The 276,771-nt window shown below is 52.6% G+C and overlaps 15 protein-coding genes, 1 long non-coding RNA gene and 1 pseudogene across 19 annotated transcripts; 5 read left to right on the top strand and 12 right to left on the bottom strand.

Moving 5' to 3' along the window:
- Positions 1 to 9,463: 9,463 nt before the first annotated feature.
- Positions 9,464 to 12,553, bottom strand: LOC122906221 (keratin, type I cytoskeletal 16). The gene is made up of 8 exons (XM_044247947.1): positions 11,779 to 12,553; positions 11,251 to 11,333; positions 10,970 to 11,126; positions 10,708 to 10,869; positions 10,485 to 10,610; positions 9,963 to 10,183; positions 9,823 to 9,869; positions 9,464 to 9,718 (listed from the first exon to the last, which is right to left on the bottom strand). The coding sequence occupies exons 1-8, from the start codon at positions 12,322 to 12,324 to the stop codon at positions 9,615 to 9,617; spliced, it is 1,446 nt and encodes a 481-aa protein (XP_044103882.1). The 5' UTR covers positions 12,325 to 12,553; the 3' UTR covers positions 9,464 to 9,614.
- Positions 12,554 to 18,332: 5,779 nt separating this feature from the next.
- On the bottom strand, positions 18,333 to 23,432 carry LOC122906224 (keratin, type I cytoskeletal 17). The gene is made up of 8 exons (XM_044247951.1): positions 22,986 to 23,432; positions 21,840 to 21,922; positions 21,284 to 21,440; positions 20,504 to 20,665; positions 19,754 to 19,879; positions 19,441 to 19,661; positions 19,313 to 19,338; positions 18,333 to 18,545 (listed from the first exon to the last, which is right to left on the bottom strand). Exons 1-8 carry the CDS (start codon positions 23,415 to 23,417, stop codon positions 18,451 to 18,453), a joined length of 1,302 nt encoding a protein of 433 aa, XP_044103886.1. The 5' UTR covers positions 23,418 to 23,432; the 3' UTR covers positions 18,333 to 18,450.
- Positions 23,433 to 25,356: 1,924 nt separating this feature from the next.
- Positions 25,357 to 32,431, bottom strand: LOC122906222 (keratin, type I cytoskeletal 42). Its single transcript, XM_044247948.1, has 8 exons — positions 31,807 to 32,431; positions 29,791 to 29,873; positions 29,504 to 29,660; positions 28,183 to 28,344; positions 27,464 to 27,589; positions 26,974 to 27,194; positions 25,783 to 25,832; positions 25,357 to 25,660 (listed from the first exon to the last, which is right to left on the bottom strand). The coding sequence occupies exons 1-8, from the start codon at positions 32,305 to 32,307 to the stop codon at positions 25,563 to 25,565; spliced, it is 1,398 nt and encodes a 465-aa protein (XP_044103883.1). The 5' UTR covers positions 32,308 to 32,431; the 3' UTR covers positions 25,357 to 25,562.
- Positions 30,199 to 30,320, bottom strand: LOC122908011 (annotated as a pseudogene).
- Positions 32,432 to 74,016: 41,585 nt separating the features above from the next.
- Positions 74,017 to 76,127, top strand: EIF1 (eukaryotic translation initiation factor 1). The gene is made up of 4 exons (XM_044247954.1): positions 74,017 to 74,187; positions 74,894 to 75,057; positions 75,203 to 75,304; positions 75,909 to 76,127. The coding sequence occupies exons 1-4, from the start codon at positions 74,157 to 74,159 to the stop codon at positions 75,951 to 75,953; spliced, it is 342 nt and encodes a 113-aa protein (XP_044103889.1). The 5' UTR covers positions 74,017 to 74,156; the 3' UTR covers positions 75,954 to 76,127.
- A 14,640-nt stretch (positions 76,128 to 90,767) lies between these two features.
- On the top strand, positions 90,768 to 93,085 carry GAST (gastrin). The gene is made up of 3 exons (XM_044247956.1): positions 90,768 to 90,811; positions 92,584 to 92,799; positions 92,926 to 93,085. The coding sequence occupies exons 2-3, from the start codon at positions 92,589 to 92,591 to the stop codon at positions 93,027 to 93,029; spliced, it is 315 nt and encodes a 104-aa protein (XP_044103891.1). The 5' UTR covers positions 90,768 to 90,811; positions 92,584 to 92,588; the 3' UTR covers positions 93,030 to 93,085.
- An 816-nt stretch (positions 93,086 to 93,901) lies between these two features.
- LOC122906230 lies at positions 93,902 to 94,801 on the bottom strand. Its single transcript, XR_006384524.1, has 2 exons — positions 94,335 to 94,801; positions 93,902 to 94,208 (listed from the first exon to the last, which is right to left on the bottom strand). It is a non-coding gene; the product is annotated as an uncharacterized LOC122906230 (long non-coding RNA).
- A 3,549-nt stretch (positions 94,802 to 98,350) lies between these two features.
- HAP1 (huntingtin associated protein 1) lies at positions 98,351 to 106,481 on the bottom strand. Its single transcript, XM_044250220.1, is given in 16 exon segments — positions 98,351 to 98,588; positions 99,710 to 100,094; positions 101,252 to 101,368; positions 101,955 to 102,029; positions 102,412 to 102,537; positions 103,358 to 103,362; positions 103,797 to 103,863; positions 103,929 to 104,034; positions 104,251 to 104,417; positions 104,540 to 104,650; positions 104,688 to 104,726; positions 105,033 to 105,077; positions 105,476 to 105,510; positions 106,041 to 106,125; positions 106,127 to 106,278; positions 106,430 to 106,481. Coding segments are annotated over 16 exon segments (1,614 nt in total). The 3' UTR covers positions 98,351 to 98,541.
- Positions 106,482 to 117,850: 11,369 nt separating this feature from the next.
- Positions 117,851 to 140,900, bottom strand: LOC122906220 (junction plakoglobin). 2 transcript variants are annotated; one of them, XM_044247945.1, is made up of 15 exons: positions 140,763 to 140,900; positions 130,468 to 130,680; positions 128,401 to 128,660; positions 127,941 to 128,179; positions 127,044 to 127,245; positions 126,110 to 126,254; positions 125,863 to 125,966; positions 124,378 to 124,716; positions 123,064 to 123,219; positions 122,747 to 122,866; positions 120,190 to 120,340; positions 119,958 to 120,079; positions 119,434 to 119,473; positions 119,000 to 119,165; positions 117,851 to 118,684 (listed from the first exon to the last, which is right to left on the bottom strand). In XM_044247945.1, the coding sequence occupies exons 2-14, from the start codon at positions 130,670 to 130,672 to the stop codon at positions 119,014 to 119,016; spliced, it is 2,235 nt and encodes a 744-aa protein (XP_044103880.1). In that variant the 5' UTR covers positions 130,673 to 130,680; positions 140,763 to 140,900; the 3' UTR covers positions 117,851 to 118,684; positions 119,000 to 119,013. The 2 variants fall into 2 exon arrangements, with proteins under 2 accessions (XP_044103880.1, XP_044103881.1); XM_044247946.1 differs by having other exon boundaries at positions 130,468 to 130,677.
- A 10,141-nt stretch (positions 140,901 to 151,041) lies between these two features.
- P3H4 (prolyl 3-hydroxylase family member 4 (inactive)) lies at positions 151,042 to 158,020 on the bottom strand. The gene is made up of 8 exons (XM_044247944.1): positions 157,434 to 158,020; positions 156,969 to 157,121; positions 156,703 to 156,874; positions 155,532 to 155,660; positions 154,577 to 154,722; positions 153,420 to 153,503; positions 151,796 to 151,940; positions 151,042 to 151,487 (listed from the first exon to the last, which is right to left on the bottom strand). Exons 1-8 carry the CDS (start codon positions 157,911 to 157,913, stop codon positions 151,465 to 151,467), a joined length of 1,332 nt encoding a protein of 443 aa, XP_044103879.1. The 5' UTR covers positions 157,914 to 158,020; the 3' UTR covers positions 151,042 to 151,464.
- A 1,027-nt stretch (positions 158,021 to 159,047) lies between these two features.
- Positions 159,048 to 167,248, top strand: FKBP10 (FKBP prolyl isomerase 10). Its single transcript, XM_044247942.1, has 10 exons — positions 159,048 to 159,353; positions 162,344 to 162,489; positions 162,924 to 163,113; positions 163,231 to 163,376; positions 163,718 to 163,907; positions 164,084 to 164,229; positions 164,794 to 164,986; positions 165,394 to 165,536; positions 165,739 to 165,902; positions 166,189 to 167,248. The coding sequence occupies exons 1-10, from the start codon at positions 159,109 to 159,111 to the stop codon at positions 166,372 to 166,374; spliced, it is 1,749 nt and encodes a 582-aa protein (XP_044103877.1). The 5' UTR covers positions 159,048 to 159,108; the 3' UTR covers positions 166,375 to 167,248.
- Positions 167,249 to 168,949: 1,701 nt separating this feature from the next.
- NT5C3B (5'-nucleotidase, cytosolic IIIB) lies at positions 168,950 to 177,798 on the bottom strand. Its single transcript, XM_044247941.1, has 9 exons — positions 177,748 to 177,798; positions 177,405 to 177,503; positions 176,733 to 176,802; positions 176,600 to 176,646; positions 174,052 to 174,137; positions 173,396 to 173,485; positions 171,249 to 171,411; positions 170,302 to 170,502; positions 168,950 to 169,457 (listed from the first exon to the last, which is right to left on the bottom strand). The coding sequence occupies exons 1-9, from the start codon at positions 177,757 to 177,759 to the stop codon at positions 169,323 to 169,325; spliced, it is 903 nt and encodes a 300-aa protein (XP_044103876.1). The 5' UTR covers positions 177,760 to 177,798; the 3' UTR covers positions 168,950 to 169,322.
- Positions 177,799 to 178,648: 850 nt separating this feature from the next.
- On the top strand, positions 178,649 to 184,704 carry KLHL10 (kelch like family member 10). Its single transcript, XM_044250410.1, has 5 exons — positions 178,649 to 178,842; positions 181,822 to 182,311; positions 183,030 to 183,647; positions 183,956 to 184,105; positions 184,330 to 184,704. Exons 1-5 carry the CDS (start codon positions 178,649 to 178,651, stop codon positions 184,702 to 184,704), a joined length of 1,827 nt encoding a protein of 608 aa, XP_044106345.1.
- A 210-nt stretch (positions 184,705 to 184,914) lies between these two features.
- KLHL11 (kelch like family member 11) lies at positions 184,915 to 195,797 on the bottom strand. Of its 2 annotated transcripts, XR_006384523.1 has the most exons (3): positions 195,217 to 195,797; positions 188,749 to 190,407; positions 184,915 to 186,803 (listed from the first exon to the last, which is right to left on the bottom strand). XR_006384523.1 is itself a non-coding variant. In XM_044247940.1 (2 exons), the coding sequence occupies exons 1-2, from the start codon at positions 195,759 to 195,761 to the stop codon at positions 188,826 to 188,828; spliced, it is 2,127 nt and encodes a 708-aa protein (XP_044103875.1). In that variant the 5' UTR covers positions 195,762 to 195,797; the 3' UTR covers positions 184,915 to 188,825. The 2 variants fall into 2 exon arrangements, 1 of the variants encoding a protein (XP_044103875.1); XM_044247940.1 differs by having other exon boundaries at positions 184,915 to 190,407.
- Positions 195,798 to 197,031: 1,234 nt separating this feature from the next.
- Positions 197,032 to 241,175, bottom strand: ACLY (ATP citrate lyase). 2 transcript variants are annotated; one of them, XM_044247937.1, is made up of 29 exons: positions 241,081 to 241,175; positions 236,669 to 236,850; positions 235,433 to 235,555; positions 233,627 to 233,689; positions 232,993 to 233,183; positions 232,429 to 232,508; positions 230,278 to 230,408; positions 229,372 to 229,490; positions 228,372 to 228,508; positions 227,549 to 227,610; positions 226,201 to 226,318; positions 224,329 to 224,483; positions 223,437 to 223,527; positions 222,425 to 222,454; positions 219,789 to 219,930; positions 219,367 to 219,535; positions 216,054 to 216,158; positions 215,051 to 215,247; positions 211,348 to 211,429; positions 210,575 to 210,685; positions 206,572 to 206,699; positions 205,873 to 205,966; positions 202,970 to 203,124; positions 201,554 to 201,704; positions 201,210 to 201,353; positions 199,935 to 200,048; positions 199,488 to 199,570; positions 198,894 to 198,970; positions 197,032 to 198,004 (listed from the first exon to the last, which is right to left on the bottom strand). In XM_044247937.1, exons 2-29 carry the CDS (start codon positions 236,825 to 236,827, stop codon positions 197,910 to 197,912), a joined length of 3,306 nt encoding a protein of 1,101 aa, XP_044103872.1. In that variant the 5' UTR covers positions 236,828 to 236,850; positions 241,081 to 241,175; the 3' UTR covers positions 197,032 to 197,909. The 2 variants fall into 2 exon arrangements, with proteins under 2 accessions (XP_044103872.1, XP_044103873.1); XM_044247938.1 differs by lacking the exon at positions 222,425 to 222,454.
- On the bottom strand, positions 231,066 to 232,337 carry LOC122906214 (NADH dehydrogenase [ubiquinone] iron-sulfur protein 5-like). Its single transcript, XM_044247939.1, has one exon. It carries the CDS (start codon positions 231,491 to 231,493, stop codon positions 231,098 to 231,100), a length of 396 nt encoding a protein of 131 aa, XP_044103874.1. The 5' UTR covers positions 231,494 to 232,337; the 3' UTR covers positions 231,066 to 231,097.
- Positions 241,176 to 250,837: 9,662 nt separating the features above from the next.
- On the top strand, positions 250,838 to 276,503 carry ODAD4 (outer dynein arm docking complex subunit 4). The gene is made up of 12 exons (XM_044247936.1): positions 250,838 to 251,028; positions 253,538 to 253,669; positions 253,907 to 254,057; positions 254,757 to 254,818; positions 255,114 to 255,279; positions 256,818 to 257,042; positions 257,207 to 257,414; positions 264,892 to 264,978; positions 267,023 to 267,219; positions 270,848 to 270,948; positions 274,105 to 274,189; positions 275,778 to 276,503. The coding sequence occupies exons 1-12, from the start codon at positions 250,915 to 250,917 to the stop codon at positions 276,338 to 276,340; spliced, it is 2,091 nt and encodes a 696-aa protein (XP_044103871.1). The 5' UTR covers positions 250,838 to 250,914; the 3' UTR covers positions 276,341 to 276,503.
- The last annotated feature ends 268 nt before the right edge of the window (positions 276,504 to 276,771 follow it).

Genomic DNA, 276,771 nt, shown 5'->3' with positions numbered 1-276,771 from the left:
GTACATAAACAATGAATTCCGGTACACTGAAAAGAAATTTTAAAAATCAAGAATTTTTTTTAAAAGATTAGTCTGTATTATTTTTAGCATGTTTCCTTAAATTATTTAAGTCAAGATTTAAGTCTAGACAATCAATAAAACACAATATAGGGACGCCTGGGTGGCGCAGTTGGTTGGACGACTGCCTTCGGCTCGGGGCGTGATCCTGGAGTCCCGGGATCGAGTCCCACATCAGGCTCCCAGCTCCATGGGGAGTCTGCTTCGCTCTCTGACTTTCTCCTCTCTCGTGCTCTCTCTCAAATAAATAAATAAAATCTTTAAAAAAAAAAAAAATAAAAAAAATAAAACACAATATATCTAGCCCTGATTTGTAGCATTTACCATTTCTGTGGTGTAAATATCCTACTGCCTCACTTTGTTTGCGGGGAGGGAAGGGTGGGCAGGAAGAGGAGGGGTTGGGGGGGTTGCTGCAAGGAAGAGTTTGACCACAATAGGCATGCGCACAACTCAGTACAACTCCAGGCCGGGAGCAGCCCCTTGTGGATGCAGGCTGAGTTCACTCTGCTCCTGCAGGAACTTGCCCTCTCTGCAAACTTGCTAAGAACAGCAAGGCCAGGTGTCTGCTCCTCTGGAAAATCACCACGGAGGTAACAAACTCCCTGATAACCTACCTACCAGTCATGCACCCTTAAGGAGGTCGCCCAGCCTCCCTGAGCCTCCGTTTCCTCACCTGTAAAATAGGATGAATATGGTGCAGGGACATAGCTAGGAGTCTTGGCAGAGAGGAGGCAGGAAGGAGCCATTTGCTCCAACTCAGCCTTAGGAGGAAGGACACAACCGTCTGTCCCCAGTCTTGCTACAAGAATCAAATGTCGTAACAGGTCCCCTTCCCCTTCACAAAAGGAACTGAAATTCAGAGATGAAGCGATCAGCCAAGGTCATACTCCAGGCTCAACCCCAGGCTGACCTCTTGCCTCCTTCCACTATTCCACATTACCTTCTGCGAGGGAATACAGTCTAACTTTAGGGGGGTTTTTTTCCCTTTTGATTATCACTTTTGATTTGTGTAGTCATACTGTTATCTAAATACAAAGTTAATTTAAAATCTATTAGATGGTATCCCAGGCTACAACCCAAATGAACCCTAAGGAACATTAGGCTATGTGAAATAAGGCAGTCACGGAAAGGATTAATACTGTGCGATTCCACTCATGAAGTACCTAAAGTAGTCAAGAGCATAGAAACTGAAAGGAGGAGGGGCACCTGGGTGGCTCAGTGGGTTAAAGCCTCTGCCTTCGGTTCAGATCATGATTCCAGGGTCCTGGGATCAAGCCCCATATCGGACCCTCTGCTCAGCAGGGAGCCTGCTTTTCCCTCTCTCTTTGCCTGCCTCTCTGCTTCCTTGTGATCTCTGTCTGTCAAATAAATAAATAAAATCTTTAAATTAAAGAAAAAAAAAGAAACAGAAAGGAGAAAGTTTGTTAGCGGGGGGGAGGGGGGCAAGTGAGAAAAGGGAATTGAGGTTTAGGGAGCGTAGAGCTTTGTGTCTGTTGTACAATATTGCGAATATATTTAACATACTGAGCTTTATACTTAAAAATTATTAAAATGGTAAAAAAAAATCTACTACATGGTAATATAAAATTGGCAGTCCAGGATATTGGTGTGTACAATATGGTTTTTTATTCTTTTTCTTAAAGGTTTTTTTTTTTAAGATTTTAGGTATTTATTTGACAGACAGAGATCACAAGTAGGCAGAGAGGCAGGCAGAGAGAGAGGAGGAAGCAGGCCCCCTGCTGAGCAGAGAGCCCGATGCTGGACTCGATCCCAGGACCCTAAGATCATGACCCGAGGTGAAGGCAGAGGCTTTAACCCACTGAGCTACCCAGGCGCCCTGGGTTTGTTTGTTTTTTTTTTTAAAGATTCCATTTATTTATTTGACAGACAGAGATCACAAATAGGCAGAGAAGCAGGCAGAGAAAGAGAGGAGGAAGCAGGCTCCCTGCTGAGCAGAGAGCCCCATGCAGGGCTCCATCCCAGGACCCTGGGATCATGACCCGAGCCGAAGGCAGAGGCTTTAACCCACTGAGCCACCCAGGCACCCCTTTCTTAAAGGTATTTTAAGTAATCTCTACACCCAACACAGGGCTTGAACTCACAACTCCAAGATCAAGTGTTGCTAGCTCTTCCAAATAAGCCAGCGCCCATGTTTTTAACTAGGAAACCAATGTGGTATTCAACAAATGAACTGATTTTATAGTTCTTAAATTTTTTTATGTACTTTTTTCTTCCTATACACACACACACAATTTTATAGATATGTGTAAAATTGTATACACTCTTTTTTTTCTTTCCTATTTTCATGGATCTCTCTACTATCCATTACACCCACCTGGTCTCCCACCCTAACCCCAAGGTAACCCATGTTAATAACATATGTACCCTTTCATATTTGCAGTGCTCATATGTACACACACACGTGCATTCACATAAATTGACACATAAGTGTGAATACATACATATTCACACAAGTGAGGTCAGCGTACTACCTGTTCTTTTCTGTAGCCTGCGCTTATTTCCCTTTCTCCCAAAACCTTGAAAAATCTCTTCTTGCGGGCGCCTGGGTGGCTCAGTGGGTTAAGCCGCTGCCTTCGGCTCAGGTCATGATCTCAGAGTCCTGGGATCGAGTCCCGCATCGGGCTCTCTGCTCAGCAGGGAGCCTGCTTTCCCCCTCTCTCTCTGCCTGCCTCTCTGCCTACTTGTGATTTCTCTCTGTCAAATAAATAAATAAAATCTTTAAAAAAAAAAAAATCTCTTCTTGCCATCCTACACAGCTCCAACTTATTGACGCTGGTGGCTGCTTAATACTTCGTAGTATGAGCGAACCCCTATGTACTCAACTGTACACTATCTTTGTTTTCCTTTTTTGGTCACTGTAAATAATGTAGTGATAAATATCTTCGCACCCATGCCCTTTTCTTTCTATTTTTTTAATTCATTTAATAATGAAGCCCTTTGATCATTTGAAAGTCATCTTGAATGTGTACTCACACGTAACGAACCCAGAAAGGAGCCCGAGAGAAGAAAAACTCTGGGAACCGAACAATGGATGAATGTGTTTCGTTTTTGTATTTTTTTTAATTATCACACTATTCATAAGGCAGATAAAAGCTACCTGTTTTATGTGTAACTACCCTATAATCATAGGACAGGAAGGGACCCCGCGCCCCAGGGATGTGTTTACAGGGAGTCGAGTCAGAAATGGACTCTCTTTCTAAACAGCTGACATCTTTACTTTGACACCTCTTGACTTGCTCAAAGCCCTGAGGGGGTCCTGGACTGTTGAGGGAAGGGGGACACAGAGCTACATCTGCCCATGGCAGTGACCACACAGCACATCAGAGGAAGCCTTGGAGCCTCAGCTCTGGCAAGACCTGACTCCCATCCTCTCACGGCTCAGAAAGAAACTTGCTTTCTCTTCCATGCAGCTCAACACCTACCAAGGTGGCTGCCTTGTACCAACATGACAAGGGGCATGTGGAATCCAGAGAAGCCTGTCCTCAAGGGTTCTCTGATGGACCCCAGCTGGGTCCATCAGAGAACCTAGGGAACCTTCTGGGGAACCTGGGTGTCTCAGATGGTTAAACGTCTGTCTTCTGCTCAGGTCACAATCTCAGGGTCCTGGGATCAAGCTCTGCATCCTTGGCCCCTCCCTCCTTGTTCATGTGCATGCACTCTTTCAAATAAATAAATGAAATCAAAAGGAAGGAAGGAAGAGAGAGAGAAAGAGAAGAGAAAAAAAGGGAAGGGAAGGGAAAGGAAAGGAGAGAAGAGAAGAGTAGAAAAGAAAAAAAGAGAAGAGAAAAAAAGAGAACACACTTGCTTCTGAGTCCATGGAAACCTGAAAGAGCAGAGGTCTGTAGTCCAAATCTAAGGCCTGACTCCACAAATCCTTACTAAGTGTCCCAGATGTGCTGGGTGCTAAGTGTTGTGGGGACCAGCAAAACAAAAAGCTTCATCTGTGTTTATGTCTCAGGGAACTATCAGAAGGCCTTAAACAACAAGCCTAGGAGGTGGGAAGACAAATCTAAGAAATGGCTTATCTCAGACACTAGGAGGGACCCTGTGCTTTTTATAGCCCTTGGAAACAATGGGCCCAAAGAAGGCAAAACCTGACGTGCTTACCACTCATTTATTTACATCAGCAGATACACTTTATGAGCTATCATTAATTCTCACTCCAGCCATTGTTTTAGCTCTTTATGCAATTATCTAAAACAATATTTCACAAACTTTGACACTAACTCAAGCCTAAAGAATCTGAGGGTGTGTTCAAAATAAAGTTACAAGGAACATTCAGGAGCACACAACCTCCTCATCACAGGTGCCATGATCTTAGGAAATGGGAAAGGCCAGGCAAGAACAAAGTGCTGGTCTGATTTGGGACTTGAATCTGATCTTGGGGAATCCAAGCAGCAAGTCATTTCCAGAGGGCAAAGCTAGTTCCTTTATTGAAGGAGAAGCTCACATTTCTGCCTTGACGCCTTCCTTTAAAAAGAATTCATGTTTTGGGGCACCTGGGTGGCTCAGTGGGTTAAGCCTCTGCCTTCAGCTCAGGTAATGATCCCAGGGTCCTGGGATCGAGCCCTGCATCGGGCTCTCTGCTTGATGGGGGACCTGCTTCCCCCTCTCTCTCTGCCTGCCTCTCTGCCTACTTGTGATCTCAGTCTGTTAAATAAATAAATATAAATAAATAAATAAATACCTAAGGGGCGCCTGGGTGGCTCAGTGAGTTAAAGCCTCTGACTTCAGCTCAGGTCATAATCTCAGTGTGCTGGGATCGAGCCCCGCATCAGGCTCTTTGCTCAGCAGGGAGCCTGCTTCCCCTTCTCTCTCTGCCTGTCTCTCTGCTTACTTGTGATCTCTGTCTGTCAAATAAATAAATAAAATATTTAAAAAAAAAAACATTTTAAAAGGAGTTCATGTTTTGTCTCCACACGATATGACAATGAAAAGGAGAAACATGCTTTCTTCTCCGGTAGTTTTACTAACTAGCTAGGAGACCCTAACAAAGTATTTTTTCCCTTAATTAGTTGAAGCCTCACTTTCCTCATCTGTCAGATGGAGGCCTTTATTTCCAGAGTTCCACCAGTTCACTGGTGGCAATAGGCACCATGAAGACACAGGCACAGAGAGTTTTTTTAGGTAGAGGGCATTCTGCATCCTCTGCTCTGACATCTTATTACTGAACAACTCATAAGCATGTGATCTAGTTCAGGAGTCTTTTAGCAACCCAGACCAGGACTCTATCTTTATGTGAGTGTCCTTTCATAAGGTCACCTTTGAAAGGGACAGATGAATTCATTAACAACAGAGATTTTTTTAAAGATAATACTCCAATTTGGTGAGCAGGTTTTGAAACAGGTACTTTCATTCCCTGCTGGTAAATTATGTAAAGTGGTACCACTTCTCTTGAAATGAACTGGACAGTACAAGTCAAGACCCTTGAAATAGTCGTTATTTTCTCATCTAGTAATTGTACTTCTGGGAATCAGCCTAAGAAAATAATGCAAAATATTTATAAAAGCTTTATGCAGAAAGAGGTTATTGCTGTGATATTTTAATTTGCAACAACAAAAAAAACAGTGGAAACAGCATTGAAATGTGTGACACTTTTAATAATATAGGAAAGTACTTCTCTTAAAATATTAATAAAATTGAATACAGTGTGATTAGTGTGATTGTAGATGGATATATAGATAGATAGATAAACAGACAGATAGGCATGTAATATATATATATGACAGAAACTCACCAAAATGTCATTAGTGGTTGCCTTTGGGTGTTGGGATTTGAGGTTCAATCTGAGTCATAACCTCACCTATGGCCCAGAAGACAGTGTCAATGACCATAAATAAGGGCACATGTTTGCTGAACAACCAACAATGATCATGCATTACGGAGTGATGAATCAGGCTCAGCAGCCTAGAAAGATGAAAAATATTTTGCCAGGTATAACAGGGACTTTGCGTCATTTATCGCCACCCCTCTAAACACCCCTAAAATTAGTGTAAGTGGATAAAACATGTATTGGACAAAGAGAATAAGAGAAGGGATTACAGTAACAATATTTTGGGATCTAGAAAACAAACAAAAAAGTGTATTGGTACTTTTCCAGGAGAAGCCAAGAAGCAAGCAGATTCACACAACAGGACCCTGGGAAGCCTCTGGATAAGAGGCACCAGGCACCTCTGAAAGTGGAGGGCAGGTGGGTTAGAAACAGGAGGATAAAAGGGTCAAAATTCTGTATAAAAATTAGGCCTACCTCCATAGCTCTTTTCTACCCCAACCCCACCTGATGCCAACCACTCCTCCTTTACCCCAGGAGAAACTGGAGGTGTACTCTGGAGTATTTACCCAGAGGGACTAAACCCTGAGGGACCAAGCACAGCTAGGGGTGGGGTAATAAACTGATTTAAGTCAGATTAACTGAGACTGAGACCCTCTCAGTCTCCTTCCTCCACATAGCTTCCTGAAAGCTGGTAGGCCAGGCAGAAAATGAGAGGCATCCTTCCTGAGGAAGACCCTACCCAAAAGAAAAGGCCTACATATACTGACATTTGAGGTTTCCCAATAAAACAACATAATCTCCACCAGATTGTTCTACAGTGAGACTCAGCAAGGGAAAAGCCCTTTACCATGTACACACACACTCACTCACATTCCAATCAGCTTTTTAGTGACTTACTCTTAAATATTAACCAAAAATCAAGAAACACAGACTTTGAGGGAAGCTTCTGGCATAAATGACAGAGATAAGACAAATCAGGAAAAAGGCAGCTGAGAGGAAACTGAAATGATGATGGAAATGAAAGAATTATTAAAGCCTTGATCAGTAGCTCAACAAGGTAAAAGGAAATATTCTGTCTTGAAACAACAACAAGAGACCATTTTTAAAAAGCATCCAGAGTTACTAAAATGTATCCAGCTTTTTAAAAACTAAGTAATAAAATTGGATGGCAAAGTTTAGGGAAAGCTCAGAAAGTTGAAAAAAAGAGAAGTTAGCTGAAAAACAGAATGAAATACATAGCAAAAAGAAGAGTTCCAGAAACAGAAAAATGGAGGGGAGGAAATTGTGAAATAAATAGAAAATTTCCTGTAAATTTTCTGAAGAACATGAATTTCTACACTGAAAGATGCTGTCAAGTGCCCAATCCAACAGATCCAACACAGCCACAGGGAGGCAGAACATGTGATAGCACAGGCAGCTAGAGAGCAAGAGAAGAGCCTAAAAGCTATGGAGGAAGGGTCAGGAATCAGATAGCATCAAATATCTAGAATCAAAACAGCATTAGACTTCTCAGTAGCAACACTGGAAGCCAGGAAATAGTGACACAGTATCTTCAAAGTGCTGAGGGGAAAATTCTTAGCAACCTAGAATTCCATACCCAACCAAACTATCCATCAAGAATGGGAGTTAGACTAATGATGTTTTCAGACGTGAAAAGTTTACACGTCCTCTCTCAGGAAATTGCCAGAGGTTATGTTTCCCGAAAATGAAGAGGGAAGAAAAGAAGAAGGGAGACATGGGATCCAGAAAGAGAGAAGCAACACTGAAAGAAGGGATGTCCAAAAGGACAATGAAGGAAGATTTCAGGATGACAGGAGGCAGAGAGCACCCAGAACTTGCTGGAGCAGGACAGTGGGCTCCAAGAGAAATACCTTCAAGAAGATAAAACTTATAGAATATTCAGTGTTTTAACATTTTAAGAGATCTATACTTCTGGCAGTGAACTAGGGAATACATTTAGGTTAGGTACACAGAAAACCTCAGCAAGTTAAAAGATACTTATTCCAAAGAAATGTAAAATAGTATAAAATATTTTTGACTATAAAGAATAGCTAAATAGTCATGATAATGTAAAATTAAACATTTCTCTAGTGAAAATATGGATATATTATTGAGAGAGTAGGAAGGAGGGAAGGGCAATGTTGTATAAGAGAGCTGAATCCCCCTCCTTCACAGCAGGTGAAAGCTAAAAGTCAAGAAGTTAAAAGCTAAAATTGAGGGGCCCCAGGTGGCTCAGTTGGTTGAGCATCTAACTCTTGGTTTCAGTTCAGGTCACGATCCTAGGATGATGGGATCAGTCCTCACATCAGGCTCCAGGCTCATTGTGGAGTCTGTTTAAGATTCTCTATCTCCCTCCCCCACTGACTCTCCTCCTGCCCAGCCCCCACTCTCTCTCTCAAAATAAATAAAATCTTTTTTAAAAACTAAGACTGAGAAAAAAAAAAAACAAGAAATGGTTATATAAGCCTGGAATTTAGAAATAAGGCCAATGCCTAAAGTAATAGCTAGGAGCTGAAAGTGGAAGGTGGGAACAGAGGCACATGCACAGCCTGAGGATGGTTCTTTTCCATAAAAAGACTTATTATGTGACACATACATAACTTTGATTTTGTTAATTAATTTTTTTAAATATAGAAGGCACCCATAGCAAGTGAGAGGTGTGGGGCAGGATGGTTGACTACTGTGTGCAGATCAGGGAATGATGGGAAAGCACCACAGTGGGTTGAGACAAAGCATCAAGAGGTAAAAGGAACATCATGGGTGGTTAAACAGAGGAGTCCTGATCAACATCCTTGCTCTTGATCTTGATCATATTCTTGCTAGAAGGGCCATCAAGCAGAAATGGGAATGAGACAGATGGACAGTGAGGAGCCTGCTTAGGGGGCCGTACCTAGTTCTTGGGAGAGAGGAAGCGGGTCTGAATGTGCGGGTGGTCATATGAGGATGAAGAGGAGGACATGAGTGACAGATGTTTCCTAGGGGGCTTGCTGGCCTCAGGCCCCTGTCCAAGGGGAATGAGAAAGAAGGGGCTAATGCGAGTGATGAAGAGGAACAGGTTGGGAGAAGAAACTTCCGTTCTAACCATGGACCCCATCCCAAAGAAGAAGGCTCTGTTTCCCACCATCCAACACAGAACTTGTTGGACAAGTGTGAGGGGCCAAAGGGTAGAGTTAAGAGCTCAAGCTTTGGAGTCTTTGGGATAAAATACCTAAAAAGAGTGAGTGGCATTAAAAAAAAAAAAAAAAAGCACAGCCTTCTTAACCAGACAGACCCAGTGTGAACAACAGTCACCTCTTACTATCTGCAGGACTTTATGCAAGTTACTCAACCTCGCTGAATGGCAGGGTTGTCTCCATTCCAAAACGGGCCTGACCACACCCACCACCCAGGGTGGCTGTCTGCGCCCGGGAGCTCCTTCCTGTCCTGTGTCCCCACCTCCCACGCCCTTGCTCACAGAGGGCTTTTCTAGGAAGACCCTACCAGTGCTTCTGAGTGTTGCTGTTTCCTGGACCCCTCTGGCTGTGAGGTCCCAGAAGGTCCCTGGGAGACACCTTCAATCCCCCTCCCATTAGGACCTCCCAATCCCCCTCCCAAGAACAAAGACCACACAGGTTTGCATCAACCAGAAAGTCAGCTTTATTAGCCCACCACCAGCGGAGGGGAAGGGGAGACAGCAGGGCATCGCGCTGGGAGAACAGGGCCCTGGCCCAGGCCGTCAGGAGGCGGGGGCCGGCGGGGGGCAGGAGGCTCTGGAGGAGGCAGCTCAGTGCTTGGAGCCCTGGCCCTGGTTGAAGCTAGATGAGCCCTGCTCCTTGAGGATGGGCCTGGTCTGGTGGCCAGAGGAGGAGGAAGACGAGGAGGAGAAGACTGTGGGAGAGAGAGAAGGGGGTGAGAAGGGCATTGGGAGCTAAGTGGCCCCATACAGGGACAGCTGGGGTCTCTGAAGGGCCCAAGACCCTCAGGAGCCTTACCATTGTGGGAAGAATAGGAATGGCTGGACCCTTGCTGGGAGGAGAGGCTGTGGGGGAGACAAGGCAGAGCAGTTAGATGTGCTGGGAGCCGCTACAGGGCTAAGGGGTCTGGGGGACAGAAGTGGGGGGGGGGCACTCACTGGGCGTCCTCGCCCTCCAGCAGGTGGCGGTAGGTGGCGATCTCCTGCTCCAGCCGCGTCTTCACGTCCAGCAGGACCTGGTACTCTTGGCTCTGCTGCTCCATCTCACAGCGGAGCTGGGCCAGCTGCTCCTCCACGCTGCCGATCAGTCCCTGGATCTGGGACAGCTGCATGCAGTAGCGGCCTTTGGTCTCCTCCAGGCTGCCCTCCAGGGATGCTTTCTGTGAGTGGGAGAAAGAGAGTCAACAGAGGTGGTCACTATTGTCCCCCCAGGCCTCTGGGCATGTCTCCTGAGAGGGACGTGGATTGGGACTCCAGCTGGGCTACTGATGGGCCAGACAATGTGGAGAAAAGTTACTCCATTGTTCTGGGCCTTAATTTCCATGTCTATATAATGGATAGAATGATCCCTCCAGTCCCACTCCTGGGTTGAGAGAGGCAGAACTGTACCGTGGCAGTGTTAAGGGGCTGGTGGCCCTTACTGGGGACTCAGGGATGGGGGCTGGGCGGAGTCCTTCGTACCATGCTGAGCTGGGACTGCAGTTCAATCTCCAGGCCCTGGAGCACCCTCCGGAGCTCAGTCACCTCACTGCGGCCACTCTGCACCAGCTCACTGTTAGAGGCCACTTCTTTGTTCAGTTCCTCGGTCTGCAAGAGCAAAGGAGAGCAGGTGGGAGGCACTCCAGAGGTGCTCCCTGCTCAGGGCTAGGCAGTCCTACAGGAGGACAGAGGACCTGAGCCCCACCTTGCTCAGGAACCAGGCCTCCGCGTCTCTGCGGTTCTTCTCCGCCATCTGCTCGTACTGGTCACGCATCTCGTTCAGGATGCGGCTCAGGTCCACACCGGGGGCGGCGTCCATCTCCACGCTGACATCCCCGCCAGTCTGACCCCGCAGGGCAAGCATCTCCTAGGAAGGGGAGGCGGGAGGCGGGAGGTGGTCAGCTCAGCTGACCCCTTTCCTGGCTCCTGAGCCAGCCCCGGGCGGCCACACCAGCAGCTGCCCTCACCTCCTCGTGGTTCTTCTTCAGGTAGGCCAGCTCCTCCTTCAGGCCCTCGATCTGCATCTCCAGGTCGGTCCTGGCCAAGGTCAGCTCATCCAGCACCCGGCGCAGGCCGTTGATGTCGGCCTCCACGCTCTGGCGCAGGGTCAGCTCGTGCTCGTACCTGGCGGGACAGAGGTCAGGGCATCAGGCTCCATCCAGGAGGCTTCTGAGGCTCAAGGCCAGCGGCCCCAGCGCTTGCCTCCTGCCCTCTGCCCCACACTCAGCCCGCCACGGTGGTTGCTCACTTGGTCCTGAAGTCATCCGCCGCCAGCCTGGCATTGTCGATCTGCAGAATGGGCTGAGCATTCTCGATGGTGGCAGCGATGATCTGCAGACAGAGAGGAGGGACAGACCTGTCAGCCAAGACTGCTGCTCCAGGGGGGAAGAGCAGAGAGCAGAAGAAGGTATCTCCCCACTCTCGAGGGTCGCCTGGCTGGCAGGTGAGGCCCTCCAGCCAACCTGGGTGTCTTTTCCACCCAGCTCAGGCTGTGTGGAGGGATGTCCCCTGGTCCCTTCACTGCCCCCCGCATCCTCCGTCCCAGGATGAGAGAAGCTGAGGGAGCAGAGGTGATAAGAGAGTCAGGGCTCCAGACCCAGCTCAGGCACCTCATGCTGCCACCAATTCTGAGTGGCCTGTGGCCTCTCCCCCGAGGTGGGCTCAGTCTTCCTGTTTGTGAGGTAAAGATGCTAGAAAGTGGCTTCTTAAGGGTCGCTGCAGCCATGACCTCTCTCAACGCTCCTACCTCCCAGTGCCGCCAACCTGCCCTGCGCACCTTGTTCCGCAGGTCCTCAATGGTCTTGAAGTAGGGGCTGTAGTCCTTGGCCTCACTGGGCCGCTGCCTCTGGTACCAGTCCCGGATCTTCACCTCCAGCTCCGTGTTGGCCTCCTCCAGGGCCCGCACCTTGTCCAGGTAGGAGGCCAGGCGGTCGTTGAGGTTCTGCATGGTGATCTTCTCGTTGCCGGAGAGGAGGCCTCCATCGCCACCACCGAAGCCACCACCAAAGCCAGCACCGAAGCCAGCACCGAAGCCACCACCAAAGCCCGCACCCAGGCCACCACCATACCCTCCACCAAAGCCGCTACCCAGGCTCCCACCAAAGCTGCTGCTGCTGCTGAAGCCGCCACCGTAGCCACCCCCCAGGCCGCAGGCTCCCCCGGAAGAATAGCGGGAGGAGGAGACCGACAGGCCCCCGTAGGCGCTGGGGGCCCGGCAGGACCCTCCGGCCAGGACAGAGGACATGCGGCTGGAGCCACCGCCGATGCCACAGGAGCCCTTCATGGAGCTGGAGGAGGTGAACTGGCGGCTGCAGGTGGTCATGGTGCCGAGGAGGGAGGTGAGTGAGGGAGCGAGCTAGTCGGCAGCGAGGAGAGAGAGGTGCTCAGGAAGGCTGGTAGGATGCTGGGGCTGCTCAAACCCCAGGAACTTTTATACACACCGGGGCAGGCGGGGCCTCCCAGCTGCTGACTTGCGGGCTCCCCTCTGGATTTCATCACTCCAGGTCCCGTCCGACTCCCCACTCCGGATCAGGATTATTCAGCCCGGGGTCGACTCACTCCACTGGGTGCCGCTTGAGTTCCCACCCAGCTCTGGGGGTGTGGGGCCGAGAGAAAAACACACAAATGCGAGTCGGTTGTGACTCAGGCTGGGCGGTGGGAACCCGGCTCTCGTTCCTGGAGCCTCAGGGCCCAGCGGGGCCTTGGCACAGACAGCCTTGAGACAGCCGCGTCCCCAGGCTGTGAGTCAGCCCAGAACGGACTCCCTGCCCTACAGGAGGGCAATGCCGGCCCAGGGTGTCTTGGGATGTGTTGTGGGGGTCCTACTAGTCCAGCACTGGACCACAGAGCTGGGGAGCTACTTTCACTCTGCTTTGCTCACTGTGTGACCTGACACCCCTTGCCTCCCCTCTCTGGGTCTCTGTTTCCCCTCAGGGAAGGGACAAAGCCTGGGCCAGGTGATCACAGAGACTTCTCTCATTGTAAAAATTCTGACTCTCTTTCCCTTATTGGATCCAATCCCAGTTTCAGTGGCTGCCTTTAAGCCCCCAGGATCCTCAGAAGTGTTGGGTACCATGGAATAAGCACGTGCCATTGAGTCAGACAGGCAGCCGCTCCCCATGCTGCCCCTTTCAAGCTACCTGGCACAGGCAGTCCGTCTTGTAGCCCCTCTGGGCCTCAGTTTTCTCATCTGCAGAAGGGGAAGACACGCCGCCGAGGAACATGTGCACAGGACTCCACTGGTCACTCCCTGAGGGTGGCCCTGCCCCTCAGCTTCCCCATCCTTCCTTTGCAGCCTGCTGCCCCCTTCCCTGCCTCCTTACACCCACCCCTGCACCCTGGCACCTCCCTTCATCTATACCCCAACACTCCCATCTTTTGAGCAGCCCACCCCCACTGTATGCCCTACTTAGTCATGGATGCCCACCACAAACAGCGGTGGGCTGGAGTCCCCATCCTGCCAGTAATGCCCTATGTAACTCCAAACCCCAATGGGGAGCCCTGAGTCTCCACACTGGATCTGGGGTTCCATTCCCAACAGTTTTGTTTCGAGGATTCACAGATTCCGGGTTGGTCATTGAGTGGAGGAGAGGGGTGTCATATGGAGCCCTATGTGTGTACCACACGGTTCCGGGAAGGGCAATATTCCCACCACAGGTTCATAGACAAGGCAGCTGGAAGGTTAAATGGGCTTCCCAAGACGCCAGTCAAGGGGGAGCTGAGGTTTGGACCCCCGCCTATCTGCTTGACCAGTCAAGCCCTTCCCGCCATCCTGAACCACCCTCTCTCTCTATGCATCGCCAACATGCATGATTGTCTTGAATTAACCCTGTGACGTGGGGAGGACAGAGGAAGAACCAGAGGGAGGGAGTGGTTCGCCCAAAGTCGCTCGGCTTTAAGCTGCGGAGCCAGGACTAGAACCCAAGGCTCAGGGCATCTCCACTTGCCCATGTTGCCTTGCAGGCTGGGACCAGGTGTGTCCATTCTCATTCACCTCCCCACAGCACCTGGAGTAAGCTCTGCCCATGGTGGGCATGACGTTGGCCTGAGGGCTGGAGACAGGATTGGGGGCATCTAAACCCCAAACCAAAAGCCACCTCAGGGCACTCTAGGGGTAACCCACAGAACAGCCACTGTCACTACTCTGACGTGTCTCTGTGGGCTTGCCTTAACCTGGGTGGGGCTGGCAGATACTACAGGAACCATCGGACAGGAAATGCTCCTTGTCAGTCACTCGGCTTGTAGGAACAGGGCCCAGAGATCTGAGAAGAGCAGGTGCCCAACACACACCTCCAGGGCCAGTCTTGGGAGACAGAACCCAATGCTCCCCTCCCCCAACCCCAAAAATGGGCAAAATGGGTCCTAGAAGCTTGGACAAAACCCCTGGTGTCAAGATGGGCCTGGAGTTCAAGTCCAAGCACAGACATATCACCCTCAGAAATAAAAAGGACCTCTGAGGCCACTGAAGACTACAGAGCCCCAAGCAGAGAGAGTGAAAAATTGTTCCAGGTTAAATAGCACAGAAATGGGAGCAGAAAATCAAACCCAGTTCCTGAGGTTCACAAGTACTCTCCGCGGGGTCTCTGGGAGCTCCTCCTTCTCTGCCCCAGAACACTCTCCACCTCCCTCCCTTCTGATTAGAGCCCTGCCCTTTCCACTGTTCCTGGAGTCCAGGTGGCAGTGCCCACAGGCCCGGAGCTGATGGCTGGGGATCCACATGGGCTGAGAAACTACGCGAAGTAGCCGGCCAAGCCATCAAACCACTCAGACAACACCGCAGACCAAGCTCCCACTGTGCGCCCAGCACCCGGGGTGTGGGGGTGGGGAAGATGGAGCAGAGCCCATTTATTCCATGCCAACGAGGCAAACCTACTCGAGGTTGCTGAGATCCAGGATTGCTAGGACTGTGGGCACAGGGACTCCCAGCAAACTGACATCCCTCCTAAGAGTGGGTTCCTTCCCCCTTCCCAGGCCTCTTTTCCTCTCTCCTTTACCCGCCCCATCTCAGGTCTGAGGTCATCTCATACCTGAGTTGGCTGGGAAATATTATTGGCACGCCTCAACTCGCAGTGATTCCCCAACCTGACTGATCATCGGGATCCCCATTCAGATTCCCAACCTGCTCTGACCCACTGTCTCAGCATTGCCCAGGACAAGCCTGATCGTGGGGACGTTTTACAAGCTCCTGGGGAATTCTGCTGACCAGCCAGGCTGGGAAGCAGGATGCAGCCTAGGGGGAGGAAGGTAAGGGGGGATGGGGAGGCCCCCAAGGAGACTGAGAGGAGAGAGGGGGCTGCTGCAGGACCCCAACCCATGGGGCTTCAGAGCGGGGTGAAGAAAGAGATCCCCGATGAGCCAAGACAGAGCAGCAAGCAGGGGCCAGATCTGGGCTGGACACTCAGTTATAAAGAACAAGGCGGAGAAGCCACTTATGGACAACCCCACACAGTACTGGCCATGATGGGGTACATGGGGGCTTCCAGGAGGGAGCAAGAGTGCCCAGTCCAGGCTCTGGCCCCACGACGGGCCCCAGGATCTGGGTGAATCTGTAAGTGTCCAATGGCAGGTGGTCCTTTCAACTCTCCCCACATTGCACGTCGCTCTTCCGAGGGTGGGGGCTATAACAGCCTATCGTGATGGTCTGCACAACCAAAGAGCCCTCAAGGGAACGCTCAGGGGAACCAGCTCGAGCTCTGTTACAGCCTTGGCTCTGGGCCCTGGCTCCAGTCCCTCTGCTCTCCTCCACCTCCCACCCCACCCCCTGCATAAGAACAGCAGGAGGATCACCAGCCCCAGCCTTGTGCCCTGCCCACCACCTCTAAACCGGGGTCCTCCAGGGTCCCTCCAGGCCAGGGCACGTGTCTGCTCCTTCCGCCCAGGCCCAGTGCAGAAGCACAGAGGGATGCTGTGTCCTGGACAGAGTGTTACTGCCACACGGCCTCCTTGCAGAAAGCGGAGCCAGCTCACACGGTCAGGGTGTGGGAGTGGCAGAGGAAGAGTCACAGTGTCTGGCTCCGGCAGGCCCTGGGCCCGGAAATCAGGTCTGTATGTCCATCACATGAGAGTGGGTAAGGCCGCGCCAAGGGCGGTCACAGACCGGTTCACTGATGGGGAGAAAGATTTCATGCAAGACGATGGGTAGATGTGGAGGGACTGTGGAAGCCCACAGCTGGGTCCTCCAATCCAGCCACAGGCACGCATCCCCAGCAGCCCAGGTTAACTTAAGGCCCCTGGACAAAAAATTCCAGCCACCAAAATTCCCCACACCATCCCCAAGGGGACCATGGGTCTTAGCCCCCAGTCACTCCATCCTGTGGCCCTGCCTACCCAGATGTGGGATGAGCACTCCTGGAAAGAGGGGGGGCTTCCCCTCTCTGGGCCCTGGACCCTCCCCCGGGGACCCACATTCTCTTGAACCACACACCCACTCACTTTGTGGGCAGGGGCTTCTGACCCAGTAGAAGGGTGCTGTCCAGGGCTATCTTTGGCCACCCCCCCACTGTGACCCCTCCCCACTCACCTCCTCACTCAGTAGGGTGGGCCCCCAGATTCTGCAGGGAGAAAAGACCCCTGCCTAAGAGCCTGGACCAAGGCAGGGGGTGGGGCTCTCCTCTCCTCTTCCCAGCACAACCTGGACAATGGCTGAGTCATGGCTCCTTGGAGACTCAGTGTCCCTATCCACACAATGGGGCATCTCTTCCCAGATCCTCCCCACTTCCCGGGACTGTTGTTCAGATAAATGAGATCACCCTCCAAATGAGCCATCCTCAGCCCAGAGCTGGTTCTTCTGGTTGTGGCTGGAAGTGCGGCGGGGCCTGGTGGGAAGCACGCCTCCCCCTGCCCTTCATCCTTCACAGGCAGGCAGCTGGGAGACACCAGCCTCTGATGAAGCGGATTCTGAGCTCCCAACCTGCTCTGAGTCTGCCCCTGCAGACCCGGGCTCTGGACTCCAGCCAGTCGTCCCCACCGTGGCGGGGAACTCAACTGTCCTCATTGTCCCCAGATCAGGGCTGGAAGGACCAAGAGCTGGGGCTCATCTCTCTCCCCAGTCACCACAGCCTCTGAGGTACAGGAGCAGGCCGGGACTTGTCCGAAGTCCCACACCCACCTGCTCACCTCATAGACCCTGCTCTTATACCACTGGTCCCCAGCCCGGCACCGCACCCCCTCCCAGGCTTCAGGGGCTCGGGCTGATCCTGCCCCACCCCCACCTTCCATCTCCAGGCACCAGGAGGCCCCTGGTCCGATTCTACAACAGAAGACTGTCAGCAAATTGGGGTGGGGGTGTCCTTCCTCTCATTAACCCTTTCCACTCACCCTCACTTCCCAAAGAAAACCAGGAAGGCTCGCCCTGCCCAGGGGTTTCCAAATTTACTCAAAGAAAGATTTCCAGGTATTGGGGCTCCCCCCCTATGGGCTCACGGCCTGCCCCCAGAGTGAAAGGGGCTGGGGCCCAGAGGGTCCTGGGAGGGACTAGGCAGGACTGCCCTTCCCGCCTTCCTCAGAAGGCAGTTTCCCACCCTCCCCAAACTCCAGGCTACCAGGGAGGGTGGTGCCTCTCACCCACCCGCATCCTGGCACACACCCCTCCCTTGCCCCTATCCTGACCATTTGAGGAAACATCCCTGAGAGAGGCACACCCTTTCTCCCACACCCAGCCGGGGCCCATAGCCTTCTCTAGAAGCAAGGTCTACAGTTCATATTCCTGAGGTGAGGCAATGGGAATACCCTGGGGGGCCCACAGACCTCTTTGGGAGGTTTTCTGAGACTCACAAAAGAACTTGGGCCCTGACCACCCAGCCTGTCCCCCTGCCTTCCCTATGCCCACGCCTCTTCCAGGAGAATCCTGACTGTCCCCCTGCCCCGCTACCGTCCTTGTCCATCCCTGCCCCCCTTGGAGGGGGCGTGTCCCACAGGACTTCGGGAGAAATTGACTGGATGCGTCATCCTTTAGCACTCTGGGTCCCACGACATCTCCTCAGTCATTTATGAAAGAGAAAATGAAGTTCAAGGAGGCAAAGCCACTCCCCAAGGTCATGGACCTTTTTACAGGGCAAGAAGAGGTCACCTGAGACCTTCGCAAGTACGTTGGCCCCACCCTGGGTCTAGCACAGCCTAGACCGCCCTCCCAAGGATCACTGACCCTTTGGAAATACAAACTGGCTCCCCAAGCTCTGCCCAGATCTACCTACTAGGATCCTAGATGACCCATGAGCTCCAAGCCAACAACAGTTGGTGTCCACAGACTCCTCCCCCTACCCTCGTTTGCCCCAGTACACCCATTGTTCACGAGGGCCCACCTCAGTGGCCCCAATCAGAACACATTCCATATCTGAATTAACAAGCTTTATTGGTCAGGCAGAGAGGTATGGAAAGGGACGGAAGCCAGGAACTGAGGCTGCAGGGCCAGTAGGGAACTCTGGGGGGCTGGCCTTGGGGAACAGAGTTCTTAGCGGGTGGTCTGGTGGACCTGCTCACGGGAGGAGATGACCTTGCCATCCTGGACCTCTTCCACAATGGTGCGCACCTGGCGGGTGGTCACGGCTGCAGGAAACAGATCGTCGGAGGTGGGTGGGGGCCCAGAGACCCTGGCTCAGCCCCCACCTCCCTGAGTAGAGCCAGCTCTCTTCCCCACAGCCGCTTGCTCACCTCTCAATATGATATCCAGACACGTGTTCCTCCTGCTCTGGCCCTCTTCCATCCCATCCCTGTGCCCATGTAGGTCCCGCCTCCCAGATGGCTGGTTTGATCCCGACCCACTGTGTCTTTTGCAAGATTCAGAACTTCCCAGTGGACTGTCTCCTGTCTCCTGTCTCCCCTATCCCCAGAGTGGGATCTCCAAGACAAGAACCAGGTCCGCATTTTCCCCGTTGGGCTAGATACCCAGGGCCAGGATCTGATCTTCCCCATCAGACCAAGATCTGGAGGACAAGGACCATGTCCCTTTCTCCCATCAGACTAGAGATCCGAGGGACAGGACTGCTTTTGCTCATCTGTAGGGTCTCAAGAACAAAGACCATGAGACCATGTCCCTAATCGCCCTATCAGAAGAGTGTCCTCAGAGCTAGGACCATGTCCATGTCTCCCTGTCGGACTAGGATCTCTAGGGTAAGGACCATGTCTCTGCCCAGCCCCCTCATCTGATCCACCTGAGCATCAACCCTGAGCCCTAACCGGTTGTTTCCCCCATCCCTGCTGAGGATCAGCCATCATTTCCTGGAGCTCCTGGGGACCGACTCCCCCTCCCCCGGCAATATGCAGATGGGTTGCCTGCCCTGTGTATGCCCACCCTCAGCTACCAAGATCCTTACGTTCTTTGGGCTTGTACTGAGTCAGGCTGGAAAAAAAAAAAAAAAAGACAGACAAGAGATTAGATTTGGGTCTGAGAGCTACACGCCCACCTCAGGCCCCCAGTCCTGGCCCCCAGCCCCCAACTCACTGGGCGTCCTCGCCCTCCAGCAGGCGGCGGTAGGTGGCGATCTCCTGCTCCAGCCTTGTCTTCACATCCAGCAGGATCTTGTATTCCTGGTTCTGCTGCTCCATCTCACAGCGGAGCTGGGCCAGCTGCTCCTCCACGCTGCCGATCAGCCCTTGGATCTGGGACAGCTGCACGCAGTAGCGGTTCTCCGTCTCAGCCAGGCTGCCCTCCAGGGATGCTTTCTGCAAGAAGGCGGGAGGATCAGGGGTCAGCGAGAGTGGTCAGTGCCCCCTCCAGGGTCCCAGGTGCACCCCAGGACTGGCAGCCCCCCTACCATGCTGAGCTGGGACTGCAGCTCGATCTCCAAGGCCTGCACAGTGCGCCGGAGCTCAGAGATCTCGCTCTTGCCGCTCTGCACCAGCTCGCTGTTGGTGGCCACCTCGCGGTTCAGCTCCTCTGTCTGCAGACAGGACACAGGACAGGACAGCGTTAGCTTGGGATCCTTTCTAGTCAGACGACCCCCACGGCCTCCATACGCTCAGCCCAGCACCCGTTCCGTGCCCACACCGGCACCTGGGGCTCTCCTCACTCCCCATGACCCCCCTTGGACATGGTCACCTTCCCGAACTTCCCCCGGCCTCTCTGGCCTCCTCCCAAACGTGACTGTGGGAGCAGTGCCTTTTCACCAGCATCCCACTTCCCAAAGCCCAGAAAACTTTGAAATGATTCAAAGATTTATCTTTAGTTCCTTTGAATAGAAGGCACTAGAACGGGCAACTTGAGGACCAGCCAGGATATCAACCAGTCCCTTGGTGCCAGTCCCTTGGTTCCTCTTAGAGAGGTGGAAGCTCCTAGGGTCTTCACCCTCTGGCTTTATTCCTGGGGGGCTCTGCACTCCCCCCTCCACCGAGATCCCAGCTTTGGCCAAGCTCCCGGCCCGTTGATGCAATGGGTGACCCTTTGAGGTCCACGCGGCTCACTGAGGATAGGGCACCCCAAGATGCCAGGTACTAGGCATCAGTTGGGGACTCAGTCCTTGACCCCCATCCCCTGAGAGAGGCCTCTGGCCTGCAGCAGCCCCCACCTTGCTGAAGAACCAGTCCTCGGCATCTTTGCGGTTCTTCTCCGCCATCTTCTCATACTGGTCCCGCATCTCAGACAGGATGCGGCTCAGGTCCACGCCGGGAGCAGCGTCCATCTCCACGTTGATCTCACCGCCCACCTGGCCTCGGAGGGCGTTCATCTCCTGCAGGGGCAGAGGTTGTGGGCATGGGCATTCGGGCCTGTGCTGATCTCTTACTTCCAACCCTTCCCAAACAAGCTCTCCAGATCCCTCCCCAAGGAGCCCTCCTTCACTCTGCCTATCCTCCATTCTCTACCCCTCCTGTTGACTCTTGTTCATCTGCTCTGTATGGGCTCTGCTTCCACCATCAGGCTGGGGGTTCCCTGTGGATAGGTTCTCTGTCTCCCCCATTAGACTGAGGGAGGGGTCTCTAAAGAAAAAATCTAATTCTTAGGTCTGTACCCCTAAAATATCCCCTCTAATTCCCAAACTTCCACATAGGGTCCAGGTTCAAAGGTTTGAGCTGGAACAAAGAGACCTCCTCAATCACCTCTTGTCCTCAGGAGGAAGGCCAGGATGGGCAGAAGAGGCCTCTGCAGACCCTGGGAGGGTCCCCAGGTGCTGGGCAGAGGGGTGGTACATGGAGGAGGCTACCCTCCATGGGGACCAGGTCACCCTGTAAGGTGACCAACCCTGGAGCACCTACTCTGAGCTCTTCCCATGGTCTCAGCCTCGGCGCACCCCCCAGAGCTCTTCTGTCCCCTCCACAGCCTCTTTGACCTACTGCCCCACCCCCCTCACCTCCTCATGGTTCTTCTTCAGGTAGGCCAGCTCCTCCTTGAGGTTCTCGATCTGCATCTCCAAGTCGGCTCTGGACAGGGTCAGCTCGTCCAGCACCCGGCGCAGGCCATTGGTGTCAGCCTCCACGCTCACGCGCAGGGCCTGCTCCGTCTCAAACCTGCAAAAGGAACCAGAGACTTCGTCTTGATGCTTGGACATGCAGGTCCATGTCCCGGCCAGCACCCGGCCTCTGCCAGGGCTCTAAGAGCTTGGGAGGGTTGATGGGGGAGGAGAGGGGGCTTGTGGAGTGGAAGCATACTGCAGCCCCAGGGCCCTGGGACCACACAGGGCAAAGTCCCACCCTCACGCAGCTTCCAGGGTCTCTCTCCTCTGCCCCCTGCCTCCCCTCTCCTTCCCCGCCTAAGCCCAGTGACCTTCAGAATCTGCTGCATTTGCCACATCCGTGACTAAGAGGTGGACTTCCCCAACCCCCAGCTCCTAGCCCTCGCCACAGCAACTGTAGTCCTGGGGTGGGAGGGGTGCCCCAGTTCCAACCAGCCCGCTGGCTAGGGCTCACTTGGTCCGGAAGTCATCAGCGGCCAGGCGAGCATTGTCAATCTGCAGGAGGATGTTGGCATTGTCCACAGAGGCCGTGAGGATCTGGGGAGATGGGAAAGCAGTAAGGCTATTGGGAGGGAGAAGCTCAACCCAGCCCTAAGTTACAAGAAGGATCTTCCTGCCTCGAGGCCAGGATGTGGCTGCCTTCTCCAGGAAGACTCTCTTCCTGCCCAGCCTCTCACCTTTGCCGGCAGTCATTGTTGGCAGAGGTGGGGCGGCAGGAGTCTGAGGAGCCGAAACTTGCCTCTTCTTCCTGCCCACCCTGACCTGCCTCCCCCAACAGGACCCCTCCACTAGAGCAGGCAGCCAGCTGGGAGTACCCAGCTAGGAAGTGAAGAAAGACCCCTGGGGGCAGAAGTTGTCCCAGAATCCCAGACAGAAAAGGGGAGATGAACAACCCCCTCATTGTACAGCTGGGGAGATGGTACCCAAGAGGCTCCCCAAGAAGGGATCCTACAGGACCCCTCACCAAAGAATAGTTCCACATCAGAAGTCATGACCCCTGCTAGGCCCTAACCCCAGACTCCAGCAGGCAGCTCTGCCCTTGGAGGTTTGCTGAGCCCCATTCTTGAGGGGGCAGTGGGAGGGATGGAGAAGCCACAAAAATCCCCAAATATGGTGCACAGACGCCTTCCTTAGGACCCGCCCTCTCTCTCTCCACTTCCTCCCAGCAGGTGCTGTCAGGAACTCACTAGACCCCTCACACAACCATCACCCAAAATCCCCTTCTTGCTTCAAGAAGAGAGGTACCCACATATCTGGCAGCCCCATGGGCCCAGCCTCTATGTGCATACAGTCATCTTATCCTACAATTACGTGAGCTGATGGCAACAAGCCCCACGATGAGGAAACTGAGGCTCAGAGGAGCTCCATGAGACCTGCTTGTCCCTGGCTTAGCTGCCGCCCCCCAAAAAGGGGAATGTGGGCCACTCCAAGGTGGGCTCCCAGAGGCCAAGCCAGTCAGAGCCACGCTGTCCTAGACCCCCTGAGACCCTGTGGCAGCTCCCCCACCGGCCTAACCCCAGGCCACGGTCAAGGGAAGGAGATGATGGGAGAGAAGTCATGCCCCTCCCACAGGCCCTGTCCCCCCGGCAGCAGGCCCTACCTTGTTCTTCAGGTCCTCGATAGTCTGGTAGTAGTGGCTATAGTCACGGGCGGGCCCCGGGGCCTGCTTCTGGTACCAGTCCCGGATCTTCACCTCCAGCTCCGTGTTGGCCTCCTCCAGGGCCCGCACCTTGTCCAGGTAGGAGGCCAGCCGGTCGTTGAGGTTCTGCATGGTGGCCTTCTCCCCGCCCGCCAGCAGCCCGTCGACGGCCCCGAAGCCGCCACCATAACTGCTCCCAGAGCCGAAGCTGTAGCAGCTGGAGTAGCTGTTGGCCCCCAGGGCGCTGCCCAGGCCCCCCGCAGACCCCAGCCGGCAGGAGCCGGCCCCCAGGCCGCCAGACAGCCTGCAGGAGGTGCGGGACGAGCCGCCCCCCAGGCCGGAGGAGCCCTTGATGGAGCTGGAGGAGGTGAACTGACGGATGGTGGTGGTCATGGTGGCGGCCGGCGGCGGGCTCGGAGCAGGAGGGCTAGACAGGAGCGAGGCCCAAGGTGCGAGTTGCTGCTGGCGCTCGCCCGCCTCCTTTATAGGCCGCCAGGTGGGCGTAGCGATTACAACAGGCTCGCTCCTCTGTTTCCATTCCCCTGAGCTTTCATCACCGCTGGCCACACGCCAGCTCCCAGGTGGCTGTGGGCCCCCCTCCCCTCCCACCATCGGGCCTTTGCCTCACTTCTCCGAACCCTGGTGCTGGGTGTCTGCCTGCGCGTGTGCGTGTCTCTGGTCTCAGGCCTGTCACCTGTGATTCAGGCAGGCCCTCCAGCTATGCTTTCCCATGACCTAATACGGAGAAGTGGAGCGGCAGGACGTCACCGTCACCAGGCCCTCCCAGGCAGCTGCCACCCCAGCCCGGCCCACCTGGCCCCAGTGTCTGGTGGGGAAACCGGTTGGGGAACCAGGCAGCCCCCAGCTCTGAGGCCGCTCTCCTCCACCACAGGCCACACCACACGCAGTCCTGCCCCTGGGCTGGTGGCCGGGGAGACAGCGAGGACAGAGACCCTGCCCTGCCTCGGAAACTAGACCTAAGCCCGCTGGGCTCACGGCACAATACGGTGCCTCTCAGGCTACCGTCCCATTTTACGGATAAGGAAACCGGGGCTCCGAGAGGGATTGGGCCCCACTGCCCCCACCTTACTGCAGAACTGGGCTGGCGGGGCGGCTGCACCTTCATCCCCCACTATGCCACGTCCCCTCACACTCCCCTGGGGCCCTACACCCTGCCCCCGCCTTCTGCAGAGCCCCGACACCAGCAAAACACTCCAGGAACTAGGAGTCCACCCACCCATTTTTCTGACACTGCCCCTAACCCTGGAAACCTCAGTGACCCTCCTCCTGTAACCTTTTGCCACCAGCCTGCTGCGGGGGCGAGTCCTGGGCCAGCGTGGACAAAGAAAAGCATGGCTGTAGATGGGGACCCAGCAGGCTGGGAAGAGAGCATCTTAGTAAAAAGGGACTGGAAAAATGATGAGAGCCATGTCACCTGCCACCCTCCCTACCCTTCCTGTACCTGAAGAGACCCCCGGGTAAGGTGAAGGGTGTATACCTCAAGTCCCAGCCAGCTGGAGATGTCAAGGACACAGTCTAAATGTCTTCCTGAGAACCCCCAGCCAGGATCCTCTTCCAAAGCCTCCCCCAGAGGCCCACCCAGGCCCCTGATGGGGACTCTCAAGACAGGCCCTGTGCCACCCAGCCCCACCCTGCCTTGCCCACCACTCCCAGCCTGGCCCTGGGTCCCAGGGTCCCTGCAGGTCTGCTGGATGGAATGCAGTCCTGTCTCAGACTGCTGATGGCTTCCACTTCCCCGACAGGCCCAGACAGCCCCTGCCAGCAGCTGAGAGAGATTCCCCAACAGCCCAGCAACTGCCAAGCCACCAAAGCAAACAGGACGCCCCCAACGCTCACACACAGAGCGGCCACCCCACCCCACACACACCCCGAGCGGGGCCGAGCTGGTTTCCAGGGCTGGCTCTGCCACTGCCACCCCCTCTCATCCATCAACGCTTTGGACCACACCTTTGGAAAACCCCCTGCCCAGGCCCCCTCCTTCTGATCTTGAACCCAGACCTGCCCCAGGCTTAGGTAGGGAGTTCCCTATAACAGGTGTGGCTCCCCAGAAAGTCTGTGGGGCCCTCCTAGGGACCAGCCCGTGAGGACCCACAGCAACCCACGGATTGATTCTTAGAAACTTTCCCAGCCCGATGGGCTGTCCCATTGCTGTGCTGCTTTCTTCTCTCTGGCCCTCCCGGAAGCCCCAGGCCAGGAAGAAGTGGTCAGAACAGATTGGCAGGTGACAAGTGACATCCAAACACATCCTCCTCCCGAAGTCCCTCAGCACACACTGCCCTATGCCAATGACCAGACCAGATCACACAAGACATTGAACTTCAGGCAAAGCTTTACTAGCAGTCACTGGGGCAATTCCAGGAGGCCCCCTTGGGGAGGGGCTGCAGGAAACAGACACAGGAAGGCAACAGCTTTTGGGTGGTGGCCCAGATGGGCACTCGGGGCGCGACAGTAGCATGCTGGGAGCCCAGGGAGATGGCTGCCTCATGACCCTCTCCCTGTCACAGGTGGAAAGGGGCCTCAGTGAGTGGAGCGGTGGACCTGCTCTCGGGAGGACACCACCTTGCCGTCCTGGACTTCTTCCATGATGGTGCGCACCTGGCGGGTGGTCACTGTGGCTGCGGGCCATGGAGGAGGGGACACAGGGAACTTCAGGCCAGAGCCCCTCCCCCAGTCTTCTGCACAGAAGGGTCCTCGACATCTCCCCACTCCCGCCAAGCCAGACGGGGCAGCCTCTTACCTTCCCGGGTGGGCTGTGAGATCAGGGAAGAGGAGTACTGGGTGGCCAGGCTGCAGAGAGGGAAAAGGGGGCCTGTCAGTGCAGGGGTGCCGGCACGGGACCCGGTCCCCTGGAGGAGGAGCAGCTGGGAAGGCCTGGGGTGAGGGGAGTGAGGTCCCGGCAAACCAGAGAGAAATCACAGCTGAGAATACATGGCAAAGTTTAGCAACCACAGGGTCAAAGGGCACAGGCCAAGTAGGCAGGATGGAGGAAAGGGGACACCCCAAAAGAGGACCCAGAGGCGCTTTGTGGCTAACCAGCATTTTACAAGGAGAAGCTGAGTGAGAGGTTTTCCCATATCCCAAAGGGCCCAACAAATAGACTCTATTAAAGCTTGCGAGACTGTGGTTAGACTACAGGCTGACCTCACCATTGCCAAGGAACAAAAAGCTGGACGGCGTGACTTAGCGTGGAGACTCCAGGACATTCCCAGTCACCATACAGCAGGGCCCTGATCCACCCTCCCAGCTCTAACCAGATCAGCACCCACCCTGCTCTTCCTCCCGTCCCGGGTAATGGCGTCACCAGCCACACAGTCATCAGAACCAGAAACCCAGGGTCATGGCGCCCCCACTCCCGCATGTGCTCACTCACCGTGTGTCGCCTCCCGCCAGCAAGCCACGCTCGCCCCCACATTCAGGCAACTAGCCCTGCTGTTCTTACCTACCACACATCCTCCTCACACACCACCTTCCTGTCCCGGTCCTACACCCCCGTCGTACAGTAGGGCTGCCCTTGGCCTGACACTGCACTCCGGCCTCCCAACAGGTCCCCCTGACCCCACTGGGGCTCCACGGATGCATTTCTCCCTGTGCACCCAGAGTGGATGTTCTAAGACATCTTGGCAACAGCACCACTCCTCTGTGCAAAATCCCTCCGTGGCTCCCCACTTCCCACGTGATCTAGCCCAGATGCTTTCGTTTGGGTCTTCAGCGCTCCCCAACAGTGGGGCCCCAGTCAGTGCTCCCTGTGTCACCTCCTGCAAACCTCTGCGCCTGCTGGCCTCTGCCCGTGCTGTCCCCTCAGCACCAACGTCCCCGCCTGGATGAAGCACCCCCAGCCGAGCCAGGCATGTGCCCCAGTGCCCCACCACCACCCCTGCCCCATCCCCCCCCCCGCCCACCCCCCCCCACCTCCCCCCACCCCGCTCACTGGGCGTCCTCGCCCTCCAGCAGGCGGCGGTAGGTGGCGATCTCCTGCTCCAGCCGCGTCTTCACGTCCAGCAGGACCTGGTACTCCTGGTTCTGGCGCTCCATGTCGCAGCGGAGCTCGCACAGCTGCTGCTCGATGCTGCTGATGAGCCCCTGCAGCTGGGCCAGCTGGGCCCCGTAGCGGGCCTCGGTCTCCGCCAGGCTGCCCTCCAGTGAGGATTTCTGTGGGCCAGTGTAGACGTGGCCGGGTGAGACCAAGCTGGGACCCTCCTCCAGGATGAGGACCCAGAAGGGAGACCCCCTCCTCCAGTGTGAGCTTGTGGGTGCTGCTGATGACACAGGGCAGTAATGGGGGCAGAGAGGGGCCCGTGTCACCGAGTATGAAGTGACAGGCTGGGTGGGGAATTCAGGTTTCTCTGAGCGGAAGTCTGTGAGGTTGGGCCCATCCCGGGGTGACGGGTACAGGCCAGGGAGGGGGCCGCGGGGCCTACCATGCTGAGCTGGGACTGCAGCTCAATCTCCAGGTTCTGCACGGAGCGGCGGAGCTCTGTAATCTCTGTCCTGCTGCTCTGCAGGGCCTCGGTGTTGGTGGCCACCTCCCGGTTCAGCTCCTCCGTCTGAAAGGCAAGCAAGGTGGGTGACAGGGACTGGAGAAGCTTTGCAGAGAGGGGGCAGAGGACAGGGTCCGCCCCTGAGCCCTGACCTCCCAGACTGCCTCCCTCCTCCCGCCTCTCCCTGGCCTCTGTGGGGCTTCAGACACACCAGCACCCAGACACCCTCTGTGCTCACTGGCCCTTAGTCATGGACCTTGCTTTGTATTTGATGGACCTACTGAGCACTGCTCAAAGACAGGAACTGGGTTTTACTCCATGCCCGTGACTGTGCTGGGCCCTGTAGCTGCTCAGTGTGTGTCTACTACAGGCATGAGTTATTCCTCCAAAAGCATACACACCTACAAATGTGCTGGGAGAAGTCCTAGACAGAGATGACGAGATCTGGACCTGTTCCCTGAGCCACAGTGCAGCTTGTGCGAGCTTGAGGCCTCTCTGAGCCTCCCATTCTGCATCTAGACACGAGCACTGGGTCCAACTGGTTTCCAAAGGTCCTTCCAGCTGGGACAGCCTGTGGATCTACAGGTTTTCCAGCCCAGCCCTGACACCCAGCACACGAATGCACACATGTGCACACTTGCTCACACGCGGCCACCCACCTTGCTGAAGAACCAGTCCTCGGCGTCCTTGCGGTTCTTCTCCGCCATCTTCTCGTACTGGTCACGCATCTCGTTTAGGATGCGGCTCAGGTCCACGCCGGGGGCAGCGTCCATCTCCACGCTGACGTCCCCACCCACCTGGCCTCGGAGGGCATTCATTTCCTGGGCGAGAGGAGAGCAGGATTTCACCACGGTCAGTCCAGGGAGAGACCCTGGGGCCTGCCTTCTCTGCCTCAGGGAGATGGGTACAGATGACAGACAGACAGACATAGACAGCCTAATGGTTCCTCTCCTTGAAGATGGAGCAGATGTGATCTTGTTACAAACACGCAGGGCTGTGAATATGGACCATCTCCCCCAATGTGCACTCAGGGATGGACTTTGCCCTGCTCCGATATATGCTGGGCAAAGAGAGATGCTAACTCCCCAACATGTTAGGGGATAAGTCAGGACAGCCTCACAACCCTGACTGCCTGCCTTACCCCCTACCACCAACCACACAGTATGGGCACAGGGAAAGCAGCCCCATGTTGGTAACAGTGCAGAACCAGACCTCATTAGGAAATGTTAATCTATTGCAGGGATGCAATCCCTACGACCAGCCTCAAAGCCAAGTGGAAACACTTTCTGGGCTCCTGTTACTCAAAGATTAGGGTCCCCCAGCACAGGCCAGCCCAGAGGTCAGCTGAGAAGGAAGCCACAGATTCATCAGTCCTCCTACAGGGTCTGGGATCCCCATCCTTGTGTTGAGCCTTAGGGTCCATAGGACCTCTATGAAAAAGGGAGGTAGGAGTGGTGGCAAAATGGTGAGGTCAGACCTGGGTGTGGACATGGGTCAGATAGAGCCGTGCAGCTTTGGGTAAATTCCTTAACCTCTCTGAGCTTGCTTGTTTCTTTACCAGGAAAGGGAGGGAAGAGAGCCCCGCCCCCAGCGCCAATGTCAGTATCAGCTGAGCTAATTGCCATGAATCACTTGTAATGTGCTGAGCAGATTTCGGCTGTTGTTATGACTATCACTATTAAAATTAATTGGAGTAATTAGCATGCATGTTCTTGGGCTGATTTGCTCATTAGAGAGTTAACTGCCACCGCTCGGCAGACTATGCCTTGAGGGACAAGGGAAGTATTTTTGGAGGGAGAGGGACCTCCAGGCTTCACGCAGGGCCCTCCGAGGGTCTCCCAGGGTCGGGGCCAGAAACCCACCAGAGATGGGAGCTGGATTGAGGGCGCGGCCCTGGCCCGGGAGGATTTGAGGGCCAGGGCCACCAATCCCCTTGCTCCTTGTAGGAGTCTGTCCCGCATTCCCCAGGGTCCACCTCACCTCTTCATGGTTCTTCTTCAGGTAGGCCAGCTCCTCCTTGAGGTTCTCAATCTGCATCTCCAGGTCAGCTCTGGCCAGGGTCAGCTCGTCCAACACCCGGCGCAGGCCGTTGGTGTCGGCCTCCACGCTCATGCGCAGGTTCAGCTCCGTCTCGTACCTGGAAAGGGTGGAGGCATGAGCCAAGGGGGGGTGCCCCAGGACACCCCCTTGTACACACAGAGAGTTCTGGTGTGCTGAGCCCAACCCAGCACCAGCCTCCAGGGGCAGCTCCGGAAGCCCAGACTCACTTGGTACGGAAGTCATCGGCTGCCAGGCGGGCATTGTCAATCTGTAGGACCAAGCTGGCATTGTCGATGGTGGCCGCCAGAATCTGGGGGGCATAGTGGGCGAGGTGAGCAAGCACTATGGGAAGGACCGGCAACACCCTCCTTGCTGCTTTTTGAGAGTGAGCCAACTAGAGGAGATGAGGGTTCCCACAACCTCCCCCTTTGAGCACCCTCTTGGAAGGCTCCCAGGATGGTGGGGTCACAGGTAGCCATGAAGCCAGGACAGAGACCCATACATAGTCACCCTCCCCTGCCCATGCTGCAGGGACCTCACTCTCTTTTCTTCAACTAAACTGACCTCTAGTCTCAGTTGCTACCTCCTCCAGGAAGCCCTCCTCGACTCCCCTCCTTCCAGTCACACCTCCTCCCTGCCCAACAGCACTTCTCCCAACTGTGATTTTTCCGTGACTTCTTTGGTTATTTCCTTCAATTAGCAATAATCGCGCCTCGGATAAACCTCATTGGCTACGATACTGCCACTACGCGATTATTGCTAATTGAAAACTTTGGTTATTTCCTTCAACAGGCTCTGTGCTCCAGGTGGAAAAGGCCTCATCTGTGACCATTCTCTTCGGAATCCCTAGCCCTGGGCAAAATACCCATCACGCAGTCACCCCCCAGGAAACATTAGTTTAATTAAGCAACTAATTAATAAATGAGTAAGATTATGACCAGCCCCACCTGAAACCTGGAGCAAAGTTTTCTTTTCCTACAGGGTCGTCAGAGAGGTTTAAAGGAGAGCAGGGAAGGAGCTCTAGAGGGAGCAGAGGGTCAGTTATTATGACTACGGCTGCCACTGCTTTTGTGAGAAATGTCAAGGGGCTGTACTCAAGAGCCATGTGAGGGGAGGAGAGAGGAGGTCTCAGTGGAGGCAGCAGATGAGCTAAGAAGAATCCAGATGTTTCTAAGGCTGCAGGCTGTTGTGCAGAAAGAAGTCAGAGGAGGCAGCCCCAGCAGGCCCAAGTAGCCCCAACAGCCTCTTTATGGGCCTCTGAGTCCCTGGAAGGCCCTGTGATGTGACCTTGGGTCAGGCTTTGTTTCCAGAGCGAGCTGAAACCTGGCCTCAGTGGCCTACAGACCTGCCCCCCCCCACTTCCCTGCTCAGGAAGCTGATAGGGCCTCGAGAGGGGCCCTTGGGAAAACCCCCGAGGGGTGCGGTGATTCCGAGGGGCAGAGGCCTGATGCTCCAGGCGCTGGGGGTTGATGGTGAGCAGCTGGCTGACCCCGGAGCTTGGAACGCTGACTCACCAGGGCTCCCCTGGGCTTCCCACTGCTTAGACCAAGCCCGGTATCTGATCTGGCACTCCCAGGAGCTCTGCTTCCAGGGGGCAATTGCAGGATTTCCCTTCCTGGCTGAGGTCCCGGGCAGGAGCAGGCAAAGCCCCTCACAGGGTGAGCACAAGACCTGGTTCTGCACCACAGAAGAGCAGGCCCCAGCCCGCCCTCCCCCCAGACATCCCCACACTTTTTTGAACTTTCACCTGCCTCTGGGGGCTGCAGCACCAGAGGACCCTCCAGGAGGAAGCTTGTGCGGAAGACCCAGATGCCACGTTCACAGAATCAGAATGCCAAGGCCCTGTTCTTAGAGGTCACGAGCATGTAGGTGTGTTGTGTTCTCCTTCAGACTAACAGAGAAACGCCTTCCCTTGCAAGCTTCCAGTCTGAGTGGGAAGACATAGCTCCCTCCCTCAGGAACCCCCAGAGAGACCAGTATGGACAGAATGAGGAAGACACACAATGAAACCAGCTAGGAGAATATGCTAGACTCTGTGAAATCAGCACAGTGAACAGGGCATAAACTGAACCCCCAAGATCTGGGGGTAAAAGGCAAGTGCCACCCATTCAGGAGGGCTGCCTAGAGGAGGTGAGACAGGCAGAGAGCCTGACCCAGAGGGTTCAAAGTTGGGAGGGATCCCAACTTCAAAGAAGGTCCTAAGGTCAGAAGGCAGAGGGCAGGGAGCTGCCCAGCCCACACACCTTGTTCCGCAGCTCCTCGATGGTCTTGAAGTAGTGGCTGTAGTCACGGGCAGGCGCCGGCCCCTGCTTCTTATACCAGTCATGGATCTTCACCTCCAGCTCCGTGTTGGCCTCCTCCAGGGCCCGCACCTTCTCCAGGTAGGAGGCCAGGCGGTCGTTGAGGTTCTGCATGGTCTCCTTCTCACTGCCCCCAAGCAGGGCGTCCGAGGAACCGAAGCCAGCGCCGAAGCCCGAGCCGAAGCCTGCGCCGAAACTGGATCCAAAGCCCCCACCCAGGCTGCAGGTGTAGCCCCCGCCGTAGCCGCCCCCCAAGCCCGCCGAGAAGCGGGAGGAGGTGACAGACATGTTGCCACAGCTGCCGCCTCCCAGGAGGCTGGGGGCCCGGCAGGCGCCCCCAACACGCACGGAGGACATCCGAGAGAAGCCTCCGCCGGGCACACACAGGCCCTTGACGGAGCCGGAGGTGGAGAACTGGCGGATGCTGGTGGTGGTGGCAGCCATGGTGTCCACAGGTCAGGAGCAGGGTCTGGTCTGGACAGGGACCCCAGGCAGCCCTTTATAGCCAGGCTAAAGCGGGGCTGGGCCCCCCGGCCCTTGAAGTCAGAGCCAAAACCCCAGCCATGTAATTTGCTTCTGTACCAGCCGCCCAGGGCCTGGGGCTCAGGCCGGACATGCTGAGTGCCTTCCCCGGGAGGCCCCCTCTCCTGCCTGTTCCTGGCCTGGGCGGGTGGCCTCTTAGCAGCCCATTGTCTGTTCAGAAACAAAGGTGGTGTTGGAGCCGCAGCCCCGGGGGGAGGGTGAACCTCCATCCTCAGCCACAATTAGGCAGCTGAGCTCATTCTTGGGGGCAGTCCGGAGAACCCAGCCCTGGGAGGCAGCCGGGCCTGGAACAAGGCTCCACAGGCCTGGAACCCAGAGGCTGGTCTGGCCCCCCAACCAGCATTCCTGGGCCCCAGGGAGAAGAGTGGAGAAATTCAGGGTGACACCCTCTCCCAGGCACAACGTGGCCCTGAGAGAGCCCCCCAGGCGGGGGGTGGGGGGAATCACCTCAACCCCAAGCTGATGGGTCCATATCTGTGGGAGGGGACCGGCCTGAGGGATCTGCATCTGAGGGGAACTGACATGGCCGCTGGCCTGAGGGAGCTTTGGATCCAAGCCTTACAGGAAGTCAATTCACAAGTCTCGGTTTCCTCATTTGTAAAACGAGGGTAATTCCTGCCTCCCGTGGTCTTTGAGGGAATCTAGAGAGATGGGGGCATGAGGGAAGCTGGGGTCAGGGCTCTGAGACCAGAGGGGACAGAATGAAGCAGAGAAGGAAAGCCACTCTAGAGGGGCTCCCAGAGGAGGCACAGCAGGGCCCATGCAGCAGGCTGCTACAGCTAGCGCTGTGCCCCAGGGAAGGGCCGCCCCAGCGAGGGAGCAGTGCCATCCCACATCCTGGCAGCTGGCACCCGCCCGCGCCCAACAAGAGATTACAGCCTAATCTCCTCGGCGCTAACGATTTAGGCGCTGCCGGGACACTGACGTCTGCCCCAGGCCCGTCTGAATGGGGAGCTTCCAGGGGAGGCCAGGGCCTGAGGGACAGGCAGGGGAGGGCGAATCAGGCTCCCATGTGGGTGGCCTAGGCTCTCAGCCCACACACGGGGGGACAGGGAGGGAGTTGGGTCTACCGTGCAGGCCAGAGCACCCATGCTGAGGCTAGACTGCGGGAAGGACTTCCCTGCTTAGAAATTGGGGTTCCTCTCAGGGGAGGATGTCTCCTGGCTTGGGAAGTGGAGACAGCGCAAGCTATCTGGGAGAGAGGGGACGAGCCCCAACCTAACCCTGCTCCGGTCCTGCCTGTGAATTCTGGGGGTCCCCAGGGTTGTTAGGGTGGAAGGGTAGAGAAACAGCTCCAAAGCCAAGGTGCGCGGGCAAGGTCAGACCACCAGGGTTCTCTCATGAGGTGAGACATCAGGAAGGACTTCCTGGCCATCCAAGATGGTCTGTAGGGAGGACCCGGGGTCCCCTGAGTGGGCCAGGGACAGGCCCTGTACAAGCAGCTCACCTTGGCACAGAACACCCAATGCAGATTCTTCCATCCCTGCGCAGCCATGCCCGCAGGGAGCCCTCTCCCCCAGGAGCTACCTGACCTGCTCCCTCCAGGCAGGCCTCATTGGGTGTCTGCCTTCCACATGGAACCCCAAGCTGAACCCCCAGCTCAGCCCTCACCCTGCCTCCAAAGCTCCCAGATCTTAGTCTTAAGTCTCAGTTTCAGGGAGCAGAGAATTTATGAACCTTCCTTCCTCCCTCCAAAATCACCAAGGCCTCACCTACCACCACCACCATCTGGTCCCTCAAACCAACCCCCCACCACCACGACCTCAGACTGAGTGCCCCAGTCTGGGCCTGTTTCCCCACACTGGTGACTCCCAGGCCCTTTGTCTCTGCTCTTTGGAGGGAGAGCCACTGTCTGTGGATCCCTGAGGGCACCCCAACCCAGAAAGGCCTCACATGCTAAGTGAAAGAGCAGACTTAGACCCCAGAAGGCCTCCTTGGCCCTCTGGAGAATACGACTGTATCTGGCTTAAGCAGACCTGGGCAGCCAGCTTACACAGCTCTGGGACAGCCCTCGCCACATCTCCCCAGCAGTATGGAGAGGAAACTGAGGCAAAGGGCCCTTGCAGGGCAAGCAGGAAGAAGGGGCCAGGCTGGAGGGGGGGGGCGGGGGCGGCCTTAGCAGCAGAGCTAGGGCCTCAGCTGCTCCCACTCTCCCCGTGAGGGGGGGAAGGTCTGACAGGAGCCCGCCGGAGGGCTGCACAGAGGTCTTCTCGGCCGTGACGCCTCCTGCCTGGGCTTGTCCTCCACCCCCGGCAGGGAGAGGCCCCTGGCAGCCAAGCACCAGACCCACAGGCCCCTGCAGTCGTCAGCAGCTTGGCCCACATGGAGGATGAGAAGAAGAGCTCCAGCCCCGGAAGCTGCTGGGAGGGGGGGGAGCAGCACAGTGGCAGAGGGGACCAGAGGAGGAAGCCAGAGAATGTCTGGGATCACCCCCACAGTCCCTCCAGAGTGCCCTCATGCCAGCTGAGGCTTGACTAACCCCACAGGCCCCGGGGCTCCTCTCCAGAGGTTGCTGAAAAACCAGCATGCTCACCAGGGCAGTGGAGACAGGCCTTGCCTCAGATCTGAGCAGAAACACAGGTGTGGGGAGAGGGTCCCTGGAACCACACCCACCCCTGTGATGTTGATGGAAGCCTCGGAGTGTATCATAATCTGGGGGCCCCCGTATACAGTTGGTGTCCCATAAATGCATGTTAAGGGGCGTCCGGCTGACTCAGCCGGAAGAGCATGCCACTCTCGTTATCCAGGTCATGAGTTCGGGCCTCACATTAGGTGTAGAGATTACCTAAATAAATAAATTAACTTTAAAAAAATAGACACATATTAATACTGACCAAGGTCATACCACATCAGCCCAGCTGACCTTGGCTCCAATAGCTCCCCCCGCAAGCATTAACTGTTACCCTCTAGGACAGTGCCCACCCCCCACCCCACCCAGGACCCAGGGCATGGCCTGGACACAGCAGGTGCTTGTTGTATGGTTTGGAAGTTGGAGGCTGGGCCCTGACTGGGGTGGAGACAGGGACACAAATAGGAACCATGGCCACCTCCCCTCTCCACCAAGGAAAAGGGTCCCTAACAGGTGAGGTCAGAAAACTGAGAGGCCTAGGAGTCCAGGGGTGGTCTCCCTGCTGGGACCTTGGCTTAGCTGATGAGGAGAGGGCCTCAAATCCTTCAGGGGTCCCAAAGACTTTCACTCAACCCACAGACACCTGCTGCTAGGGCACCTGTCCGCTCCTGTCCACATACTATAGACACTGAGAACTTCTCACCTCTCCACTGTGGGAACCTCACTTGGGATGGGAGAGGCAGGACCACCGAGGAGCCCACAGGCCCCTGTCTGGCCAGCATGGCCTCAGCTACACCTGCCCTCTGTGGGGGGAATCCTCCTCTTCCTCTACCTTCTCCTCAGCTTCTGTCCCAAGACCCAAGGCCCCAGGACCACCCCACCCAGATCTACCCAGGGAGGATTTCTGTCTAGCTCCAAGGAGAGCCCCACCCTCCACGCCAGAGGCTGTGGGAGATGGGGAACATTCTCGGGGCTCCTGAGAGTCTCCTCCCTGTTAGGGGACTCAGAGTCAGGGGGGTCCTCCAGTGTCCCCTTACACACAGGGATGTCTGGGTGCTCCCTCCTCAGGGACAAGCAGATGCAGCCGCCTCCCTCTGACTGATTTCCAGGAATCACCCAGCCTAGGGTGGACCCATCACAGCACCCAGAACACCTCCCCTTTTCCAGGCAGGGCCATATTAGCTGCCCAGAGCCCTCCCCAAGAAGGACCCAGAGGCCTGAGTGGCCAAGATGGGACCGAGGCAGGAAGACAGGGCAAGGAAGGAGGGCAGGAACCGGTGGGAATGGGTGGAGAGGAAGTCTGGGGCGGGGAACCCGGGCCTGAGGAAGGCACGTGTGGGAACTCGAGCTGCTTCCCACAAACTAGAAGACTCCAGCCTGACGGGACTGACTTCTTCCCTCAGCCCTTCTCTCCCTCCTTCCCTCTTCCTCCCTCCCTGTCCTTCCTGCTCTCCTCTCTCCCTCTTTCCATTCTCCCTTCCCTGGCCTGAGGGCAACAGCCTAGTTGGGTTCCCCTTCTAGGCCTGGGGCTCACATCCTCTCCCCACTTTACCGTGCCAACTGGCTGAGGGGGCCCCAGCGCCTGAGGGAACAGAAGTCGGATCCTGAAAGGGCTTCAGGCTCCTTCCCGCCTCCCAAGACCCCAGGCTTCCAGGCCTCCCCAGCTGCCCACTCTGTTCTTCATCGGATACACCAGTTGCTCCCTATTAACCCACACCCACTGGTACCTATTCTTTAATGTTCTAGAGTGCTGTCCTCCAGCGGCGAGTGTAGCCCAGTCTCCCTCCCAGAGAGAGGCTTTGTCCCTCCCCTCAGACTGGACATTCCTCTACAGCAGCTGCTGGGTCTCCCCTGTCAGACCGGGAGCTTGCTGGGTCTGAGGGCTGTGTCTCCCCTATGGGCGCCCAGGGGTGCTCTGGGCATGGCCTGCTTCCTTCATCCTTCACTTGGCATGGCCAGCAGGATGGGGGTGGGGGAGGTCTCTTGGCTTTTTGTGTCAGAGCTGATCACCCTGACCACCACACTATGACCCTGACCAACAAGGGAGGAGGAACAGTGCAGGGGGCAGGGCGGGGGGGGGGGGGGCAGGAGGGAGTGGAAAGGGGGGGAGGTTCACAGAGAAAGGAACAGGGGGGGAAGGTAGGAGGAGAATGGGGAGGACCAGGGGGGAGGATTAGGAGAGAGAGGATCAAGGGGGAGGACCAGGAGAGGGAGGATGAGGGAAGAAGGACCACAGAGGAACATCAGGGAGAAGAAACGGGAAGGTGGATGATGAGGCCCAGGGGAGGGAGGAGGAGGAGGAGGACCAGGGAAGGGAAGATGAAGGAAGGAGGAGGACTAAGGGAGAGAAAAGCTTGAGAGGAGGAGCAGGAGAGAGAGAATCATGGAACAGTGGACAAAATGATGAGGGAGCAGGAGGCTGGCTGAGGACGGAGCAGGAGCTGGCGCCTTACACCCCCCTCTCCACCCCCTCCCCTCAGTCCTCTGTGCAGCCCTGACTGCCTCGAACAATAAGCAAATAGTTAACTTGCAGAGCTCACAATCCTGCTAGACAAGAGTCTCCCTTGGCTTGCAAATGTCCTAAATCTCACTAACAAAGACGATTGATAGCAGGATTGTGACATCCCTTGAAAAAGTCTCCCAACTATCTTAATGTTAATGGCTGGTCTAAAGACAGCATTGATCAAGGGCAAGGCCTCGGGTAGACCTCTGAAATCCTGGCGCCTTGTAGGCCCTCTTTAGCATATGAAAACTCCATTGAAACCTTCCTTCCCCTCACCTTCCCCCAACTGCAGGGTACACAACCTGCCATCCCTCACAACCCCGGGCAGCAGCTCTTCCTGCCCATGGGTCCTGTCCCCGTGCTTTAATAAGCCACCATTTTGCACCAAAGATGTCTCAAGAATTCTTTCTTGGTCATCGGCTCCGGACCTCAGCCCACCGAACCTCACCTAGGTTCTAGAACTTTATCAAAAAGGCAGGCAGGAGGAGGCAGAGGGTCCTTCAATCCCAGTGTTCCCAAATGAGGAGGTTCACACTAGGAAGGAAGGTCCTTTGTCCTTTCCAAGGACAAAACAGGAGGACAGAGCAGGAGCACACGTGTGCAGAGACCTGGGCTCCACGGAACACACCACCCACCCACCCCACCAACCTCCCACCAACTCCTCCCCATCAAGGCCCATCCCGAAGCTTCCCCAACCTGCTGGCCAGAAGCCAGCTCCCTCCGCTAAACCTCACAGCCCCCTTGTCCTGCTGCCTTGCCTCGGGACCTGGGGCCCTGGAGGCTTGTTATTTAACCTTTCCCTAGCTTTCCCCAGCAAGGTGCTGTCAAGAAGGCACCCCAGCTCCTAATTGTCAGACCACCACCACCCCCCCACCCCGCCCAGGGTCAGGCACATATTATCTGTGATTAGCAGCCAATTCCAAGGACCTGAGGTCAGTGGAAACTCTGCGTAGCCTTGGGCAACTCATGTCCCTTCTCCCAACCTCAGCTGCCTCCCTCATCTATAAAAGGAGGCCACGAGACTTCCGTGACAAACTCGTGAGGCTGAGCTGAGGTAGTAAGTCACAGCAGCTGGCACAGGGCCTCGCTGGTACCAGGGACTCAGTAAGGATTCAGTGACTCCAGGGCGCCTGGGTGGCTCAGTGGGTTAAGCCGCTGCCTTCGGCTCAGGTCATGGTCTCGGAGTCCTGGGATCGAGTCCCGCATCGGGCTCTCTGCTCAGCAGGGAGCCTGCTTCCCCCCTCTCTCTCTGCCTGCCTCTCTGCCTACTTGTGATTTCTCTCTGTCAAATAAATAAATAAAATCTTTAAAAAAAAAAAAAAGGATTCAGTGACTCCAAAGCTGTGAAGCCTCTCAGCAGTGGGGTGTAATCCTTCCTTTCCTGTGCTAGGCAGAATAACGTACCCCAAATATGCCTACTTCCTCATCCCCAGAACCTGAGAATATGCACAGAATATGGCAAAAGGGACTTGGTAGATGTGGTTAAGAAACTTGCAGTGCAGGGTACCTGGGTGGCTCAGTGGTTTAAAGCCTCTCCCTTTGGCTCAGGTCATGATCTCAGGGTCCTGGGATCGAGCCCCGTTTTGGGCTCTCTGCTCAGCAGGAAGCCTGCTTCCCCCTCTCTCTCTCTGCCTGCCTCTCTGTCTGTCAAATAAATAAATAAAATATTTTTAAAGTAATAACAAAAAAAATTAAAAAGAAAAAAAGAAACTCGCAATGGAGGGGCGCCTGGGTGGTTCAGAGGGTTAAGCATCTGCCTTTGTCTCAGGTCATGATCCCAGAGGCCTGGGATCAAGCCCCGCATCGAGTTCCCTGCACGGTGGAGAACCTGCTTCTCACTCTGCCCTTGCTCCTGCCCTTTCTCTCTCCCATGCACAAACACTCTCTCTAGTAATAAATAAATAAAAATCTTTTAAAAAGAAAAGAGATAGTAGGTACATATAAAGGTTTTTTTTTTTTAAACAACAGGGAGACTGTTCTGGATTATCTGGTTGAGTCTACTATCATCACAAGGGTCATTGTAAGAGGAGGGCAAGAAGGTGGGAGTCAGAGCAGATCTGACAACAGGCACAGAGGTCAGAGGAAAGCGGCCATGAACCAGGGAAGTGGGCAGCCATTAACAGCGGGAAAAAGCAAGGAAACATTCTCCCGCAGAGCCTCCAGAAGGAGCACATCTCCACCGACACCTCGTAGGACCCACTTCGGATCTCTGACTTCCAGAAACGTAAGCTAACAAATGTGTGTTGCTTTAAGCCCCAAAGTCCATGGTAATTGGTTATAGCAACACTAGGCAACTCATACACTCCCCTAGCCCATGCTGGCACTGACAGGTGCTAGCCACTCTCACTGGTGTTAGAATTATTTGGAAGTGGACCTGTTCCCTTTCTAGAATTGTAATCCTTCCTGGCCAAAAGTTGGGCCCTCTATTCCTCTCCGGGCCCAATACAAGGCCTAACTCAGCATTTTATTTTATTATATAATATTTTATTGTGTAGTATATACAGCAGGTGTCCGGTTGCTGCTTGCTGAACGGATGCAGGCAGCAAGAGCCCAGACTTGGACTTCATTCAGCACCATTGACTGTGTTCATTGTGTGGCAGTCACCGGGCCGGGTGCTGAGAATTCCACCCTGAGTCAGCCCAGCCCTGCCCTTAATGAGCGCGGGCCGGTGATGGAGAGACAGACGCACAAACAGCCCATCACAGCCCAGTGTTTTCCGTGTGTTGATAAAGGTTTGTATGCACAAACCTCGGGAGGAGCTGAAGGAAGGCCGCTCAGGACGGTTTCACAGGGAGGGACTACAGAGCTGGGTTTCGAAGCCAGGGCAGGGCTCTGTAGGCAGAGAGGACAAGGTTGGGGGGGAATTATCCAGGTATAGGTGAGAATGCACCGGGTGGGCTAGGGATCCCCGGGAGGCCCAAGCTTCACCCAGGCTTCCAGGAAGGCCCCACAGGAACGAGAAGGAAGTTGGATCTCGTAAGGAAATGCTTTTGTTCAGCTACTCTTAGGTGAGCACCTACTGTGTGCCAGTCATTGGCCCGGGCTCTGGGAACTTGGTGATCAGGACAACAGGCTTTGCTCTCAAGAAACAGACATTCTAGCGAGAGACATGGGCAGTCATCAAACCAGAGAATGATATGTTCTCCAGGAAAGCACAAAGGGAGAGGTCGGGGTCAGGGGGGCCAAGGGAGGCCTCTTCTGGGTGACAGTCAATCAGGAAACTGAATTAAGGAAGGAGCCGGCCATGGACAGGAAAGGCTAGATTATCTGACTGAGTAGTTGAGCCCACTATCAAGGTACACCTCTTCGCAGACTAGAAAGAAGGGCCAGTGTGGCTGGGGTAGGGGTGGGGTATCAAGGGAGAGAACGGAGCTACCTAACACCAGAAAGGGGCAGCGCCAACACCGCAGACCAGTGGACCTCATCCCTGATGCACAGGAGCTGGGCCCAGCTGGTGCTCATGAGAGACGGGTGGGCCGAGGGTCTGCCAGGGCAGGACACAGCCTTGGCAGTTTTCCTTTGTTTGTTTTACTGCAGACTTCCCACAACCCTTAACAAGCTTGTGTGCACTGGGACAGTCCAAGGGGAGATGGGGGAGTTGCGTTAAAGAGCGAAGTGTTTCTCAAACTTACTCACCCAGGGAGCCACTTCCAGGAAGGGCAGGTGGGGCTGGGGTTCCGTGGAACCCACTTTGGGAATCTCTGGGCCAATTCCTAGGGCAACGTCCGTGGGAGAAATGACTCAAACGAGGCTGGAAAGGAAGACCGCCACGAAAGGCACACTAAAAAGTTTGGACTTTGTCCTGCCGCTCTAGAGAGTCTTCCAAGCTTTGCTGTGCTCTATTTTTAGTGTGTCTATTTATAGAGATTTTTTAATCATAGAAACGGGATCTCATCAATGCCTCAGCGTCCCAGTTAGTTATATCTCTTGGAGAGCCACCTCATTCTGTTTAATGCCTCACAAGCATGAGCTGTAATTTATTTACTCCTGTCCTGACCAACCACCTCTCTGGTCACCAGGATTTTTTTGCTTTTACACACAACAGTGACACAAACCTCCCCAACCACGCAGCACGGGGAACTTTGGCAAATGTCTCCATGGGGGCGATTTTAGCCGTGGGATTACCAGGTTAAAGGGTTAAGTCCATCGCTTACTTTGATAGCCCCTGTCAAAGGGAACTGAATGACTGAAATGACAGAGAGGGTATGCTTGAAGGTATTCTAGCCTCCTCCACACAAGATGCCAGCGGGAGAGAGAAGGGACGAGAGTGGCAGCAGGTGGACAATTCTCAAACCGGCTGATGGACATATGGTCGTTGGTTTGGGGGGTTTTGGTTTGTTTTTTAAACATTTTGTTGATTTATTTATTTGACAGAGAGAGCAACAGAGGGAGAGAGAGAAGCAGGCTCTCTGCTGAGCAGAGAGCCGGATGCAGGACTTGATCCCAGGACCCTGAGATCGTGACCTGAGCTGAAGGCAGACGCCCAACAGACTGAGTCACTGGGGGCCCCCACGGACGTTGGTTTTGCTCTTCTCCCTACTTTTGTGTATATTTCAAATTACCCACAGTACAGGGACGCCTGGGTGGCTCAGTTGGTTGGGCAGCTGCCTTCGGCTCAGGTCATGATCTCGGCGTCGTGGGATCGAGTCCCACATTGGGCTCCTTGCTTGGCAGGGAGCCTGCTTCTCCCTCTGCCTCTGCCTGCCTCTCTGTCTGCCTGTGCTCGCTCTCTCTCCCTCTCTCTCTGACAAATAAATAAATAAAATCTTTAAAAAAAAAAAAATTACCCACAGTACAAAAAAAAAAAAAAAAAAAGTCTCCTTGTGAAAGTTCTACAACTTCTCACTCCCGCCAGCCATGTTGAGAGCATGTCCCCACACATCCACCAGCACAGGGGCTCATCAAGGTTCAAAGCTTTGTCTGCCGCTGTTGTTTGTCTTTTGGATGGTTGAAGTCTTCTCTTGTTCCAGTTTCCATGTCTTTTTTTAAAGATTTTTTTTATTTATTGGGAAGAGAGGGAGAGAGAGCACAAAATGGGGGAGAGCCAGAGGGAGACACAGACTCCCCACTGAGCAGGGAACCCGACACGGGAGCTTGATCCTGGACACCAGGACAGTGACCTGAGCGGAAGGCAGATGCTTAACCCACTGAGCCACCCAGGCATCCCTGTCCCTATTCTTTACTTATTTTTCCGGTGGGGTCTTTTCCTTCCAGACTTGGGTGAGCTTTCCGCAAATGTGGGAATGAAGCCTTGGGCAATGAGTTAGAAATGGGCTTTCCCAGTTGGCAAGTGGTCTTCCAACTTCGTCAACAGTATCTTTTTTCAACAGATGATTTCCCTCCGATCACATTCGATCATGGTTTCCACGATGCATCTAGGCATCCAGTAGTATGAAGAAGGGGCTCACTTTGGGGGCTGTGTGAAAGCTGGATGGGGGCAAGGGCCAGCCGTGGGGATGAAGCGATGGCCCCGGGAGAGAAATGGTAAGCGTAAGGACAGGACACCATGGCCAACAGGGAGACAGGCCGAGCGGGGGAGGCAGCAGGATGACTCCGTACTTTCTGGGTTGAGCAGGTGGGAGGATAATGACGCCACTGACTGGGAGAGTCAGGCTGAGGGAAACCAAGGTTCAGAGGAAAAAAACAATTCACTGCTCTCTAAGCATTTACCACCCCATGTGGCCACACCTATTTACCTGTCCCCTCCTCTAGACACAGGGAGGGACCATCCCCCACCTCCTTCTTCAATGTCTCCAGAACAGAAACAGTGGGTGGTGCTTGGTAACTATAGACATTAATGGATAAATGCATAGCCTGAGTGGGAGGTGTGTCTGCATGAATGGAGATGTCAGGAAGCAGAAGGAGGCGTTCACAACTCAAGGGACTTCCTCTCCCAACAAGCACCGCCCCCCTCAAGGAGTTGATGGGGTTGGCCACCTCATCTGAGCCAGCCACACCTGCCTGTGCCCACCAGTCGTGCCAAAAGGCAAGCGGCTACATCTGGTCCTGAGGACTCTAGACAGGCTGAGAGACCTCGCTGGACACCAGGCCAAGAAGTCCTATACCTGGAGGTGAACCAGGGAAGCAGGAAAACAGTGAGGTCACCAGGGAGACTGCAGAGGCAAGAGCCCTGGGGCTAGAACCCTTGGAGAACCTTCTCGAAAGACTGGCTGGCCCCAACAGACCAAAGTGGTGCAGAGAAAGACCTCCAGGGCCAATTAGGCGGGCCAGTCACATTTCTGGGGCTGGTTTCAAGCTCACCACCGGGAGACCCTGATCAGGGAATGGAGACACAGTGGCTAACCAGGCAGCAGGGGGAGGGGAAAAAGGGGACACTATGGGGTTCCCATCTCATGAGGCCATCTCTTCTCACCCCTACGTTTGGTTGCTCCCAAAGGAGAAACTGGAATGCTTCTATCAGGACTCCAGGTCTGGGGCTTTCCAAGAACCATCCCCTATTAAACCCCGACTCCCAGAGGCGCAGGCTGGAGCCTCAAATCTGTACCGGGAGCGCCCTCTGCTGGCCTCCCTGGGTCGTGCGCCTCTGCTCTGCGGTCCTGGGAGGTGCGGCCCCAGCTGGAGGAGGGACCGGAGACAGCCTCCACCTGCGCTTCACACCAGCCCCGACTCACCATCTTCGGCTCCTCCCTTTCCAGTATCCTGACCCCCCATGGCACCAGGGCCTATGGTGGGCCATTGTGTCCATCCCCCTGCCTCTAGGCCAACGGACACGAAATTCCTTTCTAAAGCTGACCTGCCCCTCCTTCCATTCTCTATCCCAAAAAAACTTCCCCACATCAGGTCCAAAGCCCTCCTCCCCACCCCCAGCTTAAGTCCTTCTATTAAACCACTTACCCAAAGTCAACATTCCTACGCAGCCTCCCCCAGCCCCGAGTGTGAGGTTCTCTAGGCCACGCTCCCCTCGGTGGGGACCACCTGCTTCCTGCAGCTAGGTCCCAAGACACAGCCGCTATCCTTGGCTGGCTCTCATGGGAATACCTCACTCAGAGTGCGGCGCCCACGCCGTTCACAGTGCGTCTATATGCAAAACTCTGTGAGTGGCCAGTGTGCACATCAGTGTTCCTATGCGTGCGGCACAGTGAGTGCTCCCCACCGGGTGGGGTCTCTGCAGGGGACCTGGGCAGGGCTTCTCCCGCTAGTTCCAAGCAGGAAGAAGCTGGCGTCCCGCGCCCCCAGAGGGCAGCACTGAGCCGCTCTGGCGTCGCCAGGAACTTGATCCCAGCCGCACCCGCCCTAACCCTAACCCTAACCCTAAGGACTGGGGAACGGAGAGTGGCTTCAGGTCTACAAAGAAAGCAAGGAAAGAGTTCTGGGCGAAGGGACGGCATGGGACGGGACACTAGGCAACGTTTCCAAACCTGAGTGGTGGGTGCACAGGGGTTTGTTGTACCTTAATTCTTAAACCCTACCCGTATTTTGTAGATACTATTTTGAATCTGTTCAGAAGTACTTTTTTAAAAATAAAGAATCATCTCCGGGCTTTCTCTAGGAGGGGGAAAACACCCCTCCTCTGAGTAAATAATCCCCAAAGGCAAAATTGAGACTTCCAGCTCCCTGGGACTCCCCAAATCTCCCACGGTGGCTGTGAGTTTCCCTGGGGTTGACCATGGCCTTGGGGGAGGCAAGAACCAAGCTTCTTCTCCTGCACTGGGTCTCCCACCAACCTCCCTTCAGTATAAACGTTTACACACAGCTCACGCACACATTCACACACTCATCAGACTCACACACACTCACAGCTGACACACACATGGGTCACCTGCTCACAGACCGGCATATCCAGACTCAGACCCTTGCACACTCACACATATTCACACTCACACATTTACACATGGCTCACACACATTCACTTTCCTTCTCACATAAATCGTACCCCCAAGCTCACACTTACACACTCATGCATCCATATATATGCACCCAGACTCCCACATTCATACCCTTACCCACAGCTTTAACATAATCACACTCACATACGCTCATAGACTCACACATTCATCAACACAGGCCTACACGTACTCTCACACATGCATAGATTCATACCCACACACTTACATACTCATTTACAGACTCTCACACTCACACTTCCAGTCAGCTCACACACATTCTCACACTTAAGTCAGCTCTCACACACATCACACAGACACATGCATTCCCACTCACAGACACACATACACATGCACACACACTCATATCCACACTCACACGTTCAGGTAGACTTTCACAGCCTTGCACACTCACACGCGTTCACAGACCCCCACACTCACATTGTCATGCACTCATGGACACCCTTGTGCCCTTTCCAGCTTGGGTACACTCCCACAGCCTCTCACTGCTTTGTTTTACACACTCTTTCACACACTCACAAAAAGAAGCCAGTTGCCACTCACACTCTGGCCCATTCACCTTGAGTTGTCCCAGGCAAAGAGAAGGAGCTTGGACCCTCTTTGCTCTCAAGAGAGATTTCTGGAATCTTCCCAGGAGACCCAATCCCAAGGTAGAGAGATGTTTCTTCTCAGACTGAAAGAAGTAGTTCATGTGACAGCCCTTTGCGAGTCCACACGCCTCAGAGGGAGTCCCCAAACTTCCTGCACCCATTCATTAGTTCAGTCTCTCACAGCCTGACCTACATGAGGGAGGGCCTGTGGACATGACAGGGGACCCACAGTGGGCCCTGATCTTGGGAAGTTCTGTCTCCAGGGATCCTGGACCTCATGAGCGGACTGAGCAAGGGCATTGTGGAGGCTGAGCAGGCAGAACTGTAGAAACACCTGGAGGGACCCCCGTCACAGCTCCAGGGGCAAGACAGCTGGAGAAGGCATCTGAGCAGGACCTGTACACATGGGGGTCACAAGTAGACACTGGCCTCCCAGACAGGGGCCTGGCACCACTGGGAAAAAGTGAGACATCCCGGACAAGGGGAGTCAGCCAGGGAGACGGCGGCGGGGGGTGGGGGCGGCTGGGCCTGGAGAGGCTGGCAGGGGCCCATGTGTGGAAGGCCCTGGGTGCCATGTGGAGGAGTGTGGCCTTTCTCTTCAAGGCCACAAGGAGCCCTGACCTGGTGTGCAGAGCAGGAGAGGACGTAGTGCTCTGCAGAGGCTGACAGTGTGTGTCCAGAATTTCCAGAATGAGCAGATGCCCTCGGCCCCCATCCCAGAAACACATCTGGTCCCCAGACCACGTCCACGGGTCCAGGGAACCCCCACAGATTCTTCCCTAACTTGTGAGTGACAGAGGGTCGGAGACAAACACGCAGAACCAAGAACCTGACACAGTCTTCGGGAAAAGACGCCAGTTTTTCCCAAACAGCCTGCCCCAGCCAAGCCACTGGCTCTACCCCAGCCAGAAATGAGGGGGATGTGGGCACCCCACAGTGGGGAGCAAGGGCTAGGGGGCCTGGGAGAGCGGAGCGGGGGACAGCTCGGGGAAGGCGCCGTGTTGGCTCCCCAGCCAGGACCCATTCCTGGATGAGTGAAGGTGGGGCTGCTCCGTCCACACATTCCAGCAGCTGCCACACCCTTCCAGCCTGTTCTCACCTGTTCCCACGATTTCCCAGGCAGCCCTGCGCCCAGCTCCCAGTGCCAACTCCCAGAATCCTTCAGCGTTCAGGATCCAGCTGCAGGGACTCTGGTGCAAATGTCCAGAAGCCCACTTCCACTGGGACAACTGTCTCCCCACAACATATACATACCCATGCACACACGCACACATGTGCATACACACACATAGAACTATCTTCAGCCCCAGGACACAGATGGGGCTTTCGGGGAGCTGAGGCACCTCTTTCCTCTGCAAACAGCACTACCACCTGGGACAAAGTGCTATCCTCTTGCTACAAGGCCCTGGACAAAGGAGGACAGATGACAACCAAAGTCCCTAGACAGTCCCTGAGAACAAGGTGACCCCACAGGGCCAGCCCAAGGGCTCAGCCAAAGGAAGGTTGGAGCGGGGTGCCTAGGGGTCCCTGCCGCAGTTCCTGCCCACTACTGCTCAGCAATGGGCTAAGTGGAACTATGCCGCACCTACTCTACTCCCCCTCTCCTGACCCAGGTACCCCCGCTGCCTAGAGCCCAGCCCGCTGCCCTTCACAGGTGCAGGTGTGACATCTCAGCTCATCCCCGGGCCTCTCCTCCCACAGCCCCGGTGTCACCCTTCCCGACTTTGCATGCAAGACAGAATTCCCACGCCCCCCTACCCGGGCCCAGGGCCAGGGCCCGTTTGTTCCCACCGAAGCCTGGGAAGTGATTTCTGCAGCCCGAGCTGCCCTAGGCCCGCCCAAGGAGCAGCCAGGCCTTGCCTGCTGCAGGGGCATGACCGAGGAGACCAGCCCAGGTCCCACAGGCCGAGCTCAAAACTGCTGAGGGCTGTAGAACAGGATGACAGGCAGGCAGGGGGCGGGGAGGGGGCAGCCGTTCACTGGAGCGACTGAAATGCTCTCTTCACCAGCAGACGTCAGAGGAAGAGGGAGAACAGTGGGCAGAGCCCCCAAATCCCAGACTTCAAGTTACCACCCTGCACCCCCATCAGGAGCCTGGCCTGACCTGCAGAGGCTAATGGGGAAGCTGCAGAGCTGGGCCGGGCTGAGCTGGGGGTGTGGAGGGCCCTGGTGGGAAAGAGGTGGGATCCCAGCAGAGCCCATCTCAGGGACCCAAAGCACTTCCTCGATCTCAAAGTCACGTTCAGCCCACCAAGCTCCAAGGGCCTTGCTTCCCTTTTACCACCAAGCTCCAAGGGCCTTGCTTCCCTTTTACAGGAGAGAGAAGTCAGGCCCAGAGAGAGGAAGAGGATTGTGGGCAGAATTTCACCACAGAGGAGTGGGGGTACTGACCTTGGTTGACCCCTACATGGCCCCCCTCCCAGCCCCAGGTGCCAATACAGGGTGCCCAATGGGAGTGCAGAGGAAGCAGGGCCCCTGTGGGCATGGGACCCTGCTCAGAGCCTCTGCCCTAGGTCCCCACTGGGCACCCAGAGCGCCAAGCCAGTGAGGACAAAGCCCTCGCTCAGAAACTGGGGACAACAAAGAGAATGTAAGCCTGCTGCTCCCTGGGTTTTGTGGGGCCCTGGCCACCCCCAACTCTCAGATGCCCTTCACTGCTCCATCGACATTTGCTGAGCGACCGGCAAGACCAAGGCCCAAACCACAAACAGTCTTAAGCGTCAGCCTCCCACTCTCCAAGTACAGAGGCGAAAGGAGGGCATGGTACTTGGGGTACCCCAGTAGCCTATTGTGGGTGCTGGGCTTTCCCCATCGGCCCCTTCCAGCCTGTACCCCACCCAGCAAGGACTTGCAAGGCAAGCAGTTCCCACACCCCAGTCCAAGTGGGGGCCAGATGTGTTCCTTACAAGGCTGTGGAGCTGAGCCGGCTCAGGCAGCTTGGGGGTGGGGGGCCCGGGCGGGGCACAGAGCACCTGGCTTGGCCAAGCCCGGACGCACCCCGCTTGTGAGGAATGTGGACGCCGCCCGGGCCGGCCCTGGGAGAGGTGCCACCCCCTGGCTCCCGGCCGGCCCTGACTCAGCCTGGGTGGGCCGGGAAGCTGCAGATTCAGCAGGCATCTCCCACTCCGCCCTCCCCACCTGGCCCCTGGGGGCTGAAGCGGGGGATGGGGCCTGAGAGAGGGGCCAGGAGCCGTGACAGCACCCACCAGGCCTCAGGGTGGAGAGGAAAGTCAGGGACTGTCAGATTTGCCCCTCTTCTGTGCGACCCAGAGGTGTCTACCCATTTCAGATGGCAGGAAAGCTGGGGGGAGGGGTGCCCCCATGTGTCTGACCCCATGTGACTCCAGCGTGAGACCTGCCATTTTTCTGAGCCTCAGTTTCCTCCTCTGTGAAAAGGGCCAGGGCTGAGGTGGTGGGGAAGCTACGGCTGAATCTTGAAGCGTCTGACGAGCCGTGGCAAAATGAACGGTAGCTAAACGGGGCCTGGAAACTTGGGGGAGGGTCCCCCCAGCTCCGGGAGGATGCTTCCACTCAGGGAGGAAAAGCAGAAAGACCCCAGGGTTCCACCTCTCCCCAAGTCCCAGAAGCACCTGCCAAGACCCCAGGGAGCCTGATTGGGTCCGTGCTCCCTGCAGAGCTGAGTGAGTCCACCAGGCCTCTGTCCCTATCATCCAACATGGATATGCCCAACTCCCCGGGTGCCTCCCTCAACTAGGAGATCCCCAGTAGCTGGGGCCACGTTTCCTCCTCAGACAGGGGATGCCTCGGGACAGAGACTCTGTCTGCCTTTCACTCTCTCCTTGCATTCTCTGGCCTGGACTGTGAAGACCAAAGGCGAGCGAAGGCCAGAAAAACTGCTCTTCCCTTCCCAACGCCAGCCTCACTTCCCTAGGGCCTGACGTTCCTCTTCTCAACCACCCAGCCAGCCCCCAGACACAATGGACCTACCTCAGACTGCCCCCCGCTTTGCCTAGACCTGGGGGCCAGCCAACCTCCCATCCTTCCCGTGCCAGGGAGGAGGTGTGTGGCCCCCAGCCGGGACAGAGGGACCCAGGCAGGCAGACCCCCCGCCCCGAACCCTTCCCACCACCTGGCTGGCCCTGGAGGGTTTTCTTCCTCAGACCTACAGTTCTCTCCTGTGTTTCAGAACAGTCCCTGACCTTTCCCCTCCTAAGGCCTGTGAAGTTCAGGAACAGCAGAGAGGCTGGGGTTGGGGGCCACACAGTCAAAGGCCACTGGAGCAAAACCCCGGGGGGGGGGGGGGGGGCTGAACTTGGGAAGGGCCGGGATGGGTCTCCAGCTGCTTCTTGCCTACCTCCCCTCCCCCTCCTCCCCAGCCAGGCTTCCAGCTGGTGTGCAGGCACAGGTTGGGGTGTGGTGTTGGCAGGACACACAGTCTCTATAGTGTTGGGTGTTGTGCCTCGGTTACCAAGGAGGGAGGCTGGCTCCCCGCCGTGTTTGGGCCCCAGGCTGAATGTGTGGGTAGGGAGGGAAGGCAGAGGATTTGGGGTGTGGAGCCCTCACTTTCCGCTCCCGGGGCCTGCGGGCAGGGAGGGCCCGCTGGGACTCGCAGCTTGCTGGGCAGACTCAGACTTGCTCCCGGCCCACCTTTCTGCTGGCTCTGGGACACGGCAGGCCAGGTAGAGCATGCTGGGGGGAAGGCAGGCTCCTCTGCCGCTCCGATTTGGGGCTGGGGGGGCAGGCCCTGCAAGGTCCCGTCCCCTAGGACTGACCACGCCACAGCCCCATTCAGGCAACCCAGGAGAGGGTCCTAGGACCAGGTCAAGTCACTTGAACTTCAGTTTCCCCATCGGGAAAGTGTCAGGGGCTAACCCGGGTAGTCCCTGAGGGGCCCCCGAGTTCTGCTCTCCCTTCACAAGCTGAGAGATTGGGGAGTCAGACTATGGGTCAGGAATTGTGACCAGCTGGGAGCCCCTGGCCCTGAGGGCTTCTCCCACCGCTTTGCAGGCCCAATGCCCAGCCCGGGGCTGGCACCCTTGAGGTTCCAAGGGGTAGCTGAGTGCAGGAACCCAGAGCTGTGGCCAGGAATGGTTTTTAGAGAAAAGGGTCCCCCTTTTCTGCTGTCCCTGAAGGGAGGGGCTACCCTTGCTCCATCTCCCAAGAACGGCCAACCAATAGCCAATAGAATCTGGGCTTGACCCCTGGTGACTTCTCACCAGCTCCCTGTCACGGCCTCGGTCCCCTGCCTCTGTGCCTGGCTCTCTGCTGGAGGCTGGGAGCAGGCAGGACTGAGGTCCCATCCCTGTGTCAGGGACACAGCCTGTGCAGAAGGCCGCAGACAGCCCCAAGGCAGGCCCCAAGAAGACGGAGCAGGGAAGGTTTCCACAGGGGTGGAGAAGCTGAGTCTTCAGGCTGGGGGGTTGCCAGGGGAAGAAAGGGAACAGACTCGAGCATGTGGACAGGTCATGCCACAAAGAACACAATGAGGGTGGGCGTTTGGTGGTGGGGAGCCTGGAGGTAAGGCCAAGACGGGAGAGGAGCTAGCCTTTAAGGGCCTTGTGGCCAGGATGAACCCCCGGAAATAGGGGTCCTCACAGGGGAAAGGGAAAGATGTGGCCCCAGGTGGAAGAAAGCCATCACCACACAAACAGACACTGTCCCTTGGCCCTGACTGAGTCTCTGTACCCACCCCACCCACCGGCCCCCCGGAAATCCCAAGATCTAGATCTCCGCTTTGGATAAACATATGTGCTCATAAGGCCAAGCCAATCCAGACCTGCCCTCCAAAGCCTTAAGTTGGGAAAACAAAAGAGAAAAGAGGCCTGTCCGTGCAAGTGCCAGGGCTAGGCCACTGGGCCTGGGGAGGGTGCTTGCCTAGGACTGCCAGAGCTGGGAGCTGAGGGTCCTGGGCAGGAACAGCATCCCCCCCACCCCATGCCACGTGCCCACGGTGAGAAGAGCTGCACCTCCGGGGGGAATGAGGCGCCTTCCTAAGGCGCTGTCCCAGTTTAGGCCTGCAAATGTGGGAATCCCAAAATGACCAGATCTCATTTGCACTCAGGAAGCTGAAACTCCAGATTTGATTGGGAAGCCTCTCAACCTTTAAGATTTAGAAACTGATTCCAAAAGATCACCCATGTAGGCCAAACAGAACGCGGGAATGGGAGAGCCTCAGATCTCGTGGGGACCTGAGCGCAGTGATCCCCTTGACAAAAGGGTAAGCTGAGGCCCAGAGGGGGAACAGGCCTGTAGGCAGGATCAAGTCAGACCAAGGCCTCCGGAACACTCAGAACAGCACCAACCAACCCTTCCCCTGCCCGCACCATACAGACTGCAGCACAGCTGGAGGGGACGGGCTGCAAGGCCCTCATTGGTCATTCTCCCAACCCACCATTTGCTCCCCACATGTATGGGTCCCAAGTTCTCCTGTACCCTCCAGCCTGTCCGACCTCACGGCAGCCAGAATTCTTCTCCCACTCTACAGAAAAAGGAAACTGAGGCCTGAACGGCCAGACCATTGCTCAAAGTCCTTCTATGACAAGTTCTAGAAGGTGGGGAGGGGACTCTGCCCTGCTTGCAGATCCCTATAATTCAGATGGAAGCAGGGAGAACCCAGCTTGCAAGGCAGGGAGGGCAGGGGTGAGTCAGGCTCAGGGCTTGGCAGGTTCTGAGCAGCCCCAGCACAAGGCCAAGGCCAAGAGAAGCTGGGTTTCAGCCTCTGCCTCCCTGGGTCTGAAGTGGGGGCTCAGCAGGGACCCAGGTAGCCGCAGGGTCAGGAGTGATCACCAGCCATGTGAAAAGGAGTATCAGTGAGAGGCAAGGGTGCTGAGGACCCAGAATTTGAGCAGCTCCAACACCCAGGCCCACCCAGTGACCCCTGAGTCTCACCTCTGTCTCCTCTGGCACTTTCTGCTGTCCCATCCCTTAGCCCACTTCTAGCCCTAGGCCACAGCCAAGTATTTTAATGCCAGCCTTTGGGGGTTGGAGGAGGACACGTAGTAAAGAGAAGCACCCCCTTCTAGTTTGGTTGGGGCCCCAGAGCCACTTGGGCCACAGAGAGCTGTTGACGAGTCACCCATATTTTGAGCTCTGTGCCCATCCCACACCAGGGGACACAGGACAAACAGGACGTGGGCTTTCTGGGAGTTCACAGCCCAGTGGGAGAGGAAGACAAGTCAGGAGAAGCTGGGGCCTTTGGAGCTTCAAAGGGTAGGCAGGAGGGAGGGAAGCAGCCTGGGAGGGGCTCTTAGCAGTGGAATGTGAGGGGAATTCTTCGCAGAATTGAAATCTGGTCTGTTTGTTTCAATGCTTTATTTGTATCCAGAAAAATGCACAGATAATTCACAAATGTACAGCTCAGTGAGTCTTCACAGAGTGAACGCACCCATGTAACCCGTACCTGGATCACAAAACAGTTTGAGCGCCCCCCTCCCACCAAGGTACCCCCTTCCAGGGCTGAGTGTTATCTCTGGCAGCAGAGATTCACGTGGCACACCTTGGGCTTTATGAAGCTGGCTCATGTAACCTGGCTTCTTCTCTGTCTTTTGGCTCAATCTTACAATGGCAAGATCTCATTGCTGTAGAAAATTCTGCTGAATGACTAGCACATTCCAGACAGAGAAACTTGGGGAGCCCAGCCCAGACTCGTTCCCATAGCAAGTATCCAGATTTGCAGATTCTAGCAGCCCTCCTCATCATCCAAAAAGGGTCAGGGCTTAACTTCAGACCTGCTCCCAGGACAGGCATCAGCATCCCAGGAGCTGCCCCCGGCCCTGCAGTCCACGGTCTCCCCCAACACCCCGAGTCCTCTGTCCTGTCTACCCACTTCCCAGATCCAGCCTCCTCCTTCCCTACAAGGTGAGGAGAAAAGGTAACAGAGACCTATGCTAATGTATGTAAATTTATGCAAATAGATCCAGACTCCCTGAGTCAACTTGGACAGTGGCCAGAGTAAGTGGAGAGCCAGATGTCCAAACTCCAGGTGGAGTGATCACCCCCTGCTTGCTGACCTCAGGCCTCCCACTAGTTCCTGAGACGCACAGCCCCACTCCCAAACCCTCATCCTGAGTGGTGGCCTCCTGCTCTTCCTAATTCAACTCAGTGGGAAGTTTTTGGTGGAGGTGGAGAGGTGGGCTCAGCCACTTGACCTCCAGGAGCTCACAGTGGAGCAGGAAGGGAACGCCAATACAGCCACCACTCCCCAGGTGGAGACGGATGGGACCTGGAGGCCCAGAATTCTGGGCACAGCTCGAGCCTCCATTTCTGGCCAAATCCCAGGAAAATATTGATAACTAGGAGACTTCTTTTTTTTTTTTTAAGATTTCATTAGAAATCTTAATTAGAGAGATTACAAGTAGGCAGAGAGGTAGGCTGAGACAGAGGGAGAAGCAGGCTCCCAGCCAAGCAGAAAGCCCGATGCGGGGCTTGATCCCAGGACCTCAGCCCCAGGACCCTGAGGTCATGACCTGAGACGAAGGCAGAGGCTTCACCCACCAAACCACCCAGACGCACCCACCAAACCACCCAGACGCTCCTTGGGAGACTTTTTTTAAAGCCAACATTGATGAGGAAAAGGGTCCAAGGGAAGTGTTGGGGGTGAGGGAAATGTTCTCTATCTTGACTGGAGGTGGTTCCTTGGGGTCAAACTCATTAACTCCACACTTAAAACAGATGAACACCTCAACCCCTCAATAAAGTTCAATTTTTTACAAAGTGACCAATGAAATTGCCCATTGTTAGATGAAAAGGGCTGGGGTTTCCTTAGGAGGACAGAAAGGTCATGGCAGTGGCATGGGTGTGAAAATGCCACCAGTAGATCACCAAGAAGAGTGGGGACAGACATCCTTCACCGAGTGCTTTTGCCAGGAGTGGTGGAGATTCAGGGAGCAAAACTGGAAGGAGAGTGTCCTGCCCCACTCCTAGGGCTGCTGGACACAGGGGTCCATGGACCCCTCTTGAGTGCTCCTGATGGTGGACCCCAGTTAGCACTAATTGAGCACCTACTATACGCCAGACACTGGTATGGGATTTTAGCTAGACCCAGGGTGGCCCGGCCTAAGAGCAAAGGATGGTTTTTACGTCTTTAAGTAAATTAATAAAAGATTAAAAAACACAGTATTTCATGACACGTGAAAACTGCATGAAATTCAGATTTCGATGTCTATAAAGATTGATGGGAACATGACCATGCCCGGTCGTCCATGAGTCTTTTCACACTTCAAGGACAGAGCTGAGGACTTGCAACAGAGACCATATGGCCAGCGAAACCTAAAATACTCGCCATCTGGCCCTTTCCAAATCAAGTTTGCCCATGAAGGCTATAAAGCGGAGATTAAGAACGCACTGTACGAATGAGGAGGAATGAGGGTGCCACACAGCTTTGCTCCCCAGCTGAGGTTTGCACCCACTCCCAGGTGACCCCGCCTCTCTCTCCTGCGGATAAACCTAAGCGACCTCAGCCTTGCACCTGGCCGAGCAGTGCCCCCTGCCGGCGGTCAGAGACAGGCCGGCGTTCGCTGAGACCCGAGTTTTAGCGTCTGCCGCTATCTGGTGGCCTTTTCCGAAAGCGCATCCGGGAGCGCATCCGGGGTGGGGTCTAAAAGAGGGCGGGGCCGGTGTGGCGCGTTTCCCCCGACCAAGGTGCAAACTATTCCGGGCAGGGATTAAAGCCTACAAGCCAGTGTGTGCTGAAAACGTTTCACCTTGCCCCAGTTCATCTGATGGGTGACAATACAGGGGGAAAGTGCCCAGCAGGGTGCCTAGATGCTTACCAAATGTTTGCTGACTGTGGGTCGGAATCTCCAGTTGCTGGGGGGGTGAGCAAAGAACGTGGGCTGCGGCCACAGGGTGATAGGAGAGGAAGGGAAGGTCTGCTGACCCAAGTCTCCCCGCCTATGCATTTGCCTTTGCATGCACTCTTCATTCTTTCTTACCTTCACTCCTTATTCATTCATTCATTCATTCATTCAACAAGCTTTTCTTGAGCACCAAAGGAAGTACTTGGGTGACTGCTGGACGCTGGAGAAACACGGGAGAAGACAGTGTGGTCTCTACCACAGAGCTGCCAGTGTCGTGGAAGAGACCAGTAATTTCAGAATGGCGGGACGAGGTACATTTGGGGGTAGCAGAGACGCCTAAATCAGCAACATCTAAGGCGACCTGACCTTGTGGGACATCAAGAAAGCCTTCCAGTGCCTGCAGAAGGGGTGAGCTCGCCAGACAAAGAGGGGATAGGCATGTGCAAAGGCCCAGATGCCTAGCAAGCTGCTTAAAGAAGCCTGAGAGGCAGGAACAGTGAAGGTAGAGAGAGGGGTGGGGGGTGAGAGGAGGCTGGAGGGAGACAGGGGCTGGGCCAGCAGAAAAGCGGAGTTGAGTGAATGCCAGGTTCAACAGGGGGCCACTGCAACATCTAGGAAGAGGCGAGCCATTTCTGTTCCTTGGGTGTACCTATTCCATGACTGGGCAGCTCTGGTTGCTGGAAAGTTCTCCCTCATTCTGGGATGAAATCACACCTTGGAACATCCCCGGCCCACAAACTCCTGTCCTGCTGGGGGACATACGGAGTAGGCTCCCTGCCCCCAGCCCAGCCCCTCACCTGATCACAGCCTCATTGGCTATGCCCCCTGGCTGAGGCAGCCCCAGGGCAGGTGGAAGGGCTGGAACTGGGCTCTGGGTACAATCCCAGTCCTTCCTTTACTGGCTGTGTGGCCTTGGGCTGGTTCCTTAAGCTGTCTGAACCTCGATTATCTCCTTGGTAAGAGCAGGGGAACACTGCTCAGAGTTTACACCACAGAGATGCTGCCGGTGAGAGGGATGGCGGTGGGAAGTGCTCAGCCCCTCCTTCGTGCTCCCCCAGCGCTAGGCCAACCTCCGTCACCTGGATCATGAAGGAGGATGGTGACCAGGGCGTGCTCCTTATTTGCCACTTTACTCACGGTCCAGTGCCCGAAACTTGGTGGGTGCCCAACAGCATTAGCGGAATGCATGAGCCAAGACTGCAGTGACTACAAGCAAACCCACAAGAGCCACTCGGGACACAGGCCGACAATCACAGATGGTGACACTACCCACAGCTCCCCAACTTGGCCAGCAGTACCCTCACCCCTACTGTATCCCACCGCACCACCCCCCACCCCCGCCTTTCTGTGTGCAGAGGCCCACGGCTCAGGAAGACCAATCCACTGGGATAAGGAGCTGGAGGAAACCCAGGACGCGGCCCTGAGCGCTCGCGGCGCCCTCTGCTGGGCGGGCCTGGCGCAGCCTCTCCCTCCCTTCCCCATGGCCGCCAAACCCCTACCGCCCCGCGAGGGGCCCCACCAGGGAGAGAGGCTTGACCTTGGGGCGCTCCCCTGTCCCCATTCACTCCCTCGCTAAGGGAAGCCGCAAACTATCCCTGGCCCTCCACGGACATCTCTGTCCTTCCTGTCTCCTCTCTCCTGCTCCTCAGCAAACATACTTCAGGCATCCCTAAATCCCCACCATCCTTCCCTGCTGTCTCAGTTGGTCTCAGAATAGTCAAACGCTGGCTCAAGAAATAAATACATATATAGTAACTTATTATTAACTGCAGCTACCACGGACCAGGCACTTGTAATTTGCCAGTCCCTGTTACCCTGCAACCTCCCACCGTCCAGGGAGGGCAAATGGTCCCTCTAGAGGGAGGCAGCTTTATTAAAGGTCACAGCGCAAGAGTTTTCAGAAACCTGGTGTTTTCCATCAGCTTGGATGGAGCTCATCCCTCCTCACTAAAGGGAATAAGTTGGGCCTTGAGATGGTGCAGGGCCCTCTGAGGCCCCATGAGCCTCACCTTGCCCCTCCTCTGGGCCACACTGAATTCCAGAAATGGAGACAACGTGATGAGCCTCCCATCATTAGGACAACGATTTGGGGAAACTGCAGAGAGCCTGGGAGAGAACAGAAAGAGGAAGCTTTATGTGTATTTAGACTCTGTGATTGGCCTGTTCCTGGTACACAGACACTTGCCCAAGTCTGCAATGCAGACCCAGGACCCAAACCTGCTGACTCCCCACCCAGTGCTTCTTCCACCCCACCAAAGTCTCTCCTGGAAAAGGAACCACAGAGTAAATTTGGGGAGGGGCCGGCACAGGAAACATAAGCACACACTCGGAGCAAGCCACCAGGTGGTGCCCCCCACCTCAGACCTACCGCCCCAAACCCTAGAGAGAGGACCCTCCTCCAATACCTCAAGGGAACCGGGCTTTGGTCCCTGGGGAGTTGGAATTTGGGGAATGCCCTTCTGTCCCGATGCCCGGTCTATGCTTCCATCTTGTGGCCACTTCGGGAAGTGCGCCTGTTCCGTCCTAAATGGGCAGCCCTAAATTTTGCCCTCTCGGGTTGAGCAAAACTGAACGTTGTTCTGGGACTTGATGGAATGTAAAATGGAACAAAGCACAGCCAGTGTCGTGAAGCTCACAGTCTAGCAGAGGAGCCTCCAAATGACGTATCCGAAACTGAACTCAGCGCCAGGTACCGACCAGAATAGGTCATGCAAACGGTTCCAAAAGATGGAGGGGTTATGGTCTAGAGGAGGCGCCTGGAGAGGCTGCAGTCAGCAGGTAGGATCTGACAAAGTGGGTGTGAAGGAGGTACTCCAGGTGGAGGCGCTGGCCTGAGCAAAGTCATGGAGACTTTCTGGTTTCTAAGAATCCATTTTGTCCCAAGCCTAAGGCAGATGTGGAGAGGGGAGGGAAAACTCATTTGGGATGAAAAGGAGCAAGTCTTTGGATGGAAATCTACGGAGTTTGTACTAAGGATTTTAGGGACTGGGGAGCCAACAAAGGTCTTAGAACAAGGGTAGAGCTTGAGCAGGGTCTCTTCAGGAAGAAAAAAAAAAAAAATCACTGCAGGAGACAGGAGTGAATAGGGCAAATGGAAGAGGTTTCCGGACAGCAGAGACGGTGCTGGGAAAAGAGCAGGGACGACGTTCAGTGCTGAAGAGGGTACTACCGACAGCTAGACAAGTCAGGGCCAAGCTGGAGAGGAGAGGACTTGGCTTTGAGTTGCTACCCGGAATCCCAGGGAAGGGACACCCAGCTGGCTCTTCTGTGGAGCCCATGACTCTTGGTCTCAAGGTTGTGAGTTCAAGCCCTATGTTGGGTGAGGAGAGTAATTGAAAAATAACATTTTTGAGAAAAGGAAAAAAGAAATTCTGGTGAAAACATCTTTAGGCAACTAGAAATAATACATGAATAAAAGTAGAAGTAGGGGCACCTGGGTGGTTCAGTGGGTTAAGCCTCTGCCTTCGGCTCAGGTCATGGTCTCGGGGTCCTGGCATCGAGCCCCGTGTTGGGCTCTCTGCTCAGCGGGGAGCCTGCTTCGCCCTCTCTCTTTCTGACTGCCTCTCTGCCTACTTGTGATCTCTGTCTGTCAAATAAATAAATAAATAAATCTTTTTTAAAAATAATAAAATTATATTTTTTAAAAAACATGCACCAAAGTAGGGGAAAAAATGATGTAACATCCCCCCATTTGCAAAGTCAAAAATTATCAACTCATCATCTTGATCTCCACTCCCGACGCCCCCCCTTCCTTCTCCCACATCATTTTCTTTCTTTTTAAAGATTTTATTCATTTATTTGAGAGAGAGAGAGAGCACAAGAGGGAGGAGGGTCAGAGGCAAAAGCAGACTCCCCACTGAGCAGAAAACTCAATACCTGGGACCCCAGGATCGTGACCTGAGCCCCTTAACCGACTGAGCCACCCAGGCGCCCTTCCCACATCACTTTCAAACAAGTCCCAGACAGCATAGCATTTCATTCATAATATTTCAATATGTAGCTAGCAGATACGAGCTCTTTTTCCTTAACATAACCGCATGCAATGATCACACCTAAAATTATGAGTCATCATTCCTTAATGAAGGAAAATTATGTCTGTGCTCACAGTCCTTCTGGCACCAAATGAGTGGATTTTCCACGCCAAACAATTTCAATGCTAACTCCCCAGAGTTAGCACAGACCGTACGGGCTCAGGGATCCAGTCCCACAAGTCCCACTGCCTCCCCACTGCAGAAGTTAATCCCAAGCGGTGGGCCTTCGGGTTAATGAAGAGGCCAATTTTAAGCCACACACTGGAGCATGAAAACTGAATAAGGCAAAGGGACCCCAGCCTCATGAAGGGACCCAACCTTGCAATAACCACAAGCCCTAACTGAGCAGTTACAACCAGGCACAGTTCCTCAGATTGCCAAAAAAAAAAAAAAAGGGGAAATTCCACAGGTCCTCATACTCCCTCACTCCGCCCTGTAACTGAGTCCCCTCACCACCACCATGTCCTCCCCTCCCTCCTCCCCTTCCTACTCCTCCCTGACCGTCCTCTGCTGTCCTGCCCTCTGCTCCCAAACTTCTAACTCTTTTGTTCTGCCTTGGGTGAATTCTTTTCATGACCAGCGCTCCCAGCCCTCACCCAGTTGGAACACCCCACGTTTGGTCCCCCCCCCCATCCAACTGGAGTGCTCCAGAGCTACCCACAGTGGTCCCGTCTGGCTACATACAAATCAGGAGTTCTCCTAAGCCCCTCCTAGGGTTCGATAATTTGCTAAAACGGCTCACGGAACTCAGGGAAACACCTAATCATGACCCGTTTCTTACCAAGGACAGAGACGAACAGCTAGATAAAGAGGTACAGGGCACAAATCTGGAAATATCCCCACACTCAGGAGTTTGTGCCCTCGTGGAGCTGGGGTACACCTCCCTCCCAGCACATGGATGTGTTCACCCACCTGCAAGCCCCCCAAACTCCATTGTTTGAAAAGTTTTTATGGAAATTCCTCTATTTGTGGGCGTGATGGATTAGCTCATTTCCTCTCCCATTCCCCCTGCTAGTGTTCCCTCTCTCGCTGTCTCTCTGTCAAATAAATAAATTAAAAATCTTTACCAAAAAAAGGTCATGGGCGCCTGGGTGGCTCAGTGGGTTAAGCCGCTGCTTTCGGCTCAGGTCATGATCTCAGGGTCCTGGGATCGAGTCCCGCATCGGGCTCTCTGCTCAGCAGGGAGCCTGCTTCCTCCTCTCTCTCTCTCTCTGCCTACTTGTAATCTCTCTCTGTCAAATAAATAAATAAAATCTTAAAAAAAAAAAAAAAGGTCATGAGTGAATGCTGGTGTTTCCCGTTTTGTTCCAATATGACAGAATGTCTTCTTCATATCTTTGGGTTTTTTTTTTTTTCATCTGCTTATAGCTTGACAATTTTTAAATTCTTTTTTTTCTCATTTTTTCTTTTTTTTTAAGATTTTATTTATTTATTTGACAGAGATCACGAGTAGGCAGAGAGGCAGGTAGAAAGAGAGGAGGAAGCAGGCTCCCTGCTGAGCAGGGAGCCTGACAATGTGGGGCTTGATCTCAGGACACTGAGATCATGGACCTAAGCCGAAGGCAGAGGCTTAACCCCCTGAGCTACCCAGGGGACCCACACTTTTTCTTTTTTAATTTAAATTTAATTAATTAACTTATACTGTATCATTAATTTCAGAGGTAGAGGTCAGTGATTCATCAGTCTTATATAATACCCAGTGCTCATTATATCACATAACCTTCTTAATGCCCCTCACACCCAGTTACCCCATCCCCCCCACCTACCTACCCTCCAGCGACCCTCCCTTTGTTTCCTATGATTTAGGATCTCTCAAGGGTTGTCTCCCTCTCTGTTTTCATCTTATTTTCTTTTTTCCCTCCCTTTCCCTATGATCCTCTGGTTTGTTTCTTAAATTCCACATATGAATAAGATAATATGATAATTTTCTTTCCCTGATTGCCTTATTTTGCTTAGCATTATACCCTCTAGCTCCATCCACATGGTTGCAAATGGCAAGATTTCATTGGTTTTTTGAGGGCTGAGTAGTATTCCAGTGTGTGTGTGTGTGTGTGTGTGTGTGTGTGTGTGTGTGTGACATTTTCTTTATCCATTCATCTGTCGATGGACATCTGGGCTCTTTCCATAGCTTGGCTATTGTGGACATTGCTGCTATAAACATTTGGGTGCACATGCCCCTTCAGATCACTACGTTTGTATCCTCGGGGTAAATACCCAGTAGTGCCATTGCTGGATTTTAGGGTAGCTCTATTTTCAACTTTTTGAGAAACCTCCATACTGTTTTCCAGAGTGGCTGCACCAGCTTTCACTCCCACCAACAGTGTAGGAGGGTTCCCCTTTCTCCGCATCCTCGCAAACATCTATTATTTCCTGACTTATTAATTTTAACCGTTCTGACTGGTGTGAGGTGGTATCTCACTGTGGTTTTGATTCGTATTTCCTGGATGCCAAGTGATGTGGAACATTTTTTCCTGTGTCTGTTGGCCATTTGGATGTCTTCTTTGGAGAAATGTCTGTTCATGACTTCTGCCCATTTCTTGATTGGATTATTTGTTCTTTGGGTGTTGAGTTTGATAAATTCTTTTTATATTTTGGATACTAGTCCTTTATCTGATAAGACATTTGCAAATACCTTCTCCCATTCTGTCAATTGTCTTTTGGTTTTGTTGACTGTTTCCTCTGCTGTGCAAAAGCTTTTTATTATTATGAAGTCCCCATAGTTCATTCTCGTCTTTGTTTCTCTTGCCTTTGGAGAGACGTGTCTTGCAAGAAGTTGCTACGGCCAAGGTCACAGAGGCTGCTGCCTGTGTTCTCCTCTAGGATTTTGATAGATTCCTGTCTCACATTTACGTCTTTCATCGATTTTGAGTCTGTTTTTGTGCATGATGTAAGAAAATAGTCCACTTTCATTCTTCTGCATGTGGCTCTCACTCTGTCCCCCCTCCACACACACTTTGATGAATCTGACTGCATCCGTGCTCTTGGAAGTCCTACAAGCCAGCACATCTTTCGGCCAAGTGGAGACTGGTCTTCTCTGCGCGCATGTGTGGGGAGGCATGGAGCAGAGCTGAATTGCAGAACCAAGGTAAGAAGAGGTTAAGGTCTGGAACAGGGACAGAATCAAAGGGGAAGATGAGGAAGCTAGCAAAGACAGATCCTGGAGGGAGAAAGGGACACCCTGATGTTATGGGATTTCTTCTCCTTTAATGCCATGGTTCTTGGTCACACCACTTCGAAAAATGAAGAGGTAAACCAGACGGAGAGTGATGGGCAGCAAAGCAAAGTTTATTGATAGTAGAGTGATAATACAAAGCTTCTGAAGAGGGACACCTGGCTGACTCAGTCAGTTAAGCATCTGCCTTAGGCTCAGGTCATGATTCCAGGGTCCTGGGATTGAGCCCCACATCAGGGTCTCTGCTCAGATGGGAGTCTGCTTCTACCTCTCACTCTATCTCTCTATGTTCTTCTTCTTTCTCTTAAATAAATAAACAAAGCTCCTGAAGGGGGAGGAGACCCAAGAGTGTGGCCACCAGAGTTGCTAAGTTCTAGGGGTTTTTATGGGTTTTTTGACCTATTCTAATTAACCCTCTGTGCACCTGTCATCCAATCAGGTTTTGTCAACTATCTATCATGTGGAAAAGGGTCGAGGGCTCCTTGCAGGGTGGTGTAAAATCCTTTAACGGTGGTTTCCTCTGCAGGGGGAAGGGGAGGCTCCTTGTCCCTCCATGCCTTTCTTCCAACTATCCTTCATCAGAGTGAGCAGGAGGGGTCCTTGAAAGCTGAGATTCTTGAGCTGTGTTGGGGGGATGTAAGTGCCCTCCCCTGCCCAGAGGTCACTGAGTAAAGCTCACATTGTTCACTACTGGGTTTGGGGGTTTTTTGTTTGTTTGTTTGTTTGTTTTGTTTTTTGACAGACAGAGATTACAAGTAGGCAGAGAGGCAGGCAGAGAGAGAGAGAGAAAAGGAGGAAGCAGGCTCTCCGCTGAGCAGAGAGCCTGATGCGGGGCTTGATCTCAGGACTCTGGGATCAAGGTGCCCCAGGCGCCCCTTCACTGGTGTTTTAAATAACAGTGGATTCATTGTCCATTAGGGGGAGAACTTGAACAGGCGCCAAGAGTACCAACGGCTAACATGACACAAAGCAGAAGGACACTCAGCAGTGGACAGCTTTATAAATATCCACATCAAGAGGTGGAAACATGCCAAAATGAATCTTGGTCATTCTTAGGTGGTAACTGATTTAACAGGTGATTTTTTTTTTTTTGGTCACTTTTCTACTTTTAAATTTTTTATACATTAAGAACATATCATATTCCTTAAATAATATATTCTCATTGCATAAAAATTTTGAGAAGTAAAAAAAACAAGAATATAGTATTTTACAATGGGGAAATAAAATCATTTTTTTAAGGGTTTTATTTATTTATTTGACAGAGAGAGATCACAAGTAGGCAGAGAGGCAGGCAGAGAAAAGAGAGAGGAGAAGCAGGCTCCCCGCTGAGCAGAGAGCCCGACGTGGGCTCAATCCCAGGACCCTGAGACCATGACCTGAGCCGAAGGCAGAGGCTTAACCCACTGAGCCACCCAGGTACCCCTATAATCATTCTTTTTGAATAAAATAAAACTGAAGGAAGTGAGTTCACTCAAGGTCACACTAGGCCACCCCACCCGGGCAGGGGTGTCTCCTCCCAGCTCTAGGAGGGGGAGTCCAGCAGTGTCTGGCATTTGGGGGGAAGCCAGTATGGACAGCCCTTCAGGGCAGGGGCACCTTCACAGTCAAGGTCACAGGCTGGGGCTGAAGCCAGCCCTGCAACTTACCAGCTGTGATCTTGCAAAAACAATGCCACCATTCTGAACTTCAGCGTTCTCATCTGTAAAAGTGAATGGCTGCTCCTGGTTGCTGGGGTGTCGGGAGGATTCAAGGAGACAATAAATATAAAGTACTTAATGCCAGGCCCTTGGAAGCAGGTAATAAACAGAGGCTTTACAATGAGTCATAACCTAACCAAGGCATCCCAATTTCACACACACACAGCCCAGGCCGGGGCTCACTCTGTCCCCAGGAGAAAATCCCCTCTGTGGAAGCACCAGTGAGCACTGGATAGTTGACTAGAGATTCTGCAGGAGCAATGCAGATGGGGCAGGTAGATCCTTGCGCACCAGGCTTCCCAAATAAGGCCCCCAGCGAACGGTTCTCTCTCCGAGCCCCACCACCCACCCCAGCTTCACTTCATTGCCCCCAGCTGCCCTGGGCTGCCCTTCCAGTCCCCCCAAGTTTCCCTGGGGGTCTCCATCCTTCCCCCAGCACCTTAGCTCCACCCAGCCTCCCCCATCAGACAAGAAAGGCCATCAAGGCACCTGGAGCAGCTCTCCTTAGAAGGTGAGCTGGGGAGTATAGTAAGTCAGTCCTGATACATATAGGAAAGGACACGGGCTCAGAGAGATTATGCAAGTTGCCTGAGGACACAGAACAGTCAAGTAACAAGACAGCATCTCAAAGAGTCCCTTGACCCAAAATCCCAATCATGCCAGCAAGGCCTCCCTGTGGGGACTGAGATCCTTCCCTTGGGCCTGACTATCCCCAGGAAGCTCTCAGTTCCTCCGGAGCATTTGGAAAGGAAGAAAGGACTGTACACATAGATATATGTTCCCACTGGCTCAGATTTGCAAATGGACACACACGCGCGCTCACCCCCATATCTATTCACACCGCCCACACATTCACAAGTGCACTTGCACGCGCACACACACACACACACACACGTCTCTGTTCCCACAACATCCAGTCCTCTCTGAACCACAGTTGGTCTCTGTACATCTCCCTGACACCTCAGGGGCCAGACATGCACCCATTTCAGTGTCGGTCAGAGCAGGAGTTCAGCCATTGTTTAGAGAACAAACTTAAATATCCAGTTTTTTTAAAAATCCGAGTCCATATGCTACCATGGCATAGCTACCTGTCCGCAGCATCACTGGTCACCCAGACTCACTCTTCAAACATGGAGCCACACCCCCCAGCTCTGGCAGAGAACTGGGGTGCAATCCCAGGTGTGGGCCCCTTGAGGGAATGGCAAACCCTCTAACAAGGACAGGAGCAAGTCAGAGGTTCCTCCCGGGACCCCCGCTTTTCCGCGTGGCCGGGCAGCACAGCAGGAAGGCTGTTGCCACTCCAGAGTGTGTCCTTGTCCAAGCCCAGAAAGCTTACCTGCAGAAGACAATGACAAGAACTTTGTCAGGATTCCACAGGACCTGACAGGGAGACACTCGGCACATGATCCAGAATGGAGGGGGTACTCGATTAAAAAATTTTTTGTTTGTTTAAATTGTTTGAGTTACTGTCCAGGATTCCTCTCTGGAAGAGTCCTCTGTATGGTTACAGGGAATAATTGCTGAGTTGGGTGTCGGTACCCCTGCCACCTTGGAACGTTCTCAGATACCCTGGGACACTAGCCAATGGAAGTGTCGGTTTGGGCTAAGCAAGTGAGAAAGAGAAGGACATCACCTTCTTGGTGGTAGAACTCTCCCCCCGCCCAAGAAGAGATCCAGTTTGGATGGGTGAAGGCTCATAGGACCCTCAAGGTAGCAGGGGAGGGGGGGATCCCTGGACAACCCTGGCCGGCCTCAGTAGTCCATGAGCATCACTGAGCGGACTTGCAATTTGCAAGCTCATGGCAGAGGGAACCAGAGAGGCTGGGAGAGGGAGCAGGAGACAGAAATAAGGCTGATGGTGGCGAGAAGAAGGCTGTGGCAAGCCCGGTGTATGAGGTTGGGTTTGCATCTGCCTGGCCAACCCTCTCTTCCCACTGGAATGATCTAGAGCAGCGCCACCCAGTGGAAACAGTACATGCCATCTATACAACTTGAAATGTCCTAGTAGCCCTGTTTATTTTTTTTTAATATTTTATTTATTTATTTGACAGGCAGAGATCACAAGTAGGCAGAGAGGCAGGCAGAGAGAGAGGAGGAAGCAGGTTCCCCGCTGAGCAGAGAGCCCGACGTGGGGCTCGATCCCAGGACCCTGAGATCATGACCTGAGCCGAAGGCAGAGGATTTAACCACTGAGCCACCCAGGCGTCCCACCTGTTTATTTAGTAAAAAGAGACGGACAAAATTAATTTTAATAATACCTGTTTATTTAAAAAGTAAGAAAAGACAGGCAAAATTAATTTTAATAATATATTTTTTATCCAATATATGCAGAATATTATTATTTCAATAGGAGTTGAGATTAAAATTCCTGAGATAGTTTACAATTGTATTATGTTAAGTGAAATAAGTCAGTCAGAGAATGACAAATATCATATGATTTCACTCATATATGGGATTTAAGAAACAAAACGGTGAACATAGGGGAAGAAAAATAAAATAAGATGAGAACAGAGAAGGAGACAAACCAAGAGATACTCAACTCTAGGAAACAAATCCGGGTGGCTGGAGAGGAGGTGGAGGGGGTGGGGTCACTGGGTGATGGGCATTAAGGGGGGCACTTGATGGAATGAGCAGTGCTGTGTTGTGCGACTGATGAATCACTGAATTCTCCCTCTGAAACTAATAATACAGTATATGTTATTAAATCGAATTTAAATTAAAAACTCCGTGTGTGTTACACTTCTAGCACATCGGCCTTCAGGCTAACCCCCTTTCCAGGGCTCATGACCCACATGTGGCCCGTGGCTGCTGTGGCCCTTAGTGAGTTGGATTTAATTGGGGGAAGGTGGGTGGGTGCAGGGGAGAGCAGAGGCCACCCAGAGTGGCCCAGCCACCTCCAGGGACACGCTGAGAAGAACTGGGTGCTGGGGGCAGGCCGCAGAGGTGTGGCTGAACGAGAGCAAGTGGCATGGAGGGGTGGGGACACCTGACCTTGCTCTGTCAGTCCTCTCTCTCTCTTTCCTCCTGGATCCTCAGCACAAACCGCCCACACTCTCCCAGTTGGCAAGAGAGCTCCCCAAGGTCATGGGAAGGACTTGTCCAGATTGGAGGAGTCTTGTTTTAGATTTGCTGTTGGGTGAACACAGAGGCCTTTCTGGAGATGACCCTTACGTGAGTTACATTAGTTTTAAAAATAAAAATAAAAGAGGAGGAGGTTGGAGGACCGGTGGTCTCAGAGGAAGTCCGGTCTAAGCTGATTTCCATTACAGCACGTCCACTGCTCTTCTCCTGGTCTGGTTTGTCCATCCTGCCTCACCCCCCAGCCAACCTAGGGGACTCCTCTCCCAGTGCCTCATCAGAATGCAGGGCCCTCTGTGCCTCTGGACCTGGCTGGCAGCCCCTCCAGCATCCAAAGCTTTGCTGGGCTGTCAGCTCCTTGGGGACAAGGCCAGGTTTGGCTCCTGGCTTCCTCCGGGAACCCAGGCTGCTCTTTATCCTTCCTACCAGAGGCTCCTGAGTCTGCAACTTGGCTATCCAGGTGGCCCTGCCCAGGCGAGGGGAACCAGGGGCTCTGGCTGTATCCCCCTGCCCAAGCAAGGCCACCTCTCCCTCATCCCATCTATAGGGGACACTCTAGAGGAGGAGAGGAGGGGAAGGAGCAAAGGTGAGGTACAGAGGGAAGATCCTCCGCACTGAGTGGGGGTTCCCACCTTGGGTTGGTAGAAGTGAGTCCCTGGCAAGGGCAAGAAGAAAACCGGGCTGAATTGGGGCGGAGGGGCAGGTTGGAGCGGAGTAAAGCAGACCTGACATATATACAAAAGCATGTTAGCTCTAAGGGTCCAGCCCGATGAGTTTTTACCACCCGGATCAGGGTGGAGTTCATTTCCAGCACCCCATAAGGTTCCCTCGTGTCCCTTCCCAGTATCACCCTGGAAGCAAGCGGCAGGGGTTGGGGGGTGGGGGGTGGAACACCAGCCTAGTCCGAGCATGCGTGCAACTTACGGTAATCACGTGCGATCCGGTCAGAGCCGCAAACAAGCCCCGCTCTGCTTCCATTCCAAAGTGATAACAATAGCAGACTTCGTTCACTGGGAAGAGGTGGGGGTTGGGGGCAGCATTCCAGCTGTTTCCATATGTGGGTGGTGACTCGCTAATAGAGAGCAAGAAATGCAAGGAACATGACATGTATTTGACTTTCTTTAAATTGAGCGAAGTCCCGTGTCAGTGAGCAACCCACCAAGCCTCCCTGAATGTGATCTCGGATGTGGCAAGGGCTCTAGCGTGCCCCAGGATTTTCTCTGGTCACGGGGTTTCCTGCAGCACCTATAGTAGATGCCTTGGACGGTATCATCATCTATCGGCCCTAGCTCCCATGAAGACACCTATTTCTCCAGAGGATGCAACTCATTCCCTGAAGTCACATTCTTGGGAGACTCTGCTGTTTCCATGCCAAGTTTGGGGGCCCTGGGGAATTCTTCTCCGGGCCGAGGGTCCCTAGGTGTCCCGCACAGCTGTGCCCTTGCCACATGGCCTAAGGAGATGACCATGAAGAAGTACCCACCTCTGTCCCATCCCCATTCTGAGGTGCTCGCGGCTGTCCCCTGTTGCTCTCAAGGGTTCTCTCTCTCCCTTTTCACTTCTGGGAACCTGGCGTAAACTATTTGGTGATTTAATAATGCTGCATGTTTATCCCATCACACGTATTCTCCTCTTGAAATTCTCTCAAAAGAGGGGCGCCCGGGTGGCTCAGTGGGTTAAAGCGTCTGCCTTTGGCTCGGGTCATGATCCCAGGGTCCGGGGATCGAACCCCACATCAGGCTCTCTCTCTCTCTGCCTCTCTGCCTGCTTGTGATCTCTCTGTCAAGTAAATAAATAAAATCTTAAAAAAAAAAAAAAAGAAAGAAAGAAAGAAAGAAATTCTCTCAAAAGAGAGGGCAAGAGAAAGGCATCATTATCCATTTGTACAGATAAGAGAATGAAGGCTGGGAGAGATGGAGCCCCTATCCCTGCCCCTCCCCCAACCCTCCATCCCCCTCACCCCCTCCCCCACCACACAGGAAGAGGAAGCTGGTGATACTCAGATTCAGATACTCCAGAGCCCATGCACTGTCCCTGCCCCCTGGCTCCCGGGCAAGGACCAGAAGTGGGACCACAGTAACCAATAAGCAGTGTTCACAGTAAGCACAGGTGTCCCTTTCAGACAAATTTGTCCTGGTCCCGTCTTTACTCCCCAAGCTCCCAGGGCTGGGACAACCTCCACACTGGACTGTGGACTCTTGGAGACCCTCCTTGGAAATCCTCCCAGCCTGGAAACACAGAACCCCAGATTTTAGACCTGGCAAAAGCTTTAGAAATCACCCTCTCCTCCTCTTGTGGGGAAAATGGAAGCCCTGAGAGGTGACCAGAATCACCAGGAAACTGGCGGTCGTCAAGACCTGGGTCTTCTGGGGCACCTGGGTGGCTCAGTGGGTTAAAGTCTCTGCCTTCGGCTCAGGTCATGATCCCAGGGTCCTGGGATCGAGCCCCACATCGGGCTCTCTGCTCAGCAGGGAGCCTGCTTTCCCCCCTCTCTCTCTGTCTGCCCCTCTGCCTACTTGTGATCTCTGTCTGTCAAATAAATAAATAAAATCTTAAAAAAAAAAAAAAGAAAGAAAGAAAGACCTGGGTCTTCTGCTTCCCCAGCTGCTTGCTCCAGGCCTGCCCTCTGCACTGCCTCCTGCCTGGGGCAAAGCCTGTGTGTGTTCCTGGTGAAAGCTGTTTACAGAGCACCGAGGTCAGCGCTGCCACTGGGCATCAAGTCCCTACAGGAGAAGCTGGGGGATGTGGCTGACATAGGGCTATCATCCCTGCCCTGAGCCAGGAGGCCAGATCTAGAAGCTTTCTTTGGAGCCCAGAGACAGACCTCTCAAAAGGACTTTTTTCTCAATCCTCCACCCCAGGACTCTCTAATACAGTAGCAGAGGTCACAGCCTGGAGTCAGGGATCAGCCATTCCAACTAAGCACTTACCATGTATGTCCATGTGTTCATTTGACAAGCACTGGGCACCCACCGTGTGCCAGGAGTCTACCACACACAGACTACAGAGGAAGTAGGCATGCACCTGCTCTTTGCACTTACAGCCCAGCAGGAGACAAATAAAGGAAGGGGCAGAGCCTGATTCAAGGACACGCCACCTGCAAAGTCACATGGGGCCCCATCCTTGGAAGAACTGCACATGTGGTTTAATGCTCTGCTGTCACTGTCTTGAAATTCTTAACCATTTTTTGAGCAAAGGGTCTCACATTTTTTATTTTGTCCTGAGCCCAGCCAATTACCTAGCCAGTCCAAGGAACAGGCGAGCCAAATGTAGTTTGATAAATGTCAAAATAGAGGAGGTGGGGGCCCAGAAAAGGCTCTAAGCACAGTCTTCTCCAAAGAACTGAGTCCCAGCTGAGTCCCACAGATGAGTGGGAGACATCACACGAAAAAAAAAACAGAAGAATGTAGCAAGCAAAGGGAGAGCCTTTGCACAAAGCCCCTGAGATGAGAAAATTCAGAGTGCTTTGTAGAACTGCCGTGGTGTGGAATGTGGGGCGTGGTGATAGGCCACAAGGCTGAAAGGGGAACTAGGACCAAGAGCCAAGATCATTCTGAAGAAGAACAAAACGGAGGAGCTCATCCTGTTGGACATCAAGACTTTTGGCAGATCTCCTATCATTAAGGGAATGTGGCTTTGAGATAAACAGACCAGTGCAACAGAACAGAGACTCCAAAAACAAGCCCACACAGAAATGGAAACATGAGTAGAACAAAAAAGGCATGAATCAGTGGGGGAATTATACGTTATTCAATAAATGGTGCTGGAACAGGTGGCTATCCATACAGGAAAAAAATTAGATCCCTATCTCACACCACACACACAAATCAGTTCCCGGTGGCTTAAAGACCTAAAAGGTAAAAGTAGGGGCACTTGGGTGGCTCAGTTAGTTAAGCTTCTGCCTTCAGCTCAGTTCATGATCTGAGGGCCCTGGGTTCAAGCCCCACATTGTCAGGCTCCCTGCTCATCAGGGAGTCTGCATCTTCCTCTCCCTCTGCCCATCCCCACCCTTGTGCTCTCCTGTATGCACTCACGCTCTCTCTCTCACTCTCTCTCTCTCTCTCAAATAAATAATCTTTAAAAAATAAAAATTTAAAAATTAATTAATTAATTAATTAAAAAATAAGTAAAAGCTAAAAGTAAAGTTTTAAAACTTTCAAAGCAGGGGCGTCTGGGTGGCTCAGTCATTAGGTGTCTGTCTTTGGTCATGATCCCAGGGTCCTGGGATGAAGCCCCGCATCCGGCTCCATGCTTAGCAGGGGAGTCTGCTTCTCCTTTTCCCACTCCCCTGGCTTGTGTTTCCTCTCTCACTGTATTTCTCTCTGTCAAATAAATAAAAAATCTTAAAAAGAAAAGAAAACTTTCAAAGCAAATAGAAGTGCCTGGATGACTCAGTTGGTCAAGTGTCTGGCTCTTGATTTCAGCTCGGGTCATGATCTCAGGGTATTGAGATCAAGACCCATGCAGGATGTGGAGCCTGTTTAAGACTCTTTCCTGGGCAACCCTCTCGGGTCCCCTCCCTCTTTGGGAGCTTTGTCCTATCACTCAATACCTTGAAAAATTTGCCTTTTTCCCTTTGCGCCTCCGCCTCCCCCCACTCTCACTTTTTTCTCTCTCTAAATAACAAAAGAGGGGCACCTGGGTGGGTCACTCAGTTAAGCCACCAACTCTTGACTCTTGGTTTCTGCTCAGAGTGGTCTTGGATAGAGCCCTGCATCAGAATAGAGCCCTGTGTTTGAGCTCAGTGCAAAGTCTACTTCAGATTCTTTCTCCCTCCCCTTCTGCCCCTCCCCTCTCATGCTCTCTCTCTCAAATAAATACACTCTTTTTAAAATAATAATAAATAATATAAAAATAAAGCTTCTGAAACAAACAAACAACAACAAAAAGATTATCTTTATTTACTCAAAGGAGAGAAAGGATTTCTTTAAAATGGCACAGAAAGGGTCTTTTCCTAAAAGGGAAGATTGATAAGCAAGACCATGTTGTTAATTTAAAAACATGTATAACAAAATATGTCTGCAAACTGGGAAGGCTAGTTCTAACTCATTCACACTCTCCCTCCTCAAACCCCTTTCAAGCACAGCCATGTCTATGAGGCAGAGGTTCCTAGGTGGAGGGCATGTAGGGATGGACGTCTGAGATGCCCAGGCCTTCTAGCTTTGGTTCCCCCCTTCCTGTTATCAAGGAAGCCAAATTATTAAAAGGTAACTTAGTAAATATGCAATCAAAACAAACTATCAAGTACACCTAAGTTTTCCTTCCCTGGGGTTTCTCACCTCATCTGGTAGGCTTTCACCCTGCCCCACAAATGGGCTCTTTCCCACCCTCTATGCGTCACCTGGGGCTCACATCGCCCATCGCTGCGATAACCCCCAGTTCTCAACCCGGTCCCCTCCACACCCCATCACATCACACTCCTTTATCTTACCTTCCTGGCCCCTGGAAGCCTTTGGTGTCTAAATCCCTCTACTCACCCTTGCAACTGAGAACACTTCAATTTATATATTGAAAGCTCAAGAAAGGTTGATTGTTTCGAAGAAAATATTTTGACTCCTCTCTGGTAAGGTTCTACCCTCACACAATCTGGAGGACACACAGGACACCCTTCGGGTGCCTGAATTCTTTTAGCCCCCAGAACCCGCCTCACTCCCCCTTGAACCCAGGTTAATGAGCTGGGCATTTTTTCTTTAGATTGTATGAATGATGTATTTAAGGTAGATTAATCCATTTTTAGATCAGATTCATCTGAAGAGTAACTTAATCTAAATGATGAAGTTAAGGCTTGAGTTATATCATTGTTGATACCAGTGTTGATATCAGTGTTGATTTAAAAGTGCTGTTCTATATCCGTAAGGAAGATTACATGGGTAACTGGGAGAGTATGAGACAGTGGGAATTCGTCGCGTCTGGGAGGTTCAGCATCTAAGCCTTATTTAAGGAGAGCCGATCTAACCCATGCAAACGCTCTTTCCCAAGCAGATAGGGCTGCAACAGGATCAACCAGGTGGAACGTGCCAGAGAACATAAGAAGCAACGCGCTCCAGAAGCCTCAGCCAGCTTCCTGCGCCACCCTGACACCCTCCTCCTGCACTGCGCAGGCGCCTAGACAGACCAACCTTTCCCTCCCCCTTCCACCTCTCGGGGAATCGAGAGGACGCCCTCCTGCAGCGCAAGAGTTCCTGCGCAAGCGCCGTCCCGCGTCCCCGCCCCCGAACCAATCGGAAGCGGCGGCGCCAGGGCGCGGAGGCCACGACGCCGTGGGTGGGGCCGGGACGTGAGGGCAGCGCGCTGGCGTCACAGGGGCGGCTATATAAGTGAATACAGGCGCCGCCCCTCCGCCCCAGTCACTGAGCCTTCGCCGAGGACTCAGCAGCCTCCCCCTTGAGCCCCCTCGCTTCCCGACGCTCCGTCCCCCCCGCCCGCCTTCTCCCGCCGCCGCCGCCTTCCGCAGGCCGTTTCCACCGAGGAAAAGGAATCGTATCGTATGTCCGCTATCCAGAACCTCCACTCTTTCGGTGAGCTGCGGAAAGGTCCAAGGGGTGAGGCCTGGGTGGGGCGGCGAGGTGTCCGGGCTCGGACACCTGCCGGATGCTCCGGGCTTTCGTAAACGCAGGCTGATGGGAGGTGTGTGGGTTCGCAGGAAGCGGGGCCCCGAAGTGGGCCCTGGGGTCGGCCCTTAAAGCGCGACCGGAAGGAGCGGGCAGGGAGGCAGCCCTTGGGCGGGCCCCGCGTCTCGGGTGGCGCATTTACTAATGGCTCCCGGGCCGCCTTGGGCCACACCCGCCCCCTCCTGCCACCCCTGCGTCACGTCCGTTACGTCACCGCCGTTGTCACGGAGCTGGGAGTGAGAGGCGGCGCCAGCTCTTAAGTGACAAACGCTCACGCCAATGGGGCGGGGAGCTTGGCCCCGCCTTGGAGCTCGGGTTCCGGCCTGTTGCATCAGCCGGGTGGGGCGCTGCCTGCCGGCCCAGGCTCCCCCGGCACGTGATCATACTCCGGGGGCGGTCCTGGGGCAGGAGGCCCAGGCTCTCCCTGGCTCTGGGAAAGCCGGCCGCCCCGGACTGACCCGTTCGCGGACAGCCAGCAAGGACAGATCTGACGTGACCTAAGCCCTGGCGATTTCAGTATTAGTTTGTGCGCGCGGAAAAAAAAATGCTTTGGAAGGGTGGCAGTGGCGTCCGAGCCCCGACAGCTCTAAATGAGCTTGATCTTTCTTCCCAGACCCCTTTGCTGATGCAAGTAAGGGTGATGATCTGCTTCCTGCTGGCACTGAGGATTATATCCATATAAGAATTCAACAGAGAAACGGCAGGAAGACCCTTACTACTGTCCAAGGGATCGCTGATGATTACGATAAAAAGAAACTAGTGAAGGCGTTTAAGAAGGTATGTCTTAAATGAGATGTAGGAAAATCACATTTAACTTGCTCACGTTGAGGGTGCTGACTTGGATTGCTTCTCATTAGGGATTGTTAAGTGCCCTCAGCCTGTTGGCTTGGTCTAATTTGTTTTGCTTCGTTTCTGCTTGCAGAAATTTGCCTGCAATGGTACTGTAATTGAGCATCCAGAATATGGAGAAGTAATTCAGCTACAGGGTGACCAGCGCAAGAACATATGCCAGTTCCTGGTGGAGGTGAGTTCAGTCAGTTCTTCAGAATCCGTTTGTGCCACTGTCAGATCTCTGTCATCTGTTCAAGCTCTCCTGGGGACGCAGAAGTTTGTTTTGTAGGGCTAAGCAAAACAGTGGTTGAGTTGTGAAATATATACACCAGTAGACTTGTCTGACTTCTATCAGTGTTCGTACGGATCGTTTTTTCCCCTACAATTTTTTTTTTTTTTTAAAGTTATCTCAACGGTAAGAGAGTAAGTAAGTAAGACCCAACGGTGGGGTCTGAACTCAGATCCCCAAGGTGAAGAGTTGCATGCCCTACCAACTTAGCCAGACAGTTGCCGTGTATGTGCTTCTACTTTAAAGATGCCATTTTAAATTGCACACAGATAATAAAATTGTCTGTCTGTCTGGTTGTTCCTAAGTGCTAAAATCCTGTTACATCATTGGTTTCTAACTGCATACTCTGAGTTAACAAACCATTGTGCCCCTGGTGCTCAGAGTGTGTGCCTTGGGTCTGGGACTTTTGCCTAGTGTAGAAGCAAGCAAACAAAGTTGTTGCCATCAGAAATGGACACTTTAATTCTTTTCATATCCCCTCTTATAACCTTGTTTCTTTTCTTTGCAGATTGGACTGGCTAAGGACGACCAGCTGAAGGTTCATGGGTTTTAAGTGCTTTTGGCTCACTGAAGCTTAAGTGAGGATTTCCTTGGAATGAGTAGAATTTCCCTTCTGTCCCTTGTCACAAGTTTAAAAACCTCACAGCTTGTATAATGTAACCATTTGGGGTCTGCTTTTAACTTGGACTAGTGTAACTCCTTCATGCAATAAACTGAAAAGAGCCATGCTGTCTAGTCTTGAAGTCCCTCATTTAAACAGAGGTCAAGCAGTAGGCGCCTGGCAGTGTCCGGCCTGAAACCAAGCAGTAACGTGAGGTTTCGGTCCAGCACAGAGCCCCAAGATCACAGACGGCTATGTCTGGCCGGAAGCTCCTCGGCTCTCCCTCTTCAGAGTTCCCTGCCCTAAGAGAATGTCACCACCTGAACAGTCCACGGTGAAGCTGAGAGGACAGGATGGGGTAAGACGGCAACCGCAGCTGTGCTGCTACAGGGAGTCACCGGTAGTCAAAGCTCGATCCCTGGTGTCTCCAACCTGACCAGGTGGGCAGAGCTTAGGGCAGCCACCTTCCCTCTAGTGAAGCGTCCCAGGACATCTGACTTGCCACCAGGTCTTTTTGACCAGACATATCCTAGCTAATGGATGTCCAAACACCAGAATGTGAGGCCAGCCTTCTATCTGAGTTAAACTTTTGACAAGGGAACAAACTTCAAATTGATGTGTCAGTCACGTAGCTAGCTGTAGAGCTTGCAACTTAACTAGCGACAGCTGCCCAATGCCATGTGAAGTAACAGACTGGTTTTTGGTTTATTTCTTCCTTCAGTTTTAATGTTATGTAATGTATTTAAACCCTTATTTAAATAAAACTTGTTTTCAGAAACACCTGACTTGAAGATTGTATTTTATCTATAATCAGCCTCATATGTGAAGGAACCACAGAAATGGGCAGTGAGGGGTAGTCTATGCCCGTAGCTCAACTGGGACCTCAACCTCTTGGCCAAGAAAACCTTCAGTGAGCTTTTTCCTTCCCAAGTTCCCCACAGGTCAGCTATGTTGCAGGCATGGTGGTCAGATGTAACAGGGCTGTCCCCTCCCAGTGGCTATGGAGGAACTTGCTCTGTGGAGCAGTTTGGAGTCTGCTCAGTGATAGGACCTCAGCTTGAAGGCTGTAACAAAGAGACAGTAGTGTAGGACTTCATTGAATCCTCACACCTATATGAGGTACAAAAAAGGCCTTTTCTAGGGAATAGGTTAATCATGTGACAGCTCAATGACTAGAAGTATTCTGAGAAGTTGAAGTATAGTCCGGAGGCCATCCCTTGAAAAGGCAGTGAGTTTGTGGAAGTTTGTTCCTGGTGCCATTAATTCTGCTAAAATTCTCCCAGCGTGTGGATCATGAATTGGTACCAATTTCAGGTCATAAAATAAAGGCTGCAAACTGCAGAGAGGAGTCCTGAAGAATCCACACTTGTTCCCCTCTTGTAGATGGTCAGCCGGCAGCCTTGTGAACAAGACTGTACAGAGGCCAACCTAGAAGGGGAGATGAGATTGGAGGCTGAGATGGTGGCCACTTCCATGAGAGTAGAGGATTGTAATCTGGGAGATAAACTGGTCTCATTTAAGGTCCTGTAAAACCTCTGTTTAGCAAACAGGAACTTAACCAATTGCTACCAGACATGATGGCATTGTTAGAATGTTTGGGTGATTGTTGTAAATCTAAGATTTGACTGTAAAGCAGAAGGGCTCTTAGAAACTTCTAGTAGGAACCTTGGAGGCCAAACCCACAGAAGACCACAATCAGAAAATAAAACGGAATCAAGTAGGTTAATAACAGTAGGTCCTGTGCTAGGCTATTGAGAAAACTTTCACCTTTTTTTTTTTAATGATTTTATTTATTTATTTGACAGATCACAAGTAGGCAGAGAGAGGAAGGGAAGCAGGCCCCCTGCTGAGCAGAGAGCCGGATGTGGGACTTGATCCCAGGACCCTGAGATCATGACCTGAGCCGAAGGCAGTGGCTTAACCCACTGAGCCACCCAGGCGCCCCAAACTTTCACCTTTTTAAAGACTTCAGTTTTCTAGAAAGAAATAAGATGAAGTTAAGCTAGCAGCATCAGTATCAATTCAACCATCTAGAACCAATCAAAACAACTGCCTTTAAGCGTGGCAGTTTTGGGAACACCCTAATTCAGAATCTCCGGCCTAATACAAAGCACAGTTGTGCCCATTTGGGAAGGGCAAAAGCCAGAGATCCTGGGTTCTAGATGAAACTCTACCACTGAGTAGCCCTGCGAATTTCCCCCATCAAATGGGCACAACTGTGCTTTGTTAATGTGTAGCTTATACATTAACAATTTAAATAGCTCATACTACAGGGGCACCTGGGTGGCTCAGTGGGTTAAAGCCTCTGCCTTCAGCAGCTCAGGTCATGATCCCAGTGTCCTGGGATCGAGCCCCACATCTGACTCTGCTCAGCAGGGAGCCTGCTTCTCCCCATCCCTCTCTCTGCCTGCCTCTCTGCCTACTTGTGATCCATGTCTGTCAAATAAATAAGTAAATAAATAAAATCTTTAAAAATAAAAACTAAATAGCTCATATTACAGAGACTGGTGTATGCAGCGTACAGCGTGGGGAGTCATGGGGTCCACTCAAAGTAGTCAGGAGGACACCCTGTGTTCGGGAAGCAGATGGCCCAATAGCGTGGAGGACGAGCACACTCCTTGAACATGAGGCAGAAAGGAGCCAGTACTGCCACTGGCCTGTCCAAAGAGCTGCAGGTGTTTGGGATTGGGAAATCTTCCCCATGCGGTCCATACTCAGGGGGGCCAGGAAAGGCTTCATTAAAATTGGTGTCATCTTGGGGTGTGTGGGTGGCTCAGTGGGTTAAGCCTCTAGCTTCAGCTCAGGTCATGATCTCAGAGTCCTGGGAGCAAGCCCTGCATCAGGCTCTTTTCTCTGCAGGGAGCCTGCTTCCCCCCCCCCCGACCCCCCCCCACCCGCCGCCTGCCCCTCTGCCTGCTTGTGATCTCTCTCTCTCTCTGTCAAATAAATAATTTTTTTTTTTAATTGGTGTCATCTTAAGTCAGGGTGTTCTGGTCAGAATCAAAACCCAGAGGTGAGAGCACCCAGTGTCTCAGGGCCCTAAGGTAGGACCATTTGGCTGGAACAAAGGCCTTGTATAGAGCAGAAATAATGTACTATTGTCTCTCACTATAGGCCAGGGCTGTGCTAAGCACCTATAGCTACACTGGCCTCTTTATTTAACAGTAGGGACTCAGCCCCATGGAAAAACAGATTCAGAGAAGTGATGCAATGAGCCAGCACGTAGGCGATGAGAAGGGAGCAGAGGGGAAGGAGGGCTGGAAGGTTGGTGTGAGGTCGCGGTGGGCTGAGCCAAAGCTGAAAACATTCAGAGGTTAGTCTATGTTAAAAGAGTCACAGCCAAGAGCAGAACACGATGAGGAGTGTGTCCCAGCTCTGGACTGTTGGCTCCTCTCTCCCGCCCCAGTCTCCTCTCTGCCTCCTCGCTCCTCTGGTAGCCTTTCTCTCCTTCCCTCTCCCATTTCCTTCCCTCTCTCCGCTCACTCTCCCTGGGAGAAGCAGACCCAGACTCAAAAACGGCCCTTTAAATTGTGTTAGCAAGACGAGATGAGTACTGGCCAGCTACAACTGCACAGGAATCCACAAAAACTACTTTAAAACCTATTCAAAGTTTATCTATAAATAGGACAAAGAAACACGATATATTTGGGAACTAAATGATAGGTCAACCAGCTCTGGAATTGCCCGGCTTCCTTGTTTACCAGCCTGAGTGCTGCCCCCGGGTGGCAAGAGTGTCAAAACACAGTTGACTGTTCATAAGGCTTTGAAATGGAAGAGCTCCCGGACTATTTAACTTTTCAGGAGGCACACATTTATTTCAGAGTTAGCAAATAGTGTGAGGCTTTGGCCGTTTCTTCACTTGGACTCTCTTAAATCCTCCTAATTCAAATACTCATAATACACAGTTCTTGGGAAGCATGTTAAAAAATTCAGATTCTAGGGGTGCGTGGGTGGCTCAGTGCCTTCAGCTCGGGTCATGGTCCTGGGGTCCTGGGACTGAGCCCCGCATCAAGCTCTCTGCTAAGTGGATAGCCTGCTTCTTCCTCTCCCTCTGCCTGCTGCTCTGCCTACTTGTGATCTCTCTCTAATAAATAAATAAAATCTTTAAAAAATTTTTCAGATTCTAGGCCCCACCCAGGATAGTTAGGCTCCATTGGCTGTGAGCTGAATAATCCCACCTGCTCTTCAAGGGCCTACGGTAACGTCTAGGCACTGGAAGAAACTGATCATCTCCAAAATTCAACCAAAAAACTGTAAGACTCAGAATGAACAAGTGTTTAACACTACAAGAGGTAGCACTGGCTGTCACTGATATATAATTCTTGTATAACTATATGTAAATGTAATAAAAATTTCTAGAGAAAGAACAGTTTTTTTAAGTAGGGCTTGAACTCAAAACCTTGAGGTCAAGGTCTCAGCTGAGATCAAGAGTCAGACACTGGGGCGCCTGGGTGGCTCAGTGGGTTAAGGCCTCTGCCTTCGGCTCGGGTCATGATCCCAAGGTCCTGGGATCAAGCCCCGCATCGGGCTCTCTGCTCCGCCAGGAGCCTGCTTCCTCCTCTCTCTCTGCCTGCCTCTCTGCCTGCTTATGATCTCTGTCTGTCAAATAAATAAATAAAATTTAAAAAAAAGAAAAAAAAAGAGTCAGACACTTAGATGCCCTAAGAACAATATATATATATATATATATTTTAGATTTTATTTAACAGAGAGAGCACAAGCAGGGGGAGTGGCAGAGGGAGAAGCAGGCTCCCAAATGAGCAGGGAGCCTGATGCAGAGCTCAATCCCAGGACCCTGGGATTATGACCTGAGCCGAAGGCAGACGCTTAACAGACCGAGGCACCCAGACGCCTCAAGAACAATATTATTTTTAACAAAACTCAGATTTATGGGACGCCTGGGTGGCTCAGTGGGTTAAGCCTCTGCCTTTGGTTCAGGTCATGATCCCTGCTCAGTAGGAAACCTGCTTCCCCCTGCCCCCCCCACCTGCCTCCCTGTCTACTTGTGATCTCTGTCTGTCATATAAATAAAAAAAGTCTTAAAAAAAAACAAAACTCAGATTTATAAAATTTATACATCTTTCCAAAAATACTACAGAAAATGTCTATTTGGCCTGTGGCTGCATTTTATTCACTTGGTATGAGGTACAACAGAGCCTCTGAGGTCAGAATGCCTGGCCCACAATGTTCCAGGAAATGCCCCCCCTTCTAGAGCCAGAGACCCTGATCCAGAGGTTCTGATGTGGGGCTCAGGAACCTGCCATTTTAACCAGCATCGGCCAGTTCATGTGGGAGGGCCACAAACCACACTTGGGAAACACTGCTTGGCTAATGGGAGCTATTGAGGAAACATGAGCGGGAGAGAGCATTACCAGAGCTAAGCTTCAGGGAAAGCGATCAGAAGTCTTGTATTTAAGGTGGTTTGAGAAGGGGGTGGCCAAGAGTCAGAACTTGGTTACCAGCACCTGAGAAACCAACCCCTGAGGTTTTGTGTGTGAGGTACATGTAGGCATGTTCTGGTAAGACTGTCCACGGCATGGAGCGCCTGGGTGGCTCAGTGGGTTAAGCCTCTGCCTTCAGCTCAGGTCAAGATCTCAGGGTCCTGGGATCAAGCCCCACATCAGGCTCTCTGCTCAGCTCTCTCTCTCTGTCTGCCCCTCTGCCTACTTGTGATCGCTCTCTCTCTGTCAAATAAAAAATATTTAAGAAGAACTGTCCACGGCTTTTATCAGATTCTTAAAAGAGCCCGTTACCCAAACCGGCTAAGACTCACGGGTCTGTGGTTTCCTCCCCAGTCTCACACAGCCCCAGGATTAACAAAGTTTTCTCAAGCACAGCACTCCAAGCAGAAACGTGCCTATTCCAATATCGACTTTGAAAATGAATAACTATTTAAAGATATTTCTAAACAGCTCCCAAACCGAGTGTGTGCTGGCCAGAAGGTACACAGACCGCACTAACCACAGCCGTCAGCCACCACCCCGCCGCAGCAGCCCGGGCCGTCGCCCAGTTTAAATTGTCTTTAATCTTAGTACTTGATGGTCAATTTATACCTAGAATGAACAATCGGCTAAAAACAGGAAGCCCAGGGAGCACAGAGGTTGGAAATGTTAATGCGGGGCATAAACGTTACTGTCATTCCCGGTGTGTCAAGTCATTGATTGTCCATTTCTGTGCAGCAGAAGAAAACAAGAACGAGGTCAATGCAGAGAGTTGTGACCTACCTAGGTTTCGTGGTCCACCTTTGAGACAGAACTACAGACACTTTTTTTTTGTAAGATTTTCTTCATTTCTTTGTTAGAGAGAGAGAGGGAGGGAGGGAGAGACAGGAGGAGCAGGAGGAGCAGCAGGTAGAGGGAGAAGCAGGCTCCCCCCTGAACAGGGAGCTCGAAACAGGACTTGATCCCAGGACCCCAGGATCACTAGAGAGCCAAAGGCAGACTCTACCCCGACTGAGCGACCCAGGCGCCCCAGAACTATAGACTCTTGCTGCTCAGTGTCCCCTGGGAGCTCATTGGAAGGACAGAATTTCAAGCCCGAGCCCAGACTCCCTGAAGCCATCTTCATTTTAACAATCGGCACTTAGCAAAGCTTGAGAAGCACGGGTTTGAACCATAAAATTAGCAGGCCTCATATTGTGGTTTGCAAACTGGTTAAAAAAAGACAGTAATATTATGACTTTTTTTTTTTTTTAATTTATTTATTTGACAGAGAGAGATCACAAGTAGGCAGAGAGGCAGGCAGAGAGAGAGAGGAGGAAGCAGGCTCCCTGTCGAGCAGAGAGCCCGATGTGGGACTCGATCCCAGGACCCTGAGATCATGACCTGAGCCGAAGGCAGCGGCTTAACCCACTGAGCCACCCAGGCGCCCCATGACTTTTATTTTTTAAGATATTATTTTTAAGTAATCTCTACACCAAACGTGGGGCTTGAACTCACAACCCTGAGATCAAGAGTCACATAGTCCATCAACTAAACCAGCCAGGTCCCCCATGACTTTTAATTTTTATAAGATCATTTTCTATTATGGTTTTAGATGTGCATTTATTTTTTTTTTAATTTTTTTTAAAGATTTTATTTATTTATTTGACAGAGAGAGATCACAAGCAGGCAGAGAGGCAGGCAGAGAGAGAGAGAGGAGGAAGCAGGCTCCCTGCTGAGCAGAGAGCCCGATGCGGGACTCGATCCCAGGACTCTGAGATCATGACCCGAGCCGAAAGCAGCGGCTTAACCCGCTGAGCCACCCAGGCGCCCTAGATGTGCATTTAAAACACACAAAAAGAGGTCCCTGGGTGGCTCAGTCATTAAGTGTCTGCCTTGGACTCAGGTCATGCTCCCTGCTCAGTGGGAGGGCTGTTTCTCCCTCTCCCCACTCCCCCTGCTTGTGTTCCCTCCCTCACTCTCTCTCTGTGTCAAATAAATAAATAAAATCTTTTAAAATATAAAACACACAAAAACTGTCACAGTGTGGAAAGCAACAGTTGTGAGCTGAAAATGAATTGGGTTCATTGCACTAGCTAAGAGGTACAGAGACCTGGCTGTCATGGGATCAGCTGGGGAGCCCCTGCAGTGGTACCAAGCCTGGGCTTGGCCCCCAGAGCCTCAGGACAGAACCACTGGGTGGAGGAGGTGGCCCATGAGTGATGATGATCTAGCCATCCACCCCCATTGAAGCCCACCAGACCTCCAAGTCCCATGCATCTGATTAAGAGGTCTCCCAGATGTCAAAAACAATGCCGAAGGAGAAAATACAATGCTGGCTAGAACTAATTTGACTTCTATTTCACTGGAACCGAAAACACCCTACATCTCTGTAGTGCCGTTCGCAATGTACCTGCGTGTGAGACATCTGAAACCCTGTTCTGTCGCCCCCAGGAAAAATAATACAAAAGCTATAATAAATATAAGGGGATCCCAATGAACATTAGATTGTTTTTTAATTACATAACAAAACCTAAAGCTACATGTTTAGATACATTTTTTTCCTCAGAACCAAACATGATGCAGTATCGCTTTTTAATTTGTCTGAAGTCATGCTTTTCCTTCTAATTAAATTTAAACAGTGTTTTGTCACCTTTTTTTACTGGGGAAAGTCAAAAGCTGCCTTTGCACGGTATGATTATGACAGATTATCTTTTAAGTCGAACTTTAAAGGAACCGATCATAATTTACCAACTTCAAGTTATTTTTTTCTTAAAATGCTGGGCATACAGCTGGCATATGATGAGAAAGATCTAAAAAGATCTAAAGATCCCGAGTTGGTCCCGTAGACTGTTGATAGGACAGGGATTTTTTTTTTTTTTTTAAGATTTTATTTATTTATTTGACAGAGCGAGATCGCAAGCAGGCAGAGAGGCAGGCAGAGAGAGAGGAGGAAGCAGGCTCCCTGCTGAGCAGAGAGCCCGATGTGGGCCTCGATCCCAGGCCCCTGAGATCATGACCTGAGCCAAAGGCAGCGGCTTAACCCACTGAGCCACCCAGGCGCCCAGAACAGGGATTTTTAATCCAAGAGAGTCAAGACTCACTGAGACAGAGCTCAGTTGCTGTGTTGGATGCAGGATAGAAAACATTCGTGTGGACCAATTCATGAAGAGTTTGCCCAGGCTTAGGACAAGTACCAGGGGGTTCGTGTAACCCGGGGGCTTCACTTAACTCAGCACTATTAATATTTGGGCCCAGATAATTATGTGTTGGGGAAGAGGGCCGGACCTGTGTATCACAGGATGTTTAACAGTATCTCGGACCTCCCCCACTGTTGGATGATAGCACTCTTTCCCATGCATGTCTGATAACCAAAATTACCTCCAGACATTGTTAAATGCCCCTGGGAGGCAAACCCACATCCCCCTTTTGAGAACCACTGGTTTAATTCACCCTTTCCCTCGGGATCCACCAAGTAGAAATACAAAGGAAGGAGAGCAAATCATGATGTTACAGAATCTTCACCTGCTAATTTTCACTTAGTGAAAATGAGCCATTCATTCATTCAATAAATAGTTATGCAGCATCCCAGCTGTGCCCGCCACCCTTTGAGGCACTGAGAATGTAGCCCCGAACAAAGATCCGAATGGACACTACGTTCTAGGAGGGGAAGACGGACAGGGTCTTGGATGTCCTTGTCTCCTACAATTGTTTCCTGCAACCCAGAGCACCATACACCAGCCCTCTTTCCTTCTCCAATAAAGTTTCCCATTCGGTACCCTGTGACCTTTCCACCTGCTTGGACCTAACATCTCTCCATTCTCCAAATGCAGGAGGAGTTCCAAAGGAATGAAGACAGTCTCGGCCTTCGGTACCTCTCCCGTGGTGGCCACACCCTGGGTCATGACTGATTATGCTTTCAGTGTTCATGATCTTAATGCTCTGTTTCAAGCCTCCATTTCTCTCTCAAGCCCAGAGCCCACAGCCAACTCTGCGCCGTATTCACTCACCCATTCCCATTTCCAGAGGACTTGCTCAGTACAGGTCAGCAATGGAAAAACCAAAGCCCACCTTCTTCCTCCCGGATTCTACACTCTATTGGGGAGTCAGATGCTAAACCAATCAGTGTACAAACACCTGAATTATTTCAGTCATGCTTAGGCAAGGGGTCACACTCAGCCTGTGTCAGGGGCTGCCTGAACAAGTCAGTAATTTATCTTTGTTTGATTTTGCCCATCTTCTCCCATCTCTTAGAATTCTTGTGGCTGTAAGGTTCTAGAACCCAGTGGTTTGGGTTTCCTTTCGGAGTGCTATTTGAGAGAGCTGCTTTAAATTTCGACCAGTAGATGAGGAGGGAATTCCTCGTAAGGTGAGGTGCCAACTCCCCAAACAGTTATTTGAAAACCACTTTTTCATTTCCCAGTCATTCCCTCCAGAGGGATGGGGAGGAATGAGGAGTGACTGCAAATGGGTAAGGGGGTTTTCCTTTGGGGATGATGCAAATATTCTGGAACTAGATAAAGGTCATTGTTGTGCCACTTTGTGGATCTGCCGAAACCCACTGGCTTGTGTGCTTTAAAAAAGTGAATGGAAGGGCCTGGGTGGCTCAGTGGGTTAAAGTCTCTGCCTTCGGCTCGGGTCATGGTCCCAGGGTCCTGGGATCGAGCCCCGCATCGGGCTCTCTGCTCAGCAGGAAGCCTGCTTCCTCTTCTCTCTCTGCCTGCCTCTCTGCCTACTTGTGATCTCTGTCAAATAAAATCTTTTAAAAATTTTCTAAAAAAAAAAAAAAAGGGAATGGAAAAAAAATAGTGAATGGTGTTTTTAAAAAGTGAATTGTGTGATATGTGCACTATATCTCAATAAATAGAGCTTATATATGTATCTTTTAATGATTTTTTTATTTATTTGTGACAGAGAGAGCATGAGTGAGGTGGGAAGGGGCAGAAGGAGAAGCAGCAGCAGATCTGGGATCCAGCCCCGCATCGAAGCCTGCTTCTCCCTCTCCCACTCCCCCTGCTTGCGTTCCCTCCCTCACTGTGTGTGTGTCTCTCTCTCTGACAAATAAATAAAATCTTAAAAAAAAAAAAAAAGGTAAGATTACAGGTGAAATCAGCTACCAAAACCTCCCTCGTTTCCCTGGCCCAAATCTGCCACTCCAACCAACCCCACTCATTGGCTTAACAGATTACAGAGTACAGGGAAGAGAAGGCTCACTGTAGAGAAAGTGGGATAGCAGCAAGGAAAGGCTTTTTTTTTTTTTCTTTTTTAAGATTTTATTTATTTATTTGACAGAGATCAGAAGTAGGCAGAGAGGCAAGCAGAGAAAGAGAGGAAGGGAAGCAGGCTTCCTGCTGAGCAGAGGGGCTCGATCCCAGGATGCAGGGATCATGATCTGAGCACAAGGCAAAGGCTTTAACCCACTGAGCCACCCAGGCACCGCCGGAAAGGATTTTCTTAACACTTACAGAATCCATCTGTCTAGGTTCAAGCAAGCCCCCACTATGCTTCTGATGGGCTCTGTGAGGGAAGGCTCTAGGGACTATTACAGGAAAGAGTAGAGAAGAAAATAATCAAGGAAAGCAGGGTAGAATATTCTGGAAGTCAGCAGGATGCAGCAGCATGGAGGAGGGACAGGTAAGGCTGCGGTGCTGGAAATACCAATGATGACAGCCTTATGGAGAACTTACCGTGTGGCAGAGATCAAGTGAATGTTAAAGGTGTCTCCGTTATCCCTCACCGTGGCCCTCCCAGGTAAATGTCGGGGGGGGGGGTGTCCCAAATCTGTGACTTGCCTCGGATCACAACTAGAGAGTTGCCAAAGCTGGGGTTCAGCCCAGAATGGCAAAGCCTCCTAGTCCTGACCTCCCACGTGCACAAACGCCAATTCCACACCCGGACTCCAGCCACCCCCTGGGTCTCACCCTTGCTTCTGATTTGAAAAGCCTTCTGATGAGCATCCTGGGTGTGGGGGTGGGTTTTCGGCTCCCCCAGGTGATCCTAACATGAGGAGTGGATTGAAAGCCACCGCTCCAAAGGCACAGCTGGGCATCAGATGAGAAGGAGAGAGGGGGACCAGGGAGAGGAGACCGAGGCTGGAACGTGGGGTGCCCTCTGCTCTCCCTCCCAGCCAGCTGAGAGGGTCACCTGGCCCCTGAGCTCATCCCAGGGCACCCTCTCCAGCTCTGCCTGAGAGCAGCCTGTGGGCTGTCCTCTTGGTCCTGTTCTCTTACCAGCCTGGGAAAGCAGGTAAAGCCAGAAGTCGTGAACCTACTTCCTCTTTCGCAGCCCCCCTTCCCGGGGAGGGACCACAGATGCCCCTGCTGCTGCCATGAACACCTCCCAGGTGTCACTGTTTGTCCCAGCACCTTCGCCCCTCCCCAGGTCTCATTGCCTGAGGTACAGAGGCATCCTCAGCCGCTCCCTTGTCCACCATCAATAATCAATGAGGAGCCTCGGGCAGCCTCGCACAGTTTACAGCTCCCCAGTACAACAGGTGGGAGCCCCAGTACCACTGCTTGCCAGGGCCAGTCCTGGCCAGTGGGAATGTGGTCCCGAGAGCAGAGTTGCCCCCGGGGGAGTTCTCCCTCCCCAGGGACCGTCCTCCCCACTCTTGTTATTGTGTCTATTGTTTGTGCCCCTATCCCCTGGAATCTCAGTGCCACCAAGCCATGAAGGGGCCAGTCATAGTCACCTCTTATCCCCAGGGCCTCTCCTACCCCTGACTTACAGCAGGTCCTCACTAACTGGAAGGAAAATGGAATGGGGGAACAGGCCAGTACTTTTTTTTTTTAATATTTATTTATTTGACAGACAGAGGTCACAAGGAGGCAGAGATGCAGGCAGAGAGAGAGGAGGAAGCAGGCTCCCAGCTGAGCAGAGAGCCCGATGTGGGGCTCGATCCTAGGACCCTGGGATCATGACCTGAGCCGAAGGCAAAGGCTTTAACCCACTGAGCCACCCAGGCGCCCCAAGCTCTCTACTTTAAAGTCTATAATTACATCTGCAAAGTCCCTTTCGCCGTGTAACCTCATATATTCACAGGTCCCGGGAACTGGGGTATGGACATCTTTGGGGCACCATGATTCTGCCTACCACACCTCTCCTGGGAGGAGAAAGATCCCAGAACCAGGATTTCTGGTGCAGGTATCCTTGGTCCTATAAACTCAGGATAGAGATTGTTCTCCTGTGTGAGCCTCAGTTTCTTCGTCTGTGGAATAGGGACACATTAGTACTTACATCCATGCAGGGAGGGCTCTGCAAATGTGCAAAATGTGGTGCAAATGTGCAACCATGTTTATTCATGCAAAGAGCCTGTCACACAGCATTGTCACTATTGTAGAAACACGGGCAGGGTCCGCAGAGAGAGGGAGGGCACTGACCCCAGGTCTTCAATTTAGTAGACTCAGAAACTGGATTTTCTGGTCACCCAGCAAGTCAAAATACTGGAGCCAGGAGTCTATCCTGGCCTCACCGGTTCCCACATCCTCAGAAACTGGATTTTCTGGTCACCCAGCAAGTCAAAATATTGGAGCCAGGAGTCTATCCTGGCCTCACCAGTTCCCACATCCTCTGTACACCAGTCGGTGCTGGCCTCTGAGATGTGCAGCCTCCACAGGCTCCATCACTTCCCCCTCTTCAGTGGCAACCCAAGACAAGTGTCCCTCTGAGTCGTGGCCAGCAGGAGGGAAAGACTTAGATTCACAGACCATACTTTTTAGGGAATTACCCTCCTAAGTCTTGGGAAAGGAGAAGCTCTCTGATGTGTGCAAAGTGTGTACGCAGACCTTGTTATATTTCCCCTTCACAGCAGCCCAATGAGGTAGGAATGAATGATTGCCATTTCACAGATGAGGCTAACTGAGGCCCATAAACAAATTAGGTGCTTGAGATGTTCTGGGCACTGTACATGGTGCTTTATGTACATCACCTTCACAAGATGCTCCCCCCCGGGGCGCCTGGGTGGCTCAGTGGGTTGAGCTGCTGCCTTCGGCTCGGGTCATGATCTCAGGGTCCTGGGATCGAGTCCCGCATCGGGCTCTCTGCTCAGCAGGGGGCCTGCTTCCCTTCCTCTCTATCTGCCTGCTTCTCTGCCTACTTGTGATCTCTGTCTGTCGAATGAATGAATAAAATCTTTAAAAAAAAAAACCCAAGTTATTTTCCTTGTTTCTTGAAGGAGAAAATAGCTCAGAGAGGAGGAGAGATCTGCTCAAAGTTCAACATCTGGAAAAGGGCAGGGCCTGGAAACCCCTCTGTTTCCCATTGAACAAGGTTTCCCTGAGAACAGAACATGGAGGTTCGTGATTGGAAGCACCTCGGGATGAGAACTGTCTCTCGACTCTGAGCAGAGCCCTCCCTGCACGCCCGCCAGTGCCTGCGGTCAGCGGGGACCATCCCCTGCTGAGTGGGTACCCGCTTCTGTCTGCTGCTTTCACCAGCCCTGGTGTGACTAGCCTGCGCAAAACACCCGGGGTGGGTTAGGGCTGCCTAACCCCCTCCACAGCGGAAATCTTGGGTTCTGGTACAACTAAGGCTCCACAGAGAGCTTCTTGTTTCCCATCACCATGGTAACACGAACATCTCTATTCCTCTAGCACGTGAACAGAGCTGCTCGTCACACCACCGGCTGCCAAGCCCCCCGCAAAGGCCCTTCCATCTCTAAGACTCTGGATTCAATTCATTATCACCAATCCCTGCACTGAATTTGTCGTTTTCACTGAATTCCATCTGCCGAGTCACCGAGCCAGGTCCCGGATTATTCACCAGAACATTGGGCTGCTGGTTGCCATGGACACCTCACAGCCTGTGGCATCACCTGTTAATTCTCAGCAGGGCCATCAGCCTACGGCCCATTGCCCCCGATAACTAGCTCACGTCCTGTTTGTAGAGCCGGGCAGAGGGGACAGGGGATCGATACAGGACTTGACATCCACACGCTCCCTGCTCTTCAAACACCAGTGTCTGATGAAAGATGCTTCCTCACCAAGGTCACTCGGTGCAACTGCCTCACCAGCCCTGCAAGGGGGATATAGCTGGAGGGCTGATGCACCCCAAGGTCTGGGTGGGGGGGCACTGTTCCTGACCCCAGGAAGCCTGTCTCCTGTCTGCCTTCATGCCCAGCTGAAGCCAGGCCCCCACCAGCACATGCCCCTCACTGCCAGGAAGGTCAACTCCCCTCCCTTCCCCCTTGTAGATGACTGAATGAATGGCAGGACAGGGCAGAGGCAGGGACCTGTGCCCACGCCCTTTTGTCTTGCTGTGGTGGAGGCTGACCTCCTCGGGTTTGGGAGGGGCCTTTGGGACTTTATAAGGCAGGGCAGGAGCACCAGGAGGAGCAGAGAGAGGAAGAGGCACCAGGCTGGCTAGAGCATCGCTCACCTCCCAACTCTGCAGGTGAGAGCACCCAGGAGGGGAGTGGAGAGGCGGGGAAGAGGGTTGATGGGACAGTTCCCTGCATCAAGGTACCAGGCTCACGTCTCTGTGTCTCCAAGGCTGCCACCCTTCTTTTATCTCAGGGCCAGACTAGGTCTCAGCTCTAGAACCCACACTGGCGTTCCCATACCTTTCTTTTGAGCTGACTTGCTACTTCAACCCTCTTACTCCACGCTCATCCCAGTCCTGCAAGGTGAGAAAAACAAAGGCTCTTCTCCCGTCTCTTGGGTGAGAAAACTGAGGCCGAGAAGATGTGACTTGCCCAAAGTCACACAAATTATTGGGAAGGGTTGGAACTGGAGCCCAGGGCTTCTGGATCGCATCTCAAGCTCTTTCCTAGATTAGGGCTGTTTGAAAGAACTTTCCATGATGATGGGGTCTGTACCTGCACCACCCAATATGGTAGCCACCAGCCACAAGTGCACTGGAAAGGTGGCTAGCCTGGGGACGAATTTTTTATTTTAATTAATTTAAATGTAAAGCGCTATATCTGCCTATTAGCTACCACATTGGACAATACACGTGGCCAGCATGGGCCAGTGCAGCTCTAGATCACTGATTTTTTAACCTTGTTTTTTTTTTTTAAGATTTTATTTATTTAGGGGCGCCTGGGTGGCTCAGTGGGTTGAGCCGCTGCCTTCGGCTCAGGTCATGATCTCAGAGTCCTGGGATGGAGTCCCGCATCGGGCTCTCCGCTCAGCGAGGAGCCTGCTTCCTCCTCTCTCTCTGCCTGCCTCTCTGCCTGCTTGTGATCTCTCTCTGTCAAATAAATAAATAAAATCTTTAAAAAAAAAAAAGATTTTATTTATTTATTTGACAGATGGAGAGAGATCACAAGAAGGCAAAGAAGCAGGCAGAGGGGGAGGGGAAACAGGCTCCTTGCTGAGCAGAAAGTCTGACGCAGGGCTCAATCCCAGGACCCTGAGATCATAACCCGAGCTGAAGGCAGTGTCTTAACCCACTGAGCCACCCAGGTGCCTTTAACACCTAGAACACTTTCTCTTCCAAAGGAAATCTAAGAGAGAACCCCACTATGAAAAATAGATAAAAGTCTTATTTTATTACTATTAATGTGTTCCTAGAAGGTAAAGCCAATCAGAATAATGAGACTGAAAGAACACAAATGCTGAGAATAGAATTTTAGATTTGCATTTTAGATTCATTTGAGTATCAGTTTATTTCTGTGTTATGGTGTCCCCAAACTCAGGTCACCCTGATACACAGGAGCAAACGGTAACAGCTTAATTTTTAACTGCTTCATTACAATCACAGGATAGTCCTCAGTTAAGCAAAAATGGTGGGAGAAGCTTCCCTCCACAGGCAGTGCAGAAACGGTGAGACCCGGCCCCACACTGAATACACTGGGGATCTCCACTGAGATACCAGGTCATCTGCAATGTGCCCTTGGTATGACTATTTAAAAGCTCACTTGAAATTACAAGAGGGAAACAGCTACAGAGCCGCTCACATAGCCTCAAATTCTGCAGAAGTTTGGAAACTATTGCTCTAGGTTGTAAATTCTCCGAGAAAAGTCACTACTGTAATGAAGGTAGGTGATGAGGAAAGGGGGCAAGGCTTGGGAGCTGGGGGACTTGGCAGGAACTGGAGAAGTGAGCTGAGGGACAGTCCACAACCCCACACAGTGTGGTACCTGCCCACAGGGAGGGATCTAGAGTCCATCTGGTCCAGGCCTGTGCCTCTATCTTGCAGCTCTGCCCCTCTTTCCTTTGCAGACAAGATGCAGCGACTGTGTGTGTGTGTGCTGATCCTGGCACTGGCTCTGGCCACCTTCTCTGAAGCTGCTTGGAAGCCCGGCTCCCAGCAGCAGGACGCACCCTCAGGTTCAGGGGCAAATAGGGGCCTGGAGCCACACTGGCTGGACCGGCTGGGCGCAGCCCCTCACCAGCGAAGGCAGCTGGGGCTCCAAGGTCCCCCACAGCTGGTGGCAGGTAGGAACTGTGACAGCCATCCCTGCTTGCCTCGCCCAGCCAGGGCTGGCCCTGGCCTTGGTTTCCAGCAGCTAGATGTGCTTCCCATAGCCTCACGTTCCCCCCCGCCCCCTCTCTGACCCTCAGACCTGTCCAAGAAGCAGGGACCGTGGGTGGAGGAAGAAGAAGCAGCATACGGATGGATGGACTTCGGCCGCCGCAGTGCTGAGGAAGGGGACCAGCGTCCCTAGAACGGAGCTTCAAAGCCCAGACATCGCCCAGCCCAGCCCCATGAAAAACCACTCAAAATAAACTAGCTTCCAATGGATCACATTGTGTCAAGTGTGGGGCAGGAGAGGGGAGTTGGTGGGGATAGGGTGGAGGCAGTGGGAAAAACTGAGCACTCCCCTGGGGGCAGGGACCATGACCTGTTCTTCTGGGTATCCCCAGACCTTAACATTGACCCTGAACCTACTCATGCAGGTGGGAAATGGTGGTGGGGTCGCAACCAGAGTCAGCTTTCTAAAAGACAGATGAGGGGCGCCTGGGTGGCTCAGTGGGTTAGGCCACTGCCTTCGGCTCAGGTCATGATCTCAGTGTCCTGGGATCTAGCCCCGCATCGGGCTCTCTGCTCAGCAGGGAGCCTGCTTCCTCCTCTCTCTCTGCATGCCTCTCTGCCTGCTTGTGATCTCTGTCTGTCAAATAAATAAATAAAATCTTAAAAATAAATAAATAAATAAATAAATAAAATAAAAGACAGATGAAATTGTGCCACTCCAGGCTTTAACCCTCCAATGCTCCCTGTCACACTTAGGAGAAGACCTAAACTTGCCAAAGCCCTAAGCCAGCCTGCTGTCCTCACGGCAGGTGCCCTGTTCCTCCTCTCTCCTTTTCTCCTTGCACAAATGCGCCATGCTGGGTCCTGCTCAGAACATCTGTCCTCACCATTCCCTGTGCCCCGAAGGCTTTTCCCAGGCACCCACATGCCTGGCTGCCCTTTTCCTCCCTGGGGTCTTGGCTGAAACATCTCTTCCTGAAAGACCCACCTGTTCTGCTCCTCCTGCCTCATACCCAGCGCCCAATGTCCTCTAATGGCCCCACAGTCACACTTCACACCCTGTCATTGTCTCGTCAGCTAGTTTATTGTCTGCCTCCCCAGGTAGCAGGGCAAGTCTGTAAGAGTGGAGACCACACATCCCTCTTCCCTGCTGTATCCCTGGTTCCAAAAACAGGAGGTATCCCATAAACACTCATCAGATGGGCGCGTGAGTGGCCGGCAGAGGCACTGTCAATGCTACCCCCATATTCCCTCGTAGTTCTCTGCCTGTCAGCAGCATCCTTCCCCAAGCAGGTGCCACTGCTCCCCCGAGGGCTTTCTGAAGGCAAAGCAGGCTGCAAATGCTCTGGAGTGATTGTCTCCCAAGGGAGCCCTGCATTGGTGACAGTTGAGAGCAGGAGGATCAATACCCCGGCTTCCTCACCCCTTGGGCGGGGTAATCTGAAGTGTATCCAGCTCTGTCTCCCAGAATTCCCCCACAGGACTGAGCCCCACTTACCTACAGCAGGAAACTGCTTGAGGGCACCCTTTGTGGACCGCCCTCCCTTCCCTGTCTTGCACGCGCACGCTCCCACCGGTGGTCTTTGGGATCACCACACTCCAAATAAACTATTTGAACTCAAATCCTTATTTCCAAGTCTGCCTCTGGGCCGGGGGACTCCTCTGAAAACAGGTGGTCCTAGAAGGGTTGTAGAAAGCAACACTGTCATCTTGGGATTCTGGAATTTGATCCTTCACTAGCCAGACCCTTTGCTGGCATTAAGCAGGGTGCCGATCACCTCTGGAGTACTGTGGCAACCCCACTGCTAAGATTCTCATTGTTGGTGCATCGGGACGGTGTATAGGGGCCCTGTTTAGCTGATTGCTTCAGCATCCAAGACAGAAGAGTGATGATGATTATGGCTACCGCTAATGATCAGAGATTTCTGAAGGAAGAAAATGTTGGGCTCAGGTCAGCCAACCATTAACTCAAGCCCAAGATCTGAATGTAAGAAGTCAGATAACAAAGAAAGCGGACATTGGAGCCCCAACAAGTCTCCCCATCAAAGTCCTAGAATGAAAGGCATGGGACCATGATAACCTTGCACGGAACATTTGAGAAAATGCCCTGAAGAACTTCAAACTCCCAGGTTTCCAGGAGACTTCTGGGCTGGAGGAATTGTCTCCACCTTGCCAGAGGAAAGCAGCATTTCCATCCCTGGAGACCATGCCCAGACCTCCTTGAAGCAGAGGTCTTGCGAAGTGATGTTTCTCACAATTGGCCCCCGCCTCCCTTCAGGGTAGGGGGACAGTGCAGAAGCACTGTCCCAAACATGGCGGAAACGGGATTACTCACCCAAAATACTGCAGGTCCTGAAAAAGCCGGAAAGCATGTCACAGAAGGAACCAGGAAGCACACACAGGAGGGGATTTTAGAGACTGACAGACCAAGGAGGTGGGCTGGGGACTGGGTAGGGAGAGTTTGTTGATACGGGAGTGGAGGACTGTCTCCCACGACTCGGGCTTTCAGCTCCTGGCAAGGACACGCGGAGCCCATCTCTATGCCTTACTGGGCGTGACTCCCTGAAAGTCTGGAGCAAGTAAGGTGCCCAAGCTGCCCCAGCAGAGGACTGAGGAAGGAGCCAAAAGACGGGCAGGCACCCTGGAATGAATTGCCATGTCACACAAGAGCATCCACCATGTGACTCCGGTCCCTGCAAGGGTCCAAAAACCAGTCCTTTCCTGGAGGACGTAAGGAATGTGTTGGTGAGGACAAGCAAGCATTGTTGAGCAGCCCAGTGGACCTTGTCCTCTGCAGCCGGGGCTGACGTAGGAGATGCTATGGACCCAGGTTACTTAGTGTCAGTGGGGATGACAGGATCGCAGGGCAGAGGGGACCAAGTGCAGCACTTAACCATCAGAGGCAAGGTGGACCTACTCACCAGGCAGCCTTAACCCACAGGATTTGCAGCAACAGCTTAGACTATGGGGCTCCTAAACTGGAGACCTACGGGTGGCCAAGAAGAGCCCTGCTGGTCTTGGGCAAGGAGAACAGGTCAAGAGCAAACGAGCCTAAGCTGATGTCAGCTGCCCAAATGGAAAACCACGATCCGCAGCCTGGTTTACAAGTCTGCATCAGTGCTTAGAAGTTGCCATTTATCGGTATGTGTGCACACTGGGCAGGAGGCACACCCAGATCATTCCAAAGTTGTCACGCACAGGGCCTGAGCCGCCACAGCCGAGAACGCAAATGCCATCACGCTTCCACCCACGTTAAAGAGACAGTGCAAGGGGCTCCTGGGTGACTCAGTGGGTTAAAGCCTCTGCCTTCAGCTCAGGTCATGATCTCAGGGTCCTGGGATCGAGGCCCACATCGGGCTCTCTGCTCAGCAGGGAGCCTGCTTCCTCCTCTCTCTCTGCCTGCCTCTCTGCCTACTTGTGATCTGTCAAATAAATAAATAAAATCTTTAAAAAAAAAAAAAAAAAAAGAGACAGTGCAAGGTGGCACCTCGCCTGGCTGGCTCAGTCCGTAGAGCACACGGCTCTTGATCTCATTGTCACAGGTTCAAGCCCCACATTGGGCTCCATGCTGGGCATGGAGGCAACATACATACATACAAAAAGTGTAATCGTTTAAAAATATCCATTCCTGGGGCGCCTGGGAGGTTCAGTGGGTTAAGCCTCTGCCTTTGGCTCAGGTCATGGTCTTGGGGTCGAGCCCCGCGTCGGGCTCTCTGCTCAGCAGGGAGCCTGCTTCCTCCTCTCTCTCTCTGCCTACTTCTCTGCCTACTTGTGATCTCTGTCAAATAAATAAGTAAAATCTTTAAAAAAAAAAAAAAAACAAGTATCCATTCCTGCATGTGCTGGCCATGGTCCACTAGAAGCATCAATATTCTTGGGGCTCCTGGGAGGCTCGGCCGGTGAAGCATCTGACTCTTGGTTTCAGCTATCATTGGCCTCTGCACTCAGCAAGGAGTCTGCTTCTCTCTCTCTCCCTCTCTCTCAGCCCCTCCCCTTGCTCTCACTCTCTCTCTCTCTCCAAAATAAATAAATGAATCTTTAAAAAAATTTTCTGCCAGCAGCCTTTCCCTTACCCACGCATGGGGCACAGAGCGTGATGTTAAGGCCCAAGGCTGCCAGTAACAAATGTCAGCTGGGAGATGCTTGCCCAGCTTCCTCACCCCTTGGGTGGGATAACCCAGAGGGCCTCCATCTCGGTGGGTCCCGAAATTTTCCATGCACGTGCGTTCCCCAGCGTCCTTGTGACCGTGCAGAGTCTGACTCTATAGGTCTGGGGTGGGACCTGAGAATCTGCCTTTCTGTTAAGCTCCCAGGAGATGCCGATCACACCTGTCCACAGGCCACCCTCGAGATGCAAAGGGTACACTTGTTTCCAGAGTTCCCCAGTAGGGTTAACCCTCAGTGCCTCGCATGTCCTTTAGCTTTCTTCCTTCTCAATACCTGCCCCTGACCCCCGCCCCCCGGCTCCCAGCCAGAAGTGCTTCCTGGATCAGCTTCCAAACAAACTGCTTGTTTTCAAATGCTGCTGCAGGTCTGACTCCAGGTCTGAGGGACCTCCACCTAAGACAGTGGGCGACTCTTGCCCGTGCCTTACCCCTCACAGCCAGGGGACTAGGCCAGAATCCCTGGGGTAGAAAAATAGGGAAGGGAGGCTGCCTGAGCACAGGCTCAGGACGCCTAAGGGCTCGGGTTCACATCCCAGTTCCACCGCTGGCTCTTAGACCCTTGGGAGGGTCACTTAATCTGCCTGGGCCTGTTTCATCCTCTGACACCATTTGTCAGATCACCCGCCACTCCACACGGTTGTTGATGGGACTAGGTCATGTGTTTAACAAAAGTCCATTGTCTCACCACAACTTTGCCCCAGGGAAAGCTGCATGCGCGAGCACGCACCCACGAATGCACACACACACGCACACACACTCCCAGAGAAAGATGCCAGAGTGCAGGCCTGGTAGCACACAGGTCCTTTATCTCCTGCACGAGCAGGTGTATGGGCTGACAAGCAACAGAAGAACAGAAGATCGAGTAGCACAGCAGGGAGCAGGGTCAGACCGAGGGGGGTCCTGAGCCCCAGAGTCCAGCTGTTTAGGAATAAAGAGTAGGAAAGCAGAACATCTGGAATGAAGAAACGAGGAGGGGAGGGCAACAGGGAGGGGATGACTTGGGTGGGGAGCCTAGATATTCAAGGGCCACAGGCAGGGAGGCGGGGAGGAGGCCCCCAGTGGACAGAGGGGTCCCTCACCCTCACATATAGACACTCTGGGTTTCCAACAGTAGTGACGAACTGAGAGGAAAGGGCCAAGAATGGAGGAAGCGGGACAGGTCCCTGAAAGTCAGCAAGGACTTGGAGGCCACCTTTACCTTGGGGGTCAAGGTGCATGTTGGTCAGAACACCTTCCTGCACCAGGCCTGAGCCCCCCCCCCCGCCCCCCCGACACAGCTCAGAGCCGGGTCTGGCAACTGGCCGGCCTCCCCCTGGGCTTCCACCGACCCCTTGACTAGCACGTGATCCCAGGCCCAGCTGCACAGCAAGGGCTCCGGCCCCTTATCTCAAGAAAGCCTGCAGGCTTGGGTCCTCAAGGCCCAGCCCAGGTTAGTCAGGACAGAAGGTGCGCCGCTGACACAGGAGGGACCCATTTGGGAGGGTGGGAAGGAGGTTTCTGAAGCAGGTGGGACTTGGCCAGCTAGCTGAAGGTTGGGCCTCAGGCTGTCTGTGAAGCCTCTGCAGGCTGCTGGGACACAGCAAAGCCTGGAAGAGAAGGGGAGTGGAGGTTAACTGGGGCGCCTGGATGGTGGGCAGGGGCTGAGGCCTTGTCAACTATATCAGAAAGACAGTCACGATGACCACTGTGCAGCTGCCCATTGGCTGGCCATAGAGGTCACTGTTCGATATACAAACTGCACAACTGTCCATGGCGACCCTGATGAAGCTGCCCAGCAGTGACCAAAAGGCCATCAGAGTTGGGGCAGGCCACTTACAATGGTGAGGCTAGCAACAGGCTCTAAATTTCACAGCTGACTGAGCAGGCTAGGGAAGCACTGGGACAGGGTAAGAGGGGAGAGACAGGCTAGGAGAATCATTTCAGCACAGTGCTGATGAGAACAGGCTCAGATCCTCTCCAGCTGTGTGACCGCCAAGTTACTGCTCTGTTCTCACCTAACAAAGGGGGAGGGCACCTCTACCTATGGGCGTGACAATTAAAGGAAACAATGCATCTCTGTGACCTTCGTGAAGGTAGCTGACACTTAGCAGGTGCAGCTCTCCAAAATTTGTGGAGTTTCTAGCTGGGGAGAGGAGACCCTAGCCCATCTTAAGACTCACCCAGGGGACTGGTCCGACCACCCTTGCTGGCAGAGGCCTTTGTCCCAAGGGCCTGGGTAGCCCCCCTCTTTGTCCCTGGGAGAGTGGTTGGCCCTGTCCTCCTCCAGTCTCTGGAAGTCCAGGGTCAGCACCCAGGCTGCTGCTCTGCGATAGCGCCCCCCACCCAGACTGTTTTGGACTGCTGTTGCCACTGCCTTAGGGTTGGGGAGCCTTGGGGACGGGGGCAGCAGAGACAGGAAGCTGAGGTGTCATGGAGGGCAGCAGTCCTGGTACTGACCCCCAGCACAGCCCCCCAGGAGGAAAGCAGGTAGAGCTCTGGAATCTTAGGCAAATTCCACATAAATGAGCCCTGGGACCACAGTCCCCTGTTGCCTATGCAAATGATATGCAAAGTCCATGCAAATAAGCACACTGGGTGGGGCCAGGTTGGAGTCAGTGAGCACTCCATGAGCTTGTCCCGCTAGCTTGTCCCACTGGCGGGGCGGGGGGGGGCGCTTGCCGGGGGCGGGGGGGGAGTGACCCCTTTGGGAGCACACTCACCTTCTCACCTTTCTGGAACTTCCGTCACAGTTGCCACCTGTACCCCGAGTCCCACCAGTCAGCCACCTGCTGGAGGACATGCTTCATGCTTAAGTGAGAGGGGCCCAAGCCACTGGCCTCCAACGTCAAGGTCACCACGCTGTCATCCAGCTCCAGCTCCACCTCCTCCCAGGCTTCAGCCTCCTCCAACACCAGCTCTGCCTCTTCTGTCAACCCGTCCACAGCAGGCACCCCCTCTTCTGTGGCCCCCAGCTCCTCTGAAGGCACAGAATCCTCAGCTGTCATTAACCTCTTCTCAGGCTCAAACCCCCGTTCCTGCTCTCGCGCCTCACTGCCGCACAGCTTGAACCTGGCCGGGGAGACAGGAACATCTTTCCGTGCCCCTGAAAGCCTACCCCAGCCAGAGCCCCCGGTCCCCCATCATCTGCTCCTGCGGGACATCCCTGGCCACCAGGGCTGAGGAGCTGCCTGCTCTCTGTCCCAGTCTACCCCCAAGACCCGACGGCTCCTCCCCACTTCTGTCGCGGGGTGGGGGGGCTGGGAACCAGCACCCAGGCTTCCAGGTAAGAAGGAGGGAGAAGGGTCACCCACCATGCACAAGCCCCACAGGCCCCTGGTACCCCCTACCCTGTGCACACCCCAGAGAAGCAAGGATAATATTCCTCTCCCTGATTTAACCTTCATGGCCCAGCCCACAGCTAACTGCCATAGGAACAAATCCTTTTTTTTTTTTTTTAAGATTTTATTTATTTATTTGACAGACAGAGATTACAAGTAGGCAGAGAGGCAGGCAGAGAGAGAGAGAAGGGGAAGCAGGCTCCCTATCGAGCAGAGAGCCCGATGTAGGGCTCAATCCCAGGACCTGGGATCATGACCTGAGCTGAAGGCAGAGGCCTTAACCCACTGAGCCATCCAGGCGCCCCAACAAATCCATTTTAATAAGGCTCAGGTCAAGCAATTTGCCCAGGGACACACAGTCAATAAAGGAATGAGGTGGGGACTCAAACCTCAGATGTCCCCAGCCCTACACCAGTGTTCATTCTCCCCTCAGTCCCTGGTGAGGTGAAGGGAAGGCTTCAGTCCCCACGTGAAACAGCCTAAGTCAGTTGGCCAACTATGGGCAAATGGAAAGGAAGAGGGAGCATCCCCTTCCCAGAACACCTCAGCCCAGCCAGCCCTGAGAGCCGGGCCTTCTCCAGGATGGCAGGGTCACAGGTGGTTGTCTGGCTGCTAAAAGTGAGGCCGGTGAGGGGGGGCACCTGGCCAGCTTACCCCAGGTGTGACGTCTCCTCTGCAATTATCCCGTGACTCCTTCAACAGAGAAAAGGGCCATCACTGTCCCAAGACAACATGAGCTGAACCTGCAAAGTCCCTGGGGCCCCAGTGTGGAAAAATCCCTGGAGGAATGACGGGCCCACACACAGGGACAGAGAAAAGTCGGGGTGGGGGGTAGAGGGGCTAGGCAGCTAACGTGGGGAGCCAAGCGTGAAAGAAAGCAAAAGCAAACCCTCTCCACACTCTGGGAAGGTGAGTGTGGATCAGGCAGGGACCGGGGGAGGGGGGGCAGCAGAGCACCTTTCCATAAAAAACACAGAGTCTGAGATTATCTTCCTTATAGATATTCTGAGCTCCTTGTCCAGGGTCTCCTGGAAACCAGGAAGGGCCCCCTGCAGGGGAGAGCAGGGGATCCCCACAGAACCCCAGCCCCCACTTCCAGGACCAGAAAGGGATGAGGGATGGAAATCAGCCAGCAGGGGAGAGCACACAGAGGGCAGAAGGCAGAGGGGAGGGTCCTCACCAGGGGTACAGTGTATGTGTAGCAGGTGACAGGACCGGTGGACACGGGGGCTCACCGGCCGAGGGTCCTCACCTCCTCTTGGGCCTCAGTCGGCATGCCCCCACACTCTGCATACCTCCCCTGCAGGTCCTGCGGCTGGAAAGCCACCTGCAGGTTCTGCTGCAGACACATTCAGGCCCAGGCTCCGGACCCACACAATGACATGAAGGATGTCCCTGAGCTGGTCCTTGGACTCTGCTCCACTCAGGCTCCATTCCATGTGACCTCTTGCTTCAGAAAGAGCTGAACAGCCAGGGCCCCACACCAGACACCAAGAGTGTACAAAGGGACAGACCCAGAGCCTGCTTAAGGAGCTTGTCTTCCCAGGACAGCCAGCCAGCTGGTCAAGGGCTTGAGTTCCCGGCTCTGGGCCAGGGGCTCTCAACGGCCCAGGCAGGACCCAGGGGGAGCTTCACCTCATCCTGGAGCCTCATCTGGATTTCCTTCTCCAAGGCCAACTGCCGCTGCAACTTCTCCATCTGGGATCCATACTGGAAGGACCGAGACTGGTCAGCCCCACCCAAAACACACCAGCCCCACCCAAGGCCTCCCTACCTGCTCCGGCAAGTCTTCCCAGGCACAGTGCCGAGTGTTTGGCAGCCCTTTCTGAAGCAAGAGGTCACATGAAATGGGGCCCCATAGAGCTGCAGAGCCAGGCATTCTAGAACACTCCGTGACCTTCCCTGGGCTTGGGTCCCTTCCTGGGGACAACCAGGGGGCAGAACGAGACACTCTCCGGTCTCCTCCCGTTCTGACTCTGCGCACAGAGGGGCCTGGACCTGGCTGCTCTGTGAGCCCAGGGCAGGGAGGAGGGGGCTGGGCTTCTATGGGGCCAGGCAGGGAGGAGGGAGCCCCGCACACAACCAGACCCACCATCTGGCAGCAGCACCGCGGCATCAGGACCTGGGTTCGCAGCTGGGTGACCTCCCTCCGCCGCTGGTCATGGGTCTCCATCCTGAGCGCCAGTACCTCCGCCAGGTCGGCCATCCGCGCGCTGGCCTTGGGACCAGTGTGGCCCTCCGGAGGCCCTTGTCCACCCCACCCCTCAGCTCAGGCAGGGGACTCGGGGCTCGAAGGACTCCGCATTTCTCACTGGGTCTTCATCCCAATAAATGTCTGTTGACTGACATGGAGCAAGGCCCTGGCTGAGGAGCCCAAGAGCCCTGATCCCAGCTCATGCAGAGCTCAGGTCTAGTGGGGACGCTGATGAGCAAGGAAATGCCACCAGGGCCCACTCTGGGCTGGGGAGGAACGTGTGTAAAGGGCACGCTGGGGGTCACAACAGCGGCACCCGGGCTCGCCTTACGCAGTCTGTGCAGCTAAGACCTCTGCAGGGTGAGTGGGACTCGGCCAGGCCAAAAAGGGCAGACAAGGCTCAGAGAGGGTGTGGAGGGGCCCAGAGCCCATCACAAGACCCTGGGAGGGAAGGCTCACCAGATCCCAGGGACTGGGGTAGGAGGCCGAGGTTACTCTTTGGCCAATGGGAAGCTTGGGGTTTTAGGCAGAGCCATCTGGCCATGGTCAGATTTGGTTTTAGAAAACTCATTTGGACTGTGTGCAGAAGGACCTGGAAAGACAGCAGTTCAGGAGGGGAGACCAGTTAAGACTGGGCCTGGGCTAGAGACAGGGGGGTGAGGACGACGAAAAAGACTTGAGCCTTCCTTAGGAGGTGGAAGCAACCGAACTTGGGGACCAGCTCCTATGGGCCTGGCCATTGGGGTAGCTAAGGGACCCAGAAGGAAGGAAGGTCAGGCCTGCGGGAAGGGGGGCCGCGGGAGCTCAGCCCCCGCCATCTTGCACGTGCATCTCACAGCTCGACTTGAGCTTCTCGGGGACAAATGCTGTGCCTGCCTCATCCTCATAAACACAGGTACCCGCACTGGCCCCTGCCCCAGATCCGGTGCCCCGCCTGGTGTCTGGCAGCTCAGGGCTCCTTCTCTTCCTTGCTTCCAGGCCCCTCCTTCTCGTGTCCCGAATGACAAAAGGGATCAGGATTAGAGGGGTCCCGTGGCTTCTGCACAGCTCTTTACAGTGTGCGCAAAGCACATCCTCAGCTTTGCCTCTGGAGAGGTCTGCAGGGCTGAGGTAATTCCTCCTCTTTCTAAAGTTTCAGAGACGTCAGGAACTTGACCAAGCTCCCACAGCTACGAAATGCTGGAGAGCTGGGACTCGAACTCAGGTCTCCAGTCTATGATCCCTGAGTTCTTCCTTTGGCTCCTTGGGACAGTCCTCCACCCCCAAGTTACAACCTCACGTACAAAACTGCTGCACGCAATCCAGGATGAGCACCTGCTCCTCCTCCTCAAAGGCATCGAGTTGAGAGGTCTGGAGGGAAAGAGAGGGGGGTCAACAGCCCCCCCAAAGGGTGCACCCTCTTGCCACAGCCTCACCTCCTCACTCAGGGGCTGGTTCTCCTCCTCCAGCTGCCTCAGATGCTCCTGCAGGGTTTCCAGCTGGGGGCAGTAGCATAGCGACTCAACCTCCCGCACGGAAGTCCTAGCGGCCCGGGAGCAAGGGGAGTCAGGGCCCAAGGCTGGGGGACCCAGGGCCCAGCCCCCCAGGGTCTGCCCCCCACACTCCCAGGCTCAGCAGGGTGGTCTCATTTAGCCCCAGCAACCCTGCTGGCAGGTGCACCATGTGTGTCTCTGTTTGCAGATAGGGAAACTGAGGCAGAGAGCAGCGACTGCCCCAGAGAAAAGGTAGGACACTCACAGCCCATGGGCTCCATAGGGATGATGGTGCTGCTGCTCTGCCTCTTCTTCCTCTGCCTCTGCCTCTTCCTCCTCTTCCTCCTCCTCCTCCTCTTCCTCCTCATCAGAGTCGGAGTAGAGCTAGAGGACGTCATCTCACAAGCACAGCTGGCATCTGAGATGTAAAATCTGCCAGTGGGGGAAAGGATCCATGTTGGAAAGCAGGCAGAGGCAGGCACAGGTCCTGGCAAACGGGGACGCAGGAAGGTCTGAGATGGCACCCCCCGTGCCCCTCCTCCCTGCCCAGCTACCTCCTCCCTGGCTGAGGCCAGCATGGCTTCCAGCTTGCTGTTCTCCTCCATCAGAGCACGGTTCTGTTTCGCCAGGGACTGGCCGATGCGAGCCTCCGTATTTAGGTCCCGCTCTCTCTACAGAGAGACCCACAACCATGGGGAATACTTTCTTGTTTTCTGGGATCCCCCAGACAGGTGGGAGAAGCTAGGGAGTACACAGGGGTCAAAGGGAAGCCAGGCCACTAAGGGAAACCTTTCCACACCCTAGTTTTCCAGGGTACTAGGAAAGAACCTGCCGTCAACCCACTGTGGGGCCTGACTCCATGTCCCCTTATGGAAAAGATGGCTCTAAGAGCAAGGCCAGCCTGGACCTCATATGAGGGACCCCCCAGCTTGGCCCCCAGAAAAACAGTGAAGCAGGGAACAGACAGACCTCCTACCCCTCCGGGCAGATTTAAAGGGGAGGCCTGGCTAAGACTCAGGCTGGCCCCAGCGGGAAGGCAGTACCCACGTCCTCTAGCAGATTCAACATCAACCTGACAGTTTCTTGGGTGATCTTGACTCAGGGGCCGGTCAGGATACAGGGATGCAAAAGCAGGGCGCGAGGCTGTGTCAGGAAAAGGGGGGCATATCCCACCCCACATCCCACCATTTCCTGTCCGATCCCCAAATGCTCCCTCAAAAACAAGACTCAGCAACAAGGGAGGAGAAGACGGAGCTCCCTTCCTGCCCCCAATATCCTCTCCACATCACACCCCCCCTACCCCCCCAGAACTCAGCACTCCCTTCCCAGGACCAGCTGGACTCTTGTTCTGGAGGGGCCTGGGCAAGGTGAAGGATCCCAGTCCTCCAAGCTCAGGTAGAACTGCTTCTCGGCCGCCTGGGTCCCTGGCACCTAGGAGAATGCAGGCAGCCAGTGGAAGTACAGCCACAGACTGGCTCATTCCTCCTTACCCAGAGGGCAGCCTTGGCCGACTCACTGGAGCCTCCTGCGTCAGAAAACAGACGCACCCGCCCTGCACCTGTTGCGTATGAAAAGAAGAAAGAAGCTTTTCCAGCACTGCAGAAGGGGGGCCCTGAGCCTTTAGACCCAATCCAGGGATCTCCAGTCACCCAGGAGAGGCTATGAGGGGAAGAAACCTGAGGCCCCGCCCATCCCTAGGCTTGGGAAAGCACGGTTTTGACCCCCAGCAGCCAGAAGGTTGACAAAACCTCCCACTCCGCCCACCCACCTCCCCAGCGGGCGCGAGGCAGCGTCCTCCCTAGCACCTGCCCTTCAGAGTGCGCAGATCTGCAGAACCCCTAGACCTGACCCCCGTCAACGATCTGCAGACGACAGAAGGGAGGAGGAGATAGAGAAGAGGCGATCGGACAGGCTCCGCAGACTGTGACGTCACAAATGGATAGAGCGATAAGACTGAATGCCAGAAGGGCCGGGGCGCCTGGAACCGACGCGGCCCCACTCTCCACGGAAATGCCTGCGTCCCACTCGCTCTGGGGTTCCGAGGACCGGGTTTACCTTCCTCCAGATCCCGAATAAAGGCGGAGCGCCCGATGAGGCGCTTCCAGATGCCCGGCGCCTTTCCGGTCCCCAGGCCAGTGGCCCCGGGGACCAACGGGTCCCTGGAATATGAAGCGGGTCCGTGGTGCGTCCGAGTTGCTGGGCACGTACTGGGCATTCCCCCGGGCGGCTGAGAATGCCGACGCGCGTGGGGTTTCTGCCCCCGATCCAGCCTTGGAGGTCAGGCGAGCTGGGGCTGGGAGTCCCGAGACGGATAGGGATCCGGATCCTGCTCCCTGTCCGGCCGCGGGTGCCTGCGCGGAGGGCTCTGAAGTGAGATGCGCTAACGGCGGGGGTGCGAGGGTGATTCCCGCCAGATCCCCCTGTCTGAACCGTGTCTTGCGTACCGGGGCCCCGACCCCTTACGACGCAACTTGAGTTCTCAACCGGCTGCAGCATCCGGGCCTGGATAACCAGCGCCCGGAGTGGGCGCCCGCCGAGCGGTACAACGCGCGGGAGTGGGCGGCCGGGAGCAACCTGTGGGTCCGGGACTGGGGGTCGCGCCCAAGGGAAGCTCTTGGTGGCGAGGCAGCGCGCAAAAATCAGAATAAGGAGAAGATTCGAGCGGCCATCCCAGCCGGTTCCATGGGCTCTGGTTAGGAGTGCAGGGCTTCTCCTCTCCCTCTCCACCTCCCGAGAATGGTTCTGCCCCAAGTCGCAGCTTCCCTGGAATTCGGGGATGGCGATTTCGAAGTCCCTAGATGGGGACACCCCCTCCCTCCACTCCCGCTGTGGTTGCCGGCTGCCCACCCCGGATATGACCTGGGAGTTAGGGCAGTATTGTATTTTAGGGCAGTTAGGGCAGTATTGTATTGTATTTTCACCTCCGTAGCCGGGAGGTGAATCCAAACTCCAGTATGGTTTCCAGGCGCTGCCCAGTGTGACGCGTCACACTGTGGTCCCCACGCTCACAGCCCAGTGCTCCAGCTGCTGGACAGCCCTCTTTCTTATACCTTACTTCTTATTACCTTTGCTGGTGCTTTACCTCCAGCCCTCATTCGCTTTGCCCACCTCCTTCCACCCTGGCAGACACCTGTTCTTCCTGGAGGCTGCACTTAGAGGCTCCCCAAGTGAAGACTCCTCGGACCTCGTCCCGCGTGCCCCCAGAGCATCCCTTACCTGGTGGCAGGCAGTGCTCAGAGTGTGTCTGTCTCCCAGACCAGACCTGCGCCCCTACAGCACAGGAAGCGAGTCCCTCAGAGTGCGCCCCAGGAGGGGGTACCTACGAGTCACCCGAAGTCCTGAATGAGTTGGATGGGGAGGCAGAGGAGTCCGGTGGCCATTTCTGTCCCTTTAGATTGGAAGAATCTGCCGGCCAGAAAGAGATGGTTGTGGAACTTATTCTTTTAAAGCCTTAGAATCGGTGCACCTGGGTGGCTCAGTGGGTTAAAGCCTCTGCCTTTGGCTCAGGTCATGATCCTAGTGTCCTGGGATTGAGCCCCATATCGGGCTTTGCTCATCGAGGAGCCTGCTTCCCTCTCTCTCTCTCTCTGCCTGCCTCTCTGCCTACTTATGATCTCTGTCAAATAAATAAATAAATAAAATCTTTTTTTAAAAAAAAGCTTTAGAATCATTCTTGGTGCCCCAATTTTCTTCCCTTCGATAACCAATCACTTGTCCCGCTGCCTAAATATTTCTCAATATTTGTGCAGTCTCCTCTTCAGTCCCTCTACTGTTCAGGCTTCATTTTCCCTTCTAGATTTTTGTGATAACCCCCCAGCCCCCTCCACATGAGTCCGTCTTGAAGGAATTCCAGGAACCCCTTCCCCACAGCCACCAAGCTAAGCCTGAACCCAGGACCAAGGCTGCTGCCCAAGGAGTGCGGCTGGGACAGAGACTTCTAGTGCTGACAATGTGCCTTGGGAGTCGGGCGTCTGTGACACAGCATGGAACAAGAGACACAACCCAGGAATGAGGATCAGAATGCCCTGTCCACCAGCTTTCCCATGCAAAGGCATTGTGATAAGAATGTTCCCTTCCAGGGTGCCTGGGTGACTCAGGGGGTTGGGCCTCTGCCTTTGGCTCAGGTCATGATCTCCGGGTCTTGAGATCAAGCCCCATATCCAGCTCTTTGCTTGGCAGGGAGCCTGATTCCCCCCCACCTCTCTCTGCCTGCCTCTCTGCCTACTTGTGATCTCTGTCAAATAAATAAATAAAATCTTTAATTAAAAAAAAATGTTTCCTTCCATCTGGGTCCATTCATTCACTTGACAAATATTTATTGAGTCCCTATTACATCAGGCATTGTACTATACTCTCAGACTAGACTCTCAGCAAAGAGTAAGAGAAACTAGATCCCTGTTCTCCTGGAGTTCAGGATCTAGAAAGGGAAACAAATAACTGAGAAAACAAGACAATTACAGAACATGGTGAATTTTTTTTTTGAAACAAATAAGGAAATATGAGAAATATGGAAAGTACCCATCTGACAGGGTGGTCTGGGTGAGAGGGGGAGAAATCATTAATGGCTTCCTAGTTTGCATCTCAGGCCACCCTCCCAGCCTTCCCAGACAGCTCATACCTGTCCCCCTGAAATGGCAGCCTCTCTCCTCAGGAGCCAGGGTTTATTATTCCTGATTGCTGAGTGAACCCTGGTGCCTGTTCACCTCCCTCGCACCAGATCCTCTGCACCCCCAACAGCCCCCCAGGGAATTCTCTGCCTGTTTATCAGAGGGGCAGTCTTCATTAGTTATGTTATTTCTAAAATATTGCCTCTGGGGGCGCCTGCGTGGCTCAGTTGTTAGGCATCTGCCTTTGGGTTGGGTCATGATCCCAGAGTCCCAGGATGGAGTCCCACGTTGCGGGTCCCTCCTCAGCAGGAGAAGCCTGCTTCTCCCTTTCTCACTTTGCCTCCTTGTGTTCCCTCTCTTGCTGTATCTCTCTGTCAAATTAATAAAAATCTTTTAAATATATATATATATATTGGGGGGGTGCCTGGGTGGCTCAGTGGATTAAAGCCTCTGCCTTCGGCTCGGGTCATGATCCCAGGGTCCTGGAATCAAGCCCCGCATCGGGCTCTGTGCTCAGCGGGGAGCCTGCTTCCTCCTCTCTCTCCGCCTGCCTCTCTGCCTACTTGTGATCTCTGTCCAATAAATGAATACAATCTTAAAAATATATATATATATGCATTATATATATATATATATATATATATATATATATATATATGGAAGAATCTGCCGGCCAGAAAGAGATGGTTGTGAAACTAATTCTTTTAAAGCCTTAGAATCGGTGCACCTGGGTGGCTCAGTGGGTTAAAGTCTCTGCCTTTGACTCAGGTCATGATCTCTGCTCAGCAGTGAGCCTGCTTCCCCCTCTCTCTCTGCCTGCCTCTCTGCCTATTTGTGATCTCTGTCTGTCAAATAAATAAATAAAATCTTAAAAAAAAAAAAAAAGAAAGAAAGAAAAGAAAAGAAAGGGAGCAGCAGGCCCCATGGACCAGACCTCGCCTGAGGGAGTGGACGGCTTGTCATCAGAGAGATGTCATCTTAAGTTTAATGAGAGAGACACGGCTGTGGCTGAGAGTAGAGACAGTAGGCAGTGTCTTGATTGGCTTGGACGGTTTTAACAAGATACCATAGACTGAGCGGTTTATAAACTGTTTCTCGGAGCTCTGCAGGCTGGAAAACCGAGGTGCCCACAGATGTGGTGCCTGGTGAGACCTCCCACTCCCGGTCCGTGGACTGCTGTCTTGTCTTCTGCCGGTGGTTGTCACATGGCGGAAGGGCCGAGGGAGCTCCTGGGGGCTCTTCTACAAGGGCCATCAGTTCCCACTCATGCGGGTTCCCACCTCAGGATCTAGTCACTTCCCCAAGGCCCCGCCTCCTAACACCATCACACTGGAGGTTAGCATTTCAACATGACTTGCAAGGGCACACAGACATTTAGACCATAACAACCCTATCGCTCTTGTTCTTGAAACAAAACAGGTTTTTTAAAAACTTATTATTTTTTAAGATTTTATTTATTCATTTGACAGAGAGATCACAAGTAGGCAGAGAGGCAGGCACGGTGGGTGGGGAAAGCAGCCCCGATATGGGGCTCGATCCCAGGACCCTGGGAACACGACCCAAGCCAAAGGCAGAGGCTTTAACCCACTGAGCCACCCAGGTGCCCCTAAATTTTATTTTTTTTTCATTTAAATTTTTTATTTTTTATTAACATATAATGTACTACTAGCCCCAGGGGTACAGGTCTGTGAATCGCCAGGAAACAAAACAGCTTTTTTAAAAGACTATTTATTTATTTCAGAGAGAGAAGTGCACAAGGTGGGAGAAGGGCAGAGGGACTGGGGAACCAGACTCCCCACCGAGCAGGGAGCTTAACTCGGGGCTCCATCTCCCAATAGAGATCATGACCTGAGCCCAAACCAAGAGTCAGACACTTAACCTACTTAACCACCCAGGAGCGCTGGGGCGCCTGGCTGGCCCAGCCAGTGGAGCATAGGACTCTTGATCTTGGAGTTGTAAGCTTGAGCCCCACGTTGGGTGTAAAGATTACTTAAAAATAAAATCACAGGGAGCGCCAGGGTGGCTCAATGGGTTAAGGCTCTGCCTTCTGCTCGGGTCATGATATCAGGGTCCTGGGATCAAGCCCCGCATCAGGCTCTCTGCTCAGCGGGGAGCCTGCTTCCCACTCTATATCTGCCTGCCTCTCTGCCTGCTTGTGATCTCTCTCTGTCAAATAAATAAATAAAATCCTTTAAAAAAATAGTAAAAAGTAAAATAAATAAAATAAAATCACAAGGGCTTCTGGGTGGCTCAGTTGGTGGAACATCCTCTTGGTTTCAGTTTGGGTGATGATCTCAGGGTCCTGGAATCCAGCCCCAGGTCAGGCTCTGTACTCAGCAAGGAGTCTGCTTGGGATTCTCTCTCTCCCTCTGCCCTCTTCCCCCTGCTCTGAAATAAATAAATAAATCTTTAAAATAAAATAAAAATTAAAGTGTCCAATCTGTGGTTTTCGGTATATTCACAGAGCTGTGCAACCAACGCCAGTATCTAATTTCTTAACATTTAATATTTTTTATCACCTGCCCCTACAAATCTCCCCAGAACAGGACATACAATAGGGGCCCATTCCACCCCTTCAAGGGAAGGAGAGAAGGCAGAGGAGAAGTACCTGAATTGAGTTATTCCTGCTCATGAGAAAGCAGCGCGGAGGACCCTGAGAAGTTTAGGGTGATGAAGGAGAAAGTGGAGCGGAGAAGACAGGGTTGAAGGGGACCCCTCTAGGTCCCGGCACCGGGCAAAGCAACTCTAGATACAGCCACCAGGGGGCACTGTCAGCCCACATACCCCTACCTTCTTCCAGCCAGCCCTCACCCATGGGATCAGGATCCCACAGAAGAGGCAGAGTACGGATGGCGACTTCATTTGACCAATGGAGAAGCCAACGCTCAGACCCCTGGTCACTCCACAAATGAACATTTTGGCCTGGCTGATAAGCCCACAGCTGCCCAGGACACCCTGAGGAGTCCCTCTCCAGTGGTGTCCTTCCGCCTTGTTCTCCGCCCCAAGCGGCAGAACAGAAACCCTAGACCTCCTCCTTCTCTCCTAGTATGCACCCTCTGATCCCTGCTGAACCAGAAAGAGGACAGGAAGAGGCTTGTGACCCACCACAGCCGTGAACTTGAGGCCAAGCACAGACACTCTGACCCCAGCCTCAGGGCACCCTCGGCTCAGGCCACCTCGTCTGGCCTGATCCTGGAAAATGAACCTAGGACAGGCTACCCCATGGCAAGAGCCCCTGAGGGTCAGGTCAGTGCCAGGGATCGGGGCGGGGCCAGACACTAGGGCCACTTTCTGCATCAGACTAAGTGGGAGTGCCTTGGGCAGGACAGGGGAGCTGCCTCACCAGCTCCCCTCCTGCTCCTCTCTTGTAGGGCTCCCTCCCGGAACCCCTCCTCCCTCTGCAGCACCTCTTCCCCACCACTGCCCAGGCCCCTCCACAGCCTCAGGCCCCCTGTCCTTGATTCCTCCTCCCCAGACCCTGATCAGACTCCTGGGCACTGCACACTCAGAGCTTCTCCCCCCAGACATGGGCTGAGGAAGTGAGGATGCTGGGGGCCTGAGCCCCTGGGTTTGGTGTCTTCTGGGGTGTATAGGCCCCCTGCTGGTCAGGACAAGGGAAGGAGAGAAGGCAGAGGAGAAGTACCTGGGGTGACAGTGGGGGCCCGGGCTCTAGCAGGGATGGCTAGGCTCTTGACCTGGAGGAACATCCAGGAACATCCATTACCCACATGGCCTGCAGGCTCACTTCTGCTCTTCTCTGGCTCTCCTGCTGAGGCTGGCCTCCTCCTCCGGGAAGCCCTCCCTGTTTCCTCCTGGCATCTTCCTGCCTCTCATTGTTCATAGTATTGAGTCTTGTTACTTATAAGATGGTTATTTAACCAGGAAAGCAGGTCTGCTTGCTCACTTCTGTATCCTTAGGGCTTCAATTGGAGTAAGCACTTAGTATCTGTTGAATGAACACACAATGGATTCTCTGGGTGAGTCTGGTTGTGGGTGGGGCGGGTGGGGAGTGGCCCCCAAAAGACTCCAGAGAGGCTTGCCCAGTCAGGGTGAGACCCTAGGGCTCTAGACCCTGGACAGTGCTCCACACTCCCCAACACAGGTGAGCGCCCCCACCCCCAGGAAACCTTCCAGGGCACAAGGACAGCAGCCTCTCGGGGGTGGGGGATGTTGGGGCTGCAGCATAGTGCTCTCCCCGCTTCTCACTTAGAGCTCCTCAGCTCAGCCCTCACTCACTTCCTTCAGGCACCAGAGCTAGAGGCCTAAGTGGGGTAGGAGCAATCAGCAGGTGGCAGGTCACGGCCCAGGGCCTGGGAGGCTCTGTGGGAAGCACCTGGAACCAGGTGAGGGGAACCACAGCACCCTGTGTCAGGGAAGGCAGGGCAATCAGCTGTGTCTAGCCTGCTGAGCTGGCAATGGCAGGCAAGCCTGGGAGGAGCTTCTCTAGCCCTGGGGCCTCTCTCTGCTCCACCAGGTTCAAGGAGAAGGCCAAGGAACACTTCATGCCCTGATTTCTGTCCCCAGAGTCAGCGGCTCCTTCTAAACCTTGGGTCCATGTCCAGACTCTGAGCCCTTCTGGGAACAATTCATGATGGGGTTGGGGGACAGCAAGGCAGGGAGAAACGCAAATTCACCGGGCCTCATATGCTATTCATGTATGTCATTTCATCCTTACTGGAAGGAAGAAAAACATTACTGTTTTATAGATGAGAAACAGGGGTTAGCACACCAAGCGGCGAGTGAGGACTCTGGGCATTCCAGCCATCCCCGGCAGAGGAAGTGTCCTGGGATTCCCTTGTCACAGATACCCCATGGCGCCAGGTTCCAGGGAGACCTTTTACCACTTTTCCCTCATTTTCCAGCCTGTTTCTCACTCTCACCCCTCCAATCCACTGTCATTTCTCCTGACTCTATGCTCAGTCTCTTGTCCTCACGTCTTTGCTGCGCCCACTGCCAGGAAATCCCAGATGCCTTCCATGATTTCCATCGAACACCTCCTTATTTGAAGGGTGACTCAAATGTCCCCCACTTCCTCCACGGGCTCGCTGAACCCACTGAGACTCCCACGCACATGTGCTCTCTGCTGCCGCCATTGCTTACTTGCCTGTTTCCGCACTGGAAGACAAGAATGTGGGGCATCTCTATCCCCAGGGCCATGAGCAAAGCCTGCCAAAAAGCAGACCCTTAGGAAGCTTTGGTGATGGAATGAACAAAGAACGCCCCACGTATCTAGCCCACAAGGAGCGCTCCCGTTCCTTCCAGAGAGCAGGACTGCATTTGGACACGTTTTGTACAGCTTCATGGTACTAGTAATTATTGGGAACGGGTGTGGGGGGGATGTCAATAACAGAATTTCTCAAATCTTTCCCATGTGTCTTGGGTGTTACCCAATTTCTCTGTATATGTTACCCATGTTCTCTATATGTGCAGAGATGTCTTTGGATCTAGTATAGGATTTAGGATTCCATCTAAATTATTTCCTACCTAGTTATTTTATCTTGTTTTTCTTTTTAGCCAACTTACATGCTTTTTAGATGTGGCTGTGTAGACATGTTTTCAAGTTTTTTTAGTGTAAGACTTTATTTTTCATGTTTTTAAATTAATTTTTTTTAAGATTTTATTTATTTATTTGACAGAGAGAGATCACAAGTAGGCAGAGAGGCAGACAGAGGGAGAGGGGGTAAGTAGGTTCCATGTGGAGCAGACAGCCCGATCCCAGGACCCTGAGATCATGTATGACCTGAGCCGAAGGCAGAGGCTTAACCCACTGAGCCACCCAGGCACCCCTAAAAACATTTTTAATAATGTCTTAAAATTGACAGACTATATTTCAAACAGTACTTTTAGGGTCACACATGATAGTTAATTTTGGATTTATTTTGATAACTTGATTATTTTTGTTTGGTTTGGTTTTTTAAGTAATCTCTATGCCCACCATGGAGCTCAAACTCGGAACTCCGAGATCAGCCCTCACGTGCTCTACCAAGTGAGCCGGCCAGGTGCCTCCCGAGAACTTGATGTTGAAATCCCACTGTAGGGGCCAAGGGCAGGCTGTCCCAAGATGGGCCACTGGGGCAAAGAGATGATTTCCAGATAGGAAGCATCAAAACCCAGCAGATGCAGGGAATGCTCTCGACCTCCCGTTCAGCTACCAAAATTTGCATTGGAAAGGAGAGCCTGTGCCCGGAAGAGAGCTATTAACAGACTTCCCTTTACCTGCATAATTGGGCAACCTTGTTTTTCCAAAGCTCTCCTTTCAGCCTCCTGCTGGAGAGCTTCCTCCTCTTTGAATCTGCAGAGCCTTCCCCGATCAGCTTCCCATTGCCTCATGATCTTTGGAAGTTCATGTCCATGTGGATTCCCCATAGGTAGACCTATTAAATTTGATTTTCTGTTCATCTGTCGCATGTCAATTGGATTCTAAGCCCAGCTGGCAAGATGTAGGGCAAAGGAAGGTCTTCTGCCCAACACCACTTGGTTGGATTCTGCCCCTCATTCTAGTTCTTTGCCATTTCTGGGGGGTGCTTGGTGCTGCCTCCCGTGTCTTCAGCCTGAAGCGTGACACCTGCCATTGTGATAGGTGAGGGTCAGTCTCCATTGGTACTGGTGTCACCATGCCCCTGCGGTGTGTGGCAGACATGGAGACTGGCCCAGACCACCAGGGCTGGGCTTCCTGTTCCTTGGGCGTGCCTCTCAGTCAGGTCTGCCCACACCCTCTAAGCAAGCACTCCCGCTTCTGGGCGGCTCCTTCACTGAAACCCAGGCACCCGGCCATTCTGCTGACTTCCTTGAATAGGCCTACCTAAGCGGAAGAGGGTAGCCAGGGACACTAGTTCCACATCACAGCAGACACGACAGGAGATCAACCCTCCGTCTTCCATGCCTCCTTCCTTTCTTATCATCGGCACCCTGGTTTGGGTGCCTGGGTGGCTCAGGTCATGATCCCAGGGTCTTGGGTTGGAGCCCCACATTCGTGTGGGGGGGTCCCTGTTCAGCAGGAAGCCTGCTTCTCCCTCTCCCTCTCCCCCTGCTTGCTGTCTTACTCCCTCTCTTGCTATCTATGTCAAATAAATAAAATTTCCCAACTTTCCTTGCAGCAAGGTAGGGTCATGGGACAGCTTCCTGCCAGTGTCCCTGGGGGTAGATATCCCTTCTGGAAAACAGAAAGGCAAAACGCCTCTGGGAAGCCTTTGCCTTTCCCCTTTCCTCCTGCCTGGATTCACTGTGCTCTCATTCTGTCTTCATGTGCAGTAGGCAAAGCAAGCACTATCCCCACTTTACAGAGGAAGAAACTGAGGTTCAGAGACATCCATTGATTTTTTTTTTTTAAGGTTATGAGGCTCAGTTAGCTCTTACAGGGAAACTGGAAGTGTCGACTCACTTCATTATCTAGCTTAACTTTCCCTTTTTGTCCAGGCTGCCAGGAAGCTCAGCACCTCCTGTGAAGATCAACCATGGCTGGCCCCTCCCATCCCTTGTCCTCATTGCCTCTTACTTGAGGTACCACCCTTTCTTGGGGACCACCCTTTCTTGGAAGACTCCTCCTCTGGAAAGCGTGGGGTAGGTCAGCTTAACCTTCCTTGGCTCCTATACCTCTCTCCACCCTGCTCAGGGAAGCAATGATGTACACAGATGGGGGTTCTCTGGTTTCTGCTTGGGTTTGGCCAACAAAGATCGCTGGTGGGAGGAAAGCACCTCATCCAGGGGTCCATCCCCAAGGAGCACTCCCTGCCTTCTGGCCTGAGGCCTCTGTAATTAGCCCAGGATGCTGCCACCTTCCTTGTTTGTTCCTCCCCCTGCCTAGGTCTCTGTGAACTGTCCCTTCACTGAATTCTCAAATGACCCAAGTTGTGTGGATCTTGCCAGGGCCCCGTCATGCCCTGAATGTCCCCCCAAATTCATATGTTGGAAGTCCTTAGGCCCCAAAGCAATATTTAGAGGTGGATCGCTTGGGATGTAATTAGGTTTAGATGAGGCTAGGAAGCTGGGGCCCTGGGAAGGAAGTGGTGCCCTTCTAAGAAGGAGCTATCCCTCTCATTGAACTTGCATGGAGAACACAGTGAGGAGGTGGTGGTCTAGGAGTGGTCTAGGAGCGGGCTTTCACCAGGTGTGGATTCTGCTGGGACCTTGACCTTGAACTTCTAGCCCCCAGCACTGTGAGAAATAAATGCCTGACGTTCAAGCCCCCAGCCTTTGGCATTCTGATACAGCAGCCAAAGCAGAAGATCCCCTGAACACAGAGTGCAGAGGAAGGGCTTTGCTGAAAATCCTTGTGATTCTGAGAACTCTGTCCTCTCCCCTCTCCTTGGCAGAGTTTGGCTGAGCACCTAGCACCCCTTACCTGCCTCTCCACTGGGCTCCCTGCCCCTGTCCCCACCCACCCGTGTCAGTGCCAGAAATCCTGTGCGGACGCAGCCATGGCCTCCCTGCACGGCCTGACCTCGGGCAGGTGAGTAAATGACACAGTGGTGGGCCACAGGTGCCCCAGGTCCTCAGGCTTGGTGGACGCCTTGCAGCTGACCCTCCCTGGGAAGGGGGATGGGAGATGTGCGTGGGGGAACCGTCACGTAAGCAGGCAGTCATGACAATGGGGTTGGGGAAATGAAAGCGTGCACAGGGCATTATGGAACAGAGAAGGGCCACCAGCTTGGCCTGGCTGGGAGCAGTGGGAGGTCACAGAGGAGTGTTCCCAGAGGGAGGTCTAGCAGGGGAAGGCATCCTGCACCAACATCAGGAGGCAAGAGCCGACAAGGAGGATGCTGGCTGAGGGGACAGAAGGGAGGGGCAGGGGCTGGGGTGGCCCACCCCAGACCACAAAGGGGCCTGGATGCCAAGCCATAGGCCACAGGGAAAGTTCCACCCAAGAGAAATCCAGCACATGTATGCTAAGGCTGGGCGGGGCAGGACGGGAGGCTGAGGCCAGCCAGATCACCCCTTGGACAGACACACGAAACCTGGTGTCCCTGAAGGGGGGACTCATGCCCAGCCATCTCTTCAGCCCTCCCACCCCCTAAGGTTCCAAGGTGCCAAGTTGGAGGCCTCTTGAGTGCGTGGGAATTGAATTCAAGCTACTCCAGATCCTTAACCGCTCTTTCTCCTTGACTCCCCTCTGTGCGTCTCTGCTGCACACAGGTAGCCAGGAGTGCACGTGGGGCCCAGCCAAGGAGGCACCAGGCTGCTCGGGCAGCCCCCAAATCCCTATCCCACCCCTACCAACCCCCTGTGCACCCCACCCCTCCCCGTACAGCCTCCATTAGATCTGTGTGTTAGTTTTATTTTCTTTGCTTTGGTCTATACAAAAAAACCAATAACCAAAAACATAAAGCAAGAATAATAAAACTCTCTGCTGGGACCTCCCCCAGCCCCCCACACCCATGTGCAGGAGGTGGTGGTGGGTTTGAAACAGGAAGGGGAAGAGAAAGCCCCCCCACCGCACACCAGAGGGGTCAGCCAAGAGCACTTCTCAGGAGACAGCTAGGGCAGCTGTGGGTGGGAAGGGGCGTGAGGGAAACACCCCCAGGGCTCCCGGGAAGGGGCCGAAGCCAGCTGAGCGTCCTGGAGAGAGGTACAGCAGTGGCCCGGAGTGGGGGGACTCACTCTCTGCATCTCTGTCCCATCTCCGTGGTCCGTCCCTGAACTTTTCCAAACAAGCTTTGGATTCTGGACTTTGGGCCTTGAACCTGGGTCCTGGACACCCCAGGAGATCAGGAACAGCTGGTAGGTTGGAGTTCGGTGAGACAGTCAGGCCCAAAGAAGGAACCAAAGCGCAGTGCGGCCAGGCCCCTCTGGAGTCAGGCTACCCGGGGTGGGGCTGGGGGTGGGGGGTGACTGCTGGGGGAGGGAAGAGCGTGGGTGATTGAGTCTAAAGCTTTAGTGCCAGGGCCACAGAGGTGGGGAGGGGGTGTTGGGCCCTAGACCCACAGCCCAAGACAGAAAAGCAGGAGCAGATCACCATCCCAAGAAAGACCCTACAAGAGGACCTCTGGAGGCGTGGGGTTCGGCGAGAAGTCGCGGCCCTGCTCCCCGGGGCTCAGGCACTTTTCTGTCCGCCCCTTCGCCTGTACAGAGAGCCTCTCAGATGAGGAATTGCACCTGTGGGGGGGGGAGCAGACACAGAGGGGTCAGGGCAGGCCTGCGGCCCCTAGGATCTTGTTACCCAGCCACTACCCACAGGAGGGACGGGACTCCCTGCCCCCAGCAAGATGAGGGACCAGGGCAGGCCAAGGCACAGCCCTTCCTTGGGGGAGCTCAATAGCAAAACGCCCCACACTCGATCCCTGCCAAAAAGAGCCAGGGTTTCAGAGGAAACATGACAAGCCTCTGTGAGAAGGTTCTAGAGGGCAGGAAAAGTGTGTCTCGACAGCCCATGGGCATGAGGGAGGGCTGCGAAGCAGGAAGGCGCCATACCGGAGTAGGGCCCGCTAGGCCAGCACGTGGTCCCCCGCGGGGTACGGGGGCCTCAGGCCGTCGCTGTAGGTGTCGATGGGATAGTCCGGGTCTATCTCCATGTGCATATCCAGGGGGTCCAGGGGCACGTCGCTTGAGTACATGGGGCGGTAGGTGGCATCCATGTCTGGGGAAGAGAAGGCAAGAGGACCTTCTACGGTCTGTAGACCACTCTGCTGGACAACCCTCAGTCCATCTCCAGGGGGCCTGACCCCTCTCCAACCTCCCGTATCAGGGGGCCTAGAGAGGAGTGTGTGTGGACACTACACAGAGAAGCTGCCTTGGATCGTTCAGCCTTGGAGACACAGTGCCTCTTGTCGCTCACATCCACAGAGAACCCACACCTCAGGCTCCCGGTCTCCCGGTGGTCCCCGAGGAACTCTGCACACACTTACCATCTGCATAGGGTTCATTGATGGGGATCATGCTCTGGGCCTAAGGAAAGAGACAGAGAAACATTGGGGGAGTGGAGAAGGATGGACAACGTAGGCTCTGGGCTGGGGCGTGGGCAGCTAGAAACGGTGCTAGAAAAGGGGCCAGGGAAAAGCAAAGACCCCTCAGAAGAAGAGAAGATGAAACAGGGTTACACAGTGCCCCAAGGGACTCCTCTCCTCGGGCATCCCCTCCTAGGGTGGAAGGGCCCACCATTCATGCTTGGGGAAACCCACAGAACTACAACAGCCCTGGGGCCAGCAGCGCATGGGACAACATGAGAACAGGTACCAGGGGCTCACCCACCCCTCAGAAACAGATAGTTCGCCCTACTACTCCCATCTGCTAGAAACTGTCATCAGAGATCCAATTATAAAATAAAAATCTATGAAGTTGATAGTGTAGTAGGAGCCCCCTTAAAATTGCTGTCCTTGAGCAGTGTGCGACTTGCACAACCATATGTTGCAGTCCAGCCCACGATACTCACAGCCTCCCAGGCAGCTGGGTCATGCTTGAAGAGGGAGTTGGTGAGCTCTACAGACACACGCTTACGGTAATCTGGGTTCTTGTCCTCGGAGATGCGGAACAAGACAGCAGCAGCGTAGGTGGCTGAGCAGAGAGGAAAGGAAAAACCAGTTCAGGCGCTTGCCTCCACCCTGGCTGGAGGACCAAGACCCAGCCCTCCTCTGCCACCCCCTCACCCAGAGCATGCCCCTCACCGGTGCCCTCATTGCGGGAGTGCAGGAGCTCCATGAGTGGAGCCGAGGCCCCCTCAGCATCAATGGCGTCAGCTGCTTCCTTGTCCTGGGCTAGTTCACACAGGACCCCAGCGGCCACACGCTGGATGTTCTCCACTGATGAGTACAGGAGCTGGGGAGAGGGTGCATGGGGTGGGGAAGGGGTGCAGGTGGGTGAGGTGTAAGGTGGGTTGGCAGCCAGTCTCCCAACCCTGTCCATCTCCGCCTTTCTTTTCTGGATTTTTTTTTTTAAGATTTTATTTATTTATTTGACAGAGTAAGACACAGTGAGAGAGGGAACACAAGCAGGGGGAGTGGGAGAGAGAAGCAGGCTTCCCACTGAGCAGGGAGCCCAAGGCGGGGCTTGATCCCAGGACCCTGGGATCATGACCTGAGCCAAAGGCAGACGCTTAACGACTGAGCCACCCAGGTGCACCCCCTCTTTTTCTGGATTTAACACAAGCTCCTACTAGAAGGTGTGGAAAGTCTAAGAAAAGTATAAAGAAACAGGAAAGAAAATCAGCCATCATTCCCCACCCTCTGTTAATACACTGATGTAATACACTGATCAGGTTTTTTTTTAAATCATAATCCTGTTTTATTTATATATATATATATATATTTTTTTTTTTTTTCTTTTAAGATTTTATTTATTTGACAAAGGGGAGAGACAGCTAGAGAGGGAACACAAGCAGGGGGAATAGGAGTAGGAGAAGCAGCCTACCCACTGAGCAGGGAGCCCGATGCAGGGCTCCATCCCAGGACCCTGAGATCACCACCTAAGCCAAAGGCAGATGCGTAACGACTGAACCACCCAGGTGGCCCTATATATATAAATTTTGATTCCTGTTTTGTTTATTTTTTTAAGCATTTTCTTTTTAAAGATTTTATTTTGGGGTGCCTTGGGTGGCTTAGGCACCGACGGCATCCCTTACTCTGAACTCTAGTAATTAAAGAGAAGAAATTCCAAAAGCAAAAAAATTCTTCAACCTCATTGTATATAGCCATGATAAAACGAATCATTCTTTTTTTAACCATTCCCTTATCATTGGCCATTCATTTTGTTTTCAATTATTGTAAGTCGCATACTGTGCTTGCTGGCTGTAGGTTATACATTTCTGCCACATTTTAAATAATGTTAAAATGATTTCACAAGAAGAAAATCCCAGGTGAGGGACTCGATCCCAGAACCCTGAGATCATGACCTGAGCTGAGATCAAGTGTCAGAGGCTTGACACCAACTGAGCCACCCAGGAGCCCCAGACATGAGTATCTCCAAGTTTCTCCATGCAGATGGCAGAACTGCCTTCTGGGGAGGGTTGGCCATCTTCTCTTCTCCCTGGTGGGGTCTGGGGCTGTCTATTTCATCACATCTTCGCCAGCCCAGGGCGAAGCCCAGGGCACTCCCTTTCCTTCCACCCCAATTTGATAGTGGAAAATGGAATCTCACTGGGAGCATGAGCTTCCTGCCTCTCAACTCCTGGGGTTGAGCACTGCTTGTCATGAGGGACCTGGGGATTGCTCTGCCTCTGCCTGTCTAACCACTGGGGTCCTGTCTTAGGGAGCTTTTTTATATAAAGGATATTAAACTCTTGCCTATTGTGACACTTGCAAACATTTTCCAAGTGTGCTACTGACTTTTTCATGCTTTTTAGGCTATTTCTGACATACAGATGATTTTTTTTTTTTTTTAAAGATTTTACTTATTTATTTGACAGACAAAGATCACAAGTAGGCAGAGAGGCAGGCAGGGAGAGAGGGGGAAGCAGGCTCCCCGCCAAGCAGAGAGCCCGATGTGTGGCTCTATCCCAGGACCCTGGGACCATGACCTGAGCCAAAGGCAGAGGCCTTAACCCACTGAGCCACCCAGGCGCCCCTGACATACAGTTGATTTTAATGTTTATGTGGTCAAATCTGGAGGTAATTTTTCTTGTTTGTGATCTATTTCTTGCTTTTTTTTTTAAATTTATTTTAAGACTTTATTTATTTATTTGACAAAGACAGAGAAAGCACACAAGCAGGGGAGTGGGAGAAGGAAAAGCAGGCTCCACGATGCTTGATTCCAGGACCCCAGGATCATGACCTAAGCCAAAGCCAGACATTTAACCAACTGAGCCACCCAGGCGTCCCTCTTCCCTTGGTTTTGAGCCTGGAAAGCCTCCATGCAGGGATATGCTAAGCACTCACTCCTGGTGTGGCCACTTTTTCCACACTCCTCCAAAGACCTCTTTTTTTAAGATTTTATTTATTTATTTGACAGAGAGAGATCACAAATAGAGAGGCAGGCAGAGAGAGAGAGGAGGAAGCAGGCTCCCCGCCGAGCAGAGAGCCCAATGCGGGACTCGATCCCAGGACCCTGAGATCATGACCTGAGCCGAAGGCAGCGGCCCAACCCACTGAGCCACCCAGGCGCCCCTCCAAAGACCTCTTGCTGCCTGACCCAAACCCACCAAACCCATGGCTGCTGAGTTCCCCCTTTCTGTCAAGGGGGTGAGCAGGGGTTGGAGGGTCCTCTCCTGTCCACTTGCCCCAGACTCACCTGTACAAACAGGGGGATGGTGTTGAGTCGGAAGATCTCCATGCGGTTCATGGGATCCCGGGCGAGGATGTGCAGGGCTCCAGTGCAGCCCTCCACAATCTCCTCCATCCTCACACCGTCCTGCACAAGAGGAGTCACTGGGACGTGGCAACCAATGGTCCTTGGACCCGGCCACACGCCCCCACCATGACAATCCAACAAACCTCACAGATCCCTGGAGATCGCCTCAGTGACAACTTGCCTCCCCGCTTACACACACACACGCACACATACATTCACCAACAGGACAACCCGACTCCCACAGAAGGCTGGCTCACCGTGTAGGGCTGCTGTGTGCCTGCAGCCACGTGGCGCTGGGCATCCTGGTGAGCCTTGACCAGCAGCTGGACAAGGCGGGGGATAACCGCGGCCTCCTGCAGCGGTGCATGGTTTGCTGGGCACAGAGCCAGATTCCTGATCAGGCCGATGGTCGCCTGAAAGAACAATGACAATGATAGGGACAGTTCTTGGCCCATCTGGAGAATTCCAACTTTCCAGCATCATCTCCCCCTTCCCTTGTCATCTCTCTGTGCCCCAGACCAAACACAGACATGCTGGAAGATCTCCAGACCATGAGACCACTCCCCAGCCCATGTCCCTTATTCCACTGGATCTGTGGGTTCTCACATCTAATAGCCCCAGCTAAAATGATACCCTATTCCAGAACATTCTACTAGCCCCATACCCTGACCCTCACCCTTGTCCCTTTTCTCAACAGCCTCCCTTCCCCTAGACACCTGCTTTTCTGTTAAGTCCCAAACCATGATTATCAGGGAGTCCTTGCTACGGCTGACCCCAGAGCTTCCTGCTTTAGTGATATGCACACTGCAGTCAATCCCCAGCAAGGCAGCTCTGGAAAGAAGCCTCTTCCCTGGGGCACCCCATCTCCCAGGGACCACTCTGGCCTCCCAGAGTCCCTCATCTCATCTGACCCTTGGAAAAAAAGCAGCCAGGAGGGCAGGGACAGAAGTCGTGAGAGAGGAGGATGTGAGCACAAGACAGATGGCCTGCCATGGTCCCCTGTCAGTGAGCTGTTAGGTCAAACCCTCCCCCTACCTCCGGCTTGCTGTAGGGACCAACCCCAGGGAGGGACGACATGGTTTTTTCTCCCCCCTCACTACGGATTGTTAAAAATTCAATGTATAACTCCTTAGACTCATTCTTATTTGTCCTGTCAGACTGTCTAAAATTTCACCAGTGGGAGCCCTGCCAGCTTGCTCTTCGCTACCCAGGCAGCCCCCTTCACACCCTTAACTACAGCAGATGCTAACTGCCCCCCACCCCGAACCCTGTTAGTATCCCCCCCTGAATTTTAGCGGGACACATGGCCTTCGGACCAACGACACTTGGCTAGCCTCCCTGTATCTAGACGGTGTGATTAAGACCTACAGCGTGAGTGGAAGTGATGTGTTCCACGAACCAACCACACCCCCTGGGAACCTGTTAGAAATGCAGCATCTCGAGCCCACCCCAGCCTACGGACTCGGGGCCTCTCTGTCACAGCAGCCTTGCCTGGACCCATCCAGCACCTAAGCCTGCCCACAGAGAGCTCCTTCCCCTCGCCCAGCCCCCACCGCAGCCCCCCACGGCACCTTCACCAACGGCCACTGGTTGGGCTGGTTGAGCAGCTTGACGATGGCCGGGATGCCGTAGTTGAGGCGCACGGAGTTCTGGGCCATCTCGGCCTCGGGGTGGCGGCTGGTGAGGTGGCGCAGGGCGCAGACGGCAGGCTCCGTGATGTCGTCCTTGTCGCCCGCACGCAGGATGGCATGGATGAGAGCCTCCACGCCGCTGTTCTGGGTCACCAGCGTCTTATTCTTGCTGTTGTTGCACGTCAGGTTGGACAGAGTGCCCGTGGCACAGGTGAGGACGTTGACGTCGTCCACGCTCAGCTGGTTCACGAGAATCTTCAGCACACTTTCCAGGCCCTCCTGTGGGTTGTGGGTGAGACAGCGGAGAGGGAGGGAGATGTTGCACTCCCAGAAGTTCTCCTCACATCTGTCCTACGGGAGCGAGATGGCCTGACAGGGTCTAAAGCCCACTCAGCCGAGAGTCAACGGGCCCTGACCCGTGCCCCGGAGACTTCATCCTGTGCCACTGCCGAGGACACCCCAGGAAAAGGGGGTACTCGCCCCCCAGGCCACCGTTGCTCAGAGCAGCCGAGGGACTCCCCCACACAGCCACAGCCTGCAGGCCAGCTGTGAACCCTGGCCTGTCTCTAAGTGCCCCTGCCCCCTGTGTCCTCAAACCCATGCAGGGCCAGGAGGAAAGTGCAGAGGTGGCCACATGCTTCAGGGGCCCAGCTGGCCTGCTCTTCCCAGCCTCTCATCTTTCTGGGCCTTTGTGCTGCCCCCCTCGGGGGTCCCCAGGCCAAATCCAGTTTCGGGGACCATCACTGACCCAAAAGCCTCACTCCTCCCATGGGGAGCCCCAGGGGCCTTGTGGTAGAAGAGGAAGACTCCAGGCTCTGGGATGACACCGCTGAGTCCCAGCTCTGCCATTTACCAGCTGTGACCAAGGGCCATTACGTAATTCCCTGGGCCCCCATTTCTTCACCTGATCACCTGGGTCCCCTATCCCACCTCTAGCTGTTGAAAGGGGTGAGCAAGCTAAGGTCCACAAGTGCCCAGCTGGTTCCAGCATGTGGCCAGGGCTGAATAAACTGCCTGTTGGTGGGGGTGTGGGGGTCTCTTCAGAATGGCAGTCGGGCTGGAAGGAGGGATTAGCAGTCTTGTTCTAAAACCACGTTTTTCCTTAAACTGTGTGTTTAGCCACCAGAGTGCCCCCCCCCACCCCGTATCCTGATGTATCACTTCTGCTCCTCGCAGGGTCTAGGTCGAAACTGTTTCCCAGGGACCACCTGAACTCAGCTTAGGAACATCAGCCCCTAGAGCCTGAAGCTAAAGGGATGAGGATTTCAGGGTGTTTCCAGCCTCAGCCACAACACACAAGATTTTGGGCCTCAGGCTTCCCATGGCTCCTAAGGGCAGAGTTCCAGACAGGAGCCTGTGCGCAGCAAGAGGGGAGGATGAGCTGGCTGGGGAGGTGGGCCCGGGCCCAAACACTCCCCCCTTCACCTGTTTGGTGGCCACATCCGAGAGGTTGCGCAGGGTCCAGAGGCAGTTCTGCACGAGGCGAGGGCTGTTGCTTGTCAGGTGTTTGCCCAAGGCCTGCATCCCACCTGGGGCAAGGGACAGGGAGCACGTCAGTCACAGGGAGCATGGCTCACCAAGACTGGCTGCTGCACAAGTCGTTCCCCTCCGCCCCCCCGCCACTATCCCGGCCCTCCTGGCCACGCGGGCCACCCTCGCAGGCCACACTCACCAGCCTCCACAATGGCAGGCTTATTGCTGGGACACACGGACAGCACCTTGAGCACACGGCTGGTGGTCCAGAGCAGCTTCTCGTAACTGTAGTTACGCATGATCTGCACGAGGGCCTGGGGTCCTCCGTTGGCCAGGATGATGAGCTTAGGGGGGACAGTGGAAAGTGAGTGGGAGACAAACAGGAAACAGGACAAGAAACAAGGAAAGGAGAGGGTACGACAGAGCTGTCACTACTGAACTTCGGCGAAAACCTGAATCGCTTCTGGGACTACTAAAAACGCCAAAAATTGAAAAAAGCGTAATACACAATGCTGACAAGGATAAAGTCAAACTGTATTAACAAACACCACCACCACCACCACCACCACCGTTGGAAGTAATACAATCCTTCCGAAAGACGTTTGGCAATCTGGGTAAAAGCCCACAAATATTAAAAACCCGCAGCCTCCCTGATGAAAAAATTGTCCACTCTTTGGGAAAAGCCATGTGCCCAAAGCTGTTCATTACAGCACTGTTCATAAAGGCAGAAAGGCCAGAGCAATCTAAATGCCCTCCCTAAGAAGGTGGTCTGGGGGCCCCACTTCATGAAAGGCTATTTGCCACAACAGAGGGTGATTTTAAGGATGGGGGGGATTAAAAATACGCAGAAAACAAATGCAACGTTGTACATTTGCCATGGCTACAACCGCGTACAAATGACCCCACGCGATGGCCTTGCGGGAAGCAGATGGAGATAGCAGTGGTTGCGTGAGGACAGTGACTTTTTTCCTTTTCCTTATCCTCAAAATATTCAGTTCTACGATGAAAGATGTCCAGCTGCGTATACTCATATTTAACCGGAAAAGGGTAAGGACTCGGGGCCAGAAGTTGGTGCTGGGCAGACTGTGCCCTGGCGGACTGTGAGGCGGGGCTAGGGGCGGGGCGCAGCACACCTTGCTCTCCTGGTTGCCATAAGCCAGCAGCTGCAGGCAGTCCGTGGTGATGGCCAGGAACTTGGGGTTGTTCTTGTTGAGCAGGGGCACCATCTTCTGCAGCCCGTCGGCCAGACGCACGGCCATCTTGGCGCCCTCCTGGTACAGCAGCAAATTGTGCAGTGTGGTGATGGCGTAGAACAGGACCGACTCCACGGGGGAGCTGGGATGATGGGCAAGGGGTTAACGTGAGTCGGGTCCCAAGGGGCTTGGCATGAATGTGGGCTACCTCCCCGACGAAGCCTTCCCCATACCAACACCCCTGTGGAATAGCCCTTGACTTAAAAATCTCATCGTCCCTTGAGCCCCGCCCCACTCTTAGCGATCTCCCCTCTGGGACCATGACTCCTCCCCCTGGGCTCATAGCCCAGGGTTGGGCACACAGTAGGTCTACTACCATGTGGGAGGCCATGTGCTACAGAGGTCCTGGGAGGGAGGGGGTCAGAGTATCTCCAATCTCAAGGAACTCACAGCCTGGAATGGACATACGGAGTAAGACCAAGGGACCTTGCAAGGTTGGGAAAAATATGGAAGGCAAGGAACACTCTCTGCTGTTCCCTCTGCCCTGGATACTCTTCCTTTCGTTGACAAGGGCCAGACCGTGCTCATCTGTCAACCCCCTGCTGTAGTGTGCACAGCTGGTCAGAGCTCTTGAGCAATGTTGGGCAGACCGCTCTCGAACCTATAATTAATGTGCTCGTTCCTTACGTGCCAGTCTCCTCTGCTTGGCTGTGAGGAGCTAAGCTCCAGGACTGGGCATGGGGTTGCACGTGGCACACAGTAGGTCCTCAATAAATGTTGTATGGAAGCCCAAGGGAAGGGAGGCCCTGGGATCCCACAGTAGGTAGGGGTGGGTACCTGAGCATGCGGACCAGAGCAGGGATGCCGCCTGACTTGAAGATGGCGAGCAGCCCCTCACGGTGGTGGGAGAGGTTGTGCAGGATGCTGGTGGTGCAGCGGGCCGTGTCCAGGTCACTGGTGTTCTGCATGGTGCGTACCACGGCTGCCACCAATTGGGGCGAGCCCATCAGCGCCCGCCGAGACGCCTCTTTCTTGGATAGCTGGTTCACAATCATGGCTGCCTTGGTCACTACCACCTGAGCCGGAGGGGAGGGATGGGAAAAAGTGAGCAGATGGGCTGGGCCAGCTGTCACAGAGAGATGGAGAGGCCCAGTGGCCCCCTCCACAAAGTTCAGAGTGACCCAGCTCAGACTCTCCCCTCCCTGCTGATGGGGCCTATGGTAAGGCCATTCCCTGCAGACTTCCTGTCCTCTCCGCTCTCTGTCCCGCCCCCGCCCCAGCCAGGTCCCTCACGGACCGGGTCCTCATCGTTGAGTAGTTTGGTGAGTTCAGGCAGGGCCCGGGTGGCCAGCTCTGCGTCGTCCTGGTAGTTGATGAGATGTACAATGGCTGACTTGAGCAGCTGGGACGGCTCGGCCAGCCGCTGCAGGTTGGTGCTCTGGCCGTCCACCTGGGTGGCCAGCAGCAGCGAGCTGTCTTCCCCTGTCACACCAGGACACATGGCCTCCCGCACTCGCTTGGCTCTGGCCGTCGTGGACATCTGGTACTCCAGATCACCTGGAGGGTGAGCCATGGGCAGGGACTGAGCCATACAAGGTGCATTGTGGGGGAACACTGGGGAGCAGGGCAGGCCTTGTAGACAGACAACCTGTGTCCTTGGGACTGACCCCGACCAAGGCCCCAGTTACACCCCTCACACAGATCTGCCACTAACCGGGGTGGTTAAGTCAGCCGTAAAATGGGGCGCCACCTGGTCTGCCCATCATGGAGAATTCTTAGGGGAATTATTTACTAGTTATAAATCCCTCTGAAAAAAAGGGATCATTCCATCACTACGAACCTGTTCGTGAATGTTACTATTCACAGGAATATTTAACATCTTTTGAGTACTCACTATGTGCTTAGCAGTGAAGTAAAAGCTTTTCGTATATTTTCTCATTTATCTTGTAATAACCCTATGAGATAAGTACTATTGGGGCGCCTGGGTGGCTCAGTGGGTTAAGCCGCTGCCTTCGGCTCAGGTCATGATCCCAGCGTCCTGGGATCGAGTCCCGCATCGGGCTCTCTGCTGAGCGGAGAGCCTGCTTTCCTCTCTCTCTCTCTCTCTCTCTCTCTGCCTGCCTCTCTGCCTACTTGTGATCTCTCTCTGTCAAATAAATAAATAGAATCTTAAAAAAAAAAAAAAAAGAGATAAGTACTATTATCAGCTCCATTTTACACACGGGGAAACTGAGGCACAGAGAGATTCTAGGAGCCCAAGCTGGGGTCTGAACTCAGCCTGACTCCAGAGCCGAAACCCCAACCCTATACACCTCCCTTAACAATCAGGTTGGGGTAGCAGGAGACAACCTAGGTCTCCTTTCAACCCTGAAATCTCATGATTCTAATTACTCATCATCTCCAAAAGAGGCAAGTCTCCCATTACAGAGGCAAGCAAAGAGAGGCCCCAAGGGCCACCCAGTATCATACAGATCAGAGGGAAAGGTGGGAGTGTGGGTTTCAGAAAATACGAGGAGGGTTCTCAGCTCAGACTCTGGGTTCCACCCCCTGGGTGAGTCCAGGAGTCCTATAAGTAGGCGCCCAAGATTCCCAGGCAGCCCTGCCCTGGGCAAGTGTCCAGATGCCCCGGGGAGAGAGGCGGACATTCCACCCTCCAATTATTCAGGAAGGAGGAGATACCCACAGAGCTTTCCCACCTGAATGCTGTACTTTGAGCTATTAACACAATGGCTGGCCCCCGCCCACTGTCAGGAAGGAGAGTCCTGGGCACCGAGACTGAGCTCCACAGGGCCTCCACCTGTCCCAGCCCACCCCGCACCTGTCCCAGCACCCACAGCTCAATGTTCGGAGCCCTGGAGGCAACCGTGGACAGCGGTCCTAGGGCCCACGTACTCCCCTCCCCCAGAGAGGCCAGCGCCCCAGCCAGAAGCCCCAGGCCCGGGAGCCAGCAGCTGGGTCGTCTTGCCACCAACTAGCCTCAGCCTACCTGCAGGTCTCCTCCTACCCTCAATGGGAGCCCTACCTCCCCATCAAACTTGAGGCTCCTAGAGCAAAGGCAGCATCTTCCCCAACAGACCAGGGGTCCCCTGAGGGCAATAGGGATGCCTCGAGGGCCAAGACCATGCCTTCAGACTGGCAGGAAAGGTCTTCACTTCCCCCCGCCCTACTAGAGGTTCAGGGAAGAGGAATCTACCCCCTCTCAGATGGGGGAACGCCAAAGTAGCTGTGCCTCCTCCCACAGACAGGAGCCCCCCAACCTAGTCTGCCTCCTTCTGTTGCGCCCTCCCTCCAGGGCCCAGGCTGTTTTTCTGCTGAAGTATTTCCGTGGAATAGTTTCCATGCAAGAGTCCCCGGTGATCCTGACCTTGGCTCTGGGGCACCGGGGTGTAGGTGGTGGTCTTCTTGAGCGTGTACTGGCGCCCGCAGGCATCATCCTCTTCCATGATGCCCTTGCTACTGACCGAGGGCACACAGGTGTTGGCACCTGAGTGGATGCCAGAGTCATAGGTGTATGTTTGCTGCCACTCAGTCACCTTGATGGGTTGTTCGATCAGGTTCATCACTTCCATGGCGGCTGCTGGGGACACAGGAATGGCAGGAAATCAGCTGGCTCCAGGGAGGCATCCCATGACCTGGTGTAGCCTGCAGCTCTAGCCCATCCTCAGGCCCAGGGACGGACTGCCCACAATGGGATACCCAAGGGTGAGTCCTGGGCTTAGATCTCTAACCTCCAGCCCAGGGTGGGGTGAGACCCATGGGCAGTGGGGCAACAAAGAGCCAGAGGTCCCGACCCAGCCCTGAGCTCGCTCACTTCGCTGTCCCCGCCTAACACTCCCAGAGCAAAAGATACACAGGGCCTCCAGCAGCTTCTGGGGTCCCGCAGACCCACCCTGGTGCACTGGGGCTCCCTGGGAAAGTCTCTGATGAGGTACCTACACCCCAAACATTGAGCAGGAAACTGGGTGGGGCAGGGAAGCAGTCAGACGGGTTTCTCCGGAGAGCCCTGGAGGCCAATGGAAGCCATCAAAGTCTCCCTTGAGACTCCAGGATCTCAGGACCTTTCCTGAAGATGGGGTGGGATCACAAGAGACCCCAGAGGCCCAAGTCCTGAGATCCCTGTCTCTCCAGCACCCCAGCTCCTAGAGCCTTTTCCAGAATTCCGAGCCCCAATGACTATTATCAGCCACACACTACTGGGCCAATTCCCCTCTCCGTAGAGCCCAACCCTCATTTGGAAAATGGGGTACCACGTCCCTTGCAGGTTCTCATAGGGCAGATTTGTAAAGGACCCAGCTCAGTGCTGGGCACATCGTAGGTGCTCAGTGTTGGTGACCGTGGCCATGCCCGTGGCCGTGCCCGTGCCATGTAGCAACACCATCTCTTCCTCAGGGGGGTTTTCTCACCTCCTGTCCTCCTAAAACCCAGACTAGAGATAAGGAATAGAGGAGGCCTGGGGTGGGGGTGGGGGTCACTGCTATTCAGGCACACCTCCCTCTCCCTGCAGAAACTTGGGGGCACCTGAGATTCATGAATTGCTGGGACCTATTGTGGACCAGGGTAGTGAATTCTCTCCTGGTCTGCTGGGCATCCCTGTCCCGGGAGCTGACCTCCAGAATCCTGCCCTTGGGAGGTGAGGCTCGGGAAGCTATACTCCGGGGAGAGCCTCTATCCCACCCCCACCCCCAACTAGAGCATTCTCGAATGCCATCATCCTCACGAGCATGTGCTCCCCCTTTATGGACAGGGAGCCTGAGGCTCCACCAGGGGAGGGGGCACAGAAAAGAAATGGCAGAGCTGGGACAGGGCAGAGCTGGGACAGACACTCAGGTCTGTGCCCTTTGCACACACAGTGTGGCGTCAGACAGCAGACCCCAGGCCGGTCCACCCACAAAGGTAGACACGACGCAGCCCCTCATACTACTGTCCCCTCCTGATGGGGGTCCGGGTGAGGCCCAGCACGGTTCAGCTGGCTCAGCCTGGCCCCGCCCCAGGAACGAAGTCAGCAGGGTCTGTCCTCCCAGAGCCACCCTGGTGGGGGGTGGCTTGGGGAGGATGTATGATCCTCAGGCCTCCCTGCCTTTTATGGCAACACGGGCTCCTTCCCTGCCTGCGAGCGCACCTGGAACAAGCAGAGGCAGGAGCCAAACCAGCTCCCAGCCACCTCCTTCCTCTCCTCCCTTCACCCCAAGTGACTCAGAGTTTCGAGCTGATAAACAGAAGCAGGCCCAGAGCGCCCCAGAGAGCAGGCTCCGTGCCACCAGCTGCATCCAGCTGCTTCCCAGGCACCAGCAGGCGCCCCCGGGGAGGAGCCCTGGGCCGTGCCAGCACTGCCGAAGGGAGGTAAAGCTCTAGAAGCTGCACAGATCTAGCCACTATACCAGGCAGAAGGCTGAGCCCACAGCTGGGCCCCAAGCTTGTCCTCAGATCTGCTCAGGACGAACTAGAAATCTCCAGCCAGGATCAGTAAGAACACCCCATCAGAGCCAGAAGAGCCCTCCACAGTGGAGGCCCAGCCAGAGGGGAGCAGGCCTCACCCCAAACTTCAGGGCTCACACCTCCTCCTCTTGCCGGCCCCACAGCCAAGGGACCACTGAGGTCAAGGCTGGCCACAGGAGGGGGATTTTCCCAGCAGGCCCCTCAGCATCCCTGCCAACCCAGGCTTGAAGCCAAGAGAAGCTGAGGGCTGATGGTTGGCAGCTGCCCAGGGAGAGACAGAGGCCACAGAGAGGTCAAAGGGTCCACGGGGCGGGGGCGGGGGCGGGGAGGCCACACAGCTGCTTTTACTGTCAAATGAATCTCCCGCGTGCCTCAAAGCCACCTGGGCGGGCATGTGTGGCGCCCAGTTTCCAGCTGAAAAGACAGAGACACCACCCTGAGAAGAGGGCAGCGATCTGCTCAGATCGGGGTTCTCCTTGCGGCACACCGGCCTCCAGCCCACTCACGGGGGCTGCTCCCCTGGCTCCTGACAGTGGAGGAGAGGGGGCCAGACACCAGTGTATGAGGGGGCGGCCAGGGCAAGGGAAGCGTGGAGCCCCTTGCCAGCGGGCAGAGAGGCTGGGGAGGCCCAGGCCGCTCACAGCTGGACACCCAGCACCGGCTACATCAGGAGTCCCAGGCCCCGGCCCTGGTCCCAGCTCAGCCACAAGCTTACTGGTGTCCTGAGACATTCCTTGCCCTCTGTGTGTCATCTACAGGAAGAACAGCCCAGCTGATCTCAGAGGAACGGGGATCTCTAAGACTCAGGCTTCCCAGGACAGACAAGAGAAGGCTAAGGGTGGACCAGGGGAGACACGGCACACAGTTCAGGGAGGACACCCCCCCCCCCACACACACACCAGAACCCTTCTCCAGGAATGGATCCCAGAGTGAGCTCCTCCTGCAGCAGGAAGGCCAGGAGTCAGACGTCAGGCAGTCCTGTGAGGCCGCCCCACCTTTCTCCTCACGGGCTCACAGGAAAAACAAGGGAATTCTCTCACCAAGAAACAGAAGTGCTATTTGGGCAGTTCCCACGGTGCAGGGGGCCGCACCCAGCTTGGTCTTGCCCCTCTCCACCCTGGACCAGAGCAGGCCCTGCCACAGTGCCCCTGGACAGAGCCGGGGTGGAAGTGGGCGAGACAGGCGTGGGCCCTGCTCCCGAGCTCCAGCCACTCAGAGCCGGGCAGAGCCGGGCAGAGGCAGACACGGGGCGGGCAGCCTTCCTTTCTGAAGGGCATGGGGGGCCCTTTGTTCAGCAGCTTGCTCTCTCCTGCAGGCCTGGGGCTACACAGGGTGGGGTGCCAACAGTACCGGGGACAGGAAGAGAAGCCTGGGCCCTGGAGAAGGAGCGCCAAGGAACCTCCCCACGGAGGTGCAGAGTGGGAGGGTGCAGGTGACCTTTGGATATACCCTGCGCTCCATTCCTGCTTCCTCCCCAGCAAGGCCACCCCAGTGGGCTGTCCCTGGGCACCCTAAGTCCAGTGGGTCCCGGCACAGCGAGGTCCAGTCCTGACATTCGAAGTAACCACCCCCCGCGTGCCAGGCGGGCTCAGTGGGAGGACCAGGAACTCTTGATCCCAGGGTTGTAGTGTCTAGCACCACGTTGGGTGTAGCAATTGCTTAGAAATAAAATCTTTTTAAAAAACTAAATAAAAACAAAAACCCTGCCCCCAGAGCTACCTCAGGCCCCTGCCCCCTCCAGCACCGCTGTCAGTGCTGGGCACGGCTGGGCTGGGCAGCACGATGCCAAGGTTCAATGAAACACCTGGAAACACGGACAAGAATGGGCCGCCCGGGAGGCCTGCGGCAAGGAGGCATGAGGGAGCTTGAAGAGCAGGCAGGGCCCTCCAGAAGTTCCTCGGGCCAGCACCCTGTGGATGCCGATCACAGCTCCGTGTCAGAGGGAAGGGGCTTTGGGCAGAGCAGGAGAGCCTGGAAGTCAGGGGAAGGGATCAGTCTAGCCCTACCCCTCACTGGCTGCATGCCCTCAGGCAAGTCATCTGATTTCCTTAAGCCATCTGCAAAGTAGAGATGATCCAGCCACTCCTTTCTTCAGACCCCATGTGGTGGATCTCACACAGCCATGACCGTGACCAGGGAAGCCCTCTTTCAATAGTCAAGGCCCAGGCCAGCTTTCTTCTACTAGCCCAGCGCAGACATGGCAAAGGAGGAGCCCAGCAGAGCTAGGCCTGGCAAGGTGGCCAAGAGCCAGCCTGCTTTTTGGGACCCAGGACCAGGGAGTGTGTCTGTCTCCCAGCCTTAAGCCCAATACAATACAATATTGAGGGTGGGGTGTGGCTGGGGAGGAAGTTATGTCTGGTCCAGGAGAGGCGACCCAGTGCTGCCCACTGCCCTCTCCTCACTCCCCTCTTCCCGGTCACATGGGCTGCCTCCTGCAGCCAGGGGTGGCCAGGCCAGTCAGGCTGGGACATGCCCCACATAGCAGTCCCCAGAGAGAAGCTGGGCTGAGCAGGGTCACCAGCCCCCACCCTTCCTGACTGTCTCTGACTTCAGTCCAGATCTGGCCAGCGGTCCCAAGAACTGACCGAAACAGACCCTAGTAAAGTAGAGACAGACGTGACTGCTTCCCTCTAGAGCCCTGTCTCCCCCATCAGGCTGAGGCTTCCCAAATAGGCCTCTCCCGTCAAGACTGGGCTCCAGCAGGAAACACCCCCACAGATTAGAGGTTCCTGGACAGATTCTGTAGTTTCTCCTTTCAGAATGGTGATTCTGAGCAGGCAGAGACCGAAACGGGCACCACCTATGGCCAGGACCCTGGGGACACGAGAAGACAGAGGAGCCCATCCTCCTGAATGCTTCCAGAGGAAAACCCTCACTTCCGGTCTGGAGGACAGCCCAAGCTGCTGCCCAGGACTGGATGGGGGTCGGGGAGGCTCAGGTCAGGCCGTCCCAGCTGCTGTTTGTTTTCTTCCTTCTGGGCTCCTTCCCAAAGCAAACAAATCAGGGTGGGAAAATGAAGGGGACTTGGAGGAGAGGGAAATGCAAGGCCAGGTGGCTCGACCCCAAGAACCTCCGGGCTCCCCTGGAAGAGGGCTCCAGCTGGAGCTCCGGTCTCTGCTGGTGACCCTGTGGGCAAAAACCCAAACCAGTGGATCACCCCAAACCAGGGCTCCTGAGACTGGAAAAACACTGAAGCCAGCCTCAGGAAACAGCATAAGGTTGACTTGTGTCAGTGAGGCCCCACACACCAGTGTCCCCAAGGGGGCTGGGCAGCCCTGACCCCAGCTGGTATCCCCTCCTTAGGGCGTGGTCCCCCAGGGTTCATTCTGCAAGGATCTGCCTGACCCTCTCTCAGGAAGTACAGGAAGAACCAACCCTGAGTTCCCTGATTTGCTGGAGAAAACTAGGATTTGGATAAAGGTTTGGTTAAAATGTGTTATTGTATACAGGGCATGAGATCATCAAGGCAGAGGCTAAGAAACAAGAAAAGAGAGGGGAAAAAAATGTTAGTGGCAGGATTATGGAGTAGGATTATGGGGGCTTTTTTCTTCTCTTGTAAACTTTTCTAAACTTTCAATTATTTTTTACAATGATCAGATATTACTTTTCCATCGAGAGAGGAGGAATCAGAGCCCAACCTCCTCCTCATCCCCAAATAAACATACTGATTGCTCAGCCCATGCCAACTCTGCCTGTCCCTGACCCTCAGCCCAGTGTCCCTACAGTGGAGAGAAGGCAAGGCCTGTGAACCCACATTCTGCAGGTCACGGAGAGCTGAGCTTCTTGTCCAGTGGGCCCCCAAAGGCTGAGGTGCCAGGAGGCTGAGCAAAGGGCTTTCTCTTCAGGCCTGGCCAAGGAAGTTGCTAGAAATTGGAGCAGTCCATGCCCCCAGACCTTCATCAGATTCAACCATGTCCCAGGAAAGAGGCCTCAAAACGTCACTTGCAGGGACACAAAGCTGGGTGGCCTGCCCCAGCCACACCTCTCTTTCTCTTTGTAGAGGGTCACTGGGCCAGCCAGCTCAAGGATACCTGTCCCTCTTACTGCCAGGACTCTCTTCTCTCCGAAGATACCAGACTGAGACTTTCCTTTCCCCAGGGACCCCAACAGACCTCAGACTGGCACCAAAGGTACTGAGTCCTGCCTGCACTCTCTCCTGGGCCACAATGGCGCTCCTCCAGCTCCGGCAGACAGAGCCCTGCTCCCTCCTCTTCAGAGAAGAGTCACCTCTGACCTTCCATCTCTCCTTTTTACTCAGCAATGCAAGATCTCATCTCTGACAGACAGGAAGTCCTTCCTCCTGTCTAGCCGCCATTCTTTCCCTAAGAACATCAGTCCCCAGGGGCGCCTGGGTGGCTCAGTGGGTTGAGCCTCTGCCTTCGGCTCAGGTCATGATCTCAGGGTCCTGGGACCGAGCCCGGCATCAGGCTCTCCACTCAGCGGGAAGCCTGCTTACCACCCCCCTCTCTGCCTCTCTGCCTACTTGTGATCTCTGTCAAATTATAAACAAAATCTTAAAAAAAAAAAAAAAAAGAAAAAAGAACATCAGTCCCAGTGGCTCTTGTGTCCCCAGGGGTGATGGCACCCTCTTTATAGCATCAGTCAGGACTGAGATCGTGGTCTTTCCTTCTCTGTCACATCAAGTGCCCTCAGCCTTCTCTTCTCCAGGATCAATAATCTCCATGCCCAGGGTGCCCTCTTGACCTCAAGGGATCCAAAAACCCAATGCTGAGAGACTCAGTGCCTGGTGTGCACCCACACAGAGAGAGGCCCCATATCCCAGGCCCATTCTGGTGTCTGGAGCCCAGTGGGCAGAGGCGCCAAAGCCAGGCGGGTCTGAGAAGACTGTGACACCACCACCCTCGCTCAGGGACCAAGGCTCTGGCTGACCCCACCCCCATCCCCTGAAAGGCCCCCCCAACTCCCCCCAGCTCCCAGAAAGAGGACAGCCAGCTCTTGGCCCCAGAACAAGCAGTACTGACGGCACAATCCTACAGCACACCATGGCCCAGTCCTAAATCTCTCATTTCTCCCTTTTCCCCAGAGACCAGGCTCCCCTTGATCTTGGCCCAGCCCCAGCCCCCAGCAAAGCAGGAAGCCCCACTTCCTATACAGGGACAAGCCCAGAGCAGCCAGGATCTGGCCCAGCACAAACCAGGAGGCGGCAGCAGCTTTGACCCCTGCCCTCCTCTCTCCCCCACCAGCCTCCTCCACACATGGCCACAGGCTCTGGCCTTGGGGAGATGGCCCCCTCCCCCAAACTAAAAACCAAGCCAGGGAGCTTTCAAAGGGCTGGAGGCTAGGACATGAGTCACCCCCTCCTGACCAACCTGCCCCCACCTTCGCTACCCACACAAACCTTCCTGGTTCATTTAGAATTGTCTTCTCCCCAAAGTCCCAAGCAGAGGCTCTCCGAACAGTGGCATGTTCTTCCCAGAGCTGCGGTGGGTTGATACGTGGTAAGATGGGCTCTGGGCTTGGAACCAGAGGACCCAAAGGCTAGTCTTGGCAGCTGCTTGGGTCTCACTCTGTAATCTCTGGCACTTTACTTCACTTCCCTGGGTTTCAGTTTCCTCCTCTGCTGAATGGGGTGATTATACCTGCCTCTAGGGATTGTCCTAAGGAATGAGCGAGAACACTCAAAGAAACCACTTGTATCTGTAAAGCCCTCCTGTAAAGCATTCTTAGTTACCATCTGTCAAATACTATTGGCAGTGGGTATTACTCCCATTTTGCAGAGGTCACTGAGGCTCAGAGAGATGAAGGGACCTCCCCGAAGCCACACAGGTAATGAGTGGCAGAGCTGAGACTCAAACCCAGCTCAGGCCACGCCCATTTCACTGTGCTTAGAAATGGCCCCCACAGTCCTTCCACTGACAGTCAATCACCCCACCTCATTCTCAGGCAGCCCCTCTCCGCTACCCCTCAGGGGAGCCTGCCCCTCCAGCCTCCAGAAAGGGATTGTTCTACACTTTGTTCCTACACATTCACGCAGCCTTGGCCCTGGCAGCCCCAACAAAGGCTCCAGAAGGAATGGGGGTGGGGCAAGGTGGAGAGAGGGTTTCTGTCACCCAAGCTAGTGCTTCATCTAGCAAGGAATGACTCATTGGATCCTACTTTTTCCCCTCCTACCTCCAGCCAGGAGAACCCTACCAGTTGCCACCAAGAACCTCCTTGCAATACTTCCTCACTATTATCTTTTGATCACAGCCACAAACCAGATTAGCTAAACTAATCATTTAACCAATGTAATTACAACGCCTTCCCCTCCTCCACTCTGGCACACGGAAGAGGGAAAACAGGTTATTTTGGCCCAAATTCCATGACCTTTTGGCTCCCCAGAGGTACACTACCCATTAAAGAAGGATGGGGTTCTCTCCTCCTCCTTTCCCACCCCCAGGGCACTTCAGGGGGATGGGTCTGAACCCTCCCCTCTCCCCCAACTACAACCTAGAAAGGGGTGGTAGGGTCTTCCCAACTGAGTTAGGCCAAGCAGCCCTGATTCCTTCCAACACTCCCTTCACCCCAGGACTGAGGGAGAGCCTGGCTCTTCCATTCCCCCAAGGAAGCTGGCATCCAAAATCCTGCAGAAAGATCACACTTCAGATTTTTTAAAAACCAGTGCTCAAAGCCTGGGGATCTCCAGCTCTGCCCAGGGAAGGCGCCCTCAGTAAACTGGGGGCCCTCGTGCCTGTCTCCTGAAACCTTGTCCCCATGCCTGTCCCACTCGCCCCACCCAACTCTCTCAGGAAGGGGAGGCTGGGAGACTGACTGCAAAAGCCTCCAGAAGGAATTGTACCTTCAAAATCCAGAAATCAAAAGGCAACCAAACCCCAAGCTCCACACTTTTCAGCCTCAAAGACCATCCAGCTATATAACGTGGGGGATGGGGGAGAGTGAAAAAAAGGCCAGAACAATCGCTCCCCCCACCCTCGTTGGTTTGACCGGGCCCTGCCCCACCCCCATTCCTGGGGAGGGGGCAAAGCTTGAGAGCGAGCCACTGGCGCTAGCCTCAAGCGAGGGGGTGTGGTGGTCCCGGGAGGCAGGAAGAGAAGGAAGAAGCGGCTTCCCCTTTGGCCCACGCCCCCCACCCCTGCCCCCACCTCGGGTCCCAGGGGCCCAGCAAACAGGATGGAGGTGGGGGCAGGGAGGACTGGGTCAGAGCGCAGGCACTGGCCCTAGCTCAGCCGTGCGGGCTGGGGGAGGAAGCTTTGCTCCAAGACTGACCCCCTAAGCCTAAGCCTGGGGGAAAAACCTTGGGCAAGGAGGCAGGAAAACCCGCAGAGAAATCTGCGGTGAATACTTCCTCCTAGAAAGTTTGTTTGGGGTGATTTTTTTCGATAATAAGAGGTTAGTGAAGAAGAGTAGTCCTGTTCCCTGTCGACGCTCTGGTAGCAGCAGCTACTGGAAACTGGGCCAGGGAATTCTCCAACCAGCCACGACCCCTCCGCTCAGACCCCAGTCCGGGCCACGGACGTCAGACACCAGCTGGCCGCGCAACCCCGGCCCTGCGCCAGTTCCCCTGTCATTCCATCCCACCTCCGATGGCAGAGCCCTAGCCCGGCACCCACCGGGGCGGAGGGTGGCGCGGCAGGTACTGTACGGACGAGGCGGGGAGCTGGAGGGCCGGGCCTCTGGACTCCGAGTGCTCACCTGCTCCGCAGGTGGGGCCCGCGTCGCTGGGAAAACGTGTGCTCGGCCCCCACGGTTGGGCAAGCCGGGCGCAGACAATAGGGCCCCACCCAAGCCTGGGGGAGTAGAGAGGGAGGGAAAGCGAGGATGACGCGTGAGGTGGGGTGAGGGTGGCCCCAAAGACACCAGCGGCAGCAAGTTTCCCGAACTGTACATTCCGGACTACAGAGTGAGCCCTGGGACGCCGAGGAGCAAGGCTAAGTCTCCCTCGCAAGAGTCAGAGCGAGAGTCGGGGACTCCGCGTCGGGCGAGCTCCACCGGCCACAGGTCAGGCGCGACCCCAGAGGCACCTGCCCTCATCCCTCCCTGCCCTTCGCGGATCTCCAGCTCTCGCAGCCCCCAGCGCATTCGGCCGGAACCTCGCGCCCCCTGACTCGCCGCGCCCAAGCGCCCCAGCGCGCCCCCTGCCGCTGGTGCAGGGTGGAGCTCTGCGGCTCACTCCCTCACCTGCCCGGAGACGGCAGGGATCGACCTCTCGGTCGTTCGCCGCCCTTCCCTCGCCCCAGCGATCCCTGCCCCGATCGTCCGCACCTGCTTATGGAGCCTGGCCGGGCTGGGTGTAGGGGTCGGGCCGGGCTGGGAGCCGGCGCGGGCAGCGAACTGAGCTCGGCGCGCTCGGGCGGCGGCTGCTCCGGACTCTGGCCAAGGCAGCAACTCAGTAACCGAACAAAAGGCGAAGGGACCTGACAGCCAAGCCACGCCTCTCGCCCCCTCGAAGCTCCGCCCCTAGGGAAACGCCCACCCGCTGATGAGGGTTCACTGGCTGCCTCTCCTGGCAGTCCCGTCGAGGGGCGGAGCCTCACGCCCAGTCCTCTTCCACCGCCGCCTCTGTTTATCCGCTGGCCATTGGCCCCAGGGACTGCTAGTCGGCTCTGGGGACCGCCTCCAACTTGAGGTTTCATCCTCACGCCGCACCTATTGGCAGATAGAAGGTTACTTCCTCCTGATTGGGCAAGGGATTGTCAGTAAGACTAAGGAAAGAACCAATGGGAAGGATGGGGTGTGTCTTGCCCCACCCTAGCTCTGAGCAGGTGAGACTCATTGCTCTCCCCTTCCCCCTACCTGTCCAACAGGTGAGTCAGGAGGCGCCATGGGAAAGGACAGACGCCTTCACAGGTCAGCCAACTCAGCGTCAGGAATGATGCTTCTTTGGGCTTATTCACCCTTGCCACAGAGGGATAATAACATATTTGTATAGCACTTCATAGGCTTTTTTTTCTGGGTTGGGATTTTTCCCCCAAAGACAGACTGCTCATGAGATTTCGAATTAGAAGGCCTGGGTTTGGGTTCTGCCACTTAGTATCTACATGATCTCAGCCAGTTACCTCATCTTTCATCCTGTTTCTCTTCATCTGTAAAATGGGTATATTAGCTGTTTGTCTCATGGAGGGTGCAGGAATAAAATTAAGGTCTCTGAAGTCACTTGGACAACTGCTAAAAGTTAGAATTTAAAGATAGGGGTTTATTTAATTCTCACGACAATTCTGAAAAAAAAATTTTAAGAACAAAATGAGCATCATTTCGACAATGGGGAAGCTGAAATTCAGAGAAGTCACAAAACAACAAAGTAGCATATCCTACACTGGAACCCCTTTCTTCTCATTTCAAGGCCCACCAAACGCATGTTCTCCTGGTGGAATAATAGCATAGACATAAATGTTAAAGCAGTGGGGAGGGGTGGGGAGAAAAGAAAAAAAAAATTCTGGGAAGAGACAGAAGAGCAATGATTTGGGACAAAGATAGAGAAAATAGTGGTGGGTTTTGGGGAAAATCAGGCATCAGATCTAAAGGAAATCAACACAAGCATAAAAGAAATGGGGCAGCAGCCCTCTCGGTGGTGGAAGATCGTGGGTTAGTTATCAGAAAGAACTTCCCAATAGGCAAGAAGGTCAAGAAGATAAGGGTCTTTCTGTTCTGTTGGTAATGAAATGGATGCCCACTTTCATGGATGTCCGGTTTGCTGAACTTACCACGGATATTCATTCATCAGCACTTAAGTATTGAGCACCAACTGTATGTTCAGCACCAGATGAGACCCTGGTAACACAGAAAATCAAAATGATCCCAATCCCCAAAGGGTTCCCAGAGAGCTAAGTGTAAACAGGTCATCTTAGCCACTCGGAGTATGTGGGAATTGGGGGAGTAGTTATCAAGAAAAGGTCCTCCCTCAAACAAGTTCTATAGTCCCAAAGCTAGCGCCTAGGGTGGGCTTCGTGAGGGCAACCCAGCAGTATCCTTAACCACTTTCCCACTAGAGAAAGGAATGGTGGCCAAAACAGTCTCACTTCTGAGGCTAGTGCCATCCAGGAAGCCTTCCTGGAGGGGATCAGGGAGACATCAACATCCTTAACCAGACATCATTCCACATGCCAGGGCCACTGCCCTTTACTTTGTTTCCTTGACTCCCCCTCCTCTTGCTTTTTTTAGTATCTTCCTCCCTACTGCTCCCCTCAACCCCCAGCCAGGTAGAACAGTAGCCAGCCCTCAGCTTGGGAGGAATAGAGCTGCTCTCCCTATCCCCTGCCCACCTCCCCACCCACACCCTTGCACACAGACACACACACTTCCCAGACCCGAGCCTGACTTCACTCTTTTCTTCCTCTCTTCCTCTCTCTGCATACAGGCTGTTAATACCAGAGGAGTGGAAGAGCCTGGTGGAATAAAGGGGCACAAATAGGGCTTCAGAATTAAGCCTGTGTGTGTGTGTGTGTGTGTGTGTGTCTCCCCAGAATGTTCCCTGCACGTCAACCTGGGACAAGCTGCGACATGCTGGCACCAAAGCTAAGCATTGGGCTGGGACTGGGTGGAGGCACCACCCAATGCAGCAGGAAAGACTTGAATAAGAGCTATGACTCTTCCCAGATCAAGGGATTTCAGCACATTTATTATGCACCTACTGTGTGCCTGCCTGCCAGGCACTGAGGATTCATCCGTAGGATACAGAAAAGAATCAGAAAATGATGTTTACTACCATGAGCTACCTGGGTAGAGGATTTGGTCTCAAGGGGCAAAGAGGTGCCTAGGGACAGGGATGAGAGTCACTGTGACCACAGTCTCCCCGGTAGCTTGAATTTAAGGCCACAGGAACATCCTACCTAGGCCCCTTCCTCCAAGCCTTTAAATAAATAAAGGCAGGGATGTCTCTGTTTGACAAATCTCCCAGAAAGGTGCGTCTCCAGCCTCCCTTATATGAATACCCTTGCCTCCTTTTATTCTAAGTTCCTTCTTGTGTCTAGCTTCACTTCGTATTCCTGAATTTTGAGCTCATTTCTCTTGCCCAGAGCTCAGGGGAAGCAGAGTTCTTGGGCCATGAAGAACACAAATGGTTAATACAACCTTGCAGCTTTCTGGGTTGGCAGAGTAAAGAAAGAAAGGGCACCAAGGGGCTTATCCCCAAGCTGCCCTAGAGATGGAGATTACCAGCAAAGAGGAGTATGAGGAGGGTCTGATGTTGGGATGTTGGGGTGAGGGAACTAGTGGGGACCAGGGAGGTGCTTCCCTGTGGGAAGGTGAACAATGGCCAGGCTGCTCTCCTCGGCTCATCCCTGCAGGCCTCTGGGCCATATAAGGAGGCGGAAGAGATGCTGTTGTCTTCCATCCTAGGCCCCTCTCTGTCAGGGATTTAGATGTGCAAAAACCACACACACATACACACACAACCATCTGCACTCATACCTCTGGGATATACACTGATTGGCCCAGATTCAGACACACAAATGCCAGGCACGTCCATGGCATACACACACACACACACACACACACACAAAACCCCTTTCCTTCCTCTTTGACCCAAGGTGGCCGCAGGGATGGCCACCTCTAGAAAGGAAGATGGGGGGGGGGCGCCTGGGTGGTTCAATCAATTAAGCGTCTGACTTCAGCAGGTCGTGATCCTGAGGTCCTGGGATCCAGCCCCACAGCAGGCTCCCCGCTGAGCAGGGAGTCTCCTTGTCCTTCTCCCCCTGCCCCTCCCCACACTTGTGCTCACGCTCCCTCGCTCTCTCTTTCTCTCTCTCTCTCAAATAAATAATTTTTTTAAAAAAATCTTATAAAGGAAGATGGGGTGAACAGATGGGTGACTAAACTTCGGGCTGATGACGTTGCCTTTCCACAGCAGGAAAGAAACAGACAACTGGAAGTTATTCCTGGGGGGAGCAGACGGAATCAAAGGCAATGCAAAGAGCCGGAGGCATTTTGCAAACGGCCTCCTCTGGGCCCTGGCACAGAGCCATCTACAAGCTTGGGGAAGGGGCCTCTGTCCTGGTCCTCCCACAGGGTGTTGGGGGAGGATCCCTCCATACAGGAATAAGGGGAGTAGTCCACACAGAGTTCATACTCTCCCTTTTGAGACCACACTCTGGATGGGAAACTGGAATTCCGTACCCACAGCTGACCCTGCTTTAGAGCCTGTGGTTCTCTTTTTCTCCTGAGAATGGAAAGCAGCAGCTTGTGTGTTAGGTGCACGCTTGGGCCAAAGGGCGACAGGGGCAGGTATGGGGGAGGGATGGACGCTGCGGACATCCCCCCTGGGGGATCCACACATGCGTGCTGGTGAGTGGGGAGCCAGGGGCACGATGGGAAGGGGAGATGGCCCAGGGGCTGGGGGTCGGGGAACAGTTATCCCCAGGCTGCTATGTTCTGAGAAGGAATCAGAACTCTGAGTTCCATTCTGGCCTTTCTGGTTGCTGTGGGGTATACTTGTCAAGGTAGATCTTACTTAGCAGTTTATTAGCTTGATCTGTGGCCTCTATTTGCACTCTGGCCCCTGCTGCTGGTGTCCAGGTGGGATCCCTTGGGGCTGGGGAGACTCTGGCTCCCAAGCTCTCCCGGCAGGAGGTGGGTCAGGCCCCAACGGCAGCAGGACTGCAGAAAATGGTGCAAGGCCCCTGGGCAGGGGGAGGTGGGGGTAGTGTTCCTGCTTTTTTGTACTGCCCTTTGTCCAGGGGCGGAGCCCGGGGGGCCAGAGACCGCCCACAGCTGGGTCCTGAGGGTGTGTGCCCAGCCAGCCCGGGAGGGGGATAGCTCTTAATTACAGAGGTAGCTCCCAAGACATTTCACTGCAAGGCCTGTGGGCGGGGATGGAATGTCAGAAAGAAAACAGGGAGACAAGAAAACAGAGATAGGAGGGCCAGAAATAGCACAGGCCAGGGGTAGATACCAGGGGCTGGAGGTGGTGGTGGATGGAGAGGCTGGAAGAGGGTCAGGACCTCTCCAGAGAGTGACTACCCCCTACTAGGTACCCCCTTAGCTACTCCCAACCCCCACCAATAAGGTGTGATTCCAGAATTTTAGGAACGCAACAGGATGGGCTCCAAGCACTGGGATTGTATTCTTGAGATGTGCCTCCCTGGCTTTCTGCACAACCCCCTCCCCCTGCCTAGAGTTTGGGTGGGGGGACGCAGCAGGGGGAACCTTGCCACCTGAGTCACCCCTCTCACTGCTCCTGGCCTGGGCGACTCCTGGAACAGGCTGACGCAGCTGAGGCCCCACCCGCCTGCCAGCAAGCTGGAAGAGATTCCTGCCCTGATAGGCACCATTCTCGTGGAGAGGGTACCCCTCCCCTGGCACACGCGTGTGCAAGCGTGTGCCCTCGCGTACACACACACACACTAATGACAGAATTTCTCCCCCACCTGTGGAGAGTCCTTGGGAAATGGAAGAAGAAACAATCAGAGCCTCCTTCCTTGCATATACAGGGAAACTGAGGCTAGAACCAGGAAAGGAACGTCACACAAGCAAATTCCTGGCAGAGCTGGGACCTGAACCTTGTCTCCTGCCCCCCAGCCCACAGGTCCCACCAATCTACCTCTTCTCTACCTCAGCAAAGTTGGGGTGCCGTGTATATATTACAGGGAGATGAGAACCAATTTTGTGGGAAGTCACCTTGTGGTGTGACTTCAGGAAAAAACATCGGGATTCGAGAAAGGGGGTTGGGGGGCCAGGGGGCCTTGCTGGACTGTCCCACCCTCCCCAGGGCTGGAAAATCTCGGCTTAGGAGGGCACCGTCCAAAGCCACAGTCCGTGGATTGCGCAGAGACCTTTCCCCCACCTCCCCGGACTCCAGTCTCTGCGCCCCAGACTCCAGCAGGGCAGGATCTGCGGCCGGGGTTTGGAGCCCCCACCCCACGACCTGCTACGTGAATCCCTTCTTCCCCAGTCCCATCTGCGGCCACCGGGGAATTTGAGAGTTGAGATCCCTGAATATTTCATCGGCACCTCAGCCTTCAGTTGAAGCAGCAGCCAACTTACAGCTCATGGATAATTTATGGCGCCGGCGGGGAACCTGGAAGTGGTGAGGGGGAGGGGCGGGCAGCGTGGGGGCGGGCGAAGGCTGGATTGGGCGGGCGCTGAGGGTGCTGGACAGAGGCCAGGTCCTCTGGAAGTTTGCATGTGTGCGTGTGCGCGTGTGTAGGGAGGGGGGCGCTCCAAGGCCTGGGACATTTCCATTTTTGAGGATACCAATGTATTACCAAAAAAAAAAAAAAAAAAAAAGGCAAAACCCCACAACCACCCCCAACAACCAGGTTCGTCAAAATAATTGTGCTAAAGGTTAAAGTCATGCGACAAGCATTTTCTGACTTCATTCCTAACCCTGTGTCTCTGTAACTGTGAGCATAACCTCATTTGGAGATACCAAAAGCTTTTTTGTTGTTTGTTTTAAGATTTTACTTTTAAGTAATCTCTACAGGCAATGTGAAGCTGGAATTTACAACCCCAAGATCAAGAGTCACCTGCTTCACAGGCTGAGCCAGCCAGGCGCCCCCCAAAAGCTTTTAATGGTATATCCTTCATGGCTGTGAGGTCTCTAAAAGGCCCCTGCTCCCCACACCCACCAGGGCCAGGGAGAGAGGCCAGACTCGCCACTCAGACTGGTGGGACTTCTCTCCTTCCTTGCTTCCTCCAGGAAGACCACCAGGATTTAGCCAAGGGGTCAAGGGAAAAGGAGGGCATCTCCCATGGCAGCTTTTCACTGTGCTCCAAGAACATAAAATCCCACTCTTCTCCTAAAAGGAAGGATGAAAAAGGTGATCCCAAATGGAAAATGTCAAGTTCTCCTTGACTCTTCATTGGGAGTGACTTCCCTTAGTGAGTTCTTCCCCAGATTCAGAGGATTAAATATATGTGTGTTGGGGGGGGTGGTAAGAGAGCAGGCATGTTCTCCCCCTTACCTCATTTTCCCCACCTGAGTCATGGGTGTGAGAGGCACTCCCACCCCAAGGGCTGACTGGGGGACAGAAGAGATGCTATCCAGGTGCCTTGGCGCCTAGTGGGACCCAGGCTGGTGGTGATTACAGGTGATGCGTCCACAGGTTGGCCTGGGGCTGGCTCTGGTGGGTAGCCCTAGGCCCCCACATAGTCCCACCTAATCCCTGAGTCATCATGGGACTAGCCTCTCTGAGCCTCAGTTTCCCCATCCATGAAGGTAGGGCCATCTGCCAGGGCTGTCCTTGGAGAGGAGTGGGAGAACTGGATAAAGACCCCAGAGTGGGGACCTGCAGTCAGATTATGCTGCTGTCGCTGGTGCCAACACAGGGCAAGGGTCCTTCTCTGTCCCCAGGGGAGACCCTACTCTCCTGGAGAAAGGGGAAAACCAGGGTGGGACTTTAAGAACTATTGCTCAAACCTAAGGGGGGGATTTCTTCCCTTAGAATTTTCTGGAATTTTGGAAGAGGCTGTAGGACTTTCCCCCTCCACTGGCCCTCACTTCTCAGGATTCAAGAAGGTGCTGGTCTAAGTGACCCCGGCAAGTCTGTCCCCAGGCTCCCTAACATGGGCTGGAGGTGGCAGGAGGTGGGGGAAGGCAGTCTCTGGAATTGGGGCTGGGGCATAACTTGACTGCCTGCTCTTCCTTGCCCCTGCCTACCCCCTTACTCCCTCCCTTCTAGAACTCCTTGCCTCACTCAGTAAGCTGCAGCAATGTGGGGGCTCTGTCCACACAGCTGGCTCCAAAGCCAACACCTCCCTCTCTTTTCTCTGAGCAGCATCGATCTGGGGGAGAAAAGCCTCAAACCCAGCTCAGCCATCACTCAATCTGAGGAACCTGGGACACGTTGCTTCCCGTTCCTCGGCCTCACCTGTAGCAGAAGGGAACTGAGGCCTATGTCAGGAGTACGTTTAAGACCAAGTGCCCAGCACATGGTGGGTACTCAGGACACTCTAGTAGTGACATTTGCTTCAGGATGGGGTCTTTCTGGGTCCGGCCACCTCTGTGGCCTCTGAGCCTGGCCCTATTGTGTGAGGTCACCATGCCCAGTCCCTTTTAGGCCTTCCCTCACCTTCTACCCATTATACTACAGATGCTATGACTGATGAGGTGCTGGGTGGGGTGTTGGGGGGCGGGGTAAGGAGGGACCAGGTGAGACAGATGTGGAGGAGGCGAGGGTATCTGCAATGGGTGGGGTTGGGAGAATGGGCTAGAGGGCCCACGCTGGGACTCGGTCTCACCGGTTTGGGGACCTGGCCCAGCACTGGGGAGACGCTGGCATCAGGAAGAGGCGGGAGAGGCTGACGGTTGCCTAGAAGAGGAGAGCTGAGTAAGGGACACAGGGCTGCAGGGCATCCCCTCAGCTCTCCCCGTTGTTCCTTCTCCCCTGCTCTATTTTTCTGATTTATCAGACTAACCATACAATCTATTTATTATAGCATTTATTGTTGGGGCGCCTGGGTGCTCAATCAGTTAAATATCTGCCTTCAGCTCAGGTCCAGGGTATCAAGTCCTGAATATGGCTCCCTGTTCTGCGGGGAGTCTGCGTCTCCCTCTCCCTCTGCCCCTCCCCACCGCTCCTGTGCTCTCTCTCTCTGCTATAATAAATAAATAAAATCTTTTTTTTTTTAAGATTTTTTTTATTCATTTATTTGACAGAGAGAGATCACAGTAGGCAGAGAGGCGGGCAGAGAGAGGGGAAGGGAAGCAGGCCCCTGCTGAGCAGAGAGCCCGATGCGGGACTCGATCCCAGGACCCTGAGATCATGACCCGAGCCGAAGGCAGCGGCTTAACCCACTGAGCCACCCAGGCGCCCCATAAAATCTTTTTTTTTTTAAGATTTTATTTATTTATTTGACAGAGGTCACAAGTAGGCAGAGAGGCAGGCAGAGAGAGAGGGAAGCAGGATCCCTGCTGAGCAGAGAGCCTGATGTGGGGCTCGATCCCAGGACCCTGGGATCATGACCTGAGCCGAAGGCAGAGGCTTTAACCCACTGAGCCACCCAGGCACCCCTAATAAATAAAATGTTAAAAAAATAATAATAACATCCATTGTTTATCGCAGGTCTCTCTGCTGGAAGGCGAGCTCCGTGAAGGCGGGGTGCTTGGCCTGCTTTGCCCACTGTTGTATGCCCAGCACCTACATCGTGCTCAGCACATAGTAGGCGCTCGATTAATACGTACTGAGTGAGTGAACCCCTCCAGAAATACATTCATGAAGGCACCCACTCTCCTGGCCCCGCGGGCAGAAACACGCTCGGTCCCTGTGAAACTGCCACAGACGTCCTCAGACGCGTGCACGGAGGCCCAGGCTCACACCCAGAGCCACACATCCACGCAACACGCGAGCACACAGACTTTCTTGCTCCTGGACTCACACCCTCTCAGACTCACACCCAGCTGTCCAGATTCCAAAGCTCCTACTCACAGCAGGCACGCTCCAGCACGTCCCAGCTCCCCACCCTCTGAAGTGCCAGCCCCTCCCAGAAACAGGGGGCGGGGCGTCCGTGGAGGCTGACGACACCGGAGCCCCAAGGGGGTGCGGAGGGGCAGGCCTGCCCAGGCCCCCGCACCCGGGAGCTCTGACTAGAGGCTCCCCCTGCAGACCCCACCTATGGGAGAGAGGGAGTGAGGTCACCAGTGCCTTCAGCCTTGACCCAGCCCTGCTCCAGACCGACTCTGGCCTTCTTGTCCTTGTCCCCACCAGAGACCCAGGGGCGGGGTCTGGGGTGAGGCAGAGAGTCCTCCTGGTCACAGAGCTGGGGAGGGCCCAGGCCAGGTCACCTAGCACACCTGTGGGGAGAACAGGGGTGTGGGCTTCCCAGCATCATCAGCTCCACCCTCAGGTAGGAAGAGAAGCTTCCTACACCACCCTGCCCCCCTGGGAAGCCTGAACCATGGGGAGTCGCACAGAACTGTTATCTGCCTGACCCCAGCCCAGGGTCCCTTTCCAGAGAGGCCCCTTTTGCACCCTCCCCCACGCTGGACAGTGGGAGAGGACATGGGTGCAGCACAGCACTGAACAGCCACCTGGAGACACCCTCGTCTCGGCACCTCCAGACTCTCGGCCCCCTAGAGCTAATGGGAGATTGGGCAAGAGGGTCTGGCAGTTCCACCGCCACCACGAGGTCTCAGGTCATCAACTGTATCCCTAGGGCCCCTCTGGCGCCCGAGATGGAGCCCCAGACTCTGCTCAAGATTGGGAGACTGGACATGCTTGCTCATACCCTCGAGCACTTGGGTCAGGAAATGCCTAGAAAGTAAGAACATGGAAATGTCCTCAGCCCCCTCCCCATGCTCATCACACTCCCCGAGGGAAGCAGTGCTGAACCAGGAAAATATAGGACATCCCATCTTAGAAATCTGAAATTACGCCTTCCAGGGACTGAGGAAGGAACTGCGTGCTCACGCCCTCTGGTGGGCGGATCTGCAATTGCACTCTGCTCTCAACAAAAAAACAAAATCAAACCAACCCTGAGCAGGGTTTGAGGCCAAACTATTTCCCCCTTGCCCGCCCCATATTTACACAGGAGGGGAGATGGACGCAGAGGGAGGGAGGGAAGGACGCGCACCCTCAGCCCAGGGGAGACCGGACTCTAGGTACTGCAGTTCATTCAACAAGGAACATTTATTGAGCCCGTCCTGCCTGAGGGCCAGGAACCACTGGACTCCTGGTCCAGTGCTCTTCGTGACACCAGCCGCCCCCCTGCGGTCTCTGAAATCCAGGCTGAGATCCAGCTTGGAGGAGCAGGAATCTTCTCCTCCAGGAGACTGTCCAAGTGAGGAGAGCACCGGCGAGGAGGACGGCCCGTCAGCAGCTGGAGCACCACCGTCCTGTGGCCCAGAGACCCTGAGAAGGCACAGGACGGACCTGGGGAGCAGCGCTCACAGCTGGGGTGGGATGAAGCCTGGTCAGCTATGTCCATTTTACACTTTTAATAAATAGTTCTTGCTGCTGCCCAGGCGGGTGAGGGCGGTACCATTGGGCCCAAGTGTCCCCAGCTCTCGAGGGGTGCAAGGCTGGCCCTCTTCTCATGCTAGTTCAGGCTCCAGCTCTGGAAAGGAAAGGAGGGAATACCAGGTTAGACCCCACTAGCTCCCAACAAACATGTGCTGTCCTGCAGGGCTGGAGACAGGCAGGAGGGGGGCTCCCTGGGGCAGGTCTCAGCTGGGTCCCCACTCCAGAGAGGATGCCACCCCCCTCACATACAAGTTGGGACAGCGTTGACTAACAGGCTAGAAGTCCCCAGAGGAGGGGTCCCAGCACCTCAACTGCCTCTGCCGCACAGTACGCAGATCCTTCTGGAGCCAACCTCCAGCCCAGGTTACAGCCCCACCCTCCCCGGGGACTCGAGTCACTGACCAGCCTCTGCCTCGTCCCCCTTGGCATCAGGCTCCTGCCACCAGTCAGCATAGATGCTCTCCTCGTAGTCCCCCTCCCCCTCAAACTCGGCATCCGAAGGCAGGTCCTTGGGCTCCACGGGTGGCACTGTCTCTTCCAGCTCCATCTAAAGCAGCCAGAGGGTGGGGAGAGAAAAAAGGTCACGACAGGTGCAAACCCAGACAGGTTCCTCTCCTGGATGAGCCCCACTCCTCCCCACCCCCCGCCACCACCCCATCTCGGTCTCCAAAGCCCCCATCTTCCCCAGTCTCGAGATTCCACCAGGGACCTATCTGAGGGTTTCTCCCACAGGGTTCCACTCCCAGACGGCTGCTCCCGGAGCCAATGCTCCCCCAGCAGAGATTCGATGTCAGCTAAGCGGTCCCTTTCCATGGCCCTCCGCTGAACCAGGAATTCCACAGTGAATCTGCCAGTCCACGAGTACTGTGTGCTCATGCGATTTCCTGGCCAGGAACACGATTACTGCCCCCCTAACACCCCGTGGCTGGATAATGTCTGGATAGCTCCCGATGACCTCACTGATGCCATGCATCAGCTCCGGGATGCAACCCTGGCCCATGAGCCCATTGGATCCGGAGCTCTCCCCTGGTGGCCCACGCCGACCTCTCCCAAGCACTGCTCGTGCCTCCCCAGCTAGACTGTGAGACGCTCAGGGAAAGTGCTGGGCCTTTCATCCCCTTGCCACAGCCCCACAGTGTCTGGCAAAGAGCAGGCCATGAATAAAGAGTCATCAAAACGGCACCATTCACTGAGCCCCTGTACCAAGTGCTTTCCACACTTGACCTCGTTTCATTGTCACCAGAACGGTGTGACGCGGGCATCATCTCCCCCATGCAAGATGCAGGAATGGAAGTTCAAGAGCTATTTGAGACTTGCCTGGAGGCTGTCCACCCGGTGAATGGCGGGGCCATGTCTAGCTGTTGCCAAGGCCAGGGTGCAAACTGTGTCCCCCCCTGCCCTGGTATATGATGAGTAGGCAAATGGGTGAGTGAGCAAAGCGGGTAACGAATATATCGGCCCCAAGCACAACACCGCACCAAAATTCAGACTCTCGAACCCTCGTTCAGAATCAAGGTACCACCCTGTAGTCCTTCCTTCCTGGCATCCTGCGTTCGTTCATTCACCGGTTCATTCAAACTGTTTCCCAATGCCAGCTCTGTGGCAGGTGCTGTGGGAAAGCTGGGAATAACGTGGTCCCCCATCCCGGAGCCCAGTCCTCTGAGAGACTGGCTGGAGAAGGGGGCTGGGGGTGAGATGGACCAGTGCTGCAAATCACTCCAGGCCCGGGGAGACACAGAGGGTCAGACCTGGCACTGAAAGCCCAGAAGACAGAGCCAGGGCACACAGGGAGGGCTTCCTGGAGGAGGTGCCACTTCAGCTGGGCAGGGGAGTTGGTGGGCAAGACACATAAAGAAGGGGAGCATGAGAACACTGACTGGGGAGAGAGGAGGGACAGGTGAATCTCTCCCCTGCCTCACAGCAGCTGACTGCCAGGAGGTGGGGCTGGGCTTTGGCACAGCGGCCCCTCGGAAAAAGCTCAAGGGTCTCCATCATGGCCCAGCCTAGAGAGCAGGGGGCCGCTTACCTCATCATCTGACTGCAGGTACGTATGTGCAAACTCCAGCAGCTCCCGAAGCTCAGCGGTCTGGTTGTGGTAGAGCACAGCCTCCTGAGAGGAGGGGAGGAAGATGGGGTAAGCCAGACCCTGCCGCCACATGGGGGAGGAGCCTAGTTTTTAGGATCTGGGTGTTTCCACCCTTTTTCAGCTCAAGGAGCAGGGGACAAGGTATCAGCTCTCGTGCTGATGAAGAAAGCCACAGGTGCTTGGAATGTCCGGTTAAGGAGAATTCTGAGGGTTCTATTAGAAAGAGTTCCCTAATCCATTAGCAACGTCTGCCACGCCTAAGGAAATCAAGGGTGGCATCATGGGCCCCATGACTGTCAGTCTTGCCCTAAATTCCCAAGGGTTCCTTTGTCGGTCCAAGCTAGAGGGTCCCTGGGAAGAAGGGCAAAGGCCAGCAGAGAGAGGGACCAGGGTGGGGCGGAGAGCAGGCGAGGGGTAAGGAGCAAGATGGACAGGTATTTGGGGGCCTCCTACAGCCAGGGGTCTGTGCTGTCCCGGTAGGTGGGACCCCTCCCAACGTGCAGGTGAGGCCACATACTCAGAAAGGATCAGGAAGGTTCCTAGGCCCATTCAGCTGGTGGGGCTGGCCCAGGACTCCAACCACAACCTGTAGTCTTTTTTTTTTTTTTTAAGATTTTATTTATTTGAGGGGCGCCTGGGTGGCTCAGTGGGTTAAGCCGCTGCCTTCGGCTCAGGTCATGATCTCAGGGTCCTGGGATCGAGTCTCGCATCGGGCTCTCTGCTCAGCAGGGAGCCTGCTTCCTCCTCTCTCTCTCTGCCTGCCTCTCTGCCTACTTGTGATTTCTCTCTGTCAAATAAATAAATAAAATCTTAAAAAAAAAAAGATTTTATTTATTTGAAAGACAGAGATCACAAGTAGGCAGAGAGACAGGCAGAGGGAGAGGAAGGGAAGCAGGCTCCCTGCCGAGCAGAGAGCCCGATGCGGGACTCGATCCCAGGACCCTGGGATCATGACCTGAGCCGAAGGCAGAGGCTTTAACCCACTGAGCCACCCAGGCGCCCAACCTGTAGTCTTTTTGTTCCCTTCCCATCCTGCCTTCCAAAGAAGCCAGGGGTTTTTGAATTGAACTGAGAGCACCTCCAAAGGCCGTGCCCACCTCCCGGGGCTGGAAGTCCTCCTCCTGCAGGCCCCAGCGAGCCCGGTGGAAGCGGTAATACACCAGGTTCTGCTGCATGACGCTGTCCTCAGGGTCGAAGAGCATGTAGCTGGCGGCACTGCGGGCAGCCTGGCGCACGTCGTTCACTGTGGGCAGGACAGGAGGGAGGCGTCGCCCTGCACCTCTCCACCTTCGGGGACAATGTCTTCCTAGCCCATCCCCATCTCCCAGCTCAGTCCTCACTGGAGCCTCACTGCTAGTATCATCCCCATGTTAGAGACAGGAAACCCAAGGCACAGAGAGGGTAGCTAGAGATCCCAAACTCACACAGCTGGAGAATAACGGCACTGGGGAATGAGAGCCCGGCAGCCTGGCCCTCAACCTATCTGCCGACCGGACCCATGAAGGGTCTCCCGGCCCCTTGGTCCTCATCTCCTCCAGCCGGACTCCAGCCTCCATCCAAATCCTGGCATCTTAACATTGTAGGAACACCGGACATCATCTGTCCCAGCCTCAGCTGATGCCCAGAATGTCCCCCAGACAAGGACAGCCGTAAGTCCCCATGCTACTTATTATCAGCCATGTGACTAATGGTCCCTTGCACTGTACGAGCCTCAGTTTCTTATCCGAAAAATGGGTCCAGTCATGTCAGCTGCCGGGAGGTGGTGGTGGGAGTTGGTCAAAGCATCAAGTGAGATAAACAGACATGGCAGGGCTTTGTAAACTGTCAGGTGCTGTGTAATTGTTGGCCTCCTGGTCATTTACCCAAGAGGTCCCTGAATTGTCCGAGGGCTGCTCTGTTCCTTCCCACCCTCTTGCCTGCCCGCCACCCCCAGCCTCCCCTCCCATCACCCAGGGTCCTCACATCGGAGGGACTGCTCCCCATGACTGACACTCCCAGTGCAGTGCTCTCTCTTCTCCCTGCCCCCCAGCTCAAGCCCACCAGGAGGCTCACACTTGTAGTAGGCAAACTGCAGGTAGTGATACATGGTGGCCACGAACTTCTCCACGAAAAAGCCGCCCACATTGGGGGTCAAGTTGGCCTCACAGTCCACCTTGCACTGCAGGGACTCTGCAAAGAGATCTAGGGAGTGGGAGACTGAGGTGAGGAACCAGTGCTGGGCCAGCCCCTGCGATCATAGACTTTGCCTGAGTAGACTTCACTCAGCACACGAAGGGCAGTGCTGAGGGCAACTTACCCCCCCCAACCCCCACCCACAAACCAGAGGGAGCCAGGGCATTCTTTTTTTTTTTTTTAAAGATTTTATTTATTTATTTGACAGAGAGAGATCACAAGTAGATGGAGAGGCAGACAGAGAGTGAGAGAGAGAGGGAAGCAGGCTCCCTGCTGAGCAGAGAGCCCGATGCGGGACTCGATCCCAGGACCCTGAGATCATGACCTGAGCCGAAGGCAGTGGCTTAACCCACTGAGCCACCCAGGCGCCCCCCCCCTTTTTTTTTTTTTAAAGATTTTATTTATTTATTTGACAGAGAGAGAGAGAGATCACAAGTAGGCAGAGAGGCAGGCAGAGAGAGGAGGAAGCAGGTTCCCCGGGGAGCAGAGAGCCCGATGAGGGGCTCAATCCCAGCACCCTGGGATCATGACCTGAGCCGAAGGCAGAGGCTTTAACCCACTGAGCCACCCAGGCGCCCCGAGCCAGGGCATTCTGAGGCAGATGAGGTTTGGAGGTGGCACTGAAGCCTAGAGAGAGCAGCTCAGGACAGCCCTTTCTGCCCCTGCTGAGGGACCTCGCAGTTAGGGACCCCCAGACTAGGAGTGATTTCTGGCGCCACAAAATGCTTTCTGCACCCACCACCTTCACACCTTTGACCTCTGCCTGGAAGTCCTGTGATCCCCATGTCCCCAGATCCTTTGGGGATGTCATCACCTCTCCGCACCCATGCCCCACACCTAGGACAGTCAGGACTGTAGCCTGTCCCTCTCAGCCAACTGAAGTCTCCAGGGGAAGGTTAATCCCTTACTCCTATGTGCCTACGGAGAACTTCCCAGGTGCTTCATTAAAGGGTATGGAGTGAATACTTGTGTCAAGGGGCTTTAGTTCTGGGAAGCAGGGCCCTGTGGGTGAGCTGAACGTCCACAGGGGTCTGCAGGGGCTGGGGAGTACCTGCTATGGCTGGGTAGAAGTCCTTGAAGTCCACCTGCTCGTGGGCCCCCTCGCAGCCGGCCAGACACCTGGCAAAGACGGCCAGGTACTCTGCCAGGGCGCGCTCCATGTCCTCCGCGCTGCTTCGGAAGTCCCCGCTGTTGTAGATCTTCACAGCCCTGAGGAACACGGCCTGGAGGAGGGCAGGCCAGGGTCAGGGAGAACCCCCCCCAATACCTCCCCTCCTCTAACAAGCGTTGGGGGCCAGCTCAAGCCCTCCACCCCACCTCGTAGGGCTGCGCCTCCAAGTCTGTGAGGGGCTCCTCGGCGGCGTCTAGCAGGCCCCGGTAGTAGCTGAGATACTTGGCGGTGAGCTCGTGCTTCGGGTTCTTCTGCAGGAACGTGTAGGCCGCGGCGGCCGCCTTCTCCAGCCGGTTAGCCTGCGGGGCGGGGACAGAGTGGAAAGGGAGGGCCTGAGCCCGCAGCCCAGAGCGCGTGAGTGGGCTTGGCTGTCCCGGGTCGTGCGGCCGACTCTGCTCCCGACCTGCCAGAAACCGACGCCGGCTCCGAACGACACGACCCCACAGGGCAGGGGCGCCGGGGTGGAGGGGGCACCCCGGCTGCGGGCGGGGATGGGGGGTAGGCGTGGTGGAGGGGAGCAGGCGAGGCGGCGGCGGGGGGGATTCCGGGACTGGGGGCGCGGAGGGGCCAAGGGGCGGTGGGGCAGGACGGGAAGGGGGGGCGAGGCCCACCTTGAACAGCGCGTAGTGCAGGTACTGGTAGGGCAGGCGGCTCTGGAAGTCGCGCAGCAGCTGGCGCGGCGGGTAGGGCACCTGGAAGGCGGGCAGCGTCCTCTTGCAGCGCCGCAGACAGGCGGCGCGTTCCAGGACGTGGCCGAAGAGCTGCAGCTCGCGGGCCCACTCGTCGCCGGGGCCGCCGTCGGGGCCGAGCGCTGGCCCCGAGGGCGAGCCGACGGGCGGCGCGGGGCCGCTGCAGTTGGCGTGGCAGAAGGCCTCGCTGTCCCGCAGCAGCCGGTGCAGCCGCAGCGCCGCCTCGAGGTAGCGCGCGCTCTCCCGCCAGCTCTCGCCCTCGTACTGCTCGAGCGCGTGCCCGTAGGCCGCGGCCAGGGGCATCAGGTCCTCGGGCGGGAAGCCTCGGAAGCTGTACTTCTCGTACTGCGCCGCGGCGCTGCCCAGCAGCAGCCACAGTAGCCCGCACGCCGCCCGCCCCATGGCCGCGCCGGCCCGCGGTCCCCCGGGCGGAGCAGACGTCAGGGCCCGGAGAGCGGCTGGGGTGGGGTGGGGGGAGCCGGGGGGGCGGGAGCCGGGGCCGGGCGGGCGCGCCCGCTGGGTCTTAGCGCCGGACGCCGGACGCCGGGCGCCGGGGGCCGGGGGCCGGAAGGCGGGGTCGCCGTCTGGGCCAGCTCCCCGGAGGGGCAGAGTGGTGCCCGGAGTCCCCTACGTTGCCCGACGTAGCGGGGGGGGGTGTCTTCCGCTTGACAGCTGGCAAGCGGCTGGAGGAACGCTTCCCGCAGGGATGGGAGCCCGCAAAGCTCCTCCCCACACAAGGACAATCCCCCACCTTAAGATCAAGTTGAGCGAGCGCCGCCTCTTCCACTCTGCCCAAACCTTGGCACCTGGTCTTTCCATTACAGAGTCCCTTCTGCTTCTTCTCCGCCCCTAGCCCTGATGAAGTCGCCCCTAGTGTCCCCTCCCCGTCCCCGACCCCGGTCCGCTCCCGGGAGGTGCACACCCGGCTTCACCCTGCACACAGCACTCTCGCCGCCGCCCACCCATCTCCATCCCCGCGCGGGGAGTCTTGGACGCCCAGCTTCAGCGACCCGGGGCCGCTGGTCCCCGGAGAGGCCATCCCTGGGGGCAGTGGGGGTCGTGGGGCGGGGGCAATACCAAGGCTCTGGAGCCCCACCAGGTTCTGGAGCCCCACCAGCCACCTGGAGAGATTTGGGGGGGTACCAGCGAAAGAAGGAAGGGATGCTTCAGCCCGGCCTTAGGACCCGGGGGCTCCGGAAAAAAAGACACAGAACTTTTTTCTTTTTTCTTTTTTTTTTTTTTTTAAATGGGAGTAAGCTCCGACTTCTCCGCTTTCCCGAACCTCCCTCCCTGGCCGGGCCCCTGGACGCTAAGCCCAGGGACAGCGGGAGGAGGGAAGCTGGAGTTCTTTGTGGTGCATTCCTGTGACTCCAGCACTCAGTCTTGCCCCCTCCTCCTATTCCACCCTCGGTCTCCCGCCCCCCGGCCCGCCAGCTCAGTCTCCCCTGCCCCCCATTCCACGTGTACCAGCCAGGGCGGGGGTGGGGACTGAGGACAGGAAGGGGGGGAGCCTGCTCCGGGAGGAGCGGGGGAAGGAGTTTGGCGGCGGCGACTCCCTCGCTCGTCCTCACTGCCGGCCGTCCCAGCTCCAGGCACCATGTTCCCCGCGGTGTCCCCCAGCCACACCTTCCCCCGGCTCCCCCTGCTGCAGTTGCTGCTGCTGCTGGTGCAGGCCGTGGTGAGGGGGCTGGGCCGTGCTAGCCCGGCCGGGGGCCCCCTGGAAGATGTAGTCATCGAGAGGTACCACATTCCCAAGACCTGTCCCCGGGAAGTGCAGATGGGGGATTTTGTGCGCTACCACTACAACGGCACTTTCGAGGATGGCAAGAAGTTTGACTCGAGGTAATGGGTTGGGTGCCCCCAGACTCGCCACCCCCCTTAGGGCCAGGCTCTCTTAATTCTGGGGATCCCTTGTAGCCCCTTAGGCTGTGTCCACATCCCCTGCTCCATAGTCTTCTAACCCCTAACACAGCACCCTGGGGATGGGGACTCCCAGACCTCCATCTTCCCAAAGACATCCTTGCCCTGGATTTCAAGCCCTCGCCTCTCAAAGGACCCCAGTTTCTTTTAGAACAAGCTCCCCATTTCCCCCCACCCCAAGTGTTTGGTGATCTAGGTGAACTGCTCTGTTTACTCACCGGTGCTTTATTAAAGGCCTGGCAGGGAGGAGGTTCTGGTCCCCAGTGGTGGGGGGAAGGGCTTGGCCCTGGCTGCATGTGAATTCTCCAGGGGTCTCAGCCTTGGACCCCTGCCCTTTCTACCCAGCCTGAATCTCTTCTGGTTCCAGCCCCAGTGTCTAGCGCCTTCGTAACCGGAAAAGAAGCAGTAGAACCTCTGTGGAGGTGGTGGTCAGTTTGAGCAGTTAGCCCTGTAGAGCGAGGGAGCGTTATAGTAAGCACGATGGATCCAGGAGTGTAGGGCTCTGTGTAGGGACCCCGACTGTCTACGTGTCACATGGCCTGGCATTGACCTCCTGGGCTCCTTGGAGGGTTCTCTTACCCCTCTTTCGGGTCTCTCTGCACCCCCACCTTCCTCCATCTTAGCTCTACCAGGTGGGGGCTGCCGCCCATCTTGCCCGCCTTGGCGCGTGAGAGATGCACTTCTGGTCTGATTGGGCCTTTGATCGGCTCTGGCAAGCCACTTTTGTTGGTGGAGACAGGGCAGGACTGCACGCCAGGCTGGGTTAAACCTCGGGTCCCAGTCACACAGCATATCCCAAGAAGTCAATCCCACTTAGACCCCTTCCCAAAACACGCAACTCAGCCCACGGGAAATTAGTGGCCTTGGCTTTGGAAGGCAGGCAGTATACAGAGTAAGACCATGAACTCCAGAGTCCAAGACCCCAGATTCCAGTCCAGCCTGTGACCATGGACAAGGAATTTCTCCACTTGAAGCTTCATGTTCCTTATCTGAAAAATGGAGGTTAAAAACAATCAGGAAAATTAAGTCCTCCCTTCCTAAGACTGGTAACAGGGCTCAAGTAAGATGATGAATGAACGCAAACTTCGCTCAGTGCCTACCGATCTGAAAGCCAGTTGAGGGCATGTTAATCTTGACTCTGGGGAGGACTGGGTGCTCTGATAGTTTTTAACTGGAAGAAATTTTGTGCAGGCTTGGGCCTCACAGCAGCACTGTGAAGGACTCAGCTCAGTGGGCAGAATGAGTTATGGCCTGTGGCCAAGAGCACAGCCCAAGTAGGGGAGGGGCGGGGAGTAGGCCATGACTTCCATGGTGGGACTCGGGGAGCCTGGCTGGTCCCAGTTTGTGCAGTGCTGAGCTTGGAAAACTTTCCTAACCCATGGTTCTTAACCCCTTGGATCAAAATAAAAATCTCTTGGGGCATCTGGTTGGCTCAGCTGGAAGGGTATGCAACTCTTGATCTTGAGGTCTTGAGTTCGAACACCATGTTGGAGTTAGAGATTACTAAAAAAATTAAATAAACTTAAAAAAAAATGAAGTAACTTTAAAAAAATTTTTTAAATAAAAATCTCGGGGCACCTGGGTGGCTCAGTGGGTTAAAGCCTCTGCCTTCAGCTCAGGTCATGATCCCAGGGTCCTGGGATCAAGCCCCACATCAGGCTCTCTGCTCAGCAGAGAGCCTGCTTCCCTTCATCTATCTCCCTCTCTCTCTGCCTTCCTCTCTGCCTACTTGTGCTCTCTCTCTCTCTCTCTATCAAATAAATAAATAAAATCTTAAAATAAAATAAAATAAAAATCTCAGGAGGATCGTTTGCCTTCAGCTCAAGTCATGATCCCAGGGTCCTGGGATCGAGCGTAGTGGGGAGCCTGCTTCTCCCTCTCCCTCAGCCTGCCACTCCCGCCTTGTGCTCCCTCTCTGTTAAATAAATAGGTGGAATCTTAAAAATAAATGAATAAGTAAATAAAGAAAAAAATCTCCCACCCTCCCTTAACTGGTGACAGATGCTGACTGGATCTATCATTGTGCTCTTCTTGTAATGTATGTAAATTAAATGTCGAATCACTATATTGTACAACTGAAACTAATAATCATCTTGTATGTCAATCATACTTCAATAAAACAATTAATAAACAAAAGTAAGAGAAAAACAAATAAAGGCCACAGCAATTTTAAAACAGGCCTTTCTGGGGCGCCTGGGTGGCTCAGTGGGTTAAGCCTCTGCTTTCGGCTCAGGTCATGATCTCAGGGTCCTGGGATCAAGCCCCATGTCGGGCTCTCTGCTCAGTGGGAATCCTGCTTCTCCCTCTCTCTCTGCCTGCCTCTCTGCCTACTTGTGATCTCTCTCTGTCAAATAAATAAATAAAATATTTTAAAAATAAATAAATAAAAAAATAAAACAGGCCTTTCCAAAACTGGAAACCAATCCCTACCCTCCGTGAGCTCTGCTGCCTCCTCCTTTCCTTGGAAAGTTGAACAGGAACACGGAGTTCACTAGACCAAGGGACCTTGGGCAAGTCAGTTAGCCTCTCATCTCAAACTTCATCATGAGAAAAATGAAAACCCTAACGTCCAGTTCACAGGGGAAAGAATGAAATAAAGGAAAGGAAAGGAAAAGGCCAAGGATTTCATCTGGCTGGTTGTAAATGCTCAATGTTCCTCCTCCCCTTGGTGCCACGCTTAGCTCTCCCTCTGCTGCACAGATACCCCACCCCCCCATCCACCCCCATCCCCCGTCCTAGGCAAATAAAAGCCCCCAGCCTCCCTCAGGGGCTTCCCTATGTAACTGGGGAGGGAGGCTCTGAAAGAAGACAGGAGCCTGTGGACGCACACCTGTGGAATGGGAGGGGGACTGAGTGTATGTGTGCCCCTGCGCAGAGGCTGCTCTACCCCAGCTGTTTCCTCCCTCCTCCAGCTATGACCGAAGCACCTTGGTGGCCATCGTGGTGGGCGTGGGGCGCCTCATCACCGGCATGGACCGGGGCCTCATGGGCATGTGTGTCAACGAGCGACGACGTCTCATTGTGCCCCCCCACCTGGGCTATGGCAGCATTGGTGTGGGTGAGAAGGGTTCGGGCCCAGGCATGGGGATGAAGGAGAGGAAGAGGCAGCATTCTGGAACCCAAAACCAAAAAAACTGAAGTTCAGAGTGGGAGCGTGACTCGCCCAAGGTCACACTGCACAGGCAGTGGGAGTCGTGGCAGGTCTGAGACCAGAGTTTCTGTCTCCTGCCCCTGGAGTGAGAGGACAGGAAATGACAGGGCCCTGGGTAGAATCGAAGCTTGACTGGGGAGAAGGGGAGCCAGGGTGGGGGGCGTGGGCAAGCGGGACTTTCAATGCCTATTCAACCCACCTTGCTGGAGTTGGTGCAACTGTGGCTCCGCCTTTGCCACCAGCTAAGGCTAGAGGGAGTCCTGGGGCCCCAGGGGTTGTGGCATTTGGAGGGTTCCTGGAGGCTGCCCCAAATACAAGCTGTGGTTGTCGGACTCCCACAGCGGGGCTCATTCCCCCTGATGCCACCCTCTACTTCGATGTGGTCCTGCTGGATGTGTGGAACAAGGCAGACACTGTGCAGGTGAGCACTTTGCTGCACCCAGCCCACTGCCCCCGCACTGTCCAGGACAGCGACTTTGTCCGCTACCACTACAATGGCACCCTGCTGGATGGCACCGCCTTTGACACCAGGTAAGGGCTGGAGGGAGTCCTGGGACCCTGGGGAATAGAGTATGATGGGGAAGGTGTCCGGGGCCCAGCCTGCCTCTCCCGTCTCCTGCAGCATCACCTCTACCTCATTCTCTGCAGCTACAGTAGGGACGGCACTTATGACACCTACGTTGGCTCTGGCTGGCTGATCAAGGGCATGGATCAGGGGCTGCTGGGCATGTGTCCTGGAGAGAGAAGGAAGATCATCATCCCTCCGTTCCTGGCCTATGGCGAGAAAGGCTATGGTGAGGACAGACAGGGACTTGGGGATTCCCCAGAAGAGGGCTGCCACATACAGTTGTTCAGGTTGTGTACTGCACAAGGACACTCAGCCAAGGAGGCCCATAGAGATGAAATCTATCTTGGTGATGATCTCACTAAAAAAGGGTGCTTTATTCTGATTCACACGCATTTGATATGGGCTGGTGATGGTCTTGGGAAGATCCAGTTCACGCCTCACTTGGGAAGGGTCTCTGGAGAATAGAATTAGCATCTTTTTGCAAGGTGCTCACATAGGCTTTCCTGAATGGAGAAGGAGCTGTGGTTTGCTCTCCACTTGTATGGTTCAAGCCTATCCCTTCCCCAGGGACTGTGATCCCCCCGCAGGCCTCCCTGGTCTTCCACGTGCTCTTGATTGACGTCCACAACCCTAAGGACACTGTCCAGCTGGAGACGCTGGAGCTACCTCCTGGCTGCATCCGGAGAGCGGTAGCTGGAGACTTCATGCGTTACCACTACAACGGGTCCCTGATGGACGGCACCCCCTTTGATTCCAGGTCCCTGGGACTCCTGAAGAGGGAAGGTGGGGGCGGGGAGGAGGGAGGAGGAAGCTGAAGCAGGATCTGAGGACGGCCCCCCAACCCCAACAGCAGCTAGGGGTTGCTCTGAGCTGCGGAGAAGAGGGGGTCAGGGTGCACCTCTGACTCCCTTGCTGGCCCTCCCCATATTACAGCTACTCCCGCAACCACACCTACAACACCTATGTGGGGCAGGGTTACATCATCCCCGGGATGGACCAGGGGCTGCAGGGCGCCTGCATAGGGGAGCGCCGGAGGATCACCATCCCCCCCCATCTGGCCTATGGGGAGAACGGAACTGGTAGGCATGCCCCTGTGCTCCCAGTCACCGCCTTATTCCTCTGCAGTCTGTTCCCTGACATCCCAGCCACTGCTCTGCCCCTCTCTCACCCGCCCACCTCCTGCCACACAGACTCCGTCCTTTCCTCCAGGGGCAACACCCCCCCACTTCTCCCTTCCATCCTGGAGAAGGGCAGCAGACTCCTGAGTTTGGGGAGGTGGGGTGGTTATAGAAGAACAGAAACAGCGTAGCCCTAGGAAGCAGAGAGACCTGGACTTGTGCCCCAGCTTTGCTGGAAGCCTCAGTGTCCTCACCAGTAGAATGGGACTAATCACACTGACCAGCAGGGTAAGTTACTGGGAGATTGGAAGAGCTTGTGTATAAAGGGCTTTCTAACTGGCGTGGCCCTTCCTTCCCTGTCCCTCACCCTCCACAAGAGGGTATTAGAAGAGTCGACCCTGGGGACAAATACTCCATCCCATCCTGGCTTGAAAACACAGGACTGGGTAGGTCTAGGGGCCTCTGTGGAGGCCTGAGCAGCCCCTTCTGGATTCCAAGCGGATCCACTCCCCGTTTTGGCTCCAGGAGACAAGATCCCTGGCTCTGCTGTGCTGATCTTCGACGTCCACATCATTGACTTCCACAACCCTGCAGATCCGGTGGAAATCAAGATTCTGTCCCCACCCCCGGAGACCTGCAATGAGACGGCCAAGCCTGGGGACTTTGTTCGCTACCACTACAACTGCTCCCTTCTGGATGGCACCAAGCTCTTCTCCTCGTGGGTCCGGGGCGGGGCCAGGGCTGGGCAGGTGGGTGGGGCCAGGGCTGGGCAGGTGGGTGGGCCCAGGTGCAGGGAGTCCTTCTGATCACCCCCAACAGGTGCTTCTTCCCTAAGTTCCCGTCCAGCAAGCGAGTGTGGTGGGGGAGCATGAGGAGCTGAGGTTCCTGACTTGTGGACTCAGGGAGGGTGAAGCCAGCCGTCTAGGGGAGCCGCTGGCTCCATTTGTGGAGTGGAAACCAAAGCAGGGGGCGATGAGCCCTCCAGGCCACGCTTCAGGGGCAGTGGCTCCGTGAGGAGGGCATTCTCCCTCTGAACTGGGGGGCCGGGGGTGGGGTGGGACGATGGGATAACAGCTGGCCGGGGACAAGGATGGGCACTGACCCAGGAATCTGCTCTCCCCCCAGCCACGACTATGGTGACCCCCAGGAGGCTACTCTGGGGGCCAACAAGGTGATTGAGGGCCTGGACACGGGCCTGCAGGGCATGTGTGTGGGAGAGAGGCGGCAGCTCGTGGTGCCCCCGCACCTGGCACACGGAGAGAGCGGAGGTGAGGGGCTGACTGTCCTTGGGGGCTGGCGGGGGGAGTGCAGGAATCCTTCCCAGGGGTTCTGCAAACATTCCATGCGCCTGGCACAGGGAAACTGAGGCCTCTGGGCTGGGGAGCTCCCAGGGCAAGGCTGCAAGTCGGGCCCAGACCCGGGCCTGATGGCGACGCCTTCCTTCTCCTCTTCTCCCTTCCCCGCCTCCAGCCCGGGGTGTCCCCGGCAGTGCGGTGCTGCTGTTTGAGGTGGAGCTGGTGTCCCGGGAGGAGGGGCTGCCCACAGGCTACCTGTTTGTGTGGCACGAGGACCCTCCTGTCAACCTGTTCGAAGGCCTGGACCTCAATAAGGATGGCGAGGTCCCCCCAGAGGAGGTGGGTGAGAAGTTCAGTCCTTCTAAGAACCAATCCCCCGCTGTCACCCCAGCACGAGCCACCATGTAGGTGGCATCGAGCAATGCAGTCCGTCTGCCATCCCATCTGCACCTGTTTCTGCCCCTGTCCTGGGTCCCTGTGCTTGAGCTCCCTTGTCCCTGCCTCTTCCTCATGCAGCCCATCCCCCCCCACTGCCATCTAGCTCCTGGGGCCCTTCCCTAGTCCACCCACGGCCGCTCAGGTGAGACCCTCACTCCCTTCTCCTCTTGGCTCTCTGGGCTCCCAGTTCTCCACCTTCATCAAGGCTCAAGTCAGTGAGGGCAAAGGACGCCTCATGCCTGGGCAGGACCCGGAGAAAACCATAGCAGACATGTTCCAGAACCAGGACCGCAACCAGGATGGCAAGATCACTGTGGAGGAGCTCAAACTGAAGTCAGACGAAGACCAAGAGCGGGTCCACGAGGAGCTCTGAAGGGCGGGGGCCTGGGCCCGGGCCCAGATGCAAAGGCCCACTTCTGGGAGTTCAGTGGGCAGTGGGGCTGACCTCGTAAGAGTCACCCTCCCCTGTGCTGGCATGATGTCTAGAAACATCTAAAATGTGGTCAGAGGAGACAACTCTGGTCTTCCCACCAGTCCCAGAGTAAAACCCACAGCACAGACCTCTACTCAGTTTTTCTGTTCTGACCCCAAACCCCTCCCTCACAAGTTTTGGAGTCACAAAGCCAAGCTGGCCATTGGCCGAGCCTGAGGGTTGAACAGGGCCATTGCTGGCGTGTCACCCATACCTCCCCTCCACGTCACCAGACACTGAACAAGGCTGAGCTTATTATTCTTTCATTTCCCCCAATTTCCCTTTTTTCCATACTTTTCCTTGCCATCCCCAGCCACTCCCCTCCTGCCCCTATTCCTGTGTCATGGCAGCTCCCCAGGAACATGAACCAGGACTGACCAGACTCTCAGCCTCTCTCTCTCAACTCTGGCTGGCTTCTAGGGAGGGCAGCGCCCCACTTGTCCCCTGTGTCCCCCCACCTCCGCTGTCCACCCTCCACCAGGCCAGTAGGGGCTGGAGTGACCTTGGGGTGCAGCATTCAGGGCTGGGCTTGTCATTGCCTTTCACCCCTAAAGGCGACTGCTTTCTCTAAGGGACAGAGAAGGCGAAGAATATGAAGGGGGGGGCGAGGATAACTACTTGGATGGCTATGACATCCTTGGTTCAGGGCTGAGATAAACTTGGAATAAGGGCTCACTTGGGGTGAGAGGGGGGTAGGCAGAGCTCTGCATATTCAAAAGGCTAAATTGGTGTCGGATCCCTTTCTCCTTTGCACCAAATAAAAGACTAAACCAAAGGCCTCAGGATGTGCTCTTTCCATGCAGGGAAGCCTTTGGACCCAAAGAGTGGGGAAGAAAGGGGCACAAAGTAGACACTCGAGATCCTGGATCTCCGCCTCCTGCCTCCTTTGGCCTCATCAGGGCCCTCTCCATGGAGAGGAACCCCCTATCTGCAGGAGGGAGATTGGGGAGTGGGCATTCATACAGGGACCTCCCGGGGGAGGGGTGGAGAGATGATCCCAGTCTCCTGACTGTCCCAACTGAATGGAAAGATGAGGTCCCTGACCTCAAACATGACCCAAGAAACTCAAGGATTAAATTAAGCGGCTCAGGTCGGATTCATCTCTTACATGTAGGTTTGTTCCAATGCTCAGCGAGCCCCACCTCTCCCTGCTCCTGGCTGCCAGCCATCACCTCCGTCCTGATCCTCCCCCGTCTGAAGCAAAGGTAACAGGGCCCCCAGCAAAGGTAACAGAGCTGCTCCAGCCAGCAGGCCAGCCACCTTCCCCTCTCCCGCCCAGCTAGAACAAAGATGACCTAAACCAGGAGGCGACAGGAGAGCAGGGGAGGCTTGGGAGACAGACTGATGGTCTTGGGCTCCCTGAACTTACCTGTCCCCCATAAGCACCCACTTCTTGCTCAGGATCCTGAGACATGGCTTTTCCCCACGGCCAATCACAGATACTCCTGGCCCCAAAGCATCCCGAGGGCACCTCAGGGTCTGACTGTGGCTTCCGATGGGCCTCCGATGGTAGCCACGAGCTCCCCAGAAGCCAACAGACCAGCTTGGAACCGGAGCGCACATGTGGGTGTGAACGCGTGAAGCCCAAGAAACGCTACGGCTTCGGTCAGAATCACTGAAATCCTGGCGCTAGCTCCTAGCTATGGAGTTGGAGTAAGTTTCTGGTCTTTTCCAAGCCACCTGTAGATGGAAGCGACACCCGTTTTCAGGGCTCTCGTGAGGGAGGCACTGCCTTCCTTCCCCTACAGAGCTGCAGGGAACCGTGTCCCACAGCCAGGCACCCTCTGCGGGAGGAGGGGTGCGTTTCTCTGAGGGCACGCTGCAAAATGCCAGTGGAACTGGCCGCTTAACACCTTCAAAAGGTGCCCTAGAGAGAATTCAGCTAGTTCTTGACCATCCAAGTCGACAGGGGAGGAGGAAGGGAAAGAAACTCAAAGGGCAGCCAGTGATGCGAGACGGAGCAGAAATCACTTCCGCTGTGTCGAGGACCAGCTTCTCCCTTCGGGTCCCACTGCAGGACCCTCCCCACCCCGAAGGCACCCATCTCCATGGCCCTGGGCCCACATAAGGAAGAGCAGACAGGGCAGGAGCCCAGGGCACAAGAGAAAATCTGCCTCCAAACGGATCCGTTTGGAGATCCATCAACAGGGAGCTCTGCACACCGGGCTGGCCAGGCCCGACGGACCCCCTCAGCTCCACGTTTAACAGACACCTCAGCATCATGTGAAACCATCCCAGGTCAGGGTTTGGAAACACACCTTCCAAACCTGCCTACTCACCTTGGTCCCCAGACACATTTAGGGGGTGCTCAGAGGGTCTCGTGAGTGAATTTGGTGTTTGGGGTTTTTTTTAAAATTTTATTTTCTAAGTAGTCTATACACCCCATGTGGGGCCTGAACCCATAACCCTGAGATTAAGAGTCACACGCCTCACCAACTAAGCCAGCCAGCCCTGCACCCCCCCAAATCAGAACAGCTGTTTTCTCCTTTTTTTATTTTGATCTGTTTCACACATTAGATTTCTTTGAAGAACATCCTCCCGTGTTTAAAAAATTGGGGGAGAAAGAACCCCTGGATTAGATGGTCCCTAGGGCACTAACACCCTGTGGGTCCCGCTTTTACCTGGCTGATCCCCGCCCCCCGGCAGGGGCCCCCCGACCAGCCCCACCCCCGAGACCACCACAGAGGACACTGGGGGAGGAGGAGGGAGAGGCCCAGGCTCAGCAGCTGCATCCCGGACTCCGCACGCACAGGGACATGCAGCGAGCAGCGCTCCCACAGGGCGACCTCCCGGTGAGGCTCCCCGCTCTCCAGCCCGTGGTGCCTGGCCCCCCAGCCGCCTGCTGGCTCTCAGGAGCCCTGTGTCTCTCTCCAGTCCCCGCGGTGCAGGATGTGCTGCAGCAGCCCGTTGACCACATCCAGCGTCTCGTCCTTCTCCAACACAATGTCGTAGGAGTCCATGTAGCGCTCCCGCCGCTCTTCCACCTGCCCGGGGGAGAGGGCAGAGAGTCCCCAGAACGCCCTGCCTTCTGCCTCTGCCTCTCAGGCACCCGGGGCAAGGGGCGGAGGGCATTCGAGCTGCAGCTCCCCAAGAACAGCTCCAGGACAGAGATCTGCCCTCTGGACGGCAATGGGCACTGGGCGCCACAATTAACCCTCGGGTCAGTGACAGAAGGACAGGACTGGGATTAAAATTTAAAAACCAGATGTGATTTCTAGTCCATCTGGACTGAATTTTCATACGGGTCAAACATTCTAGAGGTCTTCGGCACATGCTGGCTGGCTGTGGAGTGGGGAATGCACGAACTGGTGGCCTTCTAACTTGACACCATACTGAGCCCCTTCATGCTGATGGTGATCCCCCTGCCTCTGGTTGGCCCCTGGTCTGTTCTTGTGTTTTCCTTCTCTGACTTATACACCCACCTCCTGAATACTGACATCTCCCACCTCAGTCATGCCTTAAAGCTATGATTTAGGATTGTAATCAGCCCCCCACTTCCTACACTATCTACCACCATTAGATGAACCTCCTTGACTCAGTTTCCCCATTTGTAAAACGAGGCATAAGAGTCACTATCTCAGAAGGCTGCCGTAAGGACTAAATGGGTCAATATGCCCAGTACGTGGTGAGCACCCAATAGTGTCTCTGAACTCCGCTGTGTGCCCGACAGCTGTCATCGCTGTTTTCCCATGAGAATATAGTTTGTGCCACACCTCAGTGCCTCTACGACTTGACCTTGACTGGCACATAGAGGTGTTCGCCAGGCATTTAACAGGCATCGAAACAGAAGCACGCCACTGAGCTGGGAAGCCCTGGTCCCACACCTACCTTGTCATTTAAGAAGCCAATCTTGAGAATGTTCTCCACACCTGGCACCCCATCAGCCATCGTGAGGTCCCCCATGGAGTCTCCCAGCAGGAGGATGTTGGTTTTGCCCTGAAGCTGCTGGAAGTAGCCGGAGTTCTCACAAACGGAGCTGTTCTTGTTGTATGTGTGTATGAGCTGGCCCTTAAATCCCTGGAGGAAACCCTAAGCAAGCGAGAGACAGAAGGGTTGCAGGGACCCTCTAGAGCCCGTTCTCCACGGTCTCTGTCACAGAGGAAAGAGAATCCCGACAGCCAGAGAAATGCCAGAACCTCCTTGTAGTCCAAACTCAGGGCGTGCCAACTAGGTCCTGTAGCCAGAAGCAAGCACTGTGGCCACTTTTTTTTTTTGCCACAGCAGAATTGAGTAGTTGTGACAGATCAGAGTCCATCATCCCACAAAATCTAAAGTAGGTACTACCAGGCCTTTTACAACAAAAAGTGTGTAACCCCTGATTTAAAAACTCACAAGGACCCTCAGACATGACCGATCAGCCACTCTGGCGGGAGCGTGAAGCCGTGACACGGGCACTGTTCAGGCCACATGGTGGCGGGCGCAGCCTCTCCCCAGGTGAACGGAGCAGCGGCCCAGCAGTTGGTGTGAGGGGAAGAAGTCAGAGCCTCGGTCTGGCTCCAGGAAAAAAGTCAAAGTCTAAGCCCTGGAGTACCCAGGATGGCCTGGGACGCTGACATGGGGCCTGGCTGAACCCTAAATTAGGTACCCCAGTGAGCTGTCAAACACCAAAGAGCGAGTCCTTCAGAGGTAACTGTCTTTGGCGGGCATGAAGAAACAAGTAAGGGTTCCCTCCCTTCCCTCCCCAAGTCAGGGTTCAGGGTTTCAGCTGCTGCCGGGGAGGGGTGCTGGCAGTTCCCACCCCTCCACCCCCCCAGCCTAAAGGAGGTCAGGCTCACGTCTTCGTCAAAGTCCATGTAGTTAGACACGATGTGGATGTTGGGGTGGAACACCTTCATCTGCCGGATAATCTCCTCCAGGATGTCACCAATGCCCGCAGAGAAGATGAAAAGGGGAATGTTGTTCTGGTAGAGGGTGTTGAAGAACGTCTTGTATCCCTCCCTGAAAAGAGATGGATGGACTCTGCAATGGCACTGCCTCTGCTCCTGGTCTTTACTTCCTATTTAGGTGATGTATTTTTAAATTTTTCATTTTCAAAGATTTATTTGGGGCGCCTGTGTGGCTCAGATGGTTGAGGGTCTGCCTTCTGCTCGGGTCATGATCTCCAGGTCCTGAAATCGAGCCCCACGTCAGGCTCCCAGCTCGGTGGGGAGTCTGCTTCTCCCTCTCCCTCTGCCCTTCCCCCTGTTTGTGCCCTGTCTGTCTGTCTCTCTCTCTCAAATGAATAAATAAAAGATTTTTTTAAAGTATTTTTATTCGGGTGCCTGGGTGGCTCAATGGGTTAAGCCTCTGCCTTTGGCTCAGGTCATGATCTCAGGGTCCTGAGATCGGGCCCCACATCAGGCTCTCTGCTCAGCGGAGAGCCTGCTTCCCCCCCACCTCTGCCTGTCTCTCTGCTTACTTATGATCTCTCTCTGTCCACCAAATAAATAAAATCTTGGGAAAGAAAAGTATTTTTAATACTGTCTTTAAAAAATTATTTATTTGGGGCGCCTGGGTGGCTCAGTGGGTTAAAGCCTCTGCCTTCGGCTCAGGTCATGATCCTAGGGTTCTGGGATCGAGCCCCGCATTGGGCTCTCTGCTCAGCGGGGAGTGTGCTTCCTCTTCTCTCTCTGCCTGCCTCTCTGCCTACTTGTGATCTCTGTCTGTCAAATAAATAAAATCTTAAAAAAAAAAAATTTATTTAAGAGAGAGTGTGGGTGTGGGTGTGGAGGGAAGGGAGAGGGAGAAAGAGTCTTAAGCAGGCTCCCCACTGAGCACAGAGCCCGACATGGGGCTCCATCCCAGGATCCTGAGATCATGACCTGAGTCGAAATCAAGAGTCAGACGCTTAACTGACTGAGCCACACAGGTGCCTCTAAATTTTTTCTTTTTAGAAACATTTTATTATTTTATTTTTTAAAGATTTTATTTATTTGAGAGAGAGAGAGAGCATACGCATGAGCGGAGGAAGGGACAGAGGGAGAGGGAGCAGCAGATTCCCCTCTGAGCTGGAAGCCCAAGGCGGGGCTTGTGTATACACACAGACACACAGACACAAAGACACAGACACAGACACAGACATAACCACACACACACACACACACACACACACAGGAATACTACTCAGTCATCAGAAAGAACGAAATCTTGCCATTTGCAATGACATGTATGGAACTAGAGGGTATTATGCAAAGCGAAATAAGTCTACCAGAGAAAGATAATCATCATATGATCTCACTCATATACAGAATTTAAGAAACAAGGCAGAGGATCATAGGGGAAGAAAGGAAAAAAATAAAACAAGATGAAACCACAGAGGGAGACAAACCATAGAGACTCTTAACCTCAGGAAACAAACTGAGAGTTGCTGGAGGTGGGGGGGTGGGGGGTGGGGTGGCTGGGTGATGGACACCGGGGAGGGGGTGTGTTGTGGTGAGCACTGTGTATTGTGTAAGACTGATGAATCGCAGACCTGTATCCCTGAAACAAATAACACATTATATGTTAATTAAAAAAAAAAAAAAGAAGAAAGAAAGAACGAACATGGCAGCAGAGACAGTAGCACTAGGAATGCCGCTGATGATCAAGGGTCCTAGGCCAGTCAACTCCCATGTCTGGTTTAATCCAGAACATCAGGCATCATGGTGACCCCAAAGTCTTTTCACCACTGCAGAAAATGAGCTAGATGCTGTTTGTTCCAGGAGATGAAGCCTTGGTCATATTCTTATTACCTCCACTAGTAGCAGACAGCTTCCTAGGAAGCACCCACAGGTGAGAAATCCTTTAGCTGTATTCAGAGAGGAAAAGCAAGGCCTTCTTCACATCAGCCACTTACGGTGTCTGTCTCTTCTTATTCTCCTAGCAACTAACTCCCCTCCACTCCTTCCCAGCCTCTTTTTGGGAGCAAACCGGTTTCCAATGTTTCCCAGAGCAAGCCGCTTACCTAAGCATTGCATTGGACTCTTTAACCACCTGGGCAATCTGAGCCTTCTGAATCTTCTGTTGGCAAAGGAGATCATGTGCTTTGGTCCACCTAGAAGCAGACGCCCCCAAAAAGCCCAAATTCCAATCACTAAGTAGGAAAGTATCCTTTCCCTTTTTAGGGCCAAGTCCCCTCTGGAAGATAATGGAGGCCTCATCCTTTTCTACCAAGCCACTTCCTGAAGGACTCCGGCTGGCCTTAAAAGGAAGAGGGTGAGGAAGCCGAACCACAGCCACAGGAACAAGAACTGGGTGGGCTAACCGCTGAAGTCCAAGCCCTTCTGAATCCCTCCCTTGGTGACCCCATGTTCTGGAGAACCGGGGCTCTGTCCCCTATAGGCTATGCTGGTTCCTATAGGAAAGTTATCTCCCCACAGCATGTAGTCCCCCAAACCCAGGGGCTTTTCCCTCCTTCCAAGGATTCTCAGTGGGCCCCCACTCCAGCAGCAGCCACAAGTAGCCCCTCTGGGGCTGGATGGTTGGTTCTAATAGGGGGGCCAGGGCAATTCAGTAAGGTAAGGGGACCTGCCACCTCATTCAAGCTCAGGAAAAACATACCCCTCTCCCGGACCCATCCATCATGGGGGCCAGGAGCAGTTCAAAACCACCGTCACTCACCATTCCACCATGTGAGGTAACTTCTCTTTGATGGTCCGGTGCGGGTCGATCTCAATTGGGTAATAGTGGTGAAGGAGCGCTTTGAGCTGAGACATCCAAATGAAGAGAAAAGCCGTTAGCCCACATCAAGTTTTCCCCAGCGAAGGCCCACAGCTGAGTGTGAGGAAATAATCACCTAGAAGAGGCAACTCTGTGTTAGGGAGTGACGGACCTGCCGAGCTGGTCAGCCCTACATCCGCACCCTCAGAGGGTGAGGTCTAAGAATCCACAAAGACCTTATGCTCTCAGGTGAGAAGTTACTAGATTTTGTTGTTATTCTCTAGCTCAGTCAACAGGGCTTAACCGGTAAGAAGGGATTAAAGCTGTATTTCCCCAAATGGGGTCCACATTCTCAGGGGGTAGGCCAAGTCACTTTAGGAGGCACATGGATACACACTTTTCATTTTAGTAGTTTTGGATTCCTTTTAATGCGTATTAAGAAAAAAAAAAAACTAGCGCATCAAATTCATGCTCTCACAAAGATTGTTTCTTTTCTAATTGCACTCAGATTTTTTTTTAAAGATTTTATTTATTTGACAGAGAGAGACAGAGAGAGCACAAGCAGGGGGAGCAGCAGGGAGAGGGAGAGGGCGAAGCAGACTCCCCACTGAGCAGGGAGCCCTCTTCGGGGTTCGATCCCAGGATCCTGGGACCACGACCTGAGCCGAAGGCAGATGCTCAATTGACTGAGTCACCCAGACTCCCCACATTCAGATTTTTAATAGTAACCCAACTTTAAGTAAAATATGTATTACCGGCCACTCTAATAGATATGGCAAAAATCATAAAAGTGGAAGTAGAAAAATCACGGAAGTGGGTTTGGGAGCCAGCATGTTGGTGAATAACGATCATAGAACCAACATCAGGACAATCAGTTCACCGGCTCCTGTGTGCACCTTCTCTTATTATGATCTCCTTCCATGTCTGGGGAGACCGCATCTGGGACCACGAGTCACACAGGCCAGTCAGTAACAGCACCCAATAAAAACGGGAACTGGTCGGGCAAAAGAATTTTAACTTTAACATATGCCCAGTCTCAGAATATTATGAGATCAATGTGGAGTCCCTGACCATGGGTCCAAAAGAGAGTTAAAGGCAAAGAGCACACACTGACAAAGGGAGAAAACTCCTAAAATGTATTGAGATTCTCAATGTGTGTGTTTTGGGGGGAGTGTGAGAATATTTTTCTAAAAAGCATAAGAGAATTCAACAGAATATACTTTTTTAAAAAAGAAAAAGGGCTTCATGCATAAACTTTGCTTTATGATTTTTTTCGGGAGCTCATCAACGCCCAGAATCTTAGTTTGCCTTCATTTTGTTATCCTAGAGCAGGCACCCAACCTGTTGTCTTATTTGTGGGTGCAGCTTTCTGGAAGCTGGTAAGACATGTATGTGAGGGACCACTAAAAGTGACTTACCAAAAGCAACTGATTAGGTCTGGAGCCAGAATTTACGTTAAGCTAAAAGTGCATCTCCAGAAAGATGGGTTTTAGAAATATAAGGTGCATCTATAATTTGCTGCCCATCTTAATAACAAGTAACCATGACAGAGTATTGGAAAAGCTGATCAAGATGACAGATTGACAGACCGCTTAAAATGTAATTTAGTGAATTTCATAACGAAGTGAAACTAAATGATACAGCTCTTCAGCAGAAAGTGCTCAGCAAACTACAGAGAAATGTACAAGCAGCAGGGCTCTCCTCTGGCAAAGAGGCCAGAATGTGGAACAAAGTAAAATGAACTCCAAGGCTGCATGATTTATACATAATATTTGTATGCATCTCAAGGAAGTGGGCGTTATCATATAGGGACATTAATTCAGAAGTCTTTCTGACTTGTTACCTTGCCAAAAAAATTATATATTTTTTAAAACACTTATCTATTTTAGAGAGACAGAGGTGGGGGGTGCGCAGGGGGAGTGTCAGAGGGAGAGGGAAAGAATCTCAAGCAAACTCTCTGCTCAGCAGGCTTAATCCCAGATCCCACCACCCTGAGCCAAAACCAAGAGTCAGATGCTCAACCCACTGAACCACCCAGGTGCCCCCCCGCAATTATATTATTAAAGAAACAGCATAATGTAGTGAAAAGAGTTTGGGACAGAATTAGATCTATGGGAAAACCAAGCTCTCTGTGTCTTGCCTGTATGACCCTTGAAGGAGTTGCTTATCCTCTTCAAGCCTGTTTTCTCATCTGTTAAATGGAGATAATGGTGGTTCTATCCACCCCTTGGAGTTGCTGGAGGGTTAAACAGCAAATGTTGAAGTCTCTTGTAAACTCTATAACTCGCAGAATGCATAACATCCACATTCTAACCACCAATCGTCACATGTCTTGAACAAAAAGGAAACACTGCCCCAGTCTATGAGACTAGGTCCACCTGAACATAAGAACAATTTTTTTTAAATATTAATCTTCTAAGGTCTACCCTGGAATCTTTGGTCCTAACCGAGAACTATCTCAAGTAGAACATGACAGCCATCTCTGAACAAAGAAGGGGCTGTAACCCACCTCATTTTGGCACTCCTCACTGATGATCTTGCTGTTATCCAGAATGTCTGCAAACACACAAAATTCCTTTCATTTGCCACTCAGAAGTCACCATCTTGTCAAGCCCCCAAAAGCAAGCTAGTATGTGACTTACTATAAGAAGAAGGGCATCGCTTTCCATTATATGCAAACCTGCTCAAGGTCATGTCAAAATCAGAGATGACCTAAAATGCAAAAGAGAGATGCTATCCATACAGATGCGTTATGGTGTGGCCCTGCCCAGGCAGGGGAAGATTATGAAAGGCAAACCAGCTCAGTATCCAGCCAGTAGGCAAAGCCCTGCAGGAGTTAGGAAGAGGCTGGGAGCGGGGAGGGAGAACTAATCCTAGTTAGAGCAGCCTGCTATGCCTGAGGACGCCCAGACTCTTGGAGGTCGCTGGCAGAGTGGGGACTGAAGAATCAAGACCCTCTCTGACTCTTAGCCTTGCCATCTCATTGCCTTGGGACCCTCCCAAGGTGACCCATCACATCTGCAACTTCCTGGGGAGCCCGCTGACCCGGCTAGTGTGGAAACAAGGCCCTAGGGCCTGGTGCTGGGTGCCTTCTACCTAGTAAGAGGAAGCAGACTCTGGTCATGACCGACAAATTTGAAATGTCGGTTTTCCGGCAGGTGGACTCTAACCCAGGGCAATCAGGTGGAGCAACCGGTTCGCCCTCCCGCCGCTGGCCATTTTTAGGGGCTCAGGGCCGGAAGCGTCCGCGGCAGCGCGGGCAGGCCCCTTGGGCCGGTCACCTCCCCAGCCGCCCCACGTCGCCCCCGCCGTACCTGCAAGCGGTCTCCCCCGCCTCTGCGGAGGGCGCCCACGATCTCCTGCACCCGCCCGGGCTGCCGCATCAGGACCGTGGCCTTCATCAGGGTGCTCACCTGTCCCGAGACCCGAGAGAAGCGCTGACCCCGGCACCGCGCTGGGCCCAGGGGGAGCCCGGCGCCGGCTCCGCAGCCCTGCGAGGCAGGGCCGGGGCGCGCGAGGCGCACAGGGGGGCTCCGGGCCAGACCCGGGCGCCTACTGGCCGAGGTGGCGCGGCGGGGCCCAGGCGGCCAGCTGGGAGCCTCGGAGCGCCCCGGGGATCGGAGCCCGCCCCACGTCGGACGCTTCCTCCCGCCTCACCTCCTCCGCCATGGCGCTCGCGGCCGGGACGACGGCGCCGGGACAACGACCTCCCCGCGCCCGCACTGCGCAGGCGTCGCCCGCCGCCGGGAGGCCGGGGAACAGCGGGCGGGGGACCGGGTGGCGGGCGGGGCCCGGAGAGGGCGGCGCCCGCGCTGGGCAAGACCCCGAGTGCCGGCTCTGTGTTGAGCAGGGTGAAGGTCCCAAGAGCTGGGGTTACCGGGTGCCACCGTCGACAGCAAAAGTACTGGCCAGAGGGGTCATTTCCAGACGCAAATTTTGCAAAACACAAAAGCCGCAGGAAGGGAGGGGGTATGGAAAACATCCAGAAGGGGCTTAACTGGGCCCACTTCTCATCACAGAAGACAATGAGCAACTAACACAAGTCCGCAGGGCAGGAAGGCCCTGGACAGCTCGGCCAGCGTGAGCTCTAATCAGCTTCCCTTCCTTCTGCCTCCTCTGACTTGGTTTCCTTGAATTCAGTGTCTGGGAGCCAAGTGCCCAGCAGTGGAAGAAGGTCTAGATGATGCTACACAGATACAGAACTGGGCATCTGAAGTGGGCAACAGGAGCTAGAATGGATAAAAACTCTTATATGGCGTTGGTGGTCACAGTCCTACTCCAGATTCAAGGGCTTGGAAGGTGTGGGGGATCTTCAGCCTGAATGGTGGGGGAGGGGGGGAAGGAAGGAGGACAGAGATAGGAGAGAGTTCCAGAACCTGAGGCCACAATCCTGAGAGTGATCTCACTGCGGGCCCAGGATTCTGGAACTTGGGCTGCCTGATGGGCCCTATATGAAAGATGTAGTAGGGAAAAGGAGCGACAGCAGGCTAAAGGGGCCCCCCACAACCCTCCCCAACACCCTAGGAGAGCAGCCTCTCTCCGCTGGTCCCAGGGTGCCATGGAGATGGAGAGCGCGGCGGCCTCCACACGTTTCCACCAGCCTCACATGGAGAGGAAGATGAGTGCGATGACCTGTGAGATCTTCAACGAGCTTAGGCTAGAGGGCAAGCTCTGCGACGTGGTCATCAAGGTCAATGGCTTTGAGTTCAATGCCCACAAGAACATCCTCTGTAGCTGCAGTTCCTACTTTAGGTATAACAGGGTTGCCAAACTAAGCCAAAGGGGGACTTGGGCTCATTCTGAGACATTTTGGTTCATTTCATGTATCCCACCCCATCATCTTAAGTTAGGGACACTGTCAAAATTCTGAGCTCCCCTAGCCTGGCTCCTTTGTCTTCTGAAGAGGCACGACTATGGCCGGAGCCGCCTCTTTGCTTTCCAACTGGATTTCAGCCAACTCTTAGTGGGTCAGGTGCTTTTTTCCTTTGATTCTCACCCAAACTAATCTTTGGGAAGGTTGGACACCCATCCTGGATTTCCCACTTAAACCTAGAGGACAGTGCTGCCGACCCTTGTGCCCCCATCCCAGTAGAGACTATCTCAAACAGGGTGATGAATTGACAAGGATTGAGCAGATGGGAAGGAGGATGTGGGAAGGCCCAAGGAAGTCTTTGTCAGAAGATAAAGGGAGTTTGGGCCACAAGCACTGGGACCCAGGAAGCAGCAGAGCTATTTTGTTCATGAGCTGAAAAATGTTTGAGTTCTCAGTTCCAATGAACTAAGAACACATGATACATGTGTTCCATCTGTTGCTAAAAACTCTCATTTCCTCTAGACCTACAACAGGGTCTACAGAAGACCAGATAGTGAATATTTTAAGGCTTACTGGCCATACAAGCCTCTGTCACAATGAGTGCCCTCTGCCTTTATAGTGGGAAAGCAGTCATAGACAATACTAAATAAGAGGGCATGGCTGTGTTCCAATAAAAATGATTTATGGGGCTGAAATTTGAATTTATTATAATTTCCAGGTGCTGCAAAACCTCCCCACTTAAAAATGTAAAAAACGGGTGTCTGGGTGGCTCAGTCAGTTAAGTGGTTAAACTCTTGATTTCAGCTCAGGTCATGATCTCAGGGTCCTGAGATCAAGTCCCGTGTTGGGCTCCAAGTTAGTCATGGAGCCTGCTTAAGATTACTTCCCTTTCCCTCTGTTCCTGCCCCCCCAACCCCACCCCTCCCCAACTCTCTGTCTCTAAAAAAGGGGGCGGGGGCTCCTGGTTTGCTCAGTGGGTTAAAGCCTCTGCCTTCGGCTTGGGTCATGAACCCAGGATCCTGGGATCAAGCCCAGCATGGGGCTCTCTGCTCAGCAGGGAGCCTGCTTCCCTTCCTCTCTCTCTGTCTGCCTCTCTGCCTACTTGTGATCTCTGTCTGTCAAATAAATAAATAAAATCGTTAAAAATAAATAATTTTAAAAAAATTTTTTAAAAAGTAGAAAACATTCTTAGCTTGTAGGTGGTACAAAAATAAGAGGTGGACCAAATCTGGCCCAGAGGCTGTAGGTTTGCAGACCCCTGCGCTAGGGAAGAATCTCATTTCCAAGCCCATATTCTCGTAAACCACCTGGAAAAAAGAGGAAAAACTTGTCAGGGCAGTTTCTTCTGTCCTGTTCAACACCTAAAAAAGTACGTAGCTATACAGTAGAAGCCCAATAAATAGTTCTGGAATAGTACACTGTCAATAATTATTTATTGAGTGCCTATTTTATGACAGGCACTATTGGGGTACTAGAAATAAAACATTGAGTAAAGAGACAAACGTTTGTTTTCTCATGAAGTTTACCTCCTAGTAGGAGGAATAGGCATTCAACAAATAAAAAAATAGCAGATCACAAGTGCTAGGTGGAAAAAAGGAAGGTAGGGAGATTTTATTTATTTTTAAAGATTTTATTTATGAGAGAGAGAGCGCACACCCAAGCATGGTTGGGGGCAGGCAAAGGGAGAAGCAGACTCCCCTCTGAGCAGAGAGCCCAATGCAGGACTCACTCCCAGGACCCTGGGATCATGACCTGAGCAGAAGGCAGATGCTTAACCAACTGAGCCACCCAGGCACCCCAGGTAGGGAGATTTTAAATAGAAAGGTGGTGATTTTATATAGGATGGTTTGCTGACAAAGTGACATTTGAACAAAGACTTTAAGGGGGATGTGGGAGTGAGAAATACAGAGATCTGCAGCGGGGAGCCTTCCAGGCAGAGACAACTGCAGGTACAAGAGGACCAAAAATGAAACACCTCTGGTGTATTCAAGGAAAGCAAGGCTGGTGGGACTGGGATGGAAGGAGGGGGGCAGTGGGAGGAAGTGGCCAGAGAGGTATTACTGGTCTAGATCTCAGAGGACTTTTGTACTCCCTGGCAAGCACTTTGTATTCTACTCTGAGCAAGAACGGATGTCAGCAGAAGGTTTTGGGTGGAAGGGTACATAAACTCATAAGGTGGTTGGGGTATGACTGTAAGGCCTGGCAGCATCAAGGGCAGAAGCAGGGGCATCCATTAGAGGGTTACTCCCAATCATCTAGGCTGGAGATGCTGGGGGCTTGGACCAAGGAGGTAGCAGTCAGAGGCGAGGAGTGATCCGATTCTGGGTGTGTGCTGGTTGAACAGTACTTACTAAAAAGCCATCTTGCTCAAGTTTAATTTTCTTTTCTTTTTTTAAAGATTTATTTATTTGACAGAGAGCACAAGTAGGCAGAGAGGCAGGCAGAGAGAGAGAGGAGGAAGCAGGCTCCCTGCGGAGCAGAGAGCCTGACGCGGGGCTCCATCCCAGGACCCCGGGATCATGACCTGAGCTGAAGGCAGCGGCTTTAACCCACTGAGCCACCCAGGTGCACCTCAAGTTTAATTTTCTTAAGCAAGATTGAGATAGAAGACATCTAGGTCTTATTCCCGGCTCTAGATCCCAATTTTTCCACCCACAAAATAGGGAAAAGTTCTCGTTTTCATGAGGATAAGGAGAGTGACCAAAGTCAAAGTTCTTGGCAAGGTTCTCTTGCCCGCTGTATAAGATGCAAAATCTGCCCGCCCCCTCCCCTTCCTCACGCCACTTTTTTTCTAACATACTCACTGTGTACTGTTTGGGCAATGTCCAAACTCTCCTCGACGAAAGACAGTGGGAGGAGAACCTGTTAAACTGGAGAGAAATATTTCAGTGGCTGCTCGTTTCTTTCTTTTTTTCCAGAGCTTTGTTTACAAGTGGCTGGAACAACACTGAAAAGAAGGTATACAACATTCCTGGCATTTCCCCTGACATGATGAAGCTAATTATTGAATATGCATACACCCGGACCGTCCCCATCACACCGGACAATGTGGAGAAGCTGCTGGCTGCTGCAGACCAATTTAACATCATGGGTATTGTCAGGGGTTGCTGTGAGTTCCTCAAGTCGGAGCTGTGTTTGGATAACTGTATCGGCATCTGCAAGTTCACGGACTACTACTACTGTCCCGAGCTGAGGCAGAAGGCCTACATGTTTATACTGCACAACTTTGAGGAGATGGTGAAAGTCTCGGCCGAGTTTTTAGAGCTCTCAGTCACTGAACTGAAGGATATCATTGAGAAAGATGAGCTCAACGTCAAACAAGAAGATGCTGTATTTGAGGCCATTTTAAAATGGATTTCTCATGACCCCCCAAATAGGAAGCAGCATATTTCAGTTTTGCTTCCCAAGGTCAAGTTTAGTTATTTTTTGTGGGATGCTTAATTGCTCATGTTTGGTTCATTTATCCCGGAGGGACTGTGCGAAGAGCCACATTCAGCTGTTTGGCAGATTCTGGGGCTGTATTCACATACACTTATATAGAAGGCTACCATTCTGTGGAATTTTGCAGGGTTTTTTTCTTTCTTGACATTGCTAGCTGCTTCTACCTCATTTATATTCTTTGACCAAAATTCTCCCTGGCAGTGGGGGAAGGAGATGGCAAGGTCTTCAAAAGAATTCTAAAGGGTCTTCCTTTCACCCATTTTTATTCTGTGAGTTTCCCCAAACCCCAGGTAAAAGTGGGATAGACACCAAACTGTATTATGTATAATTATAGCCATTTGGTGCTAATCTGTGTTATTTTATACAGAGAAACATAGATGTTCAATGACTGAACAATCACCACAGCTTTCTCTGGTCTGATAGTACTGCCCAGGGGCCCAGGAAAGGGCTAGCTCTGTGAACACTTGAGGTCGCTTCTATCTAGCTCATTCTCAGCATTCAAATGTATACCACCTCCGCAAAACTGTGAGCTGTAAATTTCAAACTGTATTTAACTGTGAGCTGTAAGTTTCAAACACAAAATATGACCCTGCTGCCATGCAAAGGCAGCCTGTAAGCAGGGAGATACGGAGATGGGTTTTCCAGGTACCCTCACCTCATCTCACTTTCTGTATTTCTTTCTTAGGTTCGCCTGGCCCTAATGCATGCTGAGTACTTCATGAACAATGTGAAGATGAACGACTATGTCAAAGACAGTGAGGAATGCAAGCCAGTCATCATCAATGCCCTAAAGGCCATGTATGACCTCAACATGAATGGACCCTCTAATTCTGACTTCACCAACCCACTCACCAGGCCCCGCCTGCCCTATGCCATCCTATTTGCAATTGGTGGCTGGAGTGGTGGGAGCCCCACCAATGCCATTGAGGCATACGATGCTCGGGCAGACAGATGGGTGAATGTCACTTGTGAGGAAGAGAGTCCCCGTGCCTACCACGGGGCAGCCTATTTGAAAGGCTACGTTTATATCATTGGGGGGTTCGATAGTGTAGACTATTTCAATAGCGTTAAGCGTTTTGACCCGGTCAAGAAAACGTGGCATCAGGTGGCCCCGATGCACTCCCGACGTTGCTACGTCAGCGTGACAGTCCTCAGCAATTTTATTTACGCCATGGGAGGATTCGACGGCTATGTGCGTCTGAACACTGCTGAACGTTACGAGCCCGAGACCAACCAGTGGACACTCATCGCCCCTATGCACGAGCAGAGGAGTGACGCAAGTGCCACGACCCTCTACGGGAAGGTAGGACTGGAGCGGGAAAGAACACGTCCAGAAGGAATGTTCTTCTTTGTTTTGGGGGGGGCAGGTGGAACATAGAAGAGGCAGCACTCACTCTGCAGGACTAACTCCGTCCTCAAACGACGAAGTGGCCCTTTGTAACTATCCTTTAACATTTTACTCATTAAAAAGCGATGTATGCACACATAGGAGGAAGAATGATCGTACAGGCTGGCATCCGAAGGGGTCCCTCCTCACTGCCACATACACACCCTTTCTTTCCACTCCCCAGTGGTGACGATTTCAGTAACCTTGCGCCTCTCTCCACACAGGTCTACATATGTGGCGGTTTTAACGGAAACGAGTGTCTGTTCACAGCCGAAGTGTACAACACTGAGAGTAATCAGTGGACAGTCATAGCACCCATGAGAAGCAGGAGGAGTGGAATAGGCGTAATTGCTTATGGAGAGCACGTATATGCGGTGAGTTTATCTTCTATCACACCAAAATGATAACCCTGGCTTTTTTGTTCGCAAATAGGTTTACACTGCTGGTAAGCATTTGAAAAGCATTTTTTTCCCCTGTGGAAAATAGTGGAAAGAGGGAGGTATGAAATCACTGGTTCCCCCCCCCCCAATGGTGGGCTCTTCCTTGGTGCACGGAAGCCATGGCTAACAGTCAACCGTGTTTCCCTTGCTGTCCATAGGTAGGTGGCTTTGATGGAGCAAATCGACTTAGGAGCGCAGAAGCCTACAGCCCAGTGGCTAATACTTGGCGCACAATCCCCACTATGTTTAATCCTCGTAGCAATTTTGGCATCGAGGTGGTAGACGACCTCTTGTTTGTGGTGGGCGGCTTTAATGGCTTCACTACCACCTTTAATGTGGAGTGCTATGACGAAAAGACGGACGAGTGGTATGACGCCCATGACATGAGCATCTACCGCAGCGCTCTGAGCTGCTGTGTGGTGCCGGGGCTGGCCAACGTCGGGGAATATGCGGCTAGACGGGACAACTTCACGGGATTAGCTCTGCGAGATGAAGTCAAGTACTCCGCTTCGACAAGTACCCTACCTGTATGAGCTTCTTCATTTAGCTAATAAAAAGTCTAAGCAATAAGAATTACTTCTTTTTTTAAATAAATGCAGTGTTTAAACTTGTAAGAGTACTCGAAAATGTTCAACTTAAGGGAGCCAAGGGTTGGATGAACGAGGGAGTAAGAGGGAAGGAAGAAAGCATTTACAACCAATGGTGCATCATTAAAAAAGAAAAATCACACAGTGCAAACCAGCTCTAAAGAAATATGTTTATTTAAAACTTACATTGAGACAATTAATAGCTTCAACACAAAACAAGATAGCTTTAGGAACATAAAACAAGCTATTTTACAATATAATGTCTCAAAGCGTCCTAAATTCTACATCTCCTCTGACTTAAAGGGAGAGAGCCAAGATTATATTTTCAGTAGAGAAGGGGCTTGGATACTGATAGCCCAAAAAACTCAATGGTGTACCAACTTGAACTAAGTATGTATTTTACAAATAACTCAATGAGCCCTAGCACATGGATGGTAATCTTCAAACATCAAGCAAGCGTAATTTTTCACAAGTGCATTATTATGCAGGAGGATTAAGTTCACAACAAGTGCTCTACTGTATGTGCTTCAATGTCAGACATTCGTAGTGATGCTCAGAGAGTAAGACAAAAGCCCTACCAAGGTAATCAACAAAGCCGTTATTTGGCTATCTAATTAAATTCCTTGAAGCAAGATGACTACTACATTATGTTACTGTTATTGTATTACTCACTCAACTATGAGCTGTTTTGTTTCCAATGACCAGAACACGTTATAATATAGGCATTATAACAGCAACAAAAATGGACTATTCTCAAGAAAGCGACAAACCGGAGTGGACTGTGCCAAAATGTTTGAAAATTAAAGGAGAGACTGAACTGCTTCTCAAATATTCTACAGTTAAATGGCAACCTATAAATACCCTATTTTTCTAGTGAAGGCAGAGAACTTGCTTCACAATTCTGTGGACTTTCAGGAGACAGGAAGTGTGGCCAACATGCCCTTTTTACTTAAGCTTAATTAGATGAAAGTACAAAAAAAAGTCCCTTTAGTTATGCTTGTTAGGCCAAGTAACTAAAATAATACAATTTAGCTTGTCTACCTACAAGAATAGTGTCTTATTAGAACAATATGAAGCAGAGAATGAAGTATTTAAAACATAGCACATGCTACACTAGTCAAGAAACAAAGACGAAAAGCGTGTGCCCTAGAAACTGCCTTACCAGCAGCCTGAAGAGTTTAAAAAACAAAAGCACACAAATCTTTGATAAACATTATCTTTCCAGCTTCAAACCTCTGTTTTCTATCTCTATATAATAGTCAGTATTTTAAAAGTTTTTGGTCCCAACAATACTATATAAAACTGAGTGACCAAAACAAAACTTCATCATGAAGTCAATGAATTGAGATTTGTTAGCAAAATATTTTTGAATTGGCACAGCAAAAGCAAAGTTGGATATCAAGATATACAAGACTAATCATGCAAACTGCAAGTGAGAGGTATTACTTAAACACTAAGCTCACGACTGACATTCTCAATAGATACCATGGATTTGTTTTCTTAAAACCATGGTGGGGTAGGTATAGTTAAGGAATATCCATTCTAAGACAGAAGTAGCACTCAAAATTATATATAAATATTACTTTTTGGTATAATCAATTCCTCTTTTTTCCTTCCACAAAACAAAAACAAAAGCAACAACGAGCACACAAGGTCTGCTGAATATGTGTTAAGCTGTCCTTTTTAAAGCTATATTTTTAACTGCTTAAATTACCAAATGCATTCTTTAAGTTTTCATCAAAAAGGAAACTTCTTTCCCCAAGAGCCATTTTGGGCTTGTGATCATAGTCAGAACCTTTCTAAATACTCTGGAAGTTACTTCCAGTTTAGATTTCAGAATGTCAGCCTTGAACAGATTTAAGCAAATCTGGTTTCCTTCCTTATTAACAAGTTAGTTAGGATATTTCAGAAACACAAGTTATTGATGTGAAGTCACACATGTGAATTCAAATACGAAAATTAGAAATCCAGTCGTCAGGAAAACCTGCACACATCATGCAAGGAAGGACTTACCCCTTCTTTTCAGCCATGGCCTAGGCAGCCTGCTGAGTTAAAAAAACAACAGTTTCAATCAAGTGTTCAAAACCAGATTATACCTAAATCTTAGAGGAGTTAAAACTTGTCACATCCCCTGAAGAAAGACCACCCCCCAAATAACTTGGTAACAATGTCTCAGAAGACAACTCTGAGATAAGATCCAAAAACCTTAAATCACACCTTTTAGAGAGAAACTGTCACTGTAGTGAGCTACTAAAATTATTTCACCACCACCAAGAAAAGGAAGCACTAGCTACCAGTCTATCAGAGAGGAGAACATCACTCAGTGAGCTTCTCTGTCTCATTTGCACAGACCTCTCTCAACTCAGAATTAGCACTTCTCAGAAATGGCTTTTTTCAAAATAACTACAAATGGAAATTGATAAAATGGTAGATGTGGCATAGGATAATATATCTTCATACAGAAATAGGACTTGAAGTTTACTACCCCACCCCAATGGAAATGAAATGGTTTTAAAGCAGATTTCCAATATATTTATTGACAAACTATCCTAGGCAGGAATACTAATTTAGAAATTTCAGGGAAGTTCTTGGTATAGAGTCCAAGGGCTAAATATTAAAAGTCTTGCAGCAAACTGAGAGCCAAAATTTCTGGTTGTGCTTTTTTTGATATTTGATACAATAAGGAGGTTAATTATAACGGACTAGGGGGGAAAAAATCACTTCACTTGGAATTCAACACTTCTAGAACAGCATTCTGGAATGTCTAAGGAGACAGACATTCTGAAAGAAACAAGAAACATAAAATGGACCCCTTTTGCAACACATTAGGGCAAGAGTCCTCTAAGCTAACTGAGTGCTAATTTGTATAAAGCTTTGGAGTGCATTCGAGAATCGAAAAATGCATAAAATAAATAAAAGGTAACTAAAGCAATACATTTTTAAGAGCCATAGTTGTGTACCTAAATTTGGTATTCCAGGGTCAAAGTTCCCATAAAAGTCTAGGGCAACTGGATAAAATAGAACAACCAGGGCTGAGAAACAATAAGGCTTCTCTTTAACCAGTTTCTCTAAATTGTCACTTCCTTCCCATTTTGGAAAACATTTCTTTTAGAAAGGAATGAGGATTCTATACAATATACATTAGAGCAAAATTTAAAATTGAAGGCATTAAGTGTCGATTGTCATAGGCATTATTTACACTCAGTAATTTATCCTCAAATAAGCCTGCAACTCCTGAAGAAAGTGTTTAAATGTTTTAATGCCTTTCATTGCTCAGTCTATATGAACACTACTTTTCTTCTTAAAGAAACAAATTTCACATATATAACTTCCTCTGTATTAAACCAATCAGCTAAAGATCAATACTCTTGTCAACTACCATCATCTCAGAGCAATGGCTCCAAGTCTGTAACAATTGCTGAAGAAATGAAAAATATTCAAAAAATAATGAGCCAATCACAAATTTTTCATCAGTCATCTCTTCTAGAAAGAAACAACAGAATTTCTAGATAAACACATACAATGAATTACCAATGCAAATATTCTGAAATCATCTTGCTGAAATATTGTGCTTTTCCCTTCAAATCTCAGTCTCACTATTGCACACACCTCCTGCAGATGAGGGCTCAAGGCATAAAATCTGCCCTTTTCAAAACCAGCCATTCAGGAAAAAAATCAAAAGGAATATCAAAGTAAATGTGCAAATAAACTGTTGCTTAAAGCATGTTCAAAACAGTAAGTCCCTAAGACAAAGGAGTTTTAACTTGTTGGCAGAAAAACAGCCAAGTGACTATCCCTGGTTTTTCCACTTGTCATTAGTAAGATCTCATTTAGCTAGCACATCCCACACAAACCAAAGACAGAAAAAGACTACAAACCAACAAAAGTTACCATATACTAAATCGAGTTTCCCATTCTTCAGTTTTTTAACTATATTTCCTTTATATGGGGCAATAATCAGTTTAGGTAGAAAATAAGTTATCGACATACTTTTTCAAGTAACAGTCTGGGTCTCCTCAGCCTCACGAAACAGGTACAACTGTTTCAAGCTGCACCTTTTAGAGAATCTAGCATTCGATCTGAGAGCTCGGCACTCGTCGCATGTTTAGGGCATGCCTATGTATTTCTTGCATCTGTCTGATCCGGTCCTTCTGCCACATTAAGTTTTGAGGCATAGGATATCTCTGTGTTCCATGCAAGTACCGGTATGGGATTCTTATGTGGCAAGCCGTGGCTCTACAACGTGGCTGTGGCATGGGAGGAAGAAGCATCCACCGCTTTCTTTCCGCACAGTATCGATAGGCTTCCTTCCGATACTGTTTGTCAATATCATCACTGTTCTTCCAGCCTCCGATAATGAAAACGTCATCTTTGTAGTAGCAGATGGCTGCTCCTTCGATGCTTAGGACTTCTGGAGGTAAGCTTTCAAGGATCTCATCGGAAACTTGACTGGCAATTTTTCTTACTGCCTCTTCATTTTCTAAAGAATAACTCTTAGGACAGCATGATGCTGTCTGATAAAAGTTTGAATTGACCACAGACATTTGGAAAAAACAGTAATTGTCAATAAGTGGCAAAGATTCCACATCTTGCCACTGTCGAGTCTCTGTATCGTAGCATGTAATTACAGCTTTTAGTCCATCTTCCGTGTCCCGGTCCACAGGAGTGCGGGCAGCGATGTATACAAACCGGTCTTCAATGGCTAGCGCTTTGACATCTCGAAGAATCTTTGGTGCGGACTCCAAGTTGTGCCATTTATCTAGCTCGGGATTATAAACAGTCACATCTTTAAAGCCAGGACTAAAGTTGCCATGTCCTCCAATGCTGTAGAGCTTCCCTTTGACTTCTGTTAACCCAAAAGAATGCTTCCTTGTCATCAGACTACAAACATGTTCCCATGTATTCAAATTTGGGTTGTATCTTTCCACAGTTTTAGCAAACCCTGGCTCCATTGATCCAGCAACATACACATAGGACTCTGTTACTGCAACAGCATGTCCATCAAGGTGATTATGAATATGGGGCAGGTTTACCCATCTGTCCTCATCGACAAAATATCCCACACATTCACTTAAATAATCCCCTCCTTCTGACACGCCTCCAATAACCATGATCACGTCCATATTTTGCCCATAGCGAGGTAATAATGAGACATGAGAGGCGGGGTGCTGGAAGGTGCCAGATTGTATGTTTTCAGCCCTCAGAGCATGTCTCTCTACTGCATCGGCCACTAACTTGACGCAAACTTCATTATTGGCCACCAGCCTCTCTGGTTTGACATGCCGAGTAAGGTAAGTAGGTTTCATCTGGGACAATCTCAGCAACTTAAAAAGTTCTTCAAAGTATCTTTCTCTCTCTTCTGCATTTCTCTGAACCCACTTCAGAACTGTTTCAAAGAGAACCTCCTCGGAATCCACCGTAATTTCCAAGTCTGACAGCCAGTCTCGGATGAGATGGAAAGGTAAAGTATAAAACTCTTCATCCTGAATTACTTTGTGGAAATTTCTCCGTATCATATCGGCAGCTTTCAAAGCAAGTTGGCTCAAGGTATACATGTGAGCTAAGCTATGAATGGCCACACAATTGGAGAGATGAAGTTTTTTCTTGAGAAATTCTCCACAAAATTCTTTTAAACGAATTAAAAGGAACCTAAAGATCAAGAAAAAGAAATTTTCAAATGTGCATATTTTTTGTGGTTGCAGTTTAAGAACATCTGAATTATACAAATTAAAATGGTAAGCTTTATCTCACTTTACGCCCAACATCTGAAAAAAAGGCAAAGCTCCCCAAATTAAAAAAGGATTATGCTGGGATGCCTGGGTGGCTCAGTTGGTTGGACGACTGCCTTCGGCTCAGGGCGTGATCCTGGAATCCCGGGATCGAGTCCCACATCGGGCTCCCAGCTCCATGGGGAGTCTGCTTCTCCCTCTGACCTTCTCCTCGCTCATGCTCTCTCTCACTGTCTCTCTCTCTCTCAAATAAATAAATAAAATCTTAAAAAAGGATTATGCTGAAAAGTATATTTAAAAGCATAAAGTCATCTCCATGTAGGATATACTTTAAATTATTTGTATTATATAGTTTATATATAATTATACATGATACATACAACACACACACAGTGGAGATTTCTTCATAATGTAAGGTTTCCTGGAACATATCCTTCGATAAAGTACAACAGAAAAAAAAATATATATACAATTTCACTCATATGTGGGACTTGAGAAACAAAACAAACGTGCAGAGAGAGAGAAACCAAGAAACAGACTCCTTAACTATAGAGAACTGATGGTGGGGCACAGAGTGGCTCGGTCATTAAGCATCTGCCTTCAGCTCAGGTCATGATCCATCCAGGATCCTGGGATGGAGCCCCGCATGGGGCTCCCTGCTCAGCAGGAAGCCTGCTTCTCCCCCCACTCCCCCTGCTTGTGTTCCCTCCCACTGTGTCTCTCTCTGTCAAATAAATAATAAAATCTTAAAAAAAAAACAAACAGATGGTTACCAAAGGGAAGGAGGAGGTTGAAATGGATGATGGGGGATTGGGGAGTGCAGTTATCATGGTGAGCCCTGGGTAACGTATAGAATTGTTGAATTACTGCTGTACACTTGAAACTAATAAAACACTGTATTTAACTATACTGGAATTAAAATTAAAAAAAATTTATTTTATAAAGATTTTATTTATTTATTTGACAGAGAGAGACAGTGAGGGAGGGAACACAAGAAGGGGGAGAGCAGACTTCCCATTGAGCTGGGAGCCTGATGCAGGGTTCAATCCCCGACCCCCAGACCTGAGCTGAAGGCAGACACTTAATGACTGAGCCACCCAGGCACCCCTAAAATAAAAAACTTAATAAAAAATAAAATGCAATAGTCCCACGCTTTATTTTTATTGGCAAAAGTACAAATCCCAATCCCAATTTGTCTATTCCATTCCTGTCCTAATCCCTGGTCAATCACCTGCCTTTTCTTCAATGAGGCAGGGTCTCAGGGAAGATACTTTATTAGGCCTTGACTAAGTGGTACAGGAGCTGTGGCTTCTGGGGGACTATGTCTGCTCAAATATCAGAAGGAACAGCAGTGGAAGCCTCCTGTCAGAGATTTTAATCTCCTCTTACCCAGTTTTCTTCCTGGGCAGCTGCCAAGGGGGGTTGGGGGTGGTGCTGGGAGGGTGTGGCCTGAGCGGGGTTCTAAAGCGGGGGTGGGGGGTAGGGGGGTGGCAAGGCAAACTCAAACAACAGTAACAAAGGTATGAAAGTGGTTTGGCATGCAGCTGAGGAGGAGCTGTCTGCTCACCTAAATTCACTGACACATACTCCCTTGCACAGGGTGTTTGGAAACACCGCTCTATGAAAACAACAGGTAGCATATACTAGGCATGTGACATGTTCTGGGCAGTGTGCTGGATACTTCCTGTTATTTCCTTGAAAGAACCCTTGAAGGAAGGTATGATCAACAGTATATGGGTGGTAGGGACAGGAATGTTGCCTCAGAGATGATGGGTAAGATTAGATGTGATGGTTGCAAGATACTTAGAACACTGTCTAACACCAGGCAGCTGCTAAAGCAGATGGAGAGAAATTAAGAGTTTTAGGTAAACTGCCTGGGGCGTTCTCTCCTCACCTCCAATTCCCCTATAAAGCAGGGGCAAATTTGAAAAATAAGCCCACACAACAGACACAAACATAGCTTGAGTGATTCCAATGACCCTTATCTTGCCATTTTTCATTCAACAAACCTCCCTCTCTCATATCTATACCTGCCCCCATCCTTCCTCACCCTCTAATGAATGACCCAACCCTGGGCTTTGAGAAAACAGAAGCAATCAGGCAGAAACTCCATCTCCCCACCACCCAATCTGCCTGCAGGTCTATCCTAGAACTCTGCATTCCCAGTCCAACTTTTCCATTTTAAATACGGGTTCTGTCCCCTTCCTGGTTTTAAGGGCTTTGCTCCTGCAATTATTCCTCCAATTCTATAACATCAATTTCTCCTCTTCTTCTGATTCATTTTTTTTTTTAAAGCACACAAACAAGATCAAATATCTCCTATCTTGGGCAGGTTGGGGGGTGGGGAGACCTCCTCCAAATATTTCCTGACTCTCCTCCAAATATTTCCACGTGTATCATTATTCTGACCCTCTTTATAGGCTCTTGTTAATGCGATCAGGGACCTCTCTTATTGCCAAATCCAACAATCTATTATGGTTGACAGAGGTGACATGCTCAGGCTACTCTCTCCTCTACACTCTGTGAGACCCATCTCCTCTGCTGGTTCCTTAACATTTTGGAACCCCAGGATGCAATCTTCTTCTTTTTTTTTTTTTTTAAGATTTTATTTATTTATTTGACAGAGACAGAGATCACAAGTAGGCAAGGAGGCAGGCAGAGAGAGAGGAGGAAGTAGGCTCCCTGCTGAGCAGAGAGCCCTCCCAGGACCCTGGGATCATGACCTGAGCCAAAGGCAGAGACTTAACCCACTGAGCCACCCAGGCGGCTGCCAGGACTCCGTCTTGCCCCTTCTCTGTATACACTCTCTTCCTAAGTAATTTCATCCAGTTCCATGGCTTTAATTACCATCTATATGCCATATTCCTCCCAATCCCTAGCTCCAAATGTTCTTACATCCATCCACCTGCCTCCTCAGACATGCCCTGGGCCAAAACCAAACCCCTCATCTTCCTCCCAAACCTGCTTTCCAACACTCTTCCACGTTTAAATAAATAAATAACCCTATCTTACCAATTGCTTGGATCAAAAAAACTAGCAGTCTTTTCCCTTATACTCTACATCAAACACATCAGCAAATGGTCCCTTCTACCTTTAAAACGTATCTGGAATTGAAACGCTAATCACCTTTACTTTTCTTTGATCCAAGCCTCTACCACCATCCCAACCTCCTAATCTCTCTGCTTCTGCCCCAGGAACGCCATCCTTTTTTCAACGCGGCAGATTCTTCAAATCAGACTGCATTGTTCCGCTATCCCCAAAGCAAAATTCTTCAAATCAGACTGCATCATTCCTTTGCCCCCAAACCTTCCCATCTCCTACTCATTCAGAGTAAGAACTCCTTTCGCAAGCTGCAAGCCCTCTGGAACCCAAGCTCCATGGAAACTAGATCCATCCCCATCACCACCCTGAGGGGCCTCTCCCATGCCTCTGCACCTGCATCCATTTGATGGAGCCACACTGGCCTGCTATTCTCTAACATCCAGATAAGCTCCACCTCACGGCCTTTTCAACCTGTGTCCCTTACCTAAAACACTCTTCACCTCATCCGCTTCCGTTCTTTACAAAATGCCTTCTTCATTAGGCATTCTCTATGTATTAAAAAACACAGCTCCTCTCCATCAGCACTTTCTTTCTTTCTTTTTTTTAAAGATTTTATTTATTTATTTGACAGAGATCACAAGTAGGCAGAGAGGCAGGCAGAGAGAGGGGGGAAGCCGGCTCCCCGCCGAGCGAAGGCCCGATGCGGGGCTCAATCCCAGGACCCTGGGATCATGACCTGAGCGGTAGGCAGAGGCTCAACCCACTGAGCCACCCAGGTGTCCCCTGCTATCTACTTTACTTACTTGTTGTCCATCTACTAAGGTACGTGCAGCGAGGAAAGGGGCTTTTGTCTGTTTTGTTCACCACTGCATTTCCAGCACCGGAGAACCCAGTGTCTGATCTGATGCATAACAGGCACTCAATAGGTACTTGTCAAAATAATGTACCTGTAACACAATACTGCCAAAACAGACTCCTCCACAACTTTAAAAATGGCATCCACCTACCTCCTAACCATTCTCTGTAACATCCATTCCTACCCCTCACAATCCATTTCTCATAGTAGCAGAATCGGCCTTTATAATAATTAAATCAGGAGATTTCTTCACCCAGCTTCCCATCGCCCAGTAAAAAAAATCAAGCTTCTTATTTCAATGCGTTTCACACACCCTTCACAGACTAGATCCAGCTCCGCTGGATATTCCCTTTAGTTCTTTAAGCCAAACCGGGTCCTACCAGAAGGCCTTTGCGCTATCTGCCTGGAATGTCCATTTCCCATCTTTGCACGGTAGGGCTTTCTTGCCATTTGGAGGTCGGTTTTAATGTCACCTCCTCAGAAAGGTCTTTCCTCAACCCAAGCACTATCCTTTCATCCTTTTAAAATGTCAACACAGCACTGATCACACGCAGACTTTCTTTTTCATTGCCTTTGTCCCTCCACCTGGAATCTGAGCTCCCTAAGAGCAGGGCGCCCTCGTCAGACCGGCCGCTGCATCCTCAGTACCCAGTGCAGCGGCTGCCCAACGGCATACAGCTGGCGCTCAATAAATACCAAACAAATGCATTTCCTCGGGGCTCCCTCCGGTCGAAACCGTAGGCACTGCCTCCCCCGTCCCCTCCCTGGATGCGACCCTGAGGTGGGGGACATCTACACCTCCCGGCGCGAGGCCCTCCGCATCCCGCCTACCTGTCGGCCAACTCCAGCACCTCGTGCACACTGCCCGTGCTGACGCGGATGCGCCCGGTGTACATGTATTCGATAACGGCTTCCACCGTGTCGGGCTCGGGCCCGGGCTCGGAGCTCCACTTGCGCATCTCCACCCGGCCCGAGCGGGACTCCGAGAACTGGCCCGAGAGTAGGGGCGTGAAGTACTCAGTGGCAGCGGCCAGCACCGAGCGGTGGGCCCGGAACTCGCGGCCTCCCGCGCCGCCGAAGCACAAGGTAATGTCGCAGAAGAGGCCCTGGCGCCTCTGCTCGTTCTGCCTCCAAGACAGCTCCGAGCAGTGAGAGCTGCACTCGAAATCCTCGGCCTCCGGGCCCGGATCGCCCCCGCTCGCCTCCATTGCAGATATGCCAGGCCCAGACCCGAAGTCCACCGTGCCGCTGCCTCGGACTTCGGCGGCCAGCCCTGCCGAACCGGCGGCGGCCGTCTCCATGCTCTCCATCTCCAGCACCTGAAGAGATGCGGCCGCTGCGGCCGCTGCGGCCGCAGCCACCGCCGCCGCCGCCATCTTGACGCCGCCGCGCCCGACCTCCGCAGTCTCGGAACGATCCAGCCGTTCTGGTGCGACACAGAGGGATTCTGGGAATAAATAGTGGGCGCGGGGCGGAGCCGGGCGCCCCTAGTGTGCGCACGCGCGGCCGCGCCCGCCGGGAGCCGTCCCACCTTGGAGAGGGCTCAACGGTGCTGCTCCCCCAGACATCCCACTCGCGAGTCTCCGTGGGAGGGTGGCTCGTCTCCTGCCCCTTAGAGTGGCATGCTCTTCGTGGTCATTATGTACCAAAAGCCACCCTCGATCATCAACCCGTGGTTAGTGTCTCGGGTGGCGACAGTGGACTTCTACTTTTAAAATGAATTTGGAGTAAACGTTACCGAGCTAAGCAGATGAGGGTGAGCAAGTTACTTAGGATCTCTGAACCAATTTATCTTCTATAAAAATGGGATAGTATCTATGTTGGGAGATGACTGTGAGGATTAAATGAAATGATTGTGTTTTACGTAAGTAATCCATCGTTACTGTTGCATACATCTTGTTAAAAAGATGAATAGAAGCCACTTCAGGGGTTAAGCAAGGGAGTGGCTCAATCAGATGAGTGTTTTAAGATATCACGAAATAATGACAAGGTGGCACTAGGGGCACTAGTTAGACCAGATATGGATGGATCAGAGTGATAATGAAAGGATAAACCCATAGAAGACGGCAACCAGAGAAGTGGAGGAAAGGATGACTCCCTTTGCCTTGAGTATCTGGGAAGAGCTTTGGTTCCTCTTCACTGAGAAAGGGAGAGGGACAGATTTAGGGGAGAAGATAGGGTTTTTGTTTTGTTTTTAAATTTCATATATATGTATATATATATGAATATATATATATATATAGGCAGAGGCTTAACCCACTGATATATTTTTAGTAATTTCTATATATAATTATATATATATAACTTCTATATATGTGTATATATATATATGAATATATATATAGGCAGAGGCTTAACCCACTGAGATATATATATATATATATATATTTTTTTTTTTTAGTAATTTCTACACCTGAGTTTGAACTCACAACCCTGAGATTAAGTCCCATGCTCCACTGAGTCAGTCAGGAACCCCCTTAAGGGGTTTTCTTTGAAGCTAATGTTTTGATTAGTTCATTCTTTCTGTGTATATATGTGTGTGTGTGTGTATGAAGAGGTGGATGAACATTTTTTAAAATGACATGTAGAAAACTGTATAGTTCAAAGGAATACAGAAGAAAGGATATGGAGGACATGAGACAGTAGTGTGTCTTCATTGTTACTGATAGTTTATTGAAACCAAACTGATAATACAGATAAGAGACAGAGGTGGCAGCTGCCAGAGTCTTGGATTACAGATGCCAACGGGCTGGAGAGGAGTCCTTGAACCCACACTTCAGTAACAGACCCATAAAACAACTGCATAAATACAGAGAACGAAAGACACAAGACATTTCACAGCTTTTCGCTTTGCATTTGTTTTAAACATACGTATGTTACAACTTTACATTTTAAATTACCACTCCATGTATTTTTTGACAATGGCTAAGGATGCAATGGTCCCATCCCGCTGACATAAGCAGAGTTTGGTTTGCTTATGTACATTTCAGTGAGATACCAAACAAACCCTTAACACGTAACACATAAAAAGATCTTTAAAAATCAGATTAACACAATGTTCTTCGGGTTATATGAGGAAGAAAGGGAAGTGGAAAAATAAGACATTAGTGATGCTTTCAACTGTCTTGATGTCTTAAAAGTTTCATTCCCTTCCTCCAAGGGGGGTAAATTTTATTTTTTAGCATGGAAAAAAGAAAGCAACATCATAACACCTTACAATGAGGAAAAACACGATCCTTACACAGTGCTTAGATGCTTCCATGTAATAAATACAGCATGTAGCAGAGCAAAAGTCACAATTTATTGGCTTGGTTTTTATTTCTATGCTTATAAAAAAAATACTAAGCTTCTTTGTGTGGACTGAACAGTGTTAGCCTGTGGCTGTCTTCGGTGCCTGTACACCGTGGCTGTTTACATTCCAGGCCCATCCTAGAGCAAGCTCCCGTGCCAGCTGTCTGCACACTGTTTGTTTCCCAGGGGAGGAGTTCTTGTCTTCACTTTACTGCAACAGGGTTCCTGGTTCATTACATGCTCATGTGTTCCGGAAGAACATATGAAATATCATCCCATGGGTGACGATAGAGCCCCTGCTTCAGCCTCTTCTGATCGAGATAGTGTCCTGAAATATGGAGCAAAAGCATCTTTTTTTTTTTTTTGAAGATTTATTTATTTATTCTACAGAGAGAGAGAGAAAGACAGAGACAGTGAGAGAGGGAACACAAGCAGAGGGAGTGGTAGTGGGAGAGGGAGAAGCAGGCTCTTCCCAAAGAGCAGAGAACCCAATTCTGGGCTGGATCCCAGGATTCTGGGATCAGGATCTGGGACTAAGGCAGATGCTCTATGACTGAGCCACCCAGGTGCCCCAGGCATCTTTTGATTAAGAGTTGCTGAGTCTGTTAAAAGTTTGGCAGTGGGGAGAGGATAAGGACAAGAAACTTCCTAATACAAAAAAAAAAAAAAAAGAGGAAGTAAATCCAGATCCATTGCATAAGTGGATGGCAGCCTGGGTAAAAGGCAACAGTTAGATTTCATTCTGTTTTCCTGGGCTAGCACTCAGTCGTGTCCGAGAACAAAGGAACAAAGAATAAGGGGAAGTTAAAGTAAGAAAGGAAGGATTAGGAACAATGATGGAGGTAATATGACTCATAGAAACTTACCACATAGGTAAGTGCTATAGCTGAACCATGGGGGGAACCAAACCAAACTGAATTTTTCTTATTCTGCCCCCCCCCCCCGTATTTTATTTATTTAAGAGTGAGCGAGAGCAAGAGAGAGAGAGAGAGGGCGAGCATGGCACAAGAGCACAGGCGGGGCAGAGGGAGAGAGAGAAGCAGACTTTGTGTTGAGCGGGGAGTCCACGAAGGCTTGGATTCCAAGGACCCTGGGGTCATGACCTGAGCTGAAGGCAGACGCTTAACCCACTAAGCCACCCAGGTGCCCCCAAATCGAATTCTTTTTTTTTCCCCCCAAAATTGAATTCTCAGTAACAGCAACAACTACCAACTCACCAATGAAGCCCATACTCCTTCCCAGCACAAAGATGCCATTGAGGGCTCCAATGTCAATATATTCATCAGCTTCCTCCCTGTAACACACAATCAACCTGTGGTTTTAAAACGGCTCACATGACTGCCCTCCTCCCCACAGGCAGTACAACTTCTGCCCTAGAAGAGACACTAGCTCTCTTTGGTTTCAAAGCAGAGAAAGGGTGCTCTGGGTGGTAAGAGTAGAGATGATTTTTGTTTTCTTTATGCCTCTCCATATTTTCTTTTCTTTTCTTTCTTTTAAAGATTTTATTTATTTGACAGACAGAGATCACAAGGAGGCAGAGAGGCAGGCAGAGAGAGAGAGAGAGAGGGAAGCAGGCTCCCTGCCGAGCAGAGAGCCCGATCTGGGGCTCGATCCCAGGACCCTGGGATCATGACCTGAGCCGAAGGCAGAGGCCTTAACCTAGTGAACCACCCAGGCGCCCGGCATATTTTCTAATGTATTCTCTGTAATGAGCATTCACTGCTTTTAGAACTGGAAGGAAAAAAAAAAAAAAGAGCTGGTAGGAAACAGGCATCAGTAATTGTTAAGAAGAAAACGGCCGCAGAGCTCACCGGGTAAAAGACCCACAGTTTCTAAGCATGTCTACAAACGCAACGCCGATGAAACCGTCTACGTTCAGGATAAGATTTGGTTTCTGGGAAGACAAAAAAGTCAAAGCACTTATCATTATTTCTCATTTTCTCTTTGTAAAATTTCCACAATTACTACTACTAACCTAACTACAGATCCTGACCACAATTTACAAACCTCCCACCAAAACATCCCAGCTGGTTAGGAGAGGAAGTGTCAGTTTAACTCCCAATGTCTAGCAGAGGACCCAACACCTCGCTGAAACGGGATACATATCTGTTGAACTTAGTAGTGCAACAGAAGTAGAATTTCCCAGAAAACCAGGTTTGATTTTTGGCTGCACACAAAATGTAGGCTGGCTCTTATTTCCCACCAAGTAATGCACCGACAGTCTATGATTTGGGAATTAGGGACATTTTCTCTTTTACCTTTGAGGTGGTAATCTTCTCGACTTCCAGAGCATAGTCAAGCAGAGGGGTGGCGGGGAAGTGCTGTTTGACGTAATCCTTGAGGATCTGCACGCGCATGTCTGGGTTGTTTATCTAGAAAGTGACCCAAAGTTACAGAGGAACCTACCCTAATACCACTATTAAGAGACATGTCTCGGGGCACCTGGGTGGCTCAGTGGGTTAATGCTTCTGCCTTCAGGTTGTGATCCTGGGGTCCTGGGATCAAGCCCTGCGTTGGGTTCTCTGCTCAGCGGGGAGCCTGCTTCCCTTCCTCTCTCTCTGCCTGCCTCTCTGCCTACTTGTGATCTCTGTCTGTTAGATGAGTAAATAAAATCTTAAAAAAAATAAAAGAGAGAGAAACATGTCTGGGCTCCTGCCACAGATGAACACAAATGACTGTATTACAACTGGGAGGTGTGTTTCAGGGACCTGACCCACGTGTTGGATTCCATGTGGCACAGGTGATGACACTGTGCCACATGGTTTCTAAAGTCTATTATGTCACCAACAAGGAACTGAGACCTGGAGATGTTAACTGTATTCACCACAGGCCTCGGCCTCCATTTAAGCAGCAGGGGGCTAGGGCTCATCTACTCTACCACTGAAAGTCTTTGGTTCTGGCCACTAACCATGCTGCCCCCCCGGTCAGCAGCCTCATCAAGCTATGACAAAGTTAGCAGAGTTCTTTTTTCAACTGGCAAGCACTTACTGGTGTGGGGCAGCAGAGCACCCCTGCGATTTTAAGGAAAGCCCTGGATCTCCCATGCTTGAGGCCACACCATCTACTAAGAGACCCAGGCTAAGCAATAACTGATCAGCGTTCAGGCATCAGCCGATTCCCAATACTAAGTGACCTCCGGCTCCCAAGTAGAAGGCGCTGCTCCAGTCCACAGCGCAGAGCCTCTTTTGGATACAATGTCGGAACCCTGCTGCCACATTCAAGCTTTTGGGTTTTTCCCTTTCTGGAGTCCATACTTAGCTAGCATGTCTCTTTGCTAAGGGAGGAGGTCACTGTGGCTGCAAAGCCTGGGTGGAATGTTCCTTAGAAAGGAACAGTGTCCCTGATCCTTATGCAAAGCTGTTTAAGGGCATTCTGTATTATAATGGAAAAATAGCTGCCTTATCATTGACATCTGTCAACACAGCCAAAGCTGTGCAGGTTATGAGTCAGGAGCCTGGGTGTTCCCAGCTAGAACAATGCTGTCCCGGCACCATCCACCTACAGATTCGTCCTTAAGAAGAGTCACAACTTACTGATTTCACTCTGTGACCGATGCCCATGATCAGCTTTCCTTCCTTCTTCATCTTGTTCACAAACTCCATGGGAATAATACCACTGTCAAAGGCTTTACTGAACATCTTGGCAGCAGCATCCAGGGCACCTCCAAACCGGTCCCCCTGTAGGACAAGCAAGCCCACATTGCCCTGAGCTGGAAGAGCCTCCTTCAGCATCGCAGACCAGTCTGGCATGCCCCAAACTGCCCTGCCATGTGGTTTGACACTTTGAGGCTCCTTCTGGGACCCCAGGGCGGCCAAGTGCATGTTGCCAAAGGCACATGACCCCTGCAGTTCTCACCTCCCAGGATGCCAGTACTCACAATAGTGAGCAGCCCCGAGGTGAGGCTGGAAACCAGGTCCTTCCCAGCCCGAGCACAGATGATGGTGTTGTGAGCCCCAGACACGGCTGGCCCGTGATCCGCTGTCACCATCAGACACATCTCAATGAACTGGCAGGAATATTTGGGCAACCTAGAGGGGGAGGAAAGGGCCACTAAGAGAAGGGTCAGAACAGAGGCGAGTAGTTGAACAGGAGCTCCTCCCTCAGTAAGTTCAAGGAGGTTAGCAACTTCCCAACCCACATCTAATACAGTATCATGCAATCCCACGGCAAAACCTGCAGATTCTTGAGCATCTCCTAACTTGTTGATTAAAAAAAAAATCCTTAAAAGCAGTATTTGTTAATTCATTTGAGAGAGAGCGCCAAGCACAAGCATGGGGTCGGGGGAGGGACAGAGGGAGAGGAAGAAGCAGACTCCCTGCTAAACAGGGAGCCCAACGCCAGTCTTGATCCCAGGACCCCAGGACCCCAGGACCATGATCTGAGCAGAAGGCAGAGGCTTTGAACCAACTGAGCCACCCAGGCACCCTGCAAATACTGCTTTTAAAACAGTATAGAGTTAGTCGCCATGGTTTGAAAATTCTTCTTTAGGCAGTGGCTCTCAGCGTTGAGTTACTGCCAGAGAATGTAACCTGTATTTGTGGCATCCCTCTATGTGCCAGAGGGAGAAGTGAGACTACTGTCCCCTTCCCAGGGGAGGACGCCCCAGAGGTCTGCAGGGTTCAACCCCCCATCTGATTAAGAATGCAGTCTGGAGACAGGGGATGTGAAAGCAGACAGGGAAACCCGCTCAGGTGTTACTGAGGCCCTCCTCCCAGGAAGGGCCTAAAGCAGGACCAAGATACATCTCTGCAACTTAGGGCATGACACAAACCAAGACTTTGACCTGGCCTTTTGCCCAGTGCCACCCCAAACCAGGACTCTGTGAATCAGGTACTCACTGGCCCCTTGCTCCACTGTCAGGCCCAGGGGAGGGTTAAGTTTGGGAGTTGCAGAGACACCCATTTTTTCTAACATTCAGGCTGATAAGAGAGGACCCAGTACGAGGTACTTCATGCCTGTTTAGGAACTCCGTGAGGCCTATACTCTCTGACTTACCAGAGCCATCCAGACCTTTCTCTCAAGAGGCCTACATTTACTCTGTCTCATTTCTTTAAACGCACCAAGGACAGGGGCTGATCCAAGATCCCTCATGAGGTCATTGCTTTCTACTTCTGACCTTTCTGTTCCTGAAGACCTAGGGACAGCTGGTATCTCTTTCCTCTGGCCTTGCAATTGATCTGTGGCCATGAAGATTGATCCTGGACATATTTCCCAAGGCTGCCCACCCCCACTCCCTGGTCAGAGGAAAATCCTTAACTCTGAGTCACAGATGGCAGGACCCTGCACACCTCACCTTCTCTGGAACCACAGGAGGCCAAGGACCCCACCAATGCCCATCTCTTCCTTGAAGACCTCGGTGATGGGCATGCCTGCGTAGATGAGCTCCTGTCCTCGCTCGTCACAGATGCTGGTCATGAATGAGGCAGGTTTGCGGATTAAGCCCAGCTCCTGAGCAGAGAGAGGGGAAGGGGCGAGCAACGCAATGTGACCACAGAACTCATGTCTCAGGTAGGTCTTTTTTTTTTTTTTTTTTTTTTTAAAGATTTTATTTATTTATTTGACAGAGAGAAATCACAAGTAGGCAGAGAGGCAGGCAGAGAGAGAGGGGGAAGCAGGCTCCCTGCTGAGCAGAGAGCCCGATGCGGGACTCGATCCCAGGACTCTGAGATCATGACCTGAGCTGAAGGCAGCGGCTTAACCCACTGAGCCACCCAGGCGCCCCTCTCAGGTAGGTCTTAAATTCTGACTGCCAAGTAGCAACCCTCAGACCAACTCATCCCAAGAAAGAAATACAAAGCCCTTTTATTATCTGATTTGGGTTGTAGAAAATAGGAGCGCCATGCCCAGGGCACCCACAACTCCCATCCACAGGTTCGTTTTTCACCCCACAAATGTGTCCTAAGGAGAGGAAATGAAGCTCAGAAACCAACCCAAGGCCACCTTGGGTTTCTTGCTAAGAAATGCAAGAATGTCTCTAAAGGGAAATGTTTCTAACATTCTACATTCGGCTGCCCCCCACCAAAATGGGAGGAGACAGCACGTGGCTGTGGGAAAAAGGGATCCCCTCAATCTGTCCTTCAGCCAGGGAAAGGGACTGGGTTGAACTCCTGGCTTCCAGAGCTGGGGCACAATGGGGCTTCATTGCCAACTCTACCTAAGCCCATTTCTCCAATTATCTCCTATCAATTTTAAGATTAAAAAAGTTTCTTTTCGGGACGCCTGGGTGGCGCAGTTGGTTGAACGACTGCCTCCGGCTCAGGGCGTGATCCTGGAGTCCCGGGATCGAGTCCCACATCAGGCTCCCAGCTCCATGGGGAGTCTGCTTCGCTCTCTGACCTTCTCCTCGCTCATTCTCTCTCTCACTGTCTCTCTCTCTCAAATAAATAAAAAAAAAAAAAATAAAATAAAATCTTTAAAAAAAAAAAAAAAAAAAAAAAGTTTCTTTTCTTGGAATTGTTAAATAATATATGTGTGTCCCGAGCCCCGAGCACACACTCTGCAATCTCAGTACTAAGCACTGCAGAAAAGGGCCCCATTGATTTTAATTTAAAAACGCCTTTCCGCCTTAATGTTTGTCAGTTTAATGGACATCTATCTGGCCTTTCTTTCTCTACTTTTGTTCATATACGAAGACACATGGAGAACACAAAACGCTGTTTTGGTATACATACATTTTTCTCATAATCACGATATACTGTCCCATAATACTCTTATTTTCTCAATGAACTTGAACTCCATGAAAGTCGGTGCATACACATATCTAGTTCATTCCTTTAGGTGCTCTAAAGTATCACATCATCGTATGACAAAACCACAATTTGGGCCCTTCTTCTACTGATAACCATTAACGGGAAAAATTTTTTTTTTTTAAATTTTTTACAGATTTATTTATTTGATAGAGACAGTGAGAGAGGAAACATAAGCAGGGGGAACAGCAGGCAAAGGGAGAGGGAGAGGCAGGCTCCCCGCTGAGCAGGGAGTCGAATGAGGGATTCGATCCCAGAATCCTGGGATCATGATCTGAGCCAAAAGCAGATGCTTAACTGAGCCACCCAGGTGCCCTAACTAGAAAAATCTTGAACACAGTTGTGTGAAGGCATAAGCGTTTCCCTGAAGTAGCTTTCTAGATATGGAATCGCTATCCCATCAGGTGTAAGCATTCGTTGTTTTTGTTGTTTCGATAGTAATCTTCACTCCCAACAGGGGCTTGAAGTCATGACCCCAAGATCAAGAGTCACATGCTCCACTAACTGAGCCAGCCAGGTGCCCCAGGGGTGAGCACTTTTTTATAAGTTTTAATTTTCTTAATTTGAGAGAGAGAGCAAGCGCACGAGCAGAGGGGAGGGGCAAAGGGAGAGGGAGAAGCGGGCTATGGGACTTGATCCCAGGACTCGGGGATCATGACCTGAGCTGAAGGCAGACATTTAACCAACCAAGACAGTCAGGAGCCCCAAGGGCCAGTACTTTTAAATCTGATATTACCCAACTGCCTTTCAGAAGGGTTGTGCCCAGGGCCAGTCCCACCACTAACAGAAAAATGCACCAGTCTCCCTATACCCACACAGACACAACATATTAGCAAAGAATTTTTTTCTTTGTTGACCCAAAAGGGGCAAATTGGTATCACAGTTTTTGCTTTGGCTCCTTTTTATGAGTGAGGTTAAGCACTTATTTTTTCATGTTGAAAGGCCATTTCCTACTCATTTTTCCTACTGGTCTTTTAAAAACTGATTTCAGGGAGTTCCTGTGTCTTAAGAATATTACTTTTCATCTCTGTGGCTGAGACAACCAGGCAGAGTAGACTCTCTGCTTCACCCTGACAACCCTTCGATCAAGTGTAAACAACTCTAGGGAACATTGTCTCTTTTCAGCCTGTTTCCAGGCCAGGCCACGTGGCTGGTGGGACAGACACCCTGCCCTTCGCCCTCTTTGGCCCTGACTTGGTCAGAAGGGGCTAGCTCACAAGCTCCAGCTCATAAGGAGGGGTTGGAATCCAAGAATAATCGTCAAGGTTTCTTCTGATGCCCTTCGAGTAGAACTGCCCTCGGAGACAGGGTCTGGAGGCCAGAGCAGTGATTTACAGGGTTGCCCTAAGGCAACCAGGTTTCCAGGGATTCAAGCCAAGCCAACTCAAAGCCCACCCCGTTGGCCTCCCAGCCTGCCTCACCCATCCTCAGAGGCATCCGCAGCACCTACCCTGGCCCAGGAGTAGTCCATTGGCACGGTTGGAGGCGGCACCTCCTGGGCAGGGACAATGACTCCTTTGGCCACAAGATCTTCGTACACAGACCTGGGAGGGGAGGGAAGGGGAGGTAAGAAGACAGCCATGTGGACTTTATGTTTCTGGGCACAGCTAAGCCATCCCAGGAATGCTCCTCCACCCAACGCCAAAACTCCAGGTTTTTTGGCTCTGCACTCCCCCCTTCCTGGCTGTGCCTTACAACAGCTGGGCTCCTGAGAACTGAAGGAAAACTGGTTCTGGCCAAGACCTACCCACTAACCCTGCAGAGCTTTACAGAAAGCTGAATCTGGAGGCTACGGAAAAGGGGAGGAACGGGAAGATACAATGGGTTATCCAACAACAGTTTATCAATCAGCGGTGACACCTCTAACAGTTTCTGTGCTCATTTCTTATTTACAGAACAGCCAAGTAGGTAGGCTCAGAAATCGAGCATGTTTTAATACCAGTCTGAATGGCCTGGAATGGCCAGGTCTACAAACAAAATAAAACAAAAACTGGAAAGAAAGAAAAGATTTCAGACCATCTGTACAGTTGCAGTCGTCACCTAAAAGGGACCAGGAATTTCAGACACTTCTGTGCCACAGAGGCTCCCGTCCTTGTGGGGTATCTGGAAAAAGAGCCGGAGGCTGGCATCCTCCCCACAGTCCACTTACTGGATGATTTCTCCAAGTTCATCAAAGCTCGGGGGCACAAACACTCCCGCCTCCTTCAAAGCCTGGTTCTTGGCTACTGCAGTTTCCGAAGCCTGGTTGGCACACGCTCCGGCATGGCCAAACTGTACCTGGAAGGCCAAGGGCAGAGGCTTTACTGGGCTTGTAAAACCCGGGCAGGAGAGGACAAAAAAGGCTCCTGGGAACGTCGGTACCCACTGCAGGCCAGACCCTGCTCAGTGTTCCATGTGAATCACTTCATTCAAGCCTCACAGTCTTGCTCAACAGGTATGCCAAATGACTCTCGACCTCTAGACCAAGAGACCCAAGCACCGATGCTTCCTGGAGGTCACACAGCTGCTGTGTAGGGGAGCCAAGACACAAAGCCTGGCGGCCCATCTCCCTGTGGCAGCCAGAGGGGTGGTTTTTTTTTTTTTTTAATTAAGATTTTATTTATTTATTTGACACAGAGCACAAGCAGAGGGAGCAGCAGGCAGAGGGAGAGGAAGAAGCAGGCTCCCCACCGAGTAATGAGCCCGATGTGGGGCTTGATCCCAGGACCCTGGGATCATGACCTGAGCTGACGCAGATGCTTAACCACCTGATTTATCTATTTTTAAGAAGTATTTATTTATTTGAGAGAGAGAGACAGAGAGAGACCAGCCGAGGGAGGGGTAGAGGGACAGGAGAGAGACAGGAGAGAGACCATCTCAGACTCTCTGCTCAGTGTAGAGCCCACCTCAGGGCTCGATCCCATAACCATGAGTTCATGACCTGAGCTGAAACCAAGAGTAGATGGCTAACTGACTGAGCCTCCCTAGAAGCAGCTCCTTCTAGCTTCTTTTTAAAAAGTCAGGTTGTAGGGGCACCCGGGGGTTTAGTCAGTCAGGTGTCTGACTCCTGGTTTCAGTTCAGGTCATAATCTCAGGGTCGTGGCCATGCTGTGTGGAGTCGGTTTGAGATTCTCTCTCTCCCTCTGCCCCTCTCCCCATAAAGTACATAAATCTTAATAAACATACAAAAGATAAAAAGTCTGTAGGTCTCTATTCCCACATGGCAACAACCACCTGGAGCTGACTAGCACCTGCCCCCTCCCACCCGAGCATGCGGTAAGATGAACTCTAAATCCAAGGGCATGGGGTGACTGGCTACAGGAGGGGAGCATTAGGGAGGAGAAAGCCCATAGGGAGAGCTACAGGGTAACGGTGTCTTTTTTGGCCCCCCAGTGGGGAAAATGAGGTTAAGCATATGAGATGTGGTACAAAACCCGGATCAGGGCAGGTTGAAGTGGGTGATGACAATAACATCTAAGCTATTTGAGGAACACTACATCCGGACACTGTCCGCACACCTGACTCACTTCATCTCCCAGAAGTGGCTGCTTCCAATGAGAAAGGAAACAGAATGCTGCAGGGGTGACGTAACTTGCCCAAGGCCACACGGGGAGGCTGCGGTAGCATCCGAACCCAGGCAGTGTGGCTTCTCCCTGGGTTCTTACCCACTACATAGAACCAAAGGGGCCTTAACTGTCTAAAAGGTCAGGAACCCACTGCTCTGTTAGCGATGCTCGAAAAACACAAGTTTTCAAGCACAGGCTCCCGGTGCGTTCTTTATAGGACCGGATCTGCACAGGTGGATGGGGTGGGAAGGAAAAGGGATTCTGTACTCAAATTCATGGAAAATGCTGGGTTCCAGGCAGTCAAACTAGTCTCTTAAACTCTGAGATTCCTCAACACTAAAACCAAAATAAATTTAAAGATTTTATTTATTTATTTGAGAGAGAGAGAGAGAGGGGAAGAGGAGGAGCAGAGAGAAAGGGACAAGCAGAGTCCATGCTGAGTAGTGTAGAACCCAACACAGGGCTTGATCCCCTGATACTGAGATCATGACCTGAACTGAAATCAAGAGTCGATGCTTAATTGATTAAGCCACCCAGGCGCCCCCTCAAAACCAATACTTTTCAAAGGAAGATTAAGTTCCAAGTTCTTAATTTGTAGAAGCTCCCTTTTTGTTTGCTTTGGTTTGCTTTTGTTTTGTTTTGTTGACCCATGCTACAGGACCAGTGTTTTGTGGAACATAGTTCTGAAAAACGCCCCCTTAACAAATACCTCTGGTCTCTACTCCCATTGCTCGGTTCTTAATTCTGTTTTCCTGATGAGCTATCTCCGCTTGCCTACAGGTGGAGATTTTGTTGCAAAACTATCTTACCTCCTCTATAGGGGAGAAAGTTCTGCAAGGTCATGTGACCTAATTAAGAAATCAAAAATCCCTTATTAGCTGGGCAGTCACTGTACTCCACTACATTTGTGTATGCTTGAAATTCTATAAGGTTTTAAATTAATTGAAAGACAAAAATAAAACACCTTGAGGACCTGTCTCATCCCTGGGGTGATGATGGGCGCGCAGCCAGAAACGGAAGAGCGAGGTCCTTGCCCTGCTGGGAAATGTCCTCAGCATAGCTGGGGGTAGGGGGGGAGGTGGAGGGCTAGTAATGCAGAGCTGGTTAAGAGAAACAGTGCAGGGGGAGGGACGTAATATTTTTGGCTGCTGAGGTGGAGGGGAGAGCAGTCAAGAAGAAAGAGAATCAGGAAGAACTTCATGGAATCAGTGAATTGGAGAATGGAAAGGAGCATTTGCTAATAAGACTATCGGTGCCAGACCTTTTCCATTACTTTCTTATGTGAGCCCCTCAACAATCCTCAATCATGCCCATTTTACAGCCCAGGAAGCTGAGGCACAGAGAGGCCAAAGGACTTGCCCTGGTCACACAGATCCACCAAGACCTGACTCTAGCCTGTGAGAGCAGAGGCCATGTCTGAGGGATGGACGCAATTCCGTAACCCGCTCCTCTCTTTTTACTTACTTGGAAAAAAAAAAAAACATACATAATTATTATATAAAATCACATTACCGCATCCCGTTTCTTTAATCTAATATAACTTAAACTTTTAAACATGTCCAGCTGCACCTCGCTCTCCTGCCTGCTGGGTTTTCAACTGCCTGTCTGTGTTGTGATGACAAATCACCTTCTGACCCGCATTTGGGTTGTTCCATTTTCTGCCACAACAACATCATGGGTATCCTTGCACCCACACTTTGAAGTTTCACACGTAGACCCCCTCGAGTAAATCTGCAGAAACAGAACTGTTGGCTTAAAGGAGGGCACAAATACGGCCACCATGAGGGGGGTAGGAATCTCAGTGGGCAAGGCAGGCAGTGCAGGGAGAAAGAACGGGGTGCCGGGCTCACTGGCAGAAAGGGTGTGGGCGTTCAGCAAAGGGATCGGCACAGTTGCGGGAAGCCTCACGGCCCAGTCTTGTCCTCATCCGTACACAGCACACACAAACTGCCTGTACAAGCCCTCATCCTCGGAGCCTGCCCCCCCACTGATCACTGATGGGTGACAAGTCTTTGCTACCCCGGTTTAATCACCACTGATGGGCCATCTCCAAGACAGAGGGTCCTCTAAGCTGGAGTCCTGGGGCTACAGCCTGACGGGTCATACCCAGCAGAAGCAGGCGACTCGGAGAGTGTTTGTACTGGCTGCCCGTCCTTGCCGCGCTCACTGTAGGGCTCCGGGCACTTTCCCGTCCAGAACAAACCTGGCTTTCTTCCACAGCCCCTCCCCAGCTCTGCACCTGGCATGTGTCCTCTTCCTTCTCCACCTCCCTTTCGCACAGCAAATCCCTTCTCAGACCTTGGATGCAGCACAGGCCTCACCTTCCCTGTGGAGCCATCTCAGCTCCTCTGGACAGAAGTGTGGCGGCTCCAAGCAGGGACTCAGAGCCTCGTTCTGGCCTTTACCTGCTGATGGCTGCCCCCCACCCTCCAGTGGACTTACCCTCCTAGAAAGCAGGGTCCCAGCTGGATATTACAGGAATGCAGTGAGTGATAAATGTGCATCGGAGGAACGAGCTGCTTAACCAGGGGACCACACAGCTCACCTCAAATGCCACCCCCGCCCGCCCCGGTCCACCCAGCCAGGAGCAACCTTCTCAGGCTGTACCTCAGAGGAGAACATGGTGGCGCAGGTTCCGATGCACCAGCAGACCACGGGCTTGGTGATGCGGCCCTCCTTGATACCCCGGCAGATCTTATATTCCTCAGTGCCCCCTATCTGCCAAGGAACAGGGAACGAGAGAAAGCCCCTAAGTCAGTGGAACCAGGTCCCGAGTTGCTGTGGGCAGCACTGTCGCTGGAAAATCTGCCCTGAGTCAGGAAGGGGTCAGAGGCTCCAGGAGTCCCGAATTACAACTTAGCTAAAAGATGAAGACACATGGGCACTGGCCAAATAAGAGCCTGCAGGACTAAGACAGGATGCAAGGAAGAACTGTAACCGGGGAGTGGGTGTCCTCTGGAGTCCCTGGGACGCCTCTCCCCTATCAAAGGGTATATGATGACTTTGGATCAGACCTGCTCAGGTGCACAAGCAAGGAATGGGGTTGTAAGACTCTCCCAAACTGAAAAAAGTGCACTTCTTGCTCCAGCTGTGCACTTCCCAGGAGACCAAGGTCATCCCAGAGCAGCTTCTTAATTGGTCCTAGAATATCTTTCACCACCAAGAGTCAAGAAGCTTTTCGGGAACAGACATGGCAGTGTTAACAGCGATGGCCTCTATGCCCCAGAGTGTAGGGAGCGGGATTACCAGCGACTGGCACATTAAGTCATATATAACCAAAATGCATGCATTAAAAAAAAAAAAAAAGAACAAAAACAAAACGGAGATCACACATTACTTTTAGAGTCAGGAAAAAAACAAAAACAAAAACCAAAACTCACCTCTCCAAGAACCACGATCATTTTTACGCCTGGAGTATCCTGGTAGCGGAGCACATGGTCCATGAATGTTGAGCCGGGGTACCTGGTGAGAGCAGAGAACACATGGGATCGGGAGGCCTGCGGACGTGCAGGTACAAGTGTAGGAAGCTACCAGGAACACATGAGGCTTCTCGTGAGTGTGGGTGTCCAGTGAGGGCCCAGAGATGGCTCAAGTGTGTGTGGGGGGGGGCTAAAATATGAAGCACAAGGGAAGGGGAGGACGAGGGGGAGGTTTGCTTGACAGTAAGAGATGCTTATAGAGCACATGTGTGGTGTCTTTAAAATATGGCTGCAAATTCGGGCACCTGGGTGGCTCAGTGGGTTAAGCCGCTGCCTTCGGCTCAGGTCATGATCTCAGGGTCCTGGGATCGAGTCCCGCATTGGGCTCTCTGCTCAGCGGGGAGCCTGCTTCTCTCTCTCTCTCTCTCTCTGCCTACTTGTGGTCTCTGTCAAATAAAATCTTAAAAAAAAAAATATGGCTGCAAATTCTTTTAAGAAGGCGGAACCTCACACCTCACTTGCATATGGGTCAGACAGACATCCGTTTCTCACAAACAAAACGGGGCAGAAGTGATTCTCTGACAATGGCTTCCAGGCAGGGTTATATAAAGAATAGCTTCTGTCTGGCACTCTCTCTTGAACCGCTGCCCTTGGGGGGCGCTGGCCGCTATGTCCTGAAGACACTGAGCAGCCCTTGGAGAAGCCCCAAGAAAGCCCCCGCCAGCCTGTGGATGGGCCATGTACAGCCTCGGGCAGGCCCTGAGCCACACTGGCCCTGTGGCCAGCGAACACCTTGCTGTGGCCCATCCCTCACGAGCCCCAAGTGCCTACCTGCGCCACCCCGGCTCCTGATGCACAGAAACTATGGGGACAGATGTCCTCTCATAGTTTGAAATCACCTGGCTTGCGTGACTTTTTTTTCTTTTTTCTTTTTAACACAGCAATAGATAATACAGCGTGCCAACCGACGTCCCCGGACTGACAGGCTGTTGCTAGGTCTAGATATAGGGCCTGCACACATAGTTGACCCTTGAACGATGTGAGGGTCATTAATCCCCACCACATGCACTCAAAAATCCAAGTATAGGGGCACCTGGGTGGCTCAGTGGGTTAAAGCCTCTGCCTTCGGCTCAGCCTGATCCCAGGGTCCTGGGATCGAGTCCCGCATCGGGCTCTCTGCTCAGCAGGAAGCCTGCTTCCCTTCCTCTCTCTCTGCCTGCCTCTCTGCCTACCTGTGATCTCTGCCTGTCAAATAAATAAATAAAACCTTAAAAAAAAAATCCAAGTATAACTATGACTCCCCAAAAACATAACTTCTGAGAGCCTACTGTTGGCCAGCACCTTACAGATAACATCAGAAGTCAATTCATGTATTTTGTATGTTATACACATTATATACTATGTTCTCCCGCTAAAGTAAGCTAGAGAAAAGAGAATGTAATTAACAAAGCCATAAGGATTAACAAATTCATATATAAGTGAATCCGTGCAGTTCAAACCTAGGTTGTTCAAGGTACCCCTATATTTTTTTACTTTCTCCTGCCATAAGATTTTACGATAGGATTGTTTAAGGCCAAGGATGCTTCTCTACAGATCTTCAAGAGCATGATAAATCCCAAGGGGAGAGAGTAACTGCCCAGACTCATCTGAGCTGGAGCCCGTTGTCAGGGAGCACTGGGGACGACGGTTCCCCAGGCTGTAGCCCCCAAGACTTGGGAGAGAGATCTTCCTCACTCAGAAGTCCCACCTGACATGACACTGGAGAGCCAGGAGACGGACAAGGTAACTCACTCTCCCAAAAGCTTTTGGTTGAGGCAAAGAGCGATGGTGGTAGTAATAAACAGCAGTGGCTAACATGTATTATGGCATTAAATGGTAAGCATTACTCTAAAATAATACTCTACTGATTACCATTCCCATTAATAAAAACAATAAATACACTATTATACACTATTTGTGAAATAAAAAGAAATAGGGGGGCGCCTGGGTGGCTCAGTGGTTAGGCCGCTGCCTTCGGCTCAGGTCATGATCTCAGGGTCCTGGGATCGGGCCCCGCATCGGGCTCTCTGCTCAGCAGGGAGCCTGCTTCCTCCTCTCTCTCTGCCTGCCTCTCTGCCTACTTGTGATCTCTCTCTGTCAAATAAATAAATAAATAAAATCTTAAAAAAAAAAAAAAAAAAAAGAAATAGGGATTTGGTCTCTGTCCCCCAGTTCCTGTGGCAGAGCTCCTAAAACTCTTGGAATTTCCTGGGTGACAGAAGGGTCTTTTGCTCTCCTGAGGCACCTCTGGATGGGTATCTGCAGAGCTCCTGGATGCGGGCTGGTCGCTCAAGACTGAGCCAGGATCGGAGGCTTGGAACTTTCAGCTCTACTCACCATCCTCTGGGGAGGGGAGAATCCTCTAGAGATTAAATTAATAATCGATCGTGCCCACAAGATGAAGCCTCCATAAAAATTCCCTAAAGAAAGGGGTTCAGAGAGCTTTAGGTTGGTAAACACACCACGGTGCTGGGAGAGTGGCGTGCCCACTGAGAGCACAGAAGCTCCATGCCCTGCCCCCGTAACCTGCCACAGGTGTTTCTTTCCTCTGGCTGTTCCTAAGTTCTGTGAACCATTCTAGCAAATTACCAAACCCAAGAAGGGAGGTGTGGAGACCCCCGATATACAGCCAGTTGTTTAGGAGTACAGGAAGCCTGGACTTGCAACTCGCATCTTGTGAGGCTGAGCCCTTCCCCTGGGGGATCTGGTACGAATTCCAGGTAGATACTGTCAGAACTGAAATGCATTATAGGACACCCAGCAGAGAACTGGAGAACTGCCTGGCATGGGAAAAAAAAAAAAAATCCCAACATCTGGCAGCCAGAAGGGTCAGTGAGGTAATGGTAGAGAGTAGAGAAACAGTTCTTCCTTTCACTATTACGGACTAGAGTTAACAGCTGCTGAGTACTTGCTAAGTGGCAGGCCTTGTATTAGCCACTTTCTAGAAACATTAACCTCACTTAAGCCTCGCGACAACCCCATGATGTGGCTGCTATGATTTTACCCATTTGATCTGTAAGGATGATGGAGGGTTTGCGGAGGAAATGACCTGCCCAGAACACCTCCCTGATCAAGAGAGAAATTGGGGATTAGAGCCCCCTCTTGCTGTGATTTCAGTAGCAGTCCCACCAACCGCTGCGTTCTGCTGCCTCCCTGTGGCCACAAGTCGGACAACAAACAAAATTATCCCCAAAGCCCAAACATTCTGAAAACACCTTTTTCTATTTTTCATTCTGAGCTCACGTCAGTGTCATTCCTGAAACAGAGAAGAAATGTCCTGTTTTGTTTGTTTGTTTGTTTTTTAAAGATTTTGGTGTTTTTTTTAATTATTTATTTGACAGACAGGGATCACAGGTAGGCAGAGAGGCAGGAAGAGAGAGAGGGGGAAGCAGGCTCCCTGCCGAGCAGAGAGCCCGATATGGGACTCGATCCCAGGACCCTGAGATCATGACTTGAGGCGAAGGCAGAGGCTTTAACCCACTGAGCCACACAGGCGCCCCGAAATGTCCTGTTTTATGGACTTTACTCAGCAGCATTGAGCAGCGATTAGAGGACCCAGCGACGCCCCCTTCTCCCAGCCCACCACTCCCCAGCTGGGGAGGCCCGCCTTGGCCCAGCCTATCACCTGTCCCCGCCAATGGCCACGCCCTCATAGACACCATCCGTGGTCCGAGAGATGATGTTGTTGAGCTCGTTGGACATGCCCCCAGAGCGCGAGACATAGGCCACGCTGCCAGGGCGATACAGCTTGGAGGCCAGGATGTTGTCCAGCATCCCACCTGTATTCCCAATCTTAAAGCACCCGGGCTTGATGCCTCCAACCTGTGAGAGCAGAAACAGCAGTCAGGGAGGGAGGGTAAGCTCCTGATGGACCAGAGTTCAGGGAAATCACAAGGTCCAGTACTACCTACTCAACCTCCCTTTCCCGAAACTGGTCAGGATGGGAAGAAAATGGTCTGAGAGAGCTAACACCTGCACGCTAGGCTTCCAGCTTAGGGAGAGTCTCATCTCTCCCTCATGAGCCATTACGCAGAAGAAAAGAGAACCTTACTGGGAAAACACGGCTTACTGCTGCAGATTCGGTATGTGTACTCAGGATTAAGTTCCCTCCTTTGCTCTAAAAGGGGGACAGCACCCAGGGGAAGTGTAAAACATAGGTGTGCACCTCTGCTCAACATCACCCCTGCCTCAGAGATGAAAGAAAGGCCCTCTGCTTAATTCAAAAATCTGACCTTCAGACAACTCTTTAATGCCACAACTAAGGAAAGACAACAACAAAATACTCCCAGAGCAACTTCTTTCCATGTGAAAACCTTTGGGCAAACAAAACCTATAAGTAGATTCTTCTTCATTTCACAGTTAAAGCAATAATCAAAAACCACGCTATGGTTGCACAAAGGTGGGCAGACACACATAGTATCTTCCAGTTAAGCCCCCTAAAGTGATAGGGACTGGGGACAGAGCCCTTTAAAGTAACTGGATATGAACAGACTTGACTTTCAATGGGTACTCTCTCAATCTTTTCAACCTAAGAGAGAAACAGAACAGTCAACAAGTTTGCTTTCTGTGCGTCCAGAACTTTGAAAGATAGCCTTGAACTTAAAGGGCTTTACAGAAAGGACACTCACAGTGGCAGGTCCAATGATGGTCACTCCCTTCTGGTCCGCCTTCTTGATCAGTTTCCTTGTGAGGGCCTCAGGGATGCCTTCAGCTATGATGGCAATGGTCCGGATCTAAAGGACATTCCGTTCCTGTTAACTCTGTGCCTCAGGTGAAGCAATGAGGTGGCGCCCTTTATAGGACCCAGCTTCCACGCCCCCTCCCAGGCTTTAAGAACCAAGTAATGTTAACAGTATGCAACCCCCTTCTTCCTATAAGCCTCTGTCCCTAGTCCCTATCCCGACTACTCCAAACCTCTCCAAAAAAGAGAGGTGTAGACATTTAAAGCCAATCTCCATTGGTTAACACCACAGAAACTCAGTAACGAAGCAGGAGCAAATGTTTCTGAAAACCCCCTACCGTCAGAAGTGGCTCTATTCCCTCCCATCCAAAAACTCACAAGACTCGGACCTACCTGCTCCCCATCTGTCCTGGTGCCTCCTCCTAAAGCAGGGTTCCAGGGTCTATGTCCCACGGTTAGTATGGAACACAAATGAGCTACTTCCACACCCAAACTAGAGAGTAGACTGGGGGAGAAAGCCAGGAGGAGTGGCTGTGGGCAGGACTTTCACTCTAGACCAGGGACCAGCAAACTTTTTCTGGTCATGTGATCTCTTGCTGTAACTATTAACCTTTGCCTTTGTAGCATGAAGGCAGCCATGGACAATACATAAATGAACACAGCACGGCTGTGTTCCAATAAAACTTTATTTATAAAAGCAGTGGGATAGGTTTGACCCTTAAGCTACAGTTTACTAAGCTTTGCTCTAGAATAAAAGGCAGCTCATGTTCAGCAGGTATGCTTTGGTTTTTGCTTCACGGAGATGGCAAAACAAGTTTACATTCTCCCGTCTTTTTTTTTTTTAGATTTTATCTATTTATTTGACAGAGAGAAATCACAAGTAGATGGAGAGGCAGGCAGAGAGAGAGAGAGGGGGAAGCAGGCTCCCTGCTGAGCAGAGAGCCCGATGCGGGACTGGATCCCAGGAGCCTGAGATCATGACCTGAGCCGAAGGCAGCGAGCGGCTTAACCCACTGAGCCACCCAGGCGCCCCTACATTCTCCCGTCTTATACTTTGCTAAGCCAGCCAGGGATCGGACAATAATTTTGAACAGAAAAATCAGTATATTAATCTATAAAGACTCATACAATTCAGTAACAAAAGGCACAAACACCTCAACAGGAAAAAAAGGGGGGGAGAGAGAGCAAGTTACAAAATATAAATGGTCAGGGCGCCTGGGTGGCTCAGTTGGTTACCAACTGTCTTCAGCTCAAGTCATCATCCTGGAGTCCCCAGACTGAGTCCCACATCTTGCTCCCTGCTCAGTGGGGAGTCTGCTTTCTCCTCCAACCCTGCCCCCCTCATGCTCTCACATTCTCTCTCTCTCAAATAAATAAAGTCTTTTTTTTTTTTTTTAAGATTTTATTTATTTATTTGACAGATCACAAGTAGGCAGAGAGGCAGGCAAAGAGAGAGGGAAGCAGACTCCCCATGGAGTGGAGAGCCCAACGCGGGGCTCCATCCCAGGACCCTAGGATCATGACCTGAGCTGAAGGCAGAGGCATTAACCCACTGAGCCACCCAGGCGCCCCCTCAAATAAATAAAGTCTTAATAAAAAAAAAAAAACCCAAGGTATAAATAGTCAATAAATGTTTTTTAAAGCTCATCTTAATTAATAATCAAAGATATGCAGATTAGGGGCACCTGGCTGGCTCAGCTGTTTAAGCGTCTACCTTTGGCTCAGGTCGTGATCCCAGGATGGAGCTCCACAATGGGCTCCTTGCTCAGCAGGGAACCTGCTTCCCCCTCGCCTCTTCCCCTCCTCCATTTGCATTCTAATGCTCTCTCTCTCAAATAAACAAAATCTTAAAAAAAGATATGCAAATTAAATAGAATGCCTATCACTTGTCAATTACATGCTTGTTTTTCTTAGAGAGAGAGCATGAGGGTGAGCAAGGGTAGAAGGGCACAGGGAGAGCGACAGAGAGAATCTTAAGCAGGCTCTATGAACAACACAGAGCCCAATGCAGGGCTCCATTTCACAACCCTGAGATCACGACCTGAACCAAAATCAAGGGTCAGATTCTTAACTGACTGAGCCACCCAGATGCGCCAAATAAATGTTTTTAAAATGAAAACATTCAGTGTTGGCCAGGGTACAGAGAAGCAGGCATTCTTGAAACACTGATGGGAGTTTATGTCCTTTAACTTTTCTGGAGGGCACCTGGGCAGGACGGATCAAAGGCTTTCAAATCTGCAAGTTCTGATGCAGCAGTCTGACCTCCAGACATTTATTCTGGGGAAATAATTAAGGATATATGCAAATGCCCATTTAAGATGCTCACCACAAGACCTGGAAAGGTGAAACTGATGTTGCCAATGAATATTTATGGATGTAGAATGAGTAACTGAAGAAAACGGACTACCAGTCACGTACAGTGTTATCCCACACGTTCAAAACCAGAAAAAGGAATGCAGAAGGGTATATTAAAATGTTAGCAACTGTGTCTCTGGGAAACTGGAACTGACTGAGGTATTCAATTTTTCTTCTTTTTACTTGATAGTATTTAAGTTTCCTCTGTAATAGACATGTAATAATTTTATAATAAGAAATTGCTTTTGGGGGGCACCTGGGTGGCTCAGTGGGTTAAAGCCTCTGCCTTCAGCTCAGGTCATGGTCCCAGGGTCCTGGAATCGAGCCCCACATCGGGGTCTCTGCTCAGCAGGGAGCCTGCTTCCTCCTCTCTCTCTGCCTACTTGTGATCTCTGTCTGTCAAATAAATAATAAATAAAATATTTTTTTAAAAAAATTGCGTGGCTCGGTGGGTTAGGCCTCTGCCTTTGGCTCAGGTCGTGATCTCAGGGTCCTGGGATCGAGCCTAGCGTCGGGCCCTCTGCTCAGCAGGGAGCCTGCTTCCCCATCTCTCTCTGCCTGCCTCTCTGCCTACTTGTGATCTCTCTGTCTAATAAATAAATGTAATCTTAAAAAAAAAAAAAATTGCTTTTGATTCTGTTGTGAAAGCCGGTCTTAGCGGCACAGGGAGGACCTGGTGGGGGAAGAGGATACTGAATGGACTCTGTGAGCCTAGGTAAGCTGCCCTGGCCAGCCTGCCTGCCCTCAGTTATCATCCTACCTTCTAAAGATCAAGTGTATCCGATGACCTTCTCCCACACCACTGGCCAGTCCTGAGTGCCAACCCCTTTGTCCCAGGGGGCAGTGCCAGCAGACACCACTCAGGAACTTCCCCTGCTTCCCCACCCCAGCGCCCACTGACCTACCTGCGCATAATTCATGGTCTCTATGGTACTATCATAGGCTGAGCGGAGAGAGGCAAAGTTGATCAGCACATCTACTTCTGGGTGCTTCTTCATAGCATCAGCCATGTTCTTGAAGACAGGGATGAGGATCTCCTTGTGACCCCAGTAAAACTTCTGCTTGTGGTCCCCACTGTGAGAAAAGAAGAGGGTCAGGATACCCCCAAACTGTCAGGGCTGGGGAGAGGGAAGCTGAGGGGAGGAGCTTTATCTAGAAGGTGGAGAGACGGGGTTCCATGTGTGGGAAGCAGATCCCCCAGGAATATGGATCCCCAGCAACGGGGATAATCTTGCTGGCTCCCCCAGGGTCTATCTTAGTGAGGCAGAGATGCTGAGAAAACCCTCCATGGCAGCCATCTCCAGTTTCTGGCCGTGGTGGGACTCACGTGAAAGGGTACACCATGGCGGCCACTGAAGGTTCATCCCGAGAGCAGACGTAGTCAAAGTCCAGCATGCCCTGTACAGCCCGGGTCTGCATGCCCCACACGATGGCCTTGGTGTGGCGGCTGAAGAGAGTGGCACTCTTTCCTGGTGGGCAAAGACACAGCAAGTCCCAGAACACACACTCCCAGGAGACACACACTCCCGGGAGACCGGCAGGGGCTGCCACACCCCTCCACGCCGGGTCTAGAGAAGGGAGCCCCTCACCATGGCAAAGGGATGTCAAGAGGCTGGGACTCTGAGAACTGGGGGAAGAGTGCCCTGGTTTCTTGGTCAAGAGGTGGCAGAGAGAGCAAAGAAAGCTAAGAGGACCTGCCTAGCTGGTAAGGAGCTGGCAGTGAGCACAGAAAGCACTCCCGTGCAGAGAAAAGACCCACCACAGGTGGAGAATCCCTACAGGACTTGTTCCGCCTCACAGGAAAGGCACGTAATCAGCATTTTGCTTACATGCAGATGATCAATTAGGCTTGATCAACAAAAAACATCAAGCACTCCCGATTCTGGTGGCCACACAACTTGAAACAACCTGACAATCATCACTTCTAAATCTGGATGTAATCCAGCTCAGGTCAGGATCAGAATCCTCAGGATTCTAGGTCAGTGTAGGTCCACAGAAGCGGCTGGCTGCAGCCTGATTTCTACCCGAGGTTCTGGCCTGAGCACACTGGCTTCGTGGCACCCTCTCATCATTTTCTGCGCTGTCCCCACCCTCCTGCCCTCCTCCCTCTAGCAGGTGGCCCTCTCCTGCTCAAAACAAGGCTCTTGGGCGGTTCTCCAGCAGGCAGAAGAGTGAGAGGTAAAAGAGGGGAGAAGAGCTGTCAGAAGTGCTTGCGCAGCCTGAAGGGAAAGGCCTCTTCACCACCCTGCAGACAGGTGACCCGTCCCTCCCATTCCCTGCAAGTCGCTGGAGGGAAGTAGCCCCAGGGGAGGTTCTCAGCTCCTTCAGGGAGATCAAGGCCCTGAGCTCAGGGGCCATCTGGTATTAATTAACCTAGTGTACTAGTGCAGGCTTGGCTAATCAGGTTCAAGGTCTGATTGAAGAAATGTGAGCTCACTCTCCCAAGGCATGCAGGGTTCTCATCCCTATGCAGGTTTGCTTCTTCCCTCTCAGCTGTAAGCTTCTCATACCGGAGGGCTCCTGCTCTTCCAAATACCTGGGACTTGCCGTCACCGGACCCTTCTGGGTTCTCAGGAGACATGAGATCACAGAACAAAGATAGCCACCTAATCCAGTACCCTCGCTTCCCAGGCCCCGGAACATGAAGCTCAGAGATGCCAGATGACGGAGGTCCTGTCACCTAGCATCAAGGCCAGATTATATAGTAAATTACGATGCAGCTTAACTGTACCAGAGAGGAGGGCGGGATACAAGCCAGAAGGGCCTGGCCTCTCCTCACCCTCAGGGGAGCCTCCCAAAATCAGAATTGAGCAAGGACACAAACCTGCATCTGTCTACCCCAGAGAGTACAGAAACGGGACAAAGTTTCTGCAGTCTCCATAAGCCTGCGCACACCTCCAGCACGAAAAGGGCAGAACTCAAGAGTGGTCCTTCCTGAGCACACAGATGGCAGAGCTGAAGGCCGTCCTCCTCAGCACACCAGCAGCAGGGCTAACGTCCCCTACCAGGCTCCTCTGCTGGGTCAGGGACTGACAGTAAGAGAACCCCAGCCTGTGGGTGGAAGAGCTCTCAGAACGGGGTAGGCGCCTATTCTTCTGGCACAGGGCTCAGCCTCAGCTCAGGTCTTTCAGGTAACAAACGATCTTTCCAGAGACAGGAAACAGGGATCAAAGGCAGATAGTGAGAGTGCTACATTCCTGGCCTTTCTAGGGGGATATCCTAGCCTAGCCTAGTTGCCCCTTCCCCTCCCCTTAGCAAGGGATCAAAGGTCACCATCAGAAGCTTCTCCTCCTCCCACAGCTGTGAATGTCAAAAAATTAAGTGGAAGCCCTGACGCTTTTGGGGTGGGGTGGGGGGCATGTGTTCGCGTGAATATGAGTGAGCACAGCAAATATCCCTCGTGTAAGCAGTGACCTCCTACACCAATGCCCAGATCCCCTCTAGAGATTTCTGGCACATCCATCCAGACCTCTACCTCTCTCCTTGACTTGCCTAGCCTGTCTTCCACCCAAAACCCAGAGAAGTCAACCCGCTGCTGACACGGAGAGCTCAGGGATGAGGACGCAGTGCTGAGGCTAGGTGGGAAAAGTGAAAAAAGTAGAGGCCCTGAGACCCAGATGGGAATCCCAGAGGGCTGAGGCTGCCACTCCCCCTTCAGCTTCCATGGCTCCCTCCTTCCCACAACGCTCCTCCCTCCTCAGCAGGCACCACTCCACTCTCCAAGGCTGTGGGCCTGGTTCGTGCTCCCGAGCTCCCTACCCTGTCCTGTCCGGAGTGTGGAGCCAGAGACAGCTGGCCAGGAGGGTGCTGAGTAGGGGTGGAAGCGACTAAGCAGGGGTGGGAAAGCGAGAGAGACCAAAGACTAGGACTTGGAGCGGGGGAGGGGAAACAAAGCACATAGTAAACACTATAACCCACTAATAAAGCCACACACAGAGCTGGGGCGGGGTGGGGGCATCCTACCTTGCAGGGATCTTGGACTTGGGACTGAATCTGTCAAAGAAAATGACCAAGGCAGCTGAGTCACCTGCTGGTGGCTGGAGGCTTTGGAGGGAGAGGGTGGGAAGAGGGAAGGGTCCCAAGGACAAGCCTCACAGGGCTGATGCCCTCACTGTCTCTCATCTGTTTCACAACAGACAGGAGTGAAGCCAACAGAAGAGAAGAGAGCACTGATCGGCAGAGCAGAAGCAAGAAAGGGCAAAAGGCCAAAGGGCCAGAGAGGGGGCAGGAGAGGCAAGAAGGCCTGGAGGGGTTGCTGAACATCAGAGGCCCCCAGCCTGGTGGAGGGGCAGCTGGCCAGATCCCACCCTCATAAAGCCAAGCCCCGTGTTTGTCCCCCTGAAGCACAGTAAGATGAGTAGGTCACTGGGGTCTGTCCCTGTGCTGGAGACAAAGTTGGTGGCTGAGAAACAGCTTACAATCTCGAGTGCCTGGAGCTGGTGGAGCTAGTTCACAAAATGCCTCAAGCGCACGCTGTCTGCACCAGGAAGAGGCCGCACCAGCCCTGTGCGGATCAACACCCATTATCTCACCCGGGCTGCAAGGGCCAGCTGGCAGGGGTCACGTCTGAGGAACCAGAGGATGCAGACCTGACCTCCCTGATAAGGGAAGCAACAAGCAGATGGGCTGGTTATCAACATGGGCTCTTACGGTGGGCTCAAAGAAAGGGCGGGGGCGCTTCAGAAGTACCCCAGAAGGTGGGATGCGCAGGAACTACCACATGGGCGCTTGCTCTGCCGTCCCAGCTCTGGGCTCCTGCTCTCCACTGAGAAGCAGAGTCTGGAGGGCCTCGCCACCTCCGGGTATTTCTGGGAAGGCTTAGGAAGGCCTGAGTCTTCATGTCCTCACGTCCATTTAGGCCCATCTGCCACACCCACTCTCTCAGCAAAGCCCCAACCCTGTTCCAGTGCCCCTGTAGGGCCTGGACAGGGCAGGTGGACTGGGGTGGGGGCAGCGGGGAGGGCCCACAAGTTACCTTGTGGCATGGCAGGCTTGGCCTTCTTTGCGGGTGCCACCTCATCGGCCCTGGACTCAGAGAAAGACGCCGTCCTGCTGGGGGCTGGAGTCTGGGGAGGGATAAGGAGACAGAGTAAGAATCACGGGTAGCAACTGGGAAAAAAAGCTATTGGTCCTTAAGCTTTGGGTCCTTAAGGCCCAAAGAAATGGGGTCACACGAACCATGTACAGAACTATTCTCTACAAAGTGCTTCCAAAACTATCATCCTAACGTTAAGCCCTCTTGAGATGGGAATTAGTATTGTCCCATGTCACAGATGAGCAAACTGAGGCTCTGAGAGGTATGATACCCGCCAAGGTCCTGCTCTCAACATGATTTGAACTCTGGTCTGATTTTAAGGCCCCTAGTCCAGGGGCACCTCGCTGGCTTAGTCAGTGGAATGTGCGACTCTTGATCTTGGGTTGTGAGTTCAAGCCCCATGCTGGGTGTAGAGCTTACTTAAAAACCTAAAGTAATAAAACCCCCTGGTCTTTCCATTATACTACCTTGCTTGGGCAGGAAAAAACTGGCAGAGATAGAGAAACCAATCTGTCGGGGCGCCTGGGTAGCTCAGTGGGTTAAAGCCTCTGCCTTTGGCTCAGGTCATGGTCCCAGGGTCCTGGGATCGAGTCCCGCATCGGGCTCTCTGCTCAGCAGGGAGCCTGCTTCCTCCTCTCTCTCTGCCTGCCTCTCTGCCTACTTGTGATCTCTATCTGTCAAATAAATAAATAAAATCTTTAAAAAAAAAAAAAAAAAAAGAAACCAATCTGTCTTTCCCCAGTGCCCCAAGATGGCTAGGGAACCACGCAGGGACACCGTGTTCTGGATGGGAGGGAGGCATGCTTTAAGGTGGAGGGCAGGGGGCACCTACCGAAGTGCTCCCGCTGGCATTGAGGAGGAAGTTTGCAGTGTGGGCCGCAGTGGGTGGCTGGTTGGGGATGGGCCGATGGCCCAGGGCCATGCCCACGATGGCTGTCATGTGAGTCTCTGTGCCAAAGACATGGATGGGGATCCCAGTGGTCTTCCCTGTGAGGGAAAGAAAAGAGTCCGTCATTCAAGTCTGTAAGTAAACCCCCAAGTCCGTATGACTCTGCAGAGGCCCCTGCACAAGACCAGTTATCCAGGGCAGACCAACTGCCCTATTTTCACTACCAAACACCTCTTTGTAAAGACCACCTGCTGTTAAGAAGAACAAGAAAGAAGCTTTCCAGATACCCTGAAGCAGCTGTGAGCATAATTAGGAAGGTCTGCGTGGTCCTGCTGCCCGCTGGCCACTGGCTCTCCAAACCCCTGACCTCGACGTCTGTGTGGCCTGGCCCCTGCTCCCGATCTCCCGGGCTCAATTCCTCAGGGCCCTGGCCCTTCTCCTCCCTCCTCTGCTCAGAGCCCTCCCATCTCTCAGCTCAGCCTGAGTGCCACCTCTCAAGGAAGGCCTTCCCTGACCTCCTCCCCCACCCTGCCGCCTCACTGTATGCACACATGCCCACTGGACAGCATCTTCTAGTAATCATTTACTTGCTTAATGTCCTCTGAGCTTAGTGGTCTGTGATGAACATTCACTGCGCTATCCCTGTGGCAGGAACTGAGCTGTAGGTGAAAATGAGGACGGGCACCCCTTCGAATGAGGTAGGTGGACTCCCGTTTGCCACATCCACCAGATTTGGGAACATGGGAGGATGAAAAGCTTTCGCCCTTCTGGTCAAAGGGCACAGCACGCGTCCTGAGCAAGAGCATCCTGTCCCCTCTCTTGATACCTCAAGGGCTGAACCCCTGGCCCACACATAACTGCTCTGGGCAAAGGGGGGGCTACACTAAAGACCAAAGCTGCTGGTGACCAAGTGCACGTATCTCAGGCTCAGTGAGGTCAACTTAGGGAGACACAATCTTAGTCCAGACTGAGAGGAGGTCCCCCAACTTCTGGAAAGCCCCAAAGGTGAGGTCTCATGAACCTGCCAGAGAACCAAAAAATGCAGAATGAAGAAAGGAAACCAAAGCAGATGCCACTACCCTCTTGCACCTCATCTCAATGAGAGACAATGCTCTCCATCCTACTAGTTACCTGCCCTTCCTCTCCTCTCCCCCCTTACCCTCCTGCCTCTGAACCTGCTATCCCCCAGGCAGCCAAACAACCCTTCCAACCACAAAGTCTTCCACAGGCTGCCAGCCCAGGGACATGGCCAAGTGCTCCCGGCACCTGGACCAGCTCCACATGGCCCCTGCCGCCTCTCTGCCTTGCCTGCCAACACCCCGCCTTTGCTCCCTCAGCCCTGACCGCTGGTCCCACAGAGCAGCACGCTCCATTCGGGGCCTTGGAACTTGCCTTTTCCACCACAGCCACCACCGAGCTGCTCCCTCCTCTCCTCTAGCTCACTGCTCAGATGTCACCTCAGTGAAGCATTTGCTATCACCCCATTAAAACTGGCCCTGGCCCCTCCCACACACGCTATCCTTCCCTTCGGTTTTGTTTGCTTTCCCAGTACCTTGCGCTACCTGACCTGACAGTCCCTGTTCTCAGCAGCACAGGGGCCTGCTGTCACAGGGCAGGTGTTCCACAAATATTTGTTACGCAGCTGAACAGCAATGCTTTGCGAAGTTTAGGGCCGGGGCTCTGACCGCAGGAGCAGAGAGAGTGAACGCTGAAGCAAGCTGCCCATCCAGAAAGGGGGTTGCGTGAGCAAGTGTCTGAGGACCGACCCGCTTCCAGGAAGCCCAAGGAGGCAGAGAAAAGGTCCCCCCGTCTTACCGACTTCTCCCATCACCCGCAAGCCCTCCTGATAGTTGGGGCCACCTCTTCGGACAAAGATGGTGACCTCATGCTCCTTCAGGGGGCCCTGGTAATCTCGAATTGCTCTCACGATGCCCTGGAAGCATGAAGGGCCGATAGACACATGACTAAAAATCAGGCAGTCCTAAGTCAATTATTTATAACCCTGATAAACACGCCAGGGTGTACGCCACGAGAGCTGCTTCTGGCGAAGAAGGCAGGTAGGCCCCGGCAGGCAAGAATTTCACACATGTGGACTAGACCACCCGCGAGCAACCAGAAGGCCCAGGGCTTGCGGGCACATGAGCTGTTGCTGAGGTACCTGGGAGTCACACCCCTCAATGCGCGGGGATGCTGGCTCCTGTCAGCCTTGTCACTTACTGCAGTCTGGGGGGAAATCGAGGCCAGAGTCCTAGGCAAGAGTTCTCCGAGCTATCAGGCCACGATCCACTTAAACATCCAACTCCTACTAAAACTTCCTCCAGCAATTTTGGGGAGCTCGTAATGAGTAGCTACCTTGGAAACGATCTGGGAGAACAGGTGTGTACAGAGTTCTGTCTCCCCCGACAGGAGGTAAGTTTACAGGGTCCAGGATGTGACATCTGTCACCCATGGCACTGCACCTGAAGCTATAAACCTGGTCCAGCCCCAGACCCGAGCACCCTACCTACCAAGACCTCCACCAGACTACAGCGTTGTGTGGAAGTCAGCACAAAGCTGTGAAGGTTCACCTGCTTCCCATCTGTCTGCTGATCAGGAACAATTAAGGACATCCTGTTTTAGGCAAGACTGATGAGGCCTGGTCCCCTGCTTCTTCAGGGATCACTTTGAAGGCTGACATTTGTTTATTCGTTACTCTCAAAACTTACACGTGACTACCAGGTAGGACACGCTCTTCTGAAGAGCCCCACTGAGCACTGGATGATACGGAGCAAGACATGGCCTCCTGAGGTGGCTGCTCAGAAGGGGATGAGACTCTCGAGCCCCGTTAGTGCTGTCGTCCTTCCTGGCCAGCCTCACACTCTGAACTGTGTGCTGATGCCCCTGATCTGTGCACGGGACCCGGGCTGACAGGCCCTGGCTGAAAAGAACAAGGGCCCCAGATCATTGGACCATTTTCCTCATTCTGACCTTTTGGAGAAGACCCGAATCTATCCCAGTGTCTTCAGCATCCCCAACAAGGGACCCCGGGACAAGAGCCCCTACTGAAATGGGTACATCATGGTACCCAGTTTCTGCCTCAAACCTGGCTTACAGAAACCTCCCTTCCTGGCTTCCCCCAGACCTACATTCCCCAGAAATTGCACAGCCCTCCATGGCTGGTTACCTTGAACGTGGCAGCCACATTGGTGAAGTTTGCGATGCTGCCTCCGATAATGAGGATCTTGCCTGTGTTTGGAGGAGAAGGTTCATTAGAAAGGCAGACTTGAACGTCGTACCAGAAATCCAATTGCGGGTATTCTCTCCTCTTTAAGCAAAGATCCCCCAAGCGTTAAGAGGTATCAGTACAGGAGTTGGGTATGGTGGGGAGCAGTCTGGCCTCCCCGACATCCATTCAGTCTTAACCAACTAGGCTTCCCATCACCTGCCTCACCAAGCAGGTGGTTAATGAAAACCCACCAAACCTCTATATTGTTCCTGACTGGCACTCAGAAACTCAGTTTGGTCTGTGGATAACCCCGGTCGGAATCTCTTCTGGCTCAAGGGAAGGGGAGCTGGTAGACTTAATTCCCAAATACTGAACAGGTGGTAAAGGGAAGCTGGGAATCCCACAGCCCAGATAATAAACATAGAAGTGGGCCACTAAAACAAACAAACAAACACCAAAAAAAAATACCCAACAAGAAATGTAAAAAAAAAAAGCGGGCCACTAAGATCTGAGCTTACGGCAGTAAGAACACACGGTTACGTCCGCCCTTGCAGCTGCTCGTAGGGCTCTCTGTACACATCACTTCCTTGCCTCCCCAGAGCTCCCCATCCGACAGAGGCCACACTGCCCATTGCAGAGTTGGAGAAACAGAGGTCCAGAAGCTAGGTGACTAACCCCAGGCCGCAAAGGACCAGGACCACCACCCCAGTGTGTCCTCGCCCAGAGCTGTTCCCACTACAGCACAAGGGGCCATCCTGGGAAAGGACCATGTGTGTCTCACCATCTGGGTGCTTCTCCCGGGTCATGAGGGAGAGGATCGTCTTGGCATAGTCATAGGTCTGCTGCTCGCTGGGGGCGCCCGAGTACTCCCCATAGTTTGCCAGTTCGTTGACACCCCCTAAGTCACAGATGGTATCACTGCCGGGGAGATACAAGAAGTCAAGGCTGGCTCGGACTCCAGTGGCAGAGGGTGGCAGCCTGGTGCTGAGGAGGACAGCAGGTGCCCCCAGAGCCCTAGAGTCAGCCTACAGGACTGACCCCTCGGGCCTCAGACCCTCCACGGTCCACCATAGTCACACCTGAAAGTGAACTGCACTGCCTCAGGCTCTCCCTGGCAGTAAGCTCTGCTAGCCCCAGGCCATCGTGGGACTCAGGACTGACACTGGGAAGTTGAGGGAACAAGGAGCGCTTCCAGACATAAAGAAAAACCATGCAGTCCAGGAATCCCTGCCAGGAGTCCCTGCCGGGCTGCCCAGTGGAGGAGTGAAATGGTTGCAGCCAGAGGAGGGCTGAGCCAGGCACAGAAGGGAACACAGCAGCCTCCTGCCTGGGAACGAGCAGATCCCTACTGTGCTTTAAACAAAAACCACCAATTATCACAAAGAGTATAGAATATGAGCCTAATATTCCTATAAAGTGTGAAAGTATGAAGACATACACAGGCATTAGAACAGCTGGAAAGAAGGAAGGAGGGGTGGGGAAACAGCCAGGCAAGAGTTACCTTCAGGTTCTTCTCTGTATTTACTACACCTCTGCATGAAGCATGTGTTGTTAACTACAAAGATTAAAACTAATAAAAGTGACCTCATTTGGAAGCAAACAAGAAAGTTGCAGAAGACAGCATAGAGGATAGGCTTTCACCAGAGCCTCTGTTCTGCACCATGGGGAGAAAATGAAGATTCCCAACCCCTACTCGGAGGGGAGGCAATTTGATCCAGACTACGCACATGTGGACTCCAGGCAGACCTGGCTGCCACCCCCTGCAGCAGCCCCTCTGTCACCTGTACACGACTGAGGCACCGCCTCCGGCCACCATGGTCCAGATCCTTCCCTTGGGGTTCAGCAAGGTCAGCTTCAGGCTCGCCCCACTTTTGGCATCCAGGTCTGCAATGTAAGCCTCCTAGGGACCAGAGAACAACAGGTGGGTCCTGGGGGTGCCCCCTTCACTGGGTCCCAGGACCCTGCCCCTTTCCCTGGAGATACATAAAGAGGTCCTGAAGCCTTGATAGAGTCAGGGAGAGGAGTTGTGCAGGATCCTAAGTGCCTGGGATGAAACATGAGGACGTCCTCCAGTACCGAAATCACATATGGCCATAGCCACGACCTGGGGACAAACTTCCCAACTCCTTTGTCTCTGACCTCAAGTCCCTGGCCCTCTGCCCAAATCCCAAGCCTCACTAGGTCACCCTGCTGCTATCACGGCCCCCCACACCCAACATCTGCCTGCCTGGCTCATCACAGGCCCCATCCCTTCTCCCCACCCAACCTCTTCCCCTGGCCCAGGTTATGACTCATAGGCCTGATCCTGCTGAGGACCTCTTGAGAGGATGGGGTGGTAGGAAAGAGCAATTAAAATTCTCAGCAAGTGGCCTAGAGAACTACCTTCCTCCGGCAGGATTAGCAAGAGCCACTTGGAATTATCGACAAATCAAGTTAAGAGCCCAGGGAGGTTGATTGAGAGAGAAGTCTAAAAGGATTTCTGGCCAGGATTCAGAGGCTTGGCTGACTCCCACCCCCACCTCCTTTGGGGTTTTAAGAAAATTAAACGGTTCTCAACCTTCCTTTCCTGCCAAATATATAGCCCATGGCGGCAGGGGTGGTGGTGGTGGTGCCCGATGTTCCCCTGAGACCAGTCACCTTCTCCCAGGGCCCCCTCACCCTCCACCTCCTCCCCACAGCAGCCTTACCTCTGGGTAAGCCTCCCGCCCGAAGGGAGGAGGGAACTCTAGATCACCCCACTTCACTTTACAGATGTAGTCGGCTGTGGCATCTATCTTAGCCGCCAAGTCAAGGACATAGACGCCATCTTTGGTCACAACTGTGAGAAAAACAGAGGCAATCAGAGGCAGGCCGCGGGTGGAGGCAACCACCGATCTCCAGTCCCCTCCACAGGCTTCTCCACACACCAACCACCCACTCCGGGGTCCCACCCAGACCCAGCAACTACCCAGCTCCACAAAAAAAACCAGATGGCCCTTCCACACAATACCCCATTAAAAGAAAAATAAATAATTTAAGACCACCCCCCTCCGCTCTGACCTATAGGTAAAGTGACAGGGAAGTCTGTTTTAGTTGCCATGACAATTTTTAAAAACTATTGATTTAGGGGGGTGGGAGGTTGGGGTACCAGGTGGTGGGTATTATAGAGGGCACGGCTTACATGGAGCACTGGGTGTGGTGAAAAAATAATGAATAATGTTTTTCTGAAAATAAATAAATTGGAAAAAAACTATTGATTTATGTATGTACGTATGTATGTATTTATTTATGGGGGTGGGGCGTGTGCAAGTCAGGGGAGGGGCAGAAGGAGAAGGAGAAGGAAAGAAGCGACTCCCTGCTGAGTGCTGAGCCCCACCCCCCAATCCCATGACCTATGAGATCATGACCTGAGCAGAAATCAGGAGTTGGACTCTTAACTAACTGAGCCACCCAGGCGCCCCTGTGCCTCGGCAATTTTTTTTTTTTTTTTTTTAACAGGATAGAGCAATCCTTTATTTTTAGACACTTTCACAAAGAGGTTTTTAGTAACTGAACTTTCCTGGGGAGAAGAGAGAACAAGAAAATCAGCCTCCAGCCGTCAGCAGCAGCTCTGCTCCGGGTCTGGGAGCCCACGTGGGGAGGTGGAGACGCATACTTTTCTTCCTTTATTAGTTTATCCTGTTGCCTCCTGACGTCACTTAGACATTCCATTGTTTTCTGCCGAAGCAGACATTCTACAAAATCGTCAAATTCTGTTTCGAACTCTTTCTCTGCACGGGGACCACGGATTCCAGGCGCACATCCTCTCCATTCTTTCTCAGAAGTATAACATCCACCTGGAATCTCGTGATTCTGAGCACTCTGGATTGTCACCCAGCGATCTAAGTTAAGGCCCAGCCTTCCCTGCGCATCAAAGAGAGGCATAGCGTCACGCAGCCATGCCCCTGTCTCCTCGCTGGCTGCCACTACTGGATGATCTCACCGTGGCAATTTTTCAGCTTTTTCTTAAATGCTGCATTCCACGCCTTCAACCTAACCATTCACCCTTCCACAGCCTTGCCCTTAAAACGAAAAGTGTTAAGGTACAGGCTGCTGTTGGGAGACAAACCCCGCCCCCAGGGGTGGACATATCCGTGTCTTGGGGTTGGCTATGGGAAGCCTTAAGTGTCTAGGTGAATGAGGAGCCACGGGGTGCACTGGGCCCCCAGCCAGGATTCATTTACTGCTGACTAACTGGATGCGCACTCTCCATTTACCCCAGGGCCATTTAGTTAATGAAGTTAGCACAGAGCCATCTGGTTCCTTCTAGGGGCTGCATCCCCAGCTGGAATCTGGAACCAGACTTTGCCCTGAGCAGCCCTGGCCAGAGCCAGCTCGTACCACCTTCCTCCCTCACAGCCCAGAGGCTGGGACTAATGTCTTCCCAGCCTTGGGGCTCAGTGACAGACCCACCCCTGGGAGCTGCTCCAGGGGCACTGAGGGGACAGAAGGGCCCGAGTGGTCAAGTCAGTGCAGAAGCAGCCCAAATCCTGGTAGCTCGGCTTAAGCAACTGGCAGGAATAACCACAGCAGAGAGTAAGGTCAAAATCAGGACTTCCCCATCACAGAAGAAATTAAAATCGAAGAAAGCTGGGGTTGGTTTAGAAGAGGGATAACCACTGTTTTCTGAGAGCTCATGAGCCCAGACATCCCTCTGCAAACATACACCAGTCTATAGTGCCCTCTACAAGTGGGGGTGGCGGGGTGGGGGGGGCCGGTCTGATGTTCCGAAGGTCAAGGCCAGGGTTACCACAGGCACTGGGACCCTGTTATGGCTGCCCCTTGCTCAGTACCCTCCCTCCCCCAACACAGCCAGTTACCAAGAGGGTTGATCTCGAGGTAGGTGAAGTACAAATCCTCATAGAAATTGAAGAGGCCGGAAATAAAACTGGCCAGAATCCTAAAGGAGGAAGGAGAGAGGGCTGGTCAGTCCTCAGGGAGCCAGGGAACGGGCTCAGCAGCCCCCCAACACTCCCGCCCCACAGCAATCTCTCACTGCCACGGACAGCTCTACTTCCCCATACTGGCCCTGCCACCCTCTCTCTTTCCTCAGTGAACCCTGCTCTCTGGACATCACTCTTCAGCCAATGAGGCGGAAAGGAGCTGTCAGGCATGAAGCTAGAGGCGGCGGCGCCAGACAGACAGGGGCAGCGAGGTGACAGACACAGACAACGTGTTTCAGTCTGAGCCGGCCTCCCGTCAGCACCCAACACCCTCCTCGGGACAGGGAAGGACTGTGCCTACCCTCCCACCCAGATGCTGGGGTGAGGCAGGGTGGACGCCCACACAGGGAAGCCGGCCTTGCCTTCCCTGCTCCATGCCCAGAGCTGTCAGCCGCTGCCGCCCCCCCTGCCGCCCCCTGCCAGCCCTCCCTCTCACTCAACTCTTTCTTGTCTCCAGGAGCATGGACCAACAGGTGTTTCTTGACATCCTCAGGATTCAGTTTCTTGTCCACGCCAACGAGCATTTTCTGGGCTTTGGCATCCACGTCGCCCACATCCACCCCACCTTCATGGTGGAACAGGACGTAGTCCCCTTCTCGGGTAGCATAGATGCAGACGTAGAACTCCTCTGCCTTGAAGGGGAAGGCAGCACCACGCAGTTGAGGAGCACTGAACTGGCGAGTCCAACCCCTATGGTCTCATTTCTAAAGCCCTAGAGCACTCACCCAGGATACCTGTGCACCATCTTCCCCTCAGAGGAAGGGGAGAGAAGAGGCCACTGCCTAGCTAGCTGACAGTCCAGCCTCAGGCACAGGGACCTGACCTGGGGAAGGGTGCCTGCCTTCAAGTCCTTCTCATCCGAGCACTGAGCAGCCCCCTCTGTGACCAACCCCCACTCCTCCCTGCTCCATCTCTGGCCTCCCTGCTCCATGGCACCCTCAGACCCTAGGTACAACTTCAGAGATTGTGGTCCCTTTGACTTTTCTCCAGCAGCTTGATTTCTTCCTTTCGCATTTTAGGGTCGACAAACACAAAGGGAGGGAGAGGACCCAGCTTGGAGCTACCTCACACATACCTGACTGTGGGGAACGAAGGGTTCGATCAGAAAATTCTTGAGGAAGCCTCTGGCCTTGCCCACCTGTGGGGATTGAGGAAGCTGAAGTCTAGATGAACAGCAGGCCTTGCTCCCCAGAGCAGGACAGCTGCCCTCTGCTCCCTCCACCCGGCCATCCCATCAGAGGTGGGACCCAAGTACTAGGGCCACAACATCTGACAGAGAGAGATTTTTCCAGAAACCAGTGTGTGTCCACTGGGTGTCTGTGTCTGTGTCTGTGTCCAGACACAGGGTCTGTGTCCAGACCCCTAAGCTACAGCAGTCTCCACGAGATCCCCCTCTTCCGCCCACTGCCCTTGTGTTGGCTACACCTGGAAGTGTATTGACCTCACACCGTCTTGTTCAGCCTCTTCTCTGAGGCTGACAAAATGAGCTGGGCTGACAACGCTGCCCCAGCCCTGAAGCACAGACATCAGGAGTCCTCTCCCTCCTGCCATCAGTCGCACAAATTAAAGAGCCCAGACCAATCAAGGCTCTCCATCCCAGAGCTCAAGCAGAGAAACCCAGACCAAGGACGAAGTCTAGGCCCAAGGAATGAGCAGGGATGGGAGCGGGAGGCTGTGGTGGGGGCGGGGCGGGGGGGGGGACACTTCACGCACACTTTCTGGCTGAGGACAACAGGCCTGCAGAGCTAATCAGTTTGAGTGTGTTCCTGGCTGCCGCTGAGGCGAGACAGCCCTCATCCCAATGTGTCCTGAAGCCCCCGCCTGCCCGCATGCGTCACTGCTGAGTCAGGGACCAGACAGTGATCTGTCAGAGGTAATGACCCGCTCCTGCCAGCGCTGACATCCCCCTCCCAACAGCCAGCCAAGGAGAAGGGAGCATGAGGACCGCCATGGGGGTACCACTCAGCCCCCAACCCTGTGGTCCTCTCCCCACAGGCCTGCAAGCACAAAGGCCAGTCAAGATCCCTCCGCCCCCTGGTCCACGGGTGACTTTCAAAAGCCCTCTTTACTCCAAGAGCCAGAAACTGGGAAATTACCACAAAGGGCTGATTTCAGAAAGACCAGAGAGAGAGAAAGCTGGCTCCACCACCATCCTCATCCTACTTCTGGGACTGCCAAGGGAGAGGACAGCACACTCCTGGTCACAGTCACCCAAGACAGGACAGCACACCCTCCCCGGTCTCGGGGACACCTCAGCCCCCTCCCCCTTTCCTGTTCCCCAGCCCCTTGTAATAGCAAGAAGGAGAACTGCAATTTTATCCCCGAGCCTCTCCTAGATCTTCCCGAACCATCTCTCCCTCTAGCACTCATCTCCAGAGCTGACATTAACCACCAAGCTGGGAGAAGCCAAGAACCGAATTTACCCTTCAGTATTCACAGCCTCATCCGAGGCTCTGGCCCCATAATGTCTCTGCCTAGACGAGTCTGCCTCTCCTTTCTGGAACTTCTTCTTACCCACCCTCTTAGATATACACGTCATGAGCTGCTGTGCCCTTTCTGGAAACTGAAAAGAACGGAGTTCCCAGAAAGGGCCTCAGAGACCCATCTCCATGTTTGCCTTTAAGAAACAGACCATTTCCACCTGGCCAGAAACCGTGTTGGGGTGACTTCTGCAGCCCATCTTGCCCTTCACCGATGGCAGAGCTGGAAGCGATCAGCAGGCCTGGCCCTCCTGCTCAAGTTAGCCCTGCGGGACCCTCGCCTTCCCCACGCTGCAGGGTGGCTGGGTGTGGGGTGATCCACGCACCCTCCTGATCTGGAGGTGACCGCATCTGCTTCTGTTCCCACATTGCCTCCACCCCGGCTGTCCCCATGCACTCACGGTGGTCTCCTGCCCCAGCCGTGGTTTCAGCCAGGACTTAACGCCTTCCAGGGTGAGGTTGACTCCCACAAGGCCTAGCTTTCCACGCCGTTTGATCAGCTGGTCTGGCTTGACCACCAAGCTCTGGAACGAGAGGGGTTTGTACTTAGAGCAAGGAAAGAAAAAGGAGAGCCAAAGGCTATAGTTTGGGGTCCCAAAGCACAGAACAGCCTGCATGGCTTCCAATCCACTTACCCATTCTTCAGGTCAACTCCTAGAAGCTTCCCTCCCCTATCCCAGCCTACACCTTTCTTTTGACAGCCAGGGATCTAGAGCCATCCGTGCCCAGGATGGGGCCTGGCACGGAGTACCAGCTGAATGAGTGATTCCCTAAACCTCCCTATGTGCTATCTTAGCTTCACTGAACCATGAAGTCCTCAGAATATGGACCAGCACCTGTGCTCCAAGAGGAGGGGCAGAAGGATAGCCCTGGGGTGACAAAGGACCTTAGAGATCTGGTCAGTTCCATCCCGGTGCTCGATCCTGCCAATAAGGCCAGCAAGTAGCCCCTATGCGCTGCTCACACACTGTGAGCCAGGGGAGGCATCACCTCCGGAGGCGGTGAGATGGAACGCGCACCCCCGGAAGCTGCCATGGGTCCTGGTCCTGCTCCCTGGGCCCAGCCCGGGAAGTCTCCCCTTCCCAACAGTGGCCCTGCAGGGAGCCGGACAGAGGAGGCTCAGCTCCACACTGGCCGCCCAAGGCTGCTGGCCATTCTACACAGAGCCCATGGCACGCTTCCCCATAAACCTGACACTCCTGCTGTGTCCACCTGGGGGAGTGGGGCACACACCTACTTTCCCTGAGCACCGACCAAATGCCGGCTGGCAAACTGAACGCTTTCCAGACATTACTGCTGAACCTGACAGCTCACAGGTGAGTGTTCCACCCATCCGACAGACGGGGAACCGGACACTCAAGAAAGGTAAAACGGCTTGCTCCAGGTGACATGGTTTATCAACAGAGAGCTTCGATCTGGACTCCAGTTTTTCTAGCTCCAAGCCACGTGCTCTCCCAGGGCACCTTGACATGTGGGGCCCACGGCAGAACATAAAACCCCGCTCGGCCCACTGGATGCTGCCCAACGATGTGGGCAGCCTGCCATCACGTGACCTGCTACGCCGTCTCCACCAAACCCATCCTTCCTCTTCCTCTGACCCCGGGCACGGAAGAAGGGTCCGGCGAGGGCGGGCTCACCTGGCTGAGGAGCCAAGGGTGGTCTTGCAGCAGACGGGCCCAGTCTGTGTCAGGGGTGACCCGGGCATACTTGAACCGGTTCTGGATGGCCGAGGTGGTGCAGATGTACTTGTAAAGGAGTTCTTTGCCAGTCTGCTCCGAAATCGCCTTGGCCGACATGGCTGCAGACGGACCTGCTCTACCTGGTGGGGGAACAGGAGTTGGTGAGAAGAGGCAGGGGAAACAGACCCATGTCTTGTGGCCCCCAAACAATAAAACCAGATCTCGGTGCTCCTCAAGAGAGGGAATGAGGACTGGCGCAGCAGGAGGGATGGAAGGGAGATCTCAATGAGCACTTCTGAGGGCCAGAAAGGAGGATCAGGAAGTGATGGGAGAGAGAAGATGATGGAGAAAGACAAAGGTGGCCTCTTCCCCGGGACTCTTGGCCTCAACCCTGTCTCTTACTTCTTCTCAGCAAACCAGCTTACATTTATCTTGGAAGAAAAGGCAGCCGGATGGGGAGACAGGAATATCAGTGATGTGATCCAAACCGGAGCACTGGTCCCACCCGAGGTCCCACACAGACACTGCAACACACCCTTTGGTTCTGTGACCTATGGGGCGCCCAGCCAGAATTGTGCAATGCTGCCTTTACTCCCCCTACAGGTTTTGTCTCCCCCACACCCAGACTCACCCACTTCACACTCTTATACTTCTCACCAGGCTGAGGGCCAGGCAGTGAGTTACTTAACCTCAAGCAGGATCAAGCCCCCGAGGAGCCAAGAGGAAGCGTCATCTCAGAGTTTATTTCTCCCAGGACACTAGACTCCCATCCCTGAGTTCAGAGCAGACACAGGGCAGGGGAACAGTGACCTTCAGTGCATCCCACCCGCCCCACTGAATCACCCAGCTCTAAGCAAAACACAGGCCTCTCTAGGGACTGCCCTATACTGGTCACTTCTAACTGAGCCAGAGCTGGGGGAGAAGGCAGAAGTCATCCTCTGTCACACACATGGAGACACTCCTGTGAGGCACACTGAAATATACCTATTTCTTAGATGAGGACTAAAAGCTCAGAGGAATTAAGGTAACGTGCCCAAAAAGTCAAACTAATAAGCAGGGGGATGCAGGACTTGAACCCAAAACCTCTTATTCCTGGTCCCCAGACAATCTCACACCTCAGTCTGAGAGTTTTTCTCCCAAGGCCAGGCCGGGTCCCCCTTCACCTCACAGAAGGGTCTGTGATGACAATTTCTTTATCTTCCCCCACTCCCACTGCTGTGCCCTGACACATCCATTCTCTCTTGGGTAGAGAGAGAGAGAAGCAAGTTGGGAAGAGGAACAGAGTCCAAAGAGGAAGGAAAGCACACCATCATTCACGCTAAGAGTTTGGCCAGATCAGGAAAGGTCATTCCAATCTCTCCCACGAAGATCCAGAACTGAAGCTGCTGAAATTGCTGGGGAAGAAAAGTCCAGTTCAAATGAAGGAGGGTGGGGTTAGAGACTGGGCTTGTTTATACACCCAGGAAGGTTGGTCTCCATCCCCAGCTCGGGGGAAGGCCAAAGTTCCAGAGGACACACTTCACTTCTCTCCCAACTGGCCAGGCTGGGGCTTCAGGTTCTAAGCCTGGCTTGGCTGGCCCCCTCAGCCTCCCAGCTCCTCTCTAGCTTAGCACAATGGGTGCTTTCAGTCTGGTGTCTGGCCCAAAGTGGGATAGCTGGGAAGGGGCTCAAAAGAAATGTTCCCTTTTCTGGCCTTCCCCTGGGATGACTTCCGGCTCCAACTCAACATGAGTTTCCAAAGGCGATGCCTCAGCTGGCCCCAGTGTCCCATAGTTCTCCACCCCCCACCCACTCCAGCTCCATTTCCCAACCTTCTTGACTTCAGACCAGAAAAACTGGTCCTGAAATCAGATGGGTACACCTGCCCCTACCTCCCAAACAGAGTGCAACCCAGGGCAGATCAGACAGGGAAAGGAGACTCAGGGCAGCTGCTGACCACCCTCAGTGGTTCAGACACATCAAACTCCAGGACGAAGGAGCCCCTCAGCTAAGCCTCCCCAGCAGAAAGCAGTCTGATACACACTACCAGAAAAATGTCTCAATCCCCCCCCCCCAAAATCTGGCACCTTCCAAAGCAGGCAAAGGATAAGGCTGAGAAAAGGGATGTTCTGGGCTGAAAAATCTCCAACTTATTGAGCCCCAGATCAAATCTCAGACCCAGGAGTTCATTTCTACCGGGTATAGGGAGGTGGGGTAAGAAAACACAACACGGGGATGATACAGGATAGAACAGATTTGCCAGCTTACCAAAACAACAGATATGCCACCAGAGCACTTTGGCTTAGATGGGGCAGACCCTTTCAAGGCCAAGACAGGATTTACAATAGAGTAACAGTGGGGAAAGAATCTGGCCTCTGCATAGTCACCAATGCAGGGTAAGGCTCACAAACCCAGGGAGTAGCCGGGGTGGAGAAAACTTGCAAATGAAATGTTCAGAGGAGTCCCCGACGTCTCTCTAGGGCAGTGGCTCTTAACCCATTTGAGGTCTCAGACTCCTGAGCACCTGAAGCCCAGAAAAATGTGCCCCTACCTGACCCTGGATATCATTTTAAGGTGCTTATGACTGTGACCACAGACCACCTGTATGAGCATCTACTCTAGTGACACTGGGACTTAAGTGTTAAAAAAAAAAAAGTGTAGCCCAATCTGGGTCTGGAGATCGACCCCACCGAAGTCTTAGACTGCCTCCCCAGGAACTGAATATGCTGTTGAACAGATGATAGGGGCTTTTAGGACAGAGCTAAGATCCCAGGGGTCTACTTTGGGGCCCCAGGAACGGTCATCTAATAACAAGTAAAAGTGTAAATCACTTGGGGGTAATCACGTCAAGGAACTTGACCACAAATACACACTCTCTTTCTCTCTCACTCTATCTCCCCGATGGAAGGACTTTATGAGCTGAATGGGGTCTTTTCTGCAGACAGGTAAGTGACCCAGGATTGGGTTCCTCCACAGCAGCCACTGAGGACTGAAGCAACCCACAGCAAGGCTGAATGAAAGGAGCCTGTGCCCCGGGAACGCACGGCTGGGACACAGCCAGTGCAGAGGAAGCACTGGGGATGCTACTTAGGGTCTCTCTCTGGAAAGACAAAGAGCACTCTTCTCTAGATTAGCTTCCATAGTATTGGTGTGGGTTTTGTTTTTGAGAGGACAAGCGATTCCTAGGGTGAAGGGGAGAGGCAGAACTCTGTGAAGGTCCCCTACTACAGCAAGCATAGTGTCGGAATGGAGACAGAGACACCAGCTGCCCCATGTCCAAGGGCTCTTCCCATCATGCTGGCCCATGCTGTTGAACAGAAATTCTGTTGCTAAGAAATGAAAATCACCAGCCCTGGGCAGCTGGGGTCTACCAGCTTTCCCTCACCCAGTACTTCAGATATTCAAGGACCTGCACTGGCTGAAAGAGCAAAGTTGAAGAGTGGAAGGAGTGGGCTGCCTGGCCAAACTGCCATGCACTGCTCCTCCCCGCTCTCCAAAGTCCTCCAGCCATGCAGACCCCAGGGGACCACCCAGTGGCAGAAGTCCTCGGTATTGCACAGTATCTGCCAAGGTTGGAGAGGGCAGTCGGCGCTGGGTCTGGCCCTCTGCCAGGCCCTACAGGAGGGCGGCGGCAGCATCCTCGGGCTCCTTCAGGATCCAGCCTCGGCCGGGCTCCGTGTCAGCGCCTGAGGTGGGGAGGGGGACTGGCACCCCGGCCATCTGTCGCTTAGACGCTGGGCGCGACGGCACCTCCAGAGCGAGGAGAGTCCTTCCCGCGCCGCTGCCCCACAGGCAGGTCCTGGCGGCGAGGCCAGGCCTCGGGCACCCTGGAGCAGCCCGGCCCCGCGTGGCCCGCCAAGGCTGCGCGCCCCGCTCACTCCCTCCACTTTCTCGGCGCGAGACTCAGTCGACTCTCCACAAAAAACAGAGGAAGGGCCTGTGCCCGGGTAGGAGTGGGGCGAGTGGCCACCACTCTTTCTACTTCCCGTCCCCCGCATCCGGTGGGGAGACCCGGATGGGGACAACAGGGAGCCCGCGAAAGCCCGAAGAGGCTCGAGGACCGGCCCCGGTCGGGGTAAGGGGCGCCTGGATAGTGCAAATGCAGTTTGGCGGAGGGAAGAGAAGCCAATACGACGGCACACCCTGTGCAAACTCCCAGAAACTGGAATGCGGGAGAGTGGGGGTGGGGTAGTCCACACGCGGCCACCGGCCGGGGTTCCGAGCGAAGGCTAACCTAAAGCGAAGACCCCAAAACTTCTAAGCAAGTGCAGCGACGACACGTGAGCACCAAGCCGGCGTCCGGGAAGGCGGTTCCGGGTTGGGGGAGGGAGGCGGGAAGCTCCTGGGGCAGGTGGGGGTCCCTCCCGCGAAAGCAGCTGCCCGCTACTAACCTCTCTGCGAGAGTCCGTGCGCGGCGCTCCCTCGGCAGGCCCCGCCTCAGCGCCCAAAGCCCGGAGCGCTCCAGCCTCAAGCAGCCGCCCGGGATCCGGCTTTTGTCCTGGCCCCTACGGGCTTCTCCCCGCCCCCATCGGCTCACGGCGCGAGAGGTCCCGCGATTGGTCACACGCGTTCCCTAGCCTGAGCGCCAGAGCTCCTCCCAATTCGCTGCCCGGTATAGCTCCGCCCCCAGGGGCGGTACTCAAGGGCTGCTGGGACTTGTAGTCCATCTGGAGCGTCCTTCCAGACGGCTGGCGGGCACCGCCTCTTCGGAGTCCACAGGACTGGGGCGGGGACGGGGGCGGGGCCTCGGTGTGGGGAGATGGGCCGGGCTACGCTGCGAGGAGAAAGTACGGGGCAGGGGGCGGTGGCCTGATCACTTAGGGGCTGGGCCGACCGCCGCTTGGAAGGTAGCGATGGGGGGGTGGGTTTGGCGGATCCGGCTGTAGCACAGTTTTGGGGACCTGGAGACTCCGCCTTCTCTCCCTTTGGGAGAAACTAATGTCCGTATCCCAGCTACCTAAAATCGACCACACTGAACCCAGTTGTTTAGCCCGGCTTTTCACATAGCTGTGGCAGACTGCTTTTGCATTTGCTCATGGGCTCTCTCCATTGAGCCGGTGGGGCAAGACTGAGACATCAGATCAGACCTCCCAATGTGGGATAGGGCCGGAATGGAGTGGAGTGAGTGGGGCTGGTGGGTGCTTGTCACACCGTTTTGCGTCCCGCTCTCTTCTCACAGAGCTGAGAACTGAACGGGAGATAACTAGCAGATACTAGCAACGCAGGGCGAGGCCATCTCTGCGGGTCTCCTTCCCCTTATCCCCCCATCCCAAGCTTCCACACTAGAATGAATGAACTGTTACCTCCCCTTTCTCCACTGCCCGTGAGACAGGCTATTTTCCAAACCAAAAACTGGATCACCCGGTCTGACAGGTGCCAGTGAACTAGGGGAGCAGAATATTTGAAATCAGGCAGTCCTGGAAACCAGGACATATATTTACTGCTCCTGATTCTGGAGCTTTCACCCCAGTCCTGTAGGTCTTCTGAGCACTTATTTGACCTTAACAGCTACCTAGCCCCAGGAGGGAGAACCAATGGAGCCGTGGCCAGATCAGGTGAAAGGGTCAGCCCAGTGTGTGCAGAGAATCGCCATGCCTGTGCCCCTGCCAAGCACCCGGGTCATACTGACGCTGCAACAACGTTGCGACATTCTTGTGGACAAAAACTTAAGGAAGCCCTCCTTCGCCCAGTCCAGTTGTAGTCAGGAGTGTGGCAGGCAGCTAAATTTGCTACCCATACCTGAACCAAATGATCCCTGATGATGTCACTTTCTGGTCCCTTTCCTCCCAATCATCCTTTTGAAAGAACAACTCTTCACCTCCTCTCTGCTGGTAATCCTTGAGAGTCTTCTATTCCTGTATGGATTGAACTCCAACCCTATCAAGGATCTACCCCAAAAGCACAAATCTTGAAGGGTCACCTCTCAGTAGATAAAGAAAACATCTCCTATGAAGAAGTACTCCAGGGGGCACCTGGGTGGTTCAGTGGGTTGAAGCCTCTGCCTTTGGCTGGGGTTATGATCTCAGGGTCCTGGGATCGAGCCCCGCATCGGGCTCTCTGCTCCGCAGGGAGCCTACTTCCTCCTCTCTCTCTCTCTGCCTGCCTCTTTGCCTACTTGTGATCTCTGTCAAATAAATAAAAATAATAATAATAATAATTGTAGAAGTACTCAAAAAAAAAAAAGTTCTCCATTTGTGGCATTGGGGAGATAGCAACGCCAGATGTTTGGAGGCTAGCAAGAAGGTTGTAGTCAGGAGGAATCACTTGTGTAGAAATGATCCTTCTGGTCAGAAAGATACACTCATCCAGAAAGCCTCATCCATAACTGTAGAGTTATGTAGAACATAAACTGTAACAAAATATTCATCAATTTGCCAATATCGATAATAATTTTCAATGCCCATGGTTTTGCCCCAGCAATTCCAGTTCTAACAATTTGTCCATCTGCTATACATGTGCATATGTACCTGAAGATCAAGCTCTTTGTTTTCTTCACTGCTGTGCCTCCAACACTTTGAATAGGGCCTGGTATGTAGTAAATACTCAATAAATATTTGCTGAGAGATTGTGTTCCCCATATAGGAGTTGCCAGGCCTACATGTGAATAATTCTGGAAGGGGGCAACAAGAAAGGAGCTTCCTAGGAAGTGAGAGAAAAGAGGTGTGGACCAGAGTTTCCACGAGCCAGCCAAGCAGTGGGATTTTTCAGTTGTCTGAGTGGTTCCATCCTAGGTCTTTCCCCCACAGCTCTCAATCCCTCCAGGAAAAACTGTCTCATTACCCCCCACCATGCTCCCACAGAAACTTTTCTGCTCCAAAATGATTAATCTGGGCCCCATTTTCTTACCTTCCTGACTTGAAAGCTCTAAACTCTCCTGTGTTTGCCATTTGAATCACCTCCCTCCTCTTCTATATTGGGCTGGAAGACAAGTCCATGTCACCAGATACAGGAGAATATAGGCGCAATCTCTGTGCCCAGGCCACAGGCATTCCACCCCAGTAGCTCTGGATTACCCACTGCCTTCCTCCTAGATTTAATCCACTTTGTTACTATTCATTGAACACATATTGTGTGAAAGATATGGGTGCCAATGCAGACTCCACATGGCAACCCCTTGAGCCAAGCTTCGTCATGGTTTGCAGGTGAGTAACTGACCCTTTGGCAGGTGTCTGGCTCTGTCCATTCCCACCTAGTAGGTGAGGAGGAGGGAAAGAAAATCAGATCTAGTGATTCTCCCCCCCACTTGGCTGGAAGCGCCTCAAAACCCAGGATGGTGCCCTGTTCCTTTTGACATCCTGGGGATACACATTAAGCACTCACCGTATATATGTCTGAATAAATGCTGGAATGAACATGTAAACGAAGGAAAGAAATTATAGGAGGATGGAAGAGGAAGGAAGAGATGCAGCCACGATAAGTATCTACCTGTGTGTGCAGTTCTAAACCCACATGTCTCCCAGCAACAACCAGACATAGGGGTTTACACCGGAGGCCCATCATGACCTGCCCTGTAAAGAACCGGGCAGCTTCTCAGTCTTGCAATTTTCACTTTTTGCCCAGCACCAACCAATCTCCAATTGGAACCAAAGGCCAAGACCCCGGGGTGTCCTGGGGAAACTCCCCAGGGAGGTGTGGCCAGAGCCAGCTTCTGGGCACAGGAAACATTCTCCAGCCAGCTCAAGCAACTCCTGTCTGACCTCTTCCCAGAGTCTGCTCCCAGCTCTGCCCTCATTCTGTCTTAAAAATTGCCACTGGGGCTGGGCGGAGGTGGGGGGTTGGTGCCTGGGTGTCTCAGTGGGATGAGCCACTGCCTTCTGCTCAGGTCATGCTCTCAGAGTCCTGGGATCAAGTTCCTCACTCAAGCTCTCTGCTCATCAGGGAGTCTGCTTCCCACTCTCTGTCTCTGCCTGACTCTCTGTCTACTTGTGATCTCTGTCTATAAAATAAATGAATAAAATCTTTTTTAAAAAATTGCCATTGGGGCACATGGGTGGCTCAGTCGGTTAAGCACCGGCCTTTAGCTCGGGTCATGATCTTGGGGTCCTGGGATCAAGCCCCACGTTGGGCTCCCTGTTCAGCAGGGTGTCTGCTTCTCCCTCTGCCCCCTGCTCCTGCTCTCTCTCTTGCATTCTCTCTTTCTCAAATAAAATAAATAAAAAAATTTTTAAAATTGCCACTGCTTCATCCTCACCAGGTGTGTTCCTGGGAAATTCCCTCTTCTCTTCCTCTTTCAAAATGCCTCCCCTTAGGAAGACTGTATGCCATTTCCTGTCCAGACCGAACCTGCAGCTCCTCCCAAAAACACATCACTTACCCTTGACTTTGACTTGACACTGTTCAACTTCATCTCTGAACAAATTTATTACTTTTGCTCTTGCGTCTCGTTGCCATGTTCTGTGTTTGGAAATTCTTGGAAGGGCAGGCGGAAGCAGAAGTTGTGGTACGGATGAGAATTGCCAGCCTTTGTGAGGGCCAGAGTCCCTACCTTGACTCCAGTCTTTAGAGTCTAGGACTGTGCCTCAACCGTGGGGGCTTGAAGGCCTCCTTCCATGCACGAGTTGCACTTGCCTCTCTCCCTGGAACTTAAGCGCTGCCTCAAGGATGTGGTGCTGCTTATTTAGGCCTCCTTGATCACAGAATCACGGAACATCAGACTCAAAAGAGACCTCAGAAATCCCTTTGTCCAATCCTTATTTAACAAAGGTAATACAGGAAACACAAGGGCCCAAAGGCGAGACCAGGCTGCAGATGGGCCGACCTAGGGAGGGCAGATGGATGCGTCACTTTGGAAACCATCTGGCATTATCTCATAAAACTGAAGAGACACATACACGAAGAACTTGCAGCGCCACTCCGAGGTATACCCAGGAGAGTCTCATATACATGTGTGCCTGGAAATGCCTGGGAGATTGTTCAAAAACCGGGCAGAGCCCAGACTTCCTTCAAAGGTTGAATGGTTGGATACGTTGTGATATCATTCACACAAGGAAAAACTTGACAGCAGGGGAAAATGAATGAATTGCAGCCACACACAACAACTTGAATGAATCCCAAAAACACAATGTTGAGCAAAAGAAAATAGAACATAGAAGGTACATATGCAGTATGTTTCAATTTACATTGAGTTAAAACAAACAAACAAACCTAAATTCTATAATTCTATTATTTTTTTTAAAGATTGTATTTATTTATTTGATAGAGAGATGATGAGAGAGGGAACACAAGGAGGGGGAGTGGGAGAGGGAGAAGCAGACTCCCCACTGAGCAGGGAGCCCGACATGAAGCTTGATCCCAGGACCCTGGGATCAGGACCTGAGCTGAAGGCAGATGCTTAATGACTGAGCCACTGTGGTGCCCCCTAAGTTCTAACTATTTGAAATGGATACATAGGTGGGAAAGGTGCCAAGAAAAGCAAGGAAATGGTTATTACAAAAAAACTGGATTCTAGTTCTTTCATTCAATCCATCTTGACTGAACACCTGCCATGTGTTCTGTTGTAGGCACGGGAGCAACAATGAATCGGACAAGCAAAGATGTTCAGCCTTGCTTAGCTCACATTTTATCCAGGAAACAGCAGTAAACAAGGACAAAGAGGTTGCAGTTGTTTTTTTGTTTGTTTGTTTTTAAGATTTTATTTATTTATTTGACAGAGATCACAAGTAGGCAGAGAGGCAGGCAGAGAGAGAGAGAGGAGGAAGCAGACTCCCTGCCAAGCAGGGAGCCCAACGCAGGACTCGATCCCAGGATGCTGAGATCATGACCTGAGCCGAAGGCAGAGGCTTAACCCACTGAGCCACCCAGGCACCCAAGGTTACAGTTTAAATAGGGTGGTTGGGGGAAGCCTCATTACAGAAGAGAAATTTGAATACAGGAAGGAGGGGAGAAGGTCAGTTAAGTAGCCAGGTGGGAGCAGTCCAGACCCAATTTCAAGCCATTTGGGGCTGCAAGAACACCCAGAGTGAAGGCCCCAGGAGGAGCATGTCTGCTATATTCCTGTTCATGGAAGAGTTAAGAGGCCAGGTGGCCAGAGCACAGGGAGTGATGGGGAGAGTAGCTTTTATTCTGTGTGAAACTATAGGTTTTGGCCAGAGCACAGGGAGTGACGGGGAGAGTAGCTTTTATTCTGTGTGAAACTGTAGGGTTTTGAACATAAAAATGACGGGATCTGACTTGTATTTTAAAAGGAATATTTTTTTAATAGGGCAATTTAATTTTTTTTAACATCCTTATTAAAAAATATATTTATTTATTTATTTGACACAGAGAGAGATCACAAGTAGGCAGAGAGGCAGGCAGAGAGAGAGGGAGAAGCAGGCTCCCCGCCGAGCAGAGAGACTGATGTGGGGCTCGATCCCAGCACCCTGAGACCACGACCTGAGCCGAAGACAGAGGCTCAACCCACTGAGCCACCCAGGTGCCCTTTCTTTCTTTCCTTTTTTTTTTTTTTTTAAAGTAAGCTCTACACCCAACACGGGGCTTAGACTCATGACCCCAAGATCAAGAGTCACATACTCTACTCACTCAACCATCCAGGTGCCTCTTTATTTATTTTTTTTTTTAAAGATTTTATTTATTTATTTGACAGAGAGTGATCACAAGTAGGCAGAGAGGCAGGCAGTGAGAGAGAGAGAGAGAGGGAAGCAGGCTCCCTGCTGAGCAGAGAGACCCATGCGGGACTCGATCCCAGGACCCTGAGATCATGACCTGAGCCGAAGGCAGCGGCTTAACCCACTGAGCCACCCAGGTGCCCCCAGGTGCCTCTTTAAAGGAATATTCTAACTGCTGTGCTGAGAAGGAAGGAGGCAAGGGTAGAACAAAGAGAATTAGAAAGATATTACAGTAATCCTGGAGGGAGCCAGTGAGGGCTCAGACCAGGGCAGTAACCAGGAAGGTGGTGGTTACATGGAGAAGGGGTAGTGCAGGGATGAGATTGTGATTGGGAAGGAGTCTCACAGGGAGCTCCGGGTTGGTAATGTTTCTTGATTTACCTGTGAGATGATTGCATGGCTGTTCATTGTATAGTTATTTAATAAACTGTATATGTAAATTTTATATATGTTCTTGCACCTAGGATACATTTCACAGTAGAAGGAAATATAAAGAAAAAAAGGGAGATATAATGTAAGGAACCCAGCTAATAAATGGCTGGAACAGGTTGGGAACAAATTCTAGGCCTTTTGACCCTAACCGATCCAACCTAGGCCTGGGCCCCAGCCCAGTTCACCTATTTCCTGGTGATGTGGTTTTGGGAAAGCCCTGCCACTTCTCTCTGCCTCATTGTTTCATCTAAGAAACCAGGAAAATAGTGCGTGACTCCATCCATCATTAGGATTCTGTCAAGATCACAAAGAGCTCTGTAATCCATCAAAAAAAACACACAGTATTATTGCTATGTAACTGTATTTTTGGAGGGGGGGGTTTAAAAAAAGTTTTTTTATTTATTTGCAGCATAACAGTATTCATTGTTTTTGTATCACACCCAGTGCTCCATGCAATCCGTGCCCTCTATAATACCCAGCACCTGGTACCCCGACCTCCCACCCCCCCTTATTTATTTATTTTTTAGAGAGAGAGAGTATGAGAGAACTAACAGGTGGAGAGGCAGAGGGAGAGAGAATCTCAAGCAGACTCCCTGCTGAGGGCAGAACCTACACAGGCTCAATGTCACAACCCAGAGATCTTTTTTTTTTTTTTTTTTTAAAGATTTTTATTTATTTATTTGACAGAGAGAAATCACAAGTAGATGGAGAGGCAGGCAGAGAGAGAGAGAGAAGCAGGCTCCCTGCTGAGCAGAGAGCCCGATGTGGGGCTCTATCCCAGGATCCTGAGATCATTACCTGAGCCGAAGGCAGAGGCTTTAACCCTCTGAGCCACCCAGGTGCCCCAACAAATATTATTTTAAAGTTTAAAAAAAAATTACTTATTTGAGAGAAAGAGAGCAGAGCATGAGAGAGAACACTAGTGAGGGGTAGGGGCAGAAGGAGAGGGAGAAGCAGGCTCCCCACCAAACAGGGAGCCTTATGCGGGGCTCAATGGATCATGACCTGAGCTGAAGGCGGACACTCATCCCACTGAGTCACCCAGGTGCCCCTCAGCTTGTCAATTATTTAAAAACTTTTTTTTAAATTGAGATTGAATTAAACCTATAGATTTCCTCTTCGCCGGAGGATTTTCCAGTTAACTTCTGGTCACTTCAGCAATGTGTTCAACTCACCCATGTGCCCATCTTAATAACATAGAACAGGATGAGTTTCACTCCAGTGCATAGGGCTGCAGCTCCTTACACACCACTGGCCTTTGTTTACCTCTTTCCCTACTTAGGTCTCTTGGGCACCATTCCTACTCACCCTCGGCTCAAATGTGACCTCTTCTGTAAATCTGTCTCTAATCCAGCAGAGCTCCTGACCGAGTTTTTCACTCATCTGTTCTCATCTTCTTCATAGGCACACAGAACTTCGAATAACTCAACATCACTTTGGGAAGTCATTATTGTCTATGCATCTTCCTCCCTGACTAGACCAGATACTTCCAAGGAAGAAACCATATTATTATTATTTTTTTTTATCTTGGCATTAAAGGCATTCTTTTCTTAATTACACTTTTATTTTGAAATAATTATACATTCATAGTCAGTTATAAGAAATAATAAAAAGGGGGTGCTTGGGTGGCTCAGTCATTAAGCATCTGCCTTGGGCTCAGGTTGTGATCCTGGGGTCCTGGGATGGAGCCCCCCATCTGGCTCCTTGCTCTGCAGGAAGCCTGCTTCTCCCTCTCCAGCTCCCCCTACCTGTGTCCTCTCCTTCTCTCTCTCTAATAAATAAATAAAATCTTATTTTTTATTTTTTATTTTATTTTTTTTTTTTAAAGATTTTATTTATTTATTTGACAGAGCGAGATCACAAGCAGGCAGAGAGGCAGGCAGAGAGAGAGGAGGAAGCAGGCTCCCTGCTGAGCAGAGAGCCCGATGTGGGCCTCGATCCCAGGACCCTGAGATCATGACCTGAGCCGAAGGCAGCGGCTTAACCACTGAGCCACCCAGGCGCCCAATAAATAAAATCTTAAAAAAAAAAATACAAAGATCCCATGCACCCTTTCTCCGATTCCCCTAAAAATGGTAACATCCTGAAAAACTCAAGTACAAGAACAACAGAAAACAGATGCTGATACCATCCACTGATCTTACTCAGATTTCTCCAGCTTTACATGTAATCATCGGCGTGTACGTGTGTAGAGTTAAAACCATCTCTTAACTGTTTAAACTTTAACAATGATTTATTTAGTTCTTATTATGTGCCAGACGGTTGAATTCTGGAAACACAAGGTTATGACAGGGTCCCTGCCTTAATGGAGGTCAAAATCTCATTGGCTTTTGAAATTGATTTTTTTTTTTAAAGATTGTATTTATTTTTTTATTTGACAGACAGAGATCACAGGTAGGCAGAGAGGCAGGCAGAGATAGAGAGGGGAGGAAGCAGGCTCCCTGCAGAGGAGAGAGCCTGATGTAGGGCTCGATCCCAGGACACTGGGATCATGACCTGAGCCAAAGGCAGAGGCTTTAACTCACTGAGCCACCCAGGCGCCCCAGAAATTGATGTTTTTTAAAAGTAATGTCACAAAGGCAGGGTGTTCGCAGGAACCTAGCAGAATCTAGTCTACCTTTTTGGCCCAAGAGAGTGAGGGAATAGAAAGAGACGTGCTGCGAGGCCTTGATCAGAGCCTACCACTAGCAGGTGCTCAGCAAATGTGTTAAATTAAGGTTGAACCCAACGTTGTCTTCATGATATCCTTTGCAAATCCTCACATCCTGAATGTGGCGGTACAAAGTGCACATGTCCTTGCCACGTATAACTTATCCCTATTTGGAATTCTGCCCTCAATCCTCTTCCAACCTTTACTGGCTGTAAATTCTGGACACCAGGCACGACTCTCGGGACAAAAACCAACGGAGCGATCAAGAGCAAACACTGCCTAGTGCAGCCTCTAGGCAGTCAACCGCCACGCGCTCATCACGCCCCGGCCCACGCCCTGCTGGGCCGGCGCATGCGCACGCTGGCGGCGGAGGTACCGCGGCCTCCCGCCCGGGGGGAGCTGGGGAGCGAGGGGAGGGGCCGGAAGCAACTCTACGCTTCCCGGTTGCTAAGAGACGAGGCTTCCACAAGGCGACGGAGGTTCTCCGGCTTCTTTTCCTCCCTTTTTCTGCTTCAGCGTCACCGAATCCGGCCACCATGTCGGACCCAGAAGCTGACAGCTTGCGAAGCACCTTTCCCTCTTATATGGCGGAGGGCGAACGGCTGTATCTGTGCGGAGAGTTCTCTAAAGCCGCCCATAGCTTCAGCAACGTGAGTCGTGAGTCGGGCTCTGAACCTACCCATTACCCATCACTTCTGATTCCTGATAACACCGAGGTCCCCCATGGTACCCGGAGGACCCTGTTGTTTCTCTTATTCATTTGTTCCTGACTGACGCTCTACTGTCACTGCCTCGCCACTTTCTACCATTTCCCACTTGCCTTCTGCCTGTGAATAACCGTTCTCTGCATTAAGAGTGGCTTCTACTTTTTTACTGGACTGTTGTGTGACTGGCTTCTTCCCACAGAGCAGCCGCAATTTCCCATCCTTGGCTGGGGAATGGACTTGGAGGCTGCGTGGACAAGCAGGGAAATCTCAAGCACACAGCTGCTCGCAGAAGAGGGCCAGTACATAGCACTATTATATATAATCGTAGTACCAATTGCTCACCCCACCCTATGGAGATAGGGTCCTGTTTTAGGATATCAGGCACTAATATCCAAGATATTAGACAACCCTATGAGGGAGGTTCTGTTATTACTCCATTTTATAGATGAGGAAAGTGATACAGAACTTGAGTACATGGCCGAGATCACTGAACTGGCAAGAGAAAGTTTTCAAACCCAGGCACTCAGATTCCAGTGCTGAGGTGCTAACCATCATACATACTCCCTCACAAGTAAGCTATTTGATGTTCTTTTTTTAAAAAGATTTTATTTATTTATTTTAGAGAAAGAGAGAGATAGAGTGTGCACTGGGGCTGGGGGAGTGGAGGAGGGAGAGAGAGTCCCAAGCAGACTCCATCCTGAGCAGGGAGTCCCACTCAGGGCTGGATCTCAAGACCCTGAGATCACGACCTGAGCTGAAATCAAGAGTCTTGTTGCTCAACCAACTGTGCCACGGAGGCGCCCCAAGCAATTAGCTGTTCTTACTACAATGTCTTTTACAATGTATAGCCTACTTCTTGATCAAGAGGGAGTGGTAGGATAGCCCTCTAACCATTCTCAGGACTCCTGCTAAAGTCAAGCTTTTCCACTGCTACCCAGTCTTGAGTCCCTTTCAATCACCAATCACACCCTAAAACCAGATTGGTTGGCCCCATGGATCAACAGCTGAGTTCAGGAGCCCTGCCCCCACCCATTCTCCTTCCGGCAGAGAGAAGAGAACACCCCAAGGGAAAATAGCTTTGGTGAGAGAAGTAGACTTCTTCCGCAAAAGCCAGTAGCTACTTCCTGTTCCTGGAAGAGTAAGAAAAGTCTTAGAAAGGTGTGGGTACAGTATGATGCCTCAGGAATGACAGTACATCACAGCTCTATTGATGATTTTCTTTTCTTTTTAAAAATTTTTATTTATTGGGGCGCCTGGGTGGCTCAGTGGGTTGAGCCGCTGCCTTCGGCTCGGGTCATGATCTCAGGGTCCTGGGATTGAGTCCCACATCGGGCTCTCTGCTCAGCAGGGGGACTGCTTCCCTTCCTCTCTCTCTGCCTGCCTCTCTGCCTGCTTGTGATCTCTCTCTGTCAAATAAATAAATAAAATCTTTAAAAAAATTTTTATTTATTTACTTATTTGACAGGGAGAGAGGAAGAGAGAGAGCACAAGCAGGGGGAGCAGGAAAGAGAGAAGCAGGCTCCCCACTGAGCAGGGAGCCAGACAGGACCTTGGGATCATGATCCAAGCCAAAGGCAGCCACTTAACCAACTGAGCCACTCAGGCACCCCTTTTCTTTTCTTTTTTTTAAGATTTATTAATTTACTTATTTTGAGAGAGAGGGTGTGTGTGTGCTCATGTGGAGGAAGGGTCAGAGGGAGCAGGAGGAGAGAAGCAGACTCCCCACTAAGCACAGAGCCCTACCTGAGGCTTGATCTCTCAACCCTGAGATCATAACCTTAGCCAAAATCAAGAGGCAGACGCCCAACTGACTGAGCCACCCCGATGCCCCTCCAGGGATGATTTCAAACAGAAGAGAGGACACAGGGACCAGGAGAAGTGTTCCATTCCCACTTTACTACCCAGATGGCAGTTTCAGTTTTGCTAGCATTTTCATCTTGATCTCCTAGAATATGATTCATTCACAACAAGCTAGGTAAGAAGAGAGAGTTAGGGGAATGGATGACTCAAGTTGCAGATGTCCTAAAACCATTTTGTTAGCCTTCAGAATGCTTAGTCTCTGAAATGCATTTTGAGTGTTGTGCAGCCATTTTGGGGTTTGTGGTTGAATTGGATATGCGCTAAAATCCTAAGCTTCTGTTGCCTGAGTGGACTGGAGGAATCCCCGACATTTGAGAAATTCAGTATATCCACCGAGTGGTACATTCACACATCTCCACCAGGGGCTTTCACAGTGATTTGATCTTGTTCGAGATGAGCTACAGGCAGACAATCAGCGGACTGAGCGAAGATCAGTGTCGTGCTGCTTTTGGTTTGGAAAGTTCCAGAGACCTGTTTGCTGGTCTGAGGAATCCCCTTGAAATGCTGGCAGCGGGGGGTGGGATGCTCTTTCCCGTCAAACTTCTACATTGTGCTGCCTGATGCCTGTCAACCTGGGTGTTTCCTTTCTTAGGCTCTTCACCTTCAAAATGGAGACAAGAATGGCCTGGTTGCCCGATCCAAGTGCTTCCTGAAGATGGGAGAGCTGGAGAAGTCCCTGAAGGATGCTGAGGCTTCACTCCAGGGTGACCCGACTTTCTGTAAGGTGACTCAATCTGACTTTCACCACTGCCATTGCCTGTGGCAGCATCTGATGAGAAGAAGTTGAAGAACCAGCCAGACTGCCTAGGGTTTGATGCCTTTTTCTCTCCCTAGGTCACTTACCTAGCTATACCTGTCCCTGTATCCCAACCTTGATCCTCAACCCAGGACCCTCTGCTCCACCACATTAAGTCCTATAAGGCCTTTTCTGCCACCTCAATTTGATTTCATCTCATTTCAGGGAATTTTACAAAAGGCTGAGACCCTGTACACCATGGGAGACTTTGAGTTTGCCTTGGTGTTCTATCATCGAGGCTACAAGCTGCGGCCTGACCGAGAATTCAAAGTTGGAATTCAGAAAGCCCAGGAAGCCATCAACAACTCAGTAGGAAGTGAGTGACCATGGGACCTATACCCTTATCCAGGGAGGCTCTTGGAATCCTTGGGCTTGGAAGTACAATGAGTGAGCAGCCACCACCAGGCCTGGAGGGAGTCTCATGCTTGGATCTGGTTGCTGCTGATTTTGTTGAAGATTAGGAACTAATCTGTCCACCCAGAGGACCAGCCATTGATCCACGATGCTCAGCCCTGCAACTTCTGGTTGTCCTCTAAGCCAGATGCGAAATCTGTTCACATTAGGCCTGTCTTTGGCCTGGTTTTGTAGGATAGAATGGGGTCCTGAGCCTAGACTTCCCTAGTTCCTGGCTTCTTCTCTTACCACGAACGAACGCACCAAGGACTGGCCGTACCCATTGGCTTAGTGGCAAGGGGGAGGAGGGAGGAAAGCAAGAGTTTGCCACTGTGGGTGGCAGAGTGTGGAAATTGCTGGGGATGGAGAGCTCCCTCAGTGCTCAGGGACTGCCTTTGTTTGGAAATCTGGCTGCCACGGCCTTAGGCTAGGAGGGGCTGCCTAGCTCATCAAAGAGTATTATTCCAAACATCCTTTACCATCAACCTGCTGGGCTACCTCAGAGCCAGCTTTGCCACAGCCTCTACCACTTCCTGCTAAAGGTAGCCATTTCTACATAAAAATATGTGATAGGTCATGCTTGAGGACCTGGCACACCTGAGCCCAGCCTCTTTCCTTACAGGTCCTTCTTCAGTTAAGCTAGAGAACAAAGGGGATCTATCCTTCTTAAGCAAGCAAGCTGAGGTAAGGGCTTTGGTTCTGATGTCATATCGCTCCCAAGGAAGTGCCCACATGTGCCGGAGGTCTCAGTGGCCCTCTAACCTGGGGGCAGTCAACTCCATCATGGGCAGCTTTGGGATTCTGCCCCAGCTCCCGGGGGGTCTTGGGAATCTAGCTGTTCCTAGACCAGACCACTCCATGGTTCTTGGCCCACTGAGAGGTCCTGGAGGAGATGTCTGGGATCACAGAGTCTGGGACCATGTCCAGGTGCTCAGTGCTCCTTGTTGAGGCTATACTGGGTATTGCTCCATCTTTCCAGAGTATGAAAGCCCAGCAGAAGCCTCATCCCATGAGACAACTCGTACATCACCCCGAGAGGGAGTCCAAGCGGAAGGGCTCACTCAAGAGTGAGAAGATTGTCCGCCAGCTCCTGGGCGAGCTCTACGTGGACAAGGAGTTTCTGGAGAAGCTCCTACTGGATGAAGGTTTCAGATACTTTGTTTGCAACAGGGAACTTGGGGCAAAAGAAATCCCGGGCAGGTGCTTAATACATGAGCTGAGAGAGAGCCTGTCATGTAACAATAGTTTATGAACAGAATTTCCTAGTATTCTTGTTTATAGGTGAGGAAACTCAGGTGCAGAAAGATTAAGTAACTCACCGAGAAAGTTACATATTGGTAAACGGTGACTTGGCTCTTGGGTTTGAATCTAGGATGCCCAATTTCAGAACCAGTGCCCTTAGCACTATGGTACCCCTGGGAGGGAACCCTAGAGATTGGGGTTCCTTTGTCACCTGAGTCCCTGGAGGGATATCCCCTGAGCCTTCAATTTGTAGAAAGGGCAAAGGAATCCAGCTCGGATGTGCTAGGAGGGGGATCCTATGATAGTAGGTAAAACTAGAATGTTCCGAAATCTCATCTGGTCTACTCCCTCCTTTTATAGATAAGGAAAGAAAGACCCTGAATGGGGAGCAACTTGTCCAAGATGACAAGCAAGTTCATGGTGAAGTCGACCCCAGAGGCTGGCCTCCTAACCTCCAGTCTAATGCTCTTTCCACTATACCGTGCTGGCAGTGACAGGAAGTAGGGCAGAATTTTTTTTTTTTTTTAAAGATTTTATTTATTTATTTGACAGAGAGAGATCACAAGTAGACAGAGAGGCAGGCAGAGAGAGAGAGAGAGAGAGAGAGAGGGAAGCAGGCTTTCTGCTGAGCAGAGAGCCGGATGTGGGACTCGATCCCAGGACCCTGAGATCATGACCTGAGCTGAAGGCAGCGGCTTAACCCACTGAGCCACCCAGGCGCCCAGTAGGGCAGAATCTTGAAATGAAATGGGAGGGTGGGAGTATTGCCATTAGCTCCTAAGCCTGAGCAGGGATCATCCTTGAGTCAAATGCCTTTTCTCCAGAACTGCCTTCCCGAGGCTATCCACAGGGTTCCCAACAGGTCTGTGTCTCAGGAGCCTGAAGCACTTCTCCATCAGCGGTCTGAACACTTTCCTCTGGAGGAGCTTCTGTGGAGAAGGGGGTTGCCTGAAAATTACCCCAGAAGGCCTTGCCATTTTGCTACCAGCTCTAACCTCTGTGGTCAGGCAGGCGGGCACACCCTCCAGCTCCCTGCCAGCCCTGGCCCATTTGGCACCTGGGCAATCCCTTGGCACTGGCAACCGGGGCCAGGTTGTGCATTCATACTCAGTCTCCTCAGAGAACACAACCTGAAATAAGGGGGCCCGAGGGCTGTGGTCCTTCCAGACAGCTATCTGCCAGCTGCCCCTTCCATTAGCTCCTTGTATCTTGCCATAAGAGGCCTGTGTGCAAAGTTCTACACCATGGGAATACCTGGAAGAGGGGATCTGGCTTCACCTAGGTCCACATAGAGGCACTCTGCTACCTACATGCCCTTGCTTTCCCCAGCTCCGAGCAGTACTCCCCACTGGGGACCCCACAATAGGAATCCCCAGGCAAGAGGAGGCAGCTCCCTCAGACGCCGGTTCTAGTCACTTCCTCCTCACACCATTTTTCCCAGATCTGATCAAGGGCACCATCAAGCATGGCCTGACCGTGGAGGACCTCATCATGACAGGCATCAACTACCTGGACACCCGCAGTAACTTCTGGAGGCAGCAGAAGCCCATCTACGCCAGGGAGCGGGACCGGAAGCTGATGCAAGAGAAGTGGCTGCGGGACCGCAAACGCCGTCCCTCACAGACAGCCCATTACATCCTCAAGAGCCTCGAGGACATAGACATGTGTGGGTGCTGTTCTCAGAAGGGCGAGACCTTTGCCCGGTGGTGGGAGAGCAACACAGGGGCCCGAGGTTCCGTTGGCCTGCAGATCGGATCTGGGGGGAGGCAGGTCTTCCCATCAGCCTGAGGAGACTGCTGCCACCTCCATGTCCCCCGTTTCCCTTCCCAGTGCTGACCAGCGGCAGTGCTGATGGGAGCCTTCAGAAAGCGGAGAAAGTGCTGAAGAAAGTGCTCGAATGGAACAAAGAGGAGGTGCCCAACAAGGACGAGCTGGTTGGGAACTTGTACAGCTGCATTGGGAATGCCCAAATCGAGCTGGGGCAGATGGTCGCAGCCCTGCAGAGCCACAGAAAGGATTTGGAGATCGCCAAGCAATAGTGAGTGCCCGGGGCAGGCCGAGTGGCGGGGCCCTACAGAGAGCAGGGCAGAGGTTGCACACGAGCCTTTTGCCAAGGCTGCTGGTGGGTGAGCTCCCAGGACTGAGGCGAAGAGGCAGACCTAGATTGTCAGCTTTTTTTTTTTCCAAGATTTTATTTATTTATTTGACAGAGAGACAGAGGTCACAAGTAGGCAGAGAGGCAGGCAGAGAAAGACGGGGGAAGCAGGCTTCCTGCCGAGCAGAGAGCCTGATGTGGGGCTCAATCCCAGCACCCTGAGATCATGACCTGAGCCGAAGGCAGAGGCTTAACCCACTGAACCACCCAGGCACCCAAGCTTTGTTTTGCCAAAAGAGGAAGGCAGTGGCTTAGAACGCCAAAAAACTCCCAGAGGTTTGATTCTGAGGGGACAGGTCCATTCTTAAATCATCTCCACAAGCACACATCAATCCCAGACCTGCCAGCTGCTGCCAGCCTCGGGAAAGCCACAGGGACCAGATAAAAGGGTCATCTCTCTGCAGATGTAAAACAGAAAGTGACATAGCTAAAGACAGTAATCGTGGGCAGTGTCACAGAGGACATGTAGGGGACGCAGGGCTAGGAGAAGTGCATTCCAGGAGGATTTCACTGGGCACTGGGGAACGCAGTCAGTCTGTGGGAGGGCCCTGAAGCAGGCAGAAGGAAGCTCAAAGCCAGAAAGCACAGAGTAGTGCCAGGGGAAGAGTGGCCAAGGGGAAGCCAGACCAGATGGCGGGGGCAGATCAAGCAGGGCCTCAGATACTATGGCGCTGGCTGAGAGCCTGGGCTCTGGAGTCCGAGTGAGCAGGCTTCAGAATTGTACCCTGCAGTCGTGGGACCTTGGGCAAGTCACATCACCTCTCCCAGCCAGGTCTCTGCCGTCCAGGGGGCATAACAGTCCCCGCTTCCTGAGAGGGTTGGAGAGGACAGGCAGAAGTCCGGTAAAGATCTCAGGACGGTGCCAGGTGTCCATAACCATACTAATACCAACCATCAGCTCTTCCCCAGACTTGAGGGTACCTCTCAAAGGTGCCATCACTTGCTGGGCATCCTGTTTCTAACCTTTGGAGCCCTCCCTGACTTTCTCCTGCTCAGTGTCCAGTTGCCCCATAGTCTGAGCCTCTCCCTACCTCCCATCATCTGATTTCCACTCACAGGGCAGGTCTCTGCTCTCCCTGCCTCCAGCTGTTCCCACGCGCCGCCTCCAGAGGCCCGCCTTTCATCCAGCAGTTCTTCCCGTGCTGACACACAGGTCCTGGCCCCTCGTGGCCCGCAGGTTAAAACCACATGCCTTCACCTGGCACTCAAGGCCCTATCTGAACCCGCTTCCACGCAGTCCTCCCAGGTCACTCCTCCATTTGGGTCAAACCACATTTCTTTTTCTTTCTTTTTTTTTTTTTTTAAGATTTTATTTATTTACTTATTTGACAGGTAGAGATCACAAGTAGGCAGAGAGGCAGGCAGAGAAAGAGAAGGAAGCAGGCTCCCCACTGAGCAGAGAGCCCGATGTGGGGCTCGATCCCAGGACCCCGAGATCATGACCTGAGCCGAAGGCAGCGGCTTAACCCACTGAGCCACCCAGGCGCCCCTACATTTCTTTTTCTTTTTTTTTTTTTAAACTTTTTTTTAAAAAGATTTTATTTATTTATTTGACAGAGAGAAATCACAAGTAGATGGAGAGGCAGGCAGAGAGAGAGAGAGGGAAGCAGGCTCCCTGCTGAGCAGAGAGCCCGATGTGGGACTTGATCCCAGGACCCTGAGATCATGACCTGAGCCGAAGGCAGCGGCTTAACCCACTGAGCCACCCAGGTGCCCTACATTTCTTTTTCTTAAAAGATTTACTTACTTACTTAATTAGAGGGAGCGTGAGCATGAGTTGGGGGAGAGGAGCAGAAGGGAAAGGAGAGGGAGGGGGAAAGAATCTCAAGCAAACTCCATGCTGAGTGCAGAGCTCGATATGGGGCTCAATCTCATGACCCCAAGATCATGGCCTAAGCTGAAATCAAGAGTCAGATGCTTAATAGACTGAGCCACCCAGGTGCCCTCAAACTGTATTTCTTTTCTTTTTTTTTTTTAATTTTTTTGACAGAGATCACAAGTAGGCAGAGAGGCAGGCAGAGAGAGAGAGAGGGAAGCAGGCTCCCCTCTGAGCAGAGAGCCCGATGCGGGGCTTGATCCCAGGACCCTGGGATCATGACCTGAGCCGAAGGCAGAGGCTCTAACCCACTAAGCCACCCAGGCGCCCTTCAAACTGTATTTCTTAACCACCCCACCCTCTCCTCACTCATCTGAGCCCCACGTGCTATTCATTCCCAGTTCATTTCTCCCTGGCCTTTGCTATGCTGAGAAGTATCTGGTATTGGCCATTCCAGAAGCAGAAAACAAGCAACAGCTTTGGAGACAAAGCTGACTTTTGATTCCTGGCTTTGGTAGTCGGAAGCTGTGTGGATTTGATTAAGTTGCTTGTCTTCTCGGTTTGCTCGTCTCTAATGAAGGTATATTAATACTGACTCATAGAGATCATGAGGATTAAATAAAATATGTAAGCACAGTACCATGGGCCCAACCATCTCCTGTGCCCTTAACACTCACTTATAGTCTTAACTTCTCAGCAGACCTCCCTCCTGAGCCCCAGGCCTGCATATCCAACTGATTCCAAGACATTTCCACCTTGGATGTCCCAAAGGAACCCCACATTTAACATGTCCAAAGTGGAATCCCTTATCTTCCTCCCAAACCTCTTGCTCCAAGGTTCCGTCTCTGTGAGGATGTCACTGAGTCCCCAGGAAGGAGCTAGACAGCTTCCCAGACACCTCCCTCCGTGCTCGCGCCCAGCCAGCCTCCATGTCGTTTGGGCCTCCTCCTTCCTGTCTCCATGGCGCTTTTCTGTTTCCCTGCCACAGCTCAGTCCAGACCCTTCTCACTTCTTGCCCGATTTCTCTGACCTGGGTTTCCTGCAGCCCAGCTGGCCCTTCTGTACAGAACCAGTCCAGTGGTAGGACTGGGATAAAGTTCCAGCTCACAATTCTGCTCAGTTCAGGCTGCTCTTCCTGATCTGACTTCTCCTAGCCCCAATGGACCCAATTCTGTCCAGGCCCCTGGGCATCCTGAGCCCCTCCACCCCCTACCCCACCCCACCCCCGCCAACACCTTGTGGCTCTGCTCCTACAGCCCCTAAACAGGACTCCCTTCTCTTTCTTCATCAACTCCCCCCTTCCTGTCCTTCACAATTGTAAATGTATCTCCCTCCAGGAAAATTCCAAGTGTCCCCCACATGGTTTAGAAGTCTCCCTCACCCTTGGTGCTCCCTCTCTACACTCCATGTGGATCATGGCTCCCCTGTTAGACTATGGATTTTGGAAGGGACTATTTTACATCTCTTTCTCTTCCCAGCACCTTCTGCACAGTAGGTGATTAATGCCTGCCAAGCAGCTAAATAAACGAAGCTGTTCCTCAGACAACATTAGTCCCTTTTTACCACCCACAAGGCCTCCGGTCTTGTTTGTTCAGGCTCTCCCTCATTCTAATCAACCATGGCCCCTATGGGCTCCCCACCTCCAAAGCCTGCTGGCCCTCAAGGCACAGATCAAACCCCAGCTTGTCTCAGAAGCATCTCCAGTGGACCCAGCCCTCATTTTCCGGTCTAGATACTCTAGGTAGATACTCTACTCTTCCCACCTAGATACTCTAGGTGACTTGATTGCATGCTTTCTCATTGCTATTGTTATTTCTTCTCATATAATATGAATAAATGAACATATTACAACTTATTCATTCATTCATCATGCTGTACCTGAGTCCCCATTCTAGAAGGGGGACTTCCATCAGAGCATCTGTGGGAGCACCAGGTGCACAGAAAGGCCATAGGCCCAGGGAGAGAGGCAGGTGGGAGCACTGCTAGGAGCTCGGGGTTCCAGACAGGACAGGTCAGCAAGTGGATGATGGGGAGGGAGAGAGGCACCCTAGGCAGAAAGAAGTGGCAGGGATGAGAGATGCAGGGCGCGGGGTCAAGACCTGTGGGGAGTAGCAGTCTGGGTCCCATGCTGGGGAGGATTGAGGACTGAGGAGGAGTCTATTTTCACACAAGTACTAGGGTTAGTGTTGTACTTGGTCTAGAACTCTGGGGCACTACGATGCAAGCCGAACTTGGATGTCTTCCCCATCCCCACCTCCCACCACCACATGCCACTCATTTACCTGCGGCCATGTTGGCACACATCCTTCTGACCCCCTTTCAATGTATTTACCTACATATTTATGTACCTATGCACATACCTAGGATTCTTTTTTTTTTTTTTAAGATTTTATTTATTTATTTGACAGACAGAGATCACAAGTAGGCAGAGAGGCAGGCAGAGAGAGAGAGAGAGAGGTAAGCAGGCTCCCTGCCGTGCAGAGAGCCCGATGTGGGGTTCGATCCCAGGACCCTGAGATCATGACCTGGGCCGAAGGCAGAAGCTTTAACCCACTGAGCCACCCAGGTGCCCCCATACCTAGAATTCTTAAAAGCAATTTATTTTTTATGATTTTTAAGAAGAAATTGTCTTGGAAAGGGCCTCGTTCTTCAAACGACTCCAGAGAAAAGGAATTTCAGTGTGCATAGCCATTTCTTTAGCTACATCACTGTGGGACACTCAGACTGTTCCACTTTCGCCATCAAGCACAGCGACATCTGTGTGCGTGCTTCTGTGGAGAGAGGGATGTCTTGATGAGATGTGCATGTTTTAAAGGCAGCTTTGGCCACGGTTGGGGGAGAATGAGTCCAGGGAGCAAAGTGTCATGGGGGACATAGGAGCCCACTGGCTGCCAGGGCCTTGAGGGACAAAGAGGAGGGAGAGTGGGAGGAGATGCTGGGTGTGCACTGGGGGACATTTTTCTGATTTGTTGGGGAAGAATTTTATAACAGAACAATGTTCATATGGTAGTAATGGGAAAGAACCGATGTAAGGGGAGCAATTATCTCCTTTTTTAATGGAAATATCTTAATCTCATAGGCACCTGGGTGGCTCAGTTGGTTAAGCATCTGCCTTCCACTCAGGTCATGATCTCAGGGTCCTGATCTCAGGGGTGGAGCTCCACATGGCATTGGGCTCCCTGCTCAGTGGGGAGTCTGCTTTTCTCTCTCCCTCTGCCCCTCCCCCTTCTTGTGCTCTCTCCTCTCTCTCTTTCTCTCTCTCTCTCAAATAAATAAATAAATAAAATCTTTTAAGAAAAAAGAAAATATCTTTTTTTTTTTAAAGATTTTATTTATTTATTTGACAGAGAGAAATCACAAGTAGATGGAGAGGCAGGCAGAGAGAGAGAGAGAGAGAGGGAAGCAGGCTTCCTGCTGAGCAGAGAGCCCAATGCGGGACTCGATCCCAGGACCCTGAGATCATGACCTGAGCCGAAGGCAGCGGCTTAACCCACTGAGCCACCCAGGTGTCCCAAGAAAAAAGAAAATATCTTAATTTCTTTTCTGATGATACAGAAATACTGTAGACAATTCAAACAATATGGATAAATGGGTAGTTTCCGTCATACTTTCATTTCCCTTGGATAATCACTGTTAATAGCTAGACTTACATCCTCTCTGCTTTTAAAAATGCCCATTTTGGGGCGCTTGTGTGGCTCAGTGGGTTAAGCCTCTGCCTTTGACTCGGGTCATGATCTTAGGGTCCTGGGATCAAGCCCCACATCAGGCTCTCTGCTCAGTGGGGAGCCTCTTTTCCCCCCTCTCTCTTTGCCCGTCTCTCTGCCTACTTGTGATTTCTCTCTGTCAAATAAATAAATAAAATCTTTTAAAAAATGCCAATTTGGGGGAGTCCCTGACTGGCTCAGTCAGTGGAGCACCTGACTCTTGATCTCAGGATTGGACTTGGAGCCCCACACTAGGGGTAGAGATTGCTTGCAAATAAATTCTTAAAAAAAAAAAAAATGCCCACTTTTTATTCATTCACTTCTTTTTTGGTAAGTTAAAACAAATTCAGTTTTTTAAAAGATTTTATTTATTTACTCGCTTGAAAGAGAGAGAGAGTGAACGAGCAGGGGAAGAGGGGGAAAGAGCGCGAGAGAGACAGAATCCTAAGCAGACTCCATACTGAGCACAGAGCTCAATGCGGGGCTCAGTCTCCCAACCCTGAGATCAGGACCCAGAGATCATGACCTGAGCTGAAACCAAGAGTCTGACGCTTAACTGCCTGTGCCACCCAGACACCCCACATTCATTCTTTTGTAGTTCTGAAGGTTAGAAGTCTGAAGGCATTCTCCCTGGGCCAGAACCAAGGCGTTGGCAAGGCCATGCCCCGCACAGGCTCCAGGGAGAACCTGTTTCCAGCTTTTTCCACCTTCTAGACTCACACTCGGTTCTCTGTGCGCCTCCTGTGTGGCCCCTTCTTCCACTATCAGGCCAGGAACACAGCATCATGCCTTAAGCCTGCATATTTATTTTTAGCACAGATGGGGCAACAGTCATATCACACACTCCTATAATCTGACTTTTTCACTGAATGTGTCAGGGACTTTTTATACACAAAAAGTATCAGAGCTGGGGCACCAGTTAAGGTTGTTTCTAAGGTTTATTATTATAAACACTGCTGTAACAAGCGTTCTTGTTACATTATCTTCTCCAGGTAAATTCCTAGAAGGAAATTGCTGCATCAAAGGGACATGTGTGTAAACTCTTGAGTGATTGATTGTTCTCTGGAAAGGTTCCTGTGGTGTTCATTCATGCCACAGGGCATGAGAGGACTTGCGTGCCCCAGCCCTGCCACCTGGGCATCATCCCTCCAACTGGACTGAACCCCAAATTTCTGAGGCCAGGGCCCCTGTCTGCTTTTCTTCAGTTATCACAGTGCCTAGAATGGCCAGTTTCTTTTTCTTTCTTTCTCTCTTTTTTCCTCCCTCCCTTCCTCTCTCTCTCTCCCTCCCTCCCTTCCTTTTTTCCTTTCTTCCTCCCTCCCTCCTCCATCTCTCCCTCTTTTCCTCTCTCTTATTTTCTTAAGTAGGCTCCACACCTAGCGCCCAACATGGGGCTTGAACTCATGACCTTGAGATCAAGACATGAGCTGAGGGGCACCTGGCTGGCTCAGTTGGTTAAGCATCTGACTCTTGGTTTCAGCTCAGGTCATGATCTCGTGGGTTATGGGATCGAGCCCCGTTTCTGATTCTTTGCTCAGTGGGGACTCTACTTGAAATATTCTCTGCCTCTGCCCCTCCCACCTAGGTAAATAAATAAATCTTTTTAAAAAATGTATTTATTTGACAGAAAGCGAGAGCGCACAAGCAGGTTGGGGGATAGAGGCCGAGGGAGAGGGGGAAGAGGACTCCCCACTGAGCAGGGAGCCCAACAACCCTAGGATTCCATCCCAGGACCCTGGGATCATGACCTGAGATGAAGACAGATGCTTAACTGACTGAGCCACCCAGGTGCCCCTAGGCCAATTTCTAATGAAGAACATATCCTGCTTCTTTGCCACAGTGACCTTCCTGATGCTAAGTCGAGAGCCCTTGACAACATTGGCAGGGTTTTTGCCAGAGTTGGGAAATTCCAGCAAGCCATTGACACGTGAGTGACCTCGGCTGCCCCTTCCCCACCTGACCACCAGGACTAACCACCCTCCCAGCCTGGGGCCGGCATGCCAGGCAAACAGAAGACCTGAGTTTGGCTCCTGGCTCTGCTGGGTAACCATGGGCAAACCCCTTTGTCAACTCTGAGGCTCATCATTTAAGGTGATTGACTTGAATCAGCATCTGCTCACAATTCCCCAGTCAGAGGAATCACCTGGGGCACAGGTGTGTAAGTTACGGGCATCTCTGCACTAAAATTCTGATCCTGCAGGTCTGGGTTGGAGCCCAGGAACCTAGTTTTTGTTTTGTTTTTTGCTTTAAGAGTTTATTTATGTATTTGAGAGAGAGAGAACTGGAGCATGAGTTGGGGGGGGACAGAGGGAGTGGGCGAAGCAAGCTCCCCGATAAGCAGGGAGCCCAGCAACACTAGGACTCCATCCCAGGACCCTGGGATCATGACCTGAGCTGAAGACAGACGCTTAACCTACTGACCCAGCCAAGAGCCTTCAGGAATCTATTTTTCACAAGCACTACCAGATATTCCTTACCTTGAGTAAGTTCAGGAGCTGATCGATCAGCTGGCCTCAGGGACCTCTTCTGAGGCTGTTCTGTGAGTCTGTGGGGTCATGGGGTCACTAGGAAGGGAGGCTGAGCTCTCCAGAGCCGGACCGAGTTAGACTTATCCACCGGGACCCTTCTGTTCCACATCACTTGGTTTCCTGAATGGCCCCTGGTGTCTATGTCCTAAAAGACAGAGGAGTCTGAGAGTTCATTCACCTGTTTGTATCTTTCTATTAGAAAATGTTTTGCAGGGGCGCCTGGGTGGCTCAGTGGGTTAAGCCACTGCCTTCGGCTCAGGTCATGATCTCAGGGTCCTGGGATCGAGTTCCGCATCGGGCTCTCTGCTCAGGGAGCCTGCTTCCTCCTCTCTCTCTGCCTGCCTCTCTGCCTACTTGTGATCTCTGTCTGTCAAATAAATAAATAAAATCTTTAAAAAAAAGAAAGAAAGAAAGAAAGAAAGAAAGAAAATGTTTTGCAGGGGTTCCTGGGTGGCTCAGGTCATGGTCCCGGGTCCTGGGATTGAGCCTCCCATTGGACTTCCTGCTCAGCGGGGAGTCTGCTTCTCCCTCTGCCCATCTCTGGGCTCATGCTGTCTCTCTTTCTCTCAAATAAAAAAAGAAAATCTCTTTTAAAAAAGAAAATTTTGTAGTAAATTTGTGCTTGTTGTTAAAATATTGATTTGGAGGGGCGCCTGGGTGGCTCAGTTGGTTAAGTGACTACCTTCGGCTCAGGTCATGATCCTGGAGTCCTGGGATTGAGTCCCACATTGGGCTCCCTACTCGGCAGGGAGTCTGCCTCTCCCACTGACCTCTCTCCTCTCATGCTCTCTCTCAAATAAATAAATAAAATCTTTAAAAAATATATATTGATTTGGAAAAAAGAAAAGAGCAGCAGAAAAATTGTCTCACCACCCAGAGACGATGACTAGGTCTAATCCTCATCTAACTTTATTGGTATCTCATTTGTTGTTGTTGTTTTTCATTCTCATCTTTTTTTTTTTTTTTTAAGATTTTTATTTATTTATTTATTTGACAGACAGAGATCACAAGTAGGCAGAGAGGCAGGCAGAGAGAGAGAGAAGGAAGCAGGCTCCCTGCTGAGCAGAGAGCCCGATGTGGGACTCGATCCCAGGACCCTGAGATCACGACCTGAGCCGAAGGCAGCGGCTTAACCCACTGAGCCACCCAGGTGCCCCCATTCTCATCTCTTCCGTGTGGATTTTGTCTTCTGTATATTTAACGATACTCTTCAAGGTTATTTGTATGTTATTTGCAATGCAAGTTTACAAACAGGATTTTCAATTGTTGTTTCAGTTCTATCTGTAAACGTACCAAAGGAGCTCTGGCCATTTCAAAATCTCTTAATGCTTTACTGGCTCTACTCCCGCGTGGGAAAGAACTGGTAGCTGGAGAACGAGTTCTGCTCAGCCAGAGTCATGGGTTTAAGTGGAAAGAAGTGACCCTGGTTCTTCACATTCCCAGGTGGGAGGAGAAGATCCCTCTGGCAAAAACCACCCTGGAGAAGACCTGGCTGTTCCACGAGATTGGCCGCTGCTACTTGGAGCTGGACCAGCCCTGGCAGGCCCAGCATTATGGTGAGAAGTCCCAGCAGTGTGCCGAGGAAGAAGGAGACATTGAGTGGCAGCTGAATGCCAGCGTTCTGGTGGCACAGGCACAAGGTATGGGCATGGAGAGAGAGGACTCTCCAAACACTACCTTTCCCAGGCCTCTGGCTGAGGGGACAGACGAGGGCTGGGGACACTTATCATCCCAATGTGTCCCTGGCCAGATGAATGTGGCCCCTGAGAGTGGGGGATAGAGTCCTTCATTTTGACTGGTGTGCAGTAAGTGCCTCTTGTAAGCGTGAGAGCTGGGAGCACCCCAGAAGCTGCCCCGAGGATTTCAGCTGCAAATCAGCCCAGCATTGCATCATCATCAAAACAGGGCCACTTTCTCTGGCCTTGGAACGCTTCTCGTGTGCATTCTTGCACTTAATCACTGCGTGAGCCAGTGACAAAGGTAGTATTGTCCTCCTTTTGAAGACGGGGAAATGAAGGCACTGCGTGGTTAGCTGACTGCCCAGGTCACATGAGGAATGTTTTCAGAGTGATGCAGATGTTCTTTTTTTTTTTTTTTAAGATTTTATTTGCTGGGGCACCTGGGTGGCTCAGTTGTTAAGCTTCTGCCTTCGGCTCAGGTCATGATCTCAGGGTCCTGGGATCAAGCCCCACATTGGGCTCCCTGCTCGGCGGAAGCCTGCTTCTCCCTCTCCCACTCCCCCAGCTTGTGTTCCCTCTCTCACCGTGTCTCTCTCTGTCAAATAAGTAAAAATAAAAATCTTTAATTAAAAAAAAAAAAGATTTTACTTATTTATTTGACAGAGAGAGAGCATGTTAGGTGCTTGATGGAAAAGTCCTAAAACTGGGTTGTGGGGATCATTGTACAACTCCATCAAGTTACTAAAAGTCATTGAACTGTATACTCACAAATGGGGCATTTTATAATATCTAAATTACTCCTCAGTAAAGTTTTAAAATAACCCAGCAAGGGGCAGGGGTGAGCAAGAACAGATGAGACAGGGTTGGTGGTATTTCAAATTGTTGAAGCCCGGTGACGAGTCATAGGGCCTCACTATATGTCATCTATGTTTCTGTATATTTGAAATATTTCATAAATCAAAGTTAGGAAGGAAATGGCTGGAGGTCACAGGTCAGTAAGCAATGAGGCTGGGACTAGAGCCCAGGCCCCTGCCCCGGGGGTGCAACGGACCCCCAGTGGGGGAGGTGATGCGGCAGGGGCTGTGGTCAAGGGCATTATCATTCATTATTCTTACCACAAATACTTACTTGGCACCTTTGAGGCACCAAGCAGGGCACATAGTAGGGATAATCTTTGATGACCTTGTCCTGCCTTCATGTCTGAGGAAGTCACTTTGAAGCAGAAACCTTAAGGATGAGAAGGCACCACCAACTATTCTAAAAGCTGAGGACAGCACTTTCCAGCCAAAGGAACACCATGTAAAAGGTGGCGAGGAGTTTGGGGGATTTAAGAAGCTGAGGGAAACCAGGGTCAGCTTTGAGGGCCAGGAGGTCTGGATGGGGTAGATGAGGAGGGGCCAGATCCGCAGGGCCTCATGGGCCTCGTTACAAATCAGAGATTCTTCCCTAAAATCACAGTTAGACAGGACCACTGGAAGCTTGAAACTGGGGGAAGGCATGAGTACTAGAGCTTTTCCTAGAATCCTTTTCTGTTCTCAGGAGGGCATAGTATAAACTGAGGGGGAAATGAGATGTACCCCTCAGGGTCAGTGTTGTCCTTAGTCTTTTTTTTTTTTTTTTTAAGATTTATTTACTGGGGCGCCTGGGTGGTGCAGTCAGTTAGGCCTCCGAATCTTGGTTTCAGTTCAGGTGCTGACCTCAGGGGTGTGAGATGGAGCCCCAAGTGGGCTCCATGCTCAGCAGGAAATCTGCTTAAGTTTCTCTCTCCCTCTCCCTGCCCCAGCCCTCCCCGCTGTGCATTCTCTCTCTAAAATAAATAAATAAATCTTAAAAAGAGAGAGATTTATTTATTTATTTTAAAGGAGGGGAGAAACTTTAGCAGATTCCATGCTTGGGGCGGAGGCAGGAACAGGGCTCCAATCCCAGAGCCCAGAGGTCAGGACCTGAGCTAAAACCACAAGTCTTGACGCTTCAGCTTTTTTTTATTTTTAGATTTTATTTATTTATTTGGCACAGAAAGATTGCAAGTAGGCAGAGAGGCGGAGGGTGGGAGGGAAGCAGGCTCCCTGCTGAGCAGAGACCCCCCCCCCGACCACCACCCTGATGCAAGGCTTGATCCCAGGATCCCAAGACCATGACCTGGGCTGAAGGCAGAGGCTTAACCCACTGAGCCACCCAGGCACCCAAGCTTAACGGACCACACCACCCAGGCGCTTCTCCTCAGTCTCCTCTTGAGGACTTGCTTGGCCCCAAAGGCCCCTGGAGAACCAGGCAGTCGCTGCTGCTTTTAGCTTCCCCACTCTGGGATGGAAAAACCAAATGCAGCTGCTTGGAGCCCCTGGGTTTTAGAGGCCATCCAGTCTCGCTGCGGAGCTTCGGGCCTGGGGCCTCCTGTCAGAAACCGTGGGCAGGGGGCGCCTGGGTGGCTCAGTGGGTTAGGCTGCTGCCTTCGGCTCGGGTTATGATCCTGGGGTCCTGGGATGGAGCCCCGCATCGGGCTCTCTGCTCAGCAGGGAGCCTGCTTCCTCCTCTCTCTCTGCCTGCCTCTCTGCCTACTTGTGATCTCTCTCTGTCAAATAAATAAATTAAAAAAAAAAAAAAAAAAGAAACCGTGGGCAGTCAGTCATACCACTTCAGTGAGGTCCCAGCTGCAGCACTCACCAGCTGGGGGAGCGAGCTGGGGCAGCTGCTGCTTCCTCTCGGGGTTCAGATTGCACCAGTGCGGGAGCTGGACTCCAGCTGCTGGCCAGTGAGTCACAGCCCCCCCTTTTTCATCTGATCTCGGTTGGTCTTCACAACAGGTGAGGTCAGTTTGAATGAACGTTTTTAAAATACCGGTTTCCAGGGGCACCTGGGTGGCTCGGTTGGTTAAGCCTCTGACTCTTTTTCTTAGCTCAGGTTTGCTCTCAGGGTCGTGAGTTCAAGCCCTGGTACCGGGCTCCACATGCAGGGAGCCTATTTTAAAATGTGTGTGTGTGTGTTTCTGTATTTTATATATATATATATATTTTTTTTTAATTTAATTTATTTATTTATATGGGTTTCTATTCCTGGAACAATCCTATGTTGGGGCAAGATGGGAAGATGGGATTGTCCCTCTGCCCTGGTAACACATGGTGTGCGCACAGGCCCTGGCTCAGACCCTTCTTCCCTCTCTGACCTCACTGAGAGGGCTGCTAGCCAAGACTCGGGCTCCTAGGTTCTGGTAGCAATTGGTGAGCTGGCCCAGGAATGTGGTGGTAAGGGGGGAGATGGGCAGCTCCATGATGCTGCCTGAGGCCTGGGACTTTTTTTTTTTTTTTTAAAGATTTTATTTATTTATTTGACAGACAGAGATCACAAGTAGGCAGAGCAGCAGGCAGAGAGAGAGGGGGAAGCAGGCTCCCTGCTGAGCAGAGAGCCTGATGTGGGGCTCGATCCCAGGACTCTGGGATCATGACCTGAGCCGAAGGCAGAGGCTTAACCCACTGAGCCACCCAGGCGCCCCAGGCCTGGGACTTCTAACTGACCCCGGGAGGGGCTGGGCCGTCACACTGTCCAACACACAGTGTCACAGTCTCCCTGTGCTTGCCTCCTCTCTGCTCTCCAGTCAAGCTGAGAGACTTCGAGTCGGCCGTGAGCAACTTTGAGAAAGCCCTGGAGAGAGCGAAGCTGGTCCACAACAACGAGGCGCAGCAGGCCATCATCAGCGTGAGCTGCCCACCCTGCTGGGCCCTGGCTTCGGGGAGAGCGTGGGGGGGTCCTCAGCCCCTGGGTCAGCCAGAACCCGGGGATTTATTACCCACCAGCTGCAGGGGTAGTGCCTTTCAAATGCTCGCTGATGCTCTCAGTCTATACAGCAGCCCAGTATACCTATTTTTATTTGAAATAAACAATAGAAATGGAAGTTTTACAAAACATATTTACCTTAACTATGTATGCTGGTATTTCCTGTTATATTCTCCCATAGTTTCCATTTTCTTTTCTTTTGTTTTTTATTTTTTATTTTATTTTTATTAAAAGATTTTATTTATTTATTTGACATACAGAGATCACAAGTAGGCAGAGAGAGAGGGAGGAAGCAGTCTCCCTGCCGAGCAGAGAGCTCGATGCGGGGCTCGATGCGGGGCTCGATGCAGGGCTCGATCCACTGACCCCAAGACCATGATCTGAGCCAAAGGCAGAGGCTTTAACCCAATGAGCCACCCAGGCACCCTTTTCTTTTGTTTAATATTGGCTGAACCCTCAACTGATTTTAGGGCTTGCTTTTTGGAAAATGCTGCCTCCTCCCAGAGACAACAGGAAATACAGCGTGACCGCCTCCCTCACAGGCCTAGGGAGGAGGCCCCCCGCTACTCAGCAAGGCAGCCTGCCACATATTGCTATTTAGATGCCAATGAATTAAGAGTAAATAAAATTTAAAGTTCAGTTTCTCAGACACACAGCCACATTTCAAGGGCTCTATAGCTGCCTGTGGCTGGTGGGTTCCCAAGAGTATAGATCTAGAGGATTCTTTTTTTCTTTTTTTAAGATTTTATTTATTTTACAGAGAGAGAGAGATCACATGTAGGCAGAGAGGCAGACAGAGAGAGAGGAGGCAGCAGGCTCCCCACTGAGGCAGAGGGCTGGATACGGGGCTCGATCTCAGGACCCTGAGCGAAGGCAGAGGCTTACCCACTGAGCCACTCAGGCGCCCCGAATTCTTATGGTGGCAGGCATTTCTGTTTCATAGTGCTGGTGTAGACCATAAGCGTCGGGAGGCAGACTGGCGAGAAGCCAGAGGAAGCCTGCAGGTGCATCAGACTGGACCCCACTCCCAGAGCCGCTCCAGGCAGCTGTGCATCCTCAGGAGAGTCAGCACACTGACCTCAAAGATGCAGAGTTTGCATGAGTGGCCTGGCCTCCCCACCTCCCACTGCCCCCCCTTGGCTGCCCCATGTTGAAATACCAGAGCTTCCCACCAGCACATGGCTGGAGCCCAGTAAGCATCTACTGGCATGAATGAAGCAGGGCCCTTGTCCTGGGTGAGCTTGCCCCTGTGATTAAGAGAGGCCAGAAATGAGGGGCGCCTGGGTGGCTCAGTGGGTTAAGCCTCTGCCTTTGGCTCAGGTCATGATCTCACGTCCTGGGATAAAGCCCCGAAACAGGCTCTCTGCTCAGCAGGGGGCCTGCCTCTCTGCCTACTTGTGATCTCTTTCTCTGTGTCTAATAAATAAATAAATAAAAATCTTTAAAAGAGAGGCCAGGCATAATAATGAGGGGGCACCATGAGGGGCACTGTCTTGGGGACCAGACTGAAGGTTCAACGGGAACTCAGGAAAGGGAGCAGGGACCCTGGGAATTGACAGGAGAATTCTCCAGTTGGGCCTCCTGCTGTGCTTTGAAGGACCAGGACAGACGGATTTGGCCAGGCTGAGAAGGGGCAAGAGCACTGAAGGCACCAGAGGCCACGGGCACTGAGGGGGTCTGTGGGAGGCAGAAAAGAGCCCCTGGGCCTGGATGTGAGGGCCAGCTCACCATGGCAGAAGGAGTAGGGCCAAAGGACCCCAGATAGTCGGTGGCCCAGCCGGGATGTGGAGGGCTGGGAAGGGCAGAGGCGTGGCCTGACCTACTCAGAGCTTTAGGATGTGAGCTCATGGTTTGTGGAGGACCCTGGTGAGGGTCCCTTTCCTGTTGTGGTGGGGAAATCAGTCCTGAGAGATTCCATCTCGTGGCAGTCTGTGCCCCCCTTTCTCCCTTCCCAGGGCAGCTTAGCCCTTCCATGCTGCTGTCTTCTTCCTGCTATGTGTGTGTGTGTGGGGGGGGTGTCAGCTCCCCAAGTGTACATCTTGCCCTCTGGAGGAAGAGCGCTCCTTCCCTGAACCATGGGGCTGCCCCCCAATTCCCACGCACCCTCTCTCCCCCCTAATGCCCTTCTGCAGGATTGCCCTGCAACCGGAGAGCAACAGCTCCACAGTCCAACCCAGTAAATCTCTGCTGGCCACTGGCTGGCTCTGAGCTGCCCAGCCCAAAGGTGACAGTTGTGGTCCTGGGCCACAGGAAGCTTGCTCTCAGCGGGAAGGTTAAAACAAAAACCCCTTGTTCCTGGCCAGGGCAACAGGAACGAGGGGATCCAGGGTGAGAGCACCTGAGTGGGCGAGACAGGGCTGGGCTGTCCCATCAAGGTGGGGCGTCTGGGGTTGCCCTGAAGGCTGGGCAGGGTTTTGAAAATGAGAGGCAGAGGGAAAAGACCCTATGGCCTTGGTGACCCCTCATGAGGCCAGGTCCCTGTCACCCTACCTTCCTGTACTGGCAGCTCTGGGCAGGAAGGTACACTCGTGGCTAGATCAGCAGTCCCCCTGGTCTCTCCATGGATGGTTTCCGGCTGCTTCTCACAGCTCTGCCCAGAACAACAGGCACAGCCTGAGCCCCAGGACACCAGGGAAACTGTGGATGCCCCAGGGGCCCCTCTCGAGACAGGCCAGCACCCCAGTCACACCCGGCAGTGTGTTTCCAAGTCCCCTCCGTGGCTTGCTGCCTTGCTTAGAGACTTCACTGTCTCCACATTAGCTGGAGCCGAAAGAAGCTTCTGGTAAAGAGGTCAAAATGAGCAGACGAGAGGCAACTCTGAAATATATACCAAAGCCCAAGGGAGTTGAAGTTCAAGTTACCTGCAGTTGTGTTTATCTCCTGCCACCTAGTGTGGCTAATTCCAGCTCCATGAGTCTAAACCCCGGGCCCGGAGTTTGCATAGGAGCCCAGAGAAAATGGAGGGCAGCGAGGCTGGTGCAGAGAGCCGTGGCTTCTGGGGTTGGGGCTCAGGTGAAGAAAGGGAAGGTGTGGGTCAACAGGAGTTAAGAGGAGTCACCAGCTTCTCTCCATCCACAGGCCTTAGACGATGCCAACAAGGGCATCATCGAAGAGCTGAAGAAAACGGACTACAGGGAGACACTGAGAGAAAGGAGAGAAAGAGGTGAGCACCAGGAGGGAGTGCCAGGGTCCCCGTCCATGCTTCCCAGCAGCTCTTCTAGTCCTGGGGTTGGGTTCCTTGGTGCAGGAGGAGGTCCAGCCCTTCCCCACTGCTCTGAGTGCCCACTCCTGTATTTCTCCAATTAACTCATCAGATATTAGTTAAGCACTCATCATGCACTGGGAAGGTGTGGGATTTGGGGGAGACTTAGGTTTGGCTTCTGCTCTGGAGGAGCCCACAGCCTTGGGGAAGCCAAGAGATTTGAGCTGTCAGCAAAGGGGCTCCTGCGTGTGAGCGGGAAGCAGCAGGGGTGAAGACACGGGGTTGGGGGGCGGAGGGAGAAAGACGGTTGTACACAACTTCTGCCTGCCCCACTGTGGTGTATCAGTCCCTCAGTGCGGCAGTGACTCCTCCGGGCACCAAGGCTGAAGTCCTCTCTGACCCAGGCCCAGGGGGAGATGGGGTGTGAGGTTTCTGGACACCCTAGCAGCTGGACAACAGCCCTTTATTATCCAGCATCCGCCATGTGGTGGCTGGATCACCTCAGGGAAGGCATCTGCCTCTGCTTCACAGGCCCTCAGAGCTGCTTTCGGGAGCCACAGGGGCCATAGGTGTGAAGAGATACAGCAAGGAAAGGGCAGAAGCTCCAGTGGCCTCCCTCCCTTCCCCTGGTCCCCTGGGCAGCCTGTGTGCCAGTTGCTGGGCACTTCCCTCCCGGAACAGCAGGCGGCAGCATTGTCTAGGTCTTCACATGGTGATCTCTTTCCTGCAGAACCTAAGGCCCCTGCAGGCATCTTAGAGACCAGGAGCTTCCAGGAAGAGAGTATGGGGGAGACTCTCATGGGGAGGGCATTGTGACTTTTCTCTGTAGCTCATAAAAGCAGGGAGCTTGGATCCTTTTTTTTTTTTTTTTTAAAGATTTTATTTATTTATTTGACACAGAGAGAGATCACAAGTAGGCAGAGAGGCATGCAGAGAGAGAGAGAGGAGGAAGCAGGCCCCCCGCCGCGCAGAGAGCCCGATGCGGGACTCGATCCCGGGATGCGAGATCATGACCTGAGCCGAAGGCAGCGGCTCAACCCACTGAGCCACCCAGGATCCTTTTATCAATAAAATAGCTCTCCAGCTGAACTTCCTGCTAACAGTCAGCTCATACTTTGATAGGGAACCTCCCAATAAATGATGAATGTGCTTCCCAGGGACAAAGAGTAATGCAGAATGAGGAGGCTGGAGAAAAGAACCCCTCTGTCATTTCCCAGCACCTGTGTTACTTGTAGGGAAAGAGAATGTGCTCTGAGAGCAGGCTATCCTGGGTTTAAATTCTGACAGTGCGACCACTGGCTGTGATTCCTCTGTCATCAGTCTCAGGTCCTTTGATGACAAACTCAGATCACTGACACGATGCTGTTAATTCCATGACAACCGCAGGACATTGCCTCTGCAGCCCCCTCGATGTCTGGATCAGGGCTGGAGCTCAGGAAACCGTGACTGGCTGTCTCTCAGAAGCACAGGCCCCAGGGGGTTGAGATGAACCCAGGCCCAGAGATGGACAAACTTTTACTTTTCTTCCTTCCTTTCTTTTGTTTTTCAGAAGAGGCAGCTGAATTGGAATCTTTGAGAGAGGCGGCTTTGGGGAACGAGAAGGAAAGCATGAGAAGAGGGAGAGATGAGTTTGAGAAGGTGATGAAGCACTGGGAGCGAGAGCCAGCTGACAGTGAGAAAGAGATAGAAGATGAGTTGTCTCAGGAAATTCTGAGGGTCGCAGCGAGTGGACAAGAAGAAAACAGGCAGAGAGAAGTAGAGGAAGCCAGCTCCTTCAAGAGGATAGGGCTGGGAGCCGCAGGGCGAGACTCAGAAGATGTTGCCAAGAGCACGTCCAGAGACCTGGGTGCAGGAAGCGAGGGAGAGGAGGACAGGAAACCGATAGAAGTGGGCAGAATGGAATCAAGAGAAATTTACAGGAGGCCTCCAGAGCTGGACCAGAAACCCTCAGGAGAATTAAACAGAAGGGAATCAGAAGGACTGGAGAGTCAAGTTTCAGAAGACAGCAGAAGAGAGTCAGAAGAAATAGGGCAAACAGAACTGGGAGAAACAGCAGAAGTGACAAAGGCAGAAAATGGTGAAGACATGGAAGAACATGAAAAAGATGAATGAAGCAGCAGGCATCAGGACCAGGGACCTTAGGCACTTATTCAACTGGACTTGGATTTTCAAGCTGAGATCTGTCTCATAGGAGAACATGTGGACTGGGCTCCACAGGTCGCCTCTGCCTCTTTCTGCTACTGTTTTCCCTTTCAATAGATATCTTTCACTCTTAAAAACCCTGAGTCTGTCTTTTTGCCTCCCTGCTCACCCACAAGAGCCTTAGAGAATGAGGACCCCCGCTCGGGGTACCACTCTCCAAGCAAAAGAATTTCAGGATGGTGAAGAAACAGGTGAGCTCCTAGCTTAAAGAGGGGGAAGAAAAAGAAAGTCCTGGGAGGAGAGGTACATTTGTGCCGACACTGGCCATGGGTTCATCTTGCTGAGTGACTGCTGTGGTCAGGGCACTGTGGGAGGCTTGATGGAAGAAGTGATGATGGGAC

The sequence above is a fragment of the Neovison vison genome, chromosome 5 (genome assembly GCF_020171115.1).
Source record: "Neovison vison isolate M4711 chromosome 5, ASM_NN_V1, whole genome shotgun sequence".
Classification (NCBI taxonomy): Eukaryota; Metazoa; Chordata; class Mammalia; order Carnivora; family Mustelidae; genus Neogale; species Neogale vison.
The sequence above is the reverse complement of the archived record's forward strand: the minus strand, read 5'-3'. Positions and strand labels throughout refer to the sequence as shown.

Bases quoted from the DNA above. Each gene is read 5' to 3' on its own strand.
- LOC122906222 (XM_044247948.1), bottom strand. From the start codon at position 32,307: ATGGCTGCCACCACCACCAGCATCCGCCAGTTCTCCACCTCCGGCTCC. The intron at 29,874-31,806 runs GTGTGTGGGCTG...TATGCCCCCCAG, and splicing joins TCGAGGAGCTGCGGAACAAG to ATTCTGGCGGCCACCATCGA. The intron at 29,661-29,790 runs GTGAGTCTGGGC...CACCCTTTCCAG, and splicing joins GCCGATGACTTCCGTACCAA to GTACGAGACGGAGCTGAACC.
- LOC122906221 (XM_044247947.1), bottom strand. From the start codon at position 12,324: ATGACCACCTGCAGCCGCCAGTTCACCTCCTCCAGCTCCATGAAGGGC. The intron at 11,127-11,250 runs GTGAGCAACCAC...CTGTCCCGCCAG, and splicing joins GCGGATGACTTCAGGACCAA to GTACGAGCACGAGCTGACCC. The intron at 10,611-10,707 runs GTGGGGCTCAGG...TTGCTCTTGCAG, and splicing joins AGGCCTGGTTCCTGAGCAAG to ACCGAGGAACTGAACAAAGA.
- KLHL11 (XM_044247940.1), bottom strand. From the start codon at position 195,761: ATGGCGGCGGCGGCGGTGGCTGCGGCCGCAGCGGCCGCAGCGGCCGCA. The intron at 190,408-195,216 runs GTAGGCGGGATG...CTTGATCTTTAG, and splicing joins GTGCTGGAGTTGGCCGACAG to GTTCCTTTTAATTCGTTTAA.
- LOC122906224 (XM_044247951.1), bottom strand. From the start codon at position 23,417: ATGACCACCACCATCCGTCAGTTCACCTCCTCCAGCTCCATCAAGGGC. The intron at 21,441-21,839 runs GTGAGCCCTAGC...TTCCTTTTGCAG, and splicing joins GCTGATGACTTCCGGACCAA to GTTTGAGACGGAGCAGGCCC. The intron at 19,339-19,440 runs GTGAGTTGGGGG...TTTTTTTTCCAG, and splicing joins CTGGAGGGCGAGGACGCCCA to CCTGACTCAGTACAAGCCCA.
- ACLY (XM_044247937.1), bottom strand. From the start codon at position 236,827: ATGTCGGCCAAGGCGATTTCGGAGCAGACTGGCAAAGAACTCCTTTAC. The intron at 235,556-236,668 runs GTGAGCCCGCCC...CTCTCGTTCCAG, and splicing joins ACCCTTGGCTCCTCAGCCAG to AGCTTGGTGGTCAAGCCAGA. The intron at 203,125-205,872 runs GTAGGTGCTGCG...CTCTCTGCTCAG, and splicing joins TGGACTACTCCTGGGCCAGG to GAGCTGGGCTTAATCCGCAA.
- GAST (XM_044247956.1), top strand. From the start codon at position 92,589: ATGCAGCGACTGTGTGTGTGTGTGCTGATCCTGGCACTGGCTCTGGCC. The intron at 92,800-92,925 runs GTAGGAACTGTG...TCTGACCCTCAG, and splicing joins TCCCCCACAGCTGGTGGCAG to ACCTGTCCAAGAAGCAGGGA.
- LOC122906220 (XM_044247945.1), bottom strand. From the start codon at position 130,672: ATGGAAGTGATGAACCTGATCGAACAACCCATCAAGGTGACTGAGTGG. The intron at 127,246-127,940 runs GTACCCACCCCT...CCATCATCCCAG, and splicing joins GCTCTGGTCCGCATGCTCAG to CTCCCCCGTGGAGTCGGTCC. The intron at 119,166-119,433 runs GTAAGTGTGTGC...TCTCTTCCCCAG, and splicing joins CAATGAACCCTATGCAGATG to ACATGGATGCCACCTACCGC.
- LOC122906214 (XM_044247939.1), bottom strand. From the start codon at position 231,493: ATGCCTCTCTTTGATGCGCAGGGAAGGCTGGGCCTTAACTTAGATCGC.
- NT5C3B (XM_044247941.1), bottom strand. The intron at 174,138-176,599 runs GTGGGTTACAGC...TGGATGTCTCAG, and splicing joins GTGAGGAGTGCCAAAATGAG to CTCAAAGCGCTCCTTCACCA. The intron at 169,458-170,301 runs GTAGGTGTGGGA...TCCCCCGGGCAG, and splicing joins TTGGCTTCTTAAATGACAAG to GTGGAAGAGCGGCGGGAGCG.
- FKBP10 (XM_044247942.1), top strand. From the start codon at position 159,109: ATGTTCCCCGCGGTGTCCCCCAGCCACACCTTCCCCCGGCTCCCCCTG. The intron at 159,354-162,343 runs GTAATGGGTTGG...TCCCTCCTCCAG, and splicing joins GGCAAGAAGTTTGACTCGAG to CTATGACCGAAGCACCTTGG. The intron at 164,230-164,793 runs GTAGGCATGCCC...TTTTGGCTCCAG, and splicing joins CTATGGGGAGAACGGAACTG to GAGACAAGATCCCTGGCTCT.
- KLHL10 (XM_044250410.1), top strand. From the start codon at position 178,649: ATGGAGATGGAGAGCGCGGCGGCCTCCACACGTTTCCACCAGCCTCAC. The intron at 178,843-181,821 runs GTATAACAGGGT...CTTTTTTTCCAG, and splicing joins AGCTGCAGTTCCTACTTTAG to AGCTTTGTTTACAAGTGGCT. The intron at 184,106-184,329 runs GTGAGTTTATCT...TGCTGTCCATAG, and splicing joins ATGGAGAGCACGTATATGCG to GTAGGTGGCTTTGATGGAGC.
- P3H4 (XM_044247944.1), bottom strand. From the start codon at position 157,913: ATGGGGCGGGCGGCGTGCGGGCTACTGTGGCTGCTGCTGGGCAGCGCC. The intron at 153,504-154,576 runs GTGGGCACGGCC...CCCTCCTCTCAG, and splicing joins AGGACTTCCAGCCCCGGGAG to GAGGCTGTGCTCTACCACAA. The intron at 151,941-153,419 runs GTAAGCGGCCCC...TGGCTGCTTTAG, and splicing joins ACCTGCAGTCAGATGATGAG to ATGGAGCTGGAAGAGACAGT.
- ODAD4 (XM_044247936.1), top strand. From the start codon at position 250,915: ATGTCGGACCCAGAAGCTGACAGCTTGCGAAGCACCTTTCCCTCTTAT. The intron at 251,029-253,537 runs GTGAGTCGTGAG...TTCCTTTCTTAG, and splicing joins CCGCCCATAGCTTCAGCAAC to GCTCTTCACCTTCAAAATGG. The intron at 254,819-255,113 runs GTAAGGGCTTTG...CCATCTTTCCAG, and splicing joins TCTTAAGCAAGCAAGCTGAG to AGTATGAAAGCCCAGCAGAA.
- EIF1 (XM_044247954.1), top strand. From the start codon at position 74,157: ATGTCCGCTATCCAGAACCTCCACTCTTTCG. The intron at 75,058-75,202 runs GTATGTCTTAAA...TTCTGCTTGCAG, and splicing joins TAGTGAAGGCGTTTAAGAAG to AAATTTGCCTGCAATGGTAC. The intron at 75,305-75,908 runs GTGAGTTCAGTC...TTTTCTTTGCAG, and splicing joins TATGCCAGTTCCTGGTGGAG to ATTGGACTGGCTAAGGACGA.